This window comes from Agelaius tricolor, unplaced genomic scaffold (assembly GCF_023055355.1).
Source record: "Agelaius tricolor isolate 1412-34295 unplaced genomic scaffold, bAgeTri1.0.p SCAF_1, whole genome shotgun sequence".
Taxonomy (NCBI): Eukaryota; Metazoa; Chordata; class Aves; order Passeriformes; family Icteridae; genus Agelaius; species Agelaius tricolor.
This window is the reverse complement of record NW_027269261.1, coordinates 44,204,256-44,492,613: the sequence shown is the minus strand read 5'-3', so window position 1 is coordinate 44,492,613 and position 288,358 is coordinate 44,204,256. Positions and strand designations below refer to the sequence as shown.

The 288,358-nt window shown below is 39.9% G+C and overlaps 3 protein-coding genes across 6 annotated transcripts in view; 1 reads left to right on the top strand and 2 right to left on the bottom strand.

Moving 5' to 3' along the window:
- Nucleotides 1-87,933: 87,933 nt before the first annotated feature.
- Nucleotides 87,934-129,013, bottom strand: MAP3K21 (mitogen-activated protein kinase kinase kinase 21). The gene is made up of 11 exons (XM_071431979.1): nucleotides 128,108-129,013; nucleotides 110,562-110,742; nucleotides 105,486-105,634; nucleotides 104,517-104,692; nucleotides 100,265-100,505; nucleotides 98,301-98,423; nucleotides 95,678-95,818; nucleotides 95,006-95,156; nucleotides 93,894-93,988; nucleotides 91,687-92,472; nucleotides 87,934-91,153 (listed from the first exon to the last, which is right to left on the bottom strand). Exons 1-11 carry the CDS (start codon nucleotides 128,841-128,843, stop codon nucleotides 90,729-90,731), a joined length of 3,204 nt encoding a protein of 1,067 aa, XP_071288080.1. The 5' UTR covers nucleotides 128,844-129,013; the 3' UTR covers nucleotides 87,934-90,728.
- Nucleotides 129,014-133,548: 4,535 nt separating this feature from the next.
- Nucleotides 133,549-284,714, top strand: PCNX2 (pecanex 2). Of its 2 annotated transcripts, XM_071431933.1 has the most exons (34): nucleotides 133,549-133,811; nucleotides 139,861-140,066; nucleotides 142,441-142,555; nucleotides 144,835-144,871; nucleotides 145,726-147,015; nucleotides 155,748-155,895; nucleotides 156,065-156,210; nucleotides 157,392-157,485; nucleotides 168,599-168,734; nucleotides 171,741-171,883; nucleotides 173,041-173,194; nucleotides 173,293-173,325; nucleotides 179,976-180,147; nucleotides 185,105-185,215; nucleotides 185,795-185,886; nucleotides 196,379-196,488; nucleotides 198,655-198,751; nucleotides 205,160-205,252; nucleotides 205,754-205,904; nucleotides 209,993-210,134; nucleotides 213,567-213,744; nucleotides 225,871-225,980; nucleotides 230,429-230,557; nucleotides 243,308-243,366; nucleotides 245,764-245,979; nucleotides 256,868-257,121; nucleotides 261,623-261,856; nucleotides 264,009-264,112; nucleotides 271,484-271,628; nucleotides 272,622-272,852; nucleotides 273,204-273,478; nucleotides 274,465-274,652; nucleotides 280,171-280,619; nucleotides 283,120-284,714. In XM_071431933.1, exons 1-34 carry the CDS (start codon nucleotides 133,551-133,553, stop codon nucleotides 283,291-283,293), a joined length of 6,477 nt encoding a protein of 2,158 aa, XP_071288034.1. In that variant the 5' UTR covers nucleotides 133,549-133,550; the 3' UTR covers nucleotides 283,294-284,714. The 2 variants fall into 2 exon arrangements, with proteins under 2 accessions (XP_071288034.1, XP_071288043.1); XM_071431942.1 differs by lacking the exons at nucleotides 133,549-133,811; nucleotides 139,861-140,066 and adding an exon at nucleotides 143,262-143,290 and having other exon boundaries at nucleotides 142,472-142,555.
- A 2,096-nt stretch (nucleotides 284,715-286,810) lies between these two features.
- NTPCR (nucleoside-triphosphatase, cancer-related) overlaps nucleotides 286,811-288,358 on the bottom strand; it is a 15,131-nt gene continuing 13,583 nt past the window's right edge. For 2 of the 3 annotated variants that reach the window (XM_071431949.1, XM_071431966.1), the window contains one exon: nucleotides 286,811-288,358. This exon is cut by the window's right edge and continues 2,378 nt beyond it. The gene's annotated coding sequence lies outside the window, so the exon portion shown is untranslated. The other variant, XM_071431957.1, reaches the window with a different exon arrangement.

Below are 288,358 nucleotides of genomic sequence, written 5' to 3'. Positions count from 1 at the left end.
GAATTCAGGATGTCAACATGACCTTATTAGTGAATTACATTAAATAAAATTAAACATTTTCAATAAAGTGACCTCGCCCTCCTAAGTCTTGTGACAGTCTTCCAGCAGAATCGATCTTTTTAATCTCTTGTTCAAGATGTTGAAAAGACAAATGGTTGATATACCTAATACTTTGTACTGAAAAATAAGGGTTCAAGTCACAAAATACTTTATATCTCTTTCCATCTACTCTGTAGAATTTTTTGTCCTTCTTCCCCCAGCTTGGCAATCTGCTCTTAAAGGTGGTCATGGTGGGAAATAAAAGAATGCAGTAGCTAAAGTGGGCTCACACAACTGTGGGTGTCCAAGCCTCTGTCCTGATCTTACTAGTTCTGAGACCAGTTTTGGTTTTGTCTTGAATATGTTGTGCCAGTTCTTGGGCTCCCAGGAAATTATGGGGTCAGCAAAGCCCACCAGCTTTCTCTGGGTCAGTTTCAAACACACAGAATGGATTACACACTAAATGGTCTGTCTGTAATTACTTTTTACAGTAGTCGGGCTCTATTTCCATAGTTTCTGATTCTGGTTAACTAGAGCGCAGTCCCAGTCTTAGTTTAGTGCTCCTGTTGGGCTATAGTGTACATCCTTTTACCTCTTTTAATTCGGTTTGCATCATTGTAGAATTTGTGTACTTGTTGTAAAATTAATTTTATGCAACAGGCTGAGTTGAACTTGTGTTACAGTGGTGGACAAAAACTTGGACCCAGCAGTGGTGACATTCTCTCTGGCAGCTCACACACCCTCTTACCCATTCACAGAAAGGTCACATTAACTTGTCAAAACAGCTTTCAGCTTCAGCTCCATTTGACTCTGTGTTCCTGGGCCACAGCACGTGTACACAGCACAGCACTGCTCTGCTCTCTGAGGCCTCCTTGCCCTGGGCTATGAGTCTGAGTGGAACAATATGTGCATGCTTGGACTGGATGTACTGGGGCCAGTGTGCTGGTCTGGACACTGACTGCTCTTTGGCTCTGCCTTAGGCAACTGGGCTCCAGCAACTGGAGATGTTTCTGAGGCTGTTATCCTTTGTAGCAGTGAATGTCTTCATGCCTGCAATGCAATGGTTCCAGCCCATAGGAGACATAGTGGATAGTGCACATCATCTCCAGGCCAAGATTCTTCGCTAAAGTAGGGAGGTCTGGTGCTGGATGTAGCTGCCTGCATGTGGATCATACAGGGCTGGTGCTTAGGATGAATTTGAGATGCTGCCTAGATGCTGCCCAAGAATTAATCGGCTATGGAAGAAGTAGGGTTGAAGATCTGGGAAAGGATCTCTTCCCTGCTGCATCCATAGCTGATAGCTAGGACATACTGCAGCTTGGCTTTTCGGTGCTCTAGGCTCCTAGAGAGCAATGCTAGTGAGAGGCCCATCTTTGCAGTGTCTAATATGTAAAATACATTATAACCCAGATACTCAGGCATACCTCAAAACAACACGTGTGTCTGACCTTGCATATTTCCTGTGCTGTTTGGATCCTACAGTTTAAAGGAGCTTAATGTTTAACTGTAGGGTGGCATAAGTTCCAATGCTTCCCTGAAAATGTCCCAGCAGGATGGAGGACCCAGACAACCTCTTCCCTGGGCACAGGCTTTACAGCCAGCACATGGTGAAGGGGAGCACTGGAGCAGGTGTCCTTCTCTCTTCTGTACCTTCTTATCTCTTCTGCATCTTCTGTATCTTCAGGTATCCTTCTCTTCCTGCAGAGCAAATCCGTGTGTTTCCGTGGTTGGTCCTGACAGCTCAGAGGCCCAATAGTTCTTCTCTGGGAGTGCAGCACAAACCAACACACTGTACCAGATGCCCTCAGCCATGGCATTTATTCCTTGTAGCTGAAGGCCCACATTACTACAATGAAGTCAGCAGGAATTACTACTCACCAATGGCAAACCATCTAATTTGGGATACTCCCACCTAGCCATGCTATTTAGACAGGTCCATTTTCCAGGCAACCCTTCTGCCTCAGCAGTGTTAAGTTTTAAAAAGTGCTATTCATTGCCTCACTGAAGCAATGTCTGGAACAGCCCATGGGTACTATTGCCACATGCACCTGCTATAATGAACACCAAAGCCTATTTCAGTGACCTGAATCTTTTGAAAATTTAGTCCTTTATTTTTATCCACTTAGAGGGAGCACAAGCTAGTGTCCTACTTTTTCTCAACTGTGTCATCTGACTCATCAATCAAAATTGAGGCTGAATCTTCTTATAACCCACTGACTTTCAATCAACCTAACAAACTGATCAGAAGTACAAAGGAAATGTTTTGTCACTCAGCCCTATACCTTTGCAAATCTTGAGTCATGTGAGATATTAGAAAGTTTACAAAAAATACAATTTCAGCAAGGTCAAATCCTACACTCTTGGAAGTGTAGGTAAGTTTACCTTGGAAAGGTATGATTAGATAGAAGGAACATCACAGGACAAAGAGAAAAACTTATGTGAAGGAAGACAACTTTAATATGAGCTTTTGTAGTATTGGGTTGCCTAATTTTAAATATAATACAATAGTAGTATTGTTTTATCCACTTCCATCAGAGTTCACTGTACACTCTTATAACATTTACCAGATACAGAAATATAAAAGATATTTGGCCTACAGGCTGTTAAAGAAATGGCTTAAAATGTAGGTCTACCCAGAAGAACCTCTGTTAAAAATGTGACAGGTTTTCCCCCTGTACGTTAGAAAATGCATGAAGCAGTTTAAAAATAACACATCACCATCACCCCTACCACCAAAATCTGTTTTTCTTGTTGTTATGGCAAAACAAGTGTCAGTGACCTGATCCTATTCTGTCTGACTCATGAGACATATATAGGAAACAATTACAACACATGCTAGAAGATCATTCCTTCCTTCCTCTTAGAAACTTTCCCAGAATCCAGCCTGCGATCCTTCAAAACGTCTTCAGCCTGGCCAGGAATAAAAAGGAAAAGACTGAAATATCCCAGTTTCCAAGGTAAACAACCCACATTTCTCACTGTGCCATTTGTCTTCTGATGTCTCACACCTGATTTTAAGACAGATCTACAAAAAAGTTGAAAATATGTTAGGTTGGGACCCAAAATTTGCAGCTCTTTCGAACATTGCCAACTGTGGGTTTTCTTTTTCTGCTGCGTTGTGATTGTCTCTACCTCCCCCACTTCTTTGTTTAAATTAGTCTTACCTGTGCCTCTTCTTGCTCCTAGTTAAAGTCCTCTTCTCCTACACATCCCACAAAGTAAATTTAGGACTATATTTTCATAAACAGAAAAATGAAATAAAATTAACACTGTGTATATTTTTCAAGCTATCCTTTCATAAATTAAGTCCTAAGCATTACCTCTGTGCAAACAACCAATGATCAAATCCTAAACCAGGCTGCAGAATTGACCCTCAGCATAGGTTTTCCAATGAAACTGAATTGGTGTTAAATTAATTTTGGGACAGTAGATACACAGCTTAGTATTAGGAACAATCTTGCTAACAGGTTTTATGCTTTGGATGATACTCTGTTTCCAAGTCAGCCACCTCATCATACACCTCATCAACATGAAACCAATCAAAATATTAATTTTTATGATTTATATGAAGTAATAACTAATAGTAATCAGATGTATTGCCACAATGACAGTGACTTTTATTTTGTGTTCATTAAGTAAATTGAAGTTTTTTTCTAGGCAGTGTGCAGAGAAGGAAAGATGAAAGAGAAATCCTAATATTATTGGTTGTTGGAGTTAATTTTTATATCACCAATCAAAGGGACAAATGAATAGTTTTCACATTGTACTGATGTCTTCTGTTTCACTGCAGTTACATTCTTACCATGGGGAGTTTGACTATAAAATACAAAGTCTTTCATATGCTGTGTGCCTACCATACCACGTTAAATGTTTCTTTTTGAGAAAGCATTATTTATAGAGTGCAATTTACCTGCAACAGCACAAAACACTGTTGGTAAACAAAGATAAATCTGCTGATGAAATTCAGTGCATCTAAAACCTATTACTGAATTGAAAAGGAAAGTATTGTCTATAGAGAAGCAACTTCTGGGCTCTATCCTCTTCTTCAGTTAATCTGAGCTTTGATTACAATAATGGAGTATAAAACATAGTACATTCCAGGGAACAAAACCAGAAGAATCAGACTGGAATAAAAGAATGTTTGAGTAGGATTTTTGTGAGAATAGTGCATGGAGATACATATTTAACATTAAGCTTCACTGATACTAAGCATTTAGTAGGGATACTAAGCTGAGTAGACCCTTTAGTCCTCAAAGGATTCTCAGTCCTGTTCCACAGGGGAAACAAGCATGAGAACTCAAGGAGAATATGCAGCAAGCAGCTAGAGGCTAAATGATCTCCTGTCAGAATTTCAGTAAGGACAAATCTCCCCTAGCCATGATCAGTGAAAGGATCTTGTAGAGTTGCCTTAAATGTTTAAGGCAACTAGAAGTGAAATACTATTTGTCAGGTAAAAATAGTTACAAGAATCACACAATGGGTGAGGTTGTATGGGATTATATTGATGAAGAAAATGATGATGGTTATTCCTACTGTCCAATACCATAGCAATTTGGTCCAGGGTTACAAAGAACCTCAATATTATTGAATATTTATATCTTCATGATATTATTAAATCTCTTTAGCCACAAAATTTATCTAGTATATTATATTACTGTGCTATAATTACTGATCAACTTAATAATTTTGAGCACTGAAAAGAGAGAAAGTTTCAGTGTTTTAAATCTCCTGACAGCTTGCGAGTGAGGAAATTCTGGTTTTCTGATTTTCTATCTGAAAAATGGAGTAATAGAAACAGAAGATCACTTTCTGAAAGCCAGTTACCATGAGATTGGGAGAGGCATTTAATAACATAGTCAGGGAGTGCCAGCAAACCCCTACTGACATCATTAGGAGTTGACATGTGCAGTTGATAGCAGTACTTTTTTGCAATCCCATGAAGGGCTTGCCTGCCTCCTAAACCTCTAATCCCCAGTGACTGAAGTCCCTGCATGGAGGAGAAAGCAATGATGGAATCAGTTGCCTGCTGCCTGGAAATGAAATCTATGTGCAAAGCACAGGGAAAGCTGATTTTTCTACAGCATGTGGAAAGGATGTCTGATTTCCCTTGTGGCCTCTGCCAGAAAGTTTCATTCCCTGGCAGGGTCTTACCTTGCTTCTTCTCAGGGCCACACTCTTTACCTGTCAGTAATTCCTGCAGGATATTCTGAGTGCTTGTATGCATGCAGCCATGTCCAAAACTCATCCAAGAAGAAAGGGCTGATGGTGAGTGGCATCAGAGCAAGCAGTTGTGCTCTGATGCCAGTCACCATCAGCCCTTTCTACTTGACATCCTCCCCTGCTAATGATTCAACAAACATAACCCCCACTAAAGAACAACAGTTGTTTCCACTTTAAATGGCAATGGATGAAGAATCCTGTTGGTGTGCAGTCCTTACCTTCCAGCACCCAGGCAGAGCTGGCCTGAGTGACTTCCCGTGGTGTCCAGGCTGTGGTGGGAATGCTGGGCACACACCAGGGACACTGCAGCTGCTGGCTTGCTGCCTTCTCTTCATGTGGCTTTATGTGGCTCATCTATGGTTTTCCACAGGCAAAGGGGACAACAGACCTGAAGGACCATTGCACAAAAGAACCTGGAACAGCTCAGGAAAGCCAAGAGTCTTGCGGTTAATTCCCTAAACACCAGTTCTGAAACTTGAAGATAGACACTCCAAAATTTTTAGCCACAGGCTTCTTTCTGCTTAGACATTTCCATTCATATTCTGTGATAGATAGACATTATTTTGGGAGAACAAAATGGGCTATTACCACAGGATCATATAAATTCTCCCTGTCTTCTGGGAAGTTCAGACTGAAAGATAATCTGGATGTAACTATCCTAAAACATTAAACATTTATGAAAAATATATATCACAGCATCTTACATACAATTGTGCAATATACTTTCGTGACTTTGCTCCCAAGGTGCTTCTTTTAGATATTAAATTGATGAAAAATGGTGTGATGCTTTGCAGCAAGAAAAGATCTCTCCTCCAGCCCCCCAAATGAACTCCCTAAGACATATTTCTTCTGCTTTGTGTTAAAGCAGAAAACTGCATTTCCACCTCATCATTTTATATTGTAATGGTTCTGTTATGAAAATGGAATAATCAAGAAAGCTATTTTTAAAATAGCTTCACTAAACTACAGAGGAAATTATATTGTCTGCTGAGTTAGAAAATCTGTCTATAATTAGATTTAGATGTCACTCCTTTCAGTGCATTTTAGCATTTCTGCAGACTGTAGTCCTTATGAAGTATATAGTTCCAGAATATAGCCTTCCTCTTTTGAAAATTATGACCCTGTGGCATGCTTTCAGGAGATGATGTCTTTATGTCATCTCTAAAAGATAATCTAATAGTTGGTGCAGTCTCATTCCTGTGGCATAATTTGTTTTCATTTGCTTTTCTCTATGTATTGTGTGTTGTAAGATTGTGAGGAAAATTATTCATCTGTAGCTAAGGATAGTACAGAATTTTAGTATAAATGTCTCTATTTTGTATTTTACAAATGATGCTTGTGTATATGAAGTGCTATTTACTCTACATAAAGAGCAGTGGAATTTCAACAATTGTAGTATTGTTTCTCATTCTGCAATCTTACTGTATAAACAAAGAAACAGTTATTAGTATGAAAGATGTTTATATAGCTGTCCTTTTGCAAAAAAAAATGGCAAATGACCAGCTCTTGTTGAGTTTTTTATTGCCTGCAACAATGCCATCACTTATGAGGTTAGGTTTTAACATCCACCTGTGGTGGTTGTTTCTAAATTGAGACTTGTTTCTGAAAACTTTACTGAAGAGTAAAAAGTGACTTCTAAAGAAACTGTTGACACCATATTGCTAGTTCATCTGGTTATCAAGACATTGCTGTGCTTTGTTATCAAGACATTGCTATGCTTTAGTGTCTTCTGGGTGCATCTACAGTAGATAGGTTATGTATAGGGTGGAGAGATGGAGAGAGGGACACACAAGGAACGTGTGGTGTCCCCTGCCCACCTCATAGCTCTGCCATGTGTCCTTGTGGTGTGTGAGTAGTTGCTGCAGTGCTGGCAAACCTCCACTATCCTTTCCTCCTTGTCTTCCAGTCCACTTCTAACATTTGACCAGCTCAGATATGTTCCCCAAATCAGTCTCTGAGCAATGACAGGAAGGGGAGGGAATGGGGAATAAAGGTGCGCAAGGCCAGATCATCGGCCAGCATTGAGCAGAGTAAGCAAGACCAGTGTAGATGGTTTGTCACACCTGCAGTTCTGATGTGGATGCCTTCATCTTTGAGAACAGCAGAGCTGACCCTCTCCTCTACCAAGTACACCTTGTTCTCAGGTGTTCAACCACTGCTGGATTTGTGTTTAAATCAATTGAAGTATAATGCAGTGGAAATATTTTCCCTTTGGGACCTCTGGTTTTCAGAAGATATAGTTTCCCTTGTTAGCCAGAAATGAACTGTAAAAGTCACACCTCAGCCCACATGAATTCTGACTGTACTTGAAACTTTAACCTAATTTAACTGTTAACTTTAAACTCCATAAAAAGAAAAAAAGGAACAATTCTTACATTATGTAGGTAACATCTCCCATTTTGGTGGCCTTTGTACTACACAACGTTGAGTTCAGACATTTCAAATCTAATTAGGACATATACATGGGCTTCCACAAACTTGTGATGTAAGTAAGTAGAGCCATGATTTCCTGCTCAGGTGACCCAGCCTGCCTGGCTCTCCTTGCTTACCAACCATGTGGCTGGTGAAACAATGCAATTTCTTTTATCAAAAAGTCCTGACTCCAAAGATCTGTCACGGCAAACAGTCATGGGAGCAAATCACATGCCAGCCTAAAAAATCAATATTGAAGAATAAATTGAACTATAATAGTGTGTCTGTCTGGGTATTTAAAAATAGATGAACAAAGAAAATGCAAAGCACGTGAAGCAGCCAAGAAGGGTTTACAGAGATTGCTCAAAGGCTAAAAAATTGCAAGCAAACTCCCCTTCCAGAAACAGCCTAGCTCAACACCATATGAAATCTGAGAAGTGCCTTGTTCCCATGACTTTGAAAATCTTCTCAAACACATCATTTGTGTCTTCCCAAACACAAAGAGATAGTAGCTAATTTCCTTTTTTGCTTATATGCTCCTACTAAGGTCCATTGATAGAGCCCAAATAAGGCAAAGGGAAGGGTCTTGGACATGTAACAATTCAGCCTTCAGGCCATGAACTTTCAAGGAAATGGCACACAGCAAATCCATCAACAAACAGTGAGCTGAGATTGTCTCAAGAGGGCTTATTAAATTTGCAGGAAAACTATGAACACATTCAAAAGGTTCTACTGAATTTTGCTATCAAACCTCTGAACTGTTACAGGCACCTTCTGGTGATACTCTTGAGGCTTCTTCTAACATTCTACAGAAGATGCAGTTTTCCTTTAAACTCCACAGAGTACTTCAAAAGTCTGCAAGGGTTATAATTTTCTAGTAAATATCATTGTATCAAACATTTCTTTTAAAATTCTCTTTCAAAATAAAAAGTAATGAAAAGCAAACAAATAAAAAACACTTAGAAAACAAGGTTTTGACTATCAAGAAAAAGTGGAGACAGCTGGAAAAAATTTAGTATATGTGATTATAGTGAAACTCAAGGATTCATAAAGAAATTAATGACATTAATGAAGCACTAGCAGGGATCTATAAATAATTATACATTAAAAGCTTCTTAAAGTGACACTTTAGTTGGACAAATATCTCTTGACATCTGGATCCATAGGAATAAACCTTTCTGGGTGCCATATTAGAGTCAGCAGCTTCTCTCTAGAAACTAACTTTAAAATTCTAGTAATTTTTAAAAAGTTATTTATTAATTATTCCTAGAATTATTCTCTGCAGCTGCTCCATTTCTCATTTCTTTTGGGGTTGTCCTCACTGGGCCGGGGGAACCTGTGAGCTCCAACTTGATCAGTTGTTCCTCAGAACCTGGCCAGGGGATCCATCATGGGAAGGGCTGATCTGATACCAGTTCCCTCAATGTTGTGCTTGAGTCAGCTCCTGGCTCAGTGGTTATCGGCAGCCTGAAGAGATTTTCCTGAAGAAGCTGAAACAAATGAGGTATGTTAGCTTGTTTAACAAGAAGTCCACCCTGCTTTTAATGAGCTAATTGCCCTGCAGTCTTATTGCTGGTTATGCTTTTCTAATGCATTGTGAAATCTGCTGAATTTGGAGGCAGAGCAGCTATGACACCTCAGGTTCATTTGTGATTACAGTTTGTCACTGTGTAAGCAGTGACTGTTCTCACAGCTCACATTTCAACAGAGAAACTCAGAGCATTTTATGAACACTCAGAACAGTTGGAAGAATATATCAATTATTAATAAGATACCTTCTTATGTTTGAACATTATATGCTGTCTTTTCTTCTCAGAATGTTTTTCAATATACAAATACACTAACAGCTTCATTCTCTGTGGTACTGTATAGAGTTTATGATCAATCTAATAGGGTTTAGGGTAGGAAGCAAAACTATGGTTGCTAGAAAATAGGACAGAAACCACTCAGAAAGTAAATACTCAGTTAGAATTTGGTTTAGGATATGGAAGCTAAAATCTGCGTACTCTTGGAAATGAAATAATGCCGTTTTTAATGACTGCAGTGTCAAGGGTGTGCCCTTACAACTGTTTAACCACAACTCCTATTAGCACCAGTCTGGATTTTATGTTAACACAAGGTCAGAGAGATGAGTCATGCACAGTGCGGTTATAGCAGATCACTGAACCCACACCCGGGTGAGTGTCCTCTACACTAGCTGGGCATTAATGGTGTGTGACTGCTCTGCTTAAGGTGGCACAACTGCAGCACTCAGCAGGGACAGGATGGATTTTCTCTCTGTCCACAGCAGAGAGCATGCACTCCCATCCTGGGTCACACAAAGGATGGGCAAACATGCAGAGGAGGGGCAAGGTTTAGGTAGGGACAGGCAGCCACATCACTCTACTCATTCTTGGGCTCTGTGCAGTAGATAAGGGTTTTGGATATGGGGAAATAGGGAATGCAGGGGTTTGGCACACGTGAGAGAAGGCAGCCATCCTGGCACCCTGCAATGCCAGAAGTGTTGGTGCTGAGGCAGGGTCTATTTGGTACCTGGATGAGGGTGTGTGCCAAAGAGCCTGCTGGCTAATGGCAGGATGATTGAGGCAGAAGGAGTAGTTGTGCCACTAGCTGGTAAGAGAGGGGATATTTTACAGGCAGAGAACTGAGACAGTGATGAGGTGACTAAATCAGACCCGAACATGGGAGACAGCCAAGAAATTAACTAACATCTTCATATTCCTTGCCCAGGTTCTTAGAGCAGATAGTGTTATGTGCTCTAGTTTTTATCTCTGCCTCTGTGAGGGGCTGTCCCTGTTGAACAGCATGCACTGCTTTGCATGCTAACAAAATACTGTGCATGATGAAAGGCTCAAAGCCAATAGCTGTAGCAGCCTTACTTAAAAATGCAATTAAAACCCTGGAATGAGTTACTGTTAGCCAAAGGGGCTAGGAGAAACCAGAAGGCTGGTCTGGATGGGTTTTTTCCCTCTAATGTACTGGAGTGGGAAGGGAGCTAGAGAGATAACTCAGCAATTAAAAATGAGAAATGGAGGAAATTAATGATGAAAATGGCTGGGAGAGGCTGAACTTTTTAACTTTTTTTTTTAATCTGTCTATAGTATATTAAATAAAGAAGTTTGAATGATCAAGAAGTCGGAATGATGCTGTAAAATTAATTGCTAATTAACAACACAGAAAAAGTAAATGAAAAATGTAAAATTTATGCTGAAATGGCTCCAGTTATGCATATCTCTAAGGAGCTAGAGGAATTGTGGTGTGTGAATGAATTTGATGGGGTGCTGTAGGGTGTTTCCTTCATCTGGGTTTATGTGCCTAAAGCAGTGCTGAGTTACAAGACTCAACCCTCTGTAGTTCTGGTGAGGGAGTCACTTCCAACACCACAAAAGTCCATGGAGAGACCAGAAGAAGTAAAGTGTTTTTCATCAGGGATAGATATGATGAAACCTAATGATGATAATGCTACTGCTTCACTCAGCTTATTACAGTGTTCTTATTATCAGGACTTTAGAGCCTTACTGATACTGAGTTCACACTGGCTCTATATTCCCTTAACTCCATCAGCTTCCAAAGGAAAAAGGGAAGGAAACTCTGAGACAGAAATGAGGCATTTTCAAAGGGCAAAGTTGCTACTTCAGTTACTGTACCAGCACTAAGCTCAGAAGGGTAAACTTCAAAGAGAGTGAAGCCTCTTTTCTCCAGCAGCTGGATGAAGCAAATATGACACATATCAACACAGACAGAATTTTTTTCTGAATCCAGAGCTAAGAAAACATCTTTCATGCATCTAAAGACTTGGAAATCAAAATTGTTTCCCTCTCAATTTCATCCTTGTGCTTTAATCCTTTAATCAGAAATGATTCCTGGCAAGAATCTTTGTTAATAAGAACCCGCAGCGAACTGTAGAGGTGGTATACCTCAAAAAGCTGCTGAAATTGTGAAAATAGCCAGCAGCAGGACAAGACAGGAAGATATCCAGAGATCAGTGGTTCATCTTTCCTTTGTGTACCAGCCTTGCCTTCTGCTGAAGATTTATGCATCCTTGATCATTTGATCTGCTGCCTGGGCTCTGAAAGCAGTGTGGAGTGACTGTGCACGGGGTAGTCTGGAGGGAACATTCCAGTTGTCACATAAGGAAAACGCTGCTGTGCTGGTGTGAAAAGAGAGAAAACAGCTCTGACAAGCAGACCATGTCTGAATTATTAAAGTGCTACCTACCCTGGCTGCTGGATCCTGTATCCAGCATTAGTACACCGTGTGCTACAAACAGGTGGCACCAGGGAGTTTAAGAAAGCAAGGGGAAAACTATTTTACATATTGTGTTTTTTTTTTTTTTTCCTATAAGCTGCTAATTAAAAACAGACATATCAAAAAAAAAACCAAACCAATAAACAAAAACTCAGCCCCACCAAACAAAGTATTTTCTTTGCTGCCCTGCCCTTCCTGAGCAGTCTGACAGGGACAGGGGTGTCTGCATGCTGCCATTGCCAGCAGGACATTGTGTCCACCATTCCAGCTCCACAGAAACATCCCAGAGAGGACAGGGGGATGGCAGCTCACTGGCAGCATGTTTCACTCATCATTTTGAGCTGGAATAAGGGTAGTGGTCTGAAACTCCCTGTTCAGTCTGGAAATAAGCATAGAACATCATCACACTCCATCTCAGAGACCAGCAAAAGCCATCAGTGGGTGAGATGTGACAGCAGAAAACCCAAAGCCTCTAAATGAACAAATAATCTATTTTAACTTGTGCTTTCTGGGCTCATTCCCAATGGCCTCTACCCTGCCCATCAAATCAGCTGGAATAAGGCTAGGTTCATCAAATTCCAGTGGCTTCCCCTGGATGATTCCTCTTAATACATGTGTGCAGAGCAAGGCAGGAGAAGCTTGAGTGGCATTTTTAACAGCTTTAACCTGCAGCAGGCATCAATGTGTCACTGGTAAAGGAACCTGAGTGTACCTTCATAGTAGCCATCACTGGTAAAACAATACAGACTCCCTGTAGTATGCACTAAGGGCTTATTAAGTGGGGGCAAAGTAAAGCAGAGATTAATAGCATGAATTTTATGTGGAATTTTATGACATATTTTTTTCCTTAGCCTATTTGCAGTCTTGAACTCCAGTGCATCCCATTTGGTACTTTTCAGGCAGCATTTTGATATTTAGTCAAAAGGGAAGACCTACTGCAGGCAAATGAAAGATGAGCAAAATATTTCCATCCAGTTCTGCCATGAGCACTGGCTGGTCACCTACACATTTCTTGTTCAGAAACCCTGGGCATAAATTTGCATGGAACTGTAAAAATGCACACTGAGAAAACAAGCAGTGCACAAATTGGGAAAAGCAAGGACCACAGCAGAAATATAAACTTGAATCTCTTAGTCAGATTTGTTTTAATACCTTGTACTTCTTTAGATAGATCCACACTGTGTTTCATCAGCTCCTCTGACCTGGTGTCAGTGTTATTCCTTTGACTTTACTTATTTCCTCTTCTGTCAGCAGATGATATGGGGAAAAAAGGCCTACCTCCACTGGGTGTGGAATGCATCACTCTCTGCCCTAATGATGATGCTGTTACTTGATGTGCTCGCCCTTCCATGTCTTTTCTGTTCAGATCTGCTCTTTTAACAATCATCTGCACCAACCTCTGAGGTTCAAATGAATTTGCCACTCAATTTTCCCCATTTGTTTGTCACTATTGAGAGTTTTATGAAAAAACACAGCTAACTAACATTACTTGGCATGTCCCCTTTGGTTTTCTGAGAGATGTTAGAGTGGATATACTCCTGCAATGTTACACAGGGGGTCAAATACCTTGCCAAGACTTCTATCTTCTGTAAGTAAAAATCATCAGCACTAAACTCATGCATGAGTTCATCACCTGCAACTCTCATTCTGCCTTCAGGAGCAGGTGCCATTGAAGCATATAAAAATAAAATTCCACATTAAATTCGTGCCATTAATCTGTGTTTTGCTCTAGCCCCACTTAATAAACCCTTAGTGTATATTATAGTCCATAGTGTTTTACCAGTGACAGCTACTATGAAGGAATTAGATACACTGGTACACTCAGGTTCCTTTACCAGTGACACAAAATAAATGAGAAAATTTTAAGAAGAGCTTCTGATGGCTTTGAATTGCCTGATTAGCACAAAATTATGGCTGCAATGCACTAAAAAACCCACTCTATAATCAGTGTAATTAAAACCTTATGTACCTCCTCCTGTTTCCCCCACAGAGTGGTCATTTGTTAAATTGCCTCATAAGGCTCCTGCATCAGCTTCACATTTCAGCCTGATTTCCTGGTGTAATGGGGCTCTCACAATCACTCTCTGTGCTTGCTTGTTTGCAGGTAGTGTGTCAGCACTTGGCTAATCACTACTGCACTAACCAGCCAATTTCAGTCCAAGCTTTGGGGGTCTCAGAGGTATTCTGGTCCTGTAAGATTTACAACAACAGAAAATTCTGCGGAGGGAGAATTTTCTGCTTTTCCTGAAAGAAATGTAAATACCATCTACATTATTTGATGTAAGGGAATCCACTCAGAAGCCCAATTAAGCTTTATTAGTCCTCCAGTTTGCCAAACAATTTGTAAGTAACTCGATCATCCCACATGTACAGAACCATTGAAAAATAAGGGAAACAGGGACCTCTGGGAGGCTTCTAAACCAACCAACTGGATAAATGATACTGTCTCATACCTGCTAAACATCTGTCTAACCTATTGAAGATTCCCAGCCCTGAGGTCTCCCCAGGCAACTGTATGAGCAAACAGCTTTATTCTGCACTGCCTAATGCTACAGCTGAAACTTTGTAATACATTAGAGAAGCTCTGTAAAATATGGTTCAAAGCCTGCAGTTCGTGGCTGCATTTGCAGCAATTTTTTTTTAAATTTCAATTTAGAGCAGTCTAGGTAAGGCAAGGAAGGTAAAGCAATGCTGCAGCATTGATTTCTCTCAGGGACACAACAGTTGCATAAAGGGCTCTGCTAATTATAGCCACCAGCTATCAACAGACCCCACAAAAGCCACAGCAGCACTGCAGCTATTTGGTGCCCGCCACAGTGCACAGCTCTGCCAGCTGAAAGCATCTGTCAGACTTTAGAATTGATTTCCAAAGGTAATGACCCAGCAGGCCCCTGCAATAAAATGAGGGTGGACTTGACTCTGAAAGGTCCTTCTGATGGTGATTTGCTGCCAGAGCACTTTCCTGCAGCACACCTGGTTTTAATTGATGGGACTTCTCAGAGCTGGATCCATTATGCATGACTCAGTCAGCTTCAGGACTTTAATCCCAGAGAGGTTACTAACAAAGCTCCCTTAAATTTATTTTGGAAATGATATGGACCATCCTTGAGATAAGAAAGTGCAGGCAGAAATATGCAGTTCAAATTTATCAGTTCATAAAAGACTCAAGAATGTCATTGCTTCCTAAAAAGCCAGCAACTATTTTCCAAGTTAAATGGGATGGATCAGTCTGGGTAAAAATTATTGTCTTCATGCAGATTTTTCTCTGCCTAAACATAAGGCCACATTTGGAGGGATATGTGATAATTTTATACAGTTTAAAACAGTGCTTTGAGGAGGATTAGGAAATGCCATCTTCTCTCCTTTCTCTGGCTTGAGGGAGTTCCAACTGCTTGCTCTTTTGCTTCCTGCCCAGCTGACACCAAGCTTCTGCTCACTGCCTGTCTGGATCCCTAGGCTCTGTCTGTGTATGCTGCAAGGTTTGGGGAAAGAGGCAGCTGAAGCAATATCCAGAAAAAGTAATCTAAACAACTTTCCTTGACCAGACCTTAGCTCTTTGCCTCTCCCAACCTTTCCCTAGGAGTAAAAAGTTTAGTGTGAAATTTTCTTTGGTGGAAATCCTTGGTTCTGTTTTCAGCATCTTAAAAATCTACAGGCTGCTGCAGTTTGGCAGCAGCTCCCTCTACTCTCTCTGCTGCACAGGGGCCATGTTGGCTTCTGTCAGGTTTGGCTGCCATTGGCTTATCAGTGCAAGAGGGTAATTCCTCAAAAGAGTGAGATAACTTCATGGAACAAGGCAGCGAAGCCATTCACACCCTCCTCTCCCTAAGCTTGCCTTCTTGCCAAAAATGACAAAATATTTAAGCATAACATAACTTTTTAATGGTTTGTGGCATTTGGAGTTGAAACTCTAAGCAATAATTATGCTAATGAGAGATAAAGTATGTTCTTGGCAGCTGAACACTTTTTTGTTGGCATTGTCATTGATTTGTTTATTTGTTGCTTTCTTTTCATCGTTGCTGGCTCTTATTTGTATGCAGTAAATGCCATTTACAGCTGTCCTTGAGAAAACTGCTGTAGCTTCCAAAACCTGGCTTTCCATTTCTTCCTTTTTTTCCCTTTTTTTCCTTCTTTTTTTCTTTTTTTTTTTTTTTTTTTTTTACCTTGTTTGAAAAGTAACAGCTTTTTTTACTTTCCAGGCCTTTGGTATGCCATGGAGTTTTTCCCTGGAAAGGATAATGACTTTCTCACCAGAGCAGCCCAGCAAAGCACCAGGGGAATAAATGTGGGGACTTGCCATTACAGCAGATAGGAGAGAAATGAAGTGCCTGTCCACAGGGACCTCAGTATTGGGCTGAACGATCACATTCCCATTTCAGTTCGTAATTGCACAATGAGCAGCATGGAATGGAGGAGATCCAGGGGGATCTGCAAAGGAAAAAAGCAAATACTCAGCCAGAGCTTGCTGCTCTTCAGCTTATATTTTTGAGGATAAGGAGCAGCTCTATTGAGACAAAGCCATTTTCATAGGGAAATCCTTTGAAAAACTGGAGATTCAATTCTGTTTTCCCCCTAAGATGGGTCTTTGCTGAGCTGGACACAGGAAGGGTGAGCTGAGGTGGGAAGGCAGGGGAGGAGAGGCTGCTGGGCATTGCACAGTGCCCCCTCAGTGTGCTGAGCAGTGGTCATGGCAGCTGAAAGGCTGAAATCCTCAGGGCTTCTGCCCTGCTGGCCTTGGGGCTGTGTGTGGATGTGCTCTGCCTGCAGAGGAGCCCCAGCCACACATGAAGGACCTTCAGCATCCCATGAGGAATGGAAGCATCAGTTCAGCTGCCATGGAAGGATGCCCAGTTCCCTTGAGCACATTAATGTGATTTGCATGAGCCAGAAAAGCCCGAGCTGGGTCACAAGCTCCAGGTAGGAGCACTGCTGTGCAGTGTTGGTGACATGGAGCAGGACTGGGAGTCTTTAAGCAGAGCCTTTCAAATGGATATGAGGCTGATTTCCCAGTTTCCCCTGTCACACCTGTGGTGTGGCACACAGCAGGTTTTTGGCATTTCTTAGTAAGACACAACTGATTCTGTTCGGTGGCTGAGTTATCCTGTGACACTGGTTTGAAATAATGTAAATAGAAAGTGAATTCTGTGCTTGAATTTAAAACCACTACCATGTATGTAGCTCTTAGAAATAAGGAGCAGAGCACAGAATGTCTGCTGGATCTACTGTCCCTACACTGTGTTTCTAGCATGCAATATCTGACATTCTTTTCTGCTTTTACTCTTTGGGGATATTGCTTGAAAAATCTACTACTTACCAGATCAATGAATCAGTAGATGCTTCTCCTTGTACTAGATCTGCACTAAGCACAGCAAGAAAAAACAGCCTCCCAGACCATGGATGTTTGTGATTTTTAACACACAAAACATGTATCAAAGCTATATGTTCCAGCACTTTGTGTTCCACATCACCATTTCTCCACCATTGCATATACTTGGTGAACAGTTGATTTTTCGGGTTTTTAATAAAGAGGAGAGATGATTTCTGAAATTACAGAATCATCTGTAATTGAAAGAGCTACAGACTGACCAAAATACACCTTGTTGCTTGCTTGGGATTATATGAGAAGCACCTTTCTGGCTCTCAGCAGGCACTCCTGAGAGCTGCCCTGCTGCACTGACAGCAGCTACTAATGACAATCCCACCACCCCAGCATGGTTTCTGCTGTGCTGACACAGCCCCACTGTCTCTAATTCTGCTCCTTGACAGAGGATCAGACCTACCCAGGGCACACTGCTGCTGGGAAAACAATGCAGTACACACATAAAATAAAACAACTAGGAATCACAAGGGTACATAAAAGAACATACACTTTGTGCTGACTGACGTCAATGCAAGCACAAGTCACTGGAGACTGAGGCTGTACTCTCTGGCAGATGCTTTTCCTGCTTCTGTCTTGGCTCCATTTCTTTCCTTCCTAACTGCTTTAGTCAGTAGTCAAAGCATGTAACACACCATGCACTTATACTGTGCAACACATCTGTAGTGCTCCAAACGTGAAACCCAAAACAAAATAAACATCATGGGGGATGTCACCAGCTTTCTAAGAGAGCAGCACATGTATGAGAGAGGACATTTCCACAGGGCTTGGGGTGAGCCACTGATGTACCCCAATTCATCCCTTGGTACCTAGGTAAGCAAAAAGGAAAGAAGGAGTTGAGAAGTTGCTGCCATGTCAGTATCTGCTGCTGACACCCAGCCTAGGTAATCATTTACATCCATGTTCAGTGTTTGTGAAACTCTCTCCAGATTGTACTTCAAATCCATTTTGCACTCATAAGGAGAGACCAGCTGAAAGCTCAGGACCAATGCATTTCTACCTGCTTCCATGTGTCATCCTTGAGTAGACCCACACTTCAGAAAACTCAGGATTTTTCTTTTCAGCTACCAGCAAGATGCAGCTTTTGTGTTCAGCTAAGGGTTACTCAAAAGGACTGGTGCCCCCTGTGCCTGCCTTCTGAATCATAAAGGAAACTGAAAGAGCCCTCCACCCATGAGATATCAGGATTTACATTTCCTTATATGTATCCCTTGAAATATATCCCAATTCCAGACCAAGAAGGTTACTATAGTTCCTTGAACATAAATGAGGACGTTACATCATTTTTAGAAAAGCAAAGAAGAAAATAGTGATGTGGGACTCTGTCCCAAAGCCTGAATTAATTTTTAGTTTGTTGCTGGAGGAATATTTTGCTATTTGATTTTGCTGCACCAGGGAGTTTTCTTTCCATTTCAAGAGTCTGAAAATTGATTTTCCATAGCCAGGTAGGATGATATCTCAAAGATCTAGGAATTACCATACCAGGTTTCTTGAATGTATTAATAGCTATGTTTTTTTATTATTCTGGAAGAAGGATAAGGAGGAGGCAGGTGGCAGTCACTGGATAAATAACCTTCAAAATGTGGAAAATACCAAGCAGTTTAAAAGATGCTGGCCCTAGCAAGATTTTTGCAAGTGCTGCTGACTACCAGGGAGATAATTCACACTCAGGTGGATGGAGCTGCACTTGATTTGTGCAGAGTGATGAAGGACAAACAAGGCAAAGCAGAACGACCTCACATCCCTTCAGGAACTTCCCTCCATTTCCCTTCAAGCAGCCCAGACAACAGCCACATTCTAAGTCTAAATGTCATCTGAAAATCTGGGCCTCATCACAGAACTTAAATCTCTGGTTTATAAAGGTTATTGAATTTCTGCACATGATAAGATGCTTGGTAGATGCCTCAGAATTAGAGCTGAGTGAGAAAGAGATGGTCAGTTTTATCTCACAGAGGATTTAGATGTCTTAAAATCTGTTTCTCCTCCAGTTCCAGTATTTCTAGGGTTCTAGAAACCCCCAAATTTCTAGAATAGTATTCTGTATTTCTAAAGTTTGTATTTCTAAAGTTTGTGTAAATTGGAAGGGAACAATCTACGCTGACGTGGACCAGGAGCCCAGGAGGCAAAAGTGCCTCCTGTCCTGCCAGTGCCTGGAGGAACCCAAACCCCTGGATCTCTGACAGTCACATGGGAAGAGAAAATACAATTTGTGTGTATGGCAGGTGGGAGACAACTACTGTCAGAGGGAAAAGTGGCTTCTACTTCTACTTAACAGAAATTCAGACTCTTGTCAGGTTGTGCACAGAAATTTGTAGATGATACTAATCAAAGAGCTGCTGTGACTGCTGGGATTATTTTGAATATGTATGGCATATATATGGCATTGAAGTGCCATGTGACATCTAAAAGAAATTCCCTTCACTTGAAATTTATACAGATTATTTTAGCAGATTTGGAACTCATGGTTGCAGAGTCCTTTTATACTCTGTACAATCTCATTCTTAATCTGGTTTGTGAAATCAGATTGATTTTAAAGTGCTCATAGATGAAGTTATGTCTCATTTTTACATCTTGTGATGGATGTGCACTAAAAGATTAGTTTGCAAAGAGTACATTCTGTAACATGGAGAAGAATATAATCAAAGGACAGAACACCCTTCCTTGTGATTTGGCTAAAGACGAGTTTTTTATTCTGATACTCATCTAGTTCAAATGAAGCATACTTAAGGTGTTCATTCTTGTACCTGTGGTTCATTTACTAATATGATTTTATATAATCTTGACACCTTTCAAGTTACATTTATGTACTTTCAAAATATCTTAGCTCTTGGTGCCTGATAACCCAATCCATTTCTTGGCAGCTGGATTTAACCATGTCAGAAAACAACAGACCACTACAGAACTCACACTGTTGAACTTTGCCAGTTAAAGGTCTGTCCTAATTTTTCCCCTTCTGTAGAAATCAGAATTGAAGCACAGTTTACTTGGCATCTTCTCAGGTGTTTCTGTTGCCAGGTGCAAGTTTCCTGTATACATAAAAGCACATGGTCTTTACCAGTATATTCAATTACACCTTATAGCTGATTAAAAGTGACACTATGAACAAAAATGTCACCTATTTATTGTGTTAGCCTTCTGCTCCGAGTACCCTGGACATGCCCTTGCATTCACAGCAGGCCTTGGAAAGATGTGCATTGGTTTTATAAGCAGCCCAATAACCTCCAGAGTATTATAGGTATGATTTGGATAGTGCGCTGAGATCGTGCTTGGCAATTATTTTGAGCTGGTTTCAGCCTTGCAGAAATGAGGACAGACTAATTAGACTTGGACTCTTTAGCTGAAAAGAAGAGACAGCTGAGAAGGGAGATAATAGAGGTTTATAATGATAACTGAAGTAAACACAGAACAATTACTCAATCTTCCACCCACTATGAGAATTAGAAGGCACCCCAATTATCAGCAGCAGAATTAAAACAATGAGAAAGAAATGCCTTTTCCCCTAACATCCAATTAAACTGTGAAACTAAGTGCTCATGGAGGTTGCAGAGGCTAAACTTATAAGTGAATTAAAAAAGGGATCAGACAAATTCACCTAAGCATGAATGTCCACCAGTGGTGAGGGAATGTGATAGTCTGGATGCAACCTTTGGCTCAGGAAGCCCCTTGAAAGACACCTGTAGCTGGGAAGGTACTACTTTGCATTTGTCCTGCTTTATGCTCCCTCATAAGAATCTGTTTCTGGCCACAGCTGGAGGCCAGATACCAGGTGGGTGTTTCAACTCACACAGTATAGATGTTCTGTATTTCCATTACAGTCTTCACTGGGCTGCCATAGCATTATTTCAGGCATCCATATCATGGGAAATACAGTAACAGAGGTGCTGTGAGACATGCTGAGCTCCATGGGATGATGAGGAGAAAGAGGACAAATCCATCATGCCTTCAGCAGTGCAACTAGCCCGGGGTGGGTACCAGGGTGCCCAGTCTGTGGCCCTAGGACAGTACATCTGAGTCCTGCACTACTTCTGCCCAGCAAAGTCACTGCACTAGAGCATGGATTCAAGCGTCCACCCTGACAGGATGGTCACCATGGCAGGAGTCACCACAGCCTCCTGCAGGCCACGAGCAGGATGGGTTCTGGGGCCTCAGGCAGCACCATAATGGGGAGAACCACATGCACATGTACCCTTTTCAGGACTTTTATTACAGTAAGAGACCACAAAAGCAAATTAGAGAGTTGATCTCTTGGCAGAGAGCAATATGATCTAGACAGTAGGTGTAGAGCAGTTACTGCCTCAGTCCTTGGTTTTCAAACCCTTATACATCTTGCTGCTGCTCCAAGTTGTGGCATGCTGTAAACTGGGAAAGGCACCTATATACACACAAAGGCACAGCATGCAGCACATGCAGCACATCTGCTTTCTTCTCCAAGAGCACCAGGTGGGAGGAAACAGGAACTCTTTACCCAGTGTTACTGCTTTGTGCCTTTTGCTGTTTGTGCCTTTTCCCCTTCTGAGAAGTGTAGCCACAGGGCACAGTCCTCCATTCAGTAGAATTAAAGTTGTGAGAGAATCAAGATTATGATCTCTCTTGAAAATAAAATTTATTTCATTAAAGGGATGAAAGAGTCTCTCTAGATAAAACAAAAACCTATTTCAGATATCATACAGTAATTAAAAAACCCAAAAAACTTCTAAGCCAAGGAAATCACTGAGGAATCATTATATACAAATTTCAAATATTGGACATATCGCCTCACCAAAGTGATGGAAAGTGTCCTTTTAGGAGCTCACAAATGAGAGAGAAGAATGATCTGAGGGACATGAAACTGAATCAATATACTTTCTACTTTCCTCCTGAATGAAAATTGCTTTCACTCTTGTTTTCTCTTAAAAAAAAAAAAAGAAAAAAACACAAGGGGGGAAAATAAGACAAAAAACTCAAAGAAATAATATAGTTTCCTTTCATCACAGTTCTTTCAAAGCTGATTTTAGATTGTAATCTGCCTGGAATTGCTTCTTGAACAGTCCCTTGGCTTCCTATCTGCTGGTCCAGGTTGAATGAAAGGCACAGTTGCTGCTGGTAAAATAAGATTTATCTTTTGAAAGCATTCCAGCTTGTGCTCTCTGCCATCAGCAGGTGAGCCAAATGGTTCTTCTGAGGAGATATGAATTTGCAGACAGCTCAGCTATTTGAAGCCCCAGCATAATAATACCAAAACAAAACAAAAAAAACCTTGCAAAAGAGAAAATAATGCCTTCTGTAGCATCCATAGAGACATAACAAAGAGATAACAATTATATCATTATCCACCTAATTTAAACTGATGTGAAGAAAGCATGCAAGGGGATTTCGGGAAATTTCAAAATCACTAATGCCACAGCCCAAACATACAGAAAAATTTTACCTTTTGATCCAGTGTAATTCCATCAATATATAGGTTGCAGGTGATACTACCTTCTGTGTGACAATCCAGATTGCTCACCAAAAAAAAAAAAAAAGCAGTTTAGAGAGCCAGATTGTGCTGTCTCTGCCCACCTTCTGCCATTTGCTCCCCTGGAGAAGCTCCAGCCCAGCTTGCTGCTTGTGGAAATGGCCCAAGCCAGATGGGAATGGAGGGATGTCCTCAGGAGCAGGCATGGCAGCTGAGGCTGCAGGAGCCCTCTCTGGAGCAGGCTGCAGAGGGCTGCCTGAGATCCACTTTCAGTGGAACATTTGGCTGCTTTGCCAGAGCGTTGCCCATGCAGTGGGGCTGGGAGAGCAAGGCATATCCCAAACCTCCCAGAAGTCCTACACAAACTTTCCTTTATTATTATAATTGTTTAGCTAAAGACCCAGGTGTTTTATGGACGCAACTGAGAGGCAAATGCCTTTAATTCCCCATTGCTATCCTCCAGTAGCAGGCAGTTCCCTTGGGGCTGGAGGGCTGGAGGGCCAATCCCAGATGAGAAGCCTGGCAGGAGCTGCTGGATGGCCATGTACCAGCACCCACACTGTGTCTGTGTCTGCGCCTCAGCCGCCCGGCTGGTGGCAGAGATTAATCACCAGGCTGCTTTTCTTCTGCTGAAAAAGGTATCCTTTCCCTTTTGTTTTCTCTTGTTGAGGCACCATTTCATTTAATTTCATCATTTCATTTCATTTCATTTCATTTCACCAAGGCATATGAAAATACTGTCTTGGTGCCCACAGCATAAAGTGAGGGAGGAAAACCACCCCCTGCCAAAAAGTTGTAATTAAAACTCTAAAACTCTACACAGAGACAGGAATAGAGATATGTTTTGATCTTAATAGTGTTATCTGGGAAAAGCTTTATCCTGGTGATTTTGAAAGCTTTCTGGCTGGCCCTTAGTGAGCAGAGCTGCAAAAAGCTCAGGACAGTATGGATCACACAGCAGTGCTCGTGTTCTCTGCCAGCCTGCCGGGCAGGAGCTGTTTTCCAATCCATACATCATGTACAGTGTGTTCCTGTATTTCCACAAAAGCTGGAGCATTTTATCAGAAAAGCCTTATTCCATGACAAAGTCAGCTGTACAACAAGAATAGACAGATCTTGGAGCGTAGCAGCGTGGGAGAGGCTGAGCCATATCCATCCATGGGGCTGATGCAGCAGCAAGGGCTCTGAAGGACAGGAAGCCAGTCCAGTGCAGTGTAACTGGGAAAAAAGCTGCTGGCAGGATAAGCAGAGGAATAGAGACAAGATCAGCAGCCAGCTTGGTCCACCTTTCTTGGCTCTGGCAAGCACATCCTCGATCTGCATTCAGATTCTTGGCAAACTCATGGTTCATGAGGGTTTTCTACAAAAGTCCTTGCAAAAGCACGATGCTGTAGTGTTTCTGGATGGCTGCTTTGACACGTAATCCTGACGTACTTCATCACAGACAGAAAAGTCACTGTAAATGTGAGGAGTTCTGTACTTGCCCAGGAAACTCTTCAGACAGAGGGAACTTCATCAGACATTTCCTGTAGAAGCTGCCTGCAGAAAGGGTGACAAAAAGGTAAAACCCATGTCATGCCTCACCTGGCAAATTAAAAAGCCCTCTGATCCAAGTCTGAGGGTGACAGCATAAACCAGTAGTTCCAGTTCCCTGTAGTTTGCATGCTCCAGAGGCTTTTCTAATAGCAAAACCTATTTGAACTTTACTTAGCCAGCAGCACTAGGTGAGAACTGGTTGTATATTTCAGGCTGGAAACACATACCTGGGTCTGTCACATAACTGACCCACCTGAATGGGGGGTCATTAGTCAGGGAGAGATGTTGGCATGACACAGATTCAGACTGCTGTGTGTTTTTATGAATAATCAGGGGAAAGCAGAGATGTAAAGCTTATTCTACAAGATAACAGCAGTTAAGGCTACAAAGGCAATGACATCCCCAGAAGTTATTGTTTGCCATTGCTGCAGGTAACATGCAGGATCTAGGGCTATTTGCACTGAAGATTTACAACCAGGACCTAAAGCTGTCATCTGCATTGAGAGGGGTTAGCTTGAGTGGAATACAGAATAAATGAGCTAGTAGGAAAAAACTATAAGGCATAAAGAATAGAGAGGGCAGTAATAAGTGAGTTGTTGAGCTTATGACATTTCAATGAGAATAATCCTTTCTCAGACCACAAAAACATTTAGAGAGGAAATGTTGCAATAAACCTCAGAGAGGCACTGATGAGAGACTGTAAATTCAATTCCAAATGTTTGGGAGGTTGTTAAGTGGACTAATATTAAGTGGGATTATAAGTGTAATGGCATATAATACAGCTTTTAAGTAACTAGGGAAGAATTATGTGAACTGACAATGGTGATGTGTGGCTGGGGGACCTTAATAAATTTATGAGAGTTTTTTACTAAATTTCATTTATTGCTATCATAGGAAATGCTCATGCATGAGAGCTTTATATGAATTGAGATAATTGATCATCCAGGGAGATGTCTAAATGCATTTAAGGGAAACTTTCAAATACAAATTTCAAATTAACAAGAAAAAGAGTTAAAATCTATTCAGGGAGTATTGTTGTTAGCAGGACAATGCCAAGCCCCTTAGGCAGGAAATAAATGCTCCCTGTTGTATTTGATCTTGACTGCAAGGGAAGAAAAGTTTTAAATCAGCCTTCCCAGTACAGATACTCTCCCTGAAGACTCAACAGTCCCAATGAGCAACACTGAAATCAATTCACCAGAGGTCTAAGTACCAGCTTGGGCTCTGGTTGCTCATGTGCAATAATTGCAGCCTCACATTCAGCAAGTTACTGCTGTGCTCTAAATCCAGGGAAAAAGCCACGAGGGTTTCTTCAACAGGAGTTGTTCAGGCTGGAAGGTGGCTCCAGGGCCATCTAGTCCAGCCTCTGCTCAGGTTTCCCCAAGGAGAAGGGATAGGGAGAGATGGGAACATGAGTGTTTTGTGCCCTAAGGTGAGCTTGGGGAAGCACAGGGTCACCTCCCCTCCCTGCATGACTGTGAGACCCTTGTGGAAACTGTGTAGAGTCACCAATGGCCACAGCTGAGCCCCAGGAGCAGTGAGGGAAGGAAGGAGGGAGAGAAGGAAAGAAGAAGATGTCAGAAAAATTATGAAAGGTAGAAGAAGGGGAAGTGTAAGGCATAAGAGAAAGAACAAATAAAAAAAAAAAAGAAAGGTTTTTACGCATGGAATAGGGAGGATCAGAAATAAACTAAAAAATTGATCAAAGAGAAAATGTACTTGAGGAATGGGCAAAGGACAGTAAAAATTACAAAATAGAAAGAGGAAGTCAAAGACAGGAGTTGAGGCTGCAAATGCTATTACAGAAGTCCGGTGTCAGATGTCACTGAGCCTAAATTGGGTCTTTTTATGTTTGAATATGATATTTTTGGTGGATTTTATGGATTTTCATAGTAGTCCAAAGAGCTCCTCTTTCAGTAAAATTTCAGTTGTACAAGAGTAGATGAAGTCAAAACATCATGACCAACAGATATGGAAAACTCAAGGAAGATAAGATTAAAAGGCTGCAGGTTATACAGTGGGCATAATGAATTACATGTTGGTGAAACCAGCCCTTGGCTAAGGTCCTGAGCAAGTAAGAAAGAAATCAAATCATGTAGTCTGGAGCCACATAACTCAGCTGGGACCTAAATGACAGCAGTCCAGGACCCAGGGAGAGACAGTGACAGCTTCCCAGCTGAATCTCCATCTCTTTCTCTACTAACCTCGCCCATCTTTACAACTTTCAAATGCTAAATATCATCCCTTACTCACTCCTAGGTCTTAGTACATCAGTTTGCCTGGCCTTTTTTTCGGGCATTTTTATTTGAAAGCCTTAAAATATATGTATATTACATGACTTCGACTGCTTGGTAAATGAATTTGTTTAGAAGTCTTTCAGTAAATTAAACTGTTTAACAATGTGAGATAGTTTTCCATGGGACAGTGCTGAATTAAGGCAATCAGATCCAAGAAGCAGTGCTGATTTTTACTGCAGCAGAAGCACTGTCAAAACCCTGGAGAAAGCATCTGGCAAATTAGTAGAATATTAAATACAACCAAATAATATAAAGTCAAGAGACATCTCCTGTGTAGCCTTGGGAGTTTATTAGATGTGTTCATTTTTTAAAGGCAGATGGTGACCTTTGGAGCCTCTCTGCTGTACAAGTCTGGGAATGAGCCTTGAGCCAAAATCAAAAGAGTTTTCATGTGAGAGGGCATCTGCAAAGAGCATGTGGTGAGACAGCAGAGCTGTTTACACCTTCAGTACTTCAGAAGCAGGCAGCAGGACACTGCCATTTTAAGCTAACATTTGTACTTGGCCAAGATGGCTTTTTGGTGATACATTTCCAGTCAAAGAACTGTGTGTGTGTGTGTGTGTCATTGGCCCTGCACCATCAGGATGCAAATTAATCTCCACTAAGCCACCTGTGGAACACACAGGCAGTGGGAAAGCAAATGGGGGGAAGGAGAAATCAGTCCTTATTTACCCTACCCTTTCAGTGTCTGTCATGATAATCAGTCATGATGACTGTCCCTCTGTACTCTCATGGTGAGGACACACCTCAAATGCTGTGTCCAGTTGTTGGCCCCTCACTTCTAGAAAGACATTGGAGGCCAACAAAGGTTCTAGAGGATAAGCCATGAGGAACAGCTGAGGGAACTGGGGTTGTTTAGCCTTCAGAAGGAGTCCTTAACATTCTCTACAGCTGCCTGAAAGGAAGGTGTAGCCAAGTGGGAGTCGATCTCTTCTCCCAGGCAACAAGTGAGAGGACAAGAGGACATAATCTCAAGCTGCACCACCAGAGGAGGTTTAGGTTGAATATCAGAAAGGAATTTTTCACTGAAAATGTGGTCAGCCATTGGTAAAGGCTTCCCAGGGAGGTGGTGGAGTCACTGTCCCTGGAGGAGTTCCAGAAATGACTGGATGAGGCACTTGGTACTATGGTTTTGTTGGCATGGTGGTGTTCTGTCAAAGGTTGGACCCCATGATTTTGGAGGCTGTAAGGATTCTATGATTCCATGATCTATTATCTTTATCTTTCACTTTTCTTTTCATCTATGTTCCTTTCTAACCATTAGCCCATTAGAAAAAAAATAAATTGAAGTTATCTATTATTTTTCACTTGTGTGTGTGAAGTGCTGCAAGCCAGCAAAGTGATGTCTGAGCACCACGGTGTGGGTTGAAGTCTGCTCTGTACACTGGATCTGCTCCTCTGACATCTCTTTGAAGTGCAGATGTAAACATCCTTGGTCATGAGTCATTAAGAGTCTGAGAGGTTTTGAATGAAGGCTGGAAAGCTCAGTGAACCAATATGTTTTTAATGAAACTGTAATTTAATAAAAAAATATTGGTCACATTTTTGACATATTTTCTCCCTTATTTCCATGTATGTTAGGAATGGAGATCTAGGGTAAATAAGGACAGAAGAATAAACTCTCACTGGAGAATGACTAGCTTCAGCTCTACTTTTGAAATTAATTTCTTGTCTTTCTTGCTCCAAAATGGGAGAGCAGGAACACTGTGTCTTATGTCCTATCCCTGGTGACAAGATTTATGAAGCCTTTGATCAGATTTCTCAGCACACAAAGCAGAGTCTGAGTCACTGAGATGTTCCTGTGGCAGCACCCTGGGGAGGCTCAAAGGACTAACTTAGCAATATTACAACTCTTGTTGCATACATGTCCCTGACCAAGCCCTAACCCATGGCAGCACCCCTCACTACCCTCTCCTGTCTGGATGCAGGTGTGGAACAGGGACACAGTGCTAAGGAGCATTAGGAAGGGGATTCCATCCTGTTTCCTCCTAGGGTCCTGGCAGCACCTGGCCCAACATGTTCATCTCCCACTAGAAAATCAGCATGTATTATTTACATTCACTTAAACTGAAAGCATCCCTACTCTTCTTTCCCCTTGCATCCTGTTTATCATGTCTTGAAAATGTAATAATCCCTCCTTGACCCTTTGTATCTGCTAGTCTGAAATCTTGTTTTCAGAATACTCACACACACACTTGGGAGCTCAAGTCCCATATAAGAAATCAGCTTTTATGAACTGATGTGCTTGTGGGAACATGTGGTAGTGACTTTGAATCTCAGTATCAAAAGAAGAGTGATCTCCTGAGACTTCATTTGGAGTTCTATTAATACTTTGTGTTTTCATTTTAAAAAACAAATTTTTTGTGCATTTTCAAACTGAAATGAAACTTCTGGAGATCTCAAAATGTCTCCCTTCTAAGAGAGAATCTAAGGTGAATGGAACATAATGTACAAAACTAGTCCCAAGAGATATTGCAGAAAATATGATAAGAAAAGTTCATTCCTCTAGTAGAGATCAGATATCAAGGTCACAATCCACACATCTTTTGCTAGAAAAGATCTTGCAGAGAGAAAGCTTCTTGCATCAAAGAGAATCCCTGGACTATAGTATGTGACTCTGGCTATCCACTCAGTTTTCATCTTTATTCCCATCTAAATAATTTTGAAGAGCAGAGATGAACAAAAAAATATAAATTCTGAGGAGCACAGGCAGCTCCAGGACTAAAAGATTGATGCACCTTGCACTGAAGACATTTAAGAGTGGAAGCTGAATGAGCTCTGGATATATCCCTAAATCCTGTAATGAGTCATCAAGTATTAAATCTTTTTTGTTGTAGTTAAATAAATTGCCTAAGAAAAAAACAAAATTGAATGCTTTCAATGGAGATTGGATCTTGAAAAAAGGACAAAAAGTTTTTTTCTCACAAAAAGGCATTTTCTTATGCAATTCTCAGTAGGATTTTGAATGCAGGAGAAGCAGCACTGAAGACTCACTTGAGCAGCAAGCTCAGCAGGAACTGGAGGCTCGGAGCTCTGCCTCACCCAGGAAAAAGCCCTTTTTTTTGGAGGTGATGGGGTTCCTGCTGAGGCAAATGTAGCAGAAGTCATGAAAAACAGAATGCTTCATCAAACCTTTGCCTGTGATGAGGAGAAGCCCTGGCTTTTTGTTGGTGCTGATGTCAGGTGGGATGGATGAGGCCACCACATCTCGACTCTTGTGAGCAGGTACTGGAGGAGCTCAGAGTAGTGAAAGCACCACTGCCTCCTACTCAGGAGTGTGCCAGAGAGCCAACTCAGGACAAGGGAGCAGCAACCATCATGAAATGGTCCCTCCCTCCACTGTCTCCCTCCAAACAGACTGGTATCACCAGCCTCTAGGGTCTCTAGTGCTGACAGGGAAATCTCAGCAGGAGTCTGTCTTGGTTCCTTCAATGACAGTCAAGGGCCAGGTTTAGGGCCTGTGGAAGAAATGGGACTTTCCTGACTCTAAGGGAGTGTCTGAATCCCCTTTCCTCCCAAAAGCTTCAGGTATTGGAAGGATCAACTTGAAGAAAGCAAACTGGTGTTGCCATAAGCCAGAGTCACTCAGAGGCTGGTTCATGCCTTCCTGCACCCACTGAGTTAGACAGTGAAGGAAATGGTGCCATTTGGTACCAGATGGTTCAGTGCCTTTAAATCTTTACAAGCCAGCAAAAACTTAACTTGCTTTAATTAGAGCCTCATCTTTCAGTCAGAATTGTAGTTGTAGTTGGACAAGCTGATGGAATAGTTTTAAAGAGATGCACTGTAAGACAACTGCCTCGAACAACACCGTCTTACTTAAAAGGCACAAAATAGTGTTGTTGAATGCAGTAATGATTTGAAATTTGGGAGAATGCCTATTCCTCTCATCCTTTAAACCTTGCACAATGCCCTGATTCAGCCCTGGAAGTGTTGGTGCAACTCAAGGGACCAAACAGTTGGGGCAGCACAATCCAGTGCTTTGTGCCCAAGAACTCTGAAAGAGCCACTTTGGCCAACACCAGATTTTATTGCTAAAAATTAAGGATATCAAGACCTTGATAAGCAAGGAGACATAAGGATCAAATGAAAAGTCTTTCTGTAAGCAAAAAATTTTTACTGGAGCCATGAGGGCATTTTATGTTTTAGGATAGACTTTGTGTGAACATATGCTATTTCTCCAATACTTTATAATCTTTGATAAACACATAGAAACTCCTGGCACTCAAGGGCAAACCATGAGGCCCAGTGATGCTTACACAGTCTAAAATAATGGCCTGTTTGCTGGCCTAGGCACACCATGTTTACATTTAGGAGGGTACTTTTACTGGTGCCTGCCACACATGATTTAAAGTGCACTTGAGGAAGTCTCCTGCTGTGACTTCTTCATTCTTTGAAAGCTACTGCAGAAAGGTTGGCAGGGCTGAATGATTGAAATGATTTATAGTGCTTGTCTGTTGGGTGAATGATTAAACAGCACAAGTCTGGAGGAAGAAATAACACAAAAGGTTATTCATGTGTGCTTGAATTGGTAGAAATACCTCATAAAATACACTGTAGAGTTTGAGAAACCACATTTAATGGTGGATGATTACCAGTGATATTCAAAGACATCTCAATTGATGTTATGTATTATAATCCAACTTCTTCTACCAATTATAGCACTTCATATTTTCCACTCTATTTTTCCTCGTAGATCTGACACGTTCTGTACAGCAGAGCCTACAGCACCTAACATGTCAACAACTGCTTTTGCTTCTTTTTTTGATAGAGGATTTTAGAACAATTACCAGTCAATGTAAAATAATGTATAATTCCACACCTAGCTTTGTAATGAACTATAGAATGAAAGGCTCCGAAATTGCTGCAATTACCATCTCCTAAAAGGGAATCATTAAAAAAAAAACCCAAAAGAGTAGATGATCTGAACAACATGGATAAGAAAATCACACTAAGCACCTGGCATATTTGCAAGGCTGTAGTGTTACATCTAGTACAACAGGTGAAAAAACATGCCATCCATATGATTTGTGGTACAGACACTGCCAGACATACCACCCAAAGTAAAAATGTGATGTGTAAGTGTTTCCCTTTTTTCATGTAGGAATTTTTTATGATCAATTGCTTAAACTCTGATCTACAATGATGTCACTTCTGCTATTTAAGACTTAGGTAGGTTGCATTTTAAAAATTTCAAGGAACAGATCAGTGTAGGAAGTACTTCTCTTCCTCTCATTCACCCACCAGACACTTGGCATAAAGTTAAACTAAATTTACCTAATTTGAAACAGTAACAAGGAAGGAAAGGAGGGAAACCAAGCTGTGCTACACTGAACCTCAGGCAGTCTGGGGTGTTGCCCTTAGCTTCAAAGAGTGCATCACTGTGAAGGGAAAAGTCAGTTCAGACCCAGATTCAGATTTGCAAGGAAACCTCCCATAGTCTAAAAGAATCTCATGAAAATGACAGGTACTGACAGAAGCAGAAGTAAAATCTAAATGGTCAAAAACCAGCTATTGTAGTTTTTAAGTATAATCAGACTATTTAAGTCTCAATATTAAAAATGAAGAGGCTGATCTGTGTTTTTTAAAGGACAGCTAAAAATAGGACTAACTAAACTAAAAATAGAGCAGAGAACAAGAAAGGGTCTATTAAATAAAGAAGACAGTACCCAAGGAGATCTCTAAATGAACAATAGCAGGAAAACATTTCCAATTTCTTGTAAGTAGAAGAAAAGGTGCAACAAAAGGTAAGGGGAAAAACTTATCTCCAATCTGCTTTGTAGAATGGTTGTAAAGATGACTTAAAACATTTCTATAAGCACAACTGTCACAATACATAATGGAATATTTTTAAAGAGAAGATTTATGGTGGCATGACCAGAAGAGAAAAGGCTGTGAGGACAATCAAAATTCAATCCCTTCCATTTGCAAAAACAGGGAACATTGACTGTTTCTGTGATCTGAACTGCAGGGACTGGAGCTTTCTGGTGACATGGGAATTTTTCCACTGAGTTTATAATGAGATGAAACCATTGTTAAAAAAAAAAAAAAAGAAACACTGAAGAAATGTAGCAAAATTAGTTACTGCATTTCAAATGCTGGTCACCAGCAGTGAGAGCCTTTCTTGAGAGAACACAGGGTCCTCTGACTGGAATGAAAAATACTTTTGTTCAGTAAAGCCCCTGCTTTGTACTGGACTTAAACACATCACAATCAAGACTTAAGAGGCAAAATACTGTGAGGGCTGAATGCAGAGCACAACTGCAAGACAGGGTCTCTCACTGAGCTACCAAGAATATTTTGGAGCCCCTTCTCTGTACTGAAAATGTGATTCTAATGTTACCTCTCTATTTTAAAACTATTATAACTTTGCCATTTACTACAAAGGCAAGTGGTGCCATCAGGAACAATTGCTTGGTTCCTGCTGTCTAGACTCCTGGTAATGTCCTTCATGCCAAACATCTGGTTATGCCTGAATTATTTGTAAATGGCAGCTCTTAGTATTTTGTTAAACTGGGAGTGGCTGTCCCGTACTCTGAATAGTTTGTAGTTTAAGGATGAAACCTCAAACTCTGTATCTAAATGCAAAACTCTTAGGGAGTTCAGTTTAGAAATTAACAAGATTTGGATCTGGAAATGGATCCAATTTTGCCCACATGTCACTGTCAAAAGAGTGAAGGATGTTGTGCAACCATAAGCTACAGCAGCACAAAATGTATTTGGAACATAAAGATGTTTTGCAGAAGTGAAGCAATTTAAAATAGCTTTAGATCTAAGCAAGCTTGTAATCAGGCCCCTAAGACCAACCTTAGTATCTCCAGTTAAGTTGGTTCTAGTCTTTTATGGTGATTATGCAGTCTTCATTTCACAAGTGTGAAATCAGGTCAGTAAAACGTGAGACATTTTTATAGATGGGTAATGACAAAAGTTAGAAATTACCCTCCACAGAAAGAAAGAAGAGTAAACTAAGAGAAAACAAGAAAGGTGCTAGAAGTCTCTACCAAAGACATTGATCTGATAACTTGATTGACCTGGGATGAAATCAGATGTGGTGTGAGGAGAGAAAGGCTATCTGGAAAAACTCTCAAGTTTAATGATATTTGATGGTAACTTGGGGCAAGAATGTGCCCTGGTTACTCCTAAAGTTACTAACAGATTCCCAATGGGCAGTAGGCTTAAGAGGCTTTTGAAATTATAAGCTTATGCCACATACACTGCCACAGGAGTGCTGGAGGAGAAATTACCTACACTTTATTTATATTTTTATAAGTCCTATGAGCGGGGATTAACCATTACAAACATGCTGGGATGCTGAGAATATACTTGCTTTCAGGGTCATCCAAGCTGACTTTTCCCTCCAGAAGAACGAAAAGCTGCCTCTTGTTTACACAACCATGGCCAAAAAAATTTCCATTGTCCATATCTCAATTTATGCAAACCTGTTGTTTCAGAAATAATGTAAAAGGACTTGGAGACAATCCCAGGTCAATGGGAGGTTTTAAAGTTACCTGTAGGTCAGTGAAAGGACAGTGATTGAGACCAGTAGGTGACTGGGAAGGTTTTGGCATGGAACCAGTATCATCAATGCAGTAGTGGGACCAGGAAATGGGAAAAGAAGGTTAGGTAAGCTGTGTTATTGAAGTTAAATCAGCTCATTCCTTGCCAACATTTAATGAAGAAATTTTTTTAACTTAGCAAGAACCTACTTGGTGTCACATCTATTGTAGATTTCTGTACTTCCTCACTGGTTTGGGGCATGGGGAGAACAGTTTGTTCTGCTACAGGAGATCTCTATGGATCTGAAAATATAGCTTTGTATAAAATAAGAGAAGATAGATTAGACAGCTAGATAGATGTGATTTTATTTCTCTCTTAGAAAATATGATCCTTGTGTTTATATTCCTAAGCACCTAATTAGTTTGGACAAATGCTCCTCATTCAGCATTGATAAGACTTGAGAAAGTGAAAAATATTTTCTGCAACTTGATAGTTTTGAGCTGCAGGTATTTTATTTTATTACAGAAATTTTAAATAACATAAGGTAATCAAATTTAAACAGCAAAAGAAATTACTAATACTCTGAATGTTAGAAGACACGTGGACATAAGCCAACAAATTGGCTAAATAAGTGTCTGGTGAATATTAGCTAAATGTTATTCCCCTTAGGAACATTACTAAGCTTAATTTAATTTATTAATATAGTTTAGTAGATATTATTTCAATTATGAAAATATAGTAATATGAAACAAGCAGGATCTTCTTCTAGGTGATGCCTTGCTCATTTTGTTCCACATTAGGTTTACAAAAATATGGCCATGCCTGTGTATGAAGGAAATGTAATTCAGCATACTGGAATTACTGCCAGCATTATGCATGCTACCCCGGGAATTGGCCCAATCACCTTAACAGGATTATTCCTACTGGTTATTAGAGCTGAAACATATTCTGCAGTGCACTTAATACCTCATTCAAAGCACACTGGACATATTAAGCCTAATTAGTCAGCAGTGTAAGATCAAGAAATACAAATTTGTTGCTGGCTTGACACAACACCGCATCACAGTCTTTGATTTCAGTCTGTTACAAAAATCTTCTCAGTATATTTTCCTCTCAGTTCTGTGTGTTTCTTTCTGTTCCCTATGGCTGAACACGCATATTAAGTTTTGAAATTCTTGGATGAAAATACTCTGCAAATGCAGGGATAGAATCTCACATTATCCAACAAATAGTCAGCAACCCACAGCAGTTTGATTCCTTCTCAACAGGTTTGAAACTGAAATAGTTGTCATGATAACCTTACCAGTTCTCTGAATTATCCAGTTCTCTCCCTCCTCAAACACTACTTGGAAACTTCAGTGTGTGAGTCACCCTGCCTTTATTACAAGTGTGCTGAGGCACACTGAAGAGATTTCATTAGAATTCTCTGCAGGCTGGAATAGATTATAATAAGATTACTGTCACCAGCAGAGGGAAAACTGCAAAGGTAGATAAGAAATTCTAAAGGTTGCTGGAGGTGTAAGGGATGCTAGAAAAATAGGATTCTTTTGAAATAAACAAACAAATCAAGTTCCCTTAGGGAACTGATAACAGCAAAATTGTGGAAATGGTTGAAGAATTGCGTGGTAGAAACATTCCGCATTTGCTAGAAGTGCCAGTGGAAAAGAGTTTGCAGATCATATGAATTTTAAAAGGAAGACTTTGAGGTTAACTGCTTTGAACTTAAACTCTCAGAAGAAAAATACAGCAGTCTCCCAAATATATGTAACACTTTTTACAGAACAGCTGGTATAATATACTGCTTAGAGCTGATTGAGTACCCTCCAGCTGGATCCAAAACTTGTCCCAGGTACAGGAGGAGAGGTTCTGGGTAGCACAAACCAGGTAACTGCAAGATAAACCTAAAAGAAAGCACCATTTCTACCTCACTTACATGCAGACTTATTGATGAACAGTGTAAAATAAATACTGATTTCCACCCCAGGTCAACCCACACCTTCACTCCCTTGTAACGTTCTGAAGGAGTCACATTCTTGGGACCTTTGTGTTCCCCTTAGAAGGAACAAAAGGTCAAAACACAAACAAAGCCAACTGATTGCCGCCTTTAAAGCCTTCTTTTGCTGTTTTTCTACTTTAAACAACAACAACTGAGAAATTTAACAGCAATTATGATGCAGGTCTGCTGGGAATTGCTGGTTGTCACAGCATGTCACATTTTCTTACTGTTTCATTTTAGCCTCTCATCTGACCACATCTGTCTGCTGTCTTCTCTCTGCCCTTATTTTTCTGCTCTTTGGGAGAGGAATCACTTTTTTTTTTTTTTTTTGTCTTTCTGCTTACAAAGTGTCCTGCAACTCTGACTGTGCTGCCACCATGCCATAGCACAGTAACAACAGTAAAGCATTTTCAGGGGCCAAGAATAGGCAAAAATGTAAGATGGGGAAAACTTCCATCCATCCTTTTCCTTTGAGATGGGAGACTCAGCAGGAACACAACTCCCCCATGTGCTTTATTTGCTTATGGGACAACAATGTGAGTGTGTGATTTGAGTTCCAAAGCACATTTTATTAAAAAGAAAGTTCTTATTCAAGTTTCTCCCAAAAGATACATACATGCCCCTTTTTCATCTCTCCCAATCTCTTTCCATAAACAAGTGAAATTTATTAGACCTAAAAAAAGGAGTCTTCTATTCCTAGGAATATTTTTATGCTGACTGGTAAAGTGAGGTGGCAAAGACCAGGAAAGCCAGCAGAAACATATTTAGTGCATTCTCTCTTGCAGGGTACCACTGCCAAGTCTACTTCTGTAATAAAACTCCCTCTCTTGTTGCAATAAATATTATAAACATTGTTACAATGAGCAGTTCCCTGCCTCTTCTTTTGCAGAAATAGGAAATACCATATATTCTGTATATTTGTGGCATTTGTCAAAGATTATATTACTGTGATCAAAACTGTGCTAAAGATAGAAGTGAGGTCCTGCAGTATCCAACCTGGCTAGTTGCAATGAATTTCTTAAAAATTAGAGATATTCTTGTATATCAACACTCTAAGCATTTAAATTTTAAAAAAAGTAAACAAATCATGCAAACAGTTCATACAGTTCTGACCTACCTTCACAATGCCTTCTCACTATTCTATATATAACCATAACATGAAATTTAGTGCAAAACTTACCAATACAAAATTTTTGGAATTCAGTCCTATCTCTGAATACCTACACTTTTATGTCAAGAGTAACATATTTCATTCATTCATACACTCATCAACACCATTCCCATCCTTACAAACTTCACTTGTACACATTTGAACTCTGGTGAAACAGAAAGTACAACTTACATTGCTGTCTAATTGCAAAGCAAATCCTTGGTCTTCTTCATGTTTTCTCACTGCAGCTCAACATAGAGATCCCCCAAAGTCATATGCTATTTCCTAGAAACATGGCAATTTGAGTAAATCTGATTTATGCTGTTATGTGAATACTTGTACCTATGGACATTTGGTTTCTAAGTGAAGGTGCAGGACTGAAACATTGCTGAACAATACACAGGTTTTGGTGCTGATATCTTTTTATTGAGCACAGGATACAAATTTGGCTTTCACACATTTTCACTATCCTATGAAAGTGCTTTTTAATCCTTAGTTGGACAGTGAAGGTATTCAAAAAGAATCTTTTCCACCTGCAGTGAATGTCACAGTTTTCAAGAACCTGCTTCATTGACTACAGGGATAAGACTGGATTTAATTTGCACTTCTCCACTCATTGCTGACACTTGCATAATAATATGATTGCAGTAGGTCTGGTTTAATCACAGCAGTTTAAGAAAAAATGGTTGTTAACAACTGAGGCATTTGGATAGATCTCCAGGGAACACACAGTGGAAGCATGAACTCTCATAATCCCATTTCTGCAGAATACTGTGTGTTGGATCCTTTGCTAAAAAGAGACTGCAGCTACACCAGATGCATCCATATGGAAATTGCTGCACTTATTCAGTCTACATGGCCATTCAGTCCTCAGTCTCTCTCTTGGGACTGCCAAAGGCACTGATTAGTGGGCTGTTTTGTTATCTGGGTGCTTCTTCACTAGAACTGCAAATAACATCATTACTGTGCTCAACAGAGACAAAAAATGGCTGTAACTCATTATAAAGGTAGGATTTGGTGCAGTGATTTGAACAACTATGTTCCATATTGCTTTACCAGTTCTTTCACTCAGACACTGCTGTGAAGTCCCAGGATGTTTCCCTGCTGAAGAATATTGGCTTTATAAATAAGATCCAAGACACAAAGTTTTTGAAATCAAGGGTCAGGTAATGATCAGAGCTTTCTAGCCCTCAAAAATAATTTTATATTGTTGAGTACACCTTTTTTAAGGGAACATAAATTGAAAACATACCCTTTTTTTTGGTGTGTCAGCCATTGTTAAATATATAAATGGAGGTTTTTCTACTCTTAAAGCTGTCAACTTAATTAAGGGATATCATTTCCCCAGGGCTTGGTTTACAAGCATTTATCTTATGCATTTACATCTGTAGGGCTGAACTGGTATACTATTTTCTAATCCTTGACTCACAGCTCACAAGAAGACTTTAGAAGAGGTTCAAAGTTCTTCTTCCATCACAGGCTCGGGGCTGAAATGGCAAATCACTGTATCTGTTCCCCAAGTGCAAGGCCAAATTAGCTGTGCATAAGACATTCCTGACAGATTGGCATTTGAAAACACTCATGGTGGAGAACCTACACTAGGACAACTCCAGTTTTAATGTCTGTACTATCAGAAAGATTTTCCACACTGTTCAGCATACTCCTCACGTGCTCATCTGTTACATCCACAGTGTACCCACAGAAAAGTCTGCTCCTCTCTCCATTCCAGCTATTGTTTAAGTGTTTGACAGCCATTTCCATGCATCTCAAGTTCCAGTTACTGGTCCAAGACATATTCTGACTGCTGTGATGTTATGGGAAAGAAAAAGAGCTTTTTATCTCCTCGCTCTCTTTAGCACATCAATCATAAATTGATCCTGTCCTTATCTTGGTATAGGCAAATAATTTACTTTTGTTTGTTCATTTCTTCCCTCACTCTCCTGAGCTTTGTGTTCACAAAACTGAATCATTGTAGGGAAAATGGGATCTCCATCCATGGAAATAATAATAATTTGACTGAACAAGACCCTGAGCAATTTGTTCTAATGAAAAAGCCTTCTTTGAGCAGACAGTTTGACCAGATGACCTTCAGATGTCACTTTCAGACTAAACTATTCCATGATTAATATTTGTAGGTTGGAACATTTAGGAAGAATGTCTAAATTAGCCTTTCCAAAAGTATCATCTGCTCCACATTAATTGTCAAGTAACAGATTTCGTTTAACATCCTTCTCTTCTACCCATGATGGATGAATCATTATCTCATTGTGAGGGAAAGGTGTGACTCTTTAAAAAACCTAATGCAGTGGCAGTTCTTCGCTGAATATGTCCTGAGGTTTAATTGGGTGAGGGAATTACACCTCCTTTTTCCTCATTTGAACCTGGTCACAAAGTCTCTGCTTTTGATTACCTATTCTGATTGATTGCCACTGGGCTTTTGCATTTCACATTTTAAAAAAATTTCCTTCCTCCTCACAGGGGTTGCTCTGCTCACAAATATTCATATATTTAAGCATTTTCATCTACTGGCATCAGCATTAGCCAGCATGAGTTTTCCCCTCTCAGCTTTGTGCTTTCCAGAGGCTAAGAACACAGCAGGAATGATGGCTCTTGCTCTCCTGGGTGACTGAGTCACTGGTTCAACTAAATGAAACTCCATTAATTATGAAGGAGTTAACAATAAATAAATAAACTCTCATCTGTGAAGATTTGCTTTATCAGGTTTAACCATAACTAATTGCTTCTTTAGTAAGTGTTGGAATAAGTGAACAAATTTTTATGTTGCAGCAAGTGCATTTGAGAGTCTTTTAAAGGAACAGCTTTTTATTGCTGATTGCATTTTAGTGGGTGAGCATATAAATAAGAAACTTATTATCCATCTAGGAGCTCTTGTATCTTTCTCCTTAAACATAATTATTGTAGTTCAAAGTCTTCCCTTTACTTCCAGTAAACAATATCAGTCAGGATTTTAATGCACAATCCACTCTTTTCCTACCCATCATGGGCACTGCAGTGCAACAGAAGTGAGTGTTCTGCCAAAAAATCTGCATGCCTTGTCCATATCCATCCATATGGGACCAACCAGCTATGACTTAGAAAATTAGATCAGGAGGCCAGTCATGCCTCTGGAAAAGTCACATTCCTGAAGTGCAAGGTTCAGTCTCACTGCAGACTGCTAGGAAAAAACACAGGTCTAAGGTGTTTATTGTAAGAATGGATTGGTCACAAAGTATTTAGTGCACCCAGGGTAAACAATGAAATGCAATGATTGCAATATTGTGAAGTGCTCTACAAACTCTCCCCTGCCATCTTAAGGCAGTAACCTCATCACGGCAGCACTGTCCTGATGAATAAATCACCTCAACCACAGGACAGCCATGAGGAATCTCTCTCTGCTCTGCTAGGTGTATGCTTAGCAAAGCACCATCTTTGACCACGAGCTCTTTTCTGTGTGCTATTCACTGATCTTTTGTTCTAAGAGGTGATTAATGATGGAGAACCACATCTCTCACTGCTAAATTAGCATTAAGAAACCAATAAATATCTCAAAGTACAATTAATATCCTCTCTGTCCTTCTCTTCATATATGTACCAACAGATCAAAATATTTATAGCTTTTTAATTATAGTGTGATTTCTCTTATGCAAGAAATACTTTAAAAGATGGTAATTTTCCATTGTACTGAAGTTCCAGGAGTGAGAAGGCAATCTTACAGTGCTCAGTAGAGGATAGAGGTATTTTGAAAATATCTGCACTGGAAGTCTATTTATCCCAACTTTTTCACTGTTTTCCCTTTTGAGGTCTTTCATGAAATCACCAAATATCTAAACATTTTCCAACAAAAAAAAAGCTCCTTACTTTTTGTTTTAATGAAATACACCTTTAGAAAATTTTGTATAATTATCCACCTCTCAGAGCAAAGAATGCCAAAGCTGTCAACAGTTTATAATCCATGTATCATCCAGTCACAGAGCTTCCTTTTTTCCCTTAGTGGGCAGAGTCTGTCAAGACTAAGTAATTGGTCAGAGAGGAGGGAAGGGAAGTGCTGAATGATGCTGCAGGTTTCATGCCAGTCAAAACCCCAGTATCACATCATTATTTCTGGAGAGGGAGATGGAGACTACAGCCTTTTTGTGTGCAGGAAGGACGGTCATCTTCACACATCTTGCACCTGGCCACCTGCCTGTAGGATGTGCTTTTACTGCTTGAATCATACTTGGACTCCAAAGAGAACGTCCCCAGAGATGGAGAATGGCAAATGGTCCTTGTCCTGAAGGATGTCCTTGTGGACAGGAGCTGGTCCTGGAGCAGAGCACAGGGCTCAAGGTGCACTCTCAAATTCAGTGGCTGCAGCTCATCACCAGCCCTGGTACTCACATGAAGATAAAGTCCTCTTCTCAAACTGCAAATATAACAGCTCACATTTGTTAATTAAATGGTTCTTCTCAGAGCTGCTAGGTACTTCCTACAGCAGGAAACTTGGAGAAGATAATTTATCACTGATGTATTTTTAATAGAGCAACTGTCTCTGAGGAAATCATTGATCATTGCAGCTAATGACCAGAATACCACACAGTGTAATTAATAATTGTATCAGTACCAGCTAGTCATTTGAAAAAGAGAATTTTTGACCTTTATAGGGTTTCTAATCCTATAATAATACCTGTGATAGAGGCTGGGCAAAGAAAAGCCAAGTTTTAGGGCTCAGAAAACATTTAATTAGAATCCACTTGGATACAAAGTAAAAAATGGTCACGGAACCCTTATATGTAATTCATCATTATTTCTGAGCGCAGCCACAGTTAGTGAAACTGAAAGATCCTGCCCTCTGCATGAAATGAATATGTATTTGCAAAGGAGGAAGGAGAATTACATCTATGGCCTTTATTTGCAATATGTTCTTTTTCTGTTGCCTCATTTGAGCCTTTCTTATTTTGAGCCTTTAAATAACCTTTAAATATGCGCCTGAGCAGACAAAAAGAAAAAAGTACATGTCAAGCTGACATTGAGTCAAGCAAGAAAACAAAAGCAGGAGAAGAGAAGGATGCAAAACAACACACAAAAACCTGAAACCTCTTGGTCTCAACATAAAAAGACTTGAGTGGAACAAACACAGCTCCAAGACAATCTCACACATTTATTGATCAGCTGGTGGGAAGGGCTAATTGGCTGATATTTTCTTTGAGCCTAGCAGTGAGGATTTGGAGAATGCAAAATTGAAATGTTTCAGATATACTGAGTGAAAGGAGCAGGTCAAGGACAGTGTGACAAAGAAGAAACTGGAGATATAAACTCTGAGGAATGCAGAAGTTTAAAGCCCAGTAAAACAAAACGACAACACAGCAATACACTAGAGAGCAATTAAATTTTACTTTGTACAAGCAACAGAAATTGTGTAAATCTGAGATAATTGCCAGCATATTAAATAATCAAGAAAGAACAAACAAACCCCACCTAACATGGACGACTTACAATGGCAAGCATCTCTGCTTATGGAACATTAGAATACAATGGATTTATTCATAGGTGTCTATTCTAAATTATAATAGCCTTTATAAGTCTGTGTTTGATTATCAGTCATACTTTGCCAATATGATTTCTTTCATATTAGTATGGTACCTGGAACTCCAGCAGTGCATTTTAAGGGTCAGGTGTAAAGACTACACCAGGAAGGACCAGCAGGGTCTGTCTGGGACGTGACTTTTCTTCCACACTGCTACTGCTGAGGCTGTGTCCATGGATAGACAGCAGCTCTACACTGGCAAGTTAAGCAATGCTTTTCAACGACTGCTCCTTCCAGGAACTCAAAAGTAAAAAATAAAATCATATCATACAGAGCCTGCTAGCAAATGTTTCAGTGAAACAATAACCTTTGAGACTGAGTATGGATGAACTTCTCGGTTTTTTTCTCCTTGCAAGGCAACATTTATCCAGCTGCCCCAAGCAGCTGCCCCCATCTGTCTCTGAGGCTGCTCCCACCAGAATGAAAATGTGACTGGATTCTACTGTGAAAGGAGACCCAAAGCTAGGACAAGGCCAGGTGGAAAACATGGAACAAACAGCTACTGGTTCCAGTTATTTATGGCATCATGAGAACTGTCCCTTACAGCTCCCATGGAGGCACCAAACCATGCCCAGGCAGGAGGATCATTCTTTTGCATGTTTTCCCTCAGGATGCAGGCACATCCCTTGGAGGCTGCCATGCAAAGCAGCTGCCTAGGGAAAGATCCAGCTCTCCTACAAAACAGAATTTAGAGCACTTGATCATAAGTTCCTTTCACATCACTGCACTTCACACACTTAAAAGTAACAACAAAAAGAAGTGGTGAGAACGTGCACATTCTGTGAGAACCTTCTACTTTCCTTAAAGTTTTCACTGTCCTGCTTCATCACCCCAAATTCTGCACATATGAGGATGCCAATTCCTGTGAGCATAAGTCCTGAAAGGTTTAGCAGGAAGAGTGAGAAAGAGAAGATGTGGATCAATAAGAAAAATCTCAAAGAAACCACAATTTTCTGTGGATAAAATGGTAAATCACAAATAGAGAAGCAGCAATCAAACTAAAGGCTCCTACAAACACAGCCTCCTCCAACAGTGCAGAAAGTCTGGCCAGGGAAAGATTTAGGTTATGAAGTGCTTTATAAAGAGAGAGAAAGAAAAAAGAAATTGAATGAACCCCCTGCCCTAACAGGTCTTGACTTTTAATCATAGATTTGAAATGTATTTTCTGCTCCACTGCTGTCTAGCTTTCTAGACACTAAATCTCCCTTTGTGTTGGTCACTGTCCCATCAAAGTGTTAACCATCACTGTCTCCCACTATTGCCTGGTCTTTAGTCCCCAGCTGCAACATCGAACCTATCCTTGGGGCTTGGTTTATTCAGCACAAAAGCAAAATGTGAAGTGCTCTGCTGCAGTAAGCTTTAGTTTCTTGGAGGAGCAGGATTTTGACCTTTTTCCCTATCTGTTCTTAGAGACTTGCATGAAGGTGAGATTTCTGCTGCCCACAGTAGAAAATACTGCAGTCCAGGGTTTTGGCACTGCACACAATTCTGTAGCTGTACAACTTGGACACTTCTGAGAACAGGCCAAACACAAAGTAAAATTGAAGCCACAGAGAGATATTGCAACCACTGTTCTCTCTCATAACATCACCTCTTTGTCTGGAAGGAGGAAGGAACTGTGCAGAGAAGACCCAGAGCAGGGAACCTTGGGGAAACATTTACAAGATGACTGTCTCTGACAACCCAAGGAAGTTCTAACTGGAGCAGATGGTGCTGTGCTTGCCTTTGGTGCCTTTAAGGCAATCCTCCAAGGGCAATCACCCTTTCAAATGATTTGCACAACATGATCTGGACAAATAGTTTTTCCTATTTTCCAGATAAGATATCCTGACAGACCAACAAAGAAGGGAAATGAACTTCTTACAAGCTTATTCAGACACTGAGGGAAAGATAAGCCGGGCCCATGAAGAAGAGGAATCTAAGTGAGAACAACAGTGACATCCAGAGGGCAGAGACCAGCAAGGAAGATTTTACCTAATATAAATAAGAAAATAAACACCAACACCACCACTGGAGGTGAGTTTCAAGCCCACTTGATGGTAGGCTTCTCACCTCCCACAGATGCTGCTTTATTTGTGTACCTGATCAGCCAGGGAAAGCAAAGGATAAGGAACATTTCTTAGACATAAATGACTGACATTTCCCTCCTTTTGTAGGACAAATGAAGATGGATCTTCCTACACCAAATGGAACAGCAGTGCAGATGAGGTGCAGCACCACTCCAACTGGTCCATTCTGGAGTAGTCCCAGCCTTCTGAGGTGACTCAAGCACTCTAACTGGTCCAGGCAGACTTGTCACCACCGCCCCAGGTGAACATCCCCTGCTCTTTTCTCTGCCCCACTGGGCATGCTGTCAGCTGTCTTTTTGCAGCTCTGGCTGACCAAAATAGATTTTTAGTTTCTCCCCATTGCATGAGTGCTCTCTCTGTCCCTCAGTCCCTTATTCCAGCCCATGTCTCACCCACTCCATTTTCTGCCTCTCTTCCAAATCTGTGATTCGACATGCTTTAAAAAAGTGCAACAAAAATATGTACAGGTTGCAGTTTTCACCAGGGAGATTTAGTGTCTAAAAAATGGGACAGTAGGGGAGCAGAAGATATGCTTCAGACTAAAATTGTTTGCTCTAAGAAAACCCCAAAACCACAGGATCTCTATAATCCTTTATGTGATACATGGTGCTCTGGCTGCTTCAGGGGCAGGGATTTCAGACTCCTCACACATTAAAACAAAGAGTGCTGTAGGAGGGTACTTGTGCAGTATCTGCTTGACCCATCCAGATCAGACTGGGAGGGTGTTAGATCAGGATAGATTTACTGTACATGGCAGCAGGTGAAAAGGGGCATGTTCTGCCCTCCTGCCAGGCAGGCTTGAGCAGGCTGGGTTTCACTTGTCTGCAGGCTTAGCAAGGCTTCTGTTTCTTCAAGCAGGAATAGAAATCCCAGAGGGGGAGACCATTATCCTATTTACTGAGTCACGATGATTCACTTAGCATTCAGCTTTCATCAGATACGGCAGCTCCTGGAGTTTAAACTAAATCTGTTTCCATCCTGCTGTTATTTCAGTTTCTCACTCCAACTTCCCAGAAACTTCCACTTTCTGAGAGAAGAAAGTAGAAAGCAAGTCTGGGTGTTTATTTATTTATTGAAGATACATTTGGAGAAGCTTATTTTAAGGGTAAGGTACAAGGAGACTAGGCAGAGGACAAAGCACACAGTATTGTTAAAATCTTCAAAAACTACTTGTCTTGTTTACAAAACAGCTTTTATGTCATTGAATGAAATGTTCTCACCTACCATGAAAACAACTTCAATGAAAGACATCGTGAAAAATGCTCCCTTTTTTTGAAAATTCAGCCAAACTGTGGCATAGTCAGTTACAAACAGGGTCTTCCTGCCAGGAAGCAGACAGCTGTGTCCAGGAGTTAGCAATGGGCAATGGCACAGCTTCAATGTGAGTGCCAGATGAACAGCAGTTGCAGCCCTGACCAGCTCTGTGACAGTAACTCAACGGTGGGAAAAGAGGGTGTGAGATGGACATCAGAGTGACAGAGACAAGCTCTCCTTAGGACTGACCTGGAACAAGAAATCTTGAAAAAGGGAGGCTTCTTTTCCCCTCAAAGCCCAGTGCTACAGCAAAACCAACGCTGTCCCCAGGATCAGAGGGAGCCTGCAGCAGAACCATCGCTCTTCCCCTCCACCCTGGAGACTGCCTTGTGCTCCATCAATTTTCAGTGGGCATCTGGATGCTGCTGTGCATCTCAGATGGCCACTGGCATATTCAGAGCACATGGCTTGCAAATGTTCAGGAGGACCTCTGCTTTCAGCTACATACCAAACCTCATCCCTTTTGAAGTCAACAAAAATTCCCACAGATTGCAATGGGACTTTGATTTCAGTCTGTAAATCCATCTCTCCCCCATTCAAATTGGAAAGCATGGTTTGAGCTTGAAGACATATGATAAACATATCTACTTTATCATATCATATATCTAATGATATGATAAACTAGACATGATAAACTAGACATATGATAAATTAGAAAGCATGGTTTGAGTTTGAAGACATATGATAAATTATAATTTCTACTGAGCAAGAAAGACATATCAGTTTAAAAGACATAACAACATGTACAGCTGAGCTGTGTTCCAGTTGTACTTCTAGAAACAGTGCTACTGTCCCAATTTGATATACTCTTTCAGATTCTCCTTGCATCTCCAAGGAAAGAGGTTTCCCAGGAGCCATTTAAAAAATATCAAACATTACAAGCCACAGGAACATGCCTCTGAAAAATCCTCCACTGTGAGTAGCAATAATTCCTGAAGGAGCAAGTTAGGACTGATAACATATTTCCAAAATGCATTTTTGACAGCTCCAGTAGTTTGATCTATTTTTCATGGCAAAACAACAGCTTTAAAAAGTGACTTTAATCTTTGCTCATACACCTTGTACTTCACTGCTCCCCACAGGCTAGAGATCCTTCAGGCTCCCAGGACTCAGGACTAGGATTTAAGGTACTTGAATCCTCACAAGGAAATGTCAGATTTGTGAATGATCCAGGAGCAAAAAGCGATGCCAAAGCCCCTTAAGGCAGAGTTGAGATCAAGAAAGTCACAAGATCAGCAACACCTTCAGCTCCCAGGTCTGTGGCAGTACTTGCAGGCACCGTGCCCAGCTCCAGCCTGGTGAAGCACAGGTTGCTCCGAAATCTCTTGTGAGGACTTTCAAGCACTCCTGTGTGCTTGATGAGAAACAGAAGATGCCCACCTTACATCTAAATGAACCTGGTAGTTTATCAAGCTGCTGTATTTGTCCATTCCAAAGGGCCATTTTCCACAAATGTTCAAGGAAGAAGCACCTGGCAGGATTTTTTTTTTTTTTTACTTGGGATGTATCAGAACAAGTTCTTTTCTTCAGCCAATTTTAGCCCTGAATGTTCATTTTTTTCCAGTGTTACCGCTGTATTTTGTTTATACTAAATCAGAAAGGAAAATTTAGGGAGTGCAAAACCACTGCTTTTTGCTAGAGTAGGAAAGATTTGGTTATCTCTTCATATGGGGAAGTTTTCTGTAAAGGGCTACTGCCACGGTTAGTGAGTGGAAGAGAGAAGTAGTGGAATTAGGTCCAGAAAAGGCTGAATTTATTACAGGCTGTTTGCTTCATTCTTTGCAAGGAAGGGGAACACTAGCTAGACACCTATGCACTGTTTAACATCTCTTTTCTCCAGCTGGCCTGCATTCCCTCCTCTAATTACCTGATGGCAATGGCATTCATCCAGGAGTGAGGACACCTAACACACTGAACAGTCTTGAAGAACTCTGGAGGATGGGAAAGGTCCTACACCAATGGCTATGATGCTTGCTCTTCCCACCAAGATATAATAAATAAATAGAAAAATAGAAGCTCCTGTAAAATTACGCTTTAGTCACCTTAATTGTGACAGGAGAAGGACCAAGTTTGGATCTATTGAAACTACTGTATGCTACTGACTTGAGTGATGGACTAGGAAATCCCCTTCCAAAGGGTCCAACCCAAAATTTTATCCTGTTTTGGGGCAGGGTTAAAATTCAGAGTGTTACTCCCATTTATGAAGCTCAGTCTCAAGGGAACAAACTGGAACTGATTTTGGGAAGTGCAGAATAGCAACACCACAGAGTGGGAGAGAAAAGGGATGAGCTGTGCTCAGATGGAAGGGGAGGGCTCCTCTGGTCTGCAGGGTTAGATTTGCTTTACGTACATGAGAAGAAAAAGTAATTTACAAAATGAGGGAGGTAATTATTCCTCTGCTCAGCACTGGGGGATCACAATAAATAACACATCTACTCTTGGAGAAATTTCACTTAAAAAATTGTGGGAAAAAGTCACAGTCCAAATTGGAGCAACATTAGTGATCAAAGGTTCAGAAATATGATTTGTAAGGAAAAGATGAAAGAGCTGAACTTGTTTAATGTCCAGAGCGGAGCAGAACAACAATATCCAACATAAAAAGGGATTTTATCAAGAGAGACAGTAATCAACAGATTATACTCTCTGTCCACGTGGGAAAGAAAGGAATTTAGTTGATTTTCTCATTATAAAACACCACTATTTCTGTTAAAAAAGGGTGGACATCTGTCAGGGATTATACAGGTAAAGCTAATGGCATGTCAAAGCAGGGCAGCAGGCCCCTTGACATCTCCTTTGGAGATTGATTTATTTTGATTACATTATTTTATCTGTCCTCAGTAATTTCTTTTAAGTGCCCACATTATAACTGCTAATAACAAAAGCAGAGCTCCCTTCCCTTTGAAACCAGTTTTCTCCACTGTATTATTGTGCATAATGACCATACCATTAAGTGTCAGCAGGACTAAAGGTTTTCTGTATTTTTGTTTCCAAGCACTGAAGCAACAGACTTAGAGAGGATAAATGCGGCATAACTGTTGATTCTGCTAATGAGGGAACAGAAAAAGGTCAGGATCAATATAGAAGGAAAATGCTCCACATGAAGTGTGAGGATAAAAGCAAATGTTAAAGAAAGAAATGTAGAAAACCAAAGTTCCTTAGCAACCCAGAGTGACAACCACTCCAGAGAAATACAGTAGCTCACCAAGAGATATTTGTTTCTCTGAAATTCATTATACTGCCTATCCATGTTTTACAGTTAGCTGTTTTAGCTTCTTCACATGAAATACACATTCATATTTTCCTGATTCCTCCATGAATTGAGGTATTTATGGACCTCTGTCAAAACTATTTTAACCTGATGAAGTTACAGGGATTATAACACAGAACAATCCTTCACCAATTCCTGCAGTTTAGAGAATCTTGCACCATTTTTGCACTTCCTCCACCCTTGCTCAGCAACAGATACCCCCTAAACAAAATTATTTACTCCCCTCCAAAAATTTGTGACTTTTTGCCCTTGGATAGAGGAAACTTCATGTGCTTGGGGACAAAGTAGGGAAGCCCCAAAACTAGGCTGTTCTGAGCTGTGAAAAAACAGGCTTGGTGATGCTCTGCTATTGAAGAAAAGGCATGTTGTTGAGAGTGCTTTGGACAAGGTTTTGAAAGGGTTCTGTTAAGGAGTTCTAAGGAGAGGAAGATAGGCTGGAAGGAGGAATGGAGCTACTGTGAAGACAGTGAGCCAGATGAGAGCAAGGTAGGTCAGCAGGACTGAGTCCCACTCTGCCATGTATTGTGGCACCAAGCAGTGAGGGATTACTGATGGGTAGCAGACAGTCTCAGTTTACCCCCCTAGAAACATCCTTGTGGCATTCACATTCTCTGAAAAAATTCCCTTTGCCCAGGGTTCTTCTCCTGGGAAGCTGAAAGGCAGCGAGAGAGGCCTCGGAGAAAAGGAAAACAAGTCCTACCTCATTTGCTTCTCCTGTGTTGTGCTCATGTGGAATGTGTCTGGAGATTGTTTACCCAATTTGGTGATTTCATTGAACTCCAGTGTGAGTGTTTTGACTCAATGGCCAATCAGGGCCAAGCTGTGTTGGGACTCTGGAAAGAGTCACAAGTTTTCATTATTATCTTATTAGCATTCAGTAAGTATCCTTTCTGTATTCTTTAGTATAGTATAGTAGTCTTTAATATAATATAGTATAATAAGATAATAAATTAGCCTTCTGACAACATGGAATCAGATGCATCATTCTCTCCCCTCATCAGTGGACTTGCATTTACAATACATCCTCTTTGCCTTGGTAGAGTGAGGAGGTCAGGGCGGGAAAGAGAGCTGTCCTTGCCCCTCACCAGGCATCTCACATTAAGAATAAGTTACAGTGGATTTGGTATGAAGCCTGCATAGTCAGGAGTCCACTTTCATGCTGTCAATGATGCCATAGAGAAATGGCCTTTAGCCCCCTCCTACTGCCATCCCAAATCTGACCCAGATGATATAAACCAGGAGACACAATCATATTTGACCTGAAGGTCAGGATACAGAGGCATTTGGCTGTGGTCAGAAATCAAGTGTCTTGTGGTGCTTCTCTTTGAAGTGCTCCCAGCCCAGCTCTGAGTTGGCTGCTGACACTGATCCCCTACCAGGAGCACTTCAGCACCCTTGACTCTGGAGGCAGGTGTGGCTTCTCTGAGAACTGACAAGAGCACTCTAAAAGGGCTCTCCTAAACGGTTACAATGCAGAGCAGTGGCTTGAATTGCATAGTGTGACTGTGGCAGGTTACCAAGTACCAGGACCATGGGACCAAAGTGGTTTTTTTCAGCTTGATGCTGAAATAGACATTGTGACTGGACCAAAGTGCTGCATTTCATGTTTGTGTCATGTGCCTCTTCTGGAAGGCAGGTAAGGGTAGATGGAATCTGGGAAACCTACAAAGAGCTGCACTGAATCCTTAGATGTCAAATGTCCCATCTTACGTTTGTCAAAGTCAGCAATAGACTGTTTCAAATGTTTGCTTCTACATTTACAACATTTTTTGTCTTTATATCTTGCAATTGTTTTTTGTCACAGAAGAGACAAATACATCTTGTATGGGGTGTGTGTATTTTATATAAAGGGTGTAAAAGAGGGTGATTTTTCATTTTCTCACATTAAAGAAGTCCTATCATTAAATTTTATTTTAAATGGTGTTTGAGCACATCTGGCATTCCATCATCCTGATTCAAACATAACTAGATAGAGAAGAACTCATTTTCACCAAAGCCAACCAGAAGGTAGAAGATCACACCAAAATACTGACTAGCTCTTCCCCACCACAGCATGATTTCCCATGCAGGAAAACAGGAGTGTGAGTTCCTGACTCCTGACCCTTACAAGTGATGTGAGATCAAATAATTTTTGGGTCTGGCCACATCCCCCCTTCCCAGCTACTGTAAGACATTAACCCTGTTCTGGCTGAAACCAGGACACAAGGAAACAAGCTGACCTTCAGGAGAAGCTGGTGCAGTTGCCTTTGCTAGGGAATTGCAGAGCATCATAGAATGTTATCCAGTAACTTGTCTTCAATCCCAGAGCAGATAAAGACGATGCAAAGATGATACAATTTCTGAGTGTTCCAGGCACTTAAGATAGCAAAAATAAACAAGCAAACAAAAGACCCCTTTGTCTTGTCACAAAAGTTAAATTATTTGGTTTGACAATCTATTTAACTCATTACTATATCATATTTCAGCCTATGTGCCAGGTGAGTCACCACCACGTCTTGCCTATAATAAGGAAAAACAGGTTGTTTACAAGAGCATCAAAGAGTCTCCTTGTATAAGCCAGGAGCAAGGAGTTTTTTCCTCTAAAAAGCAGTAATATAATTCTTACATGACAGTCTCTCCTTTCACTGGGAAAAAGTTTTTGAACTTCAGGAAATGAAAAGTAACTCATATAATATGTACCTTGGTAATGAAAAGCAGGGTGCCCCCGATGCAGGGAGTGATTGGCATCTGACTCCGTTGATTCAGAATGCTGAATAATTACTTTATTAAAACTATATTATATTACATTAATACTATACTACAAAGAATAAAGAAAACCCGTGACTGTCCCAAGACAGCCAGGACACAGGTTTGAGTGATTGGCCAAGGAAACAAAACAATCCTCAGCAGAATCCGATTGACAAATCACTTCAGGTAAACAATCATCCTAACACATTCCACATGTGCAAAAAACAACAGGAGCAGCAAGTAGAGATAAGAATTGTTTTTCTCTTCTTGTCTCTGTGCTTCTCTAGGAAAAAGCCCTGAGAGAGAGAATTACATCTCTCTGTTCAGAGAACGTGAATGCCACACCTTGGTATACCTGGTCTATGTTCCTAAAACCTTGCAGTGCCAGGGCAAAAAGAGTATTCAAAATCACCATTAAGGTGATGTATCAGTATGGCTCAGATGGAGGGGACTGACTGCAGAGCCAGAAAGGGAAAAGGACAAGTCAGGGAAAAGGTCCTTCTGTCACATTATTTAATTACTTGTGGGGCCATTAGCACAAGCTAAGGAGCTCCTCCTGATGTGGAGCTCCCTGCTTAGCCTGCCTGCTTGCTGTGAAGATTTCTCATTTGGGTTTCACACATTACTGGTAGAATCAAGGAAGTACTTTCTAAAGGAGCTAACAAACATAAAATTTATAAACATCCTACACTAATACTTGGATCTATAATTGGTGTTTTGCTGCTCATCTTTCCTCCCCTGCACCAGCTATAACAAATGCCATGGTAAACAAATATCAGATACACAAGAGGTTGCTGTTCTCTATGAGAGAAGGGAAGTAATGAATCTGATTTAAACACCTGTTGGAGAGCTTTAAGTCTTTCCATTGTATTTTTAACTGATATTCAAATAGTCACAAGTTTGTAATCCCTGGTAAACAAAATGATTGCAGCCATCTAAAATCAAAACTAATTTTTTTGCAGTGCCACAAGCAGCAGTTTAACTCCTCCTTTTTTAAGTTCATAATCAAAGCTCAGTTTTTTTTCACAAATCCAGAATGCTCTCCCATAGAAAGCCAAGAGAAAATCTAATTTATTGACATCCCAGCAGCACGTAACAGCATTTAAATGGTAGTTACATGGGTATGCAACTATCAGAGAGAATGCTGTTTATAAAGACATAAAGATAAGTTTATATTTTTTTCTTTAATACAAAAAGGTGATGTGTCCACATTTCTGACATTCACACGTGCATGCAGTCCATATGATCCAGTGAGTTTAACTGACAAAGTGGTTTAAAAGTGCAAGCCCAGCAACTTGGCTCTGCTGTGGAAGTGCATTTGGCCATAGCCATTTGAATACAATAACTGGCAAAATTTGCAATTACAACCACTGACATACATAATAATCTCTATCATCTGCTGCACCTTAAGTCAGTTACAGAAACTGGTGGCTTCAGTTACTGAGCCATAACCTTTAAAACTCAACAGCAACTTTAACCCCAGAACCAAAGTAAAGTACTGGCCAGATAGGCCATATCAACTGCAGCTTTGAGAAAAATCAGCAACCCTGGAATCTGAAAGCACAAGGGCCTTTTCTGATGAAAGCTCACGTAACATTTGCCATAAGAACCCAATGCCTGCAGGTCTTTGGAGGTCTGTGATCAGAACCAGCCCTCAGGGGGTGCCCCATGAGGTGCAGCAGAATTGTCTCTGTGCTACAGGCATTCAGAAGTACTCCTCTCTGGCTCCAAGGGGCATGAATCTGGCTCACTACAGTGAGATCACTTTTTTTAAATACAACTTCCATCCATCACTTAATATTACTTGACTAAGTCTCCTGCCCCACCCTATCTCTAGCAGCTTCTAGGAAATATATTTGGATGGGCAGACAGGAATTCACTTCTCACTGACAGAATTATCCCCAAATCTTTGAACTCAGTTATGTCAAAGCTGCAAGTTTTCAGCTAACACTTTCCAAGACCAAAATTACATTACAGAACTGTACAGCATAGGTTCAGGAAGGGTGTCTGTCTGGCTTTGATAGCACTGGATCCTTATCAAAGCTATCTTTTCAAGCCAGCTTGACCATGTTTAATTGTATGAGCTGTCTGCTCTGCACTGCAGCGCAAATGTTCAGTGAGATGGGGTATTTCAGATGCCACAGCTCCTTATTCATTCACAGTGTGAGCAAGGAACAAGATGGGATCAGCACAAGTGTTGGAGGGTAGGTTAGGAGCCCAAAGACCCAGTCTGGATTCTGCAAGCATCTCCTGCTCGCAAACACGGGAAGGGAGGGAATACAGGTGGTCCTCGGGGAAGATCTAGGAAGAAAAATGTCATGTGAAATATCACCATCCCTGTCTGACATTTCAGGTGACTCTCACAGGCAAACAGGAAATAATACTGCTACCCAAAACATAATTCATAAATCGAAGTGCCAGTTGCTGCAGCATTACCTGGGACCCACTCGTAGCTTTCAAAAGACTGTTTGCACCAGCTCCTTGGCATTATCAATTTGTGTTATTTGCTGCCTCCCAAAATGTCAGCTGCCTAACCTCTCCAGGCTGCTCTTACACAGTCTGGTTTTCCAAAGCTTATTAAATATACTGAAGACCAACAGTCCTGTGTAAACCTTGCAAACAAGCCAAGCTGCAAAGGGTTCAAAGGTCTTGGTGCTCCATCTCAGACTTTGGGTACATCCCATTTCTGGGGGCAGAGGTCTGCCCTGCTTGTCAAACTGTGAGAAAAGGAGGGTTTTTTCTTTTTAATGGTACAGACAGTGCTACTTACAGCTAGTTGGTTTTCTTTACAAGCATACGGCAATCATAAATATTCCCTGGCTGCACAGAGAAGCAATCATCAGCAAAAGTCAGTTCAAGGCCCATGATTTGGTTTTCTGAATTTCCTCTATCTGTTCCTATTGTTTAGATTAATCCCCAGTAAGAATGTCTGGCACAATGAGCACTTTATGAGTGTCTAGGAAATCATGAGATTACTTCTACATTGTCAGATTACTTCTACATGTCAGTATTAACAGCAGATGGTATTATATTATATTCCAGATACTATGAATTATTAACTTTCTGAAGGAAAAAGACCACCATTAAAGTGAATTCTTCCAGTCCAATATCCTGTTTGGTTTGGGTTTTTTTTTAAGGAAAAGTAGTAAACCAGGATTTGGCGTTGTCTCAAACTGACTAAAAATAAACAAAATCCCAACCAAATCCTCCCTTCCAACCAGTGAGTTTAATTACAAAAAATTTATGTGAATAGTAATTGAGGAGTATTTCAGTGCTAGGTTGTAACATCACACATAGGATGATGAAAGGCTGAGGGGAAAATGTGCTCTTCCTTCCAACACTGGGAAATGTTTCCTTGAAGAGGCAAGGTATAAATTAATAGGTTTCCTGTCACATAACTAATGAAGTGCAAATCAAAAGTTACCTCACTTGTCAGTTGTGCATCAAATAATAGACAAGTTGCCAGAGAGACTTCAAAAATTCTGTCTCTCTTGTTCCTTTCCCCAACTTTATATTTCTTATCAAAACATTTAAGAAGAGATGATGAGGATTCAAAGAATTAAGTTTTGTACCTGAATTCCTCTCATGACCTTCATCAATGGAACTGGATCACCAATACATATTGCTTTTCAATGGATGTGAACTGCACACTGTGCTTTCAAGCAGAAAAGACAGCAACATTGTTTTGATCTTTTCCTTCATTAGGGCCATCTTTGTGTACAGCAAAGAGCCTAAACCTAGCTTTGATTCCTCTAATGAGCAGAGAAAGGTGTCTGAGTGCTGGCCAGAAGTTGTTCTGTGCAGTCAGAGAACAGGCAGGTCACTGGCAGACATGGGATTAGGGCACCCCTGTCCACAGGGGGATACAGCAGAAGAATCTGACCCTAGTCATCATGGTGGTTTGGACACTACCCTTCCTGTAAACCTCCCATGAGAAGCTAGGGCTTTGGCTGACCACCTTGTGTCTTCATTTCCTCTGGAGACACCAGTGGGATAATCTGATGGGTGGAGTGAGATGGTTTTAAAACCCCATCTGAGGTCTTCAGGGATTGTACTCTTGCCAAAACTGCTGATCACCACGTCATGGGTGGCTCTAGGGGTGTTCAGCAGCAGCAGACTGGGTGGAAGCCAGGGAGCTCATTGATGGATAGCAAATATCAAATGAGACAGTTGTGCATCTAAGGCATTTAAGCACCTCAGGGAAGCTGAGATTAATCCAGGTGATTTTCTCAGATGTAATTTCACATTATCAGCCAGTGCAGGAAAGCAAAGCAGTCAGTAACTCCTTGCAGCAGAGGATAGACAGAGACATGCAGCATGGTCAACATCTGGAGCAATGCACACATTCAGATAGCTCCAGAGGATGCCCCTCCACAGCCTCAGAGCTGCTCACTCTTTGACTGTCTGAAACTGAAGAGATTGCAGAAGGACCATTGTCACCAGCAGAGCTGGGGGTGGTGAATGGGGCTGCTGTCCTCAACTGAGAAGACAAGCTTATTTTACAGACATGTTTGGCCAAATCTAAACAGCTCTTCTAGCCCACAGATCTGTGGAAGAGATGAGAGGCAGTGCCCACACTGAGCTGAGAGTCCCCACAATCAGCAGAGGAGCACCATGGTTTTCTCCCCCATTCCCTGCCCTCTCAGGGAAAGCAGGCTCTCTCTCTCTCTCTATTACTGAAAGCTCAGCTGTGGATAAGGTCTATTAGAAAGGTATTTTTCCATTATGGCTGTCCCCATGCATCTTATCTCAGTTTTACCAAGTTGATCCTGAAGGAGTTTATTCCATAATGAAGGGTTATTCCTCGTGAAAAGCAGAATTAAACCTGCTCCCCCTAACTCATATTTGCATAATCACTTTGACGCTTAGAACCAGCATTAAAATAACTCAGCATCAGAATTTCATAGATGCCATGAGACCAGTTCAGTACCTCCCAGTAAGTTAACTGAAAACACATGCAGATCACCTTTCAAGCAATAAAAAAAAAATTTAAAACCCACAAACACCACCATCACCCCAACCAACAGCAACACTCCATTTCCTTTCTCTGCCCCCTTCAGCATTCAATTCTATTGAAGCAAATTGTCACGGACTTAAAAAAGAAAGAAAAAGGAAAAGAAAAACACCAAAACCACAGGCCTTGCTCTCTGTCTTGACACCAAGAGTAAGGCTTACTTGAGAAACTGTGCAGCTGGGTCCAGCCTTTCCAGCTTTACGTCTTATACATGACATTTCTTTAGCATTTACGCTACAGTAAAACCATGAAGTCAGAAAGGTCCAGGTCACCTCATAGTGCTTGGATCCACAGAAGGCTTTAACATAAACCATTTCTGTCAAAATGAAGCAATAAAAAAAGATCTTGAATAACTTTTAACTGTTCATACTCCATGACTTCATCCAGATTAGCTGTCTGTGTCTCAGCCCAAATTTTATGCTCTCTGCAGAACATATCCTTCCTGCATGCAGGTGTTTCAGTGCCTTCCAGCTGCTAGTATGGTGACCCAGGGGAGAAATTTAGCATTCTTGCAAGCTACAACTTTAAGGCATGGACATTCTTAACTAAAGAGCTTATCAGGTGCAAAAGTGCTTGCAGGAAGATGTGGCAGAAGATGCAACAGGTGCCTTCAGAGAGCCTGAGCCAGTTAGATTTATAAACACAGCAGCAAGCTCAAAGCCCTGCAGTAAAACAAGTGTGCTGGCATCTGCACACAAAAGATGAGAGCCAGATTTGCCACCCTCTCCCTTGCCAACAGCCTTACTCCTGTGCATTGCATCCCTCTCTTTCCAGGACTAAGACCTTTGCTAGAGGCAAGAAAATGCTCCAAGGATTGCAGCCTGATCACAGAGCTGTAGCCAATAAGTGATTTATTTCTTTTAGTTTCTTTTAATCTGCAGAACTGCTGATTTAGTTTTGTTTTATTTTAGGGTACATGGTAGTGCAGCCAAGGGCTCTGCCAAGATGGAAAAAGCAAACCTGTTTTATATTTCTCAGGCCTGATCAGCACAGAACAAATGGTGGGGTGACAATTACTATACCAGCTAAAAGGGGTTGGGCAGTGTAAACACACACATTTTGTACTGTAAGGAAAGGGGAAATCAGCAAATGTAGTTTATGAGAACCATCTGCAGGAATGTGATAATAAGAATTTGTTAATCAAGTCAATACAGGTAAGGTTTTGTTGGGTTCCTCTCCATTCCTCCAAGTCTTGGAGTTGCTGCAGTTTTATTACCAGACATCTTAATAAATTTTAATAATATCCCTAATTACAAAGCCAGACTAATGGAGCTATATTTCATGAAATATCTTAATACAGAAAAAAATAACCCAACATCCCCTCTAACACTTTGTAGCATTTGCATTGACAGCAAGAAGAATCCATTCAGACTAAAATTCAACAAAAACAGTTTAGATAACAGCTACATCATGAACCACAGGAAATAAAAATAAATCCTTCCTGCTAATAAAAACTTCCATAGAGGTAACCAAGATATGGATCATGACAGAAAACATTAGCATTTGAATATACTTACTATTTCTCTTTTGAAAAAAAGCTTCCAGAAAAACAGATACACCTTAACCATTACTCTTTCTGAAGAAAAATATCTTTGGAAAAAATAAAGCCCCTCTTAGAACACAGTGTGAGGCTCCTACTCTTCACAGACACAATTCTACAACAAAAGCCATATGGCAAATCACAGGGCTCAGAAGCATCACTTCTTTAGGATACTCTGGAAGTATTAAGGTTTAAATATTTTTCCCAATCCCCTTATGGTGTTTTGTGAGTGAGAACAAAAAGGTTTTTTTATTTTTAGATCATGACTATTCTTAAACAAGGCTCATCAGGGAAATATTGTTCTGCCAGAAGAGCTATATGGGTACCTGGTGCAACAATAAATTGAATTTAGAGGATGCACGACTTGAACACGGGTTTGTTGCATGATCTGAAGTAACTCGTTCCTTGCCTCATTTTTACAGAATCACAGAAAAATGCGTGGTAGTCCTTTGGATACCTGCAGTTCAACCTCTTATTCAAAGCAAGAGTAATTTCAATTGGTCAAGGTGAAGAACAAAAGGACAAGAAGCAATTGTCACAAATTGCAGAGGGGCAAACCTCAAGGTAACCACTTCTGTTGCGATGAACTTCTTGAGCACAGGAATGAGTGCTCAGAGGGCTCGCAGGAATTCTTGCTGGGAAGCCTCAAAACTCAAATACACCAAGGCCTGCATAGTGTGGTATAACTTTGAAACTAACCTTGCTTTATTCAAGGGGCCCTTTGCCAATGGACAGCAAGCACTATGTTCAGAATTTCCCCTTAGTTTCATTACCAAGAAGCCCAGCTAAAGAACAGAGTTGCTTAAAGATAATGAAATAGCAGTGCTTCATACAGGGCTGAAACAGATTTCCATCACTTGAGTAATTAGCCATACCCTGGAGTTTGTGCAAAACAGATATTTAAGCACAGTTTCTATGACTACCATCATTCTGCTCATTACCTCTGAAGGATTAGCTTGGGGATTCTCTGGAAAAGGTGTTAAGAAGGGGGAATCATGATGGCATACTATTACTTGGGATTTGATGGGTGTTAGGATTGCAGCAAATAATTTTTTCAGAACATTATTTTCAAGACCCTCTCTATCTTGGTCAAGTGTATTTGTGCCTTTGGCTCATGACTAGTCATTTACAAACCTACAAAGAGCTTTCCAGACAGAAACAAGTGAGCAGAGTTCAGAACTGCAGCCTAAAGATGGTTCAACATGTCTTCTCCTCCAGCACAGAGGGAAAAGGTCAGCAAGCTGAAGACTCTACTTACAAAGAGCTTTAATTTCACTAAGGTTAGGGAAATGGATGGAAGGGACAGAGGAGATTCCCTTTAAGCATTAGAGGAGCCCAAAGTAATGAATTTATCTCTACGAATTTTGCTTTTATGTCTGAATCTATGACAAGAAGGAGCTGGCTCCAAGAGGATCATTCTCTGTAGAACCGATGGAAAAGGAGCTTCCTTCTCCCTGAGGAAACCCATGGACTTCAAAGAGTGTTTTCATTCTAAAAAGAGACTAAGAAGAAAATATCTTGGAAATTTCCACAAGAAATAATCTTGCTCCAATGTCATTAAAAAGGCTTTTTGAGCACTTATGTAATTTAGGTTCTGATACAAAATTTTAGAAATCAGAACGTTGTTCAAACATCTGGAGAAATCAGATGAATTTACATAAGAAGCCACTTAGTGCTGTTTTTTTTCCCTTGATTTCTTGTTTTGCAGCCATAGCACCGGACAGACCTTGAAAGAATGGGTGAGCACTAAGCTGAACCTCAATTATGGGTCAAACCCTGGGCAAGTCTTTATTGTCTGCACAGCTGAATTTGAAAGGCTCAGGAGAAGCTCTGCTGTCTTGCATCAAGGAAAAAATAATGGCAAATAAATGATAAGCAACAAGAGCAAAATAACTCAGGGCACATTTTCAGGCTTACCAACACAAATAGAATAACAACTTCTAGATGCTGCTCCCTGTGTGCTCTAGTCGTAGGTGACTTCTGCTACCAGCTTTGTACAACTGATGCTAGAATGCCTTCAGGCTTTAAGTGCCTCCCTAAACTCTGAAAGGGAAACTAATGGCATTTCAAAGTACTATGGAGAAACTTGGGATTCCTTCTCTCCTGTTATAGGATTAGAAATTCACAGAAGGCCACCTCCCATTACATTAGCTGCAGTCATTCTATAGCTCATTTTAAAAAGCCACAACAAAACCCACCAACCAAAAAACCAACACACTGCAAATTCCAGAATACTAGCTCTCGAACATTTTAAGAGCAATTGTAAGGTTTTGAGAGTTTAAAAGTGCTGTAGGAACTTCATAGGGGTTTGAAATGTTCAGTTACACCCTACATGATTTGGCATTGAATACAGCTCTGCAGCAGCTGCATTAGTATAATCACAGTGGCACAGTACCACAACAGCCCTCAGAGATTTTCAGACCACAGCCTTGTTGTGCTTGACACTGAACTCACTTGGTTCCTTGGGAAAAAATGTTCCCACTTGTTCTGTGTATGTCAAGGCAGAAATGAATTTTTGGGAAAAGTCCCTTTCTTCTAGGTTGTTACCATACAAAGAACAACAGAGTTTTCTTAAGCAAGGTGTGAGATGCAAAGCTGTGTTTCGTGTCAGGTACAAACAGGCGAAGCGTGTACTTGCGAATGCGAAATGTGTGGACATCGACTGTGGGAACTCAGCACATCGCTCCCGATGTCCAGAGATGCCAGGAGAACCCTTGGGGGTCTCGGAAATCCTGGAATGTTGCCAAGAGTACTTGGTGGCTTGATTTTGATCCATCCACAGAAGTGACAGCAGTTTGAGGACATGAGAATCACTTTAGAGTGAAGGGTGTAAAAGGGACATATTTATAGGGTGAAATACAAACTTTAAGGTTTTTGGTACAGGGGGGTTATGGAGACAAGATGGAGGGATCAGGGCGTGTCTCGTCCTTCTTCTTTCTTCTTCTTGTCTTCCATCTTCTGTGGTGATGTTGGCACTTGGGGATTGGTTCATGGTGAAGGTGCACTTGCCAACATGGGTGAAAAGTATTGGAAAATAAAAGTAAATATCATGTACGTAGATTTTAGTATAAAAAGACATGACCGCCCCGTGGGTGGTCACGAGTGCCCTTGGCTGCCTTGCAGATCAGAGCTCTGTTGGGCAGACAGAAAATTTTGTAGATAAGAAATAATAAACAATCAGAAGATCGAAAAGCTGTAGAGTCCAGACTCGTCCTTTGAAACGCGTGCCACCCAAGAACCACCCTACCCATGTCCGGGCAGAGACAGACAGCCGAACCCGACAATCGACAATGGGATAGTTGCAAATTCCAATAATAACTGAGAAAAATAAAGCATGGAAAAAGGCCTTTGAACCTATCTTTTGTTTGCCATTAACCCTGGTTGATTTAGGAGCATTGGAATTAAGGTGTTAAGGATGTTGCTTCTTGCTTGCATTGAATCCATAAAAATGCTCTGCAATAATAACCTTTTGAAGTATAATTTTAGAATATTACTTGTATCCTTGAAACTATAGCTTTGGAAGATATATAGGAAATATGCTTATCTCACGCCTTATGGAAGCAGAGAAAAACAGTTTGAGAAAGGAAGATGAACATCACCTCAAGGATTTATGGTTTCGACCAAAGGGAAGCTGGACATCACTGTTATGAGATTTATAGCCTCTGCAATTAAAAGGTGGACCCACATCTGGGGAGCTGGACTCCACCAGATGGGATTCGTCTTTCTTCTTTCGGAAACTGGACCATCACCATCTGGGGATACTCCTTTGAAAATACATCCTGAGAAATTCAAATCACAATAGTGTATAGAATTGTGATGTAATCATTTGGAATAAAAATTGCTGATGAGTAAAAATTGGAAATAGAAACTGTTGAAAAAAAAACTGATGAGTACCTCTATAAATACCTGTAACCATCAATTATCGGTGTGCAGTTGGAGGGAAAACTTCCCCCACTGTACCCAGCGCTGTATTGCTCATACTTTACCATATTAAATAATAAATTGATTGCTGCTTGAATATTGGCCTAGTCAAGCTTCTTATTCATAACAAAGGGAGCTCCCACCCTTCCAATAATACAGAAAGATGCTGGCTGTAATGCAAGGCACCCTCTCCCAATCTAACAAAGCAACATGCAAAACAAAGGCCTCATCTCAAAGTTCCAATAACTTAGAGGAGTAGGTTTAATTAAAGTTTAGCCGTCTCTTAAATTTCCTCACTCACAAAATTGATGCTTTCAGGAATTGGTTCTGTAGGCCCAGAAATGGCCCCCTCTGCTCGAGCCATGCATTTATTGAGTCATTTAGTGCCATGCTCTGGTTGACACGGTGGTCTTAGGTCATAGGTTGGACTCGATTTCAGAGCTCTTTTCCAGCATGATTCTGTGATTCCTGGTATTATTTTCTTTTTATTTTTTTTAAATATACCTTTAAGAGGCTTAAATCACTATAGTTCCCCAGAGCATGGGTAATGAAACATATTAATCTGTCAAGCAATTTAAGACAAATGATGGATAGCAAATAAACACAATATTTGTGTCACTGTTAAACAGATTTGGAAAGGCACAGTGTACCTCTGGTGTCAGGCTGCATCTCTAACAGGATAAACTTCAGCTTGCTAATTGTCACAAAGTACAAATTGGCTGCTGGTGTGTGCCTGGAGCTCCTGGATGATAGACTGAATGAAGGAAATTTCTGGGTAATTGCCTAAACAGATTTGGGCTGAAGTCTTTAACCACCGTTGTAGTGGCAAAACAAGAATTCTTCCTTCTGTCGTTATTGGGTCACTGTAGGAATGTGCCCCCTGCTGACAGAGTGACCAAACTATCCTTTGTCTCCTTAAAAAGGAAAAAAGCCCAGAAGTTTCTTTCCTCAATTAGCAAAGAAGACACCTCATAGGACCTGAGGGACTTCACCTCAAACTTAAGGATAGCCAATTGGACAGGAGCCAAAAAGTCCCACCTAAGCAATTTACTAGAAAAAGAAGAGAATAAAGAAACTAATCACTTTTGTGGGGTGTTTTACCAGGGGCAAGAAGGCCTCTTGGCTTGGGTTTTTTCTGTAAATAGTTTTGTTATTTTGCCTTTTATTAAAACTTTTCTGTTTCCAACTAGCACAGAAGCTATCCTGCTGATTTTATGCCTTCTAAGGTAGCTGAGCTATCTTGGGTGAGATATAAATCTCCAAGAGCTTATAAGACCTGCCTCAAGGAGACCATATATCAGGTCACCAGTTCTGTGCTGGCTTTTGCCTACCAGGATTGGAGATGGCTCTTGGTTTGAGTTCTGTGGTGCAATACCTAGGCCATGCTCATGCCCAAACAGACCCCGCCCTAGGAAAGGTGAAGAAGCCATAAGCACAACAAAAACACATAGAGAAGAAAGAAACTCCATGCTCTTTTTGTGATGTTCCAGAAAATTCCCCTGTCCAGTGAAAGTGGAGGGGGGGGAAATGACAGGCAGGAAAAACCCTTCAGTCCCCCACTTCTGGGGAGCAAGAGACAGATACAGGCTCTGTCAAATCCAGAAGCAAAAATGTCCTTTTGGTGGCAGAGTGGATGGATGACTGCAGCTACAGCCAACATTAAATCCCCTCAGTACTTTGCCCCAGCTCACAATGTCTGCACAAAAAACAAAAGGATGGGCACTCCAGCTGTCTGCTACAGGGTTCATTCTGGATGTTGTGGAAAGGAACGTTTTGGAAACAGAAACTTCTTCACAAGAGCAAAATCTCCATCTGCCTTTCTAAATTCTTTCCTTTCTATAAAGCTGAGCCTTGAAGGAACAGTAAGTAGTATATAACCTCATCAAGGTCACAAAGCTTTATGTCCTAGCAGAACAGTATAGTTCAGTTCACATTGGATAAACAAAACTTGTGGATTTGTATGCACACCATAAAATAGCCATCTAATTCCCTACCTTCCTTTCTTCCCCCTCACTAACACATTTTTTGTGAAAAGATTCAGAGCCCAGGGGGTTTGTATTCTCCTGCAATGAAGTGTGGCTGTCTTAAGAAGCTTAAAATCCAAGATGCTAACACCACTCATGATATTCCCTTGGATCTCCAGGGCCTGAACCACAAGACTACCTGAAAATGCATGTCCCTCCTCACACTCCTGCTCTCTCCTCTACTCAGACAGCAGGCTATGCAGCACCCATATATTTGTTTTCCAGTACCAGTGCTATCACACTGAGAAGGTACTGTAACATCCTTCTTTTTAAGGAACATCTTGTTTACAACAGGCTGACCTTAAATAAAAAGGTAATTTGTTCCCCAACACCTAAACTCAGTAATAACTCTTAAAAATGCAACCTCCATACATGGACCATCCAAAATGGCCATTTTTTTGTCATGAACAGAGAGCCCCTTCTCAAGGCATTACTAGTGCCATATGAATCTATATTCTGTATCACAATACTCCAGGCAATGATAGTATAATGACACAAAAGACCCTTTTAATCACCATTTTGGACCATATTTTCTATGTATGTTATAAAAAAAGTCTCATACATTTTTCTGTCTTTCAGGAAGACAGATTGTGGCAAATTGGAGTCCCTTTGTATAATACATTACTGAAAGTTGATTGATTAGTTCAAATACTGATTAGCTCAGTATTAATACTTTAATTATTATGTTTATATTGTGGATGGACATCTCCTGAAATCTCTGGGACAACAAAAAAAATAGATTTAATCTTCTTTAGTATAAGCTTATTAGGTAAGATCAAGTATAATTCAGATTTAAACAACATTCACTGCTAACAGGAAACTAATCAGACAGAGGAGACAAAGATCCAAGTTTTTATATCCATTTCTTCTTTGTATGAAGGGTGAGTCAGAGTCCAGCAAACTTTCCTTTTCAGATATCTGCTGGTTTCCCTTTTATCTGGGCTTCCCTGCTCCTCCTTACAGGCCCAGCAGTGAAGGGTGGCCCTGAGCAGGAGGCCCCAGGTGCCACTAGGGATTTGTCCCCCTCATAGCACCAGCAAACACAGAGGGAGAAAATAGCAGAGGGACCAAACTCCAGACTGCAAGTGCATTTACTGAGGCTGAAAACAAGGTGAAGTCGCAGGAGATCCCGAGAGGAAAATTAACTTTAAGCATTCAGTGAGTTGACAGAAGATGTCTTCTTATAGTTGGCATTACTCTAGTCCTGTTTCAATAGCTTTACTTCCAGACACATGCACACTTTTGCACACCATTCCCCCAAAAATATTATTAACATTTCCACAGACAAGAAAAATTATAAAGGAAAAAGGGGTTTAAAAAAATATTTTTTTAAAGTTCTCCTATCCCAGAGAAAAAGATTGACTGTCATCACTTGATTTCTCTGCTTTCTAAAAATTTGCATTTCAAAGAATAAGCCAAACAGAAAGAAGATATTCCACAGTAACATCAGCTTAATTAAAACAATTGTTGAATATTCATTTTCCCTCTCATCTCCACAGAAAGACTGGTACTGCTGTAGCAGTTGCATGATGTGCTTACTGAAGACAGGAGCTCTAATTTCAAGTGAAAGAATATCTATGCATTGTTATGCCTGTTACTGTAATTATAATTCAGTATTTTCATTGCAATAATGCTTAGGCAATCCCACTGAGATTCATTCTCCTATGCAATGTACAAACATGTTGACATGACCCCCAAAAGGGCTGGATGGTTGCCAGTCCCACCTTGCAGGCACATGCATGATTTAAAGGCTAAGTCTGCAATGATTTTGACAAGACTTGTACATTTGCTGCTAGCACAAGCTCCTGAGCTAGCAAAGGTGAAATGAGCAGGAGCAAGCACTTTATCATGTTTTTCTATTATGCTCACACACAATGCAAATTCTGCAGCTCTGTCACTGCAGCTGAAGTGAATATAGTTCAATATGGAACACACATTGATCCAGGCACATTCCCAAAGCCCACTCAAGAGGATACAAGCACGATCCTTTTGGCTAAGCACACCACCTACCCCTGTGCTTGTAAGTGATTCAAGCAGCTCACAGGCAAAACAGGATTTTTCATTCATTGCACTATTGTGCCAGAAGACCTTTCAGAACTTCAAGTGATCAAAAATCAGTGGAAATTCTGTGTATTTACACATACTGACACACAGCTTTGTGTGCATGCATAAATAGATGCCTCTGTGTGCACACAAACATCCCCTTGATACCCTCCTATACCCAGAGAATCAAATTTAAGTTTTGACAGCTTAAAACAAAGAGCAGAGAACAGTCACAAACACTCTCAGGGAACAATGGAGGAGTTGCCCAAATAGCCTCATACCTTCTCCTGGGATGCATGGGATGGTCCTGGATGGACCAAAAGTGCTACCTCTCAGTAAATCCTACCAGCTTCAGTAAGGCACGGGAAATCCAGAGACATCTCAATATTCACTCCCAAGGATTTGCAGGGTAGCAGAGACAAGCACCCCAAGACACAGGCCAGCAAGTCTGGCACACCTTGACTCTCAAGTCAATCATCAGCTGTGTCAACTCTGCACACCATTAGCAGATCTGCAAGCCATTGAGCCCCACCTTGTTTCAATTGGACTAACTAACTACTACTTTGCACCACTTTCCTCTTAGCCAGACCCTACTGTTGCCATGTTAATTCATACTGACCAGAAGGAAATTTTGTGCTGTGAAGAAACCAGGTAGAAAGCATTTACAAGAATAGCAATAGTACAACAGATGAAAAATCACCTTTTTGGCAGCTGAAGAGCTGCACAGCATTATGTAGGTATGCTCTTGTACCATTTGGCCCAGCTGGAATCACAGGATAAAAACACCAGCCTGTTTCAGGAACCACAACCTTCCTCTGCATTTAATGCTTCTATTAGTTCCTGCCATATTCAGCAAGACCTTTCAAGCTTCAGCTAGTGATGAAATCTGAGCCTTGGAAAACTCACCTTAATTAACTGAGACAGGCTGTGAGCAACAGTGTTTTTGCAACAGTGGTTTTGCAAGCCATGGGCTGTCTCTGGTGTAAAGAGGGTGAAATTGTTCTCCATCAGCACAGACATGAGCCCACCCTGGCTCTGCAGCAGGTGTGGTGATGTAGGAGTTTGGGTGTGTTTGCAAGGGGTGACATGGGGCAGGCATCCAGACATCTGAGCCCCAAAATCTCTTCTCCCTTCTCTGCAGACTGCCACAGGCAAGTCAAGGGCAGCTGGGAGCAGCTCTGCTCCCCACTTGGTACCTGGAATGACAACCCCATTGTCAGCCCCATTTCCAATTTCCCCACCCACTGCTCTATCAATGGCAAGCTCAGCACAGTGGTCAGTGCTGGCAGCCAGACCAGCACAGGCTCCTGCAGGCTTGATGTGGCATAAACCCGTGAGTCCAGAAGTTTGTTTCATCCAGGGACTTGAAAAAAATAATGAAGTCCAGTCTCTCCCCCTCCAGCTTGACTGAAGCATTTCTAACGACACCTCTCACCTCTGCCTCCTTAAAATCCTTAAAATCACCTTCCTTAAAATCACAGTCCTTAAAATCACCTTCCTTAAAATAAAGGGGTGCCTTTAAAACTCTTCTGATTCTTCATGTTAAAATAATACTAGCAAGTTGTGTAGAAAACAAAATAATGTAGAAAATAAAATGCCCCCAGATTTAGTTGGGTTTTTTTTCAATAGAAAAACACTCACAATTTTCATCATGCACCACGGAAGTCAATGAAATATCTGCTGCTTCTTTGAGCCCTTTTTAAGGCTAGAGTTTTACTTTGAGCAGGGAAAATCTTGATTTTTCTTCTTGGCCTCATTTAAATTAGCTTTGGGTGGAAGAAGGCACACTTTGTATCATTAGACATGACATACCCATTTTAACAAAATAAAACCATCAATACATGAGTCACCACATTTGCATTAGCTGGTCAGCCTGTTCCATTTAGTAACACTCACTTTCTCCCTGTGGAGCTCCAGCTGGCCTCTGGCAGAGGAGGCTTGGCAAGAACTGTTCTTGGTTTGTTTAGTGCCAGGTCTTTTATCAAGGGAACAGAAGAGATGTCTGGTGAGGACATCTAGACTAACTTGTTTTGGGAATCTTCCCTTTAAGCCTCTTTGTAAAAAGTGGTGATTCTTTAAAGCTGTTAGGTAGTCAGTAAAAAAACACCATGTCTGAAATCATTCTATAGGAAACATTTTAGAAGATAGCAATAAACATACTGTAGGCTCACAGCAAAGATAATCCAAATCTCATGTTCATAAATAACATGTTTCCCATCATGTTGACAGCCACAGAGATAAAGAGAGTCAGAGGAAGGTGCTACAGGACTCTAATGTTCCTGTCAGCCATGGAGTTTAATTTGATCTCTTTATTTATTTGCACCTGAAGAAAATTCAATTCTATGATTTCCTCCCTTGCTCTGAGATGAATAAACTGTGTTTTCCCCAGAGATGACAATCAAATGCTGATCACAGTGACAGCTGCCAGCCCTAGTAGTCCACAAACAAATTAATTCCATTAAGATCTAATGATTTGCCATTGTGAAAATGCACCACTAATATTTGGATTCCATGCATCTCCAGACACAGGCTTTTGAAGCAGTCATGAATATTATTGTGAAGCAGCCAGTAGGAATACCAGTTTCATCTGAACAAAGATTGTTGTCAAAAACAAACATAATGAAACCCCTACAGTATTGATTTTGCTCATTTGACAAGCAAACAGCATTTCTCAGGTAATGAGCATTCCTCCTTCATGTCAGTTTTTTCCTCTTGTCATACCGGTGGTGACAGCCCATCCTTCCACATCTTCCCATGTTAGCTGCCTGCTGCCCTCCAAAGGTCCACATTAAGGAGACTCCAGCCCTGCACTGCCCACTGAATGGCCATAGCTGGAGTTTCATGGTATTTCCAGGTCTCCATCCCTGTGCATCTGACATAGATGCAGGACAAGACAGCTGTGCAGCTGCTGCATGGCATGGGCAGTCCCCACTGTGGCTCCTACAGCCCAGTGCTGGAAGGCAGAGGTGGCTAGTTCATTTTTCTGGCTGGTTTTATGGCCACATAGCTAAACAAATATAAAAATGCTGTGCTGTTGCTCTTATCCAGCTGCTTTTGACTTTGCATCATCTTTTAGCTTCTGCAGCATTGCAGCTCTTTATTTTGAAAATGCATGGTGGAAGTGGACTGTAGAATGGCCTGAACTTCCTGATGGTCATGGAAAACAAGGAGGGACTGCTTTGTTATAATCAGAGTATCAAATTATGGAAAACCTAGTGATGATATGAAGTACTAAGGTCTGAACAACAGGCCCTGAGGAAAAGCTGATCTCTAGGTGAACCTTCCAACCACATGTTATATATCTACATTCACTCATTGACAAAGTATTGTTATATGTGTTCATTTATTGGCAAAACATGTCTTTACCACTCCATATCTAGAAACCAGATAAGGCTGGTTATTAGGAGAGTATAGAATCAAAGACAAGTCCCTTGGCTTCTCCTTGAGCCCTGGCCAGGGTTTGCAATAATGCCAACAGAAGAATGAAATTAGAAATTATGTCAGCTTGTTTGTTTTGCAGCATAAAAGCTGAGCAACTATCACAGCAAATGGGGGAGCCTTGTGTCCTGCCAGGTGGATGCACCATAGGATTTCCCAGTTACTGGGTTTGTTTCTCCAGTCCTTTGCTGTGACAGCTTCCCCCCACAGCTGATGTGCAGATTTGGATGATGCTAAAGTATCAGGGCAACTGGTGATGCACCTTTCTTAATCATTATAGGCATTATTTTGTAGCAATTATTAGGTGCATTGCTTAGCTTATCCTTTTGTGATTGTTTGCAATTTTACATTATAGTAAATTATGCTATTCCTTAGGCTGGTGTCTGGGTCTGTCTCTGACCCTACCCACTGGCAAAACATGGTATCACACTTCAGTTCTTCACTTATTAGACAGGGATACATGTTTATATATCTTAAAATTTCCACAATATTGTGGAGACCAAAAGAAGAGCTGGGCTCAGAGAAGAGACTGGCAAGTTTTTGACCGAAAAAAAATCCACTAACCTTTTCCCTCAGTTTGCTCTCCTTGAGAAATGTTTTGTCTTTTATCAGGGACAAAAAGAGACAGACTATTCTGCAAATCCCCAGCAAGTGCTCCATCAAACCTTCACCTTTGCTGCAGCTAATTATCTCACTCCAGCAGAGAGTTCTTATCAGAGACTGTGCATTTCTCTGCAAACAGGGAAAATAACATGCTGCTCTTCCTCTGTGTGTCTCTGACAGCTCCAGCTATGAGTATCTCACTGTATTCACAGAGAATATCAGTAGTGGTGGAAGTAGGAAGAAAAAAGTCCTTAGAGAAAAAATATCCTAAGTGTTTCATCAACAAAACCATGTAAGACTTACACAATAAATATTTTTCATTTTTTTATTGTGCATATTAATTTCTCAGATTAAGACTGTGCTGTGATGCCATGTAAATCTATTACACCACACTCAAGAAAACCACACTACAGGGCTTCAACATTTCAACAGAGCAGTCCCTGAGGAATGCCCGAAAGAAATCACTTCCTTAAAATTATTTTCTTCTTCCAGTACATCTTCAATAATCATAGCACTCAAACATTTCCAAGCCCTTCCAAAAAATGCTGTTGAAGATTAATTTTTAATTAGCTTTCTAAAAGGCTTCCCTATTACAACACATTAAGTGCTGTAACTTACAAAGAAGCTTGGTAGACAAGCTGTATTTCTTTTTATAGGCTACAACTTATGCAGTTAATTAAATGCTGCTGAACTCATTCTGCTCATTGTAGAGCTCTGTAACCTATTAAAGCATTTTCCTCTGCTGCACACACACTGCACTCATAGAACTATTCTGCACACCACTGGCTTTTAACTAAACGGTACAAGAATTATTTTTACACTCATCAGGATTGGGAAGGTGAACAGCTTCTGCACACTGAGATCATGAAAAGGCCACGTCTGATTTCTCACTTCCCTTCCCACAGCAGTAGGGAGAGCCCGAAGTGACCTGAAGGGTGGGGCTGTGGCCAGGGGGTGGCAGGGAGGGGACACCTGGGCCAGGGGAACTGCAGGAGGAGTGGGGCTCAAGGAGCGTGGAGTGACTCATCCCTGCAACGAGAGCATCCCTGCAACAGGAGCATCCCTGCAACAGGAGCATCCCTGCAACTGGAGCATCCCTGCAACTGGCACATCTCTGCAACGAGAGCATCCCTGCAAATGGCACATCCCTGCAACGAGAGCATCCCTGCAACAGGCACATCCCTGCAACAGGGGCATCCCTGCAACTGGAGCATCCCTGCAACTGGCACATCCCTGCAACTGGCACATCCCTGCAACGAGAGCATCCCTGCAACAGGAGCATCCCTGCAACAGGAGCATCCCTGCAACTGGAGCATCCCTGCAACTGGCACATCCCTGCAACTGGCACATCCCTGCAACGAGAGCATCCCTGCAAATGGCACATCCCTGCAACTGGCACATCCCTGCAACAAGAGCATCCCTGCAACAGGCACATCCCTGCAACAAGAGCATCCCTGCAACTGGCACATCCCTGCAACAGGAGCATCCCTGCAACAGGAGCATCCCTACAACAGGCACATCCCTGCAACAGGCACATCCCTGCCCACCCAGTGGGCCGGTGCCAGCAGCACCACGGCTGCTGCAGAAACAGGCTTGGAAATATTCCCAAAAGAAAAGGAATTGCTGCAAGTGCAGTGATGGAAAAGGCCTCTTGATGTTTCACTGCAGTGTGTTTGTGTCTACATTCAGTCAGATGTGACAGAGTCCTGAGGTGGGTATCACAGATTCACGGTGGGAGCAGGTGGCTGAAGGGATAAGCTTTCTTATGGGAAAGGTTGCCAGGCTGTTGGCTCCTTCGGCAGAGAATGAAAACACTCAGTGAGGAGCACCTGTGATAAAGGAAAGTGAAAAACGGAGCTAGGACACAGCAAAGAACTTCAGAAGATACCTCACAAAGCCAATTGCTTGGAATTGGGATATAAAAATGCATGGAAAACATGGGAGAGTGACTGTCTCCAGCATTTGGAAAATAATGGAAGGAAATTAAAAACTTTTTACATTTTGGAACCATCTGCAGTGAGGACCATCCAGGAAATGCTGTAATTCTGTACAGCAGGAGGCAGCACAGGTGGCAGGGCAGACTTCTATGAGGGGATCCTGTCTGCAAGAGCTGAAACATCCAAACTAACCCTTTCACAAGAAGCAAATTACATCCAAACATGACCCTGTTCTAAGAAAAATAGAATTTAGAGGCAAAATCAGAAAAAAATGCGACTGTATATGAAGGATCTCATCTTCTTTTATGGGAAGGATTTGATTTTGAACTGAGAAAACAAAACACAGCTAAGAGTCTGTAAAATCTGGGAATTAAGAGCTAGATCTTATCTATTTTTTTAAGGGTGCTTGGTTCTGGATTTCATTTAGAGAATGCCTACAATAAAAGAATAAAAAATCTATACCTAAAATTAATTCTCAGATATCTTTAATGGGACAGGCAGATTTTTAGTGTTCCACTGCCCAGCTACCAGAAATACCCATTGTTAATAACTGTACAAATGTTTTTATGAAGTAGTCCACTGACTGAATTGAAAAACAAACTGAATTTACCAGCTGTAGCAGGGAGAAGTGTAACAAGCAATTGATGTAAATATTTAAATATTTAGTAATACAATTGCATCCCACTAGCAGGGCATTCTTATCATTATAGTTGAAGCTCAATATTTTAAAATATTTTCTAATAGTTCTGGCCCATTTCCCTAAATAGGGAGAGTTCAGTATGCACTTCCAATATGTCTCATGGGAGCAAATACTGCTACAGAGTACTCGGTGAGTTAACATTTCTTCCTGATACGTTTTTTTCCCCCCTAGAACATGGTACCACAGCTTCCTAAAACAGCTTCCTAAAGGAATAAAGGCCAAAGTATCTTTTGACAGCATCCTGGGAGGACAAGAGCAGATCAGAATGAAAGGCTACAGAAAGGATTCCACAAAGGGGCTCAACAAACAGAGCTGAAATTAAAGAGATAACTTGAAGGTCATCTAAATGAAATCACTAGGAGAAAGACTGAAAACAATACAACAAACACAGAGGCATCCAGGCACAGTGAACTGTGGAGGAACATCCAAGCTGGAATTGTCCTCTGCTCATCTCCATGTCCTTATACAGAGAGAAGGAGCTGGAATGTCACCCAAAGAAGGGATTTTCCAGCTTTAAAATCCTTAAAATGAAGCTTTCATCCTTGCATCATACATTTACACCAAAAGACAGAGCAAGTTTTCTACAAACACCTCAGAAGGCAACATAAGGCACAGTATGTGTGCAAGAAAATGATGAACTTTGGGTGTGAGCAACATATGCCCCCAGAATTCTTGCTGAAATGAAGTGTTACTGCACACAGGCACATTCAGTGGAGACCAGCTCTGTCAAAAACTGGCAGTGACGCTTCTGCTGCATAGAGAAGGATTACACCTTGATAAAACTGGTCTTTTTCAGCTTTAGCTGTGTGGTTTGTCTGCTCTGTGCAAACTGCAACATTAGCTGCTGATGGCAGACATGCTCCTAAGAGCTCCTGATCAATCTCAAGCTCTCAAGAAGCACAGGAAAAACAACATAAGGCATGCAATGTCTGTGTATGAGAATTAACTCGTGAGAAATGACATAGAATGTATTTACAGAAGCAATAATAAAAGATGAGATAGTTGCAGAAAGTAATTAAAACTTATTTGATTGGGTGGCTGTGAAATTTTGGCTATATTATCAAATATATCACCGTGGCTTTCTGTAATTGCTGGTGTGAATTTAAGGGTGAGAGAAAAGTGCTGCCAGAGGCACTACAGGCTGACCTGCTTCTAAAAACACAAGAAGGTCACAGTGGTAGGCAAAAACAAAGGAAAAATCATGTCATCTACTGCACTGGCCAGTACTCTCTCTGTCAACCCATGGGAAACTTCAGCACTGGAAAAAAAAAAAAAAAAACAAGGCTAGGATCATGATCTACATGAAGTACCTGTGTTGTTTTCCTTCTAGAAATGAGGATGCAGAAGAAGAATATTTTTTTTTCTAATACCTCCACAAATGAAACAAATGTGAAAGTCTTAGAAAAGGACTGAAAATCACCAACAATCAAAAGAGAGGAAAAAATGCCCCTTTGAGAACAGCCAGGGTATACAGGGTACCCTGCAAGGTGTAATAAGCAGCCCACATAGCTGGGTTTCGCAACACAATAGTAACATCTGATAATTTTGGATAATTTTCTGTGGGTAGAGTGGAAAAGAAGTAAAGAATAGCACCTGTTGCTTCAAGAGAAGCTAAATATTAGAAGACAAACCAATGATCCAAACCAGTTATGCCAGGAGATGAAGGCATTAAAAAAAGGGAAAAAGGGATCTGAGTACTGTCTTCCAACAGACCCTTGTTCAGTTTCTTCTCTCCTGTATACTCTGTTTAAGTCTCCTCCTTGATCCTTGCTCACAAAGTCACATAAAAGAAGTTGAAATAAATGCATATCTCTTACTTTCCAGATGGGGACTTCAACAAAATGACACCTTTCTCCTTGACTAAAGAGAACAACTTTCACCAGAAGAAATTTAGGAAAATGATGACATTTTTGAAAGAGGATAATCCTGCCATTTTCGTCTCTCTTTTTGGTACTCCAAACAAAAATACTTTTGATTTAATATTCCTGTCCATATTGAAACTCCCTTTACTACCCTTAAGCCTAAGACTGCTTCTCTTTAAATCAAAGGCATGCTAAATGAAAAACAGATAATTACATCTCATTGGCATTTCCTCAAGTCACTGTTATATCTGGACCTAAGGCTAAAGGAACTTGTTATGGGGACCTCCCCTGTACCACACCCTTCTCTGCTGAGCTTTGACTCTTACTCCCTGCCCTTGCTGTGTCACCATCAGTGCCCACACACACAGCAGCAGCAGTAAAAACCAGCAGCAGCAAAGTGGGTGAATGCTTTTTGAACCTGTGCAATTCAGGATGATGGGAAGTGTGGAAACCCAGAGCACTGGGAATACTTCTCTGTGTGCTCTGGGGTGTCCTGGCCCCCAAGGGAGCACTGACTTTGACCCTCATTCATGGAGAAATTTTCCTAGACTTCAAGATAGGCTAGAATCCACAAAAGTGTGAAATAGATTATAGAGAGTAGTGTAGGTGTATCACTTGGTGAGAAATTTAGGTTTTGGGATTTTTAGTATGTCGTGGATGGAAGCAAGATGGACGGCATAGGGTGTCATCCTGGGTTTCTTCTTCATGCTTCTTCTTCCTTTTTCTTCACAGGTTTGGGTGGCATTTCGTAATTGGGCAGAAAAGTCCACATTGGAGGCTCTTTGAGATCAGTTATTGGGTTAAAAGGGAAAATAATCTAGTTGGTTCTTAATTGGATAGTTTAGTCTTAAAAGACCTTGTAACAAGAGGTCGTTAGCCATCTTGTGCCTTCTAATGAAAAGCTGCTGAACTCACAGTAGTGAGACTGCTTTGCTGATAAGAAATAATAAACACTTGAGTCTGAACATGAACTACCTTCATATAACATGTCTCAAGTGCCTTCAATCCAGACCCAGAAAAACCAACGACTGGGACCCCCACAAGAAGCGTGCAGGAAATCCCACTTTTAACTGGTGAATGTCCCAGGGAAGAATTAGGGAAGAGATGCAAGAGCTGACAAAGCACGTGGCAGAGTCTGACCGGAGAGCAACGCTCAAAACAACAGCGTGTTGCTTTCACTCCATGCAATGCCATGGTTTTTATCCACTACCTGCCCACTTGTGGGTAGTAAACAGGCAAAAAGAAATTAAAGGAGGCTGATGATTTTGAAAAAGAGCCTGTTTATTAAAACCAAGAACAACAGAGGACGAGGCCCCAAGGTAAAAGCTTAAGGACTACAGAACAAGCCAGAGGTAACACTGACAGTTTTGTGCAACAAGATGTTTCTCCGGACACAAAGTACTGGAGGAAGAAGTCAGGTGTTCGGCACTGGGGGTTTTATAGTCTCTTAAAGGTGCAGGATTGGGACATTTTCAATCCATTTGTTGATTGCTCCCTTTTCTGGTTGCTGGTTGGTCTATAAGAGGGGGCATTCCTGGTCTATATTAATGTTATCATCTCATGAGGTAACTTTCTAGAAAATTCCCTCACTCAGATTTCACCGCCACCCCCCTCTAGTGGGCACACACTCGTATTACAGTACACTTAACTCCATAACTTATTACAGAAATCAGGCATAACAATCTATTACATTAATTAACAATTCAGAATAAAATTACATTAATAACACTTCATAACTCCGCCTACAAAAGCCAACTTTATTTATAACATGTCGATAAACACCAACCCCACCTGGCCCACACGTTTTCCCTCCACGTTTCCCAGCCAGGCCGAGTGCCCCGGTGTCGCCGGGCCGGCGTGCACTGGTGACATCTGGTGGCACATTTGGTGGCACATCTGGTGGCACATGTGGGCCGCGGGGCTCCTGAGGGCGCCGTCTGACCTCCTGTCCGAAAAAGAATTTGCTGTCATTCTCTTGAGCTTCACTTCTGCCGCAAACAGCACAAATTCGAGCCCAAACCTCACATCTCGCAGCGTTAAGCTCCTCCAGCAACACACTGCAATTTCTTGCTTTCTCTCCTTTTCCGTACCAGGACTTGCTGCTGACAATCTTAAAAAAGTACAAGCAACCAACTGTATCACAAGCATTCTTCAAATAGAGAAAAATAGTCAGCAACATCGTCAAAAAGCATTTTTTTTTCAGCATGAAGTCATGCTACTTGCAGGTACTTCCACCTTTTGCCTAGAGCAACAGATTTAAGTGAGCCAAGCCTCTTTTGATGAGAAATAGTAAGTGTAAGCTATTAAACTCATCATTTGAATGGGTCCCAGGGCATGTTTTTTGATTTGGCTTTTTCTTTTTTCCTTTAGTTTTGGAAATTATTTTGACTTAGCATCTGAGGAAGGAATCTACACAGTTTACTTGCTCTGCTTGTCCTTTGTCTTCTGGTCTCTCCCCACTTGCTATCTTTCAGAGAAGAGAGACCCCCACCCAAACTGGCAGACTAAAACAAAACAGCCACATGCTGCAAGGAAAAGTGTCTCACTTAGCTTTGACAAGATACATGGAAGGTTGGTAAATGGTTTATAATAATTTCTCAGGATTCGAGTCCCAGCTTCTTTTACATCTACACAGCTCCAGCAAAACTGCCAAGCTTTTCACCTTAATTATTTGTCTCACATTCCCCTCAAAAGCTCAAGCACAGCACTGGAGCTCCAAGGAAACTAGAGATTTTTATACAGCTACAAAAGCCACCTAAAAACTTTTTTGGCGTTATAAGGCTACCTTTGTAGCAATTCTATGTTTCTTTCATTAATTCTTTTTTATTTTAGAAAAAAAATCTAAAATAGAGACTCCATCTCTTCCTTGAGATGAAGTTTAAAGATATTCTAAATAAGAGCTTCCACACCAATTCATCCCCAGAAGCATTTATGCAACATGCATTTAGGGTCTGGTATCTTACACTTTAGTAAACGTCTCAAAAAAATTACTTATATAGAGGCACTTTGACAAAGCTTAAAAAGGGAATTAAAGCAGCACATCAGGAAAATTTGGCCTCTCCTTCTTCCTGGGGCCTTAGACATTCTGCTAAAAAACAAGGTTAGTAGTTAGTAATATACATCCACCATGCTGACACAGCACAGTTCCCTTAGTCATGATCCAGGGAAAGGAGCTGGACTCTTGACCCAGGCTCCAGTGACAGACCCCAGGTCCCTTGGTCCCTTCCCCAGCACCACCCCATGAGCCATTCCCTTCTGCACAGTGAGCATGTGGCCTTCCAGCTTCTGGTCTGCATTGGCAGGGCTTCACCCCCTCATATGCCATCTCCACCCAGTCAGCCTTTGTTTCTTGCCCAGCCAATTTGTTTGCAACCTCCCCACCTCTGTATAATTCCAGGGAAGAGACCTTGAATTAATGCTGCAGAACTTCTCTTCTTTGGTCATCCTTCAACTTCCCCCAAAAAACCACAAGCTTACTAGTTCAGTCAGCTGTGATTGCAGTGAAGGAAGCTCAGATATAGAGCCCCCCAGGTAATCCTATCATACCATACTGAAGAAGCAGGTAGACACCACTGTGTGTTTTAAATGAAAAATGAAAAAAAAAATTTTTTCTCATAGGAGAACTCCAGTGAGTTCTCCTATGCTTGTAATGGAATTCTATCCTCCTTAATTATGCCACTTGCAAATGTGAGTTAATTAATAATTCTGCTGGATTGCTGCATACACATCATCATGCCTATTAATCATGCTCAGTGAAGGAACACTGATTTTCTTTATCTGCTTTTGGTTTTGCTACATCATTGCATGCAATTCTTAAATAGATTACTTTCTTGGCAGGATTTCTACCTGACAGTCCTACAGTTAATTAACTGGAGCATAAGGTTCAGCTTTCTACAATCCTTACTTTTCCAAGTGCAAAGACAACTTTTTTCCTCAGCTGATGTTGGTGTTCCCAATTTCATCACTGTAAGCAGGAGAGGAATTTGGCAGTGGGCACATTCCATGATTACTGGAGGAATAAGGAGTCTAAATTCTTTGAGAATTGAATGGGTTAAAGTTCAGTTTTCCCTCTAATCAGCAGGGGCAAACAGGTCTTGAATATTTATATTTGAATAGAAAGCAAATTTTGTTGCTATATTCCCTATAGGTATGGGACAGGGAGGGAGGAGGCAGAAATTGCTTCTAATTGTTGCCTTGGGTACCAAAGGATGATTCTTGCTTTTCTTCCCCACAGCAAACCCCTTGCACATCCACATCCCAGCAACCGCAGTTGTCATAATTTGGACAGTCTCCAAGGTTCACCAAGTAGAGCAGATTCATCTTGATTTCCCTTTTAATCTCTCAGCAAGTTAATCTATTGCATGAAGTACCAGTGGGCAAACTTTGTATCTGTTAGTAGTTGATTTTAAGTTCATGGCTTTGTAAGATATCACTTTTCACTTATTATTTCTCAACCACATGATTCAAATTACATCTGAAAGTTCCTTACAGTAGGTCTTAAGAAAACCAGCATCCTCATCCCTCAAAATGAGCATATCTAGCATACTAAGGAATAACCAACTGAAACATCATTAAATACAGAAAATCTTAGGCTTCCAGAACTCCCTCCAAAGGCATTTATGACATTGTTTAAAATTCAACGACAAACACAAGGGTGAGGGCACAGAGGAACAGCAGTAGTTATTGCTGAAATGTAATTGGTTGTACACTGCAATACAATGGCTCAGCTAGCAACTCTCTAAAGTAATTCAGAGTATCTTTTTGTGTAACCACTACAGAGCTAAAAATATGTTGAAGTCTGGCCATGATTTGAGTGCTTGCTTCTAGCCTTAAGACAAGGGTGAGGTTAAGAAATTGTTTTTCAGCATTCTACGCTAAATATGTTCTCTTGGAGTAGATTCCTTTTTGGAATTACACAGTTCCAGATGAAAAGACTCAGAGCTTTTGCCATCTATCCATTTTAAGCTTTTGTATGATGAACTTGACTTCAAAATACTCCAAAAATAGGAAAATCACTTTTAATGTAAAAACTCCAAGGAGATACACAAAGCTCAGGTAAATACAAGGTTTACCTTTAAGACTCCCCTTCCTGTATAAATAGGTTTATAATTTCTCAGTGATACAAAATTTTTGGGATATGAGAGATGAACCAAGGATAAACTGACTATCAAAGACATACTTTGACAAAAACTTGGCCTTTGGCAGTTTTGCTTTTCTTTTGTCAAAAAAGTATTGTGGAAAAGTCCCAACCAGCAATTTAGTCCCTTCTAAATGCAAACAATATATCAATGACACAAAAGTGACTGGCTGTGACTGCCCCACCATTTGTGTACAAACACAGCAGCAGGTTACAGCCACAGTAACACAGTAGGCTGCATGATCAAAAAAGTAAAGGTAAACAAAAGGCTGACTATTAATCAGTAGAGACTTTGTAGAAAAGTCAGCTCCTACAGGTGGTTAGCTTTAAGGGCAGAGAACTGCATTCCTGCTTGTTTAAAGAGCCGAAACTTGGCACAGCACGCTGCTACCGCGCTGTTCTTCCACCAACTGCTTACCTCTGGAATTTGAAGCTGGAGGCTTCAAACCATACATTCTTTCAAGTTTATTGACTTATCTCATATTTATACCCTTAAAGCACAGAGATACTGTGGTGGTAAATACTGGCAGTAACAGACTCTCTCCCTCTGCAGTGTGCTGCTGCAGGATCTGTGCTTTTGGGAGATGAGATTTATGGTGCAGCTCCAGGCACTCGACTTCCGCAGCTCAGTTGTGAGCCAATGCTTTCTGTACCATTGCCTGAGCCTCCAGAGACCCATTCAGAGCTTGCTCTTCCAGTTCACAGCAGGTACTTATTTCTGCATAGCCTAAATCTAGATGATGGAGTAACACTTCTCCTCCCTCATCCTTATGCTTCACATTAATTTATTAAATCCCTTCTCCAAGGTGAAGATGGAGCTGTTCCAAGAGATAATGCTCCAGTGAAAAAGGCAAACTTATCCTGACATTTGAGGCAATAAGCTGTAACATAATTCTTTAAGATGTATTTGTACATTTGCTGTCCACTCATTAATGGGGAGCAACCAATTAATACAGCTTTGTAAGAGTAGTATTAATCAGAAGTGGTTGAAATAGGATCCTTTCATCCAGACAAAGGAAAATACCTAGTATCCTAGGTATTCATCCTGCACAAATTTAGGGTGGGAGAGAACGATGAGACAAAATTTGTTCTATGAACCAGGAAATCAATCCTAAGCTGTAATAGCTTTGACCAATCATGAGAATCTTGAAAAAAACCCAACCAAAAACAAACACTAAACTTTGTGTAATTATTTCCCTAATGTGGCAGTTACTGGCTAAATCATTGCAACCAGTTGTGACTGGAATTGTTCCTTGCCAAAGTTAAACTTTAACTTGGGAGAAACCTGTGCTGTGAAAGAAAAGTATGTACAGCTGTGGTGTATTCAGTTCCCAAGCTGAGTTAGAGCTCCCCTTTGCACGTGAAGTCAAGGCATTCACTGCTGCAGCTGTTGTTTACTGCTGAAATGTGGCGCCTTTGATCACAAGCTCTGAAAGTGCTTTACAAAAAAGGATGAACTCCTTGTGCTCATCTTACAGACCGGTGCCACAGTGTAAGCAAAGAGAAATTCAGTGACTTGTCCAAGATCAAAAGCCAAACTTGCCCTGGAACCAGGGTGTGATGTCCAGTTTGTACTGCCTGCAGCTAAAACTTTCCTGCTGAACTCATTGCACTGAAAACTGCAGAAAAGTAAAGCCATTTTAGAAGATGCTGTTCAATGCTGCATTTTTAAGATGAAATACTAAAACATCACAAAATAATAAGATAGTATTCACTTCATTCAAAGGTAAGCAAAAGTTTTCAGAAGCTTAGATCTAACTGGACTTTAAACAATTTGTAGAACTCCTAAAGTACTTGACTTTTACAACCTCAAACATGAGCTAAACTGGCTGCATCGATTCAATGCAATTACATGGGCAAACCTTTTATAATCTTCCTTGAAATACTACTGTTAATTATTGTTGAAAGTGGCATGGGAAAGGTCACTGAACTGATAACATTTAGATATAGTGGTTTTAACTCTTTGATATTGGACACCTCTGAGGACAAGCCTACCTAGACAAGCTATTGGACAAAGATTTAATGTAGCAAATTGATTTTTTACCCTAGTGAGGATGTTTTTATATAAGGATTGAATGGGGCAGTTGAGAAAGGCATACAGGAGAATAATAAGGCAACCTGGACATTGGCCTAAAATGAGGACAAGATGTAAGGCAACCATAAAGCAATGAGAGAGAAGAGTGAATTAGACTAGTTTTACAGGGTTGTATAAAAACCACAGTAAAGATGAGGAAGAACCAAAAGTCTTAATACACTGAACAAGATTGTAAGTAAATTAGCATAATTTATGAGAAGTATCATGATCAGAATACAAATCATGAAGGCTAAGGGTTATTAAATATGGGGCACTGATGGAAATGTTGCTTTTCTTATCAGAGATTCATATGCTGGCTCAGTAGTCCACAATACAAGAACTACAGGTTTTGAAGAAAACCTGTGAATTTATCTGAAATGGGGACACTCCTCAATCTCCCTTCCCCAAACTGACAAAACTAGATTTCCGTACCTGAAGGACTTGAATATAGGCTGAGAAATAAATGGGACAAATAAATTAGAAACTTTGGATCAAGGGTATGACTTCAGATAAATTCTCTGTGAGAGAAATGTGATTCAAGGGCAGGACCCAGCACCTGGTGTTGTGGAACTTCATACAATTGGCCTTGGGCCCATTTGTCCAGCCTGTCCAGATCCCTCCACAGTCTTCCTTCCCTCCCATGATCAACACTCACACCCAACCTGTTGCCATCTCTTACACCATGCTGAACCAACACTCTCCAGTTTTGATCCTTTTACTTCCTTTCCAGTGAGAAAACGCTAAATGGCTTGAATTACAAGAATTAGGTGCTTGTAGTATACCTGTATCTCACTGCTTCACATGGTCAGGCCTGAACTGCTATTTTTAAGTAGTTCATTTCACATGAAGGCATTTGTGGACTACAGGATCTCTGGGATTTTTTCAGTGTTAACAGCAAGATAAACTTAAATTGGACTATTATGAAATAAAGATGAAACTTCTATACTTGAGCTTCTTTTCAACTGTAACCCAGCCTCATTCTTTCCTGACTTCCACAGGTATTCAAAAAAATTCATTAGGTACCACAAAAATTAACACTTTTCAAAAAAAGTACTACAATCATTTTACACAAAAGCTGGGGTAATTTTCTCTTTTTGAAAAGTACTTGCTGTATGTATATTCATACTATACTTTTACCATAGAATTACCTCCAGTATATCTGTTGGAGCACATAAGCCAGACCCCCTCTACTTGCCTGACACACAGCATTGCCATTCTTCTTCCTTGCAAACCCTCAAAGTGTAAAAGGTTTTAAAGTAAAGGGAGAAAACCTGCTCTAGGAGCATATTTACAGCTCTAAGAGTATCTCTCTTTGCTTTCAGTATCTACAAGCACATAATATGCAAACACGATGAGTGCCCCTCTCTAAGGGAGATTCAGAACTCTGTTTAAAAAATACAAATTGGTGATAGGCACACTTTTCTTCTAAATCTACTGCACAGCTGTGGAAAGAGAACCTCATGGTAGCTCTGCAGGCCTGAAGAATATACATATTCATTCTGTAGAGTTTCCCTAACTTGGTAAAGTGATCAAGCTTGATGACTCCATACTATGACACTCTTAATATGCTTTAGATAGTATCTGTTCTTTGCATCTTCTAGCTATAGATGGTGACAGTACAGGTTTTCTTCATAATACACCAATAGAATTTCCTTAACCAGAGAACCACCACAGTAAAAACCACCCAAACCTGAAAAGGCACCTAAAAGATATGCTTTTGGTGGGTTAAATTTGAGGTACAATTAATAAGTAAGACAAGGGTATTCCCTTGCTCACAAGTATCTGTCCAACAAGTATTTCTTGTGGGTAAGCTCAGATGTTGGTATCTTAGCCCAGAAGCCAGCCATCAAGCAGCTGCATCACAAATAAGAAGGAATCAGGGCCTTGGTGATGAGAATTTGGACTATCAAGAGTGGAGCCACCAATGTCAATAACTTCTGGGGTTCTACAGTGAGAAAAATGAATATTTTGATCAAAGTGTGATAGAATCACTGTTACTTCTGCCTTAACTATTTCAGATGGCACATGCACTGAAGGAGACACACTCATATCCCTAATAACAGAGTCAAAAAGGCGTACAACCATGTGAAGGCCACTTCTGGAACAGCAGTGGATTCCCTCTGGGTGAATACCCTGTCCCTGGAAATAGCCTGCAAGATCTCCAGCACTCTCAGGAGCTCAATACAACTTAAGTGACTGGACAATATGTGTCTAGTATGTGTCTTTCCCTTACCTACACTGCTGGCAGGTACACCTGATGTTTGATTTACTTGCTTCTTAGCACAACTACCTCTATTGGGCTTGGAAATAAAATCCTCCCAACCACTGACACTATTTACCAGGCAGAATAAATGGTATCTAGCACAAGGCACAAATGTTACATTTGGTCTGGAAGGCAGCAGAGAGTATAAAGGCTTTGTAAAATATTATTGCCTAATTCCCTCTGCCATAAAAGCGAGTTTAGAAACTTCTGAATTATGCAAGTGATTTGCTAAACAGTGAGCAGAATGAACAGTCCTATTGTTTATCTTCTCCTTTAGCCCAAATTTGCAGACTTCCACCTGCTTTCATAAGGACTGGCAAGCCCTCAGATGACTAGTCCGTTCATGGTGACTGCTGTTACACCAAAGATCTTATCTAGGTGTATCTGAAGCTGGCAGGAAGAAAACAGCACATGTGCAAATTTTCTGGAATGGGAAGAACTCAGCAGCTACAGTACAAACGGCTGCCCTGGGCACCTTTCTTTGGAGAAGCACTGGCAGTGTTCTGCTTCTGAGGAGTTCTCAGCTGTGGCCTCTCTGCCTCCCCTTCAGAGACCAGAGTACTCATCAATGTCTTCAGCAGCTGTAAGAGATTGAAGTTGTCAGATCCTGCAACTGCATACTTTATGTGGTGGGAGGAAAGACTGATGTTCTCAGATATAACACAAATGTTTTTAAAAAGTCCACTTAGCAGTGGTGCAGAGAATGAGACCTCATATTAATGACTGCTCTGAGAAGTAACACCAAATGTGACACCTGACTGAAATTTGACTAGTTTGGTCACCTGGGGTGAATTGGTGACTTTGCTTCTAAAGCAAATTTCAAATATTTTGAACAGATTTGAGCTGTTACATCAAGCAGCACTAAACTCAGGCCATCCTGATGCCAAATCTCAACTACTGAAGCAATTCAATAAGGCCTAGAGCTGAGAATGGCCATTATGTCTTTACTTTTGAAATAGAAAGAAAAAAAAAAAACATTTGAATAATTGCAATTACCAAAATCACTTAGGAAAAATATTTTAGATTGTATGAATAAAATATAAGATGATTTTAATTATAACTTGCTTAAATGTCAGTGGTAGATTACCCCAGGGGTTGATACAAGAGCTGATAAGGTTTAACACCTCCATTACCAACCCAGATGCTGGGACAGGGTGTATTCTCAGCAATACACAGACAATTTAAAATAGCAGGAGTGGCTGATGCACCTGATAGTTGTGCTGCCATTCAGAGAGACCTGGACAGGCTGGAAAACTGTGCTCCGAGAAATCTCATGGAGCAGAAATGCATTTGGGGAGGAACAAGCCCACACACCAGTACACACTGGGGACCAACCATCTGGGAACTGGCTTTGCAGAAAATGACCTGAGAATCCTGATGGACAAGCTGAACAGAAGCCAGCAATGTGTCCTTACAGCAGACAGCCAACAGTTCTCTGCATTAGTATGGTGCCAGCAGACTGATGGAGGTCATCCTACCCAGCATTGGTGAGGCCAAACCTGGAGTGCTGGGGACAGTTCTGGGCTCCCCAGTACAAAAAAGATACAGACTTAGCAAAACAAATCCAGTGCAGCACCACAAAGACTGGCAAAGGACTTGCACCTGTGGAAAGGCTGAGAGAGCTGGGTCTGGAGAAGAGTCCAGGAGGCTTTTATCACTGTTTATAAATACCTGATAGTGGGGTAAAGAGAGAGGTAGGCTCTTCTCAGCAGTGTCCAGCAACAGGATGAGAGGCAATGGGCACAAACAAAAAAACAAAACCAAAAGCAAACAAGCAAAACCAAAAGCAATCAATGAACAAGAAAAAAACCCTAAAACAACCCAAAAATCCCAATTAACAGGAAATTCAAACTGAATATGAGCAAATGGTTTTACTGTAAGGATGGTCAAACACTGGAAGAGATTGCCCAGAGAAGCTGTGGAGTCTCCATCCATGCAGATACCCAGACCTTCAGTGGACATGGTCTTGGGCAGCCTGCTCTATCAGAGGGACTTAGACTGTTTCATCTCCAGAGGTATTTTCCAACCTAAATGACCTGTGATTCTGTGAAATAAAAAGTAAAAACCTCCTACCTGTATAGCTCTGTAATTCCATTCTCCAACTTACTAGATGAAAAAGAACTTATTTTGGTTAAAGAAACTATGTTATCAGACTATCTATATGAAGCATGTTGGATTTTTGTTAGCATTGGGATAAATGACTCATATTTGGTTTGTTCAGGAAGAATGCCACTACATCCTGGCAAGGACTCAGGACCTTATTTAGAATACATAATATTACAATCTTAAGCACCACCAACTGCATAAAAAATGTATTAGTCTCCTTAGCTCCTCATAGTGCACACACCATAGGGATCTGAATAGTTACATTAAAAAAGAAAGTGGTTGGTTACACTGTGATCTTTTCCATTACCTCACACTGGTACACAAATCTCTGTATTACCATTGTAACTCTGTGTATAAAATAAACCGCCTCTGCAGCTTGGCTTACAATCTGAGCTCCATACTGACACTCACAGGCCACATAAATATTTGTTATGCAGCCAGTCTCACTATAAGCTGAGTGCAGGCATGTCTTTGGAGGATTTGGCTTGCAACCTTATAAATTCAATATACAATCCAATATATTTCTATTTGAATTTCACTGTATCTTGCCTGTTGTCACTGTGCAAACGGATACTTCCTTTTCCTAACTGAAACATGGCCTAATGCATCCATGACATGATCAAGGAAGAGTGAAGTTCAGAAAAGGTGTTAAAAATATTATAAGGAAAATACTGGCTTTATTTTCCTAAAAAACCTCCACAAACCTAACAAAAAACCTCAAAGTACCAAATCCCCCAAAGAACCAATGGACCCTCCCAACAAAAATCCCACAACAGAACGATGTTATTACTTACCTGTATTCTTGATGCTGAGTTTATTCATACCCACTACTTTATCTCCTCTAAGACACTCAGCCAACGTTGTAAAAAGCATCAAAAGAATATTATGATCACATCAAAGGAAAAAAAGAAGCTTATGTTAAATGTTTCTGCACACATCAAGTGCAAGATATTACAGGAATGCTCATGTTACTGTACTGGATTCTTAAGAGTAACAATTACATTACAATCTTCCAAGAACAGGCTGGCCATGGTCTATGGTTCCTGGTTATTCACCGGAAAAATCAGTACATGTTAATAAAACATTAAAATGTACTTTTCAAGAAAATTCAGGTCACTTTGCAATACAGTAGCTACAAAACATTTATTTTTTTAAATAAAAACATTTAAATCATCAGGTTTTGTAAAACAGTATATCAAGTGTTTATCTCAATCTTTGTAGTGTAAGCACCTTCAGTTTTACGCTAAAACAATCAACATAAATTATTATTTGGTCAGGCTATCAACCTACATTGAAATAAATATCCTTTTAACCAAGACAGGTCACTTAATGCACACCAGATTTCTGTACCTTTACAGAAAATTTCTCTGGTGATACGTGAATTACAGACTGAAACCATGATTGAAAAAATTATTTTTTCTTTTTAATTACAGTGAAAACTGGCCTACAATTTTAAACTATAAAGACAATTATAAAGCACTACAGACTATAGCTTAAAAAAACTGCATCGCATCAGAGAAATATTTGAGATGGCTTTCCTAAACTGTCTCAGAATAAGAGATGGAATACAAACTCCTAAATTACTTAGAATGCACTGGGCTGGCCATATCATATGTCCCAATCTTATGGGAAATTGTTCATTGAACAGGAATAGAAATCTGTTTAATTACAAGAGAGATAAGTCACTAATAAATGAAAACAATATAGCTCAAAGAGCTCTTTATGCTGATACTATTGATTACAAAACACAGGGTGCAAAATTCAACACTTGAAATTATATAAACCTTAAAAATACAGAACTTAACAGAAGTTTACAAGTCAAAATAGTTCAGCACCTGAGATTTTCCTGCAGAAAGCCAAATAGAGATACTTTCTTCAGAGACATGTAATACAATCAGCTCCTTTTCTCTCAGTATTACACATAGGAATAATTGATCAAGAAAGAGTTGAAATATACATAATGCTCAAAAATTCTAATTAAGCCTTGAAGGTAGATGTGCTGTTAATCTATACTTAATATTTGATAAATGACTTTATTTTACAAAAACATTTTGTATTAAAACTGGAACAGACAATCTATTAAAATGTTCTGATGAAATTAAAGTTGAAACAGAAGACAAAGAACAGTATGTGACTTGAATCATGTTGACAGAAAACTAGGAATACAGCAACAGAAACAGGTTTGAAGAAAATGCAGTAACAATCTGCTATGCAAACATTTGGATTTACAGACAACTAGTGGTTCTGTCTTTACTTTTGGTAAACTAATACTTTAAGGAAATTATTTTCTGTTTTCATTTCGAGGTGGGAAGTCACATTTTCTGGGTTCTGCTCTGTTTGATAAAGACTTCATGATTTCATTTGTATAATTGTATGTCATCTTCAAGGTGGACACTGCAGTGCATACAGTCTTAGAACAGAAACTTTCTTTTTTAATCCCTTGGATTTGAAACTTTAAGCAACTGTGTCTTCTATCTAAACTCCCAGAACCCAGAGCAAAGAGAAGAAAAGATTTAAACACAATTCTTAACAAAACAGCATTCGGATAGGAACACAGTATTTTTAATCTAACATTATCTAATTTTATTTATGAAAACTATTTAAATGTCAAATGAGCTGCAAAATTAAGACTTCAAATACTGGAAAATGAGGGATGTTCCTTTAATTCTAAAAAATGCTTTCATCAGGGAAAGTATACTGTACATTTCGTTTTATTTAATCATTCACTTAATGATACTGTAAAAAATTAAACTATCAGTGTTATCAAAGCTAAATGTTCCTCCCCCCACAATTAACTATTGGCAATTTTCTGGAAACTTTCTATCACTGAAAACCAGTCAAGCACATCTGTGTCTGTCCTTTGATTCCTAAATTTGAGTAAGCAGGCACTCAGTAGTACCTTAGGAAGAAAAGCTACAGAGATTATACTGAAAAATTTCATATTAAAATATAGCAGTTTTAAAGTTAAGTGCAAAAAAAATGCACCATTGGCTCACTTAAAACCAATTATCCTTAAAACCCACCAACTTCTTCAATACAAGGTGCAGCAGAGTTTAAAAAACAGGAAGGGGGACAAACCCCTTCACCACAAACAAAAAATTCAAACTCAACAATATTGCTTTCAGTGCAAACACTGTAGTCTTCAAAAGGTTAAGAGTACAAATATTTACGTTCCAGTGTATCCTTACCTACAAGGAATGTTGTTTCACATTACAAAGTATGTCAAATACCTTTACTCCAACAGCAATACTGAAATTTACCCTCTCAAATCGATATGGTGGCTGAAACTGAAATGTTTACACAAGCAGTGTAACTTTCTGGAGAAACTAAGAAAGTTCTCACAATAACCAAGGGCAAAAACTACAAATTCAGCTCCTGGTTCTTAACCAATTTCAGTATCAAATGCCTGCAAGCAACCACTTCCTTTATGAGGAGTGAACAGAGCCTCCTGTACCTGCACCTCAAAGCGCCTGTCCCTCTCCCTGAACCTACAAGCCACAGAGATAAGCTGCAGACCACCACTTCTTAGGTGAAACTCTTCTTGACAGAACACAACCTTGCTCTATATGGCATTCGTTCTTTTAATGTGCGAAAATTCAATTTCTAGCAAAACCTCTCAAACCTAAAGAAAACTTCTGTGACACGGCAGAGGGAGGTGGGCATTTTATTTTAATCATTCAAAATATACTTACGAAGTTCACTTAGAACATGATTTTGCAGCATTGTGCTTTTAGAGTTACTAGCTGGGATTCCAAGGAACATTTGAAAAAGGCGCCTATTACACTTAATTAGCTGCCCATTTTAATAATTTTGGTACTATTTGTCACAGTACATCAGAAAACAGCAGCACAAAGTGTTAGACAAGAATTTTATATTTGTTCCCCTTTATGAAGCAAACATTTTTTAAAATGAAAGGCACTCAGGACAGAAACTCTCTCTCCAGTTCATATATAGATGGCCGACAAGTTTTGCTCTTCATTCTGCATAAAGGCACAGTGCAGTCTCTGTTTTGACCTTCCACGTCAATATCAAGTAATGAGGGCATGTGGCAGTTAGTTCTTTCCTCAGTATCTGGCAAGAAGTTAACATCTGGATGTACATTGCCCTCTGAACATTCAGAGTCTTTAGAGTTTGGTTTAATAATACGTGGAATAATCTGCCATGCATCAATTTTACTTCTTAGAGAAGAAGGTCTAGGCCTTGAGATAGTATTGACAGCACTTTGCTTTTCATTTGAAACACCACTGTGATTGCTTCTTTGTTGAAAAGATGGGGAGGGCAGAGTTCCAGGAACTGATGGGACCGGGAGTCTGGAGACATCATTGGTTGAAGCAACTCCATTAGCTAGGGGAAAAAAAGCCCAAACAAAGAAATGCAAATTTAAATGACTTGACTTCTTAAATTCCTTGCCATTTGTAAAACTGGGTTGCCATAAACACTAGTGGCTTTTCTTCCACTAGTGAGGTTTGTACTTCGTAGAGAATCTCCTAAGACAAGACCAGAGGTGCTCTTGTCAAACGTGTTCGCATCTAGACTCACTGCAACTAGCAATCACAATTTATTTTTTCTTGCTACAAAAGAGATGTAGACAAAAAGCACTAACCCCCCCAACGACTGGATGAATATTCATACTGGAATAAAGTCCCATGAACTTCTCCAGTTATTCTGAAAAATCACGCATGTACAGAGTATCATGAAGAATATCACATTTAAGCCACCCTAGAATATCAGTATTGAAATTTAGAACTTCTTTTCAAAAACTCATTGATCACGAGCTTTTCCATTTCAATGTAAACCAGATTTAAAGACATTATTTTATGCTTAAATTTTTATCATCAGCTCAACCTGAAGATTCTTGAAAGTTCTTAATTACCTACCTGTGGTCTGAAAATGGCTCCCATCTGATAAGGTTCGTCTGTGACCAAATATACTTAACTTTGTGGAGGAATCTTTTGGCACAATTTGAAGCTCTTGTTTCAGACCAAGACTAAAAGGCTGATTTTTCAATTGTGTCGAAACTGTGTTAGGAGCCAGCTGTATCCTTTGTTCCTTCTTACTTTCAGAAGTTTGGGATGAAAAGTTGTCCATGGAACTACATTGACCACAATCATCAAGCACAGTGCTTACAAAAGCATCTTCACTATCAGGTTGAAGCAGGCATTTAGTAGAAATGGAGGGCATAGAGAGGAGATTCACAGTATCTGAGGCTGGATTTAGGGATGGAACACCTGTTTCCTCTTTCTTGTACTGCAGTCGTGTAGGACTGGCACTCCTGCGGAATTTTGAAGCACGCTGAAATATTCCATCACGCTTCTTCCTCTCATCTTTAGGCAAGAGTTCATCTGGACCCTGTGATTTGTTCAGCTCTCTGATATCTAAGCCCAGAGCAACGGATGCAAGGAGGACAGCACACCCATACAACACTGAATCAGTCTTCTTTTTGTGCAGTGTCCTGCTCAGACTGTTGGTAGGTGTCATTTGAGGAGTACTGTTTGTAGAACTAGCTGAGGTTCCTTCTTCAAAGCTCTCGTGTTCTACTGTGGTCTCCCCCTGATCATCTTTCCAAAGAGGTAGATTAATATAGGCCTGATTGGGCAACTTAATTGGCTTTGGTCTTTTACTGTCCAAACCTTCAGGGATAAGTTTCTTATCAGTACAGGCACCTGTAAAACATCACAGTATTCTTTAAGATTGCAATTCAACTGTTAAGCTATTGAATGTCTGCATATGTATATCTTTATTTTCTTTAAAATGCACAAGTATTAACCTTGAAGGATACTGTGCAATCCACTTAGATGCTGTCAGAAGCTCAGACTCACATTCTGAATTTCAGAAACATGCCTAAACCTTTCAGTGTTTGCAGCACTTTGATAATGCTTTTTAAACAACACAAAAAATATTTCAGTGAATGGATTACAGAGAAGTAATTTACTATACACAAACTGGCAGATAAGATCTGGAATATATTCTTTACAATACTTTCAACTCAGCCGAGTTCAAAAATCCAGTCAATTATTAGAAACTTTTCCAATTAATTCATTAGGTCATGGTGGTCTGGAGTAAAAAGTAAATTTGACATCTTACACCTAATGACAAATAAAAAGGAGGTATTATTTGACTTGCCTGTGTTATTCTACTATCAACAACTGAATACTAGAGAATAAAGCATTTGAAATTCAAGTATGGGAACTTTGTGTGCAGGGTTATAGTAGTAAGCTAATAAATCTATAAAATTACTGTTTGTGAAGCCTTGACTTACACCCCTACCACTATACATGAAGATTAAAGTGCCTTTTCCAGCAGTGTCCAAGCAGCTTACTATTTTCTCTTCCAGATGGCATGAATCTAGCTGCTGGTATGGACACCAAGTTACATCACTGGCTTTTTTCCTGACACTGGTAACTTAATTTTCTCAGATAAGAGAATCCACAGTATAGAAAAAGGGTGTGCAAACTTTAAAATTATTATGAATATTTTGTCATCATGGCCCATTATAGCAATGGTCATAAAAAGCAACATGCAGCTATTATGCTCCTGATCCTAAAGGGATCAAGTATGTTCTTCCTTGTGATTTTACCTGTAAATAGCATCATGTTGTGTAAAAAAAACTTTAAGATTTGAAATCTATATTTCTGTATTGAAAATTTAGATAACAGGTCTAATTCAAAAAACCAGGGAATTAATATGTGGGAATATATCAGGGCTTACAGGTTTTTAAAAAACTATGCATTTTTGCAACAACAATGTCACCAATGATTATTTAAACGTCAAGACAATTAGTGGTTTAGGTTCTTTTTAAAAGAAACAAAAAGTGGTGACTGCAGACCTCATATACAGAGTAGCCTGCAACTCAAAAACATGGAAAAAATCTCTGTATGGTTCTGTTTACAGACTATGTGTATTTCTTAGTTGCTAATGATGTAAATACAAGACTTTTTTGCAGAGGAAAACGGTTGGCAGCATGATTTTTCCTGTAATATTCTGCATAATCCTTTAAGGAATTCAAGCAATACAATTTATAACATTGAATGTGATCTTAATACTATTACATGGCTACTTTCACTTTTTCAAAAACAGCTCTTACCTTGGTCCACAAATAGTGAAGCTAAGGGCACACCCTTCTGATTTTTCATTAAAACAGTTGACCAAGGGTTGCTGCCATCTGAAAGGGGTCTTACTCTGCAATAACAATAGTGACTTTGAGATTACAGATACCATGCTCACATAAACTTTGTGAGAAAATTACTTTCTTTTCAAACTATAAACCTGCAGTACATAAATGGAAAACCTTTCCAAAGGTAAAAAGAAGATGGAGTAGCATTGAATCATATGCTTATAAATGTAAACATGCCTTAATGTCAGGTATTCTTTTTATGATAAAAATTTCATGTCTAAAAAGAAAGCAAATGAAAAATGGGCCTTTGTTACCTATTGAACAACACAGCTTTATGAAAACCTGTGTGAAACAATAGTTTTATTGTCTCAAAGAAATGATGTGAATATTGGAAGTTTATTAAACTACAGTAACTTTTAAACAAACAAAAATAATATAAAACCAGTTTCAACTGATCATCTGAAACCAACTCCTGACACAGGTAACTGAAGGGATATCCCTACTAAGAAAACTAAAGAAAGGCACTATAAATAATAGTACATACTAGAGAAATAAAGTATTCTCACTATCTCTGGTTTTGAGCCATTGTAAAACATAATCTGTAAGTAAAGCTGTCCAGCTGATTTTCATAACCTTTTCACCCTCTGTTTGTCAGCACAAAGGATGTTGCTGGTGTGAACTGTGCCTGACATATGCCAAATCAGTTAGTCTTACTTAATCATGCTGAAAGTACCCAGTGGGGGCCATGCTTGCAATTCCTCAAAATAATGTGAGGAAGGGCAAAAAAGACGGGCCATGAATGTCTGGTATGCACTGGTAGCTCAGCATCCCAATATGTTACAAATCTCAAAAAAAAACAGCTATGAAGGGTAATAGATAAGAATCAATAAAACTTTAACATAAATAGGTGCTTTATCCTCAAGATTATATGGGGGAGCTACTCATCAGTAATGTAATTTCTGAATTAATTAAAAGGCAAGAATTCTTGCTGTAACTAGACACAGCAGAACTTTTTTCACTCACTACCTATGCTACCAAGAAGGCTTTAGTATTATCAAAATACCAAAATGTAGTAGACATACTTGTCCTTACAATCTGCACGATCCTTTGTTTGAACTGAACTTGGTCCCCATGTACAACCTTTCTTTTTAAAATTTCTCTTCACATCTTCAAACTCTTCTTGGTGATATGTTGTGCTCCTTCCCCAGGTTCTGTTGCTTTCATCTGAAGTTACTGGAGATTGGATTTAAAAACACAAAACCCACACACATAAATACTATCTCTAAACCCAAAATATTTTGACAGAACAGAGTATCTTCTGCACTGCAAAACCCTTTTGACACAGTAACACAGAAGTAGAAGAAAAAATTGTGATTGTTTTTTTCTTTTACTAAAAGCACCACGCAAACTTCACTGATCCAAAAAGAGGAGCAAGAAAGAAAAGTAATTTATGAGCTTACAAGAGACCCAGATCAAAGATAAAGCAGCAAAGCAATCACATTTTCCATGCTTCCCTTACTGAGAACCTTATATTTTGGTAATTCAGACAAGTGAATTAGACTGAGCACTTAAGTTCAATGAATAAAATACATTCTGTGGACAACTGGTATCAAAAGAAATAAATATTCCAGTTGTGACTATGATTAACATTTTCTTTCTCACTACACCATAACAAATTATATTTTGAGTGTCTAGCCTCCATTAAATGCTTAGTCTGTCACTGTCTCAGCTGATAAATTAAACAGAACCAGCACCTTGGAAACATAACAAAATCTTGCCTTTTTTCATAACCCCACAGGGAAGTTCATATTCACTTGTGATATCTACATCTTGATGGTACACATACACACTATTTCTTCGGCCATTAGCTGTGTGTGTATCTGTTTTTGGAATCACTGAGGAAAAATTAAGAGAACGTAGTAGAGATCTTAGTCAAATTGATTTCAGCAACAGATCTGTTTCCCTCCTATTTTCATCTTTGGGTCATAAAGCCTGGATCTATAAAGGTGTTAAGCATCTTCTAAAGATGGGTTTTGATGGTAGGGTTTAAAGGATCCTCTTTCTAGGACCTGACCTGGGAAGGCAGATTTTCACATGCCACTGACTAACTGAAGCATTAGCTTGGAATCATGATGGCATGCTAACAGATATGATGGAGAGACCTAGGAGAAAAAAAACATGGCCAGTTACAACAGCATGATAAATGAGGGGGCATTTACATGCCCATGGTTCTGCTGTTCCTTCACTGTACAGATTCTGCTCCTTCTTCACCATGCATCTTGCCAGCAAAGCTCATGCTGTAAAATGGCACTACACTTGCCTACCTTACACTCTCATTTTCAATCGCATTCCTATGGAATATGTACCTTAGTGGCTTTCCTTCTCCCTCCAAAACTCCTTTCAAATTCAGCAGAATTTGTTTTAATAAGAAATTAACTAGATTTTTCTTTTAACCTAATGTTTAGATTTGAAAGCTAGACTTGCTCAAGACAGGGAAGCAGAGAAGTAACCAGTTGTTACATATGCCTGTTCAAATCACCTGTATTTGAGCAAGTTGTCTAGAAACAAAGACACTTTGAAGTTAAATCAAGATAAAACATGATTGTGGGAAAGGGAATTTATTTTGCACAGGTGCAGATGGGTGTGGAAGCTGAATTGTTTCAGCTACATACTCCTGAGATACCTGATAAGCTTTTAGGTAAAAACCTAAGGATCCAAACCCAGAAGCAGACATGTACTTCTTTTAAATGAGAGCCTTTATGTTGTCCTGCATGTTCAAGCCCTATGAATACAAATGTCTGCTCAAATAAAGAAGAAAAAAAATCCTCGGTGGTACTTAGCACACGTGCAAGGAGTGGCACTGCAATAGCTTACACAAGGCTATGCAATTAAAGAAACAAACACAGAAAATTCAAGTTTTCAGAACCATGCCAATACCTGACATTTGCTTCATTTCCAAGCATGTCCTCACAGAGCAAGAAGAATCAAAGATAAAATGAGATAGTAAAATGTTGTAATTACATATAAACTAAGAAAAGTCTTTCTTTACCTTTCTGCAAAAACCAAAGACAACCAACTAGCAACCAGAAAAACCCGCCACATTTTGAGGACAGGAAACAATTGACAACACAAATAGTCTGTCAGCTAACATCTGAAAAAGACTCAAGTTGATTTTCCCTCCATTTTCCATTTCCCTTTCATTATAAAAGCAAGACAGGGTTTGTCCACCTCTCCGTTATCCACAATGTTGCAACTGTATCCACTACAGCTCAAACAAATACTGAAGTGCCAGAGAAGACATCACTGCTCACCTTTAGACATTAACAATGAAAAGGATTTCATAAGGCAGAGGTGTTACAAAGGACATGACCAATCTGATTTCTATCCAAACTTAAAACAAAGTGTCAGGCTGGTCTAAAATTCAATCAATCTTTACAGAGTAGCTACAGAATGTATGGAAAAAATCCTCATGTATTCTGATTTCCCCTTCTCCTCAATGCCAGATTCTGAAGTAATCTCCCTCACAGGTGACTGTGCTTGCAAAAGAAGATAGCCAACATCCATAATAAATTAGCTGGAACAGGTTCCACTGATTTCATAGAGAGAGAAGCTTAAGGCATTCCTCTCTGAATATGGATAATTAGACAATCTACTTTGCACAATAGATCAGACAGTACAAATCCAAGCAGTGAATCCTGTAGGAACTGTTTTATCTGTCTATATGTCATTCCCAAATATGCTTCTCTGTAATAACATGATCACATTCCTGGTACCTCCACTATGTGAGCATGAACATACCTTTCTTTCTGTTATCAGTATACATAATAATGTAAACCTACAAATGTACCCACAATTTTTTTTTGTCTCTTTTTCCTATCTTCAGAAAACTTAAAGCAAGATTTCTTCTGGATTTATACCTGTTTAAAGCCTGATTCTCTTTTGACATAAGAAAGTTGGGTTATTGGCTCATTCTTTGATCCTTCCATCGTACAATACTCCCTCACTCTGAATCTTTCTTTTCCTTTATCAACTCCAATACCTAATAAAAACTTGGTTTCCATCTTACTTGGGTTCTAAATGTGATGCTTTGCCTTTTGTAATAATTTTTGATTTGTCATTGTTTTATCCCAGTTTACAAATTGGTTCCCAAAGAAATTAGGTAAAGATACAATTTAAAGCATTCACAATCATTTTGAATTACTGAAAATTATTTAGCATTTCAGCAAGATTATCCCTCCTTTCAAAGAAGTTGCAACTGTTAGAACCAATCAAGGGATGTGGAAATCAGACAGAAATCTGTCAGGAGTCTGATACTACTACCAACATTTCAGTATGTATATGGAACACTCTCTATTGATCAAATGAGTGGAGACTTACATTGTATAGCTCGAAGACGAGGAATTATTGTGGGGCTACTTGATGGACTAGAGCTGTTACTGTTTAAACTCCTCCTCTTATCCAGATTGGGGGATGCCTGCACTGTTATTTTGTGCTGGAAATCTGTAAGAGAGCGAAACAAATCAGTTTTAATGTTCTGAATAAAACACTTCTCAGAAGAACATGCTGCTATACTTCTTAAAACAAAGTTATACAACGAATTAGACTTCATTATATGTGATTTATTTATAGATGTAAGAGATATACATATTAAAAACATTGAAAAACTCTAAATGTAACAATTTAGATTTTGAGTCAAACAAGCAGGACTTCACACTTTCATGTGATAGTCTTGCAAGAACATGAACATCATCAAGCAGGTCCAGGGGGACCCGATCTGAGACAAATCCACACCATTAGCTGCTATTCAATCTTTTTGATTGTCACAGGAGGGGCAAAAAATACCCCTCAGTATTTAATCACAAATTAATCAATACTCATTCCAATGAGATTTGCCTTATTTTTTTTTAGCATGTAATTACTATACACCATTAAAAAGCAGTAACAAAAAGTCACATTTATTCATGTCAGAAAATCATGACAGTAAACTACACAATTACAAATATTTATAGCAAAGTAGTAAAAAAAGAACAACAAATATTGAGGAGGAAAAAATTTATGAAATTAACCTTAATATGCCACTCTAATACCCATCATCAATGCAATTATATTGTACACTATTCTTAGAATACAATTGTCTCAAGGACAAGTTCATCTGGATGTTCTTGGCAACAAGGAGCTAATTGCTATTCTGAATGAAAATATTTATTTTATCACTGCTTCAATTTAAATACAAGCAGAACTGGAAACAAAGGACCAAATATTCAACTGAAGCTTGCAATCCAGCTAAAACCCATAAATGTACTATTTTCGTCAGGGAGGCTGTAGGGTGGCTTTTATCTTATTTGCTCTTATTTTTAAACTAAGGAAAAATATTTCACTAGTGCTGAAATAGTACTCTAAATATTACTGCCCTCTTGGTGTCTTTCCAGCTGCCAGATAGCTACATTTTGGTCAGACTTGTGTTAACACAGCATCGAGTTCTTAATGCATTTGTAATAAACTGTCAGACTTGACCTGGAAGCCACTGAAAGGAAGCCCACCAACCCCAGGATGAAGGATTTCCAACCACTGGTGAAACCATGAGTTTGTGAAGTGCTATCTGGTGGTAACATTAAAAAGGCATCTCTAAACCAGCCCCTCAGAACTGAAAGACCCTCACTATCTACAAACACGCCTCCTTTGTAAATAAGGCATTTTAATGCATTCATAGGTGGAATGAAATGCTCTAACATTCAAATTATACCATATTTGTATTCTGAAATCATCTGCTGCTGCTGTAAATGTGTTTTCTTGCAAGAAATAAGGCACTGAAGATTGCAACTGCTGTGTAGTACTTGCAACTGCAGTAAGTGTGCAGTTTGGACCTACTGCACCTGTACATCCTCAGCCCTCTCTCAGCACTGTTTTTCTGCTCGGTATTTGCAATTTTAGGGTAAACAGCACTAATATTTGATCATGTTAGAAAGTTCTGGCATGTAGTAAAAAAGTACCTTCCTGTCTGTACAGAAACAATGATAACAAAAATCTGAACTTTGAACCAGTATTAAATCATGTGGCTCTCAGGCTAGTGACCTTTCCCTCCAAATGGGATGGACTTCTAGCTGAATCATTCTTCCAGATGAAATGAGGACTACTTCATGAGAATATGGTATGTGAAAGCTTTTCCTTGTGGGAAGGGAGCTATACAATTCTTACCAAACCCTTCTGTGCATTACAGAAGAAGAACCTGTCAATAAAATAAAATAAAATAGTAGCTAACACTGAAAACACAAACCATGCAAGTGAAGAAGCTGGCATATTTAATCATTATATATACAGTGAACCTTAAAAAAATTGCAAACCTGAAGGCAAACTAATTCTGTGTCCATCTTTGAGTTTTAACCGGCTTCTTTTAAACTTGCCCTTCCTCTTCTTGACATTGGGTTTCTCCTGGTTTAACTGGAATATCATGATATTCAGCTCGCGCTCCAGTACATCGATCTCGCGTTCCGCTAACTGCTGCTCACGGCGCTTCAGTAATTCTTCTTGAGATTTTTGCTGAAGAGCTGCTCTTGTCAATTCCTCTTCTCGGGATCGAAGCTCCTGAAGACAAGATTCACAAAAATAAAACTTAGTAATGATGTGAAGGCAGTATTAAAGGACATATGAAGTGTACAATAGGTTGTATTTTCTGATTTATTTTTATGATACACTATATACATGCAACATGCCCAATCTTCTGCAAATCCTCCATTCTGAACAAACCAAGATTCTGTATTCAGAATCAAGCATTACACAGATTTCCTTTAAACCAATTAACTTGAGTCACTCCACTTAAAGCAGGTAAGCAGTAGCAATGGGGACAACACATGCAATTAAATATTATCAGCTAACAGCCCAGCAAAAAATGCACTTCAGGTATTTCACATGATGAGAAGCTCTTGCACAGCATGAGGGCTGCTCTTGGACAGCTCCTACACTTTAACATAAGGCCAATGACCTGACAAAAAAAAAATTATTGCCTTTATCTTAAATTCTCTAACCTTTCCTGTTTTTCAGCCACGTATTAAGTAGCACTTTTCTATCTAGAAAAGCAATCAGTATTACACTGAATGGGGATTAGTGCAATAGGAAAAACTAAGTCATAAGACAGCTGTTTCTTAATTAAATCCAGCAGGTATCTGTAACATCAAACAGCTACTAACCACTGAATTACAGCACACAGACTCCCAAGACACCATTCTAAGAAGAGCAGCTCTTCTTTTATTATTTTTTAATTTTGCAAAAGGAAAAGGTTTAATAAGGAAGCTAGGTAATTTTTCAGGGTAAATGAATACCCAAGGCTAAAAAGCTATAAACCTAGCATCTTAAAATTATCTTAATCTTCAGTTTCCAAAATCTGTTAAAATACATCTGAAATTTAAGACCTCCCTAATTTCAGACTTTCCTTCATAGCATGGGGCATATTACACAGGAAACAGACTTAAAACACTTACAAGTCTATATTGCTAATAACACTGTACTGAAAGTATAGGAAAAGGGGAACTGAATGTGACTCATACTCTATATGTTTCTCATGACTTTTTTTTTCACGTGATTGTGTAAATTCCACTTAATTCAACTCAGAAAACTATCCTGTGAAACAAAGCTATGCTAAAAGTTCAGGATATCTAAGAAATTTATTTCTATTCAAAATTAATTAATTTTTATACTATATGATTTTATAATTGGGGTGTTGCTTAGTTTTGTCTTTGCTTAGTTTTTATTTCAGAACTGTCTAATTTTGCTCATTGGTATCCAGCAATGTTGTATGCCAGAAGAATTCCTTATTTCATATCGTTAAAGCAAAAAATTACCTTGTGAACTGTATTATTTCAGTGTTTTCAAATGAAAATGTTCAAATGTTCTTTCCAAAAAGACTATGGATGTCAAAAGACAGGCTGGCACTGAAGCAAACTGGTTCAATGAGAAGTGTCTGTTCTTCAGACACTTTCTGGGTTTTTTTACAGCTATAGCACACATACTCTGCTTATGATGGGTTTAAAATTTAAATGATATGACTGACAAATTTCATATGGTATACTAATTTTGAGTGAGCTTGTTTCAACCTAATACTGGAAACCAAATTTTTAAAAAGATATTAAATAATTTAGTGACTCCTGAAAATCCTCACTTTCCTCCTCCTCTGTCCACTCAAAACAGAGCAACCTAAAACAAGGGTTGAAAGCAGAAACTACATTAATTCAGATTTAGAAAAGAGATACTTAATAGTTTAAAGAGAGATCTTTATTACCGCATTAGTACAGTAATAAAGGTACATCGGGAGACACTGTTGATTTTCCATTTTTCACAGCCCTCAAATCCACGTTCCATAAAGCTCAGCAACCAGGCAGAAACTGAGGGCCTGTACTGAAATGTACAGAGTACATTTCAGTACACAGTCTAGAGGAAGTAAAAGTGCTTCCTCAATAAAAGATTATGTATTTACTCTTTTCCAAATAAACTAATTAAAACCAGACTTACTGCAATTAGTTAAGCAATGTTCCACATCACTCTACAATTAAAACACTCATTGTAAGGAAGCTTGGAAAGAATTCTGTATTTCAGTTGCTCAAGAACATTTGTCAAAATAAGATTGTGATCTTCTCTTCGAGTAGGCGTCACCATCACTCATTTGCAGTAAGCCCTTGAGGAAATTCCTCTAGCTACAGAAGTTCCTCTTTCACAGGAGGAATAAGACTCCATGCAGAGGATTTTTGTAGTATTATTATTATATAAATACTTTATAGACATGACTTTCACTCTAGTAGCTCATAGCAAAATTGATAATATGACAAATTAAACCCTGCATATATATGAAAATCTTGTCTAAGTCAAAGTTACATGTTTTCAACCTTAGAGAAGTACACCTCATTAGAGTAAATGCCTCTGGAGATGCACTTACCACCTCAGCATGTTAAAAGTAAATTTCATTTTATCATTTCCCCTACCTAACTGAGCTTTACTCACTTTTACACCCAAAATGTGACTCTTCTCGAAAACCTTTTCACCTGCTTATTTAATTCTAGACTTAATTTAGTCAGATTTTTCTTGGATAGGAAATCTCATACTAGAGTAAGGCCTCCAGAAAAACAAAAAACAAACAAAAACCTGAACAGGAAGGCCTGTTACAATTGCTCTCAGAGTAAAAGGAGGAAAATGGTTGGTTAAGAAGTTGCTGGAGGGGCCAAAAACAGAGTTATGTTCTATGGCAGGTTGAGGCAAGCAAACAGAGTAGCTGGTGACCCCATGGCAAGTAAAAAAAGGAAGCCTCTACTCTCTGTAGAGGGACTATAACTCAACTGCAAAGGAAGAGACCTGACAGCTCCTGAGGCACACAACTCAGCTCTAGCACTCTGTGTGCCTACTGCAGGCAGAGCAGACCATACCACATACTTACCTACTTCTATGAACCAAAATGAAGAGGGAAATGCAGAGGGTAGAAGAAACAGTAGATAGGAAATAAATATTGATACTGCAATCTTATGGGTGATCAGTAAATCCTAATACCAGTATGCTGATATTACAGAACAAATGTAATGTCACACCCACACTAGCCAGAAGTCCACACACTGCCATTTGTGACATTTGATGAGAACAAGTGAAGGACAAAAGCTACAAACAAAGACTTGAAAGACAAGAGTTTAGTTTTTGCTTTTGTCAAACTTGGCAACTATATCTTCTATAAGGTTTCATCACAAGTCACTGCACCTGAATTTACTGTCTTTCTTGTCTACAATCACTTCATGAAAAATAACAGCAAATATATACTGGGATTATACTGCAAGAAACACCTGCAAAGAAGGGATTTGTTTCTTCCAGAAGCATTTCTAACAGGGGCTTGAGCACAGCTGGCCTATTCCAACCTTTATCAAGTTGTCTAAAGGAAAACATAAAACTCAGGGTGGTTAAAACCAAGTTGAAGTGAGTAGAAGAGAAAACAAAGAGAATTGACAGTGAGTACTCATTTAGATGTGAGAGTATGGAAAGAAGATCAGTGACAGAAATCTGAGTAATAAACAAAAGAAACTAGATTTGCTGATTCATGTGTGTGAGTTTGACCTTCTTAATATCTGGCAAGAATATGTCCCAAACTGCAACACTGAAAGGCATCCATATGATCAGTCTGTTCAGCAAGAAGAGAGATAAAAGCACAATTCCATTTTTGGAAAAGAAGCCATGGGGTACAGTCACATGACAGGATGAAAAGCTTTTCATTCTCACAGCTGAGGAGAATGTTCAACAGCAGCCGAACATTTGCAGTCATAAAGATTAGCTTAAGGGATAAATCCAATTTAAGTGATACATGCAAACATACAAGAAAAAAATAACGCATTTTAAAAAAGAGCCTAGAATGTGACATTTACAGATCTACAACCTCTTTTCTTTGGGGAGACAGGTGTGGATATCTTTTTTTTTCAATTGTGCGTTTATTTGCATGAGTACATTGGTAAGCAGCAATTCAAAAGTTCAAAACTGCTTATCACATAAACATAAATAGAGACATACCCTCCTTTCCTTCCATGCACCCTTCCACCCTTCTTTACTTCCATGCAATTGGAAAAACCAACTTACTTTTTCCTTGGTCCTCAGTTCATTAAATATCTGCTGAATTTCCAATTTCCAGTCATCTTGCATGGAGTGGAAAGACTCTTGAGGCATTTCAGTCATAACTGCCCCTTCAATGGCAGTAAGCTGTTCAAGAATTAAGGCAAACGATGGTCGGATATGAGGGTCCTGCTCCCAGCACTCTAGAATTTATCAAAATCCCGTCAGTTTGTAATAGCACATAGAACTTTCTGAAGAGCTACATGAATTTCAAGTTACTTGCAACTGCATTTCAAATTCTAATGTGTTCTCTTTACCTGCAAGACATCCCCAGTTCTGTCTCAATTTACAGAGGTGACATCTACCTACCTGTATTCAGAGGATTGTTTTTGTGTTAATAGTAATTTTTTGGTCTAGTTTTAGCAATTTAGCAATTTGCTAAATTGCTAATGAATGAATAATAATTCAACAGCTTAACTGCTAATGAGTGCCAATAATTAAATGAATTAGCAAAACTAGCAATATTGTATAGAAGAAATAAATAAAAAGGTAGAAAAATTCACTTAACACTAGGAAATAGCCATTAGCAAGCAATGTTTATTTCTCTCTAAAATATTTCTAAAACATTTTTGACACTCATGAAGAAACAATGAAAAAAGAAAGGTATTTGCAATTGTTCCCCTTGGGATTTTAATCTATCTTGTATTAATCCACAGTAGTATCCCATAATTTATGAAATTTAATGCAATTTAAGAATAGAAAAAAATCGGTGAAATTAGAGCACAAACTGTTCTGTTGCTACTGAAAAACTTTTATGCAACACCATGACATTGTATGGCTCTCAACTCTCTCTAACACCAGATTGCTGTGTAAAGAAAAACAAAATACCTGGTACACAGCACACTATCAAATGAGGTACTTATTTGGCAACCCATGATTATTTTATACCCCCAAAACATAACTATTTAAAAACATAGGAAGAAACAATATGGATACCTTTCATTAGTTTTGCAAATGGTTCAGGGCAGGTGGATGGAATGGGCAAAGTAAGCTTATTGACAGCTACTCCATAAGCCACAGCGAGGCCATCAATGCCACGGTAAGGAACTTCTCCTGTAAGCAGTTCCCACAGCAACACTCCGTAGCTACAAAAGGTAATTTTTTAAACAGTTATTTTCTGAGAAAGAAACAAGAACACATTAAAACACAAACAAGTATCTGTCCAGCCATGTACTTAAATTCATGAGGATTTCCCAGTCAAAGGTGCATGCCTTTAAGTCAGCTCTACATTTGTCATTGTGCACCTTTCCAGTTATAGTGATTAAGCAAATTGGGTGCAACTTTAAGACTGGCTCACACTCTTATTCAAAATATAAGCCTGAAGCCACTTCTATAGAAATGCTAGTTTCACATAAATCTGACTTACAATAGGAAGTCTGAATGACAGGAAAACAAGCAACCTTTTCCCCACAAAAAAACCAAAAAACAATAAAAAGAAATCCTCAGCAGAACATTCAGGCCATTCCCCTTTCCAAATATTTAACAGTAATTTACCTAGAGGGACATATTTTTTTCTTTTTTAAAAAATGGTAATAAAAATTACAGAAAACTCCCCTCTTTATCTGGAAGTTTGAATTTCTAATCCCATTGTGTATATATGAAGGCCAGTGAACTTGTCATGTCCCACTGAAGATAAAACCAGACTGAGAAATTATTTCATGCACACACATGGAATTTCTCCATACTAGAAAAAATCCCACCCACAAAATCCAAGCAAAACAACATTGTTTTCAGCAAAAGGTGGTGGCATGAAGAGATCTTTTCTCAGTGTCAGGTACAGAAATCAAGAATCACAGGAACTCCTATTACAGTGACAATAACCATAAGAACTTCTGCAATGCTCTCCACTCAAAGAAGAGCTGGTTGTTGCTTTTACCTTCTTTGGGTTTCTATGTCCAGTTCTTGGCTTGTTCAAATTATTCAAGCCCCTACAAAGGGCAGGGACAGCACCCTGGCTGCTGTGGCTCTAGAGCTCCTATTCTACCACCACTGAAATGACAGCTTTCACAGTCATTTTTGTGGAAGTGGGAATTACTCCTTTCAGAATGTTAGCCCAAAGTGGACTTTATGACTGGATTTGGTTTTTGTTCCTTTCTTCATCCCCCATGCCCCCTCCACTTCTCTTCCTGCCAGGGAACCACTACCTGTAGAACAAGGATACAAAGGACAACCTATTGCTGCTTTTGAATAGTAAAGTGAGCAGGCAAAGGAAAAAACAGAATACAAACTATTGCTCTTGCCTATCTCTCCAAGTGTGAAAAGAAACCACCTGCAAGTTTTGTAGGACTAGACTGAACTCTCCAACACGAGAAGAAAAGCATTCTGCACTGAGGCAGTGAGGGCTATGCTCTCCTTAGGATTAGAAATGACACCTCAAGGGGAGGTGTCAGATGCAACAGGGAGAAGAACACACACCAGTCAAGGTTTTCTATCACTGTCTGCTTAACGAGAAGAAGTCAGTCAGTATTATACAAAACCTTACAACATCACTTTAATAAATAGTAAAACAGCAAATGACACAATATCAGCACAAATATCAGCAGTGCTTTGTTGTCTATGGTCTGTTTGTCTGAGAATTTTTGCATCTCATAAATCTTAAAAACTAACGAATTTACAGTGCTCAAAAGCTGAAGAAAACAGTCTACACCTGCAGCCAGAAGAAAAAGGAATTTAAAAAGTCGTGGGCCTCTTAATTTCTTCCTGATTTTTCTGGTCTAATTTCTGCATTTGCTTGCATACGCAAAGAAGGTTAAAATAATGAATTCCAATTTGCTTTAAAACAGTGGTATTCTGATCATAATGAATACAACATTTCCTGTGGTACATACACATTTTATGCCTGATGGAGTAATTTTCCTGAACTACAGCTCATCTGTGTCATTGGAGAAAGCATAAAAAAAAATCTCTCAGCAAGTACAGAGTGTTCTAAATTAAAATAATTTCTCTGTTCAGACTATTCTATAGATATTTTAGCATGAACTCTGAAGATAAGCAAAACATTAACTAAAAAGAAGGCATCCTTTATAAAAAAGTTTAATCTTAAAGAGCTCTCAACAGTGCCAAGAAGGTGGTTGCAAAGTTTTAAACAGACCAACACATTAATAGCCTTTTAATGAAAGCAGTCTTAACGTCAAGTACCAAGAACCAGCATTGTGGGGGAAAAACTGCAAGGAGGAAGCCTGAAGACATTATGGTCTTGATACTCTGGAGTTTTTAACTACTTCAGCATAGTAGTTTTTAACTACTACTAGGGAGGTACTAATCTGCCATTATCTAGGAAAACAACTACTTTTCAAGTCTCTCAACTACACAAGTAGCTACTTAGTGTATTAAATTTCACCAGCTCACATACAATTGTCTTACACATACAGCCTGAGCTTCTAAGAAACAGCTTTTTTTTAAAGAACAAAAGCCATGTCCTTTTCCATAATCAGCAAAGGGCAAAGCCACAACCGTGTAATTGAAATACTAATTTTCAAACCACAAAAATGAATACACCTCCAAAACTATGTTGAGTATTTTCATTATTAAAATAATTTTTCCTTCAATCACATGTGATTTAAGCCTTACTACATCTCACTTCAGTGAAAACTTGCTGATTTTACATACTTTAGGAGCTGAAAATCTGAAGGTAAGGTTCTCAAAGTTTATTTTACTCTACAATCCATCTTCTAGAGCAGAGGTTACTAAGCACTGCTACATGAATCACTTCAAATTTATACAGATGTTCCAGGCAAAAGCAACTGCTAATTCTGCTTTACAGTAGATGCTTCCTGGCTTTGCCAAAGGCTTGTACAACCAGGACACACATTACTCTAAAGACCATTGCTGAAGAACACCATCAGCACTTGGAAATCCGTGGGCATATTTGCATTTTCAGGCTCCACACAAAACCAATACTGACACACCACTCAGAAATGTGTGATGATTCATGGAAGGGTAGGGTTGGAAGAGTAGAATTCTTGTTTGGGAATTTGGAAGCATGCACCAGAGTAAAATAAATAGAGTAGCTGAAGCTCCGGTCTGGAAAGCAAAAGGATACACGTGCAGGGCCTGGAAAGCACTACTTCTGCTATCTAGGATGACACCTGAGAACACACAGCCTGGAAGGCTCTGCATGAAAATACTCCCACAACATTTCCAAGCACTGGCAGATTCTGGAAGACTAACTGGAAGTGTAAGTTGCCTCAACTTGAGCAGCCTCGATTGCTCTCTTATTTCCTAATAGGAGGTCTGCAGATTTCATTCAGAGCCTCAGCACTCAGCATCTGTAACTGAGATTTAGAAATTTGCTGAAACATACTGTGTTCCTGTCTTAAGAGAGACCCATATACTTAAACTGGTAACCTGACGGCTTTTTAAAACAAAAACCACTCCTGTAACCACGATATTCCTTATTTGCTTTTCTTTTAAAGAAAGAGTAAAGATAAGCAACAGAATAGATCAAGGTGCAGTGAGCAGAAAATGTTTAGAAGCTAAGAAGGTCTAAACTATACTGCAAAACACAGCCTTTCTACTTAAAAACCTCTCCTGTTAGACTTCCATCATTGAACTAAATACTTACATTTTTACAAGAGAGGCGTGCAGAAGAGAAGGCGAAGAAGAGAAATACTGTAGGTTCCAAAAATGTAAACTAATGTTGCAGCAGAATATAAAATAATTGCACCAAAGCATACCCCCTCAGATACCTAAAATCACAGCAACAAGACTGGACAGGACCTGTAATTAAGCATGGAATACAGCTGATTAGGGAAACGCCTACACCCAACCTCCATCCCGCAAAAGAAAAAAAAAAGAAAAAAGTAAGAAAGAATGGAAAAAACCAAAAAAAGAATGAGGCTAAAGATGCTTCCCAACTGGGCATCAACTGAGACTAATGCAAACAGAATTGGTTCCAGAGACAAGACAAATGAGTGCCACAAAACAGCAGTGCAGATTACAGAATCACCACGAGAATACCAAAAGTATTACTTCATGCTGTAGAATATCATGCATTTAAGCAAAACAGAACCCTATTTAAGAATTATACAATCCAGAACATGCATAAAGCAGCAGGAGAAAACAGATTAAAGTCCTCCTCTCCTTCCCCGAACAGCTATCTTGGACCCTTCAGAGCAAACATAGCAAAAAGAAAGGAAATGCAGACTTTTCAAGGTGGGGCACAGCAGCTTTTAGAGCCTCTTGTGCAATCACTGCTTTTCTGCACTCACAAACCAGAACTAAATTAAAATTAAAGTTTAAATTACCTTTCTACACTACATGTATCCCCACACTACACCACTCAAAAATATAATCAGTAGTGAGAGCCATATTATTCATATTATCCACAATAGCATCTTAAATGAGAAATTCACAAATTTAACACAGGACATTTCCCACCTTTAAAATTAGAGAGCAAGTTAAAACAAATTTGTGCTGAATATACTTTCCTTAATCCAGTTACTGGAAGCAAAATCTCTGTAAATGTAGAAGCTTCAACCTAGTATTAACTTTTACACACAATCACATTCCAGATTCCTAAAAACAGCATTAATTCAAATTAACACTTGGCAAAGTTCTGGTTTGAACCTTATTGTTTATCAGTCATATAAGGCAATAATTGGTTGGTCCCATTTTTAAGCAGATTGAGAGTTTTCAGACATCTAATATAAAATAAACCTACCAAAAAGAGATCAATCATACAATAATGTATCAAGAGCATCCAGTTATTTATATTAAGACTCCAGAGAAACACTTGGGTATATTAACTAACAAATATTTTAACAGCTTCTCTTAATGAGAGCTTGCTTTAAAAAAAAAATTCTTTGTTTTCCCTCTTCTGCCCCCAGTTTGTAAATAATGGATAATAAAAGGTATAACAACTGAAGTAGATACTTTAAAATGTGTTTGTTTCTTAGAAGAGCTAAACTAGCCATATGTTGAGGCAACAACCTAGCAAACCACCAAAAAAAATTCTGTCAAAACCCTCAACACAGTTCCACTGAACATGGTCTTCAGCAGAAAACTTCTTACCTCCAAATATCACTGCCTTTAGAAAACATGGAGGACTTGATAACTTCTGGAGCCATCCATGCATAAGTTCCTGCTGCACTCATTTTGGTTGTTCTGTGCCACTCTCTAGCCAGACCAAAGTCTGTAATCTTCAGAGTTTTATTACAAATGTCATCATGCTCCATCTTCTCCAGCAATAAAACTGCAAAAGATAGAGTTTGTAAATTAATGGAATGGCAATAAAAAAATACATTTCTGTTATTAATTTCACATACACCTTGTATTGCACAGATAATTGTCTACTTTTAGTGTTGAGAAAATATTATAGCAACTTTTATCTGCATGAAAATGTTTTTTGATAATTTTAAGCTATTCCAAGCTACAGAAGCAAGAAACATCTACAGTGTCATGAGCTTTTTACGCAGGAGCATATATTATTATGCTAAAAATATATATTAAAATAAATTATTATTTTTATGTAGTAGCATATATTAAATTAGCACAAAAGGTACACTGGAGATGGAAAATAAATCAGATAATTTAAGTAAGCCCAAAATCCTAATAATCCCAGATGATGACAGACTGTCAGAAAATTATCCACTTTGCAACAAGATTCTGGAATAATAAAACCAGAAGCAGTAGTAAACAAAAAACAAATGTTAAGAATTCTTATAAAAGAATAATAAAACAAAGCAGTATTATGTCACAGTATAAAATCCATCCTTAATAGTGCACTCCATCCTGGCCCCTACTCATCTCTGAAAGCCTGTAACAACTGAAAGAGGCGAGAGGATGGACACAAGCAGGGTACTCAGAACAACATAACCACAGCTACAAGGAATGGTTAATAGACAAGAAGCCTTTTCCTAGCATTCCCCTAGGAAAAGAAACATTTACAAACAAAAATCTATATAACAATGCCTTGTTAATGAAGAAAACTAGACATATTAATTGTTTAAAGTTTCTCACTACATGAAATGGACACCACTGGGTAAAACTAGCAGGTGAGAATCAAACACGTGTCAGTTGTTCACACAACACACAAGTGAACTTTGCAGCAAGATTCTGAACTTTGGAATTCTTGGCATGGTATGTGAATATTATTATTTATCATAGATTTAAAAAGCATCTCCACAAATTCACACAAGTCAACTTGATATAGGGAATTTATATCAAAAGAAGTTCATTTAGTTTAATGAAATCCCTGGGCCACAAATCAGAACAAAGTTGGGAAACTATATGCCAGGGAAATTAGTTTGCCTTAGGAGTTCCCTGCTGGCAACAGGCCACTGGACTTGGATCCAGTCCCTTTTACATTATACACACTGCACCTTCATGAATGTTAAGGAGTAAGTTATCCTTTTTTTGCTGTTGCATCCTACAGTGCCTGACTTGTTCATGAGACAACATTATTGACAGAGTTGTAGCACCTCTTCAGGAAACAGTGTTACAAGAATAGAACTAGGTAATTGTGTTAGAGCTCACAAGCAGGGAGATAACTGATGGAAAGGAATCAAAATTTTAATGCACCATAATTTAAATTCCATATTCAATTCCTCTGTCACTGTTTGAGAGAGCAACTGTCAGTTTTAACTTTCTGTTAAAATGATCTCCTGGGACAAAGACCAAAAATTAAACTATATGTAAGAAGCATTAATGTGTGGTTTCTACCTGTACGTAGAGCAAAACACAGTACAGGAAACCCATTTACAAAAAAGCAGACAAAGACTTACCCTCCCTTACAGAAGAAAAACTGATGACCTCGCACTTGCAATTGAAAGAAATAATTCTTACTGGCAGAGATTACCTCTTACAAATATTTCAAAAATTACATCAAATCCAGATAAAAGGAAAAGAACCCACATTCCTTTTCCAATAAGCTTCTTAACAGAGCAAGAAAAATGAAGGCCAAAATGGTAGAGACAAACCAAGAGCTCACCAATGAGAACCACCAGAACAGGTTAAATTCATGCAAGTTTTTATACTTTTATACTTGAAACAAAGACCTATTGTTTGCTGTTCTATTTCAAACATGTTCAGCAGAATTCCTGACATTCCTTGTCAGTCAATGTGACCGAAACCAAAAACAGTCAGTCTTGCAAAAGGTAATAACTGGCACGTGACCAAGTTTCATCCTACAAAGGGACAACATTTCTTAGCAGTTCAAACTTCCCTTTCCGGCTGGTAGCCAGGCAAACAATACCACACACACACTGCTTAGCAGCTGGGCAGTAAAAATGCTCAGCATAGCTGAGTAGCACTCTGTAAGAGCTTACCTTGGAGTAGCCTAGCAACCTTCACTATAGCATCTTTCTGCCTCTTCCAGAGCTTCCTGGCCCTTGCTGGTTGCTAACTGGGAGAAACTATTTTGTGATCACCAGTTTGCCCTGTTAACTCAGCATCCTCCTTGCTCCCTTTTCCAAACCTTTAAATTGTCTTTTCTTGCTCCAATATATGTGCAATGTTAAGTTGGGCAAGAGCCAGTTTAACACTTTTGGGTTTACTTCAATGTTTCAGACTTTTTATTTTCCATGAAGAATGAAGTTCACATTTACATTCTAGCTTTGCTCCTGGCAAGCACAGCCCAAAATACTTAGATGTGCAAAGACTATTTGAAAACAAAACCCACCAACACCCACAGATTAGATTAGGTATGCAGAAATGCAGGAAAATCCTATGTGCTTACTTATTTACATGTAAGTAGGACATAGGATAAGGATGTTTATCTAACACCCTGTTCATTTTTACATAAGCAAAACCAGATACTATGTTTCTGAATGATTCAAAATCGAAGGAGATAAAGTTTGGGCCAAATCCTCTACCCTGGATCCTCACCCAAACATTCCAGCCAGAAATAAAAAAATGACCAAGTAGTCTAAGGTTGCATATGATTACTACCAGCAACACCATTTTCAACTAAATTCTGAATTACTACATCTCTCTTTGTGACTCTTGTGACTCTTTCAGCAATGAGATCAAGGGGAAAGCAAACTTATTAACATCACAGAGCAAAGTCTTGGGTGACATATAACAGGCACTCCTTGAATATATGAGACACCGGATGCCCAGAAATATTTACAGCAGGGCAACAAAGAGATGTTATTTTCATTAATTCCTGAAATATAAATTAATGAGTTAAAGATAAAAGCCAGGTAAGTCAGGGAGAAAAATGAAGTGCTGTGCAGTAAACTGGTATTAAAAGTGGTAGATAAGATACTTAGAATCATAAAGGTTGGAAAAAAACTCCAAGATCATCAAGTCCAACCTTTGACCAAACAGCACCATGTCAACTAAACCACAGCACTAAGTACCGCATCCACTCATTTCTGGAACATTTGCAGAGATGGTGACTCCACCACCTCCCTGGGCAGCACAGTCAGAAGGTAGTGCCCACTCTAAGAAAGAACTGACCATCATACTAAAATATATGCAAGTTTGCATAAGATCAATCATAAAATCTATAGCTATAAGAAAGAGAAGAAGGAAGAAGAAATGCCTGGCTGTTCTGGCTAATGGAAAACTAGCAAGCTATATGTAGCTGTGCAAGTAGTTCAATTCTAAAAGTCACTAAAGAAGGCTTAGTTCAGTAGAAACAGGGAGCAATCAATAGAATTTTACAAAGCATAACAACTCATATGAAATACTGAATGACTAAACCTGCACATGCATGTCCAATACCAGGATCTGAAGCAGACATAGAAAATAGAATAGTTAGGATCTAGTAATGTCTTTTACATAGATAAAATCAGAAGAGCTTGTCCTTTTTGCTAGGCTAAACAAAGGTTTAGAGAAGTTATGAGAACAGAAGTTACCCGTACCTAACAACAGAATGCAGACCTACAGCACTGGTGCTCTTAACAACAAAATATTTTCCTAAGTGCTCTGGCTGGTCCATCTTACAGGTATACTTCTGATTAAACTCAGTTCTAGATCTGGAGTTATCAGGGTAAGGAATTTTATTGCCTCTTTTCTCCTATCCCCATTTCGGACCTCTGCAGTGTAAAGCAGAGTTCACTCCTCAAAAAAGAAGCAAGATCAAACACACATTCCTGTTAAACCTAATGGTCCCTGAAATAGTACTGCCATTAATCTTTCTTGCTTTCTGCACTATCATTGTTATAGCTGGAATATTCTTCTACTGATTTAATGGCACAATGCAAATATTTCATGGTGTAACAGTATGCAGGTAAGATGTTTTGCACTCTCTTAGAAACCAAAATCTAACACTTTGCCATGGAGCCAGCCAGTACTTCCCAAGTCTGTGCTCCTCTAATTAAAACAGACCCAGCAACAATTCTTTGCCACACCACTATTGTTTCCATACAAGGTGATCTTAGTCAAGAAAGGCACAGAATTTAGGCTTGAAAAGGACACACAGGTCCCAGGAAAATTCCCTTCAAATGCTCCCAGTTGCCACTCCTTTTCCTGTGCCATTCCCATTCCATCAGTCCCATCTCCAAACTCTCCACACAGGCAGTAAAGCCCTTTTTGAGGTGAGCAAAAGGTGAGACATACATAAAGTAGCAGACAAAGTCTGGTCAGAGCTGAACAACAACTGCATTCTCTGTTCATTTGAGCATGGGTTGAAATTTTTTGGAGAAAAGTTAAAAATAAGCAAGAGCCTACATATAGACTGATAAGCCAGAAATAATAGAACAGAGCACATTTAGACAAACCAGATTCTTGGGGGTGCCCATCTGCCAAACTCAGGTACAGAATGACACCCCCAATGCTACTTTCAAGACTAAGCTGAAAGCCTAGAGAAGAACCAGAAGTACTAATTTAAATTGCAAGCACTTTGTTTAAAGCATAATTCTAATAAAAGGCTCACATTCCTGCCTCAGCTTCTCTCCTTTTTATTTGTTAAAATTAATATAATTTAAGAAGCAGTATTTACAGCAAGCCTGAGGGAGGCCTGGACAGACACTTTAGGAAAGACATTCAGAAAACCTGTACCTAGAACTAAGATCTTCAATGCTACTTTTTTAAAGCAGGTTATTTCCTACGGTGTTAGTTTTCTTTTTGATTCTAAGTACATATAGATTGTATTTCTCCAATCTTATCTAGCCAAAGTTCCCATTTAAGACAACACTTCAGCTGAATTTTTTTTTTTAAATCCAAAGACTTTGTACAGTTCAAGTCAATTTTATTATTGACTTGAACTGTACAACATTATTTATGAACAATGCATTCCAGTGTTTTCAGGTGACTTTTTTCAGTTACCATACATATGAAATAGTTAAGCAAAAAAGGTATTCTGAGAGAAGCCAAGGCAAAGGATGGAACACCTTTTCAGTAGTTGAAATGTACTGAATTCAAACTATCTTCTAACACTTAAACTTAAAAAATAATCATCCTGAAATAGTGAAAACCATTCTACCCCTCCTATCATCTTTGTACTTTCTATTATACCCCCTTTATATTACCTATTTTGTTAGTACTAAAAATAAAACATTAAGCAACCTTATTTTCCCAAGTTAGTCAATTGCTACCAACCATTTCTTGCTACTTTATCTGCAGTTTGCTAAACCGGTGACTATCATGGGTTTTACAAATATAAGCTATTTAATACCACAGCTATTTAAGTTACTATGATTATAGGTGAGAATGCCTACATATCCACTACATTTACCACCAGTGATAAAGTCATTCTTAGAGAATACTATAGAGGAAAGAAAGTTCTTATGCTGTACAACTCTACTTGCAAATAGAAATTGTCCAGACAATGCTGCTACTGTCTCTGTTCCCCCTGCACCCAGTCAGTTCCCTCTCGAACTGTTTGCAAGCAAATCTGGTTCCTGTTAGTTCACTAAATCAACATGCAAAACCAGCAGGGTGACCCTGCATCTTTATATGGGGACTAACAGGCAGAAAAAAACCTTATTAGATGTTGTATATTCAATTAATGAAACACAATACCTTGTCCATATTAAGAGACCCACCTCCATCATTTGGAATTGTTAGTTGGCTCCAATTGTAATTGGAAATTAAAATGCCAACATTGCCTGTAGAAGCCACATCTAGGTTTTAAACTGCAGATTAATTACCACAGTGAAAAAAATTAGGTGTGCAAATTAAATATGTCAGTGAAAACATTAACTGATCAGAAACTCTTCTGTCCATAAAAAAGCTGATACTTTTGCCCATGCAGCACCACTCCTTAAATACCTTCCTTTTCTCCCATGGGCTCTCAGGATGGATTCTGCTATCTCTGTAGCTAGTATCTGTCAGATTGTGATTGTCTCACTGGATTAAGTTCAGAGGTCACCATCAGCAAGGGAATTTTATCCTTTAAACACTGATTACATATGCAGGAGACTTTTTTACTCTATGGATACTGTGCTCCTCTATTATCTATGTCCCTTTACAGCAGGCATATAAAGAGTTCTTAATTTTCACACTTACCTGAAAGGAGCAGTTTGTTCTTAAATGCATTTCTCTTAAAAAAACCCAAAATAACCAACAGCCTAAAAAATGTACCTCAAAGGAGCCAACATATACTAAAAAAAAAAATTAAAAAAAAAATCCTGAACGAAGTGCTCCCCATTGGAAAGCCAAAAGCCAAAACAAGACAAGACTTGACACAAAAAGTCCTTGACATCATGAACTGACAAATACACATCAACCTCATAAGAAAAGCACAGCCCACAGTAGGATATGTGGCAAAAGAAAAGCACCAAAGGATAAGAATGACTAGCAGTCATCTGCCTTCTGAAGAAAATGGAGGGAGAAGGAAAGAGAGGAAAAGGGACAAGAGATTTCAACAGCTCCAACACACCTTGCATCACCATTTTTTGCTTCCCCTTCACATCTTTAATAACTATTATTAAAGCAACTTTGGGCAAATGGAAACTTGAGAGAAAGAAGCAGTTTTAACAAGTTATTGGCACAGACTACAGATGCTGCAAGTTACTTTACTGCATGCCATTTGTGCCTCACTTGCTCTTCAGATAGGTCTGTAATGCAAAACAGAATTTTCTATTGTGCTGTAAGAGGAAGTACTAGAGGTAACAAGCATTTATAATTAGACATTCAAATAATCATAATTTAAACACTAGATCAGCAGTAAATTCTGAAAAATGCAGGATTTGGATACTACATCAGCAAAAAATCAAAAGCAGACTGGACACAACATTCTAAAGTTCTCTTTAATAAAACATTAAACTTAACTCTCCTATTAAAAAACTAAATTTAAGAAAAAACAACCTCATTAAAGCAATTCCTCCATAATTTCACAATTACATGGAAATCAGTCAATACTGAAACTTAGCTTTAAAACTCAAAACATTCAGTTCTGTTCTATCTACCAGGAACTCCCTCACTTATTTGAAACAGCAATTACTTTCTTCGCTTGCTATTTTTAAAAGGCAACTCTGAAGGAAAAATGCCCCAAAAATAGAAACAAAAAAAAAGTGACCAAAATGGAGGCAGATGAGAAGGATAACAGTTAGGTTGTGAATTCCTGAGTTAGATAATGTTCTAGTTTCAAACTCAGCAGAATAAAGTGGCTCTGAATCCATTCCTTAAAGTACACCATCTTTTTTATGGAAGTGATTTATTTTTTTAAGGAACCTCATCCTAGTCTTAAAAAAAACCCCAAAATATAAGGCAAACTAAAGCTATTATGTTCAAACTGCATAAAAAGTCTTTGTCAATATATAATACATCAGGTACACTTTCCACCAAGAGAAACTTGGAGAAAACATTAATTTCCTGCCTACCCTGAATTTAAGACCTGGCCATTCCCTAAATCAATATATGTCATACAATATACAGAATTCAACAGGCAAGGCAGATGAGGTTTATAATCTCACAAATGGCATCCAGTGGCAAGAGCTGGCAGATGTTACCTTCCTTCAGAACTAACAATTTAAGTTATCTATCATTAGTCAAATTACCTTTTCAATATTTTGTTTTGAAGCTATGAATATTTCATTCAAATTTGGCTCGGATTTATAGTTATTTTTTTGAAGTCAATAGAGCATGACTTGATGCAGTTTGATATTTCAAGCTAATCAGAAGAATACACAGCTTCTGAGTACACGGAAGTATTTACATAGTTGGCATACTTTTCCTGATCATACCACATTACACTCCACAATTATGAACTTCCTCGTTGCTTTATTTTTTGTGACTTATCTCAAGGTGCATTTGATGTGTTGAAATTAGAATATTTAATACAAAAAAGAGTCACATCAAATTGAAATAAAGTTTAATAGAAATACATAGATACATACCTAAAAAATTAAAAAGACATTCTACTTTTAAAGGTGCAGTAAAGAGGTGTAGTCTGATGTCACAACCAAGACAGTAAGAATCTGCTGCCACTGAAATACTTAGCTTAACCTCCTCTTCATTGATTGCCCCTCACCCTGTACAGCTTTTTCCCCCCGGACTGAGTCTAGCAGCTGGGTAGTCTTGGGAGACTCAACCAGCCAGATAGCTCAGCAGGAAATGAAGCCTGCAAATAAACCAGCCTAGAGTAGTTTCCTGCTGAATCTCTCCAAAGCTTTAACCTGACCTACTGACCACACAGGCAGAGACTGAGATGTGTAGACTTGGCTGACAAGTGGGAGGTGGGTGGGGAAGCCTCCTCATGCAGCTACAGCTGCCCGAGGAAGCCATGTGGCACCTGTTGCAACAAGTGGGAAGGAAGTCAAGCAACAGAAACAGGGCAACCCTTTTACATCCAGTTTTAGTCAGAGATTTAAAGATGGGATCCAGCTTTACTATGTTTTTTCCATTATAAAATCCTCTTTGACAAAATCTACTATTGGAAAGAACCCATTAAATAAACTGAAAAAAACCCTCCTGGGTCCCTTTGAAGATGCCAGCTGCTACGAATCCAAATTCTGGTTGTAGATACTTAGTCAGGTTTAGTCATTGAGGTAGAATCTCATCAGTTAACATGAAACATGAAACCAAATTTCTATGAGGAATCTTAATAGGTTACCCTTTATAAAGAATTTTTAGGTTGTTAGCTTATTTTATAAAAAATATTTGAAAGAGTTTTGCTGTTTTAACAACAAAAAAAAAAATCCAAACAACCTGTTACCTACCAAACAAAGCAGAAAAAAAACAGACAATTTTTGAGTCCACTTTTTAAAAAAATACATTTAAATGCATTTTCAAGAACAGGAAAGTGAAAACACTTATTTTGAAATGAGAACTCTGCAAACTTGACAGTGCTGTCCTTCTCTTCAGAAAGGGAAAGCTGATTGTTTGTCTCAATAGTGTAACATTAAGCAATGAGTTAAAAAGTACAATATTTTTCCTTTCTACATAATACAGGGAAAAAAGAAAGCAATTAACTTCAGGAAGAACAGTGACATCTAATCCTAATAGAAAAGAAAATCAAAAAACTGTCTGAACATTCAGAACTAAAATATAACCAGTTCCAAGGGTTAACTTGTCCCATAATGAACCACAGCAATGAAGCATTTACTCCTACATTTTTGAGAGGGAGGGCCGTCTTATCAGCTCTGAGTTAATAGTACACCTGCCAAAACACAGATTTTAGTCACTGTGAAGAGAACAAAGAATGATTATGTAGCCAACACTGGCATGTCTAGGACTGATTTAACAGGAGCTATGACCCCCACCCCACACAAAAAAGGTTAAAGCTGGCAGGAAGCTCCAAGAAGGAAGAATACTTCTGTGGTGACATTATACATATATGTAATTTTTCCAGCTTAGCATATTTAATCCATGAATTTAACATACAGTAAGAGGGTTAAAATTTAAACATCCACTTAATTTTCAGTGAGTGGATTAAGTTGGCTCTTACTAACATGGTCAAGGCAAGATAAAAGTGATGAAATGTAGTTTAAAGCTGTCAATCCAGGAATGTAAGTTACACCAGTTGTTATTTTTGTACTGCTCATGAATATAGACAGGCAAGTAATTCGGTATTTATCTGTTTGTATCTATGTATCATCTGTATTTACATTTATTTCAATGTCCTAATTCTGCTTCTAATAAACAAAACAATCCCAAAGTTAAAAAAAAAAAAAAAGAAAAACATCTGCATTTTTAGAAGCATTATTACTGAAAGTTATTGAACCAAATTTTAATGCCTTAAATTTTAACAAATCACCAGAAATAAATTTCAAGGTGAGAAATTACCCTACGCTGCACCCACTCCTTGCAAATGTTTATCACACAAGGTCAGCCTGTTTCAGAATTTGCAACACTGAAGCAAGTTTAAAAGAAAGCTCATACTCAGTGGTAAGAAAACTTACGGATTGCAAACAAAAAGCCATTCTCTTCTAAGGTCAAAGAAACCACAAAACAGCATTCAACATCCAAATACAGTTCAGTGATGTGTTACTTCTCTATTCTTTTGAGGTTGCAGAACATTTTCGTGGAACTTTTAATATTTGCTTAGAGGGTCCAAAGACATGCCCTGTCCCTGCAGCTCCAATGGGGACGGGGGAATAATCTGTAACTGAAAACTCAGTTATATCTCAATTTCTTCTAATGTTTGGATAACACCAACAATGTCTAAAATAAACAAACTGCAAAGTGTGATTGAGATTAAGTACAATACCTCATCCAAGAAGTGCTATGTTCAGCAGTTAAAATTATTTTTCACTGTTTAGAGGAATGAACAAAATACTTATACAATTTTTTATAACAGCTAATGGGAGGTGTTTAGCTGTCTGTTTTTCTATTGGCCTTTGTGGAACTAGGTTGCTTGCTCAGTACAATTTTCAGAGGCAAAAAGGTATATGAGCCTATCTTTAGAGTACCAGCTTTAAAAAAAAATGAGCCAAATAATGCTTGAAGTCTTTAATACACAAATACTCTAATCCAAAGTCCTACACTTCAATTTATAATGCTACCCCAAAACAGAACTCTTTATCATCAAAAACAGTGAGCAAATAGAACATACAGACTAGAATGTGACTCCCACATTCTCCATGAAGAGGTCACCAGAAACCCTGGTGCAAATCAAAGTCCTGAAGAAACCTGCTAGGAATGAGTATAACACAAAGCAGAAAAAAAAAAAAAAGACAAGACAAAAACCAATCTTCCAAAAGTGGTAAACTAGATCACTTGGTGTTATACAATGACAGAACAAAGAGAGAGAGAAGAAAGACATGAAAAACCAAGTTAGATCCAGAGAAAGATCAAAGCAATATTATTCTGGACTAAATAATCCGACCTGTTACAAATGCGGTCTCAACACCAAATAAGAAACAACTCTCTACAGCTGTCAGATGGACATAGCTGGGAAAACATTAAAATGAAAGTCTGAATTAAAAATGTATTATAAATAGGGGTATTAAAAGTTCATGAGCTTTTAATTAATCAAATTACATATACCTAGTGTTTCAGCCTAGAGTCTTGTTTTCAGCATTAAGCACTACATGTAAATATACTTCAGCCTTGTTAAGTTTGAGGGACTTTGTTCTAAATTAACGAGCAATTTTTTCCACCTGTTAGTGTCCAGACTTGAGACATAGAAAAACATCAAACAGAAGCAAATTTAGAAGATGGTAATTGAGGTGAAATAAATGGCTACTGCAGTTAAGTCTTCATCTTTAAACAAAATAACTGCTGGATATTATTCCTCCTCTGAAAGCTTAGACAGGACAATTATTGTGTTACAGAGCAGCAGTTCACAAAATTTCATTTGACGGATATTGCATTAAAATCATAATGTTTCTGAATATTATTTTTAAATGCTGAAACACATCCTTCAACTGGAAATTAGGCCTCGACAACATTTTAACATTGCAGTTATTTCTATGGTGGATTGAGACAATTGCAGCAACCAGTTACTCAAAATTGTTCTCTCTTGAATTGCAGTATCTTTCTGGACACAAACCACACAATATATTTATATACAACAAGCATATATATCAAGTGAATATTAAAACAGGTGCAACACATAGCATTGCCTTTGATGAACTAGAAAAAGATAATACTCTAGCTCAAGGTTGCTAAGCATTTGATGTTCCCACAGAATTCAGCTAACCTTCAGGGCTTCTCAAAAAATAGAATCCCTATTTACATAGTTTGAGCACACATTAAATAATTACAAAAAAATTACTGGGAGCAATTTTTCATGAAACACAGAACTCTTTCATGTGACATAAGGACATTCAAAAGAAAAACTTACTGGAATTCAATGGCATGCTAACTGGAAGTAGATCACAACTTTCAAAACAGGTACTGTTTCCCAAATTAATGAAATTTTGCAATCCTACTGATATTTGCATGAAGGTGCTTTTATTTTGGTTTTCTGTGGTTTTTTTTAAGAATACTTAACCAACAAGGTTATAAAAATCAGTGCTCCTTCCTGCATATCCACTTCCAGATGCTTCAGGATGTATGTTCTTAATGTTGCAATGCAGCAGCATTACTTTTACAGCAAAGCACAAGGCAGGGCTACTGCCTCTCAGAGATGGGATAGGAACCTGGTACACCTGGCATAATTTCTAACTTTATGTGATTTTTAAGTAATTAAGAACAATGTAAAGCATTTAAGTACCATAACTTCCTATATGAAGACAGCATGGAAAACTACAGCATACAGATTTTAAAATGCTAAATAACTTCTGGCCCACTATTCTACCTGACTGATATTTATCTAAGTGATACCACATTCTCAGAGACCTGATTCCTATGGGTTTTATAAAAAGCGGTTGCCTTCTGGCAGAGGAACTTCAGTTAGTTCTGCCAGGAAGAACATCCACTCCCCTCCAGACCTCAGAGACAGCAGCCACCAGCAGCTTAGCAGCGAGCCAGGCACTACAAGCAGTGTCAAACCAATTACAGCATTTGCAGCACGCTACAGGAGGTGCCCAAGTCACTCAGCACTGGAGATGGGCACCTTGGGACAGCCAGGCTTAGCCCACCAGGGACACTGGAGATGTGGAAGCCAGTATGAGACTGTAAGTTCCACAAATGGGAGTGCCATGAGGAGGAGATTGAGATGCAGAATACATCAGGTTCTTTAGTTTTGTTACACCACAATAGGTGAGCAGTAATTGGCACAGTGCTGCTGACAGAAAAAAACTCCAATTTTCACTACCATGAGCGAGCATCTTGGAACTTTATTTTCAAAGAAAGTTACACTGAAGCTCAAATCTACTGAAAAACCATTTCTCATCTCTCTCAAAACTACCAAAGACAATTGTAATAGAATATAATTTTGAATTCTCTTGGTAACTGTACAAGATTCTGCATTTCAAACATTTAATAACAGATGTACTTGTGATGTGAACAAGTCTTAACCTCTTCAAAACAGTTAAAAGACAAATTATGCACCCTAGTGATTTCAGAATATATAATATCAGTTCAGAAAATGGCAGATAGGCTTAACTCTAGTTTCTTACTCTTCCTCTCCCTGAACAGCTAGCCTAAAGCTGCTATACAGACACGTTTGACAGAAAGCAGTTTTTATGAATTCTGGAAAACATCTCCACCTTATTTTAAAAGGTGTTTAATAAAAAATAGTAAAAGGTGCATAACTTGAGCAATTCTGCTGCAAATTATGAGAATTTGTTCTTGCTTTTCACAAACTCCAGGACACCTTGCCTCATCAAAAGCAACTGATTCAACAAAACATATCACGCTTCCTTTTAAGGTTTTAAAATCAAATGGTTTCTATTCTCTAACTGCTACTCATTATACTAGTTTGAAGAACATGACATTACAGTGGGTTGCCCTCTCCTATGTTTGATTCCTTCAGATTCCAAGTAGTTCTCATTAGCACTGTCACTTCCATGGCCTTATTCAACAATCCTTGAAACTCAAGCTGACCTCGACAATTTCAAAAAGCAATAAAAACTCAGTGCCCTTCACAGAGCTGAGGACTGCAAAGGACCCTGGATTGCTGGAGGAGCTGGTGAAAGCCACAGCAAACCAAACCCTTCTGGTCATATCCATCTATGATGAGTACAGAGCACTTTATCAGTACTGTGTTAGTACACTTAATCTACACATAACCAACTGTGTAATCATGGATAGGTCTACGCCATAAGCAAGATATTCTGAACTTATTCCAATGCTTCCTACAAGCACACAAGGCTGCTGTACTAGAGATAAAGTGCATTTTTAAATGGCAGAAGCAGTGCACAGTCTGAAATCAACCCCAGAATCCCAAACTTCTGTTTTCTCTAGCCTTGACTTCAGAAAGTGAAAATGTGGCATACTCTAGCTGAACATATTACTAGCTTTCTTCAGGATAGAATAATCCGGGAAGGCTGTGCTGAGCCCTTACACAACCACAGGTCTTATAACTAATAAAGTGTCCTTGCTCAGAAGCAAGAAATTTCATCCCTTCAGAGAAAAAAAAGCTGCCCTTCCAAAGAGTCAGAAAAAAAGCTGAGATGTGGTAAAAAGACACACATAACTTATAATGTCTAGTCTTGTAGATGAATTCCTGTCATCTATTTCGAGTAAAACCTCGTGTTTTTTCATAATCAGCAGGCATGCTAAATCAAGAACAACTTCCTACCCAGAAGACAGAGTTAGAAATATTCAGGTATTTTCACAGTTTTTAAGACATCTCCTTTTCGGTTAAAGCATCAATTAATTCAGAATTCCTTTATTAACAATGATGGCTTGAACAAAATAGAATTTTCTTCCATGATTTTTATTCATATTTTAGATTAGGTATAGTTCACCTCTTAATCTTTTCTTTTAGATTATTTCTTTAATCTATAAAGTATATTGAGGAATGTAAGAACTGTTTATGAGAAGTTATCCTCAAAACAGGCCATGATATTTGTCAGTGAAACTTCTCACCACTTCAGTCATACAAAATTTTATAAAGCACCCACAACTGGTAAGGCAACATTAGACATCATAGTTACTATGTTTCATTTAATCACATATATCTAAAGCTAAGCGTTCTTAACACTTTTGTTTTGTCGGCTTTTGAAATTTTATTTTACATGGACTCCAGAACTGAAGAAACTCTCTCTGCTGTTAATAAAACTCATGAGTTACACTTCACTTCCCTGTTCAGCCCTCAAAACCAAGTTTGTTAGTTTTCCTTTCTGATATGGAAAACCTTTGTTTACCTATTAATTTCCCTTACTCTGGCAGAAACACAAACCTTTTCCCCATCTCCCAAAAAGAGCCCATGAAACAAGAGCATTCAAACCTAGATAGTCACTGCTATTAATAAAAGCTGGCTGCTCTCACGGCTCTTCCATTTGTGGCACTTCTTCTCCAGTCCTGTCAATCTGGCATCAGTGAAGCCACAACAGATATGCTACAGAGATCCCAGCTCCATAAAACTGCACAGAGAGAAGTAACATGCTTGCCTTTGAGATGCTTGCTATTGCCTGCCAACCACAAGCCCAGACACATACCTTTTCTGGATCAAATACACTGGTAGAAGGGGCTCCCTTTCCCAGCTGGAAAAATTAGTTCCCACCTACTTGCTGGGGAAATAGTTTGAGAAGCATTCCTTACCACATCATAATAAGGACAGTAATTATTCCAATATATTTCTGAGGAAGAAAAAATATCCTTCTTAACAAAAATAACTAAGTTAGCACAAGACTGATACACTCATGTACTACCTAGAGCTGCTTAAGGGCGAGCACTGAAGCAGCACCAGCAGCAGTGCCTGGAAAGCAGCGAGGAGCAGGTGAGGAATGGGTGCTGCCAGACCCGTCTGGAGCTGCAGCCACTGCAGAACTGTTACTGTCCATGTCAAGCAAGTCGCTCACTCAACCCTGGCAGCCTTCCACTCCCACTGTGCAAGACTGCAAAAGACTACAGAAATAGAATGAAGGGAAATCTTCGATGAATGGATGAGTTACCAGAGCAGGGGATACTGCCATGACTTGCAGTCATTTTAAATTCATGTTGTTGAGCAGTATATGGTACCAGCAGTGCACCACTGTCTTCCAACACTATCATTTAGGTGGATGATCAAGAGACATAATTCTATTTAGCATATTCAATACTTGTTCAAACTAAGAAATTTGTTTGAAGTATCTTGCTAAGATTAAGAAATACAGGTGAGAGATCAAACTAGCTCAAGTTAAGTGCATCTGCAACAGGAGTTAGTAATGGAAGCAGTGAATAGGCACCTAAGCTGAGGTTATAATCAGAATGATATTTTTTAAATGCTCTGCCATTACCTCTATAAGATGACAATGGTAATCAGTTCTCAGCAGTACTCAACTCAGCTCACAGTGTTATGCTAAACCACAGGGTTATGAATTTATTTCAGACACAAACCTTGTCACTGTCATTTAACATGCTGCTAGCACGCAGCAGCCCACTCTAAGGAGAGCCACTAAGCACTCCAGGTGAAGCAGCTCATTCCTTACACAGCAGCAAACTATAAGGGCACAAGCTGGCTACAGACTACTTGCTAGACATAAAGGTGTTGGCCATGACGCTAAATGTCCAAGAGTTCACCAGCCGTGCTACAAACAGAACCACAAACACAGCTGAGCTAGGTTGTTTCTTTATCAAGCAAATAGTGAAAGTATTCTCAGAACAGTCAGTCCCATGACTGAGCCTTGTCTTAACAGGCCATGCATGGTGACCTTCAAGACACACAGCCTCTTAAACAAAGTGCTTCAAACTTGAATGAAGCTTTTTTGTTTCTGCTGGACTACTTAAGGTCTCCTAACTGGAAAAAAAAGACTAACACATTGCTGCACTTTTGGAACATTCAGAACATAAAATAAAGAGTTGAGACAGTTTGAGATATTTGTGGAAACACACAGATTTCCACTTTCAGGTCATCATTTCTAAACACAACTATAACGGCAAGCCATAAACACTCTATTCTAGTAATCCAGCTTTCCAAATGCACAGTGGTCAAAATCTTAGATGCTTCTGTATTGTCACATGGACCAAGGAGCCATAAAGCACGAATTGAGCAACTCCCTCATTCCTGCAGGTGCATTTGCCCATGCCAAGGGATGAAAGCAAATCTGACATCTGAACAACAATGCTTCTACTGGTTTTAAGATACTTGTCTTTTCCACCTCAATGTTGGCTAAGTGGATAAATTTTATCAATATTAAATGCATGCAGTGAAAGCCAGAAACACATACGATTGTACGGCAGTGAGACAGAAGTGATACCCTTATTAAATCTATTCTTTACAAGGCGCTTGGTTCCTTGGGTTAGTTTTAAAAGCCAGGACCACACAACGCATCAGAGTAAATACAGCCTTGTAGATTTGCAATTGTGGTGGCTGCGCACAGAATTTTATCCCGCTCTCAGTGAGCTTCCCTCCGAGGGGGCAGAACTTTGCGTGCGCTGAAGGTACCCCCGGTTCCTCCCGACCTTTCCACGAGTTCGGAGCCAGCTCACAGCCCGGCAAACCAACCTGCCGCTTGCCCAAGCTTCTGGCACCGGGTGCCCGAGTTGCGACATCCATCCCCCGGTGGAACAGGGCTCTCGGAGGGAGCCCGTCCAGGCCCGGCCACCCGCCCCCGCACCGCGGCCAGCGCCGCCACGCCGGGGCCACGCCGGGACCCCCCGGGCCCCGCGGCCTGTGGCGGGGACATCCCCCCGCCGTCGCCGTCCGAAGGTCCCTCGTCACCTCCCCCCGCCCCGGCCCGCCCGGGACTCACTGTTGCTCGACTTGAGGTCCCGGTGCAGGATGGGGACGATGGCCTCGTCGTGCAGGTAGAGCATGCCGCGGGCGATCTGCACCGCCCAGTTCACCAAGATGTGCGGGGGGATGCGGCGGCCCCCGCGGGCGGCCGCGGCCCCGGGGGCGGCGGCCAGGGCCCTGTTGAGGGATCCGCCGCGGGCGAACTCCATGACGAGGCAGAGGTTGGGCTCCCGCAGGCAGACCCCGTGCAGGGCGATGATGTTGGGGTGCCGCAGCATGGAGAAGAGCTTGGCCTCCTGCCGCACGCTCTCCGCCGTGGCCGTGATGTCCTCGTCGGGGTCCTGCCGTGCCGCCTTCACGGCCACCTCGCGGCCCCGCCAGGTGGCCCGGTACACCTTCCCGAAGCCCCCCACGCCGATGATCTCCTGCAGCTCCAGGTGCTGGAAGTCGATCTCCGTTAGGCTCCCCGCGGGGTCCCCCAGCCCGCCGCCCCCCGCCGCCGCTCCACCGCGGGGCTGGCGGGTCACGTAGTTGGCCGGGAAGATGCCGAGGCGGTGGCGGATCTTCCCCGCCCACCAGCCGTCGTCGCCGGACACCGCCGCGTCCTGCGACAGGACCTCCACCACGTCCCCTCGCCGCAGGCTCAGCTCGTCCTCGCCGCTCGCCTCGTAGTCGTACAGCGCCGTCCACAGCGGGCACGGAGCCCCGCTGCCACCGGCGGACGCCGCCGCCCCGGCGCCCGGCAGAGCCATGGCAGCGACCTCAGCCCCGGCGGCCACCAGCAGCAGGGCCGCCGACGCGGGAGCGCCCGCCCGGCCGCATCCTCACCTGCCGCCGCCGCCGAGCGGGAGCCGCGGGAGGGGAGGGCGGGGCGCGGGCAGGGGCGGGGCCCCCCGGCCCGGTCGTCGCCGCCGCCGCCGCGGGGCTCCAGTGGGGAGAGCGCAGGCGCGCGCGGGAAAGGCGGGGAGGGCAGCGCCGGTGCCCCGCGCCCGCCCGCCCGCGCCCGCCCATTGGCCGCCCGCAGTCACGTGGCGCGGGGCGCGGCGGGCGGAGGGGCCGGTGTGGTCCGGGGGACGGGGCTGAGGGAGCCGTGCCTCCGCTTCTGTCCCTCGGGGGCTGCAGACCGGGCTGGGGGCTTGTGCCTCCACCGCAGCTTGCTCTCTCCTTCCTTGTTCCTTTGGAGCGAACCCCAAGCGGGTTCTGAAGTAACCGAGCTTCCTCGGTTCGTGCTTGCTCCGCCACCTGCTTCCGCCGCTCGTGGGCTCTCACAGAACGGGTCAGGTTGGACCCACAGTGGGGTCACCTGTTCCAAACTCCTTTGCTCAAGCAGTTTCATCCTAGAGCACATGGCACAGGATTGAGGCCAAGTGGTTCTTGAACATGTCCAATAAGGGTGATTCCACGACCTCTCTGGACAATCTGTTCCAGTATCCGGTCAGCCTCCCGGTAAAGCATTTCTTCCTCATATCCAGGTGGAACTTCCTGTGCATCAGTTTCTACCTGTTGCCTCTTGTCCTATTGCTCAGCCCCACTGAGAAGAGCCTGGCTCTTGGCACCCTCCCTTTAGATACTGATAGACATGGATGAGGTCCATGTCTATCTCAGTCATCTCTGCTCGAGGTCCAGCTCCCACAGCCTGTCCTTGTGAGAGATGCTCCAGGCCCGTAATTACCTTTGCTGTCCTCCTCTGGACCCACTCCAACTCTCCCCTGCTCACCACCCTGTCCATGCAGGGGCTGAGAGTCCCAGCCCTATGTGGTGTGATCACACAATCCTTTCAATTAAGAGGTTGCCTGAAAACAGCAAAATGCAGTGTATGTGCTATTTCTGAGTAAAGATTCTCTTGGTTTTAAGTGGAAAAATCGTATCACTTTCTAAACTAGAGTTGTCGTTTCCTTGGAAGTTGGAGGGAAGTGTGTGGGCTGGGGACGCCCTCCCGTCTCGCCAGCGTGGTGGGAAACAGTGGTTCAAAGTGGAAGGAAATGAGTTTTCATGCCAGGAGCCAATCACTGTGCTGTGGGACCTGTGGTTATGGATGTGGCTGCTGCCAGCAGAGGCCCTGAGGAGGACAGTAAAGGCTCGGGAAAGGTGCAAAAACTGCAGTGCTGGTTTGAATAACCTGGTGTGATGAACACTCAATGTTTTGCACAAAACCTTACATTCAGAGCACTGTACATCTCTACATAAATGCAAAATTTGCAGCTGGATACCACAGAACTAAGGTTTGTACACAAAGACAGTAATTTTAAAAAATTAAAATTACAGTATTCAAAAATCATAAATTCTTGTTTACCTCACTGTATTTATAGTTATACACAATGCAAAAATACAATTATGCTAAAGTGACTTACTGAACCACATTAACCAAAAAGAAAGAATGCAGAACCAGCATGTCTATCAAGTCTTCTCCCATTTCCTTTAATATAACATTGCCTTGCAGCTATTCAGAGAGGTAATTACAAGCCTTTCCCTTATCTGCATATTTGCCTTATTATAGAAGCCATAAAGTATGTTGTAATACAAGCGTTCTGCCACACAAATTCCACCTTGTACTTTGTTATCTAAAAGAATCTGCAGGAACTAATTAAGTGTGGAATGTTTTGGGTCAGACAAGGTATTGGTTGCAGTACAGTGAAATGTTTAAATATTTATCTAGAGCTATTATTCCAAAATTTGCTTTCTGGAGTGCCACTATCCACTAGCAATCACTGCACTCAGGTTAGACTTTGTTCAGTGTTTCTTCCGCACCCAGTGCTCCAGGATCTTGCTGTATAGTTGCTGTTCCTAGGAGTTCAAATAATGGAAATGTTGTGACCCAAAACAGTGTGAAGTGCCCTTAACTTTCCTGACGGCACCACCTAGTGGAGTTAGCGGTTCAAAGAGCGGCGTACAGATGGCTCAGACCCTCTCTGGCATGTCTGTTGAGAAAAGAGGTCCCTTTTTTCATCTCTGGCACTCCTGCAACTGTGTAGCTACAATACTGTGCATCTACGTTGTGTCCAGAACACATATCCTGAAACCTGGAAATTACAGGAACCCTTCATAACTGCAAGTATCCTTACACCAAAAAAAAACCCCAAAACTTGGTGTCAGCATTATCCAAAGATGAGGCAGAGTTGAAAGATTTGAGTGATATGTGGACAAGGTCATGGTTTAACGCCAGTGAGCAGCCAAGCCCGACGCAGGCACTCACTCACTCCCCCACCAGCAAGATCGAGGAGAGAATTAGAAGAGTAAAAATGAGAAAACTTGTGGGTTGAGATAAGACAGTTTTATAGCGAAAGGAAAGCCACACTCACAAGCAAAACAAAACAAGGAATTAATTCACCACTTTCCATGGGCAGGCAGGTGTTCAGCCACCTCCAGGAGATCAGGGCCCCATCACATGTAATAGTTACTTGGGGAGACAAGTAACAAAGACACTATCACTCCAAATGTCCCCCTCTTCCCCCTTCTTCCCCCCACTTTATATACTGAGCCTGATGGTCTAGAATATCCCTTTGGGCAGTTTCAGTCACCTGTCCTGTCCTGACTATGCTCCCTCCCAGTTTTTCTTTTTTGTGCCACCTCACTGGCAGGACACGAGACACAAAAAGATTTAAGACAAACATAGCAACAACCAAAATATCACCGTGTTATTAACAGTATTCTCAGATGGAATGCAAAACATGGCACCAGCTACCGAGAAGAAAACTGACTCTATCCCAGCCAAAACCAGGACAAGTCAACCTAATATCAATTGCAGTCTGCCTTATCTAGGCCTTCCACATCTTAACCTACAAGAGTTAGAGGTCTCAAAAAACAGAAGAGAGGAGGTTTTGAAGAAGCTTTCTATTTGCACCCTACTTTACCCACCTTTCTATTATGGAGCTGTGCATGTAAACAAAATTATTTGCTAGTCTACCTGTGGGAAAATTATTTCAGTAGTTTCTGAAACTTAACATTTTTAGTTATCATACATCAAAAACATTATTCATAGCTGCATATTGCACTTGATTCAATCATTACAAATGGTTTAATAAACTTTGTCATCTTTGAAAAGAACCTGCAAATGATAAAGAAAAGTTCACTCAACAAGGCAGAAGTTTGGGCAAGATATGTTTACAGGAGTAGCACATGAGGCATGGCCAGGACTGTGCCTCCTTCATACAGCTCAGGAAACATCCCGAGGTCACACTGAAGAAGTACTCAAGCCCCAAGGCTGTAGATCCTTAGGCATTTAATGGTGGCAGTGCTGCTGAGGGAGACGATGCCATTCCTCCCCTGCTCCCAACCACTTGTTCACAGTGCTGTATCATCCCTCCCATCAGGCCAAAACTAGCATGGCCACATCACCTGAGACATCAGGAAGAAACCTGAGGTATGTGGTTCATGAGCTCACAATTACTATAATAGCACCTGTGGTTTCTTACCTTTGTCAAAAAATTCCACACAAAGCACAGCAGAATGGCATGTTTGGTCTGTGAAACTGTAGCCACAGTCAGGAACAATTGAAATAGGGTAAATTTGGTGATGTGCAAGATGATAGACGTATCCATTACATATATGCATCCTTCACAAAATTGACTGTAATAAAGGTCCATACATATGGGACAGTCCCTAGAAGGGGTCGGCGAGACACTTAAAATTTAATTTCACCGCTGTTTCCTGATGGTCGGGGATGGGAGGTGGCAAACATCGTGTGTGGTCAGTCCTGGTGTTCACAACCCACCTTTCACCCCTTCCTTTGGGGGCGTCCCATAAGAATATACCTGATATCTTTATGCCTCGTTCTTCACCGCCTTTAGTCTCCCCTGCCCAAGGCTTCCACTCAGCTCCATCGCCTCTTCAGCCCCCTTCTCCCCCACTTCGCCTGAGCTTCCTCCAACCCGCCCCTACCTCCTCACTCCCCTAGTATGAGGTCAACTACATTAAATGCTTCAACGAAGGCAGATTGAGTTTTTCCCTAAATCCATTCTTGAAAGAATCCGAATGTTTCTTTTTGAGGAATTTCCCCCCATCCCACCCAAAACACATATCAAGCCTACGCAGAAGGGGTGACACCGAAGTTGGGCAGAGCTCGCAGATCGGAAACTCGTGATGTATCGGGCAGGATCACTGAGAACCCGGCGCTGGGGGAGTGGCCGGCGAGGCGCGCAGCCCAGCTGGCGGCCGCCGGGGCAGCCCCCGTGCCGCGCTTTTTCTGCACCTGCGAGCGCACCTCGCGGTGCCCGGGGCGGGACGCGGCCGTGACGGACACCCCCGCGCCAGAACCGCCCCCCCTCCGCCGCCGCTCGGCCCGGCCCCGCTCCGCCCCGCGGCCTCCGAGCGCTGCCGCCGCTCCCGGCAGCCGGGCGCGGACCCCGGTGTGGCGGCGGCCCCGGCCCCGCGGCGGGGCAGAGCGGGCGCGGTGCCCGGCGGGGGGCGGCCCGTGACGGCGCCCTCCCGGCGGCGGCGGCGGCCGGGGTGGGGCGGGCGGGATGCTCGGCGTCGCGGGGCACCATGGGAGAATCCGCGGGCGCCCGGCATGGCGGCGGCGGCGGCGGGCGGCTGAGGGGCGGCGGCGGTGGCGGCGGCGGGGGGCGGCCATGGTGTCGCCGGCGGCGCGGCTGGTGGGGCAGGGCGTGTGGGCGGCGCTGACCGGGGGCTGGTACCACGACCCGGAGCAGGGCGCCTTCACCAACAGCTGCCACCTCTATCTGTGGCTGTTCCTGCTGACGCTGCCCATGGCCCTGCACCTGGTGAGAGGGGCTGGCTCGGGGCGGCGGGCGGGCGGGCGGCACCGGGCCGGGGCGGGAGCCGCGGGCCCCGGCCCACAGGCGGCAGCGGCGGCGAGGGCGTGTGTGCTCAGCCGGCTGTAAACTGCCCTCGGGGGGCTTAAATGTTGGGCGTTCTGGGCTTTACCTGGGGGTTTTGTGTCTAAAGGTTAACGGGGTGAGTCCGCCGGCTGCGCTAGGCAGGGGCCGGATCCTTAGCCCTGCCGAAGGAGTTGGGTAGGGGTGCAGCGCTGGCCTCTGCAAGTGCTGAATGACCGTGAGGACGTTTGTTCAAAAATCTCTTGGGGAGACAGGTGTTTTGGTTTTGTTTTTTTAAAGTTTGATCCAGTCTTACCCGCTGAGAAGGGTAAATAAATGGAAAAATCCAGATACCATGTAATTAATACGCCTTGCTGAATGTCACTGGTGAATCACATGGCTTTTTGTGATATGCAGCTCCCTTTGTGCTGAAATTTAAACTTTGCAAGTGAATAATGACTAGAGTTTGTTTGCTGGACTTTAAGATTTATTTTCCTGAAAAGCTTGAAACTTTTGCTCTTGTTTTTGTGTGCTTTCCTACTGTGTGAGAAAAGCTTAAAGTGTGCTGGATCATCGAATCTATTTTGGTGTGTCCTTCAGTGATTATAGGGTAATATTGCTTCCGTTAGAAGCAGTTTCCATCCATTTGGTTCCTGGAGTGACTCAACTAAATTCTCAACTTCTAAATAGGTTTCTTCACCCTACATGGTCAGATATGGGCCTGATTATCAAAAGCAAAGAGCATTTATGACTCCCCCTGCAATCCCAGTGGAAAGCAAATCTTGTATTTTTAAGCGTGAATTGGTATTGGATTTTGTGGCATGGATTGCAGTGAATTCCTGTAAGAATGGCTCATGGAGTTAATGAACCAGAATAACAATGTGCTTTCTTCTGATTGATTGCATATTTCCTATGCAAACTAGCAAGTTGTAGGATTGTCTTGCATTGTAGGATTTGCTGTCCAAGTCATAAATGTGATTTCAAAGGAAAAAAAATTGAAGGCTAACTTATTTTAGTTGAAAGAAGTATGTATCTGGAAAGATTCCTTGTGGGAAACTTCTGAAGTGAAGAAGGTGTGGGGGTTGCACAAAAGAACACTGGACTCTAGGTCAGAGCTAAGCTAGAAGTCATTTTTTAAAGGGGAGAAATGTAACTTGTCTAGTGAAATCTCTTGGGCATCATCTTTGCTTACCTAGATGGACTTGCTTTTTCTGCATACTGACTGACTTTCTGATGAATCATCTGGTTAAATGCAGGACTTGTGTTCTTGAGCTAATATATTGCTATGGGAATTCTTTGTCCTTGATAAGAGTAAAGTGTTTATTATGATGGCTGCCTGACAGTAATTATGTTCTTACACATTTTCTTGTTTTCAAGTGGATTGTTTCTAAGGCTTTGTAAACTTTATGCAAGACATCTATTCTTGCCACTTAGAAACTTGAACCTGCTTTTTAGAGAAAGGTTTTTTCTGGTTTATAAGAAATTTTGTTTACAAGATTCAGTAATGTTTGGGGTGATATTTATGTTACATACTTGACACCAATATTTTGGATTCAGCTAAAGCAGTCAGTGATGTTTCTTGGAATGGCAAAATGAAAACAGATCAGAGTACTACTTTTGAAATTTTTCCTTTGCTTGGGATAGTCTTTTGTTGAAGTCAGGAAGTCTCTCTGAAACAGTGTGATTTGAATCAAATGGCAAAACTCATCCATCTGTTTTTAGTTTTTTCACAGTGGCTCGGCAGAGGCGTGCTGATGGTAGCATTGAGAAGCTTAAAGTATCAAGTTGTTTCTGTTGTGTGGATCGAGAATTTCTTTCTCTAGCTTATTCAGCATAGCTTACTTCAGTACTAAGGATTCCTTTATTAGCTTTTCCTGCCCCTGAAAATGCAGCTCTGTGTTTCCATGTTACTTTATTTTTTTTATTATTTAAACATTAAACATGTACATTGGATATTTCGAGCATCATTGCTGTTCAAATCAACTTTCAAAATTATAATGAGATCTCTTCTGTGCCATATCAACTTTCATAATATATTAAGAATTAAAGTTATCTTATTTCACCAAACAGTTGAGGATCCCTAGGTGTTTTGCACATGAAAATAGTGATAACTCTTTAGTATTCAGCCCCCGGTCTGAATTCAGCCCCAGTGAAACACCAGTGACCCAGAGATGCAACACAGGGAAATACTGTGCTATAGCTTATTTTACAAGCTACAAGAGAACGTGCGTTGTGTTTGGGTGACTCCCCAGAACAACCTACTCAGTGTTTCTCCTGCCTTTTGTTGGACAGGCAACCCTTGAACTTACAGGGTTGTTGCTTCTCATTGCACTAGATCTTCAAATCATGCTGTGGTAGGAGAAGTACAACATGGCAGTATAAGGGTGTGGGCACATAAATTACTCAGAGGTAAACTGTGATAAAACTAGCAGTGTGTCAGCTGGTTCCAGTCCCACTTGGCTGCCTTTTACCCCACTCTATCTCTCTAAAAGTTAAGGATACAAATATCTCCACAGCAGAGAGATAGGCTACCCTGTTACGTACTGTATTTATTGTGTGGGAGGACACACTTAGAACTCAATGTACACTCCTGGAATTTTATTTGCTACCTGCTTTCCCATATTTTATTTTATGTTATGGACATCTCTTAGTATTGATTCAACCTAATTAACAGATAAACATGGATCTTTGGCCCCAGTGTCATATCTCCCACGCATGTCTCTGATGGTAGTGGCTGACTGAACATTTGTTTGGTAGTGGTCCCTCATTTGTGTTCTGTAGCACACAGAGACAGTGAGGCCCAGGTGCAGCACTGCCTTGCTCTAAATGCCTCAGGGGCTCAAGCAGTGGCTGGGATGCATCAGGGTCTAAGCACCCTTTATCATTCAATTGACAAGGTGTGATATTTTGTTCAAAGGTTACACACCTTCATGTGCATATCTCAGTCACTTCCACCTTTGTGCTAGTCAAATAATGCCAGTAGACACACGAAGGAGGACGTGGCTGTTCTTCTGAGAGCAATCTCTGGGCAGGCAGAAGCCCCAAGCAAAGGTGCTCCTTAGGTGGTGATGTCAACCCCGTTGCATTTGCAGCAGTAAGTTGGGCCACATTTGGGGCACACCAGCCCACATTTCTGGCTGTGACCCCACGCTATTCTGGTGCAGGGTACAACAACAGAAGCTACTGGAGAACAAAAAGTACATTATGGTAGAGTTTTTAATGAGATGAAAGAATGAAGAAAACTAGGGCTACAGCTTCCATAGAAACCTGTGGGAAGTCATGAAGCCCGCTTTCTAATGAATTTGTATTTGTGGATTTTTTTCATAGCTTCTAATAAGATGTCAACTCAATTGAAGCTTTCCCTGTCACTGGGGTGGCATCAAAAGGTCAGAGAACTGTGTGGGCTCCTCTCATTAATGGAGGAGGTGTGCTGCTGTGACCTTGCCCAGTGGGGTGTATTCTCTTAAAGTTTGCTGAATAACTTTTTAATTCTTTGGCTACCTTTCAGCTGAGGGGATGGAGGGAGATGATGAATACAGAGACACACAGTGTGATTATAAAACCTCATTTTCATAGAAAACCAGGCTAATTATAACTATAGTGCATCAAAAGTGACTCTATCATCTAATTCCTCAGTGGTCTGTAACTTAGTTCCTCCTTAGCATGGATTTGATAGTTTTCACCTGTCTGTCCCTGGGAACACCAACTGCAGTCATATGACACTGGTTCCTTATGCAAGAGGCCTGATTCAGAGAATGGAGGGCTTTCCATTATCATCTTTCTCCTAATTCCTCATGTGGACAGAGAGCAACCTGCTGGCTTGTATACGCAGCCTGCCCCAAGATTCAGAGTATTAAAGATGCACAAGATGCCTTTGGTGTCTTGGTGTGGTGAGCACACTAAAACACAGCGTGTCTCGGACAGATGGGCACAGGGACCACGGGCTGGCTCAGGGCACAGCTCTGGTAGGTCTGGTCACAAGGCAGGGATGAGCACATGCTGCACTCAGCATTTGCTAAAACTGGCCCTGTTTTCCACTCAAAAATCTAGGAGCTTCCTTTGAGTCTCTCTTGTGGCGTGCTCTCTGCACGCACAGGCTGTGCTACTGGAAATCTATTTTTGTTGTGTCCTCTTGACATTATTCATATTATATTTATTAAGCTTTATGAATGTCACCTATAAAGCACTTCTTTTCTTAGTGGGCCATTCTGAGTTGTTATTTAATAATGAGTGGTTGATCTGTGCCTTTTAGTGTATAGTTGAAGAGATTCCTTGGAAGGTGAACAAATCTCTCTTAAACAGTCATTACAGATAATTGGCTGCTGCTCTTTGTGAAACCAAACAATTTCGTACTCGTTTTGTAAAAACATTAGTCATAAACCACAAATTCTTTAACCTCAAGTTCTTCAATCTCATCTACTAAGCCTTATACCCTGAGAACATGACCTTGCAAATGGATCCTCTCCTGGCCTGAGTTTTAAATAACTGAAGGGTGTGCTGGGAGTTGGTATTTACACAGTACCATGAAGTACTCTTACCAGACTTAAGCCTCAACTTGTAGAAAGTCATGTCTGTCTATTAGGGATCATTGGTAGTACGTATGTCCTAAATAGCTCCTCCACTATTGTGCAACAGATTCTTTGTATCTGAATCAGAATAGTCATTAAAAAGGATTCGCCTGAAAATTTTCATGTGTGCATCTTGATGGTATGAAGTCCCAGCGAGCCAAAAGCAGCATCAGAATTGCATCCCACTTGCTTGTCACAACACAGAAATGATTCAACATATTAATTTCAACATCAAGATAAATGTGGTGACTTGTTCTGAAGATGAAATAAGCGTGCCTTCCCTTCCCTTTATCTGTGTGGTCGGTGTGATTTATTTATGAATTTGAAAAAATGATTGATTTAGTATCAAAGTAAAGACTATTCTTAAAAATTACCTTCAGCAGGCTTTTAGCAAGTCCTGAGTATTGAAAACCTGTTTTGTTTTTGTGTGTTGCTTGGGGTTTTTTGTTGTTGTTCTTGTGTGAGAATGTAGTAAATCTCTGTTTAAATAAAACCCCTGAAACTTTAAGAGAGATTAAATTCACTGTGAGACTGCAGCTGTGTAATAACAATACATAAACATGTTCCATGACTATAATGATAAAGACTTTGGTACTTCAATTATAACTGCAACTGTCCATTGCTATGATTTGCCCTTTACTGTAAGGAAGTATTTGTGTATAAATAAATTGTTAGTCTGTCATGTCTGTGAAAGAACTTTACAGACTTTATAGTTGAACTGTAATTAATTTTAATGACGAAGAGCTGCGGTGCTCATCACAGATCATCAAACAGATCACAGACAGCTGCAAATTAACAATTATGTACTTTAGAAAAAGAATTCAAAGAAGTTGTGTCATAATTTAACCCTAGCTGGCAACTAAGCACCACATAGCCAATCCCTCACTCCTTGAACGTCAGCTGGGACAGGATGCCTCTCTAACTGTGTTTTTATTCATTTGTTTTGACTAGTCCTGACTAATTATTTAAAATTCCTCAGTGGTTAAGGTATTTGGGAACATGTTGTGAGGCATTAGAAAACGGACATCAAACGACAGTGTTCTGCTATTGAGTCATAACTGACATATAGAGTAAGATGACAGAATTTTTCTAAAGGTTTTGTGTTTGTAGATAACTAATGTTTCATTTTGTGTCTGTATTTTTATGAATTCATAGTTTAGGAAAGGCTGCAGCTGCATTAACATGGGATTGCAGTATTTTTAAAAGCTTTATAGTGTTTGTCAATTGTGAGATTTTGCCGATTTTGATAACAAATATTATCCACAGCTAATAAAAAGAATAGATCTTGTGAAATGGTTTGAAACTTGAAGAAACCCTTAAACCTTTTCTGGGAGCAGAACTCAATACATATATTGTATTTAAAAGTTTTAACAGTATTTTCTCAAAGGAAACTGTTATCATTGTGTCCTCATTATTTCTTTCTGTAGGCTTTTCCAGCAAATGCAGTGACAGTTTTTGTGTACTGCAGCTCGGTGACAGTTTTCTTCACGGTAATAAAGGTGATCAGCTACCGTTTACACCTTATGTTTGATAAAGGCGAAGTTATTCAACAAAAGCTCTCAAGAAAAAATGGAAGGCAATGTAAAGATACAGAGGTTCAAAAAGGAGAAGCAGTTGAGTCCTCAAATTGTAGGTAAGGTTTTCCTTGCATCGTTGGCACATTATGTAAAATGGGTGAGTTTGCACCATGGTCCTGCACAGGAGAAATGTCTGTTGAAAGCAAGAATACTCCTTACAGGTGTATAAAGAATGACACTTTCAAAAACTTGCTTAGTGCTTTTCAGCTAGGTAGCTGAAATGTTCTTGTGGTGCAGCAGGCAGAGCTGCACCTGATTCAGAGGTTGGGCAGCAGCTGGGCACGTGAAGGTGGTAGAGGAGATATGTACTGGATGTGCTAACAGATCCTGAAGAAAACCTGGCAGAAGTTTTCTGGGGAAGCCTTAAAATGCTTGCTCCTACCTGCTGGGAAGTGGCAGGCACCTGTTGGTAAAGAAAATGCTTTAATATCATGGCTTTGGAAGACAAGGCGACCTCATGTTTCCTTTGTGTGCTTTTAGTAAGTTCCCTCTCAGATCACACCTAGATGCATAAGTTGCTTTTCTCCCTTCTGTTTTATTGTGATAATTATGATGCTTCTGTGGTCATGAGGAAAGCTAGTACTGCTTTTATTTCTCAGGGGCATTTGGTAGGCAGTTCAGTTGTAGCTTCTCTACTGAGAAGCCAAGTACTATTAGTCTTTGCATAGAATTAATAGGGCTGCTTCTAGGCTGTGCTGGTATTAAAAGTAAAAACAGTAGTGAGATGAAGACTAGTACTGACATTTTCCAGATTTGTGTATTGGTAGAATGTTCTGCTATACACTCTTCGGAATAAATAAATAAACCCTTCCTGCTGGTTTTTCAAGCTTGAGTCATACAAACAAATGAAGCTGGCAAGTGGCTTTCAGTGATAGCAAGTGTTATGACAGATGTGAAAAATGCTGAAATAAAGTACATTTAAAAGAGACAGAAGCATAGAAATGTCCAAAGCAAGCTTAAATTGAGTAGCTTTGTTAAAACTACCAGTCAGGCTTCAACAGAGAGCAATGTATAAAAGAGCTTAGGGTAGTTTTTGGATGCATTTGCAGTTGCTACTGCTAGCTCTGCGCCAGCTAAGTAGTATCAAGATAGTTTGTGTTCCTCTGTGCTTCTGGTCTTCTGTGTCTTTACACATGCACATCTGTGCTACACTCCTGGGACAGTCAAGGTCTGCCTGCATTGAGACTCTTCTGAGAAATGCCTCTGTGTGTCACTACCCATACAACATTTTTATTTTAGATGGGGTTATGCCTTTCAGGCTGTTTTGGCTGAGAAGTAAAGGTACAATAACTTAAAAGTTGCATGCTAAATCATGTGACTGTTTCTCCCAGGTTGATTTGTGTATGCACAACAATCCATTAATTAGTACTTGCTCAGAAAATAAAGATCTTAATATTATTTTGACTGGATGGATGACAGAATTTTTTAAACAGACCTTTATAGTTGGCAGGTTGGTTGAGCAGTTTTTGAAGCCAGTTAACTAAAAAAAAAATATTGCGGAAAAAGACCACCCAGATAAATAATGTTATTGTTTATATACAACTTTGGAATTTTAAAAATAAAGATAGAAAAGCCCAACCTCATGCTTTTCAACATTTCACTGTGGTGTTTTTCTGCTTTTTTTTTTTTTTTTTGGTGTTTTTTTGTTAAACTGAATTTCTGTTTGTTATACCTGAGAAAGAGAATATTTTTAGGTTATTGATAGTAAACTTTGTCTGAAAATACCTGCTTTTATCCAATGGAAAAGCTAGTAGAACATATGTGTAAAAGGAGTTAGTGGATAGTTTAGTGTATCCACAAAGGAACTGATCTATAAATTGCCTTAGAATACGTGAAATTAGTAATGGCTGTATATTTACTTTGCCTAGACCAGAGCAAAAATTTATATTTTGGTCTAATGATTCTATTAGTGCTCTCTGTGTTGCATTTCAAGTAGGCTATGGGAGGTTTCCAGATAAACAGGCAGTTAGATAAGGCTTACATACTCCAGGACTTAAAAAGCAAAAATTGTGAAAGGAGTAGCTTTTGATTGTCATATGTCTAAGGGAAAGCCCTAGATTGCTTTTTGTGCCAATAAATCTGTTTGTGTGTCAGGCAGGCTGAATGGCATTATGTATGCATAGGGAGGTTGAAGAGATGTCATTTTATTTCTCATAGCTCCACTTCTGAAGACACCATAATCATTTTACATTGAGGGGTTTTTATTCTTTAAGTTTTATCAAGTTGTCTTGGTGAGGAAGGAAGTGCAGAAAGGTGTTACAGTATTTTTTTACAGCCCTGTGCTTTTATCATTGGAGTGAAGTGCTCTTACTTCATTGTGCTGTGCTACTTCTTCCCATTGTGTTCTTATTCGTGAGCTACTTCCCAGAGCTGGCTGTGATGCCCTGTGGTGATAAGTATTGCTTTATCTTTTGTGTGCTTCCCCTTCAGCAATAACTCGGGGGATCCCGCCGCCGCTGAGAGCAGCCCAAACGGCTCTACCCAGACAATTCCTGACAGTTCCAGAGTGCAGGCCCCACACTCGCAGGACTCCCCTGGAGCCACGGTCAGTATGTGCACTCCTCCAGCAGTCCACAGCTCACCACACTTGGTTTTGTGTTGCCAGGTGCTCATTGCTTGTAACACAGGCCTGCTCCAAGCAGGAAGGGTCATTCCCTTGGAATGGATCTACTGGGTATGCCACTGCTGTCTGTCAGCCTTGTCCTAAAGGTTTGGCTTTGCAGAGCTGAAACTGTCATACATAATGCCGCACTTCTTAGGAGGGCTCTCTCTGCTCTACAGATAGCAAGTGGCCTTTGTAAATCTTGCCAAGAGCAACTAGCTTTTTGGGGCTGCTTTGAGAGGAGGGAGAGGCTAATGCAGTCAGCATTATTTTGTTGCCTCTGAAGAGATCTGCTCCTGGACCATTAATAATTTGGTTTTGTATAACTAGACTTATGCTTATAAAATGAACCAAAAACATCTCTTCAGCTTTTAAATTCCTTTAAATCTAGGGGATATCTAGAGGAGGTTAAAAGTACCTATATGTGCACTCAACACTAATGGCTGTGCTTAATAAATCAAACGTATGTGAAGTGATGAAAGTAATGTGTGTAAATGTTATTAAAGAAAAAAATAGGAAACACTCATGATAAGTTGAAGAAATTTTCAAAAAATTAAGAAACAGAATAACACTGTAATCTTAAGCTACTCCCCTTGCATATTGTGATAACATCTTTAATTATGTGATACCATGCTATTTTTTTCTACAGGACTCCTGCCTCAGTCAGTGCAGAGGATGGTTAGTGATTTCTGAATAAGTGGCTATTTGATACTTCATTCTGTCTTCATATTCCTCCACACCCACCCTTTATCCCTATTTACTACAAATTATTTAAATCCTGATCTGAATCAGAACTATTTCTTCATTTCCTGGAGTGTTTTTACCTTTTTGTAGCATCTGTGTGATTCAGAGACATTAATAGTTCTTTTTGCTGGGCTTTTTTTTTATGAGGTAAAATATTTTTCACCTTGTTTCTGTCCTACTCTCCAGTATTCTGGTATTTGTCCATTCTGCAAACCTATGCCTTCCTGGGATCTCATCCTAGTCTCCCACTTCCAAACATGTAGGTTGGGTCTTGTCAAACCAAGTCTCCTGTTCTTGCTGCCAGGCTACCACCATGAAATTTTAGAAAATAATAATAATTTCCTCTTAGTTTTGGTACCTGTCAGTCAGAAGAGAGCCACAGTCATTTTTTTCAATGTCTTGTTTCTAATTATGCACTTAGGCCGTTGAATTTAAACTCCTGAAGTATTCCTTATGGAGTGTTGTGTTTAGTTTTGAGCTCCCCAATTAGTTCCCATGCACACTGACCTACTGATGAGAATCCAGCAGAGACAAACAAGGTGATTGAGGAACATGATGTGTGAGGACAGGCAGATGGGCTGTTTCAGCCTTTGTAAGGCTAAACTCTTTTGTAACCATACAAGTAGCGCTTACTGCTGTCTTCAGTTTTCTAATAGTAAGTTACAGAGCAGGTTGAGCACGCTCTTCTCAGAGGTGCCTAGTGGCAGGATAAGAAACAGTTGCAGCCGTGGAAAGCTACAGTTAGATCAAATAATTACATTTAATGTCTTTTTTTGTGGAGTTGTTTTGGTTTTTGGTAATTTGTGTGTTGTTTTTTTTTTCCCCTACCAAGTGAGTGGTCAAATACTGGAAGATGTTTTCCAGAGAAGTTGTGAAATCTCCTTCTTTGGAGATTTTCAAAGCTCTGTTGGAGATGATCCTGAGCAACCTGCTCAAACTGTATCTCCTTCAAGTGTGTGTGTATGGCAGAGGGGATTTGGGCTAAATGAGCTTCAAAGCTTTCTTGGAATCTAAATGATTCTATATTAATTTAATGTCTCTGTCCTCTAGTTTTCCATTGAGAAATACTTACCAATGCTAGAGGCCAACCTTTTTATTCTAGTTCTTTGGAAACACCGCTGGATAAATGGTACAGATGAATGCATTCTATTCCTTAATGATTAAAAAAAGTATATCTATATTAGGCACTGCAAAAATTTTTTTAAAGAACATTTTGCTTTTCTTTCCCCTCCCCAAACATCACACACAATTTCAGTGATGCAATTTGGAGCATGACTGTTCTATAACCATCTCCCTCACCCACCCCTTGCATTTTGTGCAAGGTATGTGTTCAAATTTCAGTGATTTTAAGCACCTTACCAATGCTGTAATTAACCTTTGATTAGATAGCTATTGATAGCTACATTGACAGATTTTTTTCCCCAACAGAATTTAATAAATGACCGTGTTAATCTTGTGTGTTTCTTTTCATTTTTTAGGACCTGCCAACACGGGAAACGATTGAAGATCTTAGAGGTATTTTAAAGGCTTTATAAGTCCCCTAGGCTGTTGTTTAATCATTGCTTGGCACAAAAAATAATGGCACAGAGGACTCCATGGCAGGTTCTGTTGTGCCTCCTGTTAGGATCTGAGTTGAAGAGCTAGAACTAAATTTCAAGGGTATTCTAACAGACTAAGCTTTCTCAACCGTCAGCCAAGCTGTTTGGGATGCAACAACCCTTCGAGGGCTGTACAAATATCTCTCCCCATTTTGATACAGGGAGATGAAAGAGCCTTGCCCCACATTCTTAGGAAGCTCTGAGCTCTGTAAAGCATTAAACTAGGAAGTTAACACTTGTATTGCATCCTTGAACATGTGGCTGTAAACTTCTCTTGTGATTGTCAACTTTTAGCTGTGTTGTATATTCCAGCACACCTTACTTTGCCTACACTTCCATCTCACTTGAGATGTCTTAATATTTTAAATCTTGTTTTGTTTTTGTTAAGGCTTATCCTGTGTGACTATTTAGGAATTGCAGAAAGTGATGTAGCAAACCTGCAGCATTGGCTTACTCTTTCCTTCACCTCTCCCTAAGTGGGGATAATTCTGTAAAACATTTTGATTTTGAAACTAGCTGTTTCTTCAGCTATTTTGACTATTTGGACATGCTGCTATGCTTGTCCTGACTTGGATGGAGTCTATCTTGCTTTTGTAGTATTTCATATGTAGCTACCAAAAAAAACCCCTTGTTGCTTTAGAACTGTTTTAATCAGCTGCATAATCTGTGCTTCCTTTGCTCTGCTCTGGATCAGGTTTTATTGGTTAAAGATCATACTTTATTAATGCTTAGTGTTCATGTGAGACCTAATGCCCAAATGTTTTTTCTTAGGTGTTATGGTACTAGAAGATCAGGCTACACCACCAGTTTCATCTACCTCACCCTGTATCAAAGCAGATATATTACCTGTTTCTACAACCTCCGGTTCAGGTGCCACCACATCAGCAATAGCAACAAAACCAGCTGCTATGGAAACATTTCCTGGTGATGGAATAAATGAAAAAGGATTGAATGGACAGCCTTGTGGCCACCATGGATCCCAAGATATTCTTGTGGACAGAGACGTAGCTAAAAACTTCTCCAATATTTCTTCATCACAAGGTGATATTTTAAGGACTGGAGTTTCTTCAGAGCCATGGGACAGTGAAAATTCAGTTATTTCAGACCATTTAAGTAATCCTAAAAGCTACAAAAGAGAGAAATTGCCAGATGGATCACCACAGACAGGTTTTACCAATAACTGCCCACAGTGCAATGCTATTGCAACCAAAGAGCACGAGCAGATGGAAAGCTCTTGCAATGCTGGTAATAGCCATGAGGACCTTGATTGCTCAGACAGTGAGACTGCTCTTGCAGTTGTGGACAATTCTCTTCCTGGAGACCAGCTGTGTGAGCCCATTAAAATTGTCATCACAATGAGTACTACACCAAACACTACCCTTAGTGACCTACCAGGCTCTGTCCACTTACAGGCCCTGGAAAGTGAGAGAACAAGCTCAGCTCTTGACTCTGGAGTAGTTAGAGCAGGCTGGTCAAGTCAGCAAACTAATGAACAGCTCAGAATCCCTGTTATCACGTTTGACCTGTCTGATGACAGTAAAGCTAAGCCTTGCTCAGAAGTTAGTGAAAGTGACAGAACTCCAGAAATGTTGAGGGCAGAGCTGTCGTCCAACCAATGCTCTGGCTATGAATCGGGTGATGCAGTAAAGGAGCTCAGCAACCCAGCAAATACACCTCTAGAAACTAACACTTGTTCAGATCCAAATCAGGAGAATGCTTTGGAAAATGTCCAGGCTGTGGATTTAAGTTCTAAGGAAGACTTGCATAACCTAGACCCGCAGTCCTGCAGAACTGCTCATGAAAAGAGGCACATGCGGGTGTTGAGTGTAGACAGTGGGACAGATGTGCTTTTAAGTAAGAATTTTGCGGAGGTATCTGACAAAGAAAAGACCTTACCAACCTCTAAATCAGATCTAGAAGCTAAAGAAGGTCAGATGCCCAACGAATCTAACTTTCTAGAATTTGTCTCCCTCTTGGAATCCATTAATACCTCAAAGATGAAGACATCTAATCAATCCACTGTCAAAATGGAGACAACAAAGGAAAATGGGCTTGTTGGAGGTATTATGCGCGGATTACAATTCTTTTGGAATAAAGATGTTGTGAAGAGTTTGATTACTTAGAGCAGCTTAGCTGGATATCTGCAGTAAGGCAAATTCCCAGAGGGAGACTGGTTTTGCTAATAGGGCCAGGGTAGGGCTGGACTTGGTGGGACAAAGTAATTTAGTGAAAGTGTGTGATGGTGTCAGCTGCGGTTTTAAAATATTTTTATCTTCTTGTAGAAAACTGTTTTTCTTCCTCTAGGAAACTAGTGATAAGCTTAGTAGGTATCTATTATTTATTTAGTATTCTGTACTAAAATAGTGTGCCTGGATTGTTGGAATACCAGAAGTATGCAAAAATATGTATAGGTATAGCATTACACCCGCCCTTGCACATCTTACCAGGTGCGTGTTGAGGAGTTGTCTGTGTGCCTCTAAGTATGAAAGCTGGAATTGTCACTGGAGATGGTTCAACTTTTAGCTAACACATGTGTGCACACATACATAGATTTCTAAATTTCCTGAATGTCTGTGGGTTGGGTTATAATTAAAAAAAAAAAGGTAAGAGTTCTCAATGGGGAAGAGTTTTGATTTTCAGTTGCTTAAAGTTAAAATATTTGCATTTTAAGGATGAAAGTTTGGTGGCTGTTTTCAGTGAAAGCCCTCAGTGTTTTAATTAAAAATAGTATATTGCAATGCAAGTTTCCATTTAATCAAGAGCACATTTGTTTAAAACAAAATCAATCAGCTAATTTAAAAACCTATATGCAGTGCAATTTATAGCTCTTGTATAGAAATTTCTGGTTTTAATCAGCATTGTCATTGCTGTCACTGGACTCTGTGACCCTTTTCCGTTGGGAAGGACTGTTTGTAGTGCCTCTAGCAGCCCTCCAGCAAAATTAGTAGGGCCATGTAATGAGGATGTGAGATAGATACAGTGCAGTGCAGGCAGATGCAATCTCGGGGTACTTCCCCAAGTGATCAGCACAATCAGTTTAGAAGATCTGAGTCAAAATGAAATAAGGCAACTTGTATCTTTCCTTTCTCCAAAATGTTTGGTTTACCTTAGATCCTATAACAAACTGTTTTAGGAAAGCCTAAGAGGATGCAGTCTCAATACTTAGTTTGCATGGAAGGTAGGAAACTTCATGGTACCCTAGAAGAAGAGCTTGGCCCTGCTATGTGTCTGCTCCTTCCTATTCTACCAGCTTGCTCCTGGAAGAACCTTCCATTACATGAAAAATGCCCAACTGACTTAAAAGGTCTTTAAAACTATTGTGAAATGTGTGCTTTTATCTTGTTAAAAAAATAAGTAGATTTATCTTCTCAATGTGTCATTTTCTTTTAGATTCCATTTACCTTTAACTCTTTCTCTAAATCTGCCCTATCCAATGTATTACACCCCCATCTCATTCCATCTTTCACCTGCGTCCATTTTTTCTTCCACTTTTTCTAGTTCTGTCCCTTTCCTCCCTCAATCATCCCTTCTCAGTTTTGGCACTCCCCTCCTGTGCCACCTCCTTATTTCTCTTCCTCTTCTTTCCTTCTATTCTTCCTGGCAATCACACTGTTGCTGGTTTAGGCTTTTCCACTCTGTTGAGCCCACCTAAAGCTGTTGCCTCCCCACAGCTTGCATTCACTTCTGCACTTACCCTCCTCTCAATTCCTTCTGATGAATTCTGAGGAATTGAGAGAAGGGTAAATGCAGAAGAAGTGAATTTTGTTTTCCTAGACTTGCCGCCTCTCTTCTGGTGTATCTTACCCATCTCTCCCGCCTTCTCAGGCTGTTTATTCTTCACTGCAGTTTCTGTCCTTCTCTATCAAGTTTATCAGCCTGCCCTGCTGGCTCCAGTCTGTGCTCTGGTTGCCCAAGACAAGTGCTGAGCAAGCCCTGCTTGTCACCTGAGCCTGCTGAGCCCTGCTGGATTCCTGGGGTGCAGTCACCTACCTGCACAACAGCACACAGCAACGTGAGGGTTGCAGCAAGCAGATTGGGATTTTTTTTTCCTCTGATCCTCAGCCATAACAAGGAGTGTTTACCCAGTAATTGTACTTCTGACTGATGTGACTTAGCTTGGAAAGAGAATTTTAGAGGTAAATTTAGCTGAAAATTAAAAAAGAAAATGCAGCTAATCTAGAAAGGCCTTTCAGACAAGTACCCTCAGATAATATGAACAGGCAAGGTTGCTGCATGAAAGAAAGCAATAAATGATCTGAATAAGTCAGACTCAGATTCCACAGTGAAAACAAAACCCAAACCCCAACCCCAAAACTTATTAATGTGTGTGTAGTTATTATGCTTTAGATCTGGTGAACAAGATTCTTATACAAGATAACGAGGGAACAGAAGAATTCTGCTCTTCCCTCATACCAAGCTCTCATTTAGCAACTTGAACTGAATTTCAAAGAATCACAGAATGTTTTTGTTTGGAAGAAACCTTAAACATCATCTAGTTCCAAACCCTTGCCATGGACAGCGATACCTTCCACTAGGCCTGGATGCTCAAAGCCCCATCCAACCTGACCTTGAACATTTCTAGGAATGGGACATCCACAGCTAGTCTGGGCAACCTGTTTTGGTGCCTCACCACCCTCACAGTAAAAAAAATTCTTCCTAATATCTATTCTAAGTCTTCCTATTTCTATTTTCTGAAGTCTGTACTTCTGTGAGATAGTGAAGTTGAGCTGCATACCTGTGTAATTAAGTGTCTCTGTTTGCAGTGTGGGCTCAGCAAGTGTCATCCAGAAACAGAAGAGGGACTGGAAAGGAGGTGTCCTGCATGAGCAGGGATGGCAGCTGTGGATTCTGCATCTTGAACTGGTGCTGTGGGAAAAAGGAGATTCAATCTGAACTCCATGAGCTTGGGAGAGGTAGTTCAAAGGCAGTTATTTTTAAGAGCAAGTAGGCTTTGTTTTCCAGCCTAGTCAGAACGTGCTGTTTGTTAAAATAAATTACTGTCATTACTGGGAGCTTCCCCTTTGCAAGACTGAATTTTAGGAATGAGAAAGCCTTTAATTTGTTTACAGCCTTGCCATTGCAAATATGCTTTAATAATATAGTATCTTGGAACAGATCTGAATAAACATTATTCCCACATTAGCGGGGTTATTAAGAAAAGTGTGTGTGTGTAGGAATACAGAGTCAAGCTATGCACCAGTTGTTTTGAGGGAGGAGGTTGGTTCTGTTTGGTTTTTGTTCTTTTAACCTTGCACACTGTCTAATTGGCAAAAGTTAGCAATAGATGTCTGGTCCAAATGAGCATGAAATGCACCCCAGAAAGGTTTTTATTAGGCAATGTGAAAAACTTGGCAAATTCCTGGAAAGCTGGATGTTCAGAGCTGTGCGAAAGAAAGCTGATATTTTGCGTAATTTGTGGAAAGTGGGGAAATGTGCTCATCAGAACTGTCTGGCAAGTGAGTGAATGTCATGGATGGGTCTTTGTTATGGGTGGTCCCTCACAGAACTTGGGTGTTCTGTGGAAATAGAAGAGTTACCATCCTGACCACATAAGCCTTTGCCAGCAGACAGCTTGGTAAAATGCAGTACGAGAAAATGAAAGCCTTTCTTTACACTTCTAAGGGTGCCAGATTTAACCTGTTAAAATACAGGATATAAAAGCTCTAAGAGCTGTTCTATAGCCACTCCACCTCTTCTAGATTGTGAGAAAATACCACTGACACTGTTGCTAAAACTGACTTTCAGACCAGAGTCCTTTCAGTTTTGAATCACACTTATACCACCCACATGATGAAAGTGTGTTGTAGGGCAACTGCAAAATTTTTTCAGTCTTTGAGAGGTGTAAGAAAACCTGGGTTTATTGGCTGCTTTGGGTCCCTCTGATGTGTCCTGAACCAAGTAAGAGCAGTTGTGCATCAGACTTAGGGCAAAATCTCCTGTAGGTCCCCTTTGGCACAGCTGGCTTGTAATCTAGGACAGGCAGTATTATCACCCAGGGAGCAAAGCCTGCTGTGGGAGTGGTGGGGGCTGGTGCAGGAGAAACTAAACCAGGGCTGCATGGCCCGAATTTAGATGTTTTGCAGGCTCTTTTTAGAAAAGGTACTCATCATTCTGGGCAGTGCACAAACCACAACCTCGAGTGAGTTGTTCTGGATCCCAAGCAATTACCCTTCTCCTATAAAAAACTAAACCATACTCCTGGGTATTTTTAGACTTTTTTTTTTTTTCCTCTTTGCATGTGGGAATGAGGACTGTCACATGCCATGTAGTTAGGAGGAAGAGAGATCTTGTGCATTGAGTCACTGGTGCAGTTGACAGTCGAGGTGGGAAGTGACAGCAGGTGATTTTGCTGGCAGGTGGGTGGCACCTAGGAAATAAAGCCCTGCCTGGTGCTAGCTCATCTATTGGAGCAGTTGTGTATCACCCCTGACTCTTGTTCCAGAGAGGGGCCACATGGCTTCTGATGCACATCTTTGGATGTGGAGGAACTGGTATGCAGAGCTCTGAATCTGATGCTCAATATGTAAGGCTTGACAGGTTAAAATTTTAAAATTTCAGTCTTTAAGTTGAAGAAGTAGTAGTATGTATGATGCCAGTCTGACATCTGAAAAAAAAAAAGGTTATTTCAGAGGTCTGTGTTCTGATGTAATTGGTGGGTGTTGTGATTAGGCCACTAATTCCTAGCTCTGCTGCTGACACAGGAGATTGTTTCAAGCAAGTCACTTCCTTTAGCAGGTACAATGCCTATTGCTAGTTTTTCCTGTTGCTTCAGGATTAATGTGGCAATCCTCATTAATGGATAATGCCATGTGCTGCTTCAGTGTCCATGCTGGACTCTTGCAGCAATTATTGGACGGTGTGGTATTCCCTGGGCACTCCTGTTGTTTGGTGGATGACCAGCTTAAATGGCAGTTTTTTCTTTTAATGTACTTATGGCATAATAGGCAAATTTGGGTTGACAAGAAAGTGCATAAGCTAGATGTGTCTGCTAAAGTAGTTGGTGAAGAAAGGATTAGGGATGTTCTTAGGATTTATAATCCACATATATGAATGGCACAGTTCACAGCTTGTAGAACTTTGGTTTCATGCTGGTACTAACAAAAGCAAAGAGCGATTTGAAATCATTTATTTGTGGCTGAACAGGCAGCAAATGTATTTGAAAGTGAAAATTTCTCTTTCAGAGCATAATGTTGTTGAAGGAAGTGGATTCTGTAGCAAAGCAATTAATGAACAGAAGAGAGACAGGCTTAATTAGCTGAATTCTGCTTGCCCAGGTTTCAAACCAGATGGTGTTTGAAATTATGACAGCAGTGGCATTTTGTTTTACAGGAGTGAGCTATGAAGGTTGGGATAGGGATATGTAAGTAAAAGATGAGGAAGAAGGTTTGGAAGACTCCAGTAAGGGGCCACAAGTAGTAAAAATGTTTTGGAGAAAAGTTACAGAGTAATAAAATTTAATTCTAATTACCTAATACTAAGGCAACTTTAAGGCTGAGATACACTGATAGTTGGTTGTTGTGATTACTGTATCACAGAATTAAAGAATGGTTTAGGTTGGAAGGTACCTTAATAAATATCATCTGGTTCCAACACCTCCCACCCCTCTCCTTGGGCAGGGATGCCTTTCACTAGACCAGGTTGCTCAGAGCCCCATCCAACCTGGCCTTGAACATTTCCAGGAATGAGGCATCTGTAACTTCTCAGGGCAAGCTGTACCAGTTCCTCACCACCCTCACAGTGAAGAATTCCTTTCAAATATCCAATCTAAACCAGCCCTCTTCCCAGGTGAAAGACATTCCTCCTTGTTCTATCATTGCCCACTCTTGTAAAAAGTCCCTCTTCAGATTTCTTGTGGTCTCTTCAGGTACTGAAAGACTGCAATAAGGTCTGCCTGGAGCTTTCTCTAGGCTGAAATCTCAGCCAACTCTCCCACCCTTTCCTTGCAGGAGAGAGGTTCCATCCCTCTGATCATCTCGATGGCCCTCCTCTGGACTCACTGTATTAACATATGTACAAAGGCTGTTTCATTTCAGCTGTAAAATTGTTTACAGCCTCCTCCTAGAGTAGGACAAGGGTTTGTCTGGGATGATCTGGAATACTTAAAATCTGTTCTACAGGTGAAAAACTTACATGGCAAAAGAAAGTATGGTACTGTAACTGCTTTTAAATTAGGAGTTCATTTGTCAGCACTGGGATGGCATACTTGTAAGTAATGTTGATAGGCTGATAAAAGTTGTTAGTGCAGAAAAAATGTTTACTGAAAATATCTTATGTATGGGACCTGTAAGAATTGTTCCTTTTCATAAGTATTTTACTGCAGTAACTTAAGCTTGTGTGTTGTGTTCTGTCAAAATATGAAAATGGTGTACAGACCAAAACTTGGCTGTTTAAGCAGGACTCTTCTGAGTCACCCTGCCACAAGACTGATTTGGCCATGAGTCCTGATAACTACACCTCACATGTCTGAGTCATGTGGCATATAATTTCCAGATAAATTATGTGGTTATTGCAGAGCCTAGGTCTGATCTTGATACTACTGTGAGCCCACCTGGGCATGAGCTGGAGACGTGTGGAGCAGTGGATAAGGGTAAATGGCACAGGGAAAAGTGCAAGTACTCTGCCATGTTGTCCTCTTTAGTCTGCTCTTGCACTTGGGAAAGGTTTTTCCTGGTGTTTGAGCTTTGCCAGCACAATTTCTGTGCAGGGAGCATTTGGTGACGTAGAGCCAATTGTGTACTCTGGCAGGGCACTCCTAGTCTAGACATCTCTGTCTTCATTTAAATACTGAAGGTGTAAGTCACCTGGAAGAAGGGGAGTAATAATCTTGAAAACCAGTCACAAAGCCATCATGGCCCACTTTTCCAGTGCTGGAAGTCCTCATCACCATGGTATTGTCTGATTGACATATAAAGCCTGTAGGAAGCAGTATGTTTAGGTTTTTGCTATTAAGACTCTTTACCACAGCAGGAAAAAGAAGTCTGCAAGGCTTGTGGTTTGGAATGGAAAAGAGAGAAGCATATTCTGAAACCACTAGATAATCAGATTTTAAAAAATCTTTTTAATTGTTCCAGCCCTAAAGCTGGTTTTGGGCACTATGGGACCAATTAGGTTATTTAAACCACAGTTTCTGATCTCTATCAATTATTCTTACAGCTTGAACAGCCCAAGCCTTTAGGAAGGTCATTTTGATTAGGTATCTGTGGCTCCATCACCGCCCACAGGTATGGTTACATCATTAAGGGGGTGCTTCAGTAATGACAGTTTCTGCTTGAACTGGAGTTTAAATTTTTAACTAGGAGAGGAAAAAATTGTTATCTCTTCCCCTAACTGCTTTTTTTTTTTTTTTTTTTCCCAAGATAGAATAAAAGAGACCTGGAAGATTTATTGAATTTTGCCTCCATGCACAACAAAGTATTTTCTATATCAAACTTGTGCTTGTTTCATTGTATTTATAGCATAGCCTTTAGGGTGTGAGGGGGCTTTGTCCTCTGCATTGAAACTGCTGTAGAGATGCTTTAGCTCATGAAGGTAGGTTTGTTTATAGAAATAATGTATTGGTAGATCAGCTGATGCAGTGTGAGGAAAACAAGACAGATGATCTGAAATGATATGCAAAAGCTTGTTTACTTTTTTCAGTTTTATCAGCTGACCTTATAAAAAGTAAAACATCCTTTATAAGCCTTCTTTCTCTTTAATCCTTAGACCAACATAAATATGACACCACTGTTTCTTGACTGGTGATTGTTACAGGTTAGGATGGTAATTATATTGGTGAGAAATACGTCTTAAGATATGGAATTTTCAGTGGGGCGAAATTTCTGGGTTTTTTTCTTGATCTGAGGTGTTTAAACAGCAGGTATTGCAAGAAGTCTGAGTAAGTAAGTAAATTTCAGTACACTTTCCTTGGTGCAGAAAGCTACAGGATTTACTGAGGCATCTCCAACAAGCACCCTTTTTTTCCATTTAAAGCATTTAATTGCACAACTGCACAAAGTGCTGATGAAATCACTGTCTTAGTTGCACTTCAGAACCCTAACAGGTTATTGTTTTGGTTTATAAACAGTTGAAAAATGTTTCACTATTGACCATGAATATGTTGTACACATATACATATATGAAAAAAATTACATGCATGTGTAGAGAGGCAATATAAATATAATTGGTACTTAAAGTAGTAGAAATTGGACAAATACTTCATGTGTGTTTTTAAACCTATAGTCCTGTATTTTCCAAGCATAGGATAATCAATCTGCTGTGAAATTGTTTTGCCAGTTTGCCCTTTGTCCTGTAAACTGGTGGTTTCAGGTGTGTGGCCAGTGGGGAAGAGAGATTAGGCAGCTATCTGCTTTCCTGTCCAAGAGCTCTATTTCCTTTGAAGGTGCTGCTTTCCCTTCTTTAAAAGGGGAATGGGCCAGTGCTTCTGCTTTTCCACTGCCAGCATACACAGTTTGGGAAACAATTACAGCCCTCAGGGAAGCAGCCTCTTACCATTCTAGATTAGGAACAGATTGTTTCCCTCTGAAACAATAGGAAGCAAAGCAGAAATTCTCTCTTGTTTGTCCTGTACTTCACACAGTGTGTTCTTGAAAAAGCCCATTCATAGAGGTCAGAGTACCTCCTCATCCAGATTTGTGGTTGTATTGTTTTAAGTAATGGTAGTGCTTTCCATAAAACTAGCAAATACTGCAGTGTTTTAGATTTTCATTTTTAGATGCTCTTGTTCAGTAGTTAACAACAAAACTCTTGAAAGTCATCTGTGGAGAGTGGCTCCACTTCACTGCCCTGTTTTCCAGATAGCCAGATGACGGAGAGAAAAGAAGAAATGGTGGGAACAGAAAAGCACTGTGAGCAACTTCCTAAACAGGAAAGATCAGATGTACAAAGCCAAGATCGTGCTAGTACTAGTCCGGTGCTACCAGAGTCTGCCAAATTTGCAGCACTGTAAGGCCAGTTTACTTTACAATTTTGTACTTCAAAGATATGATGTAAGCTGTTTTGTTTCACTGAGTAGAAATGACATAAACTTTTAATTAACCTCTCTTTCTTTTTGTTTTATTGAGAACAAGAAAAAAAGTTCCTCATAGTAGTTTTGAAACATTTTTGTGTCAAGTTACCAGGGCAGCAGGCAAAGGCAGATAATCTACCGGGTAACTTCTCAGCAAGACAGTTCTGTCTTGCAAGTAATAAGTGGACCTGAGGCGTCTGTGCAAGATGAGCTCTCCGTGGATGCTATGCACGTGTTCATAGATGAAAATGGTGAGTTTATCTAGTTGGGATAATTGCAATGCATGAGGAAATTTCTGAACGCTTCAGATGTTCTGGAAGGATATTTCTCTTGTCTGTTACCGGTTGCATGTTTTTCTGTGTGTGTGGAAAAAAAAGGGCTTGATAATTTAAAGTCAGATGAGCAATAACTAGAGTTTTCCAAATCCACCAGTGACCATCACAGACCTGAGCCTTACACAATGCCTGAAGTTTATCTTCCAAACATCATCCTCAAAAGATGCTGGCTAGGCCAGAAGACAACTTCTGTCCTGTCAGAAGAACCCCTGGTGTTTTCTGCCTGACTAGAAGTTTTGCACTGACCTGGCCTGGCAAAATATGTCTCCTTTCTACAGTTTTGTTCTTCAGCTGGCTCAGACTGACCTCTTGGTGTGGTGGTGCTTGTTGTATTTGGAGTTGTGATCTGCTAGTCCTTTAAAGAAAATTAATGAGTGACCTAGTCTTGCCCCATGCATATAGTGGGGATGCCACTGCTCTGAAGCTGTTCTTGGAGTCTAAAGCTGTAGGATGGGTGTGAGCCCTGTTTGGTGCCCTGTGAGGTACTGGCTCATACCTCTGAAAGACAGCTGTCCCAAAAGCCCTATTTCCTTTAAAATTACCTTCAAAACCAGCATGGAGTGAGTGCTTATGGTACTGGGTCGGTGACCCTGGAGATACTTTGGTTTTCTGCCTGTTCCTCCTGGCTCTGCTGTGGCCAGAAGGGCAGCAGCTGCCAGCAGGGCAGGTGACGCAGCCTCTGGGTCAGCCAGCACCCACCCTTGGCTCTGTGCTCCTCTGCAAACAGGGAGGAGCCGTGGCTGCACTTCTAGCAGAACTTTTTGCTGCTTTCTACCTCCTGACCTCACCTTTGTGAATGGAAAGAGGGAAATCTGATTTCACTTTTTATGGTGAACTTACCTTAATTGATGTGCTTTGTGTTTAATTTGCATGCCTTTTAAATTCTTGCTGTGACTTCTGTGGTTTGATTTTTCACAGGTTTTCAGTTGTTCAAGTGTTAATTTGCTTTCTGAAATCTAAAATGAGCCTAATGCACAGACTGAAAAATATATATTTATAAATGTCCCTGACACAGAATGCGTATTTTGTATATTTTTTGTGTACACAAATAATTGCATCACTGAACTGACATTTTTTTCCCTCTTTATTTTCTAAAGGGGAAATCAGATCCTGCTATTTAAAAGCTGGCTGTCAGAAGGAAGGAAATTTTAGACATCAGCTATCAAATTGTGATTGTATGTCAAATGCTCAGTAAGTAAGCCCTTATTTTTAGAAACTTTGAAAGTTTTCATTGCTGGAAACTATGAAACTGTAGCTGTGAAAGATGCACATGAAGGGGAGTAGTGGTGAATAAATGTGCTAACCTTTTCTAGAGAAGTCAAAGCAGAAAAATTTTTTTGCTTTGTGCTAAAACACAGCTTTATAAGAATATAGGAAAGAAACAGTTTCAAGTGAAAATTGGAACTATGCACTTGGCTTTATTTATTTTCTGGGAATAGCTGAAGTCAAGTGTAGCTATTATAAGTGAAATTGCAAACAAAGTAAGTGGGACTGTTCTATCAACATTGTCTTGTTTGCTTCACATACCTGTTGCATTCTTTACAGATTTTTAGTGCTGTGTCTGTATCAGTCATTGACCTGTGGATTCTAGCTGCAGAGCCTTTCTCCTTGCATTAAATCTCTAATGATAAATTGCTCTTCCAAACAATTTTCTTTTTTTTTTTGAAAGTTCTTTTTGGAGTGATCCATGTAAATCCTGTATTTATTACTGTGGTTTCCACACTCTTTGATGTGATTGGTTGTTTGCATATCTGTAAGAAGAATTGTAGCTATTCATAAGTATTGTAATGAAATAATCTTGGGTTTTATACTATTTTGCAGCATTTGGAGAAGTTGAGTGAGGGAGTAAGAATGGTCTTTTTTTAAATAAAAAATATTGTTCTTCAGGTGTTTGGCTTTCAGTGGAGGCTTTTGAAAAACTTGGGACCATGTTAAAAACAGCATTTTAGATAGAATGCTATTATGAGAGACGTGAGAATAATGCTTTTATTTGTCAGTGGGCAAAGAGTAAAAAATAAGAAAAAATCAAATAGTAGAAATGTTCTGTCTTTAGCAAAATAGCCCCCTGCCCCCATCCTGGTGGAGTTCAGTTTTGACCTAAAAATTCAAACATTTTACTTGGGTTCTATTTATTTCTTGCAACTCTCTTTGTTTCACCTTGCAGAGAACACTCTTCTGCTCCCCCTTCGTCTAACTGCGAATTTGAATCTGTCCCAAATTCAGAAATAGTTGTCTGTCCCCTGACTTTTTTTTAATCAAAGGAAGGACCATTTTCCTTTCCAAGTAAGAAGTCATGCTGAATCTGCCTTTGCTAGATGCTTCTTTGACACCTCTGTCTTGGTTTGCAGACCTTAAGGGATGAGGTTTATTTTTAAGGGATCCACTCAACCATGTTAACAAAAGCAAGTTCAGATATTCTTTATAGGCATTTACATGCATGTAATTTCTTAAGATGAGCACCTTTGCTGGAAGTTTCAGAGTAAAGTGATAGTTCAGGGAATGGACCAGATCAGCAAAGAGGAGTGGCTTCCCAGGACTTTCTTTGTGGGAGTCAATGGGAAGCCAGAACACGAGCTTTTCCAAGAAGAGAGCAGCATGAAGGAAAGTTCAAAGCAGAAGTTAATATGAAAAATGAGGAAAGGGGACAAGGAAGCTTGAAGTATGCTTGAGCTGGTTTTTGCAGGGGCAGTTTGTAATGTCTAGGCCAGAGAGATTAGTGAGAGCTGTTTGTTCAGTGGGCAGTTTCTGCCATCTGTGAGTAGCTTGAAGGGTAGCACAGGAAGGAAGGAGTTTTTGTTTTTTTCTTCAGGTGTTCAGCATCAAGCAGTTTTGTATTTAGACAATATGGAGCACTTACAGCATATAGAAAATGGAAGAGCAAACCTGCTTTGAGGGACAATGCAGGAATGATGCATCTTCCCCTCTTCCCACTTACAGGCTTGCTCATCAGTTGTGTCAGGTTACTTTCTTTTTTGCTAAAGATAAACCAAATGATCAGCGAAGGAAAGGTTATTAGTGAAGAAAAAGGCAAATAGGATAAAATGAAGCATGAGGTGTAATCAATGAGTGCTTCACTTAATCTCTTCTGTGTGTCTGTCTGGAGACAGGACAAAAACTATTCCCTTGAGGGTAGGCCCTCTCTGGTGGAGATTTCATCATAAGAGTAATCCATACCAACAGGAGATGCTGCTGTTATGGAAGGATATTAAAAAAGAGACATGGAAAGCACCTCTGAGATGAACATGACTTATCTACCAGCCCATGAAAAAGTTAACTAAGGAGAAGACAACAATATTGACAGTGCAGCTTCATGAGCAATTGAAATGGTGCAGAAACAACCAATAGCTTTAGGCCTGTTGTGTGAATTCAGTAAAAAGACATCCAAATTAGATTTCATGAGTCAAGAGATGTAGGAGAAAATTAATGCCTAGCCAAAAGAGGTGTCATCCTCCTTTCATAGGAGGGGGTGGGTTTTTGGTCTCATGGAGCCCAGATTTCAGAATTTAGAATAAGCACAGAGAGCAATACAAAGGTTTGCAGTAGATGTGTATGAGCTCTTAAAACACTTATCACCAATCATGCTTGCTTTATACTTTTAAGATTAAGCAGCTCCTTAGGGGAAAATGTCAAACTGAGTTGAGCAAATGGAATAACCACGTGGATTTGAATGGACTGTATCCTGATGTGCTTCTTTATGAGGAAAATTGACTCAGGACAGAGGATGACAAGAGGCCTCTTGCCCTGTGGGTGTTGTTGGGAGAGGCAGCAGACCTGTTGCTGGTGTCCAGGAGCTGTGATGCTTCTGGGATGCTGCAGTAGTGGAAGGGGAAGGAATTTTGACTGGAGAGGGTATGAACTGTGGCTGGTTTGCTAAGAGTAAAGTAATTTCCTTATGAATTGGCTATACGTAACTATCTTTTAACAGTGTTATGCAAAACTGAAGGTGATGTTTAAATATTACTCCAAAAAAGTTCTTAGAGAAAGCCTTGAGACAAACTCATTAGCATTTTATGGTCTTCAATTCAAATTCTAACTTTCTGTCTATTGAGTCCTGCTATTGTCTTCTCCATTTGTAGGCTTAAGCATTTCACATCAGATTATTAGGAACTGAAATTAAAGTAATATTCCTATGGCCCATAAACATTTTATCTTCTTGTCATAGCATCTAAAATTAATTTCTCACAAATAATTCAAAATCTTAACAATGTCACTGTCACAGAAGTGAGGACGTGTTACAGTTTTATTTTTCTTCTTTGTTTTTGTGTTCTTCCTGCTTTTCATTTGCTTAGGAAGGGGTGGATGGACAACAATGGATTACAATGTGCCAGAGAAAGCAGATGTCCAAATCCGAAGGAGTCTGTGATTTCTTCCTTCAGACACTCCTTGACATTTCAGGCAATACTGTTAAAGGGAATAGACTTTGTCTTGTCATGTCTTTCTGGTTCTGCAGTGTTGTGAGATGATCTTTGGAGTATTCTCCAGTTTATCATTATTAATATATACTCCATCATTTTCTACTTTTTGTCTTTGTGTGTTTTTGGTTCTTTAGCTTAATTGTTGGCTTTTTCAGCTATAGTAGTTGTTCCTAATATTACCTGTACCTGCAGCCCTTGTTCTAGGAAATCTACAGAGCTTCTTAAATGTTGTCATCTAATTGCAAAGCTCCCCTACCTTCTCGGTGATTTCTCATGTGCAGCTCCTCACAGCTCTGACTCCTTCATTGTACAGCCAACAAACTCCAACTCTCCCCTCACCTAGCTAACCCACTCCTTTGTAGCACTCCGCTTCTTATTGGACACAGCTGTAGCCTATTAAGGGCAGGCCTGTTCCTAATCTTTGGTGATTGGTACAGCTGCAACTCCTCAGGTGTGAGAGTACCTTCTGCACTATCTTTATTTTCTTACATTCTATCCCTCCACACTTAAATGTAGTATAAATACTTTCTTATTAATAATTCCCAAAATTATCCCTTAATTCTGTTAAAGGTTACTGAAAATTAGAATTTTTTTCAGATTGTTTTTGTGCTTGGTTCTTGCCAAATTGTCTCTCACTTGTCTAGCAGTGCAGCTTTTAAAATATTTGAAGATGTAGCCAAGTTAAATCTTGAGGAGGTTTTTATGTTGTAATTATCACCAAAAGTAGGTAATTCCTTTTCCATCATAATCCCCACTTTGGTGGGTGATTCTTGTCACTGAGTTTGGTAAATTATTTAAACATTCGCAGGGCTGATCAAGTCCCCAGTTATTGTCAGTGTAATTACCCTGACCCCACTTTGTTTGTTGGCTTGCCAGCAACACCTCTTGCCAGCAGTCCCAGTGGAATGGATTCCCTGCTGAGCTGATTGCATCTAAATTTGATGCTCCCATTACTCTGCCAAATTCACCTCTAACCATAAATTGCTTTGTGACAGGCTTTGACAGAAGTATAAACTCTATTCCCAGCTCATAGATTACGTTAGAAATTAGTACAAAAAGACCATTTGAATCTATTCTGAAGTGAGTCACCAAGACATGTGGTGGAGCCTGGCTTTCCTGGAGGTGGCTGAACAGGACACCTGCTTGCCCTTAGTCTTGGTGACATGGGGAGACAAAGCCATCACTCCAAACATCCTCCTTTCCTCCTCCTTCACCTAGATTTATATGCTGAGTGCCATATTGTAGGGAATGCCCCTCTGGTCAGTTGGGGTCAGCTGTTCTGGCTTTGTCTTCTCTCAGCTGCTTCTGCACCCCCAGCCTCCCCACTGATGGGGTGCTGTGAGGAGCAGAAAAAGCCTTTGGGGCTCTGTGCAAAGGCTGCTCAGAAATAGCTAAAAGATACCTGTGTTATCAACACCATTTCCAACACAAATCCAAAACACAGCTCCATACCAGCTACCATGGAAAAGTAACTCTACTCCAACCAAAACCAGTACAAACAGAAAGAAGGATTACCCAGCTCTTAGCAAAAAGCACCTTTATCTTAGGTGCAGATTCTCCTTACTGTGTAACACTTGAGCTTTCATTTGGAATAAATTATATATAAAACCCAACTTGCTCTATACCTTCACAAAAAAAAATTATTCAAGTTTGAGCCTTATCCTGATTTCTTGGTCATGTATATTTTAATTTACCTGTAAAATTATTAAAATACCACCTTTTGTAGGATAAAATTATATTCATGTGTGTTTCATTACTACACCATGGCTCAACCATACCAGTACAATCATGCATTCATATTGCACTTTCCAGACATGTTCTGTCTGAGCAGTTGATCCTCTGAACTCCTCACCTTTTTCAGATGAGGCTCTGACACTGAAACCAGGCTTCTAAAAAGCTATATTACAGCTAAAATGTTTTGCAATACAGATAGACACCTCCATTTAAAACAATTACTTATATTTTTTTTTGCTTGTTTGGAGAATAGTTTTATTTTTGGTATCATTGGGGCCAAAAGTTTAAAAGTATTTGCAACAAACTAGTGGCTAACAAGTACTAAAAAAATAATTTAAGGGACCTGTCAGTACAGTTGGAGAGTGCTGGTGTTTCTGGCCCTGGGCAAAAGAGAGAATGTCAGATCAGTGAGCTAACTTATTTGATTTACGTTCTCACCCCAGAATAAGCTGTTTGAGTGTGTTATTCTATATGAAAGTCTATCTGAATGCCTTAGTGGTACTACATGTCTCCTTCAAATATCCACTAATATTTAGAATGTTCACTGCTGGAAAATTCCCTGAACCTTTGAGGTTATTTCTCATAGGAGAGAGTAGATTTTTTTTTTTTTGGTGTTTCAAAATGTTTTAGAATGTGACCAAAAAGTGTGTCACTAAAGCATCTTTGTATTTCTCAGCAAGGTGACCCAAATAAAACAGTCCCCCACTGCTCTTGTAATAAGCTGCTGAATCTTAAAGATTTCTTAATGCTCCTTGTCAAGTTGTGGAGTTCTGCAGCTGAGAATGTTTTGAAATGGATGTGACAAATATTACAGAGTCCTCTTTGGGATTCAGTGGTTTCAGATGAGCTGCTCCCCTGGGCATAGAGCTGCTTGAACACATAAATGAGCAGGGGATGTGCACTGAAAATGGTAATGTTTGCGTTCTAAGGAAGCCATGGATTTTTCTGAAAAGTACTCTCTACAAACTTAGTAGCATTTTCCTTATGGCTTGCAAGGGGCAGGAGGAAACCCTTTTGTTAAGCTTGGCCAGTTAAAAATCCTTTCCTTTATTTGTGTAGGGGTTTTTAGCCCTGCTTTCATTGAGCACTGGGCAGGGACACGAGTGTTTTCAACAGAATGAGACTCAGAGATGGGAGGGGACCATGCTGCCACATGATGGCAGCAAAATCCTGCTCAGTACTAGGAGTTTATGGAGTGCTTTATGTGTTGGGACTGGTTTCTCTCCCATACCCTGCCTTCCCATAAGGAGAGCAAAAAAGAATGTTTTAAAATATTTTGGAGATAACACAACTGTGGAAGCTATTAATGCACTAATTCCAATAAGGCTGCATCTTCTCAAAATGCATCCTCTAGTTTATTAACTAACACATACTGTTTGTTTTTAAAGTTTTTAGTACATTTATCTTTGCTTTGAAATGTACTAGGCTTGCAAATTATCATTTTACATGCTTATTAGCAACATAAAAGTATCTGAATACTGGAAAGTAAGAGTGTATTGAATGGACCCCATTCTTACCATTTGAGCAAGAAGGCATTTATCACTTCCTGCCTTCATATTGACCACAGTACCTTTGGGAACGTGCTTTACAAGGCCTTTCTGTCCATCTGCAGTAGTTGACTTTATATATACCACTGCTTGTTTTGCAGTCTATTGCAACACTGCAACAGTGATCTGATATCTTTTCTGCCTATTATGCCAGCATATCACTACATCCAGCTTTCACATTCTGTAAACTCAGAGACTCTGCCTTATTGTCATTAAAGGTGTTATTTTTGCTAGTAAAACAAATGCCAAAAATTATCCCCAAATCCTGTAGTAAAATGTGTTTAAATACACATTTGTACAACTAGAAAAATATGAACATTTAAGAGAGATTTTGTCTTTAGCTTGACCTGCCATGAGATATAAGTACTGAAGAAAGTTAAGATGCACATTCTGAATTAATTTTACACTTTATGAAACTGCTAAGTCTTACCAAAAAACGTGAACAGTGCTTCCTCTTTGAGTTTTTTCTTTTTCCTGTGATTGGATTTGTCACATAATTATCCACTGCTAATCCAGCTATTACTGGTGTATTTCAATCTTCTTACATGCTCTGAGATGCTTTTTAGTGTAAGTCTTGTTAGTTGGGAACTGTAAGCCATCGTTTTCTTAAAAGAAGCAACATCCACAACTTTAGTGGCTTTTAGTGTCAGTCTTGAGCTGTGCAGTACTCTGGTCAGATTGGTGCTGGCAGCTCTCTAGTGGAGGCCTAATGAGCAGCATCAGTTCAGACAGCTACATTTGAGCCACAAACTGACTGTTTTGGAAGAGCACAAGGGTATGGGTGTGCTGAGTCGCTGCTGTGTTGTCAGCACTGGCTAGGTTTTGTACAACCACGTCACTCAGGTCTCAGTTCTGTGCTTTTGGGTGTACCTCAGACCAGTACTCCAGAAGCAGTTGCTTGTTGGATGTGCAGGAGGAGACATTTCTAACTCTGAGCTGCCTTCTGGCTCTTCCCAGCCATAGCTGCTTACCATCACCTAAGGGCAGTATTTTAGGGAGTATTGTGCACAGCTTTCAGCTGTATTATTTATTATCACTATGATATTTATTACACACTGTAAACTCTGTAGTGACCCAGACAGCTTTCTTAGGCAGTCCAATGTGATCTTTCTGGTTTTTAGCATGTGCAGACCTGTCTTCTCTCCAATATGCAGGTTAAAATGAAATCTAACCAAGACCTGCAAAACAGCTTTGTTAACAGGGAATTCTTTGTGGTCTGCCTGTATAATGAACTCATGGAGGGGGTCAGACCCAAGGCAAAATAATCCTAACAAAGGGGATGACTTAGGCTGGATTATGTTTGAATGGCTAAGGCCAAGTTGTTGATGGTAAAAGGCAACAGGCTAAACAGAGGGGGAGAAGGAAGATTTTTCCAGCACTGAGTGGTTATACTGAAACATTCTATGTGTTAATATGATTGCTGCACTGTCTTGTGCTTACTGAGTGTTCTTACAAAATGGGATTATGAGCCAGAAAAAAATTCCTGGTTTTATACCCAATTATCAGTAGAGGGTGCTATGTTGCTTTTGAATTTGATCTGCGTAGGTTATATGTTTATCAAAGATATTTTTAGTTAATAATTTATTACTCAAAATTTAGTTCAATTATACCTTTGCTTACATTAGCAGTGCAGTTTACTGTGATAGATCTTGATAATATTAATTTGATTCTGCAAATGAACAGATTTTCTATTTAGCAAGATTCTGTGTTATACTGCGATCAGCTCCGTTTAATGATTTTATGATTAGAGAGTGTTTGCTCCTATTTGTATATGGTAATACATTTATGGAATCTAGTTTATGGGCTTACAAAAACACAAACACCATCATTGCATTTCTTACTGGTGTTTGCTGTCAGTGTGATAGCAATGTCATCAGATGAGATGTACAGTTTCTAAGTAGCTGTGCAAGCAATTCATCTTTGGGGGTAGCAAGTGAATGTCAGAAGGAGGTTGTGTGGAAAATAGGGATAAGGAAGACAAAAGCAGCAGACAGGAGCTGAAGGAAATGGAAGATGAGGAGAGAATAAGAAGGTACAGAGAAATGAAGCTGATGACTGCCAGATGACAGATTCTGATTTTGGAATTGTTGCTTTACTAGCTCTGCCTTCCAAACTTCTCTGCCCTAATTGCTTTTTCAGGCTTATAAAGTTTCTGACTGTTCCCCACAGTCAGTGTCCTGGCTGCTTGTGGTCTCCTCTGCCACTTGCTGAGAGACAGAGCTATGGATTTTTGATGTGAACCCAAAACAGACTATGGGCCCTCTTGGCTTTTTGGTTAACTTCAAGTCTGGTGGTAGATGATTTGATCTTCTAGGTTTATTCTTGGAAGAAGGCTTATTAATAAAAGATTGTTGATTTCTGAGAGCTGATAGACTCCTCTGGTATTCTGTTCCATCCATCTGTCCTTCTGCCATTTCCATTTTTGGTGAATGTGAGATTAAAGATGTGGTCTGATCTCAACATACTTTTGGCTTTTGTAGAAAGACAGCTAAAGATGCAACAATTTAGTCAAGATTGACTCTTCATTTAGGAAGGAATGAGCAACCACTGTTTTATTCCCCTGCTCTTTTGTTGAGTCACCTTTTGGGCAGGAATTCTCAGGCTAGTGTTCCTGCATAGCCTGGGCGAAATTTTCCTACTTCTTGCTGTGAGCAGGGAGACTCAGGGTTGCAGCCATAATGATAAGGAATGGGACAGCTCATCCTGAGGAAACAAACAAACAATCCCTTGCCTTCCTTCTGACTGGGCAAGGTTGCTCTGTAGTCCATATCTGTGGGAATCTTACTCCTGGGAGACATTCCTCAAGGCTTCCTCCATTTTCCTCCTGCTTAAATCTTCTGATTGTGATCCAGGATCTTGGATGAGTGCCATCCCTTCTGTACTGTTTTGTTAATAACTGCTGACAAAGGAGATGATTCTTACAGAGGGCTGCCTTGTGGCTGGGACATCAAGTGGGTTGTGGTGGACCGTGTTCTCATTTGCTAGTGCTGTCCAAAGGGAACATGACAGCTTTCCTGACTCTGGGGAGTGGATCATGCTGCTGTCTGCAGCAGGAGGAGTGTGGTGTGCAGAGGAAGCCATGAGGGTCAGAAGTATGGGTGCTGTCATTTCTGCTCAGCTGAGAGTTCTGCTGGAGTGGCAGATGGTGAATATCAGGTCTGGAATTCAAGTCTGATAGCAATCAAGGCTTTGAAAACATAAACTACCTGGCTGAGAAACCAGAGGCAGGATGGCTCCTCTGCTGACATCCCAAGGCTGATTGTGTTCCTGTTGGTCCAGGCAGAGCTATCAAATCTTGGAGGGGAGGAAAGAGTGTATGCATTTCAACCTGTTGGTGTGGCACTTCAGCCCTTCTTTTAAGTAATCCAGACACTGAGCTGTGTTCCAGAACAAGGCTAACCACTACAGCTGAAGTTAACATCCAGTCATGTGCAGGACAGCCACAATTTTAATGCTTTAACAAGGGTTACATAGGAGCCTTTGGGAACTGGCAACCAAAGGCAAGGAAAGTTGAGTTAACTAAAATTAAAAGGTGCCTTTGGGGCAAATGTAGGGTATGCAAGAGGAGGGTTTTAATCTTTGCACTGCCATAGGCTTCCTGGCTGACTGTAGGCAGATTGCTCTAGTTTCTTCCTGCTTGTCTTTATGCAAAATAAGAACAACAGATATTGACTACCTTGCATGAGCACTTAGGTGCTTTCACCTCAAGTAGATACAAAAGTAGTAAGAGCCCAAGGCAGGTATCCAGAGGCAGTGGGGCAATGAGCTTGGAGCAGAGCACTTGATGTATCAATCCCATTTGGAAGATAATTAGAAAGAAGTATTCAAAATAGATCTCTTCCCCAAGTAACAATTATTTAACTTCAATAAAGTTGTCTCTGTAACCCAGTCAGTCATGTCATGGTAACACGATTTCTGCAACCCAACAGGCACTGCTGCTCTAAGTGCAGATTTTCACAAGTGTTTAGGTGCTGTACTACAACACAAAACAGGAAATGTGAGGAAAAACAATAAATAGTATCTGGCTCAGGGCCCTCCCAGGGTGAATTTGCACTCAGTACATGGGGGATATCCTGAATTAGCCTTATGTGAATTAGCTCATGTATTATTATCCTGGTAGGGCAGAAGGAAGTTCTTGTAGCCTGAATTCTCAGCAGGGTAAATCAGTACTCACCGAATTCAGTGCAGGTGAAACTAGACTAGCTTGGTACCTAAGTGAGCTTGTTGGAAGCTATTGTGGGATCTGTGCAGTATCTACTTTGCAGTTTTGCTCTGTAGATGTGCATCTCTAAACTTAAATTGTCAATGGACAGAAAAAGGCACTTGTGAAGTGTGATTCCTTGAGGGTGTTCATCTCAAAATGAGAAAAGCTGTGATACAGAAGTATCTGTTTTTCTGTGGTGGATGTAGTAAATCAAGTGTATCTGAATTTGGGTGTTGACTGCTTTGTGGATCTGTACTAGATTTCAGATATGAAGGTGGAAGGTTCCCAAGTCTTGTGAGCCAACCAGTAGTGTAATTACAGGCTTTCTCCTCTAATGTTTCAGAATTGTTAAGAAGATATTGCTGCTTAAAACAATCTCTTTCTTTCCTGTCCTCTGTGCACAGTGAAATACAGTTCAGCTCCTCCAGTACTACCACTTCAGAGAGCCAAGAGCCATCTTCTGGGGATCAAGCAGCCAGCGCACTTCAGCAGCAGCTCCTGCTGATGGTGGCCAGAAGGACCCTTTCAGAAAACCCACGGGTACACTGTTATATCTGAGTTTCTAGCATCTTGATGAACTGCTCAATGAACAAAGGCTGCAGGCTTGTTCCTGAGACAATTTTGTTGTTTTTGCTATACTGCTTTTCCTGTTTATTGCTCACATGGGAGAAGATGTGTTTTATGTTGATGGATGCAACTCAGCTGTTTTCTACCGACACTGAGTAGTGTCCTAGGGGACTATTTAAAGACTCAGTCACCGAAAAAGTTCATCTTCTATCTTCAACCATATTTCATTTGGAAGAGGACACAGCTGTTAGGATTTTAGACACACCACCAGATTTTAATAGTATGAAGTGTTTATTCCAGATTCATTGCTGTCATAAAACTTCATGTCTGGTTTCACTTTTCTGAATTGGGCAACCAGGCCTCTGACTGTTTGCTGTGGAATGTTGAAGCCACCTCCTCAATGCAGCTAGTAAAAGAAAAAGGCCCTCAGACTTCAGTTTGCATGGTCTTATGTGGACATGAACTTTACAGTGTTTGGGGTCTGTGATTTATATAATCTGTTTTTACAATTCCTTTTATAATACCTTTGACTTTCTCTCTGCCATGGCAAATTTTAGTTTGGTATTTATGAATAACAGTAAAATGACAGTTAATTGGCTTTCATCTTAGATTTCACACTGGAATGTTAAGCTAGTAGTAACTTGTATAAAGGAACTATTTTAAACTAAAAATTGTAAGTTGTCCTGAATAGTGTCTTTCATATTTGGACAGTGTCTTCCATCTAAAGGCTTTGATGTTTTCCAGATATTTATAGTCCTGTAAACTGCCTGTAAATTAGAGAACAATTGTCATTTCTTCTTTCTCTTTGAGGAAGACAGCTCCTCAAGGTCACATTAGCAAATTTGTAGCCAGGCCAGGCAGTAATTTCAGAATGTCCTGGTTTCTGAAATTTTTTTCCTAAACATGAAATTCTGAGCCTACATAAATCAGGAAAAGCATTGTCATTGATTTCAATGAAGCTAGGGCTTCAGGCTGTCACTGACATATAAATTTATGAAGTGAATTTTTATAAGCCCTTTTTTGATAGGAGAAAACAGTTAGACTTGAGTGGCTTGCTCAGGGCTAGTCAGAGAGTTTCCCAAATCCAGCTCAAAAATCTGACTCCCACCTAAGCAGTGCAAGACTCACACAGAGGATTTCATCCAAAGGTTGCAGTTCCTCAGGAGCCAAAATGTTCACTTATGCACTCAGCTAAGGGCGTGTTAGGCTGTGCTGGGGACTCAATGATCAGATCCTTGGGTGTTTTTAGTGAACTCTCTGCCACCGTTTTGATTTGTTTTATCTAGTTATGGTGAGCAATCTACATTAGATATGTGAAGTTAATGACTGCAGCAGTCTGAATTTTGCTTTACTTTCTGTTGGGTATTAGCAACTGTAATATTTTAAAACATGTTTTTTTTTCTTTAAAAATGCCCTGACCCCATGTTTAAGTTACTTTTTAAAGTAGTAATAAAAATATTAAAATTTGGATGACATAAACTACTTTCAGATTTTAAAGTCAGCATAGTGAAAGGATTGCAATTGGTCTCATGGCTTTTTAAGCACTCAGAATTGTTAATAAAGGAAAAAATGCTAAATAGCCCAGCAACCCCTTGCACATCTCAATGCTCAGAAGTATGAGGGATTGTCCTGCACTACTAGCAATTTAGCTCCCTGGCTCTGCATGGCTGTACACTTTTAGTCAGTTGGAGGCATGAGATTAAATGCCTAAACTTGAATTTCTTTCTCCAGAGCTTATGCTAGCCTGTTTCACCTCATGTTTGCCAGCAGACTGAGGATATCTGAGTTGTTTCCCAGCTGATGCACAGAAGTACATTGTCATGTGTAAACTCTGTCTAAAACTCCTTTTCCTGGAAAGGGAAGATTAGAAATGATTCCAATATTCTGAGGAAAAAAATGTAACAATTCCTTTGTGCAGGTGGACACGTTGTTTAAAAAACTGTGCTTTGCTAACTGTTATGATTCTAAAATCAATTGCTTCACACAGAAATCCCCTGCCCTAAGAATGTTAATCTAACATAGATAACTCTAATATAGACATTGCCTAGAATTCTATAATAAGTATATTTGTTGATTAATTATCTTTAAGGAGGGGCAGGTAAAAGGCTGCCTGGGAGGAGATAGAAAACCACTGGAATTCACAGTAATTTGAAATCTCAAATTCTTCTTCTTGGAAGAAAAATGATTGATTATTCCCCCTCCATAACATCAGTAATGATGTACTTTGTAAAAAAAATCATTGCTTTGCAGAGATTTTTTTCATCTGTTGTCTAGCTTTGCAGGCCTGGCTGATGGTCTGCAGATAGTTGGAGGGGAGTTGTAGAGAAGAGTTGGAAAAAGCCTTAGAATCTGGCAAAAGCAATATTCAAAAGGGTGGATTTATGATTATGATGGTATAATTAGAGACACTTAAATTAGTACTGTTTATGCTCTTTGTGCTTGTTTGCAATTTTTTTTCCTCCTCTTGCTGTTCTTGAGGAGGCATACCTGATGTGGTATTCAAAGCATCTCTGGAAAGATAAACAAAGCTGTGGTCTGGAAAAGTTGATAAGTCATACCTCTAGACTTGAAGGCTAACTTATTTTTTTTTTAATTTAAAAAGAAGGATTTGTCCTGTCATGTTTTTGTGATGTGCTGTAATTAGCCTGATGCATGGGAAAATCTAAAAGAAACTTTAGACATGTACTGGATCTGGACTAAAAAATAATTAATTTTTAAATGAACATTTAGTATTACTTTTTTAAGCATATTGTCACTATTGAGCTACATAATTAAATAGCTTCTATTCTTCTGCAACAATTAAGCTAGTGTGATATTTTTATTTTTAATTTAAAATTAAGAAAATAAATATGCTAATATACTCCCACTACCCCTTTTAGTTAAAAAAAAAAAAATCTGATGTAAATTTGGCCTTTTGGACTCCTGTTTTGCTGGCAGCTGTGTGAGAGAGTTTTGTGTATTTCTTGTTTGTTTTTATAGCAGCCCAGCCAGGACCCTGAGGATTCTTCATGTTCTTCAGCACAAAGGAAGCTGAACAGGCAGTTTTACAGATTTGTTATATTCCCTGGCAAGTGGATTAAAGTCTGGTATGATCGTCTCACCTTGTTGGCATTGTTGGACAGGTAAGCTTGTTTTTGCTTGTTTTTTTTAGAAAAGCTGCTCTAGGTAGTGTTAAGATGGGTGGCTCTTCATGTCCAGAAAGCAGTGCTGATCACTAGAGAAGGAGAATTCAGGTTGAGTAGATAGGGGTGTTTTTGCTTTAAGTTGAAGTTCAGGGTTGGTTTCAGTGGTTCTTGCTACCCTTTGTCTTCAGGTAGAGACTTTGATTCATGTGAGTGCCAGGCTTGTAGACTAGTCTGTAATTTGACTCACAGATGTTACAGATCCAATGATTTCTGATGAGAAAATCAGTAGTAGAAGAGTCCCAGGGTATTGTAAACCAAATACTCCAATGTTTAAAAAAAGAAAATGATTTACAGAATGGTATTCAGGTGAAGGGTTTTTTTTGAACTGCTGCATCTGTCCAGTTGAAGTTTATTTGTCTCTGCTTCTATTGGTGGTGCTGTGCCATATGGGTTAACATGGACTCCAGAGCAGAAATTTCAGATGGCAGTTTTACCTGATGCAGAAATCAGGCTACATGTCAGGGAGTTTCAAGTCCAGAGCAGATATTTACTTATCTGTAGTGTTTTATCTCTATGTTTCAATTGCATGGAAATCTTTTCTGCTGATAAGCTCTTTTGTTACAGCCTGAATATTGACACTGTTTTTTTATCTCAGTTTCCATGTTCTAACAGAATAGATAAATAACACATCAGATGACAGATTTGGTCTTTCATCCAGTTCTTTGCTGTCAGATGTATATTTTTCATTAATGGAATGCCTTATTTCCTCATTTAAAAGTGTTTGAGTATTTGATTTTATTTGTAGTTGTTAATGTGTTGGGGTTTTTTTGTTTTGTTTGTTTTCGCTTTTATAAGCATACACTTTTCTACACTCAAATCATCTCCATTGTGGAATTCTAATTGGAAAGTGAGATGGGAAGGGATGTTAGACTTCAGTGCATATGGCTTTTTTTTCCTGTAACGTTTTAGCTATCATTTTGGGTAAGGTTTTTGGCATGGGGATGAAATGCTGTTGAACATGGAAATGTAGTTATGGGATCCAGTGAACTCTGATGGCTGCAGCACATACCAGCTCATACCAGCTACAAATGCACCTGCCTTGCTCTAATGAATCTACAAATATTTGTACTTCTCCAACACTTTTATTCACATAGGACAGAAGATATAAAGGAAAATGTGTTTGCTGTCCTTCTAGTAGTTCTTGTTTCACTTCTTGGATTCCTGACTCTGAACCAAGGCTTTTGTAAAGACATTTGGGTTCTGTTGTTCTGTCTCGTAATGGCCAGCTGCCAGTATTCTCTCCTCAAGGTAGGACTCAAGTTCATAGCCAATTGCTGAATTCTTTTCTAACTTCTACAAAGAAAAAATCCTGTAAGCAAACATCTTTTCTTTCTGTTTTGTTTTAGAGTGTTCAGCCTGATCCTGCTTCGCCCATACATGTAAGTCTCATTCAGTAAAACAAGTCTTTCTCCTCTATTATCTCTTGTGTACTGTGAAACAGCTGGCTGTTCAGTGAAACACAGGTATTAGCTGTTTGCTGTTCTAGCTGATTTATGAAAAAGAAAAATACATCTGTGATTTCAAGACTTTGTACTAAGTTTAATTATTTTTAAGCTATTTGAATTCATCACTGCTATTAGAAAAGTGCTTTTTCTTTAAGTTAATATGTGCAGTGAATATTCATCTGGACTATCTTACTGATGTTGGATCCTGTGACATCACACAAACCTTTTCTTTGCTTTCCTTTAGAAACAGGCAGAAAAGAGCAGAAAAGTTCCAGACTAGCAGCTCAGTTGTTGCTCAGTTGGGATTTTTTTTTTGTATTTTTTTTTCTTTGAGACTGGGGATTGATCTTTTTATTTTTTAAATCTGCTACTGAAAAATTATTTATTAAAAGTATTATTAGATCATTGAATGACACAGGTGTTTTCCCTGTTACAATATGGTCACAGTTTCTGTGCTTGTGTCCTGAAGAATTCGCTGAATCTTTGGGTGAATGCAGGATGTAAGGACCCTTGCTGATTGCTATGGGTTTTTTTATTGGATATGTCTAAGAAATTGAACTCTGATGGTGCCAACCACCTTGCAGAGAACCAGTTCTTTACACAAGTCTTTCCTTACTATAGGACTGTTCTAGAGGCATCCTCCTACAACTTCAACTTTATCACTCCACCTATCATGGTGTCTTAGCATTTTTGATTTGTGGATCTTGGAAGACATTTCAGTGGCCATAATGCCTTTTCCTTTCTTTTACACTGGGTGCTAGTTGCTTCTGTTTCTTATTTAGCTCTTGGAATATTTTTGAGGATGTCCTCTCTTCCCTCAAGTTTCAAAAATGACATGTTGAAAACTTCAGGTCTGTTGGATCAGTTCCCTTTGGCAGGGTGCAATTATTTTTGTCAGTTTAGAGGCTAGAAGTACAGGCTGAACTTGAAATTGATTTTTTTTCTATATGTATACTGCACACTTCACTAGCTGGATTTCAGAGGATTCTCAGTTTCTCTTTCATGGCAACTGTTTAGGGGTGAAGTTATGGTGGTTTTGGTTATAATGCATTCATAGGAAATACCTGTCTGCATAAAAAGTAGAGAAAGGTTAAAAACAGCAACTTACCCATTGTAGGGTAATATTTTCAATACATTAGAGAAATAGTCCAATCTCAGTGAAAAGTTGGGGGATGTTGTGAGTAAAATAATATAATTTGTCAGCCCAACTGGCATCTGTCTAGATATAATAATGTGAACTGTAATCAAGTAGTTTGCACTTAATCAGACATTAGTAGTGTGTGCATTTGTTTAAAGTGGGTGGCAAACAGTTTAGTCAAAACTTCATTATGAACCTCTCCAGCCCATATGTTTTTATAGTGTTAAACATAAGGTAGTGTTTAAACAGAACTTTTTTTTTGGTGCAGAATCCAGGTCTGAATTTCAGGTTCTCACAGTACTATTACAAGTGTTATTTTCTGTATTGTATTGTGTAAGTCATGCAGCAATGGAACAAAGTAACAATAGGTGTATTCCCATATTCCTTTTCTTTCCTAAAACTTTATTAGGGATACTCTCTGGCAAACTTTTTGTGCACTATACAAACTACAATAGAAATAAAATTTAGAAAGCTTTTCCACTAAGAGTTTTAAAGGTAGAGGTGTTGTCATGCTAAAATAGAAGATTAGCAATTTCTACATTATAACTTTTTAACACAACAGGTATTTGTAAAGGCTTGCTTGAGCTACTAAGCACCTCAGAAACAGGAGAATGAGTAGGCAAGAAGAAATACCATGTACTGTTTCATAATTCATGTGACTGCATTAAATTTGAAGACAATAATGTCTCTTGATGTTAATGTAAGGATAGAGAACAGCAGAGTGATTGAAGAATGATCAATATCACACCCATGAATGAAAATGCAGATGAGATTTTTTTGAGTTTGAAACAAACCATTATGAGCCTCAGATCTGCACAGTGAATTAAGTTCTGTTCATGGATCCATGAGTAGCCACTATGCCTTATGTTATCCACGGCTGCCAAGGAGGTTCCAAACTTCTTCCCTATATCATGTGCAGAGTTTGTTTCTGTTAGCCTGTAGCATTTTGAAAGACTGCTTTAAAATAGCATCCAGTGAGTTCAGAAAACACAATGCCTAGATGCCATAAGCTTTTGTTCCAAACTCCCCCTGAGTGTATTCACTTGCTGCTGTTGAGGAAAGAGCTTTTATTGTTGCTGCAGGTTTAGTACTGGTGGCTGCTACAAGATGGGAGTTTTAGGCTTTCCAGTTCTGGTCCACTGGGAGCTGGTGACCTTTAAGTGCTGTTTACACAGGGGTATGTGGTTCTGGGATGGTGAAATTTGGGAGCAGCCTCCTCACTGGAGTGGTGGAAAGAAGAAAATCAAGTCCATTCCAAAGTGTGTTATATTTTGCTGTTAGTCACCTGATACAAGCAACCTGCTGGTGACTGCAGGGTATTAAAATTCAGAGATCCAAGAGATCCTTGTCATGTGCACTGAAAGATTTTAGAAAAACCTTAGGCAAGGTTTTACATTTAGTAAATGGCTCTATAGAAGGATCAGGAGAGCTTGTCTCTAAGCACCTCATAAGACACCTGCAAAGCTCAGCATCAAGCTCGGGCTTACAAAGGTATTTGAGCTTGAAAGATTGCAATCATGCTCTTAAGAGATTCCCTAAATCTTGTTACATATATTCATTGTCTCAGTCCTGTTATGTCCCAAAGCAGATAGCTAACTCAGCTGTGTAGCTACCACAGGCAGTTTCCTAAATCCCATAAGGCACTTATGAAGTATTTGTAATTTTTCCCTGTAAGCTTTTCTGTAGAACTGAGCACATGCACATTTCTTTATATAAAAAAGCCTTCTGTCTTCTTTTACATGTGTGCACCCACAAACAAAAAAAATCCATTAGATATTTCTAAAATTTTTCTATTAAAATGCTTTGCAGTCAAAACTACTGTTGTAGTAAATTGAAGTGTTTGTGAAAATACTCCTTGTTGAAAGTCTTCAATATTGTTTTAGAAATATGAGATGCATCACTGCTGTGTTGGTAAGATGTGAATGTGTATCTGAAACATATTAATGAGAAACATGGACATGAAAAAAGTGACTTTTTTTAGCAGACTGTGGGAAGGGAAAAGCTTTCACTGACATTTTTATCAGTGAAGGAAAAAAAAAGATTGTTTAACAAATGAAATGTAAAATATAAATGGAATTCTGCTTCATTATTTAATTTTTTCTAAACAAGAATGCAGAGTGGAATCATTTCACCAAGATTAAATCAGTTTTGCATGTCAAAATCTGGTGAGCTTGCTTAGTAAAACAAAATGAACCCTTAATATCTAAAAGAGCTTGTTAAACAAGTTGTGCTGCCCATTTTGGTGAAGGGCTGCCTAGCTTTGTCTGTCAGGGGCAGGTACAGGAGGGCTTTGCTCCTATTTTTCTGTTTGTTTCTTTCTAAAACCTTAAAAAATTTTCATGTCTATTCCCTGGCTGTGACTTTTGGGAAGTGATCTTCTCTGTCCCAGAAGGTGTCCACTGTTGCCCTCAAATCAGTCCTGTCCCAAATAGTGCTCCTCACATGAAGCATGTAAATGACAGTGAAATACCACGTTAATACTTGCGGCAGTTCCTCTTTCTTCTGTTGTGTCGCATGTTCCCCAGATGTGGGGACTGGAGTGTTTGCTGTGCTCTAGGAAGCTCATTCAGCTTGAGCACAGCCCAAGTAGTGCAGGAGCTGTGCAGACACTGCCCTTCTGAGTGCATTGCTGCTGCATTGCTTTGCTTCTGTTGATAAGGTTCTAGAAAGATTTCAAGATTCTGTCTCATTACCCACCACCACCACCTGAAAAACAGGGAAGGTAGTATTTGTTCACATTTTGCAGCTTTCAGAAAGCCTCTGGAATCTGCTTCCTTAATCATAAGTGGCATTACTATAGTTAGCATGGTAAGAGTGATTGTATTAGTCTGTTCTATTCTAACTAAGATAGAAGTGACCTACAATGATCATCCAGTAGCACTGCCTGACCACTTCAGGGCTGACCAAAAGTCAGAACAAGTTGTTAAGAGCATTGTCCAAATGCTTCCTCTAAACACTGACAGGCTTGGGGCATCAACCACCTCTCTAGGAAGCCTGTTTCTGTGTTTGACACCTTTTCACAAGGAATACTCCTGCCTGATGCAGCTTTCCCATGCCATTCCCACATACCCTGTCACTGGATGGGACAGGAGCCAGCACCACCTTCTTCACTTCCCCTCCTCAGGAACCTGTAGGGAGCAATGAAGTTGCCCCTCAGCCTTGTCCTCTCCAAACTTCACAAGCCCAAAATCCTTAACTGCTCCTTACAGGACATTCCTTCCAACGATTTCACCAGCTTTGTTGCCCTCCTCTGGATGCCTTCAGGGACCTTCACATCCTTTTTAAAGAGTGAGGCCCAAAACACACAGCACTCAAGGTGGGGCAGTACCAGTGCTGAGTACAGCACGATAATCACCTCTTGACCAGCTCATGTGGCTGTGTTTGATGCACTCCAGATGCACTTTTCCCTCTTGGCTGGTGGCACTCACAGTGGACTCACATTGAACCTGCTGGTGAGCAGCACCCCCAGGCCCCTTTCTGCAGGGCTGCTTACCAGCCACTCATCTCACAATTTACACTTGTGCCCAGCATTACTTCATCCTAGGAGCAGGACCTAGCATTGAATCTCATTAATCACTGCCCAGCATTCCAGTCTCTCTAGTTCCCTCTGCAAAGCTGCCTGACCCTCAACAGAGTCAGCAGCACCTCTGGGGTTGGTATCTTTGGCAAACTTGCTAAATGGTGCAAGAACTCAGCCCTGAAGAACTTCACTGCTGATGGGTCCTGCCAGATGTGGCCCCTTTCAGTGCAGCTCTTTGAGCTCTGCCCACCCTTCAGCCAGCTCTTCACCCAAAGCACCACAGACTTCTTTAGAAGTAAGAGTTAAATATGCACTGTAATCCTAATTGAGTATGTCAGTGTTCTGCATGTGACTGCAAGGTGTGTGGAGTTAAACCTCTGGGCTTGTAGTCATCAACTCTGTCTTACCCAGCTGCCTTCAAATAATCACTGTGCAAAGATAAAACTGGCTTCCATAGGTCAAGAGGTAAGATGAGAATGTAACAGAGTGTAATCACCATAAAACAGCCTAGAGTGAATGTCAGCATATAAAACATAAAGCAATTGTTTAGGTGCATATTTATTGGTCTCTTTTCCTAAGGCACAGCTCATATTTTACATAAATGAACTGAAGTTTAAAAAAGGCCAGAAAGTAATAGCTTAAATTATTTTTCATTTTTAAAGTTGTATCATTATCTTTGTAATTCTCCATGGAGAATGTGGCCATGTGTCCTATTAAAAAAAAAAAAAAAAGAAGTAGTAAAATTGAAATTGATTAAAGAGCAAGGATTTATGTCCCTGACTTGATTCATATTCTATGGATGTGAGGCGTGATGTAAACCCACCAGTTCCCTGTAATCTGCCACCTTGTTAACTGATTGATCTCAAAAGAGAGTACAGATCAGTTAATAGCAATCTAACATGCAAGCTTGGCTGGCAGCCAAACAAACTCAGCCACAGTTTCAAGTCAGTAAGTAGACTCAAAAAAAGACATGATCTTTTATTATACTCACTTAAATTGCATTTTTCAAATAAGAACAGTTGCACGGCAGCTTTAAGCGAGGCAAACTTGGATTCTTGTCACTTTGATTCTGGCTTTTCACACTCTAGGAAACTTTTGACTCATCATGTTTACAATGTCTTAGTTACCCTTAAACTTGCTACCAGGAGAGCTATTAAGGTTCTTCTTAAGTGTCTGTTGGGTTCCCTGGCCTGCAGCCCCACAAAAGTGTTTTGTAGGATTAGTGGGAATCAATTGTGTGAGAGATTTGTATGAAAGACATCAGACGAGGTTCCTTCCAGATCCTACTTCCTTTGGATCATAATTTCAAAGTGCTTCATAAGAAGCAGACCAGAAACTGCTGATGAGTGTCACCCCTTTCAGAAGGCATGCTGATTTACTGTCAAGTGGTTCAAAGAAACAAAAAAATTAAATTCATGAAGGAAAATCCATCCCCATGCCTCACACTGTACCAGGCATATGCTCTATTATAGTTTTTATTCCCAGGAGTCAATTAAAAATTAAATTAATTTTAAATTTCATAAAGTAAAAAAAAAGAAAAGTCAAACCACCTGAAGCAGATGTTCATTGAAATAAAAGAAATACTGAGAAAAATTATTTTTCTACTGAGATGAAAGATGCAGACAGATTGAGGTTTCTTTCTCCACAAAAAATGGCAACTACTGGAATTAGTAAGTTTTGAAAGGTCCAGAAGGGTAAGTTTTTCAAAAGCATAAATGGTTGCTGGAGTCAGTCTTAACTGCTCATTGTGTCTTTTGAAAGTCTCCTCTGGAAGAAGATGAAATACTTTGTCACATTTTTATTACTAATTATTATGTATAAGTCATTAAAATATTTTGTCTGACTCCTGACCCTCTCTCCAAGTTAATGCAGTGCATGCAGTAGAAGAATGAATATAAAAGTCTAACTTTTTGGTTTTTCTTCCAGGGACACAATAAAATCATAATCTACAGCAGACCTGTATATTTTTGTATATTGTGTGGCCTTATTTTGCTGCTAGATGCTGGATCTAAAGACACAAATCCTCCTGTTTATACAATGTATGGCCTGAAGCTCTTCTCACCTAGGTCTCTCCAGTCAGCCAGAGACCATGTAATAGGTGAGTCAATGTTTTTCCTAGGACTGCAAAAAGGAATTAAGTGTGAGTCTTTGTTTTCCCATGCTGACAATCAAATGCAAGTTATGAGGCACAACCTGAAATCAAATTGATAGAAACATTTGGAATGACTTAAGATGAGGCAGGGGCAGCTGGCAACCTTCCCTCATGTAAAAGGAGTTCTTAATGAAATGAGGCTCATAGAAATGTCTCCATAGAAAACTAAAAGTCACTGATGTTATTAGGAAAAATCATTATCTGTGAAATGCTGTTCATCTGTGTAATGGCTTGTCTGTGTGGAGCAGTTACTGCAGAATAACTTGAGTTTTAAATTTAATGCCTGGAAGCTAATCCATGCCAGTTCCTCGGATGGACATCAATCTTCTGATCACCAAGTGCTTTATCTTGGTTTAGTTTAATCATACTGTCCATATGACCAGTTAGTGTGGAGCAGCCACTCTGCAGTAGCTCTTTCAACCTGTTTCCTTCTAGAATCATGTTCTGAGGTTGCTGAGGACATTCAGATATTGCCCCAAGACAGGTGTGGTGATCCCTTGGCACTGATTTGGAGTGGCCACAGCTGACATTCTGTCAGGACACTTGTTCCTGTTGCACACCACACTCACAGTCTATAACTGTGATGTTACACCAGCTGAGCCACAGATACAAGTGCTGGACTGCACTCCCATGAATATTGCAACACTGTTAAGGGACAAAGTAGGGAATGTGAGGTTTACTGTAAAAGTTGTGAAAATTTCCCAGAAAGCTGTGTTGTAGTGTACCAAAGATGGCCTGGTGGTTTGTGAATTTAGAACCAGGAGACCGTACTGTAGCAGAAGAAAACCATTTTTGTGATATAGTGTGTAACCTTTGAGGTCTTAGTTCACCTGTGACTGTTGTACTTGCTTTTTGCCATACTCAGGTCAGACTTACTGCCTGAAAGGCATACTATTTTTAGCAAGGCTTCCTGGTCCTTAACAAGGGTACTATGGCTCCCAGTTCTTCTCACCAGAAACAGGGGAATGTGAAGAGCTGCATGCATCTCACTTATTTTAATTAGCTTCTTTCATTACTTTCCTTTGGTCTCATTTAAGTTTCTCCTTACATCTTATTTTCTGTGTCTGTCAAAGGTGAGCAGTAAAAATGCTGATAAATAATTCAACAAGAATTCTAGATGACACTTGGGATAGAGATAAATGAAAAACTATAGCAACCAGCATAAGAAAACAAAATGTGGTTATAAATGTGTTAATTTTGGCTGGTCTCAAAAGAGATGGCAGAGCATGTTCTTGAAGCAGGAGGGGGTGGGGGAGAGAGGAAATACAGGCTCATCTCCCCAGCTGGCATGTGTTAAATGAGAAAGAGAGAAGAAACCCTTTCCCTTTGCTTGTCCCTGTTCTTGTTTTGCCATGGTGTCTTGACTCAAGTGATGTTTGGTGCTGTGCTTTGGCTATTCCTTGCTTTGTCTCTATGGGAGCCCTAACTTCTGGCTGCTGTGAATCCTTGCAATTGTTCACAGTGCAGTAACCTCTGTAAGCCATGGCAGTCTGGCATCCTGTGGCGTCTTGCTGCGCTTTTAGTGTAGATTCTCTTAGGTAATGAAGGTATAGAAGTGTTTTGTTTGGGCTATAAAATAATGAGGGAAGTTGGTGACTGCAAATACCAATAAAGTCTTACTGCTGTCTTGTAGTTCTGCCTATTTGCTAGGTATTTTTTATATCTTTTTATTGTTCTGTCATCGTAAGGTGACTATTTAGTTTATATTTTAATCAGAATTTATTGTGGTATTTGGAGTTGTTATGTTTGGAAATCAAAGAACTTTTGACTCTGTGTTTTAAGTACTAAGGAAAGGAAAAGTCTTTTATTTCAGGTGCTTATTATGGTAGAAAGCAAAAGCCATGTAAATCATAGAGCTAGTGTGATGCTGCATATCATACTCTGATAAAAGTCTTGAAGCAAGGTCATAAAAGAAATAATTGCAGATTTGTTAGATGTGTAACCTAATTACTTATGAAACATGGTTTTTAACATGTTCATTTTTTTTCAATCTGCTTATGATCTGATTCTGTTTTATTTTAAATTGGTGATGATTCTGCTATTGATTTAAATTTCTATTAGTTGGAGGTTCATTACTTTAATTCTGACTATGGTTTTCATCTTGAATTCCTTATTTCAGTTAACATTTTTGCTAGATTAACATATGAAGTGCAAGGGAAGGGCACAGACAACCAACCTCAGTCACTGGGACCTACAGGTGTGGTTAGTGACAAAAGTAGTTGTGCATTTTATATATGATAGTTCTTGTGATGAAACCATTTAAACATTCAACAGGTAAATGAAACAGTTTCACAGACAGTTTGTGTGAAGACTTAAGAATTAGGAGGTGGCAAATTTTTTTGATAGTGAGTCCTCTGCCTGCTCCTTTTAACCGTGGCTGAACTTCTGTCAAGGGAAGAAAGCCTGTGGATGTTGTGCTCTCCCATATTCAAAAATGAGAGAAAAAAAAGACTATTTCTCACTGAAATAATGCCTTTTATTTTCCTTGTGAAAGAAGCATGTTTTACTACTCAGATATATACTTTTTTTAATAATCTTTTTTTCCTAAATGTCTAAAATGTTTGCAATGTGATGTTGCTGTTCTACATTGCTCAAAAGACACATATTTTCCAAAGTCATAATTTGTGTTTCTCTCTCACTCATTATTTCCCTCATTCTCATTATGTGAGATGTACTTGTTTAGAGGAAAACTGCAGTGTTAAATGCAGCAGCTTGCACAATGATCTCTTAGGGTCCAGCTTTTAAAGGGGTTGTGGGTCTCAATGAAAATGTGTGATGTTTAAAGAAATTCTTTCTGGAATTCATAATGCAATTCTGAAGGATTAATCAGTTAGTCTTATTGTCTGCTTCCCAAAAGAGTTCTGCTCCCAAAAGGTGCTGCTTCTAAGTGCAATCTTTTTGTAGGTGACAACTGTTTATTTTCCTGTCCTGTGTGCTCCTTGGTGCAAGATGAAATAAACTAAGCTGCCTTAGCTAAAGAAGTTGCTAGGGTTGTTCGAGGTATTAATAGAGAGTGGGTGAGGTGAGGACAGTTCTATGGTCAACTAACTTTTCCCTCCTTGTTTACATTTGTCTCTATATATCTTGGTGTACTGTCAACTCTTTAATCTCATCCTTCCTTCCATTGCTCTTATTCCACTTTCTCTGAAGTTGCTACAGCAGAGGCAATCATTTGGCCTGTAAGTCTGTAGTATAAGATGAGTTCTGGCAGTTCTGCAAGTCCTTTGCCCAAGGAACAATATCTCCTGAGAGTTTCAGCAATGTGTTTTGGGGATAGTTAAAACATTTTCAGCAGTGTGTTTTTGGGTCCCCATGGCCTGCTGAGCAGTTTTCTTTTGTGCTATTGCCTGTCTTCAAGAGTGGTCCTTGCTTGGCTTGGCATGACTTGGAAGAATATCTAAAAATGTGCAGAGTAATAGAAGAATTTAATATTGGCATTTTTATGTAAAACACTGAGAAGAGAGCATTTCCTCATTTTCTTACATATGGATGATTTGTGCCAGTAGTGGAAAGTAGTGCTGAAGGTGCATTGTGAATCCAAGTATACTTAAGTGAGTGCTGTCTGTGTTTAGCACTTGAACATGTCTTTTTCTCTCCTGTGTTGGGCTTTTTCAGCAAGATTTACAGTATTAGGTAGCAGCAGTGTATAATATGGTGAAGATAAAAGCTGTCAGATCAGACTTGGTGTGTTGTTTCCTTTTGGTGCAAGATGCCTTAGTAAGATGAGCTGGCAGATGTGAAATTAGCATTCAGCAAAAAACACAAATCCTTTTGTTCTCTTCTCAAAAATCTGACTGGGGAATGGGGAATAAGTCATACTAGTGATTTGTTTAATTTGCTTTTTATGAGAATGCATAGGAGGAAACTGCAGTCTTCCTAGGATCTAAAGTAACAAAGACATGCTTGTTTACAAGGAAGAGTGGCTGCCACACTCTCTGCCATGCAGAGCATTGTGGTACTAGTACAATGAAGCAGTAAGAATATGATTAACAATATGAGAAATGTTGATGAATGTGATTATGTGTGTGTCTCCTTAAACGTTTACACTTGGGTCAAGTGTGTGTTTAGATGCTTTGCTAGACAGTCTTGCTTAGCATTTTCTGTGGTGGAGCTGAGAGTGAATTAATGGGGAGGAGGACGGCTGGAAGTAAACAGGATTTAAGACTAACAGCATGATTACCTGAATTATGGCTCCTGCTTTTCCTTGCCATTAAAAGTAGCATTAAAATAAGCATTTCTGTTCAGAAAGAGAGTATGTAAAGCTGTAAGACTGGATCTTAGCCCTGAGTTTCTTTCCTGTTTTTAATGTTCTTTCACTACTGTGAGGTTAAAGTCCATTCTGCTGGAAGCAGGTGGAATACTGGGGGAAGCTTCACTATAGGTTTCTCCCATTTTTAGGGGCTGCTATAAGTGTCTGCTCTTGATTTCTGGGAGAGGAAGGATATTGTGATAGCCAAGATATTTCAGATCTTAGCCATTAATTTTTTTGTTGTTGTTGTTTATATTGAATTGTTGTAGCTGTTCTTGAACTATCTCAGATTCAAGGAAGAAGTTCCAAAGTCTGCTAATTAGAATTTCTTTACTTTGAAAGGAACAAATATAAGCTTGAAAGTATTTGAGAAAGAGTAAGGAGGCTATGCAATGCTATTTTTTCTGCCACTGTTTTTATCCAAAGTCAATCTTAAGGTTAACTCTGAGTTTTAGTTTCTTATGTGTAAAATGGCATTATTTATTTTGAATACATGAGGAGGAAAGTGTAATCATTGCTGGTAATGTTAAGGTCTGCTCCCTTGAATAATCTTCAGAATTTATTGCAACAATTTCTTATTCTGCTGTCATTCTTTATTTTCCATACATTGGATGTGTGGCTGTGTTCTAAAATACTTTTTTTTTTTTTCCTTAGTGTTTTTATATTGCTTTCCTGCAATTTCTCTTCTTGGACTTTTCCCTCAGATCAATACCTTCTGCATATATCTTTTGGAACAAATAGATATGTTGCTTTTTGGTGGTTCTGGTAAGTAGCCATCTGCCATCTTTCTGGGCTTACAACCTAAAACTAGAATATATTATTGCATGTTACATAGCACAGTGCATTTTAAAGTTCAAACAGCTAATACTATTCATCTTACAGTGAGGTGAATACTTATAAGGCCCACTTGATTGGATTTCTTTTTGCTTTTGAAAAATTGCATGCAAGTTTTTAAAACTATAGGTTGCAAATTATGGTTGATATCAAAGAGCTCTTTCCTGCCATATGTGATGTGAATCTTTACTATATTTATTAAAAAAGAAAACCTTTTACTTTCTTTTTCTGTTAACATCTAGAAAAAAAGTTTGCATTTTCCACAGAAAGGCATATTGATGAGAAACTTGATGTGTGATAAATTTTTTGTGTTATTTCAGTCAGAGATTCGAGAAGGCCCTTGAGAGATGAAGCATCGAGATTTTTTGTTGGTGTGGGGTTTTTTTTTTGTTGTTTTTCATTATAGCTTAAGTAGCTGGGAAGACTGAGATGCATCTACACTGTCGTCTTACTTTGGGTCAGAAATAAAAATTCCTCTTTCTTCCCACTTACCACATGTCTCTGTTTCAGCTGCTGCTGGGTTCGTGTCTGCATTGTACAGCATTTCCCGAAGCTTTGTTGTTCTGATTGTCCTCTATGCCTTCTGCTTCAGTGCAGTGAAGGTAAGCCAGAAAAACAGCACTGGAACAATTCAAAATTTCAAGCTGGAAATTGATGTAATCTAGGGAGACTAGCATTGTTTGGTCCTACATTGTTGTTGCTTACCAAAATAAGCTTTGCAAGCCATGCTTCAGTTTCTGCATGTTAGTTACACTGAAATAGGCCAAAACTGTAGCAGAAATTCTTAAGTTAATGTGTCTCTAATACCTGTGATTATTTATCTGCCTCTTATATGTATCAGTGTGAAATGATCCACTGAATTTTCTCTGCAAACATAAACAGCAGCCTTGACTTAAAAAGCTGCAGTCTCTGTTGACCTGCATAGCCAGGCGAAATTTGCTCATAATTCCCAGTAAGGTTTTTGCTGTTGCTTCATAACAATATGCCTAAGAACTTAAATGTTGAGCAACCAGTGGACCATCTAAGTAAGTAATATGTCTGCATTCACAGGGAAATGCAATTTAGGAATTTAATTCTAGCCAGATGACTGGTTTTTGCCACTTTTTTCCCTAATATCCCACAATTGTTACACTAGGGATGCTGGAGAGTGTGCTAATAATTTGGTGTCTGTGAATTTGTTAAGTCCCTTCCTGAATGTGCTGGTCCTCTCTGAGTCCACAGCTTCGTGCCAGCAAATTCTAGATGTTCATTGTGCTCTGTGCAAAGCAATGTTGTCCTTCATTGGTTTTAAGCTGATCTGATAATTTCACCAGGTCTTCCTGATGCCTAGTATTGTAGGATTTGTGGAAAACCTGGTCTGCATTCTTTTCATCTGCTGCCTTTACAGATTTGCAGGCTTCAGATATATGCCCCTCAGCCATCTCTTTAAATTGAAGAGTCCCAGCCTTTCTCATGTCTCTCTGTAAAGCAGCTGCTTTCTCAGAGGTAGCTAAGTTACTCACCCTACTCTGTGCCTCCCCTTGCTCTGCTGTTATCTTCAGAAGTGGAGAGTCAGTTGTGTATGGTGCTCAGGATGCAGGTGTGCCACAGCTTTCTATGCTGGCATAGGACTGGTTCCATTGCCAGTGGTGCCCAGTTTTGGGCAATATTCAATCTAAAGCTTTTTACATTTTTTTTTTTAGATTTTATTTTAATGTGCCTATGTCCTCTGCATGGGATATTTAAAAATGACAATGAAATTTTGGCTGCCTTCAAGTTAGCTGTAAAATTCCCAGTGAACACAGCAAGACCAGTATTTCATGTTAGACTTGTAAGGAAATTTATCCTATGAGGGGCCAGCCTTTTGGCAGTGTTTCATTGAGAGCTGGATGCTGTCAGTGTCCATGCAGGGGTGCAGCAGGATGTGCTGTGGCTGACAGGCTGCCCTTGACATCTTGTGGGCACATGTCAGAGGAAGCTTTGTGGTGGCACATGCACAGCACACACAGAGAACCCAATATGAGGTTGTGCAGCTGCCAAGCACTCGGGCTGGCAATTTACATAGATGAGAGGGGCAATCAGGTGTTCCTTTAACGAAATTCTTTTAGGAATATCAGCATTTCTGTAGTGGCTTTCAATAATTTTTTACTTGAAATTTTCAATAGAAGCCTTAAATCAAAGAAGGACAGTTATAATGACTTAATGATTACCTGCAGATGATCAGAACTGGCTGTGTGTTCTTGACCACTCCCAACAGTAAGGTAAAATGTGTTAAACACATTTGGCAGCTTGAGTCCTTACAAAATAAATTACAGCAACTCAGCTGCTGTGTTCAGACACTTGAAATTAAATGTCTTTGAACCTGTGGTGTTCTCCCAGGGAATTTCCTGTCACCTGGCTCACCCACTTTGTCATTTGTGTTGGTTAGAGCTGTGTGATTGAAAGTTTAACTGCTGCTTGTGCAGTTTCCTGCAAAAGTAGCCAGTCCCCATTCTGCTGTTTTCTGGCTGTATTAACAATTCAGAAACTGGCAGCTGGGATGGAGAAGGAGGCTTTTCTTAAGGACGGACAGAAGGAGAAAATGGATAATGGGAATGAGAAACAATGATAAAAATGAAAAGAGCTACATGGAAGGCAAGAGTTAAATTACTGTTATATAGGCTAATACCTGGGGAATGATATTATTTTTTCTTTTTTTTTTTTTTTCTTTTTTCTTCCTTAGATTAGCAGATGGTGATTCACTAGTTGAGGGTAGGGAAGTTGTGTTATGGATACTTCAAAAATGTTTTTTGTAAACAGTAGGGGGAAAAAGCCACTTAAAATAGTCTACATACTCTTTTCTCAGCATAATACTTTAAATTACAGCATGCAGGTGGCTTTGTAGATAAGCAATCTCCTTGTGGATTAAGCTTCAAACTGCTTAGAAATATGCTTTTAATGCTACCCTCAAGTTGAGTGCTGTGAAAGATTTACAAGATATCTGTTGTAAATTACTAATATTAAGTTCAGACTTTCTGTTCACACAAAAGTTAGAGTTAATTTGAATTTTAATGGCACTGTTCCAGTAAAGGCACTTCTGAGAAGGTTAATTTAAAGCATGTAAAGATGATTCCTCTTGCTTCAGCTCATAATTTCAGTCTATTGGAGTACTTGAAATTTCATACATTTTTTTCTTCAACAAGTTTCAAAATAAGCCCTTGTTCTTCAGTCAGGTCCAGAGATTTCTAATTTGAGCTGATTTCTGTAATGTTGCAAGAGAATGATTATTTGGTCGATGGAAGAAGAATAGGAATGAGCTTAATCTGATCCTGAAGAGGGCCCACTGTGAAAGGCGGTCTAGTAACTCAAGCTGTTTTGATAAGTAGTGAGCAGCAATTCATGATCTTAATCAAGTGAAGATTTTAACTTTTGGTTTGCTAGTAGAATTTGTAAAGTTTAACTCAAAACTGAGCAAATGCTGTAGTATGTTTCACTGAGGTTGTTTGCACAACAGTGGTAACATAGTTTTCTTTAAGCTAGAAGGAACATCTTTTCCATACTTGTGCTTCATAGCAGTTTTTTTTTTATTCTTATTTTACTCTGTTCATTCTGATTGGTTTGCTAAAACCAGCAGAACAACATTTTCAATATTTATGGAGGTCAAAAAAAAAAAATCACCATAATCAAAATTTTAAAGGGCAGGGAAATATGATAGATTCTATTTGGCAGAGGACTTCTGGGTTGCAAAGCATGTTGTTCTGGCTGAAATGTAGCATCCTCAAATGTCAACTCTATTTATTGGCAGAACATCTTATAGCTCGGCAGGTGTAACTACCAAGAGTTCTATTTCCTGAAATATATTGCAGAGGAGAATGGATCTCTAAGTGATTTTGTGCTATTTACTGGTGAACAATTGCTCACATCAAATGCCCAGCCTGAAGAACATTCCAGCGGTATCAAGCTTGATTCTCTCCTTCCTTAAGTGGTTCTTGTGTTCCAGTTATATTCTTGCAGGGTGAAATAGTCTAACCCACTTTCTCTCTGTACATTAATTATTCTGAAAGGAAGTATATTACTCCTGAAGAACTTAATTGGGAGAATAATTAATTTACCCTATTAGTTTCCTTTTTTATTAAAATAAAACCAATTTTTATTTTATAATTAACCTGTGTTCTTAAGTGAGTTTTTCTTGTTCTTTTTTTAGAGCATAAGCTGTATATACATACAATAGTTTGATTTAGTTGTGCTCAGATTTTGTAATTCATTTTGAATAGCAAATTCATAGTGATTGTTTGCTCTAGAACTTCAGTTTTAGAAAATTAGGAAGTAGGAATTGTTTTGGGGTATGTCTACAGAACAGTGTAAGTACTCAAGGTACCTTTCAGCATGTGAATATAAACTCTGAAAACTGAGACTAATGGGCCTGTGCTGAAGTCCTGTGCCTTGTCCAGACTGATTTTGCTGTTGAATTATGTTGTACAAGACCAACTGAGACCCTGTATGGAAAAGCAGCTGTGGTATAAAAGCATTATTTAACATAAGTTTAACTTTCCAGTTTAACTTCATAATTCTCATGGATTTTCGTTCAAGTAAGTTGCCTGAGGAAAATTATTATACAGTATTCTCAGTTGAGAATTCATCCTGTGACCTGCAGACAATGTTTGGCATGTCCAACAGGTTCATCTGGTCCTGTCACTCTTTCTGAGTGACCTTGCAGTGCCTTTGCCATCACATGACCAGAAATATTTCTCTCTCCTGGCTAAAATGCACATAGCACCTAAAAGAGGATGGACAGATCTGTAGTCTTGTGTGAATGGTGAGGGTGTGGGTTGGGTCAGGTGTCAGGCTGCTGTCATGTCCCGTCACAGACCTTGATCAGAAGCACATGATGTGTTCTGGGGAGTGGCTGCACACTGCTCACCTGGCAGACCTGGGGGGTTTTTTATGTGGCCAAATGTGCACTTTCACACAACTAAAATAAATGACAGAGTGTCACTAGGGCAGGCAAGATGATGATACCTGTGTGTGCTGTGTGACTTGGGCACTTGGAGAAGAAAAAGGAATGTGTTCTTCAGAGGTGACTGGGAAGCAAACAGGTTCCAACTGCTGTGGCCAGGCAATGGCTCCCTTCCTCATAGTGCTCCTGAGCAGCTTTGCCCTTGCTTGATATTGGTGTGGAGGAGCTGTGGGTCTGCAGCTTGTCAGGACCTCTTCTCATGGTGCTACTGCTGGGATGATCAGTTTTCATTTTCTGTAAAGCTGTCACATACAAAAGAAACCCAAAATTGTTCACAGTAGGAAGTACAGAGTAATGCATCTGAAATTAGAACAGATAATTTCTTCATAAAAACCATGAGCACAAAATAGCAGGTCTCTGTCTGTGTATTTGAGGCCTTGAGGACTGATGGGCAGGACACTATTTGTCACTGCTGTCAGTGAAAGCAGCGTGTTGTGAGTGGAGCAAGTTTACAAGTCTGTCTGCCCTGGCTGGTGCAGAAGTTGTTCCCTGTGGTGATGATGATGTGAAGACACATGGATAGATTTCTGTAGTGCTATCCCAGTGATGCAAAGGTGATTTGGTTACAGCTTTGAGGTGCAGTAGAGCATCTCCTCATAAACCTTACCCCACGACACATTTGTATCATGAGTGATAGGACAGCAGCTGCTTATCCATCCTTGCATATAGCAATGCTGTAAACCTGGTTTCAGGCGAGTACGTAGGTAAATGCCTTAGATTCTGACGTGCAAAAACCTGAGTTTCTCCTGCTTGCTTTGAAATTTCTTTATCTCCCAGACCTCTGTTTAATGATGTCATCACTCCTTATCCAGTTCTTTCCAGGTCCTCTATGAACTTTCATTTACTTTTGTGTAATACAAAGCTCTAAATCCTAAGCATGGTTTTATCAGCTCTTTTGTTCATTCCTTGGATTCTTACATCCAATAGCAGCAATTTTTCAGCTCACTATTTTTTTCTCAAGCTCTTGGCTAACTGAGCTTAGTTTAACATTACCTGAGTTCACTTCAGCCAGGCATTATTTTTGATCTCATCTTCAATCCTGTAATCTTGAACAGAAATTGGCAGCTCTAATAGCTATCTTAGCATTGATATACGAAAGGGTTTTCTCTTTTTTTCCAGGAGGAGGTGTTTTTATTTTTCAGATATTCCATCCATCAGGTTGGAGACATGGGAATTTCTGTGCCATCTTTTTCACTTGACTAGAATTTCATGATGTACTGATTTTTTGTCTCCTGCTCCATCTGTTTGGTGGTCTGTGCCCAAATATTTAAGAGATGTTTTAAAAAAAAGTCAGGTATGCCCTGTTACTTTTTTTACAAATATTTGGTCTGGAATTTAGCCATCCTGATATCAGTCTTTAGCATTCCAGTGTTCCAGGATTTTGCCATGGGGCAGAAGGGCACATCCCTGAATGTTTCTGGAATCAGTCAGTCCTTGTCTTCTGCCTTCTGTTCATATCAGTTAGTTTGGATTTGAAATGTATCCAGAACCAGTTAAGTACTTGTCATCCAGATAATTTCTTTTTTTTTTTTTCCTTTGTATGGAACTTGCAGTTTGTCTTAATCAGTCTGGAAAAAAAAAATCAGATTTTTGGACTTGGGCCAGAAAAATTGAACTTATGTGAATGTATTCATATGTGGCACACCAGCTTTTCCCAGCTCTATGTAAATGTATATTTTTGAAATAAAAGTTAGATAGTTTCCATTACCCATACCTGAAGAAAGTACTTTCTGGTGGCTTATTTATTGCTTCAAAGGACAGTTACTAAAAATCCTGTGTGGATTTTAAACTGTTCTCAACTTACATTGATGTAGTTTGGTTTGTTAAATGAGTTTGAAACTAATTAATCAGAATAACAATGCTCCTTGCTTCCTGTCTTCAGTGATGCAGTCTTCATCTGTGTACTAATAATTTTGAAATATTTGTCTTAGGGGTTTATGGTGGGAAAGAGTTGCAAGAATACATCTCCTTCAATCTGCTAAGATTGCTCAAATAAATTTCTAGATAGCAGTGAATGGGCTCATGTGTATAGACTGGATTCTTGTATATGTAAGTGACCAAAATAGAAGTATAATATTATTGGACAGCTTTATTTCTGCTGCATAGAATACTCTCAGTCCTTTTGGAGGTTTTAGAGGCTTTTTTTTTTTTTTCTAGTTTAGAAACCCCTTAGGTTCAAGCAAGAGCTATTAGGGGTGTTAATTTTGGAGAGTATTCCTAGATATCATGCCTTTCAGTAAGTGAAGTTTGCTGACATAGTCAAGTCTTGCACTGTAGACATAGCTTCAATAGTTGTGGTCTTAGGTTTCTGTGTATAATAACTTATTTTCCAGATAGAAAAAAGGAATTATGCCTGTAGAATCTAACACTGCCTAGGGTAGCTCTCACTGTGTGTCACTGTACAGGAATGTAGAAATCTGCACTGTTTCTTTAGGATAAACTCACCATTATGTGAAACATGAGTATCCATGCTTCCTGCCTGAAGCTGCTGCTCATCTTGCTTTGTAGCCAAGGCATTCCAGTCACAGACTGGGATCTGTTGTGTCAGGTGCTGTGTGTGGACACACATGGACGCCCCTGCATCAGTCCAGTCTTTAGGGATTTTAAATTTCAGCAATGAAAATACAGTCCAAGATAGCAGCAATTGTAGAGAAAGAGGGCCAATGCTACTTTGAGTGGGCAGTGATACCTGTATTTTGGTAACTTATCACATGTCATGTTTTTGGAGATCATCTGGGAAAGTAATGCTTTGTTTTCCATGGATGATGGGAAGATAAGGCTGGTGGGCATTTCTTCCTAGAACTTGTCTTAGTTGTGTATAACATGAGGCTCAGTAATTCACATATTTTGGTTGTTATATTAGTGTTTACTGAAAAGGAGTATCCATGGTAATATGGTGTTAAGCTTATAGTTAGCCTTGTAGAGAACAAGTTCTAACTATTTTCCCATATTTTGGGGGGTGAAGAGGGTTCCCTTTTATGATCTCTTTCAGAAAGTCAGTGTTTTAGGTCTTCAGTAATAGGGTGATAGTATTTATTTCCATCTTTACCATCACACGTCTGGAATGGTTGGCTGTCAGCCCTTCCTGCTTATTGCTTGATATGTGAGCAATGGCACAGATCCGTGATGAAGCAGCAGTGTGGGGGTAAGGAGAAAGAGCCAAGAAAGTTTGATTGAATTGCACAAGGGGCTACGTGACTTTTAAAGGTCTATTCCAACCCAAGCCATTCTCTGACTCTGTAAATAGTGATGAAATCATGAGAGTGGAAAACCAGGTGTGTGAAGACCAACTGGAGTTTGTCTCCATGTTTAAAAACACAGCCACTATGCCAGTGCCTTCACCTTCAGTGATGCTGTCACTCCAGCAATCTGCAAAGTCACTGTTGAGTTGAGAGGAATACTCTGAAATTAAAAAAAAACAACTGAAAAAGTAACAAGAATTTCTACTTAGCATACTTGATTCTCTGTTCAGAGCACTTTTTGTCTCTAGAGTAGAACATATGATTTATTTGAGCATATCTTTGAAAGATAAGTGTGTTACATGCAGTTTTTTTAGGAGAAGAAAGAAGTAAAAAGGATAAATAATGTAGGACAGAAAACTACTAGAACTACTTTTTAAAAATACATTTGCCTACCCACCTCTAGCAGTGCTAAAAGGCTCATAAGTTCAAAGACACCTTTATCTCCCCTTCTAGTGGATTGTTTTGGGATTAGGCAATTCTCTGGTTGGAATGGAACACCCCACTCCCACCACTGGTCTCTTGTAACTCATGGCTTTCATACTTAACCCTGTAAGTCTGTTTCACTTGTTTTAAAAATGACTGTGTGAGTGTCTGCATCGAAGCCAAAACCATATATGAAAGGACTACGTGTCACCTCAACCCCATGAGGTAACCCAGGAAGTGAAAGTCCCTGTCTCATATGACAGATAATACCAGCTTCCAAGAGTAAAACCTGTCAGCCCTGTTTTCCCACTGAGAAGAATGATTGTTCAACTATCAACTATATTATTTGGTTTCCATTTTTTTAAATTTAAAGCTACCAGGCATCATTTGTGGGGGCGGAAAATGACAAAATGGAAGAGGGTACGTCACACTGATACTGAAGAAATGACACCTTTGTTCATTCTCATCTTTTCTACAACATTGTGTAGCATTTTTCTAGAAAATCCTGTTCTCTAGGCACATAGTGAATATTGATGCCTGTCCTACCTGCTTTCCTGGCTCCCTGATGTCTGAGTTTTGAGGGGACAATGACAGTTTGGAAATGGAGCACAGACCAGACAAATGCAGAAGCTATGTGTAATATGCAGAAAATATGGAAATAGAATTCCTGAGACATTAATGTGGGGATTCAGCTGTGTACAGCTTTATGGTAGAAAAAGGGTGGAGTGATTTTTCAAACTGGCTTCTGGTAAATTTCAGTATCAGGAATATTACTCAACTCTTGATAGTATTTTGTTTTCAAAAGGAGATGCAGAGCAAAGGGGCAGTCATGCCCTAGAAGCTGCTGGGATGATGTGTAGACAGTTGTGTTGCCCTGAAAATGCAGAAGATTTTTGGATAGGCTATGATTCAGCCATTTTCAGAATGTTTTGGCTTCAGTTAATTTTCTTCAGTGTTTTGAAGAGTATTAATTGAATGTGACAGGAGACGAAGCATAGGAAAAGCTAACTGAAAATATATTTGGCCCCAAAACTGGAAACAGTGAAATGAAGAGTAGGATTGTATGGTAAAGTTTAAATTGTCAAATAAATGGTGCTGGATTCTTTCAGTAATAGCATGTGAATCTCTCTTTTGTTTGTAATTACTATTTTGGGTAGGACTGTTTGATAGAATCAGGCTCTTCTGTCTTTTATCTTTGTGATTTTCAGTAGGATGATGAAGGGAAGATGATTCTTGGAATTAAAATTTCACTTTTTTTGGTACTACTCTTAGGATAACAAGGAATTTCAGAGTTAAATTGCAGAATTCCATGCTGCAATGGGTTTGGTGTTTGACATTTAAAATTAATTTTTCTTAGGTATTCATTGCACCTGAAAGAAATAGAGTGTTTCCTAACATGCTGAGAAAGCATGCATAAAACTGAGCAAAATAAGACTAATAAACCTACTTCATCTTCTGAAAACATTGGTGCTGTACTAACTTTAAAGTTTTCAAAGCAAGAGATAACCGTGCAGAAGTCTTGTTCACACTAGCCTGAAGTTTCCCAGATCTTGCAAGCATTGCTTCTCAAAACCTTTTCAGAGAGTGCTCTGGTGCAGGATGTGGTGAGTTCACATTTGGTTGATCAGGCAGAATTTCTGTGGAGGCAAGGAATGCGATTAGTAAGTGAAATGGATTTGTTCCAAGTTTCTTTGTCCTTCACAGATGAAATTTGTTTTCTTCACAAATAGGACTCACAAGTATGTCTTAGGATCCCTAATTTGTACCTGAGGATGTCACAGATAATCTTTATAAGTGTTCCTTAAGCTTTATATTCTTTCTCTTACTCATTCTAGCCTGTTTTAGCTGTTAGAGTCACCTGGAGAGAATTTCTCATCTCAGTTATATCCAGAGTGCGCCAATTGTCTCTTGTTTCCCTCCTCGGGGATGTCACACACGGGGGCCAGTGCTCTCCCTTTCTGCTGAGTTAGCATCCAAGCAGGGCCTGGGTGGAATGCACAAGGCAGCAGAAAGATGTCTGAAAGAAACCCCACTGCCTGATCTACATGATATTGTCATTTGTTCAGTGCAGTCTGGCTACAGGTCAAGTATCAGTGTATCAATTTAGCGTGTAGATAAATGCACTGCAGTTGCTTTCACTCGGATCTCATTTTAATGAGAATTTTCCTCTAACGTTTCATTGAAGAGGAAAGAAAACCTGCCTTTCATGTGGTTTCCTAGCTAATTGCTGATTATAGGAGAGTTGCACAATATGACCACAAAACATGTCTTTAATTGCAAGGTTTTTTCACAGTAATAATCTTTGATATGAAAAAGGATTTTCAGTCTGTGGTAGATGGTGTATAAATGTAGATGTTGTGCATGTAACGTTGCATGTATGATGTATGGCTTAACCTACTTATTTAGGCTTTTTAAGTTCTGCATTCCTAACTTTGCTTTCTGTCATCCCCTCAGGAACCCTGGGATGCACAGCACATTCCAGCACTGTTCTCTGCTTTCTGTGGCCTGCTAGTTGCACTTTCTTATCACCTCAGCAGACAAAGCAGTGACCCATCTGTGCTGATGTAAGTTGCCTGTAAATGTTTTTTTGCTGATTGCTCTTTACAGCACACAGCCAGAGTGATGCCTGGGTTTCAGAGCCACAGGGGTTGCTTCCTGAAAGTACTGTGGTGAGGCGAAATTCCTCACCATGTCTGCATGGTTGGTATCAGTCCTGTATATGAATGAAGTGCTGCAGTCAGATCACCAGCAGGGCTGGTGTTCTTTAAGCAGCACTCTCCAAAATCTCTGAAGCAGATTTTTCCCCTCTAGGAGGTTGAGTGCTTGCCAGGTTGGAGGACAGTGATTTAGTTGAGGGGAGTTCACGCAACTGGAGTTGCAGAATGTGCATTGGTTAGCACTGGGACCTGAAGAAGGAACATTTAATGTGCTGGGAAGGTGGCTGAATTCCAGCTCTTGCTGAGGATTACTTCAGTAGGCTGTGCCTCTCAGTTTGAGGTTCCATCCTTCCTTTTGTTCTCTGACACAGTCTGCTAGAGGTAACTGAGGAGAGGAAGCGTATGCTGAGTGACATTGCAAACAAGGGAGATTAAGGGGAAAAGTCCCAACATTGTGATCTGCATGTTGAGGTGATGTGTGAGAGAGAGACCCAATAGATCCTTAGCTCAGGGGCAGCAAATGTGACTTTCCCAGTGCGGAAAGTGTGATATATGGCTGTTATAGGGGCTGTGGGGGTCAGCAAGCAGCTGGGAAATTACATCTATGGCTGTGGGGCTAAGCAAGCAAGAGGGTTTTGTGCCACCAGTATCATCATGCCATTTGGAATTCTGCTTCACAGACAGCTCAGTTTTGTCCTAGGAGAGTGCAGAGGGCCTGTGGGAAGTTCTGTTACAGAGAGTTCTCTCCTTTGATTCATGAGGTGAGGCTCAAGGCTCATTATGCACAGTTCTGCAGTGCAGAAGAGAGAAGGGGGAAGTGGAGAGCTTTTTAGGCCATTCAGGATTCTGTTTTAGTAGAGAAACTTGGAAAACGCAGAACAACATTGATGAGGAAGGAAAAGATATAGAGCACTAGTAGGAAATTGTCATCCGAGTAAATCTTGCGGAAGAGTCAAGAAATTCTTTACCATCCAAAAAATTCAGGGAATCTGACATTTATAGATTGCTAGGTGCTGATGTGGCAAAGCAACAAGAACTGCTTGCATGTCTTACCATGAACTTTACCCACAGCCTACTGAGTGAGACATGGGTGTCAGGCAGACCTGGATCAAGCTTTGTGTGGATGGTGTGTAGTTTTTAGGTCATTACAGTATGGAAATCATGTATGGAAGCAAGTAAAGAATTAGGGAGAGTTCTTAGCCTTGGAGTAAAATATACACAGGTAAATTGCAAATCAGCATGAATATGTGAGTTCTTTCAATTTTGAAGTAATTTAAATGTAGCCATTTCTCCCACTTCCAGAAAGGACACACCAGTTCATGAACCTCTTTAATAAAACAGAAACTTTTCTTCCTTGAAACTTTTGTTTTAAGGAAGTAATCTTAAACTATTAAATGCATTTTAACTTGTAAATCTAGCTAGCAATTTCTTAACATTTGCAATGAAATCTTCAGTGACTGAAATGGTTCCTAAAAATCTAAAAATTAGGAATACATGTACAACATCAAATGTTTATTGTGCAATTGTAAAAATGCATCATCCTTAAAAAAAGAGATTTAAGATTTTTTCTCTGAAAAGCTCTGAACTTCTTTTAAATAAGTTAAGGAGATTGGAAAAAGTATTAAGGTATGGTCAATGGCATAAAATTCAAGATGGATGAGGAGGTAGCACATAAATCTAGAAGAGAGAAGTAATATACAATTTGTACAGAATTGGCTTCCTTAGCCATTTTAACATGGGTCTAAAGAGCTCTCATATTGGTTTCAGCTTAGATGAAACAGAACCAAGAGTCATAAATGGAACAGTACCCTCTCTGCTCATTTCTCTAAATGACTGAGTCACATTGATTAGGCTGCTGAGACTCCTCAGGATTCTGATGAGGAATTTCTGCCCTGATCACAGGTAGAGCTGGTTTGTCTGTGGTTTGTCAATCTCCAGCTGAACAGAGACATGAATGCCAATGTATACGTGAAGAAGGAAATCTGAGACTGTTGTTTCTCTTGTGTCCTTCAGGAATATTCATATCTGTTGCACATGTTCCAAGGTATATTAATTAGGAATTTTTTTAAACAGGTCCCTTATTCAGTGTAAATACATCCCTCACTATCTACGCCAACGATTTGAAGATTCATCAGAAGATCCACTCCCAGAAAAAATGAGAGAATCAGTGGTAAGGCTTTTTCTTTCATTAATTTCTGTTTAAAGCTCTCTCATCCATTTTGCCCACTGAGGAACCTTGTAAATATTGTCATTTAGTTATTTAAATAACTAAGAGCACAGATAGATGATCTTTACAGTGAGGCCAGCAGTGAGAAAGGGGATACAGTGAGAAGGGCTCCTTTGAAGGGCTCTGCCACATTGATTCTTTAATATAGTCCATGTGCACTCTTAGAGCACTCTTAGAGCTTGGGGGAGGGGTGCATCTCTCATCCTAGTACACAGAGAAGTAATGCAGGTTCTGTGCACAGAGTTGCAGCCTGAAAATCTGGTGTGTCGAAGGTAGGCTGGATTGTTCAATAAGCATTCCAAAAGGTGAGCAGTGCTGCCAAACTCTGTGTGCACTGCAGAGGAGCAGGAGTTGGTCCACAGAGTTACATGTGTTTAAAACAGCCCTTATTCTTTATTTTTCTATGGCTAGGGCTACCTGTTTTTCAGGAATGCCTTTTCTGTGCCAGGATATGCTCTTGACTGTGTGCCGTCCACCCCAGCTGAGCCAAGTGGAACACACTGTCAGACTTGGCACCTAGAGGTGGAAGAAGCATATGAAACTGGGATAGTATGGGAGAGGGAGGTACATGCCTGGTGCCAAGCATTGCCATCTCATCATCTCTTTGCTTGGCAGGCTGTTTATTTACTACTGTCTGGCAGGAAGCTCTAAGTTTGTGTCAGCTTATTTCTCACTTCAGCACAAACATCGTGAAGTGACCCATCTTCCTTTTTGTGTCTTTTTATATTAAAAAAATGTTTGCCGTTACCCAGGGGAGGTTGATCTGCCAAGGCATTCATGTGGGCAGATCATCAGGTTTCCAGAAATGCTAAGGGGTGTTTGACATTTATTAGTCACGTGAGCTGTTCTGCTTCCTGGCTGTTGGACAGCTCTTCCTCCTGACCATATCCCCAGTGCCTGCACATCTGAGCATTTGTAACCTAGGCAGCTATTCCTTAGCTTCTGAGTGCTCTTTGAAATCCAGGAGCATCTTCCAGAGAGTCTCTGGAAGATAGACTGCGTTTTTTAACCCTTAGACGTGACCTGGGAGTCCGTAGTTCCTACTGGCCTCCAAATGTCCCTTCAATGGGATGCATCTCTCATGTGCATCTTGAATCATTTCTTAGGCATTTGATAAGGTGTTGCACAGCCTGCATTCAGCATATGCATTGATCCCACACTACCAATGTTTTCTACTTTTCTAAGCTGCTGCTTAGATTGTCATTTTTGCCATGTATAATCTTATTTTAAACTGCTTCCTCTAATAGGGCCTACATAAGACTAAGTGATATGGCTGTTTCTTGTTGCTTGTATTGAGCTACAGTTTCTTGCAAACTAAACTGTTTGCAACAGTTGATACTGGAATATGACTGTGCATCTAGAAACAGAATAAAAAGCATGAAGTATTTTTCTTAGAATTTTGCTGTATTCTGTGGTATTTGTGGTGTGTAGGTTATTGCTGCGGTTCATTGACATTCTGTTCTTGTACACAGGGACTGAATGGCAGATGTAATGGAAAGCTTCTCATGCTCCTGTATTCTGTCTTTTGCTGATAGTGCCTTTCTTGGAGGAATACAGAGTCTGATGTCATCTGTTCTGCAGATGGAGCCCAGCCCGGGGACTGAAGCAGTTACTGCAGCTGTCCACTTAACTGGTTTTATTTCACAGTGCAGAGGGAAACCTTGAGCAAGGCTTTAAAATATTGAAAATAAACCCCAAAAATAGTGGAAAAAATCTGTATCTAAGATCCTGGCTGTATTTTCAAAATGAAGTAATTCTGCAGACTCTAACAATTTTTATATCAGTGACATGGAGAGGGATCTGCTGTCGTACCCTAACACTGCAGAGCTGCACTTGAGCCCTTGAGCCAGTGGGGTGGAAGGTGCAGAAATATGGGGATAACTGCGCTGGGATTCGCCAGACACAGGACTTCAGTTCTTCTCTTCACAATGTTTCATTCCTGTCACACTTTTTCATTTTGTCACACTTTTAGGAGTAATTAAGTGGGCTTCCTGGCACCTTTGCTCTCCAGGAAATACCTGGATTTGGGAATTGGCACTTTTCTGTTCTGTACATTTGATACTCCATGCTGCTGCTGTTATGAGGCAGAGGCTGCTTTCCTTCAGTGTTGCTGGAGCTTGCTAGTTGTTCGCCTTCATTTTTTTTCCTCTGTCTTGGCTTCCTTTAATCTGTATAAAAATTGTAAGCCAAAGTGTTTGCTTACAATTAGCAGTGCTAATTTGGAAGAAATTAGCTGGAGAGAGAGAGAGCAATTTCTGATGAATGTGGGCTCTTTGTCTAACCCCTGTGTTACCTGGTACCTCTGTTTCAGTTAAACACCAAGGAGACTCCCACTGCTATCTCACCAATATAGTGCTAATAGGGCAAGTAGAGAAGAACTGAGGCAGGAGAAAATGCATGTGCATCGAATCCAAGGAGCACAATCAAGCCATAGTCCCTGCTGACTTGCTTCAGCAATAGCAGTCATGTTCAGGATGTAGGACTCGGCTGACTCTTCAAAGCCAATTTAAAATAATTTCCAGAAGTTTTGTAAGGGGATCTTCAAACTGTTCAGCAGCTGGGTGAAACAATATATCAGTATTCAGAAGAGGTTTCATGATGGCAGCTCATTTTTTCTTGAAGTGCTTCCCTGCAAAGAGAGTATTCCTAACCCCTGTCAGTGGCAAGAGATGGCAGGATGCAACACAAGCCAGCCTTGCCTTGGTGACATGTGGTCTACAAAACACCATTTAAATAAGATGATTTTAATCAGAAAGCCAGAGGCATGCAGAACCAATCCCCTTCTCAAGCAGCTGAAAGCAAACAAGGTTAATATTGAAAATTATTGTGTTGTTTTCTGGATGGCTTTGCATTGATGTTAGGGGTAATAAATATAGCATCTCTAATGTTTGATTACATGACTTTTTACCCTTTTCCTTTCCTTGAATAGCTGTGTAAGAATTGCCAGCTTTGGAAGCCTGAATTATGAAGCAGCTGTGATTCATAATTGACCATTCAACTTTGAGAATGGAGCTTCCTACCATTATAATTAATTTCTGTAGGCATCCACATGGCTGATTACTAGATTAAGCAGTGGCCTGAGGGTGATAATGTGTTGCATTCAAACTCAGGGTTCCTTCCTGGTCTTTAGTAAAAACATTTAGATAGCTAATAAAAGGATTTTTACAAAGCTCCAAAAATCTAATTGAAAATAATGGTTGGACTTGATGATTTTAAAGATCTTTTCCACATAAACAATTCTATGATTCTGTGATAATAATTAAAAAAAAAAAAAAGTGCCACTCTAATATATTCTGCTTGTGAAATCCCCAAGGCATCAATGTTGCTTTGGGGTTACTTTTTTTTTTCCCTTGAGTACAAAATGGAGAATTGTAGAATGGCTTTCAGCCCAAACTATTAACAGTGAGTGTCTCTCACTGGAGAGATTTGAACTGTGAATAGAGCTTAATTTATACATTTTTGGACCAATTGCAGTGAAGGGCTCAAACATCATGCTATAGAGTTATTCAGTACTCAGCTCATAAGTTCCTGGCCTTGGGAATGATATCCAAAATCCTACTTTAGTTGGGTCTAAGGTAGGCACATGGTTTTCAGGAGCTACCTGCCATCCACAGGAAGGCCAGGAGCCTCAGATCCACCCCCAGCAGGTAGATGCCCAAGGTTTTCTCCTGGAGAGTAGCTGTGAGTCCCTCTCAGCCAGAGAGATCACTGCCATTTCCTGGGGGACCCTGTCCCCTGTGCAGTGACACGGAACAGAAGCAAGAACTGCTCAGCTTTGTTTTAGAGGGAAAAAGGCCTTAATTTAGTGAGAAGCTTGAAGGCGTTGGCCACACCAAGAGGGAGCTGCTGTGTGGACCATTGTGCCACACAGCTGTGCAGTATTTTTACATTTTGAAACAGTTCAGTGCAAGGACAGAAGGACAAGCCTGGGCATATATGATACTTTAAACATGCTCAGTATTGCCAGAAATGGAAAGCAATTGTCAAACTTGGAGTTAAATATCTGAATAATAATAATTTCCTTAAAATATAGGCCTTTTTCTGTATAGGATTGTCAAAAGTGATGAGAGCACTGTTAAAAGGACAATTGCAAAAGGAAAGATGGGAAATACAAGTCCTGTGCAATATAATTTGTGTAATATGTTCTCTTCTGAATGTAATGTTTGAAAATATTCTCTTTGGTGATCTGGCCTGGAATGGAAAGTTAGGATGCCACCTCTCTCCAGAAATGTGCATTCTTATCACCTCTGCTGATTTTACAGCTAAATTTTAAATATTTTACATGGTTTTTGAGTGTCAGCTTTTTCAGCCATCTGATTGTGAGAGAAACCAGCCATTTTAATAATAAGCCTTTTGGGTTGTAAAGAAGAGCTTGTGAATGTGATTGGAGTGTATTTGTTGTTCTTAGAAGCTTGTTTTAGATTACTGAGTAGTTGAATTCAGCTGTGCAGAAAATGATACTTGATCAAGACTTTTCATGCTGTGTATTCACAAAGGGGCTGAAATAGTGCTATATAAATTTGACACTGCTTAATTTTCTCAGATACTGATGTTTTACATAGATTTTTATGCAACATCTTTAAAAATATCTGGAAAGCTTAAAAAATCATTTCCGTTGCATAGATTGGCAATAATTCAGTTATTCATTTTTATTAGACCATGTTTTTTCAATACTGCTACTTGCTAGTGAGAGAACTGAACAGAGAAGATCTGTGGGGACAGGCAGGGAGCCAAAGTTTAGTCAGGGAAGAGAAGTCTTTTCCTGTGAGCTCCCTCGTGTTGTGGTTCTCCTGCTGAATGCGACAGCCAAGGAGCAAGGCCAGCAGGGCTGTGCTTTGAAAAGGTGGTCAGGAGCAGTTCCAGAGACCTGAGTCTGCTCCCACCTTCACAGCACATGTAGCCCGTGCAGAGTACAGGGCTGTCCTGAGAAGGATGGCTCTCAGAGTGGAGGGAGCACCACTCTCCTGGAGATGTGTACATACTCCTGAGCAGCCCGGGAAAGGCAAAGACCATGGTGGCTGCTTGAGATTTCAGCTAAGCCGTCTTGGAGTTTCCTGGGACAAAGCAAAAGTACTTTCAGAGCCTGAAGGCTTTTTAGTCCTGCTGCATTTCAAAGGGCTGCTGCAGTAAGTGGAAGTGCTGATGCAGGTGACCTTTTACTGAGAAGCATCTTTCATAACAGGGAGTGATAGGCAGCCTAAATATAGAGGTTGCTACCAGCTTCCCTGGTAATTCGCAACCCTTCTGTTCTTCGCTTGTTCTGCTTGCTTTCTTTTTTATCTCTTTTATTCGTAGGTTTGCCCTACCATCATCATTTTAGTTTTCTTTCTCTTTTCTCTGATGAGATTCATTAAGATTACCTAGATAGCACCACCAGAAAGTCAGATGAACCTCTGGTTCTATCAAAAGTGTTGCTTTTCATGTGTTGTTTCTAGGTATCTTTGAATTTAAGCATAAGTCAGCTTCTAAACCAAGAGCTACAAATAGTTTCTCATTTGGTAACTTAGCAGCAGAATTGAGTGCTGAACCTAAATGCCCTTCTCATAAATCTAAGACAAGATTTTCATTTACTCACAAAAGCATTTGGGTGACCTCTGAAGTACAATTCAGAAGAACTTACAGATCACAAGCTATCTTGTTTATTTGTTTACTGAGAATGACATTTTAATCGCTAGAAAAATGTGCTGTAAAGACAGTGATATATCCAATCTTTAGAAACAAAGTTACTCCTAGCATGGTTACAGATTTTTACATAAAGGAAGATGTGTCCTTTCATTATCGTTCAATGACACTGGAAAAAAGCCTTGTCTAAAATCCACAAAATCTTGCTGCAATTTGACTTCCAATAAAGAAAATCAGGGAATGGGGCATGTCACTTTAGAACATAATAAATGTATTAATGTTGTGTCTTAGAAGACATTATGGAAAAGCATGACTTTTTTCAGGAATGCAAGAGAAAGGGAATAAGGAGTATTAGTTCTTGAAAATAGGAAATAGAACCAGAATTAAGATTCCCAAAAATAAGGAGGTCATAATGGAAAAGAGTTATATTCCTCAAGCAGAATCAGATTCAGTATTAAAATGTATTGCTTTCATTTCTCCAATATTATAACTCTGTTATTTAAAAATATAATTCTAAATTAGGCATGAAGAATTTAAATGTGATTACTTCAACAGACCTGGAGTGTGGAGAAATAATTTCCCAAAGCAAAGTGGAGAAAATACTTTTGTATTAGGGAATGCTGATTATCCTTATTGCAATGCAGAGTGTAAGTAATTGAGAACAGAGTAATTACTTTGGTTAAAATAGTGCTGCCTTACTAACTGTGTATAAAATAATTATTTTCACAGAAAGAAATCTTGAAATCGGATCTCATTGTCTGCACAGCAGCTGCTGTTCTGTCATTTGCTGTCAGTGCCAGTACTGTGTTTCTGTCACTAAGGGTGTGTATCTATCTTTTTTTCCTCCCCCTAAGGTATTATGTCTCTTATGCAAAACCGCAGGGTGCTTTAACTGGAAAGAATAGATGCTGTGGGAAGGGAAGTTAGTGAAAATGCATTTACTGGTTATGATAACACTGTTCTATCTGCAAAGCAGTTAGTTTCTGGATATTTGTATTAATTTCAGTATTACTTGTTTGATATCTTTTTTCTTAAACAGCTCTTATGATGTGGAACCCAGAGGACAGAATGATAAGCCTGACATTTTGCCTTTTTTCCTCCAATCATAGAGGAAAAAAATGGCTGATTGTGCGTGCAAAACACATACGTCAAAATCAGTATTCACCTACCATCAAGAATTTAAACATAGGAATAAAAATCAATTGCAGAAAAATACAATTATGGAAACTGTTAAAAATGTTTAAAATATATAAATATATATATGTATAAAACAATGTTGTATGTAAATTATAACTATGTTTTCTTTTTTCTGCTTTGGCCCAGCCATTTCTCAGCATTGTGCTGTTTGCTTTAGCATGGACAGTGGGATTTGTGACACATTACATCCTTCCTCAGCTCCGCAAGCATCACCCCTGGCTGTGGATCTCCCATCCCATACTCAAAAGCAAAGAGCACCAGCAGCGGGAAGTGAGAGGTTTGTAAGAGTCTTTTCTAAACAGTGGATGCAATGACTTCCAGCTTGCCTTGCTTTGAAGAACAAACAAATAAAAAATTCCAGAAGTAACAGAGCTGGGAGAATAAATGACCCTTTTACTTTTGAGTATCAGACATATCTGATAATTTTAATTTTATCACTGTGCCGCCAGCAGATCTGTGAACCTGTAGGAATTGTCTTCTCAGGCCACTGCCCAGATGGGCTGAGGCCAGGCAGACACATCTGGAGATTGTCTAGTCTGATACCCCTGCTTAGAGCAGGCTGCCCAGAGCTGTGTCCAGTTTTTAATATTTTCCAGTGTAGAGACTCTAAAAACTTTCTGGACATAGCATTCAGTTATCCTTACAGTAAGAAAGGTTGCTCCAAACGGTGTTATTTGAGTGGATTTTGGTGGGGGTTTTTTTGTTGGTTTTTCCCTGGTTTTTTTTTGTTTGTTTGTTTTTGTGGTTTTTGGTGGTTTATTTGTTTGGTACTACTTTTTTCTGAAAATAGATTTTCAATTTGTGCCCATTTCTTTTGTCCTGTCTCTGGCCACTTCTGAGAACAGAGTGGCTCCATCAACTTTACTCTCCCTTATCAGGTATTTATACCCTAAAAATGCTGCCAATCAAGCATTCATAAGATGCCCCCCAAGGCTTTTTCTTCTCAAAGTTAAGCAATCCCAGCTCTTTGTTTCTCCTCATAGGTTGAATGTTCCTGTCCCTTAATCATTTCATAGCCTCTATGTGATCTTTCATGAGCCACTGTCTGATCTCTCTTTTGTTTTACATTACAGCACTGTTACTTGCTGTGTTGCTTGACATGGTATAGTTCATGCCTAATACATTGGCATTCTACATAATTTAAAAACTTAAAAGATTGATGAAATTGAGGCATATTTTTTCTACTTTCTGACATATCAGCAAATGCAGTGCGATTTAAGTGTTCTAATTTCAATTGTAACACATTTACAGAAACATTGCATTTGAAAAGAAATTTTCTCCAAGATTTGTTCTTGCTGATGTCTGCTGGCTTCAGTGGGTAGTGCCTTGATCCATGTGAATATCAGTCAATATTTTAGTATGTGGAGATCTGATTTCCTGTTTTGATAGAGTTATTTCTGAAACAGGCAGTGTGCTTTGAGAAGTAAAGCTTCCCCCCTCCACCCCAGCTCTCTTTTTGTCTTTGCTACCAGCCAAAAGCTTGCTTGTCATTTCTTGATGGATCCCACGCCTTAATAATTCTCAGTATATGTTTCTGAAGTGTTTGAAGACAGCATTTGCAGAACAGTCTGTTGAGGGACTTCAGTCTGTCTTCAACTAGACTGCAAAAGAGTTCAGATCACTCTCTGGAAAACCATACATTAAGGATTTGAATCTTTTTTATTAAAAAAAAAAAAATGTGTTTCAAAACAATTACTTTCCAAACAAGGGTTGGGTATGAAAAAAGTACCCAAGAGACTTGACTGAAGGTTGCCTTTTAACTTTTACCGCAATATGCCAAGGAAGGTATTATAGAAATATAAATATTATTAACCACCATGTCCAGCTGAAAAGAGTGTCCGGGACTTCCTGTCCCTGATAACCAGTAATTCTGATAAATACCTAACTTGCACTGTTTATTTCAGCACTTAATCATAAAAGACCACTGTAGCATTTCTTTGCCTTGTTCTGATTAAGTCTGTCTTCATTTGTCAAAACCATTGTTTTCCTGAATGCAGTGACTCAGCATTTGAAAAGGTTGAAGGTAGAGACCTTCTGCACTGATTTCCACAGATGGATTTCCTTCTGTTTTGAGATCTGGCTGCATTTCTCATGCTGCCTACTGTGGGAAACAGGCATTTATATATGGCACATTCCTGTACTTTGGGGTCCAAGTATTATTGCAATGCATATATGTTATATATACATATATGTTATATATATATATATATATATATATATATATATATTAGTCCCTTAGGCTGCTGCAGAGGTTTTTTATCATGTCTGAGATGAGACAGACTGGAAAAGGTAATCCCTTTGATAGATATGTCTGATGGGCTGTCTTCTTTCTTGTGTCCTGTAAGAAAAATGTAGGAACTAAACTTTAAAATGTTCCCTCTCTGTATAGAAAAAGAAACTTGTAAAAAGGACAGAAGGACAGTAGTACCCCATAGCTGTCAGATGTGGACAATGAAAGGACAGGTACACAAAATAAGTTGTCTGTGAGGAGTTTTTACTGCATAGATTTTAATTCTAATTTTCTTTTTTTTTTTTTTTTACAAGAGGATTGCTATTGAAAGACAAATGACTGCTTTCAATTAGACAAACAACTGGCAGTGACAATTCCACAAGTTTATTCCTGGCTTTGTTGCACAGACTTTGGATGAGCTCCTCAACCTTTAAGGTGTTCCATAGAATAGCAATTATCAGACCAGTTCTTGTGCTGCACCTGTGAGATAACTCAGTTATTAATTGTCATTATCTTGGCTGACTGCAGGATCAAAGGCTTAGGTCAAGATGTATGAGCTTATGGTGTATAGATGTGTAGAAATTAGTGATATGCAGGACTAAATGAGAAAGAAACCCTGATATACTAGGCTATTTTTTCTTCTACTTCCTCCCCACTAATGCTTTTATACCCCACAGGTTTGTGTAAGCCATTTTCAAATCTATGCCTTTCCCTGGGGTCCCTTCTGAATGCGAGCTCTTTTTTCTGTCTCCACTTTCTGAACAGACCTCTCTCTGCTCCTGCACCTACCTTCTGTTTGGTTTGTGGGATATGCTTATCTCTGTAGTGAAGCCGGAGCTCTTACACAGAGCTCAGCTTTGGACATGGCTGAAGTTCTTGAGCTCAGGAGGAGGAGAGGGGAATGGGGAAGAACAACTAGGTTCCAAAATAGACATTTTTCTCTGTGTGTGAACTTTTAGGAGGTGGCCTTTAGTGTAGTGTAAATGTTTTTATGCTCTAGCAAGAAACAGAAGTTTTTTATATTTTCTGAAGGGGGATTTTTGCAAGAGCATTGTCTTAGCTTAAGGTACTGGCAAAGCATGACTTCAACTTAATTTAGAAGGATTGGGTTTAGATCTTTCTCTTAGTTTATGCAATATACAACTGTGCCTGTAGAATGTAGAAATCCATTGATTCAGCATGTCTTCTGTGTCTGTCATTGAAAAGGTGTGTTTAGAAGAGGGGGGTCTCTACATAGAATTGTTTTCATTTTGCAGGGATGATTATTGGAGATTCAGTAGCTGGCATTTCTATTTCTGAGTTAATGCCAAATTCTGCCTTTTTGTGTTCACTGTTTTTCCAATAACTGTCTAGCTGAGCTTTGAGGACAAAGGCATTGTTTTTGTCTGTGCACAAGGGTTTCTGCACTCAGTTCACCTAAGCTTTCGTAGCAGCTGAATTGCATGGAACATTCAGTTCTTGTTTAATACTCATATTAAGCACTGTGGTATTGTTAGAAAAATCTACTGCAAAAAAAAAAAAAAAAGCTGTTCCTTAGAGAGGAATGATGTGAGATGTGATCCTGGCAAATACTTCTTACAGTGTCTGTTTAAGTGTTTTGGGAAACATCTATGACAGTTTCTAGTTCTTGATATTTCTTCAGTATTTAGATCTCGAAGGGTTTTTCATTTATCAGTGAGGTCAATGATAATTTACATTCTAAGGAGCAGTGTTTTGCTACTGTAAGATGGGGAAGTAGAGGCACAGAGTTCAAATGAGGTTTCCTAGGTGATTCAGCAGGTCAGTGCCAGAGCTGGAGAGGGCCTCTCTGGGGTCATTACATCCACTGACAGTACTATTTAATATACTGACTAAATAATTGGATGATGTAAAAACTACCATCTAGCATGTACTATCTTTTATTGTTTCTGAATGTGTCTCAGGAGTGCAATTATAAGCAGCAAAACAGATACTTTCTAAACTCAGAGAACAAAATTATTTCTCTATTGCCAAAGAATTATGAATTCTATTGTTTCATAAATTAGTTTATTGACTATATTTATTAATGTGAGCTAATTCGTGTCTTCTATGGTACTCCAGTGCAAAAAATGCTGATTATTTGATGACACGATCTGTTATCTGAATTTCCATTTCAGATGCTGCTCATTTGATGTGGTTTGAAAGGCTTTATGTGTGGCTACAGTGCTTTGAGAAATACATTTTATATCCAGCCATAATATTGAATGCACTCACCATTGATGCTTTCTCAATTAGTAAATACAAGAAGCTTGGTACACAGTAAGTAGATTATAACTCAAGGCATGTGATTAGTAGAGTATTTGGTTTTGGACTGAAGACTGAAAAATGGAATTTGTTTTTAAATAAGCCTGTAATCTTGTCACAGTTTGCTTTCATGCATTTTGGTTCAAAATACAATAATCATTGTCTTTGCTGCAAGAAAAATGCGAAACTACCTTAGCACACTAAAATGTGTCTCCAGTGAGAGAGAGTGAAATTAAAAGATTAAAGAGCTATATATAGATATATATGGAAGGTCTAAATGTCAATTAAAAGCAAGACACACCATATCAGGCTGCAGGTGTTTGATGGGCATAAACTCAGTGGGGTAACTAGAACTAATCAGATGAAAATGAGAAATCTAGGCTGGATATCAGGAAACATTTCCTAACTGAGGATTTTTAACACTATGCTGTAGTCTCCCAAAGGAGTTATCAGAAGCTTCACCACACAAGTCTTTTAAGGCTGAATGAAATATTAAACAGTGTGGAAAGATGGGTAGTCCTGCATTAAGAGTGGTTTGAAAAAGGTGGGGGTACAGGTTTTCACAAAGTCTGATGTCTTAGCTATTAAGCAGAACTGGTGGTGCTGATCCATGGTCTCACAGTATGATCCTTGCAGACAGCCTTTTATGGTAAGTATTTTAGTCAGTGACTTGCCTACTGCAGATATTCAGCAGGCTTGGTGACTGCAGTATCCCCAGTGAGCAGAGTTTCTGCAGTCTTTTTATCAGAGTGACAGTGATGCAGATGATAAAACAAAGACACAGCCTTGGAATGTTCCAGTAGCAAGAAAAACTGCTGGGAGGTGGGGGAGAGTTCCTCAATATCCATAATAAAGCAGATTCTTAATTTCAAATATTAGATAAAAGAACTTTGATGCAAAAATTGCATGTTGATTTAATTATTTCTCTCTCTTGAGGAGCAACACAGCATTAGGAACTACACAACTATAAGGAAAAGGCAGCCCCTGCAGTTTGAAATTTGGACTAGGGCATTAGTCAAATTTTCTGCATATTTCTCCCAGATAACTACTTTTGCAGAGAGACTCTCACCAGTAACTCATTGACAGCCCCTGTAGTTCCCCACTGACCTTTTTTCCCCCAGGCACTTGGAAGGTGCTACAGCCAAGGTGCTTCAGGAGTTCAGGTGTATTGTCTAGGGTGACACTGAATCCACACTTATCCCTCTGTTTAGTTCTGCAAGGCTGGGAGAATTAAAAGCAGTCAGAATGCCATTTGTTATTAGCTAGCAGACGTGACTGAATACATGCACGGAGCAAATATGTAGGGTTAGGAAGGTGCTATTTTTACATAGTCATTCCTCCAAGCTAGATTGCACTTTAAAGTATCACCTCCCTCAAGTGTTCAGAAGAAATGAGTCAGACCCCCAGAAGTCTTGAGATTAAAGAAAGTAATTACATTTATCTGCCTCTGATTGTTTGGCCTGTGGGGGAATACCACAGCAGTCCTTTCCTTCCCCATTCCCCTTGTGTCTGTTTGATCACCTGTGTGAAACCTGCTCTCTCCTTTTCCTTGTAACTCTGCTCTATCCATGAAACTCCCAGTATGCTTTTCCTCTGGCTCTCCTCTTTAATACATTCTCCCTACAGCTGCCATCCAAATGCCACACACAAAGCATTCAGCTTCAGATCCCACCTCTTTCTGAACTCTGTAAACCCATGAGGCATCCTGGATTCTCCTTGCTACTTCCAGATACAGTGTTAATGAGTGTTTTAATGCATAAATACCTCTTTTCTGTTGCTGGAACATTCCTTAGTTATTGACCACCCAAGGATCAGACGGCATCATGCTGTAGGGAAGGGAAGACACTCTCCCACTCTGTGTCTGAAAGAGTCTGAGGTTGTACACTTTGTGGGATTGGATGTTGGAGTTTTCCTCAAATTGAATTTGTCTTTTAAAGAAGCTTCACCTTGGTTTGTGATTTAAAGGACTGCAGCAGTTTGCTTCTTGAGGAGGCAGAGCAGCTCCTTTATAGTCAGGAGTTTGCTTGAGCTTTCCAGACCCTGGTGTGCTGGTTATTAATAGGACCCATGCTGACAGTGCCTGCCCCTGTTACCTGCCAAAGAGGCACTGGAAATCACCCCCCTGCTCACATTCCCTTACATCTTTTCCCAGAAGTTAAGGCCCCAGGAAAAGCACCTGGTGTGGCAGTATTTTTAAAGAAAAAGGAATAATGAGCAAATTATTTTGTTACCTCTGAATGCGTTATTTTGTAAAGTGTCATTTTTTGGTGAAAGTTTCATCATGGTAACAGGCACATTGACTAAAAAGTCTTCCTTTTGCTCTATAATCTGTAAGTTTCCATGTGAAAATTTCTCCATGATGCAAGAATTTTCTTCTTTCTGATAAATGAAATACACAACTGGTTCGTATAGGATATGCTGGGACGGCTTCTGTTAGCTTCAGAATCTATTTAGCTTAGTCATTAGGTTTTCCATAATTCAGAAATGTGAGGCAAATTGAAAAGAACAGCCTTGACAAGGTGGAAAATAAGGTCAGCTTAGTGTTTCATTCCAACAGTAATGCCCTGCTGATCCTTTAGAAGGACCAGCACTCAAAATACAGTTGCATCTGCATTACGGGAGATACACAAAAATGAATAAATGCCACATGAATTAAAATCAACCTGGAAAACAGGAATCTTGCTAGGATGGTGAAAACCTGTTGAGAGCTTTCCAGCCTGCCAAATGTCAGTCATGGCAGCAGGTATTCTCCTGGTTAGCAGCAGGATGAAGGAGAGCCTCCCATGCATTTTGCAAATACCTGGCCAACTTTCTCACTCATTATACATTGAAATCCCCACATTTTGGAAGACATAGGTGCAACACAAGTTCTTTTGATCTGATGAACTACTATGTAGAATAGTCAACTTTCTGATCAAGAGCTGCGGTAAGAATTTCTAACACTTCACATCTATGTGTAATTCTATTTAGAATTTTGGCAACACATAATGAAATTACAAGTAAAATTATAAATTCTGTCATCACATGAAATTTCTTGTAATTAAAAAAAAAAGAGTTCAAGGTTTTTTCTTTTTTCAAATTACAGTAATGTATTAATGAAAGTGCCAAGGTATTTCCTGGACTGAAATTTTACTTTAAGAGGGATATAAAAATGTCTGGTCTAGATTTAGAGTAGTAGTAATTACTACTCTTTTTATTACAGAGTTTGTTCTTTTTTATAACTTACAAATGTGTCATAATGATAAGGGAAAAATACAAAATTTCACATTAGTAAAATAAATGTGATGATTTCTGATATTACTTCTGTATACTTTTAGTAAAGAAGATTTGTAGATTTAGATATGCACAGCAATCTAAAATACGTCTGGTACAGATATTTGTATTTAAGAGCTTCTTAATTTAATGCCTTATGACTTGATTAGGTTTTTCTCTCTGCTTTTCTTACAGCTGTGACATTATCCTGATAACAGTTGCTGGGATGAAACTCCTCCGCTCCTCATTCTGTAATCCTATTAATCAATTTGTTACTTTGAGCTTTACTGTGATCTTCTTCCGATTTGACTACAGAGACATTTCGGAAAATTTCTTGCTGGATTTCTTCATGATGTCCATCGTATTTCATAAGGCAAGTCTTAGAGCTCCTATAATTTCTTTGGAAAGAAAAAGATTTCTATTTCACCTGGCTGATCAATACATGTTAGGACTTTTTAGAAGTAATGAATGCATATATAGACTCAGATTATTGGTATTATAGAGGAAAGGATCTGTTAAATTGAAAAACCAGCTTTGATTAAGTGTTTTTTCTGGCTTTGTGCAATGGTTTTCATCTACTTTTTGTTCATGTGCTGACATATAAAGTTCAGAATTGTTGTTTTCAAGAGAAGAATCCTCAGTGAATTTGAAAGAGCCTCTTGGGTCATTAGTGCAGGACTGCCCTCCAGATCAATCGCCTGGTGTTTTTATCTCGGTTTCCTTTGAATGCCTCTAGTGGTTGACTCAACAACTTCCTTTGGGAAATTATTCCATTATCTAATCACCCTCATGATAATAAATGTTTTCCTAATGTCAGCCTTAACATTTTTCTTTTCCTATTTTCAATCTGTTATCCTTGTGATGCTGCCCTTAACCTTAACCTCAGTGCTCCTTCCTCTCTATTACATTGTTAACTCTTGAAGTGTGCTCCCGTTGAGTTAATTTAAAAACTACCAAACCCTTTCTGCATCAGTCAGGTCAGACCCTGCCTTTATTTGGAATCCAAGCTGTTTCACTGAAAGAATTAGGCTTAACTGATACCTTGAGAAAACATGACAAAGTAGTGAAGATTTGAAAGTATTCATCCAGGGGTAATTCTAGTGAGGTTTTCTTGTTTGGTTTTCTTGTTCTTTGTTTTATTTGGGTTTTTTTGCTCAGGCTTCTTTGCTTGGTTTCTTTTTCTAAAATATTCCTACTCTATGTGCGAGTATGACCCAGCTAGCATCCCTTAGTTGGTGAGGGAAGAGAGACATGGTTCCATATTGATTGCTGCATGTGCTGTGGAGATATTTAGCCCTTCTACACAAGTAGCATCAGCTCATACTGCTGTCTATGCCCACCTGGAAGTTTCAGGCTTCTTACGGAAAGGTCCAGTTAATTGGTGTTATGTTGGGAGTTCCCAGTCATTTAGGGAAAGTGTGAAGGAGAAATTAAATGCTTTTCCTGGTTTATTTCTGTGCTGCTGTAAGGGAGGATGAGAAAGGAGGTGTCACAACTTGGTGAGGTAACTTGAGTTCACACTTCTTGCTGAATTCTTGGTTCATACTCCAGCAGAAGCTTCACCTGCTTCGAGCCTTCACCCTCAGAACTGAGGGTTGTTCTGCTTTCTCTCTGCTGGGGTGAGAAGGCAAGGGCTGGAGAGGAAGGGCAGAAGAGGAGTAGAAGAGATCAGACAAAACTCTGCTTTAACAAGATCCCCTTCTACCATACTCTGATCCTAAAACAGGACTAGAATAATTTTTTAAGCTGCTTAGCTTGGAGTGAAAGATAACCAGTGAAGGCAATGCAGAGTTTGCTTGCATTATGCCACTTTTCAGTATTTGTTTCATCACCATGTTCCCTAGAGAAAGGGGTAAATTTTTGTCTCCAGAGAAGTTTATCACTGCTAAGTCCCATGTCCAAATGATGATTTTCTTAGTCCTAAAGCTCATTCTCTAAAAACCTCTTTACAGGATCAAAAAATTATCATCCCAGAATTTAAAGTTCCACTATTTGTTAATTCTTTTGAAAATGTTGTCCTCATGAGCATATTGCAAAATACTGCTGTAAATCATGCATGCTTTTGTGAGAAAGAGATACAAAGTATTTTCAGTAGGATTTTTGCAGTTACTTGGGTAGATTGAAGCTACTGTTTACAATAGAAAGACTCATATTAGCAATGAGAATGAGATAACGAAGGATGCTTATTAAATTAAGCAGAGATGTTTGCTAGAATAACTACTGCTCTACTAGACTGAAGGCTGTACTGCAGACACGTTTTGAAAATGTGGTTTTAGCATTGATCTTCCATCTTCATATCTAACAATATCTGAAATTTTGCAGGTCATTAGTTCAGCAAGTGGAATTGTCCTTGTTCCATTTAGAAGTTCTAAGTCAAATAGCTGAATTATTTATATTACAAAAGCACATGCACAGTTTCACAATGATCATTAGATCCAATATGAAAAATAGCATTGCAGATGATCGCAATTAAATTCCTTTTAATTTCAAGTCATAAAGGGCATAACTTTTCTTTACCCTAATTAAGATTTGAGCTTTAATTAGCTCAGCATTGTGGAACTTCAGTAAAGGATATGATCACTTGAGGATATAGATGATATGTGTTTATTTCATACTATAGCCTCTAAGCAGGCTGCATCCACCTTTGTTCCTAAAAGCTTTATGGGTCTTCACAGATTCTGCCTGTATTTCAGTCATTTTTATCTTTGCACTTATTTTTTAAAATACAAACAAAATCTGAAATACTGTCTATTACTGTCACCTTTAGCTATGCAGCATTTATTACACAGCTATCACTGATTTCTGTTTGCACATTGAAAATGTCAGTTTGCCACTCTCTTAATTAGGGAACACTAGAAGCACTGTCTTAGTCATAGTGATGGCAATTTTTAAGCAAGCTTACCCCACAAAAAGCTTTGCCTGCTTTCAAAACATGGTGATAGTATTTTTTTCTTCTACTAGGCACTGGGGAAGAAAGAATCTAAATTCAACAGACATCACAACTGCACTAGTCACTCTTGATGCAGATTATATGGAATAAAACTTTGCTAATAATGTTTGGTAGAGTATTTCTAAATAGATTGTGCTTCCCTAGTTTTCCCCATTGTACTGTTAATTTAATGTAATTTAGTTAAATCAGAAACTCCAAATGGGCATACTGCTCCCTGAGCAAGCTGGGACATGAAAGTCCGAATTGCTGCTCACAGATTTTCATCTCTCTTAGCCAAAACACCCACACTGAGGTAACAGAGAACAAGAGAGTCTACTCAATTCTATTCCTGAGAATTTTTTTTTATTTTTTGTCTTTTTAACATTGTAGACGTATTAATGTGACACAGTTAATTCAATTATTTTTAAAAATGATTAGTTGTTTACATTTTGACAATTCACAGAATATGAAAACACTAAATGTTGATTTAGGCATATGCAGAGTATGCTATTTTGTATTTCAAATTGCCTTGGGAAGGCAGCAAGATAAACATTTTGGAGATATTTTCTTACTTGTTTTTGAGAATGATTGCAGCTTTTAATTCAAGTGAAACAGGACTTCTTCGTCTTTATTAAACTAAGACTTTCCATGTAGTGATATCAGGTTGTGCCCTTGACTATAACCTGGAATCTTCTGTCCAAAACTCCTGTTGTCTATAATCTTTAAATCAGAGCTGAATGGCCTTTTAAAAGTTTGTGGTTGCTCATTCAGCATGTGTGGGTGTAATGCTCTGATGTATATTCTGCAGGAAGTCAAACCAGATAATCAAGACAGTCTTGGTCTATATGACTCCATGTAAACTTTTCAAATGAGCCAGTTGTTCTCCCTGGATGTTTTAGGAGATAATGTCAGTGCAAAGGTTAATAAGAATGTTCACATTAAGTAAAAATGGAAACCTACAAAAAACGGAGAATATATTCTTCCTAGGCATAGCAAAGATGGAATATGTAATAGGACTTAGGAGATTTCATCCTAGACTTTTACAACTAGGAAAAATTCTGAGAGTCTTTCTTGTAATAGAGTAAAAAAAAAAAAAAAAGTGGAAATAATAAATAGTTTGGATAGTTTATTTGGAACTGATGAAAAGATGGACCTTTCTTCCATTCTATTGCTGTCTATTATTCTGATATAATATTTAACTGAGGAAAAGCTCTAACATATGCAAAAGCTATGGAAGATCATGTGGATGGTTAGGTGATATTATGTCTCATCCAGTCCATTTTTCTTCAGTGTGATAAAAACAAGAAAACAAAAAGTAAAGCAGTAATGTACCCAGCCCTGCCTTCCGTGGCAGATGTGTGAGATGCTTTTGAAGGGTGTCTGGACTAGCTGCTCAAGAATGAACCAGTATTTAGGTGTGAAGTAGAAGTGAATGCAAATCATTCAAACAGCAGGGATATCAGTTTGAAATTGGCTGAATGTTAACAAGGATGCTCAGGGCAGGACTTGTCCCCAGCTCTTCTGCTGTGCTCTGTTAAAAATGTGTTTTTCCGTTTCATCCAGTGCCACAGGCATCCTCTAAATATTGCTGGTGGAAAGAGCCATAGTATCTCCCTGAACTGCTTTTGGAACCTGAAGCAGAGCTGATGTTGAGCTGAAGGAGCAGAGACAGCAAAAAGCTCTGTACTGTGCCGTGGATGCTCCTGGCTGTAGTGTGCTCTTGGCTACTACAAAAGCCTAGCGGGAGGTTCTTGCCAGTCCCTTCACTCCTGGGAGCATGCTGCTAAACTGGCTCTTACCAGCAACTTTTTCATCTCTACAGCACAACTGAGAAATTGTACTTTGGAATATGGATTTTTTACAAATCTGTGAAGCTTCCTTTTTAAGCCTTAAAGAGTGAGCCACTCCTGGCTTACACACTCATCTACCACACAGATCTGAATGGGAATAATAAGCCCAAGTGCCATTAAACTTCAAATGTATAGGACTACAACTTCTTAGCTCTTTCACTGTCTTATATGTTACTGTCAGGTAGTTTAATGGTCTCCTAATTTGTGTGTGTGTATGAACTAATTAGCAATACAAAAATATGAAATCACCTTATATTTTCTTATTATCAAGTCTTCTGAGGGTTCTGAATTTGTCTTCATGCATAAGGCAAAATAATCAAAGAAGCAGAGCTTGTTAAATTTGCCTTCATTAACACTGAATTTATTTGCCTAAGTACTCTTATTCCTGCTGAGCTCGCTTAAATATACAATTTCCCTGTTTGATATTTTTTCCTCTTTCCCAGAGTACATTTTCCAGCTAAAGAGAAATCCACATTTTTATAAGAATTCTTTCTCTTTCTGTATACTTCTTTCTCATATAGTATCCAAGACCACATGTTTATGAAAGATGGTCTTTGTCAAAGTAGATCCAACAAATGCAGCCAGTTTGTAGCAACCTGGCAGACCTTTGCTGATCAGGCTTAACTTTCATCTGCAGCACAGTCCTTTGGACAGGAAAGAAATTGTGTGTCATCTTGTTTTCCTTCATTTTATGAGAAAGTGCTGCCAAGTGCATTGACCTTCTTGGTGCTTTGTTGAAGTCAAGTAATTAACCTATTGGATCTTTTTATTGCCTTTGTGGCAATAAAACTCTTGGTTAGTTGGCATGTCTCATTGATTTAGGTGTGACTTATAATTCAAAAGCCTCACTCTTTTTTCTTTCCTCTTCTGATTTTTCATCCTTCTCTAAATCTGATGTTTCACTTCAAAGCTTCTGGGTCTAAGTTGTTAATTCATATTTTATCCATTCCTTGCCATTTGTGCATACTGAAATCCAATGTCTTGATTATCTGTACCCTCTTGGCTCACAGCTGTTCCCTCAATTTTTGATATCTGGCATATAAACCCTTTTAAGACACTTTCTGCTGAGTAAAATACCAAAGGCTACATCTGATATTTGACACGATAATCCCAGTGGTATTTTCCATAGACTCCTTAACTCTCTTGGGCACTGTACAGTTCATGTTTCTTCTTAATATTGGAGGAATGGTTTAATTGATTTTTCATTCAGCCTTCTGTCACTGACCTCTTTGTCAGACTTCATTCATTACACATTACAATTTACATTTTCTCTCTCTTTTTTGTGGTGTTGTTTGTTGTTTTTTTTTTTATTTTCTCTAGAATGGGTCAAGTGCATTTGGGGCTTCAGGGAGATGTACACCCACTTCCTGGGTCAGTATGGCTCAGTATGCACTGAGGTCTATGTTCATGTGCATTCATGCTGATAGAGGCCTGTTCTGTCTGTGTTGATGCAGGCACTGAAAGAGAAATCTGGAGAACTTCAGTGCAAACTTGGTATTTTTTCTTATGTCCACTTTTACCACAGAATGCTAGAATGGCTTGGGTTGGAAGGGACTTCAAATATCATCGAGTTCCAACTCCTCTGCCATGGGCAGGGACACCTTCTACCGGATCAGGTTGCTCAAAGCCCCATCCAACCTGGCCTTGAACACTTCCATGGATCAGCTTCCATCCACAGCTTCTCTGGGCATTGTTCCAGTGCCTCACCACCCTCCTAGTGAAGAATTTCTTCCTAATACTTCATCTGAATCTCTTTTAGTTAAAAACCATTCCCCCTTCTCCTATCACTCCAGGCCCCTATAAAAAGCCCCTCTTTCCAGCTCTCTTGTAGGTCTCCTTTCGGTACTGGAAGGCTGCTTTCAAGTCTCCCTGGAGCCCCTGGAGCCTTCTCTTCACCAGGCTGAACAGCCCCAACTCTCTCAGCCTTTTCTTCATAGGAGAGGCACTCCATTCCTCTGACCATCCTCTGGACCCATGCTTACAGGTTCATGTCTTCCTTGGGGTGGGCACCCCAGAGCTGGATGCAGGGTTCCAGGTGGGCTCTCACCAGAGCAGAGCAGAGGGGCAGAATCCCCTCCCTGGCCCTGCTGCCCACACTGCTTTGGATGCAGCCCAGGACACGTTCGGTTTCTGGGCTGGGAGTCCCCATGGCTGGGTCATGTCCACCCTCTCACCCACCCCCATCCCCAAGTCCTTCTCACTGGGCTGCTCTCTTATCCATTCTGAACAGCCTGTGTTTGTGCCTGGGATTGCCCCAACCCAGATGCAGGACCTTTTACTTGGCTTTGTTCACCTACATGAGGTTTGCCTGGGCCCAGTCCTTTTGAAAAGGAAATTTCTGGGAAGATACAGTGTTGGCAGAATCCATGCCTGTGAACGCTTTGCTGAAAATGCCTGAATCAGTGCAGCTGATGAATGCACTCCCAGTGCACTGATTTATTTTGCTTGTCTGGCCCTCTTCTTATTAAGCTTATCACCTTTTGCCCACCTTGGGCAAAATATGTGAGTCTGTTTTTTTACAGTGCCACAGGTTTCTTCCCTGGGCTCTTGCTATCAGCTGACAATGTAGGAAGAAGCAGCATCTGCCCTGAGCAGATCTAGGGCTCTGTTAGGCTTTATCATCATCTTATTGTCATAATCCTTACCATAATTACATCTGGCTAACATTTAACTTCAATTGTAAGGCTTTCAAGGCTTGCTGCTCAGACTGCTTAAACCATGCCTGTTTTGTACAGTGTCACTCTTAAGTGCTGAATGTTGTGCTTGAGGAATATATTCTTTCCTCCAAGTTATGACATCAGGGACTTGGACTGATTATATTTTGATCCTCTTGTATGTTTTGCATTAGACAATGATTTTGAAGCCCACAGTATAAAGGCTTCAAGTGTCTGTAAGCATGTGCAGATAAAGATATCCTGGAAAGTATTTGTTGTAGGTTCAAACACAGCTGTCCAAATACACCATAGAATGTCACCATGACTTAAGACACAAGCATTAAAAACCTTTAGTATTTCCAGTAAATCTTGTTTTGCAGGATTTCATAGGTGAAGTTTGTTTCGAATGGTGTTAAATAAAAACCCAAAAGTCAATGATTTGCAAAGCAAAGCCACGAACAGGAGTAAAATTATTCCACCAAGTTTAATTTTATGTCCTTAAACACATGCATACTTACAGCTTTTCACTCTTCATGTATATTCATTTTTATTGACATACCAAAAAGAAAATAAAAATATATCAGTAGGTATTAGAATTTAATTCTGAAAGCTGGAGTTTCCACTTGATCAGAATTAGCTTAACATGAAGAAGTTAATACTCCTCTCAGAATCTTAATTCAAATCATCTCAAGGTCACAGGATCTAAAGAGGAATATAAATAAATACCTGTTCAAACTAAATAATTTCTTTCTGCACTTAACTTTTTTAATCTCAATTTGTGTTGCCTGTAGAGCGTGTAGCTATATATATTTATATATATGACCATTATTTTTATTTAAAACCTATGTGTATATATATACACAGTTTTTTAAAACATAGGAAAATTTAAACTTAGCAGGAAAATGTTAATGTTTATGCATTATTTAGTCCCAGAGTTGCCAAGAAGCCTGCCCACACAAAATCCTAGCAGATGCCAAACACATAGAAGGGCTGCTAAAAGCTGAGAGCATTGCATAGTCTCCATCTCACACTGAGTCATTTAAATTCAGGTGTTAACCTCTGCCTAGTTTATTAAAATCTACCAAACTGAGAAAAGAATACACAATTTTAGTGATGTTTCAGACTCCACAAATCTTTCATTTTTCATGTATGTTAACTAACTTCCATAAAATTTGTTTAAGTAAGAATAACCCGATTTAAAGAAAATCCTGGGAAGATGAGTCTTTGCCTTTGCTTTGTTTATTACTCACTGGTGCACCAGAAATCTGTAGAGGCTTCAGAACTCATAGAAGACTTAAAGATGATTAAGGTAAAATGTGTGTCCGCATAAAATAAACATGAAAGATGCGTGTTCTGCGCTTTTACTCGACGGTAGTGCTGGTTTAAATTCACCAAACATGCTGATAATTAATGTCTTTATCAAAGACTTTGAAAAACTGTTTACTGTGTAAAACTGTCACATGCATAAATATATCTAGGAATATTAGAACTTTTATGCCCCCTACATAATATATAATTATATGTTATAAATAATATATAAACATGTAATAGTTTCTGCTTATTGACCTGTAGAAAACACTGAAGATCTAATAAGGCTTAATAAAAATATTCTTTTATAAATCATTCTAAACTGGAATGCAGAAGTCTTAAATAAAAATTAATCTTTTATATATGCTTAAGGAAGTGATTATAAAAAGAGGGTTAAAACTCACCAGAGACTATTTTTTTCACCTTGACTTTAGAAGGTTCTCTCTTTGTATCTAGCACTGTTACACCTCACCCTCATTCAAACAGAACTCTACTGGGGATAATTTGTGTGTTTCACAGAACCACACAAGGGTATGGTTTTCACAGAAGGGCTGAGGTGTCCCATCAGGTCCCATGGAAGTGAGTTTTTTCTAGTTTGGTTTGATGTGCCTTTAACTAATCCTTTGCTATGTAGGGTGTCTCCATTTCTCCATGCTTCCTCACAGCTCTCAGGGGCCTCTGGCTTGAAGGGTCACTAGTAAAGCCAAGCCAAGGAAGGCATTGAGTACTTTGGCCTTCCCCATGCCCTTTATCACCAAGTCCCCTGCCCCATCCCTCAGCAGGTCCATGTGATTTTTTCCAGTTTGTGTGTTCCTGTCAATACACCTGTAAAAGTCCTTTCTGTGGCCTTTTACTTTCCTCAACAGATTCAGGCCCAGATGGGCTTTGCCTCTTCTCTCTCTTTCCAATTCATTCTGTATTGTTTCTGACAATGTAAAAGAGATTAAGGTTTTCCTCTTTAGCTCATGTCTTCAGATTAGTGAAGGTTGAAATGCAGCTAGTTGTGGTTGGAATAAGAGAATAGCTCAGTCTCCCCTATTTATAAAGGCAATTTTTAGCAGCTTCAGTTTCTTTCTGTGAGAAAAGCTCTGTGAGTTCCCCTATCAGATATAGGAGGAAGCATATTGCAAATTGGATGAAACTGATAAGGAGAAACAGTTTCTTAGATCGTTCTAGAAAAATGAAAAAGAGAAAATGTAAAGCCTAGTCCTCCTTTTTAAATCTCAGGGTTGTAGTTGGTAGATGACATCACCTTTAGCAATTATAGTTAGAGATGTAAAATGCTAATGGCATATTACCCTGAAGGCATTTTGCAGAACATGCCCTGGAAGCAGGGATTTAAGAGGTAATAGAGGCACTTGACAACTCTTAATGAAAGCAGTAGCTTGAAAATCACACATTTCCAGGCTTTTAAGTGCAGTGTTGTAAGGCTTTCAAAAACCAAGAGAGGCTCACTAAAGCATTCTTGCTTCATGTTCTCGAATGGAAATGAGCTCCTTTGCCTGTCTTGTGGAAGTGTTAGCTGAGAGGAAAGTGTTGGAAGAAACAACAGCAAGTTCAAGCAGTGGGGAGTGCAGAAGCAGTAGGATTTGTTAGATACAACACGGAACCTGGGCTCCATGGGCCAACTTTTGCAAGGTGTAAATATTAAAGAACAACTGAAAATTATATATTGGAACAAAGAGCCAGAAGAGTGTCCTCCTGGATTTGGTTTCCTAGTAAATGGAAAACCTGAGTTTTATTTGAGATTTGAAAACCTTTTGGTGAATTCTGTGCTTTGAGCACAGCTAGAGTGATTTATGACTCTGTGATGTCAATCTGTAACTGGCAGAACTTTGCTGGGTTGTGCTGCAGTTTTAAATTTTTGAAGTTTCAAATGCAAGTCATTAGCTTTTTCTAGCCCTTCACTTAAATCTTTTTGCAGATAAATTTTTTCTTCCAGCTGTTCATTGTGGTGTTTCAGATAAATAAAACTGAAGTGAAACAAAGCAACCCCACAACCTGCTAAATAAGATTCAAATACATAAATGGCCATTTGAGTTTCAGTTCAGTTTTACTTGCTTACTTTAATGCTGCAGTCTGCAAGTCCCATGTAGTATTTTTGACAGAAAACAAAGTTAGCAAGATATGAGTTTCTCTAAGTAGGGGTAATCAGGCTGTGCACTGAAGGGCTGTAACAGCTTGTTTTTATTAGGGCTTTAGTGGTTTTAAATATTATATCTGTACAAAGTAAGTGTAATCTATACTTTGTGTATTGCTCCTAATTTGAGTCATGCCCAAACAAAGAAAGTGGGTGAATCACTGCTTACATCTCACCTGGAATGTTTATTAGTTGTAGCTGGAGCTAGGGTGACACTGGTTATACCGAGTCAGCAGCTGCTCTCTAATGGTTTTGTAGCACAAAGACCAAAGCAGGTCAATGCTACAAGTGATTCTTGCTTCCCTCACATGTGATATGCAGTTATTTACTGCAGTCTGTGGGGAAGCTCAGTGAAACATCCTGTAAGGGCATTGCAACTGTGGATACAGATGGCCAAGTGGGACTTTGGGGCTGGTGACTTAAGGAGTTTGTGTCTGTGCTGATGAACTCTCTCAGTCTGTATGCAAGGTGCAGGTATGGAATTGCCACGTAGAAATGAACCATGGAGGGTTTTCATTCAAAAGAATTCCTGGAGATTGTTTGGAAGAGTCAGATCAGAACCTTCCCAGATGCCTTTCTAGCAGTTTAAAAATATGCACAATATCAGTGCTTGAGAACATTCCCTGGAAGCATTTTAATGTACAGGTGTTGATACAGTTCAGTGTCTTTCAGGATGATGGCAAAATCTAGTTTTTCACTAACTCAAAAAAAAAATTACTCCAAGAAATTCAACATATATTTGCTATATGAGCATGAAATATTGCATATACTCCTGTTTCACTGTCAACTTCCCTGTGTGTTGAGCACTAATGTCTATTGATGGCCAAATCTTTCCTGACAGTTTGTCAGGAACCCACTCTGCAATAGATGAGACAAGATCTGCTTTGGCCTGATGCCAAGAGAAATGACAGAGGGGGAGAAATGTATTCCAGGGAAAAAGTACACATCATTCTTGAATCAGAAACTGTTGAAGCACCAAGCATAATTTACAGGAAGCAAAATAAATTCGTTGTGGTTTGCAGTTTGCCCTGCACAACAATAAAAGCTCATATTTATGCAACTTTTTTTATGATACAGTGGTCTTGAAACTGCAGCTACAATTCATGATTAATGCCATGCATATGCTTACATCATGTTAGCTTCTCCCATTGAGTCAAAAACTGGGAATGTTGTGTTCTTGAGAAGTAAGTCTGATTTCCATGAGCACAGCCACGTGTCACACATTGAACTTTCTCTGTTCACTGTATCCAGTTTCTCCCGGAGTCTCCTCTCCTGTATCCATCTGACTTGTGGTCATATATAATCAGTGAATATCAGAACCTGTTCTCCCACTTTCTAATTAGAGCAGACATACTTCTGAAAGGTAATCTGGGAGCTGCCTCAGTATGGTGGTCAAAAATGTACCTCATTGCAAGTTTAAATTTTGAATGAAGAATATACTTTAATGCCTTACTGAAGTAAGACCTTACTACCTAAGAAAGCTAATAATACAATATAACACCTCATGTTTATTCCAGGGTACTGTTTTTAAGTGTCTCTTTCAGATACTAGTTTTGAAATTATCTCAGTGCATAAAAAAAATGACAATGTTTTTCTTTTTTTCCTTTTTTTTTTTCAGCTGTGGGACCTACTGCAGAAGTTGCAGTTCATCATGACATACATTGCTCCCTGGCAGATTGCTTGGGGGTCATCGTTCCATGTTTTCGCTCAGCTCTTTGCAATACCTCATATCCTTTATAAATTTGTTTTTCTTTATTCTTAAGTTCTTCTTCATATATGCAATTTATTTACAGTGTTTGAATGAGATTTGAAATTCTTAGGTAATTTACTTGAAAATTTGAAAATCTTGGAACATCTGAGAAACACAGTTTTCTCTTTCTTTTTTTCTTTTTTTTTTTTTTTTTTTTTTTTGGCTGCATAGGATCCAAAACTGGGAAACTGAACTCTGACTCAACTTGGTGTGTTTATTCCCACCCAGCCCCATTCTGCAGATTACTTACTTCCCCAGTCCTCAGCACTGAGTTTTGATGCATCCAGAAAGAAATGTTGTGACAGACATATTGCAGGGCTTATGGCTGACTGAGCTCTCAAATATTAGTTTCTTTCTCACTTGTTTCTAGTTGGTATGTCAGATATAAATTCATTTCAGTGAACCAATTTCTGCTGCAACTGACCTGATTTTTTTTTTTCAATTTCAGAAGCAGCTAGATTTTTACATTTTAATGTAAATGTTTTTCATTGGGTGCTGAGGAATATTCTCCTTTTTAACCTTTCAACTCTGTTTTATGAATAACAATATAAGTTTGTCAGCACCAAAGCAATCCTTCAGAAGCAGTCTGTTTTGGTGCCTCCTCCAGGGCTAGCTCCAGGTTCAGATATGGGGAGTAAAACACAGAGTTCAGTGACCTCTAAATGACCTGTCTGTAGGATTAAAAACTGTATATTGAGTTTTTAGAACAAAAATTACTTAATTTATATTCAAATTCAGTTAGAAACTTGATTGAATACAGGAAAAAAAAAAAACCAAACAAAAAACAACCCTGAAAAACATTTTAACTGAACAAATGTAACTATGTTGACATCTAAGTCGTTACCAGATACTAACTTTTAATTTCTACCTTCCCTGCTAACCAAAGTTGTGGAAGATGAGTTGACAAAGTGGTTCTAGTTCAGACCTACTGATGAGTTCACTTTGTACTGTTTGTTAGATATATGCATTTAAGTTTTTGTCCCTTTCATCCCACAGGGCTGGGGTTTTTTCCCTTGAGCGATTTCTTCCGTCTGCTCTTTGCTGTGAAGCATAAGCAATGTTGAGTAACAATGCTTATGTTTCTAGATGGGAAGAATAAATGGAAGCCTCAGAGAGAGGGAAGTGCACAGAGAATAACTCCCAGAGGGAAAGTTTTAGATTGTCTTCTTATAGAAGGAAAGAATTATAAAAGAGTGATCTCTCCTTAGGTTATTCATAGCAAATCCTTCCAGAATTTCACAATAAAAAAAAATTTCATTTCTGTTGGGGAAGTGTATATGAATTTATTTAGCAAAACATTTAAGAACTAAGATTTCCTTTCAACAGGTTTCCCTTTGGTCACAAATATTTTCTGCAGTGGTAACTTTGCTCTTGATAAAATTACCAATTAAATTTTCAAAATGGAAAGTAGTTAAACCAGAGTTTTGTTTGTTTACAGAGTTATTGCAAAAGTGATCTAGCCTAGCTTTTTATTATTTATATTTATAGTATGCTTTGTAAATGCAAATCTGTCTTCTAAGGCAGTGCTGCAATTAAGATACTGGTTAAATGCTGAAGTTAATATTCCCACAACAGCAATAACACTGCCTCTTTGCATGGTAATTTTATTTGTTGTTATCATAACCCTGCAAACAGTAATGATGAATGCATGTTGCAGTTTACAAAGGTACTAAACCTGCCATTTCTTTACAGAGTTAATTATTTGTGGCTCTTAATTGCTTCAATCAGTTCTGCAAACAGGATGTAAATTTTTAAATTTCGAAGTGCCTGGGTGAACTTTTGCTGCAGAGCTCAGGGATATGAGTAGTTCAACATACTTTAATGCCTTGGAGTGCAGCATGAAGGGCAACATGTGTGGAGCTTTGCCTGGTGGAGGTTGTAGAGTCTCCACCATTAGAAATCTTTGGGATTTTAAGTGAATGTCTATCAGGAGTCATATAGGTTTAGCTGATCCTGCTTGTGGCTGCTAGATGGAATAGGTGACCCTTCAAAGTCCCTCTTAATCCTAAAATACCAGGAACAGGAATGGGCTTCAGACTTGAGGATAGATCTGCAACTTCCCTTCCTAGCATTTAAGTGGGTAAGATGAGGTTATGCATCTATAAATATCAGTATGCTGAGAAAGTCAGTGTAGTTTGTGGTTCAAAGGCAGATTTAACCTAAAAAGGGAACAGTGAAATTTGAGGGGAAGAAAAAGAGTTTGTAGTTGAGGTTATCCTGTTTAGGAGAGTTTCTGCTTTGGTTGTTTCAGGGTTACAGCTCTAACATCAGAAAGCAGAGCCCTGTGACAGTCAGTTTTCCCATCCTCTAAGTGGTTGTGTGCCTGGAAGGGACTTGTAGTAATTGCAAGTAAAAATGTGGATTTTGAGAAACAGAGGACTTGAGCTGGCCTTACTACATAGTTTTGTGTTACGAGAAGAGGATGGAAGATTTTCAAGATGTCAGTCTTTCACTTACTTGTTTTGAAGCTGGTTTGAATTTAAACAGATTTTTAAATTGCAAGAATTAATCCTCAAAGGCAATGTTTTATTTAATGCTGAAGAGTTTTTGGCTTTGGGGTTTTTGATCTCAAAATTTGATTTTGGCCATGCTAGAAAGAAAATCCATTATTCACACAGAAACAAGTTCTGCTTCTAGACAATGTAGCCTGACAAAGAAACCTCGCTTGGGTCAGGTTAAAGGTCAGTGTAAGAAAGTATGCCTGTAAGTTTTTGACACTTCTTTTTTATTTAGACATAATTAAAGCATTGGTATTTAAAGTAAATAAATAATGGCATAATACAGACAAATTGGATGTCCTCAAATAAAAATACCCCTGTGACAGATAATTGCCCACTGCACTCGTTACATATGTGTAAGAGTCAGGTGCTGTCGCTTGCTGTCTTCTACTGTCCATTTAGTAGAGCATTATGTCTCCTGATAAAAAACCCCCATTGCTTCTGATTATGTCTAAGACACAAACAGTTCACAGGTGTGCGAAATGTCTCAGCTCATGATGTTGGCAATTTTTAAATCAATCATTACATTAGTACAAACTTTAAAAAACTTGGTTTGCTGCCCTTATCTGTTCTCTTTGTTCTCTCTTCCTCTCTTCAGCTCCCATGCCTCCTTCCCTTATCTGACACTTGTAAATACTTGTTCATCTTTCACAGCCAGTGCTTGGTTATGACTGCACTGTAATGTGACAGTTGAACTTTTCTGATGCACTTGCTTTTTGCTCTGTGCTACTTTTTAAAACTTTAGACTCTCAGGGCAGCTCATTTTTCAATCTCTCTAATGCACAAAGACACTGTTCCAGATCACTGTCTTTAATAAGTTTGAGACATGTGAAATGTATTTTTTGGCAAATATTTGTTTCTAGATTTTGCAAATGGCTTTTAAAGCCTGGCTAACTAGCAGTTTTATGGAAATGCCGTACCAAGAATGATGCTACTTTTGTTTAAGTGGGCTTTTTGTGAAGTCTCAGGGATTGTGGGACACAAGTATTTTGCTATAAGAGGGTAAGCTAAAAAACTCTGGTTATTGGGTGATTTTACCTGAAATTTAGCTTGAGATGTGCTTGATCACTGTCCATTGATAGTGGTTCCTTTAGTTTATGGCTTCTTTACTTTGCACCTCCCTCCCAAGAGAGGTGTAAGGAACAACAGCTGATGTCTTATGCCAGTTTGAAAGTATTTTCCTAAAATTTCATGGATGTGGTATGAATTAATGAAGAATTTAAGCCTAACATTTTATTTGGTTGCATTTATTTATGTTCCTTTAAACTTGCATCTTTTTCAGTATCCTTATCCATCTCCTAACTTGCTTTCCAGCAGCCTGAAATATGACTTTGCATTTGAAGTAAGCTATGGATTCAGGCATTCATTATGATGTTTATGTGTGATACTTACTACTCCCCTGTCCTTACCTTCTCATTTCTTATATGTTTCAAAAAGTATGAAATGCTGAACATTTTTTAGCTTTTGGCCAGCATGGAATAGTAAATTCTCAGTAAGAATCAATGTGAAAACATGACTTTGAACCAGCAGTTTGGATCATAGAGGCATAGTTTTTCCACATACAGAGTCATTCCAAAACAAGCAGAAGCCCACAGAATGGAACACTGGACACAGTGAAAGCAAGACTCCAGTGTGGAGAACAAATAATTTCCAAGAGATTGGTTTTCTCCTCATGTGTGTGTGTTTTAAACTCTGTGTCAGACTCTGGAAAGGCACTTTTATGTTACAGAAGGTAGCTTAGGTAGCTGAAAAAGGGTGTTTGCTGCACTGCCTATGCCTAGCATCTGTCCTCAGGCAGGGATTAGGCAGGGTCACCCCAATAATAAAACTGTAGCACTGAAGAGCCACTGACTACGTGCTGGTAATGGCTGATTTGACACTGCCTGCCTTCCTCCCTTTCCATGTTACCTTAACTTGCAGTTTTCAGACTCTGCTATGCTTTTTTTTCAAACTCTGGCCGCTTCAGTCTTTTCTACACCACTCAGTCCATTTCTGGGCAGTGTCATCTTCATCGCATCGTACGCACGACCAGTCAAGTTCTGGGAGAAAAACTACAAGTAAGACTGTTTACAAATCTCTGCCTTTGTTATTTGTAAAGGTTTTGCTCTCATTAGTTTCATCTCTGGTGGTATTTTTTGTTTCCAAAGATAATCCTTAAATTAGGGCATGAGAGGTTAATCTTTGAATCTTGTTTCTGGTGTTTTACTTTCCCATGGTTATTTGGCTAGTTCTGAAAATGTATTTAAGCAATTATCAGTGTGTTACAGATGAGGCGTCATGTTGCATTTGTTGTACAGACACACAGTAACAAAGCTGTGAAAAAGAAAAAAGCAGTAAAACTCCCAGTTGTCAGCCTTTTTTGTCTTGCCTAGCTAGTGCTAGCAAATAAATCTGTGAAGCCTTTGGCACTAGCAGTCAGACTGCATAAATACATTTTATACTAACTAGGCTGATTAAATGCTACCCTCTGGGATGCAGCAGGTAACTCTGCAGCTGCACAACTGTGATAGAAAGGGAAAATTGCATTGGCTGAGTCTGGGCTTGGCCTCACCAGTGAGAAGGGCCACACACTAACCACACCTCTTGTCCTGGTGTATCTTAGTTTGAAGAGTTTTCTTTTGTCGCATTTTGACTTGTGTCAGTGCGTGAATATGTACTCATCTATAAAGAAATTAGTCAGACAAAGCCAAGTTATATAAGGAGGCTTTGTATTCATTTCTGAATGTGATGAGATTTGTGGAAACCTTTAGAGGGGAACTGAGTTTTGTACACTGGGACTAGATCTTAACAGAATTCTCTCTCACATCTTTTTTACTGGGTCAGCAGTTTAATTCTTTCGAGGGAGTGAAGTGGAGGGCAGTTATGGAAAGGCAGGAAGCTACCACTAATCCCACAGACAGCTACCCATTTTTGGACAGAAACTTTGAACAATATTAAGTAGGAAGTGAGGATTTTAACATCTTCTGCATTTTACTTCAACCAAAACATTTTGAAGGCATGCAGTTCCCTTACTAGGCACCAGTTAGAGAACCAACCTCTGTTGAAGGCACATCACTGCCACATAGTTAGCTTAGTGTCAAGTCTAGGTTATTGTCAGGGGAAATAGAGGGGATCATTTATATTTGCTTTTGGTTTGTCTGATCCTTTAATACAAAATGAATAGGAGATACTCACAGGAAGTATCTAAAAATGGTTGATACTCAATACTTTAACAAGGGGGTGTGTGTGACTTGTTTTCATGAGTAGTGACCATCTGTGATTGCCACTAAGGGAAGCGAAGAACTTGATGCTAATAGTTTTGCAAAGCAAGGTAATTATTTTATCCATAAACTGTAAAACCTCAAGTGCAGAAAACCAAACCCTTTTAATACTTTAATCTACCACCACTTGTCCTTTCAAAATAAGCAGCAGCTACAACTTTGTCTTCAACCAGAAGGCTTATGTTATTCTCTGTAAAAAATTGTGCTTTGCTGCTGTTAGAAATTCTGCTGTATCTTCTATGATCTCATTTAAAACAAATACCTCAACCTTGCCTCCTGAAAACCTTTCAGAAGTAGAAAACAGCCTTGTAGAAGGTTCAGGTTTGTCATCAAAGGGAAATAAGTCTTTGCCTGAACCTGTGGCATCTCAGAATATGTACATGGGATGACTCCTAAACTTGTATTCATTTTGTCTCTAGTACTTCTGATTCTCCTTTGCCTTACTTCCATTTCACATGAGGAACTAAAGCTGAAACTTTGAACTTTAGCAAGTACAGAGTACCATGTTTATTAATAGAACACGGCTACTAGGCCAGTAGTGTGAGTGCTGAGCCACTGATCCATCTGTTCCTTAAAATGTTGGTTTGGTTATCCCTACCTGGTGTTTTCTGAGTGCACACACATATATCTTGTGTTTCCAGGTTGCTTTTAGTTCCACTTTTTCTGCTGGCTAAAGAGGAGTTTGAATCCTCAGGTTTCTCTGACTGAGCTTCTTCTATTCTAGATGATTCAAGCTGGAGCTGTAAGTCTTGGAGAATTAAAATGGTGTTGTTTGTTTTTTCAAGAAGCTGAAGGACTCAAGTGGGTAAAAAAAGAAAAAGAGATTCATTTTGATAGTAAGCAAACTGTGAAATTCCTAACAGGCTCTTCAAAATTCAGGGCTCATGCTGTGCCTGTTTGGGCTCTTGTGGTGTGTGCACAGAGCATGGGTGTTCTTCCCTGCAGTCAGCAGATGCTGTTTGTTTTGAGTGTGCCCTTTGGTACTCACTGCAGGCAGAGTCTACTACACCAATACATCACTGAGGTCAGGGATCCTTCAGAGGGGAAGGGAAGGATGACAAAGAAGAAGACAAAATAAGGCAATAAGGAAACATAATGAGAAAGAAGAACTCTTGTAATCACAGTTTTGCAGCTTTTGCTGCCTTTGTTGTTGAAAAGATTGGCATGTAAAATGAGAAGCTGGGCTGCTGCTCATGAGCTGGTTACCTTGTGGGAGTTCAACTATGAGAATTTTTCTCTCTCTCTGTTATTTTTGGGTTTGTGTTTTTACAAAGGAAGGTTTGCTGTGACACTGGTTTTGTCCAGCCATTGGCCTTGGTCCCGCTTCCCAGTTTGACGACTGCTCTTTTAGTCCCTATTTTCACAGCTGTTGGAATGATTAGGCTGTAGATGTCAGGGAGGGAAAAGGAAATAGCAGTAAATCTTGTTTAATGTATAGGCACTTTAAAGCATGAAGCATTTGTCCAAACACTATTGTTCAATTCCTCTGCTTTTGCTTTTTTTCTCAAATACTTTGTCACGCTGCGGCCTGACTCTGTCCTTCTCCTCCCTTCCTCTTATCTTCCTTTGTATCTTGGATATGACAATGACAGAACAGAGGAGGAAGTTTACTTTTATTCCCCAGTGGGTCTAACAGCTGGATCACACGGAGCAGCCTGTTTGTTCCCTGCTGCAGCTGTGACTTGTCCCCACAAACAGCAAACTGCCACCAGGAATCTGGAGATTTCGCTGTTTACAAGCTGCTTGTCTCTCCTGTACATTCCTGTTTCTATTCTTCTGGTTCAATGCCTATTTTTGGGTAAGGCACAGCTTGCATTTGCTTTTAAGCGCCTTGAATGAATTACAGTGCGGTGTAACTGAATTAATTAGGTGTCTCTAAAGAGGCTGTGATTAAATTGCCAGTTATCTCAGACTGGCATTACAGGATGCCTCTCTGTGTTTGGGACTATGTGAGCAAGCCTTTCTTTCCTCCATCTTTTTAAAAAGTGTATCACTGTGTTATTGTTCCAGTCATTGTGGTCTGGAAAATAACCACCTGTAGGGTTAACACAGCTGGGAATGGAGGGCAAGGAAAACCTGCCCTGCTTCACATGTAGTGCAGATGGCTTTTTCTTCTTTTTTTCCTGCCAGCTCACTTAACCTGCCCATCACAGACAGCCTGCAGGTGGAATGGGAAGAGTTTTCCCAGTGTACACATAATTCTGGTTGACCCCACATTATGCACATGTGTGGGAAAAGGAGCTGTGAAAAGTGCCTGCCTGCTCCCTCCCTTTTCCCCATAAAATAAGAGGCCTTCCACTTCCAAATGCTTATTTTTAACACATGCTGGTGCCTCTGGTTTCCCTGTGAGCCTGCTCATCTGTTACAGCTGTTAAAACCCCAGCTCCAAACACAAAATGTCATTCACCCGTAACTGTCCATGGGCCTTGTTTGGGATCTGCATGCTCAGACCTTTCAAGCTGTTCTTTTTAAGACTGGATTTCTTTTTTTCTTAGTCTTTTTCCTCCTGTCTTGTTTGATTTTCACATGTTTTTAGACTTCCATAGTAGTGATGTTTACAGAGGAACAACTGCAACAGATGTTTATAGCTCAGTAATGGTTTGGATTTTGATTTATAGTGAATAGCATAACTTAAGCATTTTTTTCCCCTGATTGACAGGAGGGAGTGTTTGCCTTATTTCATCAAATATCATCTCATATGTTATGTTCTAACTACTGTCACTGCCCTACTTAGGGTTCAAACTTACTTAGGGTTCAAGCTTCCTTGAATATTTCCAGCTACCTGGTCTGAAAGCCACATTGTTGCCTTGAGTTTTACTATTCATTGCAATTATTTTAGTTTCTTCCAAACTGATTTCTCTGCAAATTTTTGTGTTTCTCTCTGACTGCCTCTATTTCTATCCATTTTTTATGAACTGACCAGAAAGAAGCACTGCATTTCTGTTTGGTCTAAAATGAACTGAGGTTCCAGTGCCTTTGTTCACTCACTGATGAATGCTGGTCCCTTTGGAGACTGTGGTTCTTCTAAGAGAGGTCTTCACTGAGTTGGCCTCAGGGCTCCTCCAGGCTTTTATTGAGAGTTGACCTTATTTAGAGCTCTTCAAAATAGTATAAATAAATATCAGCATGCAGATAACCCTGAAATGGGTGCTTATTATTGCATAGGACTTAAAAGTCAAAAAAATAGGACCAATGAGCAGGTTTTGGCCTCAATTTTTGGGGTGTTTTCTCTGAATCAGATGGGCTTACCAATGCTATTTACAAAGCATGTAGAATTTGGTGAATTTGTAGACTTTCCAGTCTTTCTGGAAATTTCAAAGGTGCTTAGTTCTGTGAGAGCCCAGCCAGTATAGCCTATATACTACAGCCTATACTGAAGTTTGCTTAGGCCTGCCTTGGTATCCTTGAGTATAGCACTGATGTTGTACATGTCAGTCCCTGGCTGGCAGCAGTGCAAAAGCTGAAATATTAGCAAGCTGCTGCCATTTTTCCTTTGTCTCTCTTAAGATTGGCAGATTTCCCAGTAGAGGTGATTTTTTTTTTTTTGGAAAAACATGCTCCTCTCTTTAAAAAATGAGTATAAACTGGTCTTTGGGAAGTTATGCCCTGTTCTCCAGGGGCATTTGTGGCCATGGTTCTGGCACTGGTGGAGAGAATAGAGAAAACCAAAACGTTTGAAGAACAAAGAACATCTTTGTGTGTACTTCAGCCTTAGTTCTTCATGAGCTCTCTGAAATTACATGTTACTCATTAGGCTTATTCATCTGACTGTCTTCTCAAGACCCTTCCTTGTCTGCTCCCTGCTGTAGTGTGTAACCACTCTCTGTCTTGCACGCCACCAGTACTGCCCACAGACTTGTTCCTGCAGCACTTGGCAGGTCTGGGAGTCTTTAATTCCTTTCAGTGTAGAGCTTTGCAGAGTGACAAAGCCCACAGCATTCAGGTGTGGGGGGTGTTGCTTCAGGTACAGCCCCAAACTTAAAGAAGCCCTGCTGGAAACTCCCTTCTCTTCAGTGTCTTGAGCTGTGATCTCCCCTAGAGCAAGTGGCCATGAGTGCCCTTTGGCTACCTGCTGTGGCACGGAGCTGTGCACACCTCCTCTCAAACCCAACCCTCACCTCATCGCTTGACTCCACGGGTGGAGTCACACCGAGCTGGGAAAACGTGAGAAAGGATGGGCAAGGAAAACCAGGCACCTTTAATCAAGTAGGTTTGATATTAAAATAAGTGTTTTCTGAGTTGCCTGGAGTTTCACACTCAAGGGAGGCTATACAAAATTCAAAGATGTAGTTTAACTGTTTGGCAGTCTCTCTTTAACTGGTAACATCTCTTTTTCTCAAATTTTTGCCCCTGGCAGTCAATAAAACAAATTGAGGCTAATTGAATAGGAGCCATATGTGTGATAATTAATTGGGAATGTATTCTGATTCAGTGCTCTGTAGTTCCCTGCCGAGTTAAAGATGCAGTCACAACTCCAGTTCACTGAATCTTTCTAAGAGGACAGAGTAAAGACAGAAGGGAGACATCAGAAAGGGGAACCATGCTGAGATCAGGAGGAACACAAGTAGAGATCAAAACTGTAAGTGGCATAAATGAAAAGGGAAAAAGGTGGGTGGGCAGAAAGGAAAAGGCATGCAGTGAAAAATCTGAGGGGGTAACCCAACAGACATGGGTAAGCAGGAACTCAGACCTACAAAGGAGAAGAAATCATGAGCATGATAGAGGAGGACTTTTAAATATGTATTTAGAAAGGAATGCAACAACAGGATATAATAGACAATAATGGACCCCCATCAGAAATAGGGCCCATGTAATGTTTTAAGGGCATGTGTGGATGGATATACAAGGGCACTAAAGATTTATAATGCTGTTCATCTAATCATTAGCTTCCAAATTATGTAAATCCAATGAGATCAAGTTCACTCATGAAATTTCAAATCATGTCAAATATTGGAAACCCCTTGAAATGGGTTGTCTGAATTTCCATAAGAATAAGTGTTCTCAGCAAGTGTTCACCCATTCACTTGGATAATGTAGATCACGTCCTGTCTTGGATTTAACTGAATCAAACATTTAGGGGCAAGCTGAGGTTCAGAGTAATAACCCTAAGCCTTACATTCAAGGAAATGCTAATTCAAGCAACTTTTGTCAAAATGTGAAAGCTGGTAAAGCTGAGATGCAGGAGGAGATGTTCAGCAAGTGTAACCTTTCTAACTGAGGTGAAGCGTTGTGCCCAGGCAGTGGCAGGGAGCAGTTCATGCTGCAGCATGCTTGGGTCTCGGTTGTCTCCTGGTACACAAAGGTATGCACTGGACTTTCATTGCCTTGGGGCTTGTAAGAGCAAAATGTAAACCATCTCCTCTTTCTGAGATAGTGCAAAATGCAGAATTGTGTCACCACTGCTACTGAGAATTGCCTCTGAAACGTTGTGCTAGTTGGGAATAGGTAAATACGGGATGAAAGCTAGTGGGATTTTGTTTTTTCTTTTAAAGTCCTTTGACTAGCAGTGTATGCTCTCAAAATATCAGAGATGTTTTCAGTCTGAAAAGTACTGTAGAGGATACCAAGATGAATTCCGTAAATTATTAACATTCCCAACAGTTCTTGCAGTAAAAAAAACCCCAGAGGTATTGAAAGTTATCCCTCTTTTAGATTGAATTTTACAACTGCACAGTAGCAGTAAGACTTTTGTTGTTCTTCAGCATAGTGTCACTGATGCTGCATTTGCATGTTTGCAGCACTGGAATGGCTTGATTAGCTTCTGTTTTGCCTTCTTGCATCTTTTGGTGAGAAACACGGATATGGAAAACCCTGTAGTGAACTAAACTAGTATTTATGATACAGGCTTTCTTTGGAAGACCAGTCTTTGTCTAAGTCTTGTATTTCCTCATACTTTCTTGCCATCTATTCTTTCTAATTTCATTATTAATCAGTCACATTGAGTCTGAAAGTGAGAAAAATATCTGAAATATATGCCATTTTAATATTGCACACTGAAAGAGCATGAAAACACTGTTATCAGCAATAAAAAATATCAAGAATGAATTCTGATATACCTTGTTATCCTTTCTGCCTTTTATGATGTTTAAACAATGTTTCTCTCTTTGTGTGGAGTAAAGGAGAAAAACATCTTGGCCTCATTTGCTCAAGCAGCTCCCAACATTTGTTTTTTTTTTTTTTTTTTCCCCCTTGTCTGTTCTCACTCTCTCTGGTGAAAACTTCACCAGGATATTTCTCATCACCTCTTTTCTACTCTCCAGCTCCTTGCAGTTTCTCAGGCTTTTGCTGCTTCACTCCTAGGCCCATGAGTGCAGAGCCCAAGTGGATCAGTCCTGTGGAGCTCTTTGCCCAGGGATGGGCTCAGTGTAGTACCTTTCCTATAAAGTTTGTGTTGGCTCATGATGGGAACAACAGATGAATGACACCCATATGTACTATTTCAGATACCTGTGTTTGTGTAATGTCATGAACACATTTGCTTTTAAATTAAAAGCACTTCTTTCAGCTGCAGACAGCCAGGTCCAGCTATGAAGGAGAGTCCTGGGTTAAACTCCATCCTTAGAGGAATGTTAGGATCCTGACCTTTTTTACATCCTCAAGAGTGCATACAAAAAAACTCTGCACAGTTGCATTATCTTTTCACTTACAAAGCTTATTCTATTGCATAGCAAAAAAATAATCTGAAGATAGTAATTGAATGTCTTTTAAAATAAAAAGCACACTTAGACAGGGGGAATGAAATTAAATAAGACAAAAGCAGGAATATTGATGACATTTTAGTAAAGCATTAGTACACAGATGCTTAAATCACCTGGCTTACAAATAAGAGGTGAATTCCTCAGCTAAGCCTTTGAATGTCAGAGCACTAAGGTGGGCTGTTTAACCTATATTTGGGCACTCAGCTTTTGATCTCGAGTTCACACCTCACATTTTCATCCCCCTTTCTGTAGAAGTACAGAATCTTCCAGACAGGTGTTGGAATGTGCCAAATAAACTGAGTGATCTCAGCAGATGACTCTGGTTTTAACACCCACTTAAACAACAAAACCAAACCAAAACATCAGAAAACATTAAAACAAACAAACAAAAAACCCAAACAACCCAAGAAGCCTCAAAATCAGTTATAAAAACTTTTTTAAGAAAGCAAAGAAACTCTAAGAACAGGAAGACCTTTCTGTGTTTTAAAAGGATGCTTCAACAGAGCTCTCTTTAACAACTGGGACTGTTCATACCTTAGCCCTCCCCTGGTTTCCTAGCGTGCAATCAAAGCCCCTTTTTATTGTTGTTATATTTATTGTTGTTAGATGAAACAATGGCCCAGTCAGGGAAGGAGAGAAGGAAGAAAGCATAAAAATAAAAATCAGAGTGAGTGATCAGGAAGGAAAAATTGTGTTCATTTTTAAGAGATCCCTATTTCTTAATGTGAGTAAAACCCAAGTTTATGTTCCATGCAGCTGCCCAGAAGATTTGGGCAGAGTCATGCATGAAGGGGCTGTCAGCCCTTGCTGTTAAAACCACACTGAAATCATTCTGTCTTTAGATGAAATTGATTTAAAACGACTTCAGTATCCTTTCCCTTCCAATTAATACCATTGTTTTTACCTCTGGTGTCCTTCAAATACTGATGGGTGCCTGCTTATTCCGCCATGCTGTTCTCCTCCTGCCTCACATTGTAGACAGCTGCTACTGTGTTTTTAATGCTAAGCCTTTCTTTATAGAGCCAGCAGCATTAGGCATGCACATGAAAATACTGAAGTTTTTTTTTCCAGAATCCCATGAATAATCATAGGGCTGCAGCACGTAGTTTCTCTCTTTTAAATTTGCCTGTTAGATGTCGTTGAAGTGTGGATTAAAATTCATTGGACACAAACAAAGAAAAACTTTGGATCAACCCTAGAAAGGCATCTCTGCATCTCCCAGAGGGAAACTGCTTTTCTTTGTTTTGTTCTCTTTCAAAGTAGAGATCTTCTACACAGCAGGAATCCTGGAAATCTTGAATTTGTGTTTTGGGGGAAAACTCAGCAGCAGCAGGGCAGATAGAACAGCTGGAATTTCATTTTGATCTTCTAGAAATAATGATTTATTTAGCATCATCAAATCAGCAATGATTTATTTATTTTCCTCAATTTACCTGATTCTCAATATACTCTGTATATTCCCCAGACTTCCTTGATCCCCCTCAGCCTTTTTTCTATCTTTCTAAGGAAATATGGAAACTAAGTGTGAGAAGAAATTCTTTCCGGGCAATATGTTTGGGAGTATAGGAAGTGACCTAATTTTTTTGCAAAAGGAAGCAATAGTTTTAATGACATGAGCAGTGCTACACAAACCAGTGGGTTATCTCAGTGTCCATGTAAATGGGAAATTAAAAGAGCATGAGATAGATATTTCAGGAACTAAGCAGGATGTTGACTTTGAAATTGCTGAAGACTCAGCTGAAGACAGTCCAACACAATCACTTTTTCTCGAGGGTAATTGCTGGAGGAACTCTGCTTGGTTTGCATAGAATAATGCAATTCGGGAAGAAATTCAATTACTGAGATAATTATCACATTGGATGAGTGGTAACAACCAAATATAAAGTAAGAGGCCACTGGAGGAAAGCCCAAATCAACTACTAATCCCAAAAGTTCACAGTGAGAGGTCCTGGTTGAGAAGTAAAGGTGTTGCTGATTTGATTGTTAGGTGTAGTGGATTATAGTTTAATCCAGTGCAAATTCCCATTGCTTTCAAGAAGATACCAACACAGCTTTGCTTCCTAATAATTGTAGAAGACTTTTAAAACCCAGAATTGATTACTGGACAGCATTTATTCAACTAAGCTGAATTTCAGCACTGAAGTTTGCTTTATAAACTGTCTATATTACTTTTGGTCTTAAAAAAATGAAATAAAATTATGCCTCATAATAACTGCATAAAGATTTGAGTTCTAGTTGTGTCTGAAAAGATAAATTCTTGTCTCCTGTCCCAGGGCTTGTATTTTAGCTGCTCAAACAAAGCCTTAATGGGGCCTGGTTTTATTTTGTTTTGTTTGGGTTTTTTGTTTGTGAGAGCTGTTCTACTTCCTTCCCTTTTTCCCAGTCAGGCTGCATCATTTGAATTGTGTCCCAAAGCGCTTGTGATTTTCCCTGATTGTTTCATGCATCTTTCTGTCAAAAGAAAAAATAAGAGGGGGAGGGGAAAGAAGTAGACCCAGAGCTGCATGCTGGGCAAAAGGATTCCTGTTTATTGTAGATTAGAAGTTCCTGAAGTATTGGTTGATTTTATGGGTCTCAAAAAGCCTGCACAACAGAAATGGTAAGAAACGGGGGTAAAGAATAGTATAAACTTTTACCTTACATTACCACACTGATTTCAGAGGCACTGAAAGTTAATAAAGCATCTCATAATCTTAAAACATACACGTTTGGAAATCAGCAGTGCTTCTCTGCTGAGTATAGAAAATTGATTGAATTCCACAACTTAATGTTTATGCTTACTCTTGCATATGCAGGTGGATATATATCAGGGTGAAAGAATTCTGACAACCTTTTTAAAGTAAAATGATTCTTTATATTCTGAACTGCTTAGAAGGCACTTCCCCCCAGTGTCATTTTCTGTTGAATAGGAAATGATAATTGCAGTTGCAATGAGCTGGGCCAACCAGAAACAGGAAGATAATACCTCCAATAAAATGTTAATCTATGTAGATAATATACTAATATTAATTAAAAATAATTTTAATTAAGACTCTTATTTTTTCAATCATACTTTTTGCAAGGTAGAGAATGTGTCTTTTTAAGGAAAAAAAATCACTTGCTTTTGGTAGGAAGTAGAAATAAAGCAAATCTGCTCCTCTTCTGTCTCCCACATGGAAACCTGTGTGTAATTTTTCTGTTGGTCAGTTTTCCACAACATTTTTGGGGAGGCTGTGGGGAGTGGATGAAAAGAGTTTGTAACATGTCAGTGGCATCCTTCTCCCTGATGGATTCAGCATGAACTTACACACAAAATCCTGGAAACCACTACTGAGTCTCCGCTGTGTTTCAAAGACAACGTTGTCTTTACACCATCCCTTTCCAGTGTTATTTAAGCTGTTTGAAAACCTCCCTTAGAAGTGATCCCTCTTTGGTGCCATCTTCCTTGGGGCACATTTGCAGTTTCCACAGTGAGTAGTTCAATTCAGGCTGTGCAGGTTGACTGGCCAATTCCAGCCTGTTCAAAATCTCCTCTGGGCCCTGTGTTCCCCACACCGTGAGCCAGACCCCAGCCAGTGCCACCCAGCCATGCCAATCTCACTGCAGCTCCACCAAGGACACCATGATGGACACCCCTGGGTGTCTCCCTTGGATCCCATCCATTGCCAGAGAAAGTGGTGCTGTGGCTTTTCTCCCTGTGCTTGCAGGCTTTGGTACACAGGGCCCTTGCCACTGTCACACGTGACCAAATGCTGACTGCTGTTTGGGCCTTTTCCTGGTTTTGCTTTAATCTCATTTTCCAAGGAATCAGAGATCATATTTACATATTTGATCATTTATCATATTTGATAGATAGGTCTTCTGTTAAGGCTAGTGATTGAGGGCAAAACTTTTGAGGCAATATTTTCAATGAAGTATCCTGAAATCCTTATATACCCATGCCAGAGCACTATTTCAGGGAAATTGGTGTTTACTATAACATTTTTATTAGCTGGAGTTCCACTTTTATCCCAAGTACCCCATGGTACTTGGGAGATGCTTTGCACTTGGTGTTGAATATCCCTACTCACCATAACAATCATTCTCTTCTGTTTAATACATGCTGGCCCACATTGATTTACTCATTCCTTATTTTCTGACTTTAATGGTGTCTTTTGTTACAGTTAGTAGTAAAAGCTCAATCCAATCTACCTTTTTAGTTGCTTTCTCTTTTGTAATAATTTTTCCTGTGTTGTTTATATTCCACTGCTGCAGTGAAAATACTGAATAGGGAATGTGCCATTCATAAGGGTGACAGGGTTAGTGCCTGTATGAACTAAGGCCCTCTAATTTACCCTTTTTCAAGCAATAAGAATGACCAGGGACTCTCCTGTTGCTGCCTAGCTAAATGTGAAACTAAGTAAAGTATTTTTGTAATGTTTTTTTTTTCCATAGATGGTAAACACCCATAGAAACATTTTCACCCAAAGAAAACTCCTTTAGTTCAGCTGTTTTCCTTAAGGCTTAGAAGGAAAGAAAGTCTGATTAAATATTTTTTCTATTCACTGTTTTGGTGGCACCTGGCTGATCTATTTCTATTTCGGAGCCAGTTCAATTATTGAAGTACATAGTGTTGTATCAGATGCCAAATTCTGAATGGACTGTGCCCCACAAGAAGGAAAATTGGCAGAAGGAGTGTGCTGATAAGCTACAATATCAATAGCAGTACTGACCTGAAATAACCATATATGCCTGATGAATGGATTACTGTGAACTGCCTAATTATATCAACACAAAATGAAGAGATGTGTTAAAGGAAAAAAGTGTTTATTGTGAGAATTGTTTATTTAAAAAAAAAAAGAACTAGCTGTAAATATGTCTTTATTTCCAGCACCAAAAGATCAGACCATTCCAACACCAGACTGGCAATTCAGATCGAAAAGGATGCAGGTATGGCTTGGGAGTTCGTGTGTCTTGCTTGATTTGCAAAATGTGATGTACTTGCACTGGTGAGGCTTTGCTGGGAAAGCTGAAGAGATGCAAAGGGTTTGAATGTTGTGTGTACAAACCAGAGCATTTTAAATTTAGCAGAGCACCAGTTTGAGTCATGTGATGAGTAAATTTACTGCTCAGTTATGTGTAGCTGATCAGACAGAGAACTGCTGGGCTGCCAATTGCTTGGTTAATTATAATATTGGTGTTTGTGTGGAATATGCATCAGGCACCCTAGCTAGACTCAGAGGTCAGCTGTGGGCAGGGAAAGGTTTTGGGAAAAAAGCAGCAAGTTAGTGGTGGCCCTACCACTGAGCAGTTTGGGCTGACAGGTATCTCCTCTTGCCTGGAGAGAAACCTTTCTGAGACGGGGGAGAAGTTGGAAAACTTGCAAGAGGAAGAAGTAGGAAAGATGGTGGGCTGCTCTGCTGGGTATCTGTGCATTAAATGAGCACCAATGAATGGCCATGCAAAGCAACTTCCCAGGCCACACTGAGTGGTTCCTGTGAGAAGGGAAGTGAGAGCAGTTTTTGGCACCTCAGTGGACACAGAGAACGTGTGGTACATCAGCTGGCACTCTTCAGTGCCTGGTGGGACAGAGCCCTTTTTGGGGGGAACTGATCCCAGTGTCTCGTGCTGAAATCCCATCCCAATGAGAGAGACCAAGGTTTCATATATGTGTTCTTCCAAGGTTCCCTATATGTGTTCTGTGGCAAATTTTATCTTGCCTCTGAGATGGCAGGGGTTGTATTGGGAAGTTGGACATTTACATTTAAATTATTTCTGGTTTACCCCCCCCCATCCCTTTTGTCCTTATCCATTACATCAGTAACATGAATAAATACATGTCTTCAAGCAGAAATTTATGTAATCCAGGTTGTCCAAGGAGGCAAGATAGGTATTAATAGTTTGAAGCACGAATGGTGGTTTCTAATTATTTCTCATTTAAGGCAGGGAGCTAAGATTTTTCCTAAGGCCATTTTGTCACCTCATAGCAGTGACCTTTAGCATTATTATGTATGCTAATAAGTGAATTATGTTTTAAACCCTGTAGCACAAGAAAAGCATTCCTTTTGTGTATGCTTAAAAGACTCATTTTTTGACTTGCTTAAATTTTGACCAAATACACTCCTGAAGGTGCACAGGTGAGTGTGTCTGCATGGACATGGACACACACAGACAGACCTATCAGGGCTGGGTGTGTAATGGCCATGGGCACAAAAAGCAGAGTAGTTGCAGGCCCTCCCCTCCTCTGGTGTCAAGGAGCAATTTGTATGGGAAGCCATAGCCTCTGCAAGCCTCATCTTATGGGTTTTTTCTCCTCCATGTAAGATCTCCTCCCAAATATGTACAAACAAAAATGCATGACTGCCTCTACATCAGTATCCACATACACTCCCATGCATACAAATACACCTACAAAATGTTGGTTTGTAAATGTGTTTGTGCACCAGCATTTTAAGAGTATTGAAGGTGGGACGCTGATGCACTACAGAAGAGAAAAGCAGTTCTGTTGTCAAGCATATATTGTGTTAAAGAGTAAAAGCACAGGGCAATACCATGTTGGATTGTGTGGCACCATGGTAGCATTTGTGAAGGGTTCAGTCCTTTTCACAAATCACCATCATAAAGTGCTCCTTTTCATCCAGTTAAAGGCCATAGATCTTTAGGAGATTACACTTCTAGATTGTGATGGGGTGTTGTTCACCTGGGCATTTGGTCCAAGCCATGTGCAATTGAACAGCTACTATTTTTAAATTGGTAGCAATTCTGGTGATGCATGTTTCATGCTTACTCAGTATACTCAGTAAAATCTTTTAAAATGAGTATCCTTATCTTGAGTACTAACAGATTCTTCATGGACAAAGCCTTGAAAAATTCCTGAAGGACTAGAAGGAAAAAAATCCCAACAAAATTATTGGTGTCTCTATGACCAAAGTATTTGAAAATCTCTGAAAAAACATTCAAATTTAACTACATGTGAAGTAGTTATAATGATGTAAAGTAGTAATGATTTTTGTTTCTTTACATTAGGAATAGTATATAGACATTAACTTAGCATTGCAGAGATTTTTAGTGGAGTGAAGAAATTCTTACTGTTGTAAATCATGGAGGTTATTTGATTGAGTCTGAAATACATGTTATCACTAATGTGATCTTCTATCTACAATATTGCTCATATTAACCTGATTTTTTGAAGGACTACCTAAGAAATGTAGATTGTGTAAAGTATCAGGAAGATATCACCTAGCTAGCGGAAGCAGATTTAAGTAGGAATGAAAAAGAACATAAAATGTAATGCAGAATGGTGTTGTATAATTTTTTTTTTACAAATGTCTGCTGCTCTGGTTGTAGGAAATGATGACAATAATCTCAACTCCATTTTTTACGAGCATCTGACAAGATCTCTGCAAGAGTCTCTTTGTGGAGATTTGATCCTGGGCCGCTGGGGAAACTACAACACAGGAGACTGTTTTATTTTGGCATCAGATTATTTAAATGCCTTTGTGCACTTGATTGAAATTGGAAATGGCCTTGTCACCTTTCAGCTCAGAGGGCTCGAATTTCGAGGTAAGGATCCGTGATGATTTCAATAGCAACAAAACCAGCAATAAATCCTGTCTGTCTTTTTAATCTATCACAATTCTACAGTAGGACCGAGAGTTTGAGGACCTTTCTCTTTCTACAGATGCTTGTCTGTCTGAAAGCTTGATACTTCTTTGTGTCATTATATGAATGTTGTTTTGAAATCTAGATGTTAAGAAATTTGGAGCCATGTTCTGCAGCATCATAAGATTTCCAGAAAGAAGGCTTGTTGAGTGCTTTGCTTGGTTTACAGATCTTTTGAGTAATGCTTAGTTACTTTCTCAGATTATTTATTTTCCTCCATAACTATGAAAATTTGAGTTGTTCTTAAAATTTTTCAACCTGAAACACCTTGTCTTTGAGAAACAAACAAACAAAAGACCCAAAACCAAAATAAGACTCCTTCCATGGAAAATATCCTATGTCAAACTATGCAAGAAACCAGTGCTGGGATGGTCTCTGTCACACTAGAACAGCAGAGTATAATCAAGGTGACTTTTCAACAAGGTTGAGTGTGAGAAAATAAGCGACAGACTGGCTCTTTGAATCCACTTAAATGTGGGAGGATTAGACTAGGAAATAACATGTGTGGGCTCAAGTCTTGACTCTGTGACAGACTCCATGTAGGATGCTGAACAGGTTGTGGTGAATGCTTTACGTTCACTTTCCTTCCTGTGGAGTGGGGATGAAGATAACACTCTTGTGTCCTCAGCAAAGTTATGTGGAAAGAAAACAGTAAATGCCTGAAACAGCTTGGTATTGTAGTACCTCATGAAATGCCTATTCAGAACAGGTGCAAATTGTGAGGAAAAACAACTGGAAAGGAAGAAAGATCATTTGTTTATCAGCCTTATAATTTCTTGTTGTTTATGATGATTGTTGAGGAATACATGGTCATGCACATGTGGTTCTTAGGCTTACTTCAGCTTCCAAGAGATCTGTGCAAGTATTCTTGTATTCATCTTCTCCTTCGGTGTCCCCAAGGTGAGCAGTGGTGCTGCTGTGTCAGGGATAAGTACTTGCAGTCTAACTAATAGAATTTATCTTTGCTGATCATTTTTGTGTTAAAATAGTTCAGTGTGGGACTTGAAACAAACAGAAAGAAAGAAATCTCCTTCCCAGTTAAATTACTGGAGTTTTGTGAGGTGGTTATTATTTTTCCTTGTGCAGTTGTCCCTTACTGGGGGTCCCTCTCTATCATCACTGTCACCAGGCAGTAGAAGTAACGTCAATGTTGGAAACAGATGAAGGCATATGAGAGGATGCTCAAGCCATGTGCTAGCTGGATTAAAAGATCAGGGCCTAGCAGACAGGCATAATGAACTGGAAGTTGAGTGGGGAACAACTGGATAGTTGCAAAGTGGTTTGGGAAGACTTTCTTTGACGTTGAGCCAGGATCATTCACAGCCAGCAAATGACATTTGGCACTTGGATCTGAGAGCAGAACTCAAAAATTGCAGTGTGCCACCTGTCGAGGTATCTCTGTATTCCCTAAAATCACAGTTTAAGTAATTAAATGTGTCTGAAAATTGACCTTTCCATGCAGATTGTCTAATGCTGTTCAGTGTTAATTTACTGTAGTTAATACTGTTTTACTTTGTGAATAGATCCAGTATGTCTGCCAGCTGCAATAGGTCTTTAAATTCAGCTGGGGCTGAGCCCCACAGCCTCTCATGTCTTTCACAGACTGCTGTTGAGAGCCAGCTGAGTTCTCAAGAGGAATATCCTTTTTCCCAGTCTTTCTTGCACTCCTCTTGGGGAGGCTGGCATTCTGCAAAGCAGCACCTCTTTCTTACCTGAGTCTTGGATGGGTCTGGACCAAGAGAGCAGCAGCAAACTGAGCTGGAAAGTAATGCCAGTTACTGGAGATGGAGAGGAATGGGGAAATGGTGGTTTCACCTAGATTATCTCATCCTCAGTACAAATCTAGTCCCCTATGCCTCCTTACCCTCAAAGTATCACTAGGGGAAGAGACTGCTCAATACTAGAAGAGGAAGTAGTAAGAAATAGGAGAAAAATGGACTGTCTCTCTTCTCTGAACCCACTTGATAATCCTGTTTCAAGAATAAGAAAAAATTTGTGGTTATTTTGTGTCCTCACAGACATCATATGTAAGGAAGTTTTCTCTGGTCTTCAGAGTGTGTGTTAGAGGAGTTGTTATGGGAACAGAGACTAGGAGTGTGTATTGCTATTCTGTTGTTTGGCCTGGAACAGAGAAGCTGTGTAGGGTTGAATAAAGGAACTTACCTGAGATAAAACCTGCTCAAACATGTAGCATGTGCTGTGGCCTGTGAGAGCTGAACCTCACTGGACTGTGTGGAATGAGTGCCAGAGAAATCACACAAATTACAAGCCTGCCTAAGGATGGAGCAGGAGAAGCCAAGGAACCCAGAGGGGAACCAAGCACAAGCCAGATAAGTATGCTTGGACCTGATGGAAACGGTAACAAGAGCCTCATGGACACAAAAGTGTGAGCAGGTAACCTGCTGTGTGCCCAGTGGAGACTTCTTGGGGTGATGTGCTGCCACCAGAGGCTTGTTTGTGTCTCCAGGTAACCCATGAGGGCAGGTGTGCTTTCATGTCAGGGGCATGTGTGTCAGGGGCAGCTGTGCCCTTCATGTCTGTGGTTTGGTCCTTCTGCCAGCAAGGAGCTGGGCTGCTCTGGTGGGGCTGCAGACCACAGTGGTGCCTGGACACTCAGCCACTAGTCTGAGTGAAAGGAGCCAGAGGGGCTGGCCTGAATGCAGAATTTCTCAAGGGGATGTACCAAGGCTGTTCAAAGGAAGTTGTGTGAAAGCTGAGACTGAAATTCTGCCTTGGAAGGCATTCTTTGCTCCTTCCCTTGAACAGGATTGCTGCCAGCAGGGGCAGGAAGGTAGAGCAGGTTTCCATCAAGCAGCACCAGGAGACATCTCCTGTGTGGACTGGGCATGTTCTTCCCCATTTCAAATCTTGCAAAGGGCTGGTGAATACAGCCTGAATACTGAATACAGTAGGATTTTTTTCTGCAGAAGTGTATGGAACTGCCCTGGAAGAATGGATGGGTTACAAAGTCAAATGGCAGCTATTAAGCACCAGACTCTGCTTTGGGCATCCTGCATTCCTATTTTTAGTTGTCTGGTCACACACTGTTTTTTACAGGGGACCCTAATTCCTTTCATTGTACAGAATGGTTTCCCACAAGGGGGAGAAAAGGGCTAGAGGAGGAACTTGTAATCTGTAATTTCTGAGCTTTGGCTGCTTCATTTCAATTTCAAACAAGTAATTTTAATTGAGGGCCCCAAAAATCTGCTGTTACTTAAATAGGAAATCTGTGTTTGCTTTGGAAATGAGTGAATCACAACAGTGTTCTCTGTGACTGTTTTATGTTTATGACTAAACCAAAAGCAATATTTGCATTGTGGAGCTCTGGATTTTCCTATGCCTGTTTCTCGTGGAGGCAGCTGAAAGGCTGTGCTGGCAGTACTGGTAGTGCCCTAAGAAGGGGTCACAGAGCCTTCTGAATTTAAATGTAGGAGGAGGTACTTGCTGCCCCCCCAGTTTGCAGTCTATCCTAATTGAGGCTTGGCATTGTAAGTGACTGATCCAGATGCTTTTCTAACTGTTTGTAATAGGAGCATTTGTCTCAGCTTTTAAATGAGAAAACAAACCCAACCAAATGCCTGCAGGCAGCCTAAGAAGGTGCAAACTGAAAGAAGAGAGTCAGCAAATCTGGGATTCCTTTCATCTGTCTTTAGTCCTGTTTGTATTAAACACCTTGGATGAATTAGTTTTTCACTCTCCCATTCTGTGGACAGAGAGGGGGTGTGCCTCCTTTGTGTCATTCATCCTGAGCATGAAGCAGAGGGGAGGCTGGAGACCTCCAGGCATTGACAGGAAATGCCCAGCTCCTCCCTTGTGGACAGCAAGGAGAAGGTAGAAATGAGCTGAAACTAGGGGAACACTTCCAAGGAGCTGCACAGTGGTGTGAGGGAATTGAGCCCTTCAGTAACTTAACTCTGCTGGGTGTGTTAGACCACAGCAGAACGCTAAAAGCAGCCTGCCAGAAGAAATACGTAACGTATCATTTAATTTGAAAGGAAGAGATGGGAAAACCCACAGTCAGGGAACAAGCAGAAACAATGTCAGAATATCTCCCTCTCATGAGTTTTCCCTGTAGAACAAGGGAGGTTTAAAATATTTTCCTGTTTAGTCTGTGTGTCTACAGAGTGTCTTTTGGGAAATATTCATTTAGCATTTCATGAGTAGAAATGACTTACTGATGGTGTTGCTGAAGTCTTCAAGAGCTGTTTTCTAACTCCTGCACAGTATTCTTCAGTCATTTAATGAACTTCTAAATCTTTGCTGTGATTTTTTTTTGTTACCGCATGTTGCACGTGCAATATTCATGCTTCACTTGGAGCTTCATTAGATGGATCAAGGCTCGAAGCACAGAGCAGACAGATGTAGTTGTACACAGTGGCAGGCAGCTGTGGCAGCAGGATGGGACTGCCCATGGGGCTCTCTGTGCTTATTTCCCACACAAAATGGTGTAGGAGAGCAGCCAGTGCAGGCTGTGTGCTTTAGGCATGGTACTGATGTCTAATAAGGACAGTTCCTCATTTCTGCAGCATGTGTGCATAGTTTTATTACAGTAGCAAGTGCATTACCAGTGTAAGGAATATTTATTTCTGTTTGACTTTTGTTTCTGAAGGCTCTGTAGTCCTAGGAAGAATCATTCTTTATTTAAAGAGTGGTTGCAACTTTTATTTTTTTACAAATCACCTCTTGCTGTTGGGAAATAAAAGTGCCCATGTTCATGGTTTTCCTGAGACCACACTTGTTGTATGTTCAATGTATGTACCAGAATATTAAAAGGTATTGATAAATTATAAAGAGTTCAGAGAAAACCAGCATTTTTTGACACATCCCTTGGGAGAAAAGGTTAAAAATCAAAAGTGCAGTGTTAGTGGGAAAGAACAAAAACTGAGAGACACAATTCTTGGAAATACTAGAAATGTGGACAGAAAGGATGCAAAGGGGTTTCTTTAATCTTGGTGATTTAATTGGGAAGAATAGCATGAAACAGGAAGAGGATACTTTATGTTAAATGCATGAAATCTGTGATGTATAAGCCTTTCTAGGTGTACAATGATGCTCCAACAATGGAAGCTGTCTATAAATTTCAAATAGGCTTAGAACAGTTTCTGTAGCACGTACTGGAATAAATATTTGATGTCTTTTTTCCTTTTTCTTCCTTTCATAATTTTATGTGTGTTTATGGGTGCACTGGAGAAGACTTCTGGAAAGAAGGAAAATGCTAAATGCAGTGCAGCCCCTTTTTACTGAGAAAATATCTTTGCCAAAACCAAAATATTGCTTCCTGCATTGCACTGCAGAAGATGTGACATGAGAGGTTTTTGTGGTATTTCATAGCTGCAAGTTTAACAACAAACATCTTTGGAGAATGCTACCTCTAGGTGGCCTTCCTTAGTGTGCCTCATGGGCCAAGAAAAGAAAAGGTTTCCAAGGAAAGAAGATGCCTGTTATTGTAGCAACTGACCTGGTTTGAAAACCAGATTGTTCTTCAGACATACAAGCACCTGATGCAGCTGAAAGCCAAACCACACTTTTATACCTAACTGATGTTTGAGGAATTGATACTGTTTTTTAAGTCCTGAATTTTTATTTGAAACAAGCAGAGACTATCAGAACCTATAAATTACTGCTCTTTATCCCAGTTCCACAAGCAAAAGAGCAGGAAGGAGCCAAAAAGTTGCAGGTTTCCAGAATGTGTCTAAATCAGAGGTTCATGATTTTCCATTTGTGAGCTCAGTTCACTCCTCTTTGATGTATTTGGTTTTTTGTGTTTCCAGAGCCATATCTGATGTGTGTTTCAGTAGAGGATGGTCTTCCAATGGCCATAATTATGCTCACTGTGCTTTTTTTTCTCTGATAACTTATTGCTTGTTAAACTGCTATCCTGAACAGAAAAGAAATGCTGGTTGAGAAGAAGCCTTATCCATCAGAATTGGGGAATACTTGGATTTGCAGCATAAGCTTGTTGAAGCAGGGCCAGATAATTCTACTGTAATGCATTTATTGGTAAGACATTCTTGTGTTTGGTTTTGCCAAACCCAAGGATGGGCAACCAGGTGTTTTTCTGGAGTCATCTGTGAGGAGACCTCTGCATGGCTTAGGAAAGGAGTTACCCTGGGCATGAGCCCTTTCTGTGTAGATTTGCACCTTGCTTGCTTATTTGTCAGCAGTCTTCAGTGCTCAAGCTCTTGCTACCTTCAGCCACGATAATTAGTCCCTGTTCCCGATATGTTGTAAAACTGAAGTGTTTTATGGAAATTAAAACTGATCCTAGGACACTTCTAATATGTGGCTGTGTAATGGATTTTTCTTTCTGGCCTCTCAGATCCTGGAAAATGCTTTTCACTCCCTGAGTTTTCAAAATTTAATTCAAAAGCACACTGTGGTTTCAGCCTTTAATTCTAGAAGGCTGGGTGATCATTCAGTTAGGTGTATTTTATCCTTTTGAAGCAAGATTAGTCTTCAGTTTCAGTTTTCTCATTTCCATTTAGGTCAAATTGTTCTGGCAGAGCACAAGTCTGTCCTCAAATCCTGATGCGTCAGGAAAATACAAAGAGCTCCAAGTTCTCACCCTGGCTTTCTCCTGAGCTCACACAGGCTGACCTTGCTTTGTTCAGCTGGCACATTTTTTTTACATTGATGGACTTGTGGCACCTCTCCAACGTTAGATATCTTACAAATGAATTGGTCACATCTACACTAGCAAGGGTTAGAGTGAATGACTAAACTTGAGTGAAGTGCATGAGATTATTTTCCTTCTACTGCAGAAAGAAGTGTAAAAAAATGTTTTCCCTCAGATTTTGAAATTACTAATTACTACTGAAAACATTTTCCTGTATTTTAATATTTAATGGTACTACACTTAATTATATTGCAGAAGTGAAGTGCATGTTCTGTTCCCTGCTCTTTGGTTTTATGAATAATTCTCTCAGAGTTGCTTGAACTTGCTAATTTCTTGAGAAGCAATATAAAAATTGTCATTTAAATCATCAGCTTATAGCACATACAAAAAAGTCCAGGGCCAGCATTCTGTAAAAGACACAAATGCTTGACTTCATTTACTGTGTCCTGTCCCTTCTGGCTCAACTGCTGTAAAGCTGAGCACGTGCTCTCAGTCTCTGTGGTACCAGTGTCTGGAGTAATGAACCAAAAAGGGTTGATGTATGCACTGGTAAATGAAATTTTACAGTAAAATGCCAATCTGGCATTGAAGTCCAGCTAGTGCATTGAGGACTAAAGCAAGGCTCCATTAAAGATGAGAGGAAATTACTGGCAGCTGTTCCAGAACTGACTGCAAGAATTAGGAGGGAACCAACATGTGTTTAAGCATCAAGCCTGAATGTTGTCTTTGTGGGCTTGAGTTCTTTTACTAGATGTTGTTTGGAAATACTAATCAGCAGGAATGAGGATTTGGTGTTTTGTCAGAGCACTGGCCATGCCTCAGGTTACACCTTTAAAATGAAGAGGCATACCCCAGATGCTCCACAAGCAGTGAAGACACCAAATCCCCAAGGTGGTAGTGCCCAAGTCCATCAAACATCTTTTGTTAATCAAGGGCTTGTTTGCCAGATGTTGAAGAGCACAACCCTTGATTTCATTCTTTGGAATAAATCCATAAAACAACCACATGAGCTCCTTTAGTTGTTTCCCATAGCTTTTGTAATAACACAGTTCTTCTTTGAATGACTCTTGCTCCTCAAGTTCAACATTGATTGCATCCCCTGTAGTATAATTTTAACTCTGGCTGATTAAAATTACCTAGCAAAGACAACTTGGAGGCATTTTAACCTGTAGAATTAGCTAAGAATGCAAATAATGTTCTGGCATCATCTTCTATTTGCTATGTATGTAAAGACAGTTTCCTTTAAACATTGAGGGTCTCTTGAATTCACCTTTTCTTTGCCTTGCCAGCCTCCTTGGCCCTGTGTTTTACACAATATGTCTCCTAATAAAACTAGTAATTACAGAAACTGCAGTAATAATATTCAGCATTTGTTGAAAGAGGTAGTAGAGAGAGTAAAGCCTTCCATAGAAATAAAATTTGATATTTCCATACCAAAAGAAAAAAAATATACAAATATTTACATAGACTGGGAAAAGGCATCTTTAAATCCCATTGTTGTAGAGGGATCAGGGACGATTGTTTATTGTGTTTTTCATTCTCCATCACTTGCAAACATTTGGCAATACTTATTTTTGCACCTGGGATGAAGATGGATCTTCTCTTAAAATCAGTGTAATACTGAAAGACCTTTAAACTTTCAAAAATAAACATAACAGCATGGAGCATTTGTTTTACTCTTTTCAAGCAATGTACAAAGGAATGTTTTCCCTACTTCAGTTTGAGTACTATGTCTTCTGACTTGATTTCACAGAAGCATCTGCTGACCCAGAGCAGTTCTTGGTTTTTTGCTGTTGAGCAGTAAGTGTTAATTCATGTAGAAATCTGTGAAATATGAAGCAGAAGTAGTCCAGTTCATGTCCAGTCCAACTGGAAATGTCAGCCTAATAGGTCATGTTTTGTACTTGGCAGTATTGAAAGGCAAGATGTTTATATTTGGATGACCTGAAGACTTTTAAGAATTTTTCATATTTTATATCCCTGAAGTCTAAGGAGGAATGCATATCAGTGTATGAGCAACACTGGGTTCACAGTGCAAATTTTCATTCATGGCAAACTGAACAGAAAACACTGGAATATCCTGAATCTTTTCCTTCCATCTTTGAGGGCTACGATCCTGGTATTTTTTTCCTTTGGATTTTTCTGTTCTTTTTTACTTGTATGTTTTGCTTGCTGCACACATTTTAGCAGATGCACAGGCAAAAAAAGAAGTGATAACCCATACTTCAGCATATTTTGTTGTGTTTTGAAAGGTTTTTGTTAGTGAGGAGAAAGGAATATTCTAGATGCTACTTCTGTTGATACAAACTGAAGGTTGGTCACAGGTTGTTGACCAGAGCGTTGTGATGGGACTGGAGCAGACAGTTGGGGGCAGTTGTCATCATGCTCCACAGAAAGGCCTTTGGGATGCTGCCCTGCTCCAGGCTCTCTTTTGGGGTGCTGGCAGACTGCAGGGAATTGAAGCTGGCACTGTGTTCTTTCCTGGCTGAATGTTCAGGTATGAACACAGCCAAATTCTTCTCCCATTTACAGTGACACACCAGGTCTGTTGGTCCTGTGGGGAGGGAGCTGTCTCACATCTTCCTCTCCTGTTGAGTCTGTTTAGCAGTTGCTGGAGTCAGCAGTCTGTGGGGTGATACTGAACCTCTGGCAGAAGGCCTGTGCAAGATGTGTAACTTGCATCACAGGAGATGCCCTTGAAAGATGGTTTATGTACAAACTCAGTGGGGACTAAGTTCTGCAGCAGTAACCCTATGGAGAGTAAATTTTAGAAAGAAGCATAGATCAAGAACATAAAACTTACATATTTTGAGAGTAATGGAGGGAGCACATGGGCATCTGCCTCAGTTTTTATTAGTAGTGCCCTACATAGTATAGAAACTGCATTCATAGATTTCAAATCCACAAGGGCTCAGCTTGACCATCTAGTGAGCACAGCACAGGCTGAAATGCAGAGTCTGCATTATTGCTTCTGCATCTGCCTCATGACTTCTTTTTGAGGTAATATGTCCTTTTTAGAAAAATTTGTTCTTCTTTGATCTAAAGCCTGTGTAATGGACTAATTAGAAAGCTGTTCTGTTCTTGTGATGTACTGCCACTAGTGCTGTTCATTAGAGATGTTTGATCCAGAGTAGCTTTTACTCCAGTGGGAGAGAGAACAACCCAGTAGATGTTATTTTTGGAACCTGCTTTCCAAGATAGTTTGCTAAAACCCAGATTTTACAAGTGCTCTGACACACTAAAATCTTTCTTTGGGTCCAGTATGTTAGTTGAATAAGCAGACTGATGTCCTGTCCTCCTGCTGAGAGCAGGTTTGCCCCTGAGCAGGCTGCGCGGTCTGGATAGCTCAGTCCTCTTGCAGGGACAGACTGCCCGAAACCCAAGCAGCTCTCAGCTGCTGGCTACCTTAGCAAGCTTAAGGGATATCAGCTCTTTAGTGATTATCAGCTCTTTGAGTTCAGCTCTTTTGCTTGCTAAGGCACCACAGGCCGGCCAGCAGACACAGAGAGAGGAGAAGGCTGCTCTGGAGTTCCACAGTGATGGCTTTATTGGGGGTCTGTGAAGGGTTCCAGTGACAGCTCTTCTGACCAGAATGGGCTAAAACAGCCCATTATATAGGGTATAGGGGGATCCAAAATTTTCCAATAGCAGGGGTTAAAGGAAAGTGACCTATGGGGTTACAGAGAGATAAGCTGGGGTCCAAAAGGCAGAAGAGAGGGGCTTCTTGCTATTTCACCGTGACATGGCATTTCCTGTCTTTAAGCCTCTTCCCTCCACGGGGCCCTAGCAGGCCTGGAGCCTGCTACAGACTGAGACTTGGATCAGCTTGCTTAATGTTCCTCATGGAGCAAGACTCTTTAGAATTGCTTCTTGGCAAGTTTTTACGGAGGCAGAAACTGTGGTCTGTAGTTTAGCTCAGTTTTGAACCCACTAGAACTAGAACATTAGATCAGGCCCTTTTGGCCTTATAGGTGATGGTAGTGAATGAGTAGTGTACAGCCCTTTATTTGCTGCTGCACGTGGCTCACGTCGGGTTTGTTGCCGTAGCTCATTCTCTCAGATCTTTGTAAGTGCATATCCTTCAAACATACTTTGGATGTGAGCTTGCAAGGCCTCCTTTGTTTCCTCCTTCCCCAATAACTGGCAGCACACTCTCTTTTTCTCTCTGCCAAGGGACATACTGCCAGCAGAGAGAGGTGGAAGCTATAACAGAAGGAGATGAAGACAACGAGGGCTGCTGCTGTTGCAAGCCCGGGCACTTGCCCCACCTGCTGTCGTGCAATGCAGCCTTCAACCTGCGCTGGCTGACGTGGGAGATCACGCGGAGCCAGTACATCCTGGAGGGATACAGCATCATCGACAACAACGCCGCCACCATGCTGCAGGTGTTCGATCTGCGCAGGATCCTTATCAGATACTACATCAAGGTAAACTCTCTGCTCAAGTGCACTTTGTTTCCTGGGCAGGCTTGTCAAACAGAATGCTGTTTGTCTATGGAAGAAAGAGCATTTGAAGTTTTTTGCTTTATGTTTATCCATCCGCTCTACAGTCTTGATGTTAGATCATAGAACCATAGAATCATTTGGTTTGATCTTAGGATCATCTGGTTCCAGCCCTCCCCCTGTGGCAGGGACACCTTCCACTGGAATAGGGATAATTAATTCATGTCTCCCTTTGCTAAATTTAATTCTGATCACTTACACTTACAGTATAAGTATTATTAGTACAGAAAATGGCAGGGATGCTTCAGTGGAGATCAAGAAGGTAAGTTACCATCCTGTAGGGATAAAATCAGACAAAGTGTTCTTACTTATGTTCTTAAGTTTTTACAACACTTCAGTAACAGTTTGTTATTTCTTCTTGCCTTGGCCTTTCCACTGTTTCCTTGTGGAGGGATAGAATGTAAGAAAATAAAGATAGTGCAGAAGGTAGTCTCACACCTGAGGAGTTGCAGCTATACCAATCACCAAAGATTAGGAACAGGCCTGCCCTTAATAGGCCACAGCTGTGTCCAATAAGCTGGGTTAGCTGGGTGAGGAGAGAGTTGGAGTGTGTTGGCTGTGCTTTGAGGAGCTGCCCATGAGAAATCACCAAGAGGGTATGGACTTCTGAAATAAGATGACAACATTTCCTTTTTTTTTTTTTTTTTGGAAAAGAAAAGAAAGGTGTTAACAAGCATAAAGTTCTTGGGGAACTTCTGAAGAGCTGTTGCTCAAATGTACTTTTTTAGTAGTACAAACTCCCTACTTACCTTCTGTTTTACACATATATCACAACACATTTGACATTGGTTCATTACATTGCTTACACACATCAGTTCATTTACACCACTTCTATTATTGCATTGTTATTAAGATCACAATAACCACACAGATACTAATTTGTCAAAATAATTGAACCTTATAGTCTAGCAAGACATCTTCATCCTCTGCCGCAATTCCCAGTCCAGAAAAAAAAGAATTTGTTGGGCTTTATAATCTTCTACTGAAACAGCCGGAGCCAAGTGCTGCTTGCTATGCCACTGGAACTGCCATGAAGCCAATTGCTAAAGCTCCAAACCACCCTTGACAACTCCTTTTTACTTACATCTCCACAATTGTGAAACTCTGTCAGCTTCAGAGAGAGACCTGTTGTAAATAAGTTAATCACCATTTTTTGCAAATGAACCTATGTAGTAAAAACAAACTCGTTGCTTTACAAAGCTGCTTTGATCATGCAGTTGATTACTTCTGGGATTTCTTAAATAATTTTGTAGGCAGTACAGCCTGGTAACCAACCTGCTTTGTTTAATAAACTAGTTAGAAATAAAACTGCATGTGACCATGATTTTTTTCATTTTAGAAGTGGTGTTTGTGGCTATAAGTTGTTTTAAAGCAATGTAACTAAGGTAAAAAAAACAAAACAAAAACCCAGCTCTTCTTTAATGAGTCTGTTGCTAGAGTTGGTTTGCTTTACTTTAAAAGGTAACCTGAATAACTGGAACATAAACTGGTGCAAGCTGGCAAATGACTCAGCTTTTGATGGGGTATGAGATTGAAAAAATCCTAGTCTAAGCTGCAATCAAATCAGCATCTTATTAGTTCAAAGCATTGAATAATTTTGCTTTTTATACTGGAACTGGTTTTGTGCCTTAAAGTCCTCCAATATATGGAGGATTTGTGGGAAGTGTGAAGTTCGCCACATGGGAGGTAAAAACTTGACTGAAAGGTGGTTTAGAGCTTCTGGTCCTGGACACACCTGAGCAGCAGCTGACATAGGTAAGATGGCTTAGACAAACTTCCATTCCATGGGATAGAGGTGTGGTTAGTTGATCCTGTTTGGGGTAGAAGGGAGTGGGTTAAATGCTCTCCACATCACTGAGATGTGCTGTGGCTTCATCTCCGCTCTAGGCAGAGTTCATGTGCACTACTGATGGCTGTGAAAGCATGAAAATCAAATCTCTTCTTGGTGGGTTTAGTTGAGCCAGTATTATTATATTGCACTGACAGAGCTTCATTCTCAGAAAGGTCAGTCTTCATTCTCAGGCTGTCCATCTTTTTAATCTACTTCTTTTAGGGAAGGACAAAAGAAGATAATAATAACCTGTTGGCTCCTTCAGTATTAGCCTCAGGTGGGGCTCCCTTTAGTGAAGGGAGGGTGCCCTCAGGAAATCCCTTCTCTAGAATGTCACTTCCCAAAAGAAAGTTACCTGGATATTTTCTCCTTGTATTTTTAAAGTAATTAGTTTTTTTTCCATAAACAGGGGCTTTAAAAAGGTTTGGTAAAATCTTTAATACAGCCTTGGAAAGTGAGAAGATTATAATATGTATTAGATCAGCTTTTTTACTGTTTATTTAATGCTTGCCTCCAAATAAACAGTATCAGACACAGAGGTGAGAACTCATTCCTTCTCCAGCTCTTTCTTCTGGGGGAATGCAGATCAAGATCCTGTGCAGTTTCACTGTGAACATTCAAAAAGTCCTTCACACTTTCTTTTTAACAGTGTGAAAGTAATTGTAAGAAGAACTATAGATAAGGCAGTATTCAGGTCACATAAAACACAAACTCAAAAATCACTTAGCTGGAGTTTCTGCAGGAACTGCACTTCCATTGCATTGAGCATTTGGAGTGTTTCTGGTTTATTCTCTGTAGCTTACAATGTTGTAAATATTTACCATATTGTTTCAGAAATGCCATATAGTTGAGGATGTACTCGTGCATAAAACATACCTTGTAAGAGTTACCAAGAACAGAATTTAATTAGGTGACAGAAGATTTTTGTTGTTTCTGTGTCTGATTGCAAGTCTGATTTTTTCCCAGCTGAATCAGCTTTGTAAACACAGATGAGGATAATAAAAAAAGCAAACTCTATCTCAAAAATCAACAAAGAGAATGTGTGCTTTGTTTTAGTTCTTCTATCCTTCAAGAATAATTACTGTATTGGTCCTTTAAACAATGAGTTGCACTGAGAATCTTATTCCTAAATCATATTTATTTCATTTGCAGTTTCATCGACAGCCTAGATATGCATACATTTCTTTTTTGGAAGGATTTTTATTCCCCACAAACAAAGTGGGTCAGCTTCTGTAGCCCTTCTGCATATATTTTGAAATAATTTCCTGCCCAACTACTGTGATATTTTTCCCTTGTGCCTCTTCCATCTCTTCTCAATATATTCTTATTTAAACATCTTTTAGTATTCAAGAAGTCTGTGTATTTGCTGAATGCTGTGTTTTCAGCTCCTATTGTTTCTGCATGAATATTTTTTAAGGAGTGTGTTGTTCTCCACATGCCAAGAAATTAAGGGTCCATCCTGTCCGTATCTGTCTGACTTGTCTTTTTCCTCTGAAGCTTGATTCTCCTCTTACTTTTGTACAATTTGAAAAACAAACTATGGAGAGCATCTGGGGTTTTTCAAAGGGCTGGTAGCACTTCTGTCCTCTGTAATCCATCATATATTAATTTTATACATTTATTTGCTTAGTACTATTTCCATTGACTGGGTAAAGTAGAACTACATCATCTTCAGCCATGTATACTTGCTCCTCGTTTGCTTTGGTATCCAACTCTAAATTAATATTATAGAACATTATAATGGGACTTTCCTCCTCATAGAACACACTGGAACTTCTTAAGTTTCATATTCTTTTGAAAATATGCTCTAAGTTGTGTTTGTATGGAATTTTTTTATTGCTTTTTTATTTATTATTATTTTAATGTGTCCAGACAGAGTGGTTAGAAAAACTTAGAAACTCGGGCACAACAATGAGATATGGGTGTTGCTGCTTTCTAACATTTATGTATTTGGTTAAAGAGCCCTTGCTGAATGCTCCTCCCCCTTCAGTGCTTTAAAAGCAAACTCAGTTACATCAGTTATCAGCTTTTTAACTCAACACGTAAAAAAAAAAAAATCTACAACTGCTGCATTGACAAATAAAAGACTTGTGTCATACACATTGGTCATGTCTCACCTTGTGGCTAATCAAGAATTAGGAAAGCATCATCCCCAGAAAACAATAAGTCTGCTGAGGGAAAACACGTGCCCTACTTTGAGGATGGGACTGTTTACTACTGTTTTTTCAAAACTTGCCTAAACTATTATTGATATCACCTTCTCAGTCATAGACTCTAGAATCCCACTAATACTGACATGTTTGACTGCACTGCTGGAACTCTCTATTCCTGTCATTGTATGGATTTTTATGGAAGGCAGAAGGATATTAAAAATACTAATTTTTTTTCTGTTGCCTGCTATCAATATCAATTATTGTCATCTTTTTAACTTGAACACTTTGTGAAGCAATAATGATGCCAAGCAGTAAAATGTAAGAAATAGATATACTATTACAATTCTTAATAGGGTCCTAGTTGGCTTATTCTCTTCTGTATAAAATATGTCTGCTTTAATCAGAGTTCAGAGTGACTAACATTTGTACATTTTGTCAACAGAGTATAATATACTTTACAGCAAGTTCTCCCAAAATCCAGGAGTGGATAAAAGATGAATCCATCCAAAAGATACTGCAGCCTTATGCAAAGTGGCATTATATTGAGCGAGACCTCGCAATGTTTAATGTTAACATAGATGAAGATTATGTTCCGTGTCTCCAGGGAATAACAAGAGCTAGCTTCTGCAGTGTTTATCTGGACTGGATTCAGTTCTGTGCCAGGAAAAGGGTGGAGGTATGTGTCAATTTTATTTTATATATTTTTTTAGTAGTATTAGTTTTAATTCTTGGGATATAAGTGAAATGGTGCGTGACTACTCTTCTACTTGCTCTGGATTAGTAGAATAAAATTTATTTCATATAAGCTTTTAATTTTAATGTAAAAGGAAAACAGGTTTTGTGGAATGGAAAAAACGTATTTTGGAAAATACCTGTGTTCAGAAACTGGAGTCTTAAGGAGCATCAGTCTTTGAATACAGAACCAATTATTTTCTGTGCAAATTTCCAATAATGTTAATTTTGTCAGCTCTAGAAAGCACAGATGTATCAAGTGCTCACAGAAGTACTGCTAGAGCAGGCTCCATCCAGACAATGTCATCAGAGCATCACAGTTCCTTCAGTGTTGCCAGTGATTGGTACATTTGCCAAATGTCTGTGATGTCTGTGTATCCCTTTCAGAAGTTTGCTTCTATTTGTGTACAGTTGCAGGATGGCAGGGGAGTGCATGGCACACTCCCTGCCGGCACAGGTCACCTCTGACAGCTCGTGACTCCAACATGAACCACACTACAGAACCGTGTGCCACCACTGCAGCTCTAGAAGGTCAAGGGCAGATGTGCAGCTGTGCATTTGCATGCTCTGAGCCACTGAGATTACTGATGGTCAGCAGTTGTTTGTCAGAAATGCACTACTGTATTTCCATGGAATACTCAGAATAGCCCAGAGGGAGAGTACAGTTTCAAACAAGCATATTGTCTCCATCTAATTTTCTGATTATTGCTGATAGTGGCAGAAGTGGAGAAGTGTCTCTTTCCTGGCCACAATGTGCTGTATTTGTGCATTTTTCCACTCAGGATCACAGAATGCACATCCCATTACTGACCTTAGCTGGTGTGACATCACTGAATCTTTCCTGAAACATCACCAAATATTTCTGCTCCACTTTGGTTCCTTCTCATGTCTGTGATGCTGAGTACCATTCCACCAGTTCCCCTGCATATCATTATATTGATAATGTTTTCATCGAATTGTCGTATGAGACATTTCCAAAACACCATCTCCTCCTACTAGGAATACTTCACTTCTTTTCTTTCTCATCTCCATGTCTCAGCTCCCAAGTTCTGACACACAAAGAATTGCACAGTGTGGGGAAAGCCACTGTTAATTGATGCCTTTCCACTTGTGCTCTGCCTTAGATTTTCAAATTCAGTTATAGATTTAAGGATGTCAATAGACTTGAAACAAGTAAGTTAGACTTCAAAAGGCAAATTAATGCCTGTACTGATGCCACACACACACATTTATCTTTTTGTAACATGCTTTACCTTTGTTTTTAATTCACTGACTGTAGAGAAGCACAGTTCATGTAGGAAGTGGGATAAATAACCCAAGTTCACTGTACACATAACCCAGAAAATCAATATATTTTATAGAAGGAGCTACATTCTCCATTATAATTGGCTTCAGTTTTAGAGTCAAAGAAAGCTCTAAGAAATCACTCATTGCATGGACTGAAATAATATGTATCCTCCTGAAGATTAACATGCATGAAGTGTTGTTCCAGTTTTTTCCTCCTGCTTGGTAGCAAATTTTTTTTGTGAAAATTTCATTAGAAGACTTCTCCTGAGCTAGTAAACATAAATGCAATATTCTGAGTGCTTGTTAAAATGGGAGGTCAGTGTCATCAGCCATTTAGATAGATACTGTTATTCACTGAAAGTGTGTGCCTCTGAACTTTTCCAAAGATATTGTACTTCTGAAATCTGTGGTAAGGTTTCATAGGAACTGTGGTCCATGAAAAAGGTTTTGGCTGTCTCCAATTGCAGTGTCTCCCAACAACAAGGAACTTCCTCCAGTTTAGAATGTCAGATCTGGGAGGAGTGGAAACAAACCAAAACCCCACAATAAAACATCACCACCACCAAAGCTCCTTTTCCTTGGGATCTCACTACCTGAGAATGGAATCTTCTGTTTCCAGCCAAAACAAGCTTGCATTTTGCAAAAATCCTCTGATGGTGATGGTCTTCCTTCTTGGTCTGTTTAATTGCAAAGAATGTTTTGGTGTGCAGGTCCAGCTACATGTAAATGTAATGAATGTCACTATTTGTGGTGCTTTTAAATGTGATGTTTGCACTTAAGAGTAACGTGCTAATCTCCAAACTTTGTAGCACCTGGACAGTGATGAGGATTCTCCTCTTGTGACACTTTCCTTTGCCTTGTGTATACTGGGTCGGAGAGCTTTGGGAACTGCATCTCACAATATGGCCATCAGGTAATCTTAGGAATCCCTTTTTCCTCATGTTAAAACAAAGACCTGTTTGTCTTTTTTCACATGATGCGGGATCTCAAGAGAAGATTAGATCAAGGAAAAATCTCATTACTCCATAAAATGTTTTCTGTCATTCCTGGTCATCTTTTTCTTTGTCGTTGGCTAAATAACTAGTGCCAGTCTTTATTTTGTAGGGCAGAGCAGAATTTTTGATTGAAAGAATGGGTACCAATGGTTATTGCTTGTGTTCACTCATGCCTGGCTACTGGAATGCTGTTCTTCCTCTGGCATCCCAGTAGAAGGAAGAAATCTACAGAAGAGAAAGAAACTGCTGTCATCTGAGTTGTAGTTAGCTAAATAATAATAAATGTAAAAGGGTTCTCCTTTGTATTCCTCAGGGGTGTATTCCTGTTCATTGTGCCACTTTATTCTGGCAGCTAAGGAAGGAAGAACCTCTCATCTCCTGAGGCTGCAGCTTTGTCTGTTCTCAGTCTACCTAGCTCATTTGTTCATTCATTCTAAACACTTCTTCCTAGGAAGTCTGGTTAATTAAGATATGTTTCAGTTGAGATTGTTTCTAAATATGCTCTTCATCTTATATTTTCATTAGGGATTCTTCCATTTTCACTAGGAGTTATGAGTTGTTTGGGTTTTATACAGTATAATTTACACTGTGCTATAGATGAGGCATTTTATCAATGAAATGATGATTATTTTAATGGAGTTTAACTTTCCACATAATTTTAGGGGTTTATTAGGTTTATTTGAACCCTCTCTGTGTACAGGAGTTTAGTAACAATGGAGAAGCTGAATAAATATAGCTTGTAAGTGACCTTGCTATGTTGGCACAGAATGGTGAGCAAAGCTACCTAGACCTCTATCAACATGCTCCTTAGAGAGGATTTTTCTTACTAACAAGCAAACAGAGACAGCATGTGTGATTTTGAATGCATTTTGTTAAAACAGTCTTTTTAAATATTCATTCTAGCTTTGTTATCTGTTGAGACATTTATAACATTTTGCTTTATGTCTTCCATACAAAATATTTGTGGCTCATGTGGCTCATTTCTTATTGTGCTGCTGATTTCTGCTTTCTAAAGTGGCTTTTGTCATCTTTCTACTAGTTTTTGCACATTTCCTTCCTGTAGTAGTTTTCTTCTGGGCTATATTTCTTCTCCCTTCATTTCTATTCACTCAAATTAGTGTGATGTTAGGTAAGTCATTGTATTTTTTAAATTGTCCTGGTTTTTTGATGATACAAATTTTAGAGTTTGGGGACATGATGGGAAAGTTTATGGGCATTTATGATATTTGCTTGATAAAAGATTAAAGTGATTTTTGATCTGTGCCTGCAATAGATAGGTCACAGCGATATTAGGAATTCATCTAAAAATAACACAAAAGGTTCCTAAAACTGTCATGACATTGCACATACTTTCCACTGGATCTTAAAATCTTCATTACAATGCTTTGGCTCTAGTACAGATACAATAACAATGTCCCCTGTTTGTACTGGCTTACATGGTTAGTAGCTAATACAGAGGGATAATATTATCAGAGACTTTCCAAAGGTTAACATGGAAAGTGTGAATATTGAGGATAATTATTTGTATAGTGTTCTGTAAAGATTTTAATAATAATTTCAGGAGTCAGCTACACCATGTCTTTTCAAAATCTGACAAATACCAATGAACTGGATTACTTCCTCTCTTTTGATAAGTGGACTCTCCATATTTAAAAATACTTTTCTTAGGAAGGGAAGGTCTGCAGAAAGGCAAAAACTGGGGTAGTCATCTGAGGTGCACAGCTCTGTCCCTTTTTTTTAATCTGTTCTATATAATCTTCAATTAAGGCCTGGTTTTCTTTTTATTAGGCAAGTGCTCCAGGGCAGTATCAAATCATTGTATTTTTAAAATGTATTTTGTGACATGAAAGGGACTAAGTGGAAGCTTCTGTCAGTATCTTTTCCAATGCTACTTCACAAAAGCTTTCCCTGGAAAAGTTTCACTGTGGAAAAACTGTGTCACTTCCCCACCTGGCTAAATTACCTTTATTGCATTTCCACTGTCAGAAGGATCTGGAGAAAAGAAAAGGAATCTGAGTAGTGCACTTGAAGTTATAAATTGCTGCAGCTACAAAACTTAACTTTAGCTTGGTAAAATACATTTCTTCTTGTCTTTCAGAATATATATATCTTCACTGACAAAACCAATTTAGTAGAAATTATTAACTGAGTAGGGAGGTGGATACCCTACCCCCTGACATCAAGACCTTTATCAACAGAAATCCCCCAAAAACATTCACTTGAGCATGAAGGGCACCCTGCTTACGGTGTTCATTGCTTCAGACAGATCTGCACAACTTGTTTAAACACAAATTAGCAGTCAGTCAGTGAGACTCCAATAGGAATACAATTATTCAGCAAGCATGCCAGGGGAAGGAGACTTTGTCCAATGTGTGCAATGCTGCTGAGGCCAGAAGGACATGCTCATGAGAATTGTCTTCAGGCACTCCTCCCTCTGTGTTTGGCAGAGCACAGCAGCTCTCACCACGGAGAGATCTTGAGTGTTCTGCTGGTGCTTGCCCCCAGCTCTCACAGTGCTGCAGGTCTGCATTCAGTCACATGGGGCAGAGGTGCTTAAGGTCCTCAGGAGCCAGAGGAACATTTCCTTGAGTGATGCTTCACAATCCTTTTCTTTGAAAAGGTGCCATGATATTTTGGGGGCCTTTTGGAGCCTACTGGTGCTGAAGAGGGTTTTAGTTTTCTCAGGAATGGTCAGAGCAGGCAAAAGTGTGCATGAGAGGGAGATGTACCACATGTATGAGGTTGGAACTAGATGATATTGAAGGCCCCTCCTAACCCAGGCTATTCCATAACTCTGGCTGTTGGGATGTGGCTCATTTTGTCAGAGCTCCTAAGACGTTTAGCCACACTCAAATGCTGGATACAAAAATACAGATTTAGGTTACTCTGGTAAGCCCTGAGAATTTACCTTGAACATCATCTCAGGACTTTCTATTAATTCTCTCTGTGGAGCATCTTGTGTGCAGCATTGCTAGAGCTTTTGGGATGAGTTTGAAGTGTGAGGGCCATGTAGGCATCACACTCATCTCGCTGTATGAAGCATTTCAGATGTTCAGAGGAGGCAAACCACCCAAGAATATGGGGTGCTCTGCAGTTCATGTTTTGTTCTCAGAGGTGACTATGCAGGTAGTTGGAAACTTTCTCTGGACTAAATCTGGTCCTTGGAGGGGTGACAGTCATCCAACTGCTGTGCAGTGGAGCAAAGGTAATGTTACTGTGGGCTACAGAGTTGAGAGTCAAGTTTACATTGTGTATGCAAACTATCAATTTGCACTCATTTACACATGATTTTGTCTAATCTATTAATCAGCAAATGTCACTGTGTAAACCAAGATTTTAAATGCTCTTATATAATGTATGTAAATAATTATTCACTGTACCTGTTCATGTAAATGTCAGTAGAAACCTAACATTAACACTAGATTACATAATAAGTGCATTATCATTAAGGAGGCAGAACATTGCAATGCAAATCACTTGCTCTTTTAAACTGTCATTAGGAGGCATCCTGCACAAAATGCAATTTGAAGAATGACATGACATTACCATTAATTTATTCAAATGTGGGTGATATGTTTAGTTGTGTATTTGTTAAAAAATTACAGAATAATTCTATTCAGCCACTAAAGCTACTAGTAAAGAAATATTTAGTAAAAATTTCAAATTGGGAAAAATACAGAAGTGTCTTGATAAAGCATCTCTTATCAGATACTTCCAACACTACCAAGATTGGCTGCTCAGGTTCCCCAAGCTCAGTTTGGACAAAGGATCATTCCAAGGAATGCCTCTGCCTGGAGGAACTGCTGCTCACTTTGAAACCCAGGGAAGAAGCTGGCCCCACTTGCCCCTTCCCACCTGGTCACCCCACTGCACTGCCCAGCATTTGGGGGAAGGGGAAGACACAGAGCCATGGCACCACAGGGCTGCTCTGGTGCTGCACTGCTGTGGGAGTTCAAGCAGACAGTGCAGCTTGATGTCTGCCAGAGCTGAGCAGGGCAGAAAAGTTTGACTCTTAGCTTACAATCACTGTCATCTAAAATATCCAATTAGAAGGACTACCACTGAAAATATTTCAGGTGAACTATGACATTCAGGTCATTACTAGCTCACAGACATGCCTGTCCCTTTATTCCTTAAATAAACCTACAGTTAACACTGGAGAAGGTCTGCAGATGCAAAATACACACAGAGATATTCGCCAGCTCATTAGTCTGCATCCATACTGCTTTCAGGCCAGCACTAAATGCTTTTAGTTTCAGCTCTTGGAGCAGCATGAGGAGTGCAGTAGGAGGGAGTATTTGCTTTGGCACTGTTGCCCTCCCTCTGGTGTTTGTGGTGCTACCTAATCCCCTCTTTTCTGCACCTTCAAGGAGCTGACAGTTCCCATGCACCTACCAGCCTTGTTCTAAGGCAGCTTGCAGTTGTGACAGCAGCTTTTCAGGTTGTTAGCTCCGAGGGTTGGAAATGTTGCCAGATACTGTAGTTATGTCTCTTACAGATTAACGTTGTTTCTTTGACATGTAATTTTACCTTGTTTTAAAAATATTTTGAACCAGCCTGTAACTACAGCAGATTACTAATTGAGGTATGTTAAAAGTGGGCCAAGAAAACAGCAACAACCTTGAGTGAGGCCTGAGATCAAAGTGGTTGAGAGTCAGGCCTGAGATCAAAGTGGTTGACTTTTACAGCTTCCTAATAATCTCATTAGTGTCTTCAGGAGAGAGCATAACAATGGGAAGAATAACAAGAACTGTATCTTATATGGATTAAGGAGGCTGCATATTACAGAAGCAATGGCTTGAGATAGTGTCACATTATAGGCAGAATGTACCCAAAAGCCTCATTACAATTGTCAGGAGAATAAAAGATGCCCATGGTTTTGTGAATACAGCAATCTCCTCCAGACCGCTCTGGTGGAAAATACAATTCATAAAATAATTGACTCTCAGCCTCTCACAACTACTGCCACCACTGATTTGCTCCTTGTAGCAGTCATGTTTGTTCTTAAAAATCCCCTGAGTTAGGGAACTTGTTATGTAGAGGGATGACAAATGGATGAGCCTCCCCTCAGCCCAGGGAGAGCTGTACGTGCTTCCCCCTGCTCCCTCTGCTGATGCTGGGCTGCAGTTTGCATGGCTGTCCTAGTCCCAGCCTTCAGCACATGCTGCTCTTAACAGCAGCCTGTTTGCTGATGCCTGTAAGGCACTTTGATGTGGATGCAAGCTCTGTGTCTGCTCTGGTGTTCAGATTTGACTCTGAGAGCCTCCCAAGATGTAAAAACCAGTTCTCTCTCCTGCCTACTCCTCCCTTCATCCCAGCCAACTTTTCAGAGCAAATACAGGGGGTGTTGTGTGGGGAGAAACTATACTACAGATCATCATTAGATGCAGAGTTGAAGGTAACTTTTAAAATTTCATTCTGGGAAGAATATTTAGCTACAGAACGTTTTTTTTCCAGGCAAGGATTCAGCTGTGAATGCTGGTGTTTTCTGGTGGGTGGGCAAGTGAAAGGAGCCTTCCTGATGTGTAGCCTTTTCAAAGGGGCCATAGTCACATTTCACCATGCTGGCTACACTCAGCATTCTCCCCCCACCCTCCCAGCTGGCTCATTTTAGGGCTTTCCTAGCTGTTAAGCAGGGTTTGAGTATATTATGATTCTCTGAACTGTGGGGATGATGGATTGAAGGTCAGTGGGGACCAGGACTCAGTCCTTAAGGACACATTATAACTCCCACTGAAATCAATGCTTGAATGTTTTGAAGATCTGAGTGTGTCTGTCTCACACAGGCATGTTTTCATACATAACTTAGTGCTAATAAGTGCAAATCAGTTAAGAATTCGTAAAAGTTTCTCTGTACTCCTTATGTTCCCAGCAGTGACAGCAGCCCTGCCTTTCTGGCTAGTTTTGGTCCCATTGCTTCGTTGATTGGTATTACATGATGCTTTCATCGAGAAAATCAGTATCCAGTTGTTTCTCTGATAACAACATATGTATTTCCAATTTAATTTCTAAGACATACTACCTACCAAAAGCAAAATTAGAATGCCTTTCAGCTGAAGCTGGCCAGGCATTCTCCCAATCTCTTCTTCCTCTCTCTGAGAAGAGAATATATTGAAAAGATTTTTTTTCTTTTTTAAAAAATAATTAAGAAAGCTCAATTATGTGGAAAGATTATGTGTCCTCTAGAGAAAGGCTGAGCAGTAATGAAAACTACTAACATCTTAATATGGCTTCTCCCCAGAGTCTTTACAATCTAGAAGATGAACTGTTGTAAGAGTGAGTGAAATCTTAGCAGGTAGATGAAACCATATCCTGTGGGTTTGCAAGATATGCCTGTTTTTAACAGATGGTTCTGTTTTCCTCAATTTTGAGATCACTTCTTCAGAGCAACATTGGGACAGCAGTAACCTACACCATTATACAAGTGACAGTGGCATGGGAGTCCTGTAATTCAGGGTGCAGATCAGAGCTGAAGGCTGATGGTTTCCCTTCACAAAGCCCTTGCACAGCCATCTTCTAACAGCTACCTGGTTTTGTAGCTTTTACCTTGTGCTTGTATCTCAGTTCCAGGTAAGCCATCATGCAAGGCCAGGCAGAACTGCCTACATCTGGTCTCCTATGTTACAAAAAAGAAACTCAGTGTGTGTTTGCTTTAGGGCTCATTGTTTGAGTAGGAAGCACCTGTTGGTTGATTCCTGCTCTCACCTGGTCTGCTGAACAGTTCTGAAATTTAGTATTCTCAGTACATCTGCTTTAATGTTCACATTTAGGTTTGAATGTAGTGAGAAAGGTCTTGGATTTCCAGAAAGTATTTTTTTCTATTATTATTTTTCATTTACAAGGAGAAGTGTTAACAGGACTGATTGATAAACTTTCATAAGGAAATAAGGAAGCAGCTTCTTTCATAAGGAAATAAGGAAGCAGCTTCTGCTGGCTGCACAGGGAGTGTAGCTGGCACTCTGACCTGGTTGGTCCCTTTGGCACAGCTGCAGAGAAGCAGTGCCCTGAGGCACTCTGTGACTCAGTCACCCATCCTGAGGACATCCTTCATTCCATTCATCTCATGGCCAGTCATTTACAGAGCACATAGAGAGAAACTGCCTCTCCCACGGAATGGTTTTGTGTCAGAGAAATGCGATGTGACCCCAGCTTTACGCCCACGGCAGGCACTCACCCTGGGCCGGAGGGTCACTGGCCACTGCACAGGTCAGCAGGAGGTTGGTGATGGACAGATCTGCCTTGGAGAGATGGGAATGACTCCTGGGAGTGACTGCTGCTTTCTCTTCCAGCCTGGACTCTTTCCTTTATGGGCTCCATGCTCTGTTTAAAGGAGATTTCCGGATAGCAGCCAAAGATGAGTGGGTCTTTGCTGACATGGATCTGCTGCACAAGGTTGTTGCCCCAGCAATCCGAATGTCTCTGAAGCTGCACCAGGTAGGGCATCTATTTATGTATTTATTTTAACATTTACTATTGAGTCTGTTTTCTTAGGAAAATGCAGGATACCTTAGCAACTGTCCAAAGGAGAAAAAAAAAAAGGGAAATTGAGTACTTGCCACCTTATTCTAAGAAACATCATTCACTAAGATGGAAGAGTTTGGCAATTATTTATTTTGCATTCACTTAATGTTCTTTTCTGCACCCCCATCTGCCCATTTGAAACCACTTTGCAGAGCTTGACCCTGCATTTTTCATCAAAAGAAAGCAGAAAATCTTGTAATATTTTACTTGTGTGGATACTATAAAGGTGGTTTCTAGATTGAAGGGAAATCCATTGATTATGCTGATTTCACTGCTAATTTCAGGTCAGGCTCTGTATAGCTTGGAGTTGATTTTGTTCCTGTTCTGGCACATTATGATTTAGTATCATATGCTTTTATTATTAGTGATATTTATAATTGTTCTAGATGTTACTTACTGAACTGCTGTAAATTTGTATCTGCTTCTTTGACACAATAATTTTATGATGTTATCGCTGGCCGTGGTGCTGCTGGGTGAAATTTCAGTATTGTGGTATTTGCTGATGGATTCCCAGTCTGTGCTATTGTTGATGGGGTTTTGTGAATTAAAATAAGAATTTCCACAAGAACTGTGGACTGTCCTAGGTGATATCTCTCTCCAGCTTACCCAAAAGCTCTGCCTCCCCTAGTTTCACACTCCATTTAAAAAAAAAAGATAGGCTGGTATTTTCCAAATGCCTTTGTCCAGTGTAGTCATGGGATCAGAACAGGTTACAATAAAACTGAAATTGTACCTTTCTATATCACTGTTAAATGAAGCTCCCAAAAGACACTCTTTAGCAAGTGTCAAGTCACTTAGAGAGTGCTAGCTGGCAACTGTTTGGAAGGCAATATTTTGTTTACTGTCTATAGTTTGTGTTTTCACAAATGTACCTGACCTGTTCAATACTTTTTCCTGTACGAGCAGGACCAGTTCACGTGCCCAGATGAGTATGAGGACCCAGCAGTTTTGTATGAAGCCATCCAATCCTTTGAAGAAAAGGTTGTGATTTGTCACGAAGGGGACCCAGCCTGGCGCAGCGCAGTCCTGTCCAACCGGGAGGAGCTGCTGACTCTCAGACACGTGGTAGATGAAGGAGCAGATGAATATAAAGTTATCATGCTCCACAAAAGCTACCTGAGCTTCAAGGTGATCAAGGTACATATGCCATCTTTCTAATACTGCAGTAATTTCGGGCTGTGGTAACTAGTATTAATTCTGAGTAATGTGGTCGAAAGGAGAAGTTAATAGTAGTTTTTAGAGTAGAGACTGGAGGCCAAAAGAGCTCTCTTCAATCTACTTCCATTTTGCCACCCACATTTGTGTCTCTGAAATAACATTCCAGGCTTTACCAGGGAGTCACTGCAAAAGTTCATAAAAAGCTGTGGGTGCAAAGACATCATGATGTGTTTGCACACTCAGCCACTGCTGTTCTACTTAGATCCTGTAGTTCTGCATCTTGAGTAGCAAGTGCTTTTGCATGATCTGCATGTTTTAACCCACCTGCAGGTCAACAAGGAGTGTGTCAGAGGGCTTTGGGCTGGCCAGCAGCAGGAACTGATTTTCTTACGCAATCGTAACCCCGAGAGAGGAAGCATCCAGAACAATAAACAGGTGTTGCGGAACTTAATTAATTCTTCATGTGATCAGCCACTGGGATATCCAATGTATGTTTCCCCCTTAACCACCTCGTACCTTGGGACACACAGCCAACTGAGGAACATTTGGGGGGGACCTGTCAGTTTGGACAACATTAAAAAGTGGTTCAAATCCAAGTGGTTAAGGTAGGTGTTTAATTTTGGCTATGCTGATAAGAGACCCTGCAGTCTCAGTTTCATTGTATTTTCTGTTAAAAGAGAGTAATTTTGTATTGTTATCTATGAGTAAAAAAATTAATTGTAAGTAATTTAGAATATAACAAAATAGTGCTACAAATAGAACAGAAAGAAAATCCATTAACTCATTCATGACAAAGCTTTCTACATGTTCAACAAGAGTCATTCAAATCACACTGCACTACAGACACTTCCCTCATTCCATGGAATTTTACTGTTTATGCCATCTAAATAAGAGTATCTTTTCTGTAACTCTGACCATGAGTAAATGTGCTGGTGGATTTTGGTGAGTTATGCTCTGAAGGTTCAGCAGTTAGATATCCACCCCCAAGTTATTGTTCTTGACCAAAGCACACCTAAAAATGTACTTGCTATTCACCAAAACTGCCTGACTTCCCCTAGCTATGCATGATCACTACCTGACACTGCATCTCCCATTCCTACTTGCACTTTTCACACAACAACAGCTCCCTTGCCTCATTCCCTGTCCTGCTGCCGCTGTAGCTGAGGAAAGGCAGGGCACCATGGAGACATGATGGGAGCCAGCTCATGTACCAAGACCTGTGTTAAAATGTCAATATTGTATCTAATGGCTTAACATGGTAGTTTCCCACCATGCAGCCCATCCCTCTGAGCTCTCTCCAGCACATTCCTCTTTGCTACTTGGTTACTTCATGCAGAAATTAATCTTGGGAGATCACTGTAACATTAGATAAAGATCCCTAAAGTATTTCAGGATTCCAAAGCCAATAAACGCAGACAATTGGCTTGTGTCGTATACAATTTTGTTTCAAGAAAGCTTATCCTTGCCATCTCAACATGTCAGAAGACCTGCAGTGGTGTGAGAGAGAGCACTCTTTGAGGGCACCTAACAGTGGTGACACCAATTTTCATGTGTAACAAGAGGCTGACCCTGTGTGTGTTCCTGCGAACAGAATGCGAAAGGACTGCCATGCAGCAGCTCACCATGAGAGAGGCAATGTTGAAGATGTGGATAGTGCAGGGGGGTCTTCATCTAGCAACAATTCCACAGGGAATTCAAGCCAGAGCAGTAGCTCACAGCCCACCAGGGATGGAACCCCTCAGCTGCAAACTTCATCTCAAGAGGTCCATCAGCGGGCAGGTATTTGCACAATTTATTTGCCTTTCTCTGGAGTCTTCTCCTGGGGGGGGTCATGAGGGCAGGTGCCTTTGGGGAGTCCTCAAATCCAGTGGAAAAGTAATTTTAGAGAGTGCAGTTTGTCTCTCCTAATGACCAAGAATATGTAGGAGATGGCTTCCCAATATTGTTCCAGGTATTACTGGGAGGGTGTAACACAAATGTGATTCACCAAAGGTTCCACTGTCAAAGTCCATTATGGGTAATTTTTGGCCTAGTAGGTGCCACTAAGAATGCCAGAATGAGAAATGCAGATGGGAGGGAGTGTACACATGCCATGCAGGGAGCCTGTACCACAGTGAACCTCTGCTTATTGTTGGCTGGGAACAGCAGAAAGAAAGCATGCAAAAATCTTAATTATCTTGGAAGGACCATGGCAATTTATTTGAGGAATTGGTTTGGCTGCTCATCAGTGCATGTGGAGAACAAACAAATGGAAAATAGCTTCTTATGCCTATATAGCAGTTACCAAGAGAAAATTAAATGTTGCCAATCATTCTGTCAACTAACAGCTGAGCCCTTCTCAAATTATGGATTCAAAAGTGCTTCAGACATATTCACAAGGTGGAACTAGTGGTCTTTACATTGGAAATGTATGTTAAGTAATAAGGATAAGGATAAGCAGTTGTTTGGAGAGTCATATCCAGAGGGTAGTGGTCAATGGTCTAGAGTCCTGATGGACATCAGTGATAAGTGGTGTCCCTCAGGAGTCCATACTGGGACCATTGTTATTTAATATCTTCATTAATGACATAGACAAAGGAATTAAGTGCACCCTCATCAAATATGCAGATGACATTGAGCTGAGTGGTGCAGTTGACACAACTGAAGGATGGGGATGCCATCCAAAGGGACCTGCACAAGCTCAAGAAGTGGGCCCAGGGGAATCTCATGCAGTTTAACAGTGCAAGGTGCTGCACTTGGGTCAGGGGAATCCCCGGTATCACCAGAGGCTGGGGATGAACAGATGGAGAGCAGTGAGAAGGACCTGGGGATGGGGATGGGGGAGAGACTGGACATGCCCCAGCCATGGGCACTCCCAGCCCAGAGAGCCAAACGTGTCCTGGGCTGCATCCAAAGCAGTGTGGGCAGCAGGGCAGGGAGGGCATTCTGCCCCTCTGCTCTGCTGAGAGCCCACCTGGAACCCTGCATCCAGCTCTGGGGTGCCAGCACAGGAAGAAGATAAACTCGTTGGAGCAGGTCCAAGGAAGGGATACTAAGATGATTATGTATGAGGAAAGGCAAAGAGAATTGGATTTGTACAACCTGGAGAAGAGAGGGCTTTGGGATGACCTAATTGTGACTTTCCAGTACCTGAAGGGAGTTCACAAGATGGAAAGTGACTTATTACAAGAATGTGGAGTGAACAAGGGGGAATGGCTTCAAACTGAAAGAGGTTTAAGGATTTAATTGGATATTAGGAAAAAAATACTGTGAGGGCAGTGAGGCACTGGATCATGTTGCCCCCGAGAAATGTGGATGCCCCATTCCTGCAAATATGCAAGGCTGGGTTAGATGGGGCTTTGAGCAACCTAATCTAGTAATAGGTGTCCTTGTCCACAGCAGGGAGGTTGGAACTAGACAAGCTCTAAGGTCCCTTCCAACCCAAAACGTTCTAGGACTCTAAGTTTGCTAGCGGGTGACTGTGAGATCTATCACTGTGGGATCAGGACTTGTAATGTAAACCAAATCAACTCTACATTTCAACAAGTTTGTAGCATTATTGTATAAATTAAAGCAGAGAACTTGAGGGGTTGACACTTGTTTGTTTCCTGTTAGATCATTTTGACGTATCATTAAAGATAATGGGCAGTACTGGAATAAACCTTGCCCTGAATATAAATCACATTGCAAGAATAAAATAACTGCAGCTTTTAATTGTGTCTAGTGTTGGAGGAATCCCCATGTGCATACTCATAACTTGACACCACAGTAATCAGCGTAGCGAGCTTAATTGTGATATAATGATCCTGAGCATACCCTACAATAAAGTAAGTTAATTGTGAGTTGTTCAAAAGAACATATTGATTGGATGCCCAGAAAAACATAATCAAGAGACAAAGTCACTCTTAGATAAGAAAAGCAACCTGGCTTTTGTTAAGACGTGCACAGCAAATCCAAGGAAATGGTACAAATGGAAATCCATATTCACTCCTAATACGCTGTAGAGAATGAAACAAGAATTTTTTGGCTAGGGCCATTAGGGACATAAAGATGAAAGTGAGCTTATGGCTGTTTATTTTTAGAGTATTTAGAAGCCATAGAAATCCTAGCAGTGGTCTTGATCTGTCACTGTATAGAAAGGCAGAGTTGCCAATATGCAGTATGTAGAAACAAGAAAATAAATGTCTGTTTTATTTTGGAGAAAAAACACAGATAATTTATTTCTATGATCTGATCATGAAACAGTTCCTTCCATCCTAACAGCTACAAAGAACATGAAAGAGTGGCTATCAAAGGTATATGCTTAATTGAGCAAAGTCAAATGACTCATTCAAGAAGGGTTTTAAGAGAGCTGGTTAAAAAACAAGCTCTGTTCGATCTTCAATAAGTATCAGGACATCAAGGCAATACCACAGCATTGGAAAAGAACTTATCTATGCTGTTTAAAATAATAATATTGTTGTCCTGCCACACACAGTCCCAGTGCCCTAATTTAAGGACATTTTTAGTTTGGAAGCACTTCAAAGAAGAGACAAAAAATGATCAAAATTCTGGGGAATACGACTTGTATTGAAAAATAAAATGCTTTCCAGCAATTGGTATTGTAAGAGATGCCTTGATCATAGTCTGTAAGTATTTACCTGGGCAACAAAAGCTGACCAGAGACCATTGGTCTCAGCAGACTTGGATGTAACAAAACTAAACAAATTCTGATTTGAAATCAAGAACACATTTTTAATATTAAGAGAGTAAATAAATAGTGAAACAAGAAACTAAGGGTTAATGTGGATTCTCCGTGACTGGAGATGCAGGATGCATTTTTTAAAATTAAAGTAACAATTAATAAAACTACACAGGAATTAATTCTGGGAAATCCTATGGCCCATGCTATATAGGACAGCAGACTAGATAATCATAGCAATGCCTTCTAGATTCATAAACTGTGTATAAAGTGCATTTAACTTTTTCATATTTCATACTGCGTTTTGCAGCCTGGTACCACTGAGTCTGAAAAATTGCAAATTGCAATGAAAGCCCTATATGAAAGTGCAGCCAAAATCAGGAGCACTGGAAACATGTGGGGTTCTCCCCCAAAGTTTCCTTATTTCATGATGCAGTTTATAGAACAGCCTTTGTTTTTCTCAGGGACAGAGTTTTTTAGGTGTGGATGCGGGTGGTCTCCTGCCCAATGCTCCAACCACTGCATTTGGGATGAATATAGAATACTTTTGGACAGGGGTCAGCTTCCCAATTTAAATCACAGATGTTTGGCCATGTTAGCCATGTTAGTAACACACCACAGCCCCTCTGTTCTTAAATCCAGTCCTTTCTTTTTATTTAAGAAAGGCAACCTCTTGAAATACCATCAGATGTAGAAACCCAAGCACTTGAGCAGAACCCCAGGGTTTGAAGAGCCTGAATCCCTGCAGAGGCCAAACACGCACACAGCTGCAGACACAGCAGCCGGGCCTGGCGCCCCTCACTGCACATCAAGGACAGAGGGCACTGGCAGAGCAGTGCACAGGGGCCATGGAATCACAGAATATCCTGAGGTGGGGGGCACCTACAAGAACCATTGAAGTCTAACTCCTGGCTCTACAAGGACCCCCCCAAGAATCACATCCTGTGCCTGAGAGTGTTGTCCAGGAGCTTCCAAGAGCCATGTGTGTCTGTCCCATCATTCTCCAGCAGAGATATTGGGGCTCTTATTACTTAGGAATTTTTTTTTATATTATTATTTGAAGTATATAAATAGAGCTAAAGATACATTGTAAATGAGGTGTGAAAGTGTCCAACACTTGCCAAACCAACTAGGTTTTAGTGAGCTCCAATTAGGTTGTAGCCCAGCTCTGCTCATCTGACTCTGTGCCAAGTTACCTAAATTCTCTTTGCTTCAGCATTTGAAAAATGGGGATAATGATGCCAGCCTCTGAAAAGCGGGTCTGTGGATGTAAAACATCATGTTTCAGACATATGATGTAAATGGCCTGGATGTGAAATTCTGCATTGCTGGAACCTGCGTGAATTCAGCAGTCATGTTTTTAGAAGATAGCGTGAGATTTATATTCCTTTATGCCAGCAAAATTTCAGTATTTGGAGGAGTTCAGGTATTGGGGAAAACCAAAGCAAAAAGAAAAAAAATTACCAACAGCCTGGAAATGCCTGCCAGAAAAACTTGTTTCTGTGTTGATGGCTCTCAACAGATTTCCTGGCATCAACTCCCCACCCTACAGCTAGGAAACCAAAATGCCAGCTTGTGTTAATGTTTGGAGTTTCCTGGAGAGCAAAAAAAACCAAGCAGGCACTTTTGTGACTGGGTATTTGCTGTGTGTGCCTGGGTTAGAGCCTGTCTACAGAAACAGTGAACTCTGCTGAGATCTGTGGCACACACCAACCCATGGCAGAATGCCTGAGGAGTACAAGCTGGCGTCTGGTGGGTTCACTGGCCAGTATTTTATGATTGATTTTTCATTCTATGGCTATTCAAATACACAAGCATAAGAAATACAGAAAATGCTTGCTTGAATGACAGAAGGTGTTGGTGTAAATGTTAAATATGGGGATGTATTTGTATAGAAAGGATTTGTCTAGGCATGTCAGAATCCTGTATCCAGTGGTGGCTGCATAGAGATGCTTCCCAGAAAGGGACAAGAGTCTTATGTGGGTCTCATTCAGACCTCTCATAGTGTAGCCTACCTAAAAGCATTCACATCTTTTCACGTCTGTGGCGTATTGTAAACGTCTCTCTTGGAACTCAGAGTTTACTGTTAGTCTTAAAAACTATCTTGTGGCTTGAATGTTGTATTCTTCCTCCTGGCTGAATTTTCAAATTCTCTCTCCTCATATGCAGGAATAATTCTTTTAAACGTGCCATTGTTTTAACATAGAGGTTTTTGGTTTTATTGTTGCATTTAATTATACCAAGCCATTTAAGGTGGATATTCAACATTCCATTAGTGTGGTTGTCAAAGGGGAGCAGAGTTACAGCAACACTATGCTCGATCATTCACTAGGCTGATTAAACTGTACATAGCAGAACACCTGTGAGCCTGTCATTAGAGTGCTCCTCATTTCCCTGTCTTCTGACTCAGTGCACAACCTCTAGAGCTACTTTGACCATAACTTAGAACACCTGTAGTGGAAAACACAGAAAGATTCATAGGTTTAGGCGTTTGTTACTTTTGCTGTTCTTGGAGTTCTTATGCTAATAAAACCAGTGGTAATATGCCAACAATAATATGTACACATGGGACACTGTCAATAGCATGGAGTTCATCAGAATGCCACTTACTTAAATATATTAATCTTTCTTTTGAAGGCAGGAGAAAACCCAGGAGTCAGTCTGTCCAGGCACACACTGCTTTAAACCAAAGGCCCCCTGCTTCAAGTCACTCTGGACCAATTGTAGAAAGCCGGCAGCCTTTCATCCAAACATCTACATCTGCCCACGAAATTGCCCAAAGGCTTTCTAGTAGTCAGCTATCATTCCACAACTCTGCAACATCTGTGTTTTCTCAGTCCCCTGCTGTTCCTGTTGCTGGCCAGCTGACTGTGCAGGACCGAGCTGCAGCAATGCTCAGGTCCAGCCTGGCCTCCTCCACCAGCTCAACTCTCAGCCTGCTGTTTGGCAAGAGAAGTTTTTCAAGTGCTTTGGTGATTTCTGGGCTCTCGGCTGCAGACGGAGGCAACACGAGCGACACGCAGTCATCCAGCAGCATGAACATCGCCATGGGGCCCTCTGCCAGAGCAGCAAGCCAGGCAGCTCGGGTAAGGCTGAAGCTGAAACACCACTGCTGAGTGGGAGTCCTGCTCTGCTCACCTGTCTCCTCCTTAACTGTCCTCTTTCTTCCTTCTCAGTGGTCAGAGAACAGTTTTTTCCAAACCAGTGTTGGGATTCTGGTATTTCTGGGGGATTTTGCTGCATCACAATGTGACTGTTTGGTATTAGTGTGTCTGTGAGATCATTTGTGAGTAACTGATGGGGGGGCTGTTGTAACCTGAAATTACAAACTGGGGTAAAGTTGCTTTTCCTTTCACTCAAAACAGGGACTTACATCTCCAATTTCTGCAGCCCAGGTGATGAGTACCATCACAGCAGTCTAAATAGCTCCTTCCTTGCCTGCTTTAATTCTTATACAGTGATGCCTTGAGAGGCTGACCTAGAACAGAGACTGGACAGAGTTAAAAGAATAAAGTATGTATTTATTAAAAGGCCTTAAAGGATACACCTTGGCCAGTACAAGAGCCTGGCCAGGGCTACACTCAAGATGAACCCAAAATGGATTCAAAATGGATGACTGGTCACAAGGTTTCACACTTTTATAAGTTTTTGGTTCATTTGCATATTGGGATAATTGTCCAATTACAGCTTCGGGTTATGAAGCCCCATCCTCCCCGTCTGCTCTTTTCAGTACCCCACTTTTTGGGCCTGAAGCTTGTAACAGTTGTCCTTGGTCCCAAGCTGGAAAAGGATTATTTTGTCTACCTACCCTGCAAAGTAAACTTGCTAGCACTTAATATGAAGCTCAGAGGTACACACCTAGACAGCACAGAATCTCAAAAATAGAAAAGCTAAAACTTAAGGAATCAGCAGGACTTAGAATTATTTTATCTGCAGGAAAAGGAATGGTTTCCCCTGAATAGTGCACTTGTTCTGTCCCTCTCTCTGACCAGAAATTCAATCTAAGATCTGAAACCTTGTTGCTGAAAGTCAGTCAAAGGAATCCTGTATGAAATATTTACCAAAGGAAACTGGTATGCCCTGTGATTAAGCATTTTCTAAGAGCAAAACACTACACACAAAAAAACTTACAGCCTTCTCCGCCACATGCCCACAGTTTTATTCCTGTCTTCCCTGAAAATTTCAATTCACGTTGTAGAGTTACTCTTTTATTGTTTATTTAAGTGTATTTATTTAACTTTGGTTGCTATCCATTGCTGCCCTGAATTTTGAAAATTGACCTCAGCACCAGAAAGCAGAAATATGAGAAGATGGACTAGAAATAAAGGGTGACTGCAATTAGACAACATAATTAGGCAGACTTCTGCATTTGGCAATCAAAATGGAAACCAAACTGATGACAGGGGAAAACTGCAGATATAAGTCCCAAGCACTTTTCTTTTACTGTGCTCCTGAACTGTATATAACTTCCCTAGTTTCCAAAGAGTTCTCCCAACCTCAAGTGTGAAAAGCTCCTTGGCCTGAGCGTATTTTGCTCTCAACCCAAAAATACCATGTGTGGTATGGTTTTCCCCAGAGTTTCACCATGAACTTCAATGGGAGTCAGCTGAATGTTACTCACCTGGGTCCAATCCTGCATTTTTACAGTAACAAGTATTACTATTTCTGCAGCTGAATATATGCAATGAGAAGGCACAATTCCAACTCTCAGGAGTTTATGGCCTAATTTGCAAGAACTCAGCCAGTCTGTGATACTGAGTACTAATGGTAGGATTCACCTTGTCAAACTTTAGGCTAAAATTTGGGCAGGATGTCTCAGTAGGTTGCTGTTGAGGCTTCTGTTTTCAGTGAAGAGGCCTCCATCCACTTCATCCTTGGAGCTATTACAAGGAAATTCTCCCCTGGGAGACTTGTATCTCTCTGCCAACCATTGGTAGCCTAAATGACACAGCAAGACCACATGGTGAAATTTAGATGAGGTGAATCCTGGCCAAAGTGCCTGCTCGGAGTCCAGGTGCCTGTTAGATTGAAAGCAGTAAAGAGGAAGCGTTTCATTTCAACATTCACACAGCAAAGTTCTGTAATGCTTTTATCCTAATGGACTCCTTACAGTGGGGTGGCACTGTGCTTAACGTTTGCAGACTGATAATTGCATTCCAGTTTTGATGAAAAGGTTTCTTTGTAAGTTGGATTTAAAATTTGGTGTATAAAGCAAGCTCCAGAGCAACCTGATTTAACAACTTAGAAGTCAGCCCTGCTTGAAGCAGCAGTTTGGACTGGATGACCTCCAGAAGTCCTTTTCAATCCAAATTCTTTTACAGTTCTCTATACATGTACATCTGTGGTACTAAACCTCCAGCTCCTGGTCTGCTTTTCCTTCCAAATTTATGCGTTACACAAAGTGTGACAAGTATACCTCTTCAGAACTCCCTTGTGAATAATGCATGTTAAGAATCCCATGGAGTTTCACAGAATGACATCCCTACGTCAATTTTTTAACTTTTTTCACCCGTCACTTCAAAAAATAGCTGAAGTGTTACTTAGAAATTTCCTAAACTAGTTGACTTTTTCTTTCTTACTTTCCAGCAAGTCACTGAGACCTGTGAAGCAACAGATACTACAGAGCCAAGAGCCCAGCAGGAGGCAGGTCCGGCCCATGCACTGTTCCTGAGTCGGAATGTGGAGTGCAGGAGGGCCAGCCAAGAAGATATGGCCCTGGAAGACACTGCTTCCCAGCAGAGCCTGTCTGAGGAGCAGTGAGGAGCACTCCTGGCACAAGGGCCACACACTTCTTAGCATTAAATACAGTTAGGTCAGGAAGCTGCACATGGGTTTAGGTTCTTTCCAATGTAATAAGCAACCTTCAAATGTTTATTTTTCTAACTTCCACACAAGAATATTACAGGGCAGATGTTCTTCAGCTAATGGCCTTGGCATGGGTAGGGTTGGAAAATATCCTAAAAAACACACAGTGCCACTTCATCTCAGGTTCTTGTAAATCCTAGAACAATGACTACAACCTGTTTAATGTTCCTTCCCCTGGAATGGTTAGAATCACAAACGAATACAGTAGGAAATAATACAACTCAGTGAAAAGCACACAAAAGACATCTCTTTCCTGCCATAACTAAACAGCTGATTGCATGCAAACTGAAATTTGGTATATAACATATAGTAAGAGGCAACTAAGAACAGAAGCAATGAATACATAAAAGGACAGTACAGTGTCCTGTAACATTAGAGCTAAATCTGATTTTTTTTTTTCCAACAGTAAATCTCATTTTTCTTTGACGTGTTATGCAGGTGCTACTGCTGAATAGCAACACAGCATCTCAGACTGATATACTGCATGCAGCCATACTGAAATACTGTGTGAACGAGCCACACTACACCAATTAACAAAAGTGTAAGAAGAGAAAGTATCCAGTGCATGGAAAGTCTTCAGAGCATACGGTGCACCTTATTTGCACAGCAGCTTTGCATAAATTAGGTATTATCTCGTGCTCCTGTTTGGTTTACAGCAGTGTTTCTCAAATTCTAAGCAACAGTACCCTTAGGAGTCGCAAAAGGGCCATGGGGAATCCTCCTCAAGGACAGCAAAGTGCAAAGCAGGCTGTAATTACTGTCTGGAAGTGTTTGTGTTAGGAAGGGAACAGCTAAATACCTTTAATTGCTGGACACAGCTCACTGTCCATAAGCACTTGTAGCCAGTAATTACAAAGCCTTCTGATTTCCCTCCCCCAGAGAAAACTGAGCTGCTGCCAATAAAGACAGATGATACAAAAAGGGAGGCCATGCCTTCACAAGGTTTGAGAAACACCAATTTACAGGAATGCATGACTACTTCGAAACCCAAAAGGCTACAACAAATCCTTCCTCTACTACAGAGTCTAAACAAACACGTGTGTGTTTTTTTCAATTAAAAAAAATTGCAGCTATCAGTGTCTTGCTGTTCCTCTTTACTGTAACTACCATAGAGTGTTTCTAAATCTCAACACAATGATGTGCAGCCAGGCTGTCTTGTCCCAATTAACAAGATTTAACAAGAGATGCTGTAGCTAAGTCTCATTACTGTTAGGCAATACTCAGTTGCATTCTGAGCTTCCTACTGTGCCACACTTCAGATCTGAGCAGTAGAACTAAGTAAGACTGAGTGAAAATAAAATGATGCAAGTATGTTTTGTGCGGCAGCTGTTTCTGGGTCTTCTGTTTGCAATTGTTCTCACTTGCTTTCTGCTTACAAAATTAAGAAACCTATTCTTTTTTACTTCACTTCAGATCTTGATGAGTTGATTAATAAAGCTTAGCACAATCTAGGAAAAATCCTGCTCAAGTTCAACAAGACAAAAGCAGAGTATTCATATACAGCCCTCTAGACACATGGTCATCAGTGCAGTTCAGGCCCTACTAATGTCTCCACTAGCATCCAGGTGAGATGTGGAAGAGGAAATTGAATTCAGCTGCTCCCTTCTGACCAATTCTGGCTGATGATGACTCTTGTCCCACCACACTGTTCATGAAGTGCTTTATTATAAATGAAGGATAGAGGTCATAGAGATAGGCTCCTACTAACAGCCACCCGTCCCAATTCTGCTTTGGGGGCTTTTGCATTGCAGTCCACAGGATAAAACATCACTGCTTTGTCTTCCTGCATGGAAGCAGGGCAAACAGGTGGCTCTGGAAAGCACCAAGAACTTTCCCATATTCACCTAGCATCACTTAAGCCTCCAATTTTCACATCTTTAAGTTTGAATCAATTTCCATCAAAATTAAGTAATTCTAGTAGTCCCAATCAACCTAAATTATTCTGTGTATCCAACTCAAGTGTACTAAACCAGATTGGGGAATGACTGCATAAATTCTTTCACCAGCAACCACTGTATTTGCTTAGCATGGATTGAGGCCCAGTGATAGCACCTTCCCCCAGCATCACATCTTCTGCAAGACTCCACCATCTCCACAGCCTCTGGCACTGCATCCTAAAATAATAACAGTTCCTGACTTCCCACTGTCCCCTGGAGCATAACTCCTTGGGGACAGCAGTTATGCCATGAATGCAGACTCCTCCTGCACAGGGTGGCTGCCAGAAAGGGTAGGTTCTAACACCTTTATGGAGTCACAGCAAGCAAGCATGGCAAAATGTCAAAGTAAGATTCAAAAATCAGTTCCTTTTTTGCAGCCATGTCTTACATAGGTTTTATTTTGCCCTAAAGTTGCTATTGTAGCATAGTGGGTTGAAAAAACCCAAGAGACCAATAACAAGCAAGCGTGACATACAAAAAAAGAATCAAAATGAGCACAAACTCTCCCATGTTACTTTTCTCCGTATTTTTTGAGATAGTCTGCTATTATAGTAATAACACTACTGCTATATGCATCAGTTTTAAATATGAGACAGTCCTACAGAATAAACTAACATAATGGCTAGAAATGAAATCTGCAAGTAGGCATGAGGTTGCATTGCTTAAACACATCTTAGACTCCCCCATTTTTGCATGAGGAAGAGATACACCCAGTGCACTCTGCTTGGGACAGAAGGTGCATTTAAGGGCTCTGATGCACACCAAGCTAATAAATAGGAACCTAACCTTTACACAAAGCCTAATTTGAACAATAAGCTGCTCCAAACAGCTCTGCATAACACCAAAAGGCACCTGAGTGCTCAGCACCTACATACATATGAAGGCTTTGAGTGACACCTTTACTCCTGAAAAACAGCTTGATACTTAACCTCACACATGAGGTGCCTCAGAGTTGCAAGATGTAAATACACCATTTTTGGAGCAGGTTTCAGCCTTTAAATTAAAAGCAAATGCAATTTTCATTGCTTTTATGTCATCTGTGATCCTGCTGATGGGCTTCACAATGCTGAATACTGTTACAACTTGGCCCTAAAGTTGCTAAGGCTTAACAGTTTGTCTACATGTCTGATCTCTTGCTACAGCTGTGATGCAGGAAGGATGCTGCTACCACCATGTAAGGACCATTTACCAAGAGTTCCATCAGGGTTTCTTGCATCAGGTGCTATGCGTGATTTTTCCACAGCTGCAGAGGCCACTTACCTCACTCAGCCAGTCCAGAACGTTTTTGTTGCTACAACATGAAAATAGTGATGTTCCCATCTTGTTAGCAAGCTGAATGCATCCTTCGAGGAAATCTAGTGCTCAATCCACAAGACTATTTGTACATGCAGTTCTTTCACAGACAAGTCAGAAGGGATGAAGAGATGGAGGCTTTTTCTGCCTCCCCCCAGCTTAACCTCAGATAACATCACTGCTGAAAGGAAACACGAAGAGTGATTTTATTCACACTGCCTCAGCAACCAGAGAGGAACAGGAACAATACAACAGGTTACAGGAGGGAGGATAATGAGTATATGGTAAAACACATAAGCACAGTACTTCAGCCTTCACACTAAGCACGGGATACTCACCTTCCTCACATTTTGTTTTCCTAAAATTTCCCAAACAGACTCTTGTTTACATCATATAGCAAGAGCCAGTTGCTACACTCGTAATGGTGAAAGATAGTCTGAAGATCTGGCAAAAAGACTTTCAGTAACTTTTTACTAAAGCCAAGCACAGGGTGCTGAACTGCTCACATCCACCAGGAACACTGGCGAGCCCCAGCCTTGGGCTGGCTGTTCCCTCCATTTTGCAGTGTCATGCAACTTCCCTGTGAGGAACTGAAGTTCTTGCTGCTAAGTCTCACCCCATTCCCAAGTCTTGGTACTCACTTCACTGAAAACAAATCTCAGTGAAAAAGACTTATCAGTGTGAATCTTTTTCCCTTGACATGATGACTAGATAATATCTATGAATGACATTCTGACACTATTAAGTTCTTAGACACTCTGTGATGCCATTCACAGCTTTTTATAAAAACTGCTTATTAGAATAAGGCAAGAAATGTCACCTGCATTTGCCTCCAGCCCACCAAGTGATGGTTCTTCTCTTACTGGAAAATTTAAGTTAAAGATTAGCTGAATTTTGTGCAGCTCATTATAGAAGGTTAGAAATACCGGTGAGATTCTCCAGCATGTGATAATCATCTTCTTTTCAATACATTTCTTTAAAATACCCAATTATTGCCATATTTAGATTGCTCCCTGGATTAGAAGCTGGTACTTAATTACCATGTTTCACTAGTGCTTGTACATCCTTAAATCTGCAACACAGACATATTACTTATAATTAACTTTGCAGTAGGTCCAGTATCAAAGATTCACCTCTCTCACTCAGTTTTACAAGTCGAAAATTGCCTAATGCATGATAAATAATGCAGACCCTGTTTATTCCATGCTGTGTGCAATTTTATGCTGGAATTACAAGACTTGTGCCAAAAACGTCCTTGATTCTCAGGCTTTGAGACAGTAATTGGTACCTCACATTCACCCCTTTTTTGCACCAATTAAAACCTGAAGGTGCACTAATGTTGTCATCTGGAATCTAGCTGGTACATCAGAGGTGCTTTTCACCAAATGTGTGCTATTAATAAAATCAGCCCATCAGGGGAATTGTGAATGCTCCATTTGCTGTTAGAGTGCTATCAAGGCCTTCAAAGTATTTTACTAGTGCCAAGACCAGACAATAAAATTTTACCTTTAAAGTAAACACAGGTTGTCATGAAAACTTACATACAACTTTTTCACTCACTCTATGTTTATTTGAAACAGGCAAATTGTATCTTCAGGACCATCTGAGATTTAAAGGCCAGACATGACTGTTAAGGTCATCTACATTCTGCTGAACACAGATCACAGAATCTCTCTTTATGTCTCTTGAAAAGCACTCTAGCTCAGAGAGAAAACAGGCTTAAAAAAGAA

What these genes read in the sequence shown, in the direction of transcription:
- PCNX2 (XM_071431933.1), top strand. Translation starts at nt 133,551, where the DNA reads ATGCTCGGCGTCGCGGGGCACCATGGGAGAATCCGCGGGCGCCCGGCA. An exon ending in GATTGTATGTCAAATGCTCA is followed by an intron (nt 157,486 to 168,598) that starts GTAAGTAAGCCC and finishes CTCTGTGCACAG; the next exon opens with TGAAATACAGTTCAGCTCCT. An exon ending in AGTGACCCATCTGTGCTGAT is followed by an intron (nt 196,489 to 198,654) that starts GTAAGTTGCCTG and finishes TTTTTTAAACAG; the next exon opens with GTCCCTTATTCAGTGTAAAT.
- MAP3K21 (XM_071431979.1), bottom strand. Translation starts at nt 128,843, where the DNA reads ATGGCTCTGCCGGGCGCCGGGGCGGCGGCGTCCGCCGGTGGCAGCGGG. An exon ending in AACTGAGGACCAAGGAAAAA is followed by an intron (nt 100,506 to 104,516) that starts GTAAGTTGGTTT and finishes TCTTGTCTTCAG; the next exon opens with GAGCTTCGATCCCGAGAAGA. An exon ending in CGTGCAGATTGTAAGGACAA is followed by an intron (nt 93,989 to 95,005) that starts GTATGTCTACTA and finishes TTGTTATTGCAG; the next exon opens with AGTAAGACCCCTTTCAGATG.